Below are 270,798 nucleotides of genomic sequence, written 5' to 3'. Positions count from 1 at the left end.
CCTCACCCTTACATTCAGTATTCTTACCCTAACAGTGTTGTCACTCTTGCGTTCTGACTCCTCACTCCTACATTCAGTGTCCTCACCCTTACATTCAGTATTCTTACCCTAACAGTGTTGTCTCTCTTGCGTTCAGACTCCTCACTCTTACATTCAGTGTCCTCACCCTTACATTCAGTATTCTCACCCTAACAGTGTTGTCTCTCTTGCGTTCTGACTCCTCACTCCTACATTCAGTGTCCTCACCCTTACATTCAGTATTCTTACCCTAACAGTGTTGTCACTCTTGCGTTCAGACTCCTCACTCTTACATTCAGTGTCCTCAACCTTACATTCAGTGTCCTCACTCTTACATTCAGTGTCCTCACCCTTACATTCAGTGTCCTCACTCTTACATTCAGTGTCCTCACCCTTACATTCAGTATTCTTACCCTAACAGTGTTGTCTCTCTTGCGTTCAGACTCCTCACTCTTACATTCAGTGTCCTCACCCTTACATTCAGACTCCTCACTCTTACATTCAGTGTCCTCACCCTTACATTCTGACTCCTCACTCCTACATTCAGTGTCCTCACCCTTACATTCAGTATTCTCACCCTAACAGTGTTGTCTCTCTTGCGTTCTGACTCCTCACTCTTACATTCAGTGTCCTCACCCTTACATTCAGTATTCTTACCCTAACAGTGTTGTCTCTCTTGCATTCAGACTCCTCACTCTTACATTCAGTGTCCTCACCCTTACATTCAGTATTATTACCCTAACAGTGTTGTCTCTCTTGCGTTCAGACTCCTCACACTTACATTCAGTATTCTTACCCTAACAGTGTTGTCACTCTTGCGTTCAGACTCCTCACTCCTACATTCAGTGTCCTCACCCTTACATTCAGTATTCTTACCCTAACAGTGTTGTCACTCTTGCGTTCAGACTCCTCACTCTTACATTCAGTGTCCTCACCCTTACATTCAGTGTCCTCACCCTTACATTCAGTATTCTTACCCTAACAGTGTTGTCACTCTTGCGTTCTGACTCCTCACTCCTACATTCAGTGTCCTCACCCTTACATTCAGTATTCTTACCCTAACAGTGTTGTCACTCTTGCGTTCTGACTCCTCACTCCTACATTCAGTGTCCTCACCCTTACATTCAGTATTCTTACCCTAACAGTGTTGTCTCTCTTGCGTTCTGACTCCTCACTCCTACATTCAGTGTCCTCACCCTTACATTCAGTATTCTTACCCTAACAGTGTTGTCACTCTTGCGTTCTGACTCCTCACTCCTACATTCAGTGTCCTCACCCTTACATTCAGTATTCTTACCCTAACAGTGTTGTCACTCTTGCGTTCTGACTCCTCACTCTTACATTCAGTGTCCTCACCCTTACATTCAGTATTCTTACCCTAACAGTGTTGTCTCTCTTGCGTTCAGACTCCTCACTCCTACATTCAGTGTCCTCACCCTTACATTCAGTATTCTTACCCTAACAGTGTTGTCTCTCTTGCGTTCTGACTCCTCACTCCTACATTCAGTTGTCCTCACCCTTACATTCAGTATTCTCACCCTAACAGTGTTGTCACTCTTGCGTTCAGACTCCTGACTCTCACATTTAGTGTTCTCACCCTTACAGTCAGGATCCTAGCTCTTAAAGTCGTCATTATTATCCTCACATTCAGCATCCTTACCCTTACTTTCATCAATTTCATTAAGCATTCCCAAGCATTACGTTCAGAAATGTCGCATTTACATTCAGCAATGTCATCCTTATATTCAGCAATCTCGTCCTTACATTTAATGCCACATAATGTTTTTGTACAGAAATAAAGTATTGTCACTATACCTTCAGGTAATCAAGACGGCTAGTCCAATGTTTCTCCATCTGATGTGTCTGGGAGCAATCCTGATGTGTTCCCACGTAAGTGCTAGTTCTGCATGTATGTTTTATATGACAGCCAAACAAAAATTAAGCACAAATACCCAGTAATCAATAACAAGATTTCACACGCACACGCGCACGCAAACACTCACCACAACACACACTTGTCCCCCAAAACCCCCAACAAAACCACCCCCCCAAAAAAAACACCCCCAAACAACAACAACCCCACAACAACAAACAAATACCAAAACGGTTGTTTATCCTTTTGATTAAAAATTTATTGCTTGTCGTTATTGAGCCATTTCACCTTCAAAGGGAAGTGCGATTCATAGTGAAGTAAATGAAATGTATATTAGCAAAGAACAACATTTAAATAGTCTTAGCATCGCCTGTATAATAACTTAATGAGACTGAATTTACACTGTGTATGGCTCTTTCAGGTGTTCTTTTTGTACCCAGAACCTACAGACATGCTGTGTATCATCCAAATATGGCCGTTCCATCTGGGCTTTGCACTTTTATACGGCGCACTTATCATAAAGACGTGGAGGTAAGTGTTGTGGACATGTATAAGGTTTCTCCTTAATTAACCCTTTAATGGATGACTTTCATATTGTGTACCTGTATTCAGGAAGTTATAACATAACTACACTCTTCCAGCTCCCTAAGTATTACCACACGGTATGGTCACGATTATTCGGAACTTATTAAATTGCCTCTAACTGCCTTAAACTCGTCTAACTGTTGTAGATTACTTTCATATTTGATACAAGTGTTCACCAAATAGTCTTCCACTAGTATATGATGAGGTAATGGCTCTTTGGAACATGTTTTTGTAGTGACATTACTTTTGAATCCTACAAAATGTTATGTGGAATGAGGTGTAGTTTTGGTTGGATTAATATGACGTTTTCAAATGGACCATCCCCGTTGTTCCTTACTGCTCACCAATTAACATCTTTTATTCCCTCTCTTTATTATACTGTAAAACCACACGGTGTTACGAGATTGTCATTTGTCTAGGTTTAACCATCCACGGCATTCTGCATGCATTGCAACCTGCGCTTCAATAGAAACATGTAGCGGGTTTCCTCTCTAAGATTGGATCGATCCCCGTCGGTGGGCCCATTGGACTATTTCTCGTTCCAGCCAGTGCACCACGACTGGTATATCAAAGGCCGTGGTATGTACTACCCTGTCTGTTGGATGATGCATATAAAAGATCCCTTGCTGCTAATCGAAAAAGAGTATCCCATGAAGTGGCGACAGCGGGTTTCCTCTCTCAATCTGTGTGGTCCTTAACCATATGTCTGACGCCATATAACCGTAAATAAAATGTGTTCAGTGCGTCGTTAAATAAAACATTTCTTTCTTTCTTTTTTCCTCTCTAGGAGTATATGTCAAAATTACCATATGTTTGACATTCAATAGCAGATGATGAATTAATCAGTGTGCTCTAGTTAAACAAAGCAAACTTCTTATTCACTCAGAACACCATCAGTGTTACATTTGCGTTGTTTTCCTTTGCCAGGATATCTGTGATATTTAGCGTGGGCTCCACCAAAAGAGTCAATCCACATTTGTTTTCCTTTGCCAGGATATCTGTTATATTTAGCGTGGGCTCCACCAAAAGAGTCAATCCACCTTTGTTTTCTTTTGCCAGGATATCTGTGATATTTAGCGTGGGCTCCACCAAGAGAGTCAATCTGCCAGACAGATCTCTACTACAGCGACTGCTGCCAGTCGTCTTGTTCATGGTCGTGTATTTGTCGTGCTGGACGGGGATCAGTCCGCCCCCTGTTGTAACCATCACGGCGTCCAACAAGCTCAAGTTCTTTGAGTGTGCAAACACTCTCTGGACGTTTGCAGTATATGGAGGTATTGATTTTCTTTGTAAATAAATTTGCTTTTAAACATCATTTATGTGGAAAGTTAACTTCTATAAAGTTTTCGTTATATTTTTTAATGTTTTGAAATTTAATGGGGGAGGGAGACATTCACTGTCTATGAGTCGTGTTGTGGAGAACAGACAAATGTAAACAGTGGTGGGGGGACTAATGTTTTATAGGGTGTGTGTATGTGTGTGTGTGTGTGTGGGGGGGGGGGGGGGGGGGGGGTGGTCTTCATGGCAGTATATATTTTACTACCAGGCACTTGTCCTGTCGTTACTATCATTATGTTTTGTTGTTGTTTTCAGCTGAAGCCCTGTTACTATTGTTTGGAGTTTACTTATGTTTTACCGTCCGAAAAGCTCCGGCGCATTTCAACGAAAGCAAGCACATCACGTGGTCGACATACAACGCAATTATTCTTGGAAGTTTTACCCTTATTTTAACGTAAGATTAAACAAAGTTGTGACGTCATCTTTTCTTCATATAATACACTATATCAGTTAATGGTTGCAAGGAAAAAATTGTCCATTATTTCCCAAATAGTTGCTCTGTCACTGCTCCTCCCTAACCCACTTTCGAAACCTATGATATGGGTCAGCTTTGGGGGTAGCGAAGGAAAATTATATTAGACTGTAAATAGCACTACTGATGTTTAGTCAAAGATCAGTAGCTGAAGGAAGCGACTAGCGGTGTGTGTGTGTGTGTGTGTGTGTCTCTCTCTCTCTCTCTCTCTCTCTCTCTCTCTCTCTCTCTCTCTCTCTCTCTCTCTCTCTCTCTCTCTGTGTGTGTGTGTGTGTGTGGGGGCGGGCTATCATGCCGTTACTTTTCTCACTACGAGAGAAAATAAGGTGCTTCTGTCAACTTTCAAATTAATTATTACAGACTATCACATTCTACAATCTGTTTTTGTTACACCGCATTAATCAAATGCATTTCGTTTGGGTTTTCCAGACAGTTGTTGGCTGTGTCGTCAGGACCAGACATTTTGTACGTCCTAAAGATGGCTCTGCTACAGGCTCTAGTCACCATCACAATGGGGCTTATTTTCGCGCCAAAGGTATGTTCTCTAGGACACAGAGATAAATAATTAAATTATAGTCCACATTCGTTCGAGTTAACATATTACGACATTTTGTTTTTTTATCGGAGATGGTGGTGCCTGTTTAAATGTGCTAATCGACGATAACGGTAGCCGATTTCCAAAATGCTAAAATTTATATTATATTATAAATATTTTATATTTGTAAAAGAAAGGTTAACGTTATTAGAAAACGTGTTTATGAGGATATGTAAGAAACAGGATACTACATATGATATAGATATCATTTACAACTCTTTTTAAAACCTAATCAACTCACTTTTGCTCATTAAATACGTTTTGAAACAACTTGTTGTAAGATAAATGGTATCTAACGGCATTGACCACTCTTGTACTGTTTGCTGTATCACAGTGACTTTTTGGAGTATTTTGTTCTATACATTAAATACGTTTTGAAACAACTTGTTGTAAGATAAATGGTATCTAACGGCATTGACCACTCTTGTACTGTTTGCTGTATCACAGTGACTTTTTGGAGTATTTTGTTCTATACATTGGAAGAACTAACGGTAGATGCCACACCTGTCTGATTATTAACTTCCGAAATTCTGTGGAAATATTATGTCCCCCCTCGCCCCCTACACACTAAAACAAATAAACAGCCAATGTATGAAAAAATATCTTTAATAGTCAAGACACATTTTATTTTCGCTCATTTCGCTAGACACTAAAACTTTGTAAAGTCTCATGCTGTTTTGACAGTTCTGGGCCCTGCTAATGCATTCAGAATGGTCAGCTAATAACGGAAATGCCACCATTACCGGAAGACTAAAAGTCAACCAAACAATGACAACAATCATACCTGGGGTACGCCACATGGGCATACAAACAGACGACATATTTCTGACACCGAAGTGGCCACAGGTAAGCCAGCATATATTATATATCTACTAAACGAAAATTAATCTGTTAGTTGTTAATAATATCGTTAATATGGAATTACTGTAGTATTAACATTTAAACCTGTACATTGAAATACATATTTAGTACCTTGCCTAATAAAGTAATGTACACGTTCGATATTATTCTGTGGCCATATAATGGCTTTGTCGCACAACTCGTTGGACCCTTTTACGACTTTAATAGCAATACTATCTTCTAATTGTGATTTTTGCAGACAGAGACTGTGTTGATCTCAGAAAGAGACTGCCCAAAATTTCTCTGCATTGTACAATGTTTCCAGCTAAAATTAAGTATCGTATATATATATATATATATATATATATATATATATATATATATATATATATATATGTCTGTATATTCACTACGTTTCTAGTCGCCTTAATGTTTGTAGTAGCCCACACTGGACGTTTTATCTCTCAATAATTTCGTACGTACGAAGCAGTATACATAATTATATATTAGGAAATAAAATTAAGTTTGAGCTACTACCAATAATAGGACGATTGGACACTGATACTGGTATTCTACACAATCACTGCATACACAGACACTGGTATTCTACACAATCACTGCATACACAGACACTGGTATTCTACACAATCACTGCATACACGGATACTGGTATTCTACACAATCACTGCATACACAGATACTGGTACCACTGCATACACGGATACTGGTATTCTACACAATCACTGCATACACAGATACTGGTATTCTACACAATCACTGCATACACGGATACTGGTATTCTACACAATCACTGCATACACAGACACTGGTACCACTGCATACACGGATACTGGTATTCTACACAATCACTGCATACACAGATACTGGTACCACTGCATACACAGATACTGGTATTCTACAAATTCACTGCATACACAGACACTGGTATTCTACACAATCACTGCATACACGGATACTGGTATTCTACACAATCACTGCATACACGGATACTGGTATTCTACACAATCACTGCATACACAGATACTGGTACCACTGCATACACGGATACTGGTATTCTACACAATCACTGCATACACAGATACTGGTATTCTACACAATCACTGCATACACGGATACTGGTATTCTACACAATCACTGCATACACAGATACTGGTACCACTGCATACACGGATACTGGTATTCTACACAATCACTGCATACACAGATACTGGTACCACTGCATACACAGATACTGGTATTCTACACAATCACTGCATACACAGACACTGGTATTCTACACAATCACTGCATACACGGATACTGGTATTCTACACAATCACTGCATACACAGATACTGGTATTCTACACAATCACTGCATACACAGATACTGGTACCACTGCATACACGGATACTGGTATTCTACACAATCACTGCATACACAGATACTGGTACCACTGCATACACGGATACTGGTATTCTACACAATCACTGCATACACAGATACTGGTACCACTGCATACACAGATACTGGTATTCTACACAATCACTGCATACACAGACACTGGTATTCTACACAATCACTGCATACACAGACACTGGTATTCTACACAATCACTGCATACACAGATACTGGTATTCTACATAATCACTGCATACACAGATACTGGTATTCTACACAATCACTGCATACACAGATACTGGTACCACTGCATACACGGATACTGGTATTCTACACAATCACTGCATACACAGATACTGGTATTCTACACAATCACGGCATACACGGATACTGGTATTCTACACAATCACTGCATACACGGACACTGGTATTCTACACAATCACTGCATACACAGACACTGGTATTCTACACAATCACTGCATACACAGATACTGGTATTCTACACAATCACTGCATACACAGATACTGGTATTCTACACAATCACTGCATACACAGATACTGGTACCACTGCATACACGGATACTGGTATTCTACACAATCACTGCATACACAGACACTGGTATTCTACACAATCACTGCATACACAGATACTGGTATTCTACACAATCACTGCATACACAGATACTGGTACCACTGCATACACAGATACTGGTACCACTGCATACACAGATACTGGTACCACTGCATACACGGATACTGGTATTCTACACAATCACTGCATACACGGATACTGGTATACACAGACACTGGTATTCACAGACACTGGTATTCTACACAATCACTGCATACACAGACACTGGTATTCTACACAATCACTGCATACACAGACACTGGTATTCTACACAATCACTGCATACACAGATACTGGTACCACTGCATACACGGATACTGGTATTCTACACAATCACTGCATACACAGATACTGGTATTCTACACAATCACTGCATACACGGATACTGGTATTCTACACAATCACTGCATACACGGACACTGGTATTCTACACAATCACTGCATACACGGACACTGGTATTCTACACAATCACTGCATACACAGACACTGGTATTCTACACAATCACTGCATACACAGATACTGGTACCACTGCATACACGGATACTGGTATTCTACACAATCACTGCATACACAGATACTGGTATTCTACACAATCACTGCATACACAGATACTGGTATTCTACACAATCACTGCATACACAGATACTGGTACCACTGCATACACGGATACTGGTATTCTACACAATCACTGCATACACAGACACTGGTATTCTACACAATCACTGCATACACAGATACTGGTATTCTACACAATCACTGCATACACAGATACTGGTATTCTACACAATCACTGCATACACAGATACTGGTACCACTGCATACACAGATACTGGTACCACTGCATACACAGATACTGGTACCACTGCATACACGGATACTGGTATTCTACACAATCACTGTATACACAGACACTGGTATTCTACACAATAACTGCATACACAGACACTGGTATTCTACACAATCACTGCATACACAGACACTGGTATTCTACACAATCACTGCATATACAGATACTGGTACCACTGCATACACAGATACTGGTATTCTACACAATCACTGCATACACAGACACTGGTATTCTACACAATCACTGCATACACAGATACTGGTATTCTACACAATCACTGCATACACGGATACTGGTATTCTACACAATCACTGCATACACAGACACTGGTATTCTACACAATCACTGCATATACAGATACTGGTACCACTGCATACACAGATACTGGTATTCTACACAATCACTGCATACACAGACACTGGTATTCTACACAATCACTGCATACACAGATACTGGTATTCTACACAATCACTGCATACACGGATACTGGTATTCTACACAATCACTGCATACACAGACACTGGTATTCTACACAATCACTGCATATACAGATACTGGTACCACTGCATACACAGATACTGGTATTCTACACAATCACTGCATACACGGATACTGGTATTCTACACAATCACTGCATACACAGACACTGGTATTCTACACAATCACTGCATACACAGATACTGGTATTCTACACAATCACCGCATACACGGATACTGGTATTCTACACAATCACTGCATACACAGACACTGGTATTCTACACAATCACTGCATATACAGATACTGGTACCACTGCATACACAGATACTGGTATTCTACACAATCACTGCATACACGGATACTGGTATTCTACACAATCACTGCATACACAGACACTGGTATTCTACACAATCACTGCATACACAGATACTGGTATTCTACACAATCACTGCATACACGGATACTGGTATTCTACACAATCACTGCATACACAGACACTGGTATTCTATACAATCACTGCATGTACAGATACTGGTACCACTGCATACACAGATACTGGTATTCTACACAATCACTGCATACACAGACACTGGTATTCTACACAATCACTGCATACACAGACACTGGTATTCTACACAATCACTGCATATAATGATACTAGTATTCTACACAACCACATCATATACAGATGCTGGTATTCTACACAATCACTGCATACACGGATACTGGTATTCTACACAATCACTGCATACACGGATACTGGTATTCTACACAATCACTGCATACACAGACACTGGTATTCTACACAATCACTGCATACACAGACACTGGTATTCTACACAACCACTGCATACACGGATACTGGTATTCTACACAACCACTGCATACACGGATACTGGTATTCTACACAACCACTGCATACACAGATACTGGTATTCTACACAATCACTGCATACACAGACACTGGTATTCTACACAATCACTGCATACACAGACACTGGTATTCTACACAACCACTGCATATACGGATACTGGTATTCTACACAACCACTGCATATACGGATACTGGTATTCTACACAACCACTGCATATACGGATACTGGTATTCTACACAACCACTGCATATACTGATACTGGTATTCTACACAACCACTGCATACACAGACACTGGTATTCTACACAACCACTGCATATACGGATACTGGTATTCTACACAACCACTGCATATACGGATACTGGTATTCTACACAATCACTGCATACACGGACACTGGTATTCTACACAATCACTGCATACACAGACACTGGTATTCTACACAATCACTGCATATACAGATACTGGTACCACTGCATACACAGATACTGGTATTCTACACAATCACTGCATACACGGACACTGGTATTCTACACAATCACTGCATACACAGACACTGGTATTCTACACAATCACTGCATACACAGATACTGGTATTCTACACAATCACCGCATACACAGACACTGGTATTCTACACAACCACTGCATATACGGATACTGGTATTCTATACAAGAACATGTATATACTGTACGAGTGTACTGGTTAAAATGGCTCGTTTCCTCGCAACATCTTAACTATGGCAACAAATCTGAACAACAAAATCGTAATACATGGTTAGGGCCGTATCTATGCACAATGTAAAGTCGAATGGGCATTTGGCAAAAGTGTGGTTGATTCTATGAATTTCTATCTAGTGACTCGTCTATAGGAGGACAGCCACTCCCGAGGAGATCCTTTACTCAGAACAATGTCTGTAAATGAATAATAATCATACATATTTTTAATGTGCAAATGGTTCATTTGACTACAGTTCATGGATAACAATCTTCGTTTTGTTTACTTTAAAATGGAACAGGACACATCTCAGAGTTCACAGAAGGGGCCTAGCAGACCAGGATCCAGGAATTCGGCGAAGGTCGCCCCCCTCGAGGTACCTTCGAGCTGCTCGCCGGGTTTTGTGTCACCGTGAATTTCAACTTTCACTTTCACTTCAACGAAGGTCGTCATTCCCGACCATACCACCATATTACAGTACAAAACAGTCTTTTGGTAGTTCCGTCCTCCGATGTGTTCATTTAGACCAAGCAGGAAAACGTCCGCTAGACTGGTTTACGCGCTTCACGATAAATCAAATGGCCACGTCGGGAACCAATCGAAAAAATCGCGAACGTTAGAGAAACTTAAGGTGTTTTTTTAAATACAGTTTATTGACTCCAGAAAAGAATATAGTAGTGCCAGGGTTGGGGCCCTGGTATCGCTACTTTACAATCATTTAATATGTTAAACATTGTACATAAGTGAATAGTAAATATATATATATATATATATATATATATATATATATATATATAATTAATCGAACAGTAACAATGGACATAGATACATGAAAAACATAGTTTATAGTTTTATGGGGTTAACAGAGAAGCTAGAAATAATAGAAATAAAGAGAAGGAAGGAGAGAAATAAAGAAGAAAGAAAGATTGAAGGGAAGGAATTGTAAATTAATTAAAGGATAAATTGAAATAGAAAATAATACATTTATCATTATTATTATCATCATCACCACTACCGTCATTACCATTACCATTACTACTACTGTATTATTATTTTACATGTATAGGGATAATATATAAGATGTAATTTAACTTAAAATCAAACCAGAATAGTAAGAGAAGATAGAAAGAAAAAAAGAGTGTTTGGAAGGGTAAGAAATATGTTGTGTATGGAAGAGAAGAAAAAATCATTGAAAGAAGGCTATATTGTGAAAAACAATTAAGAAGATTTGCTTTGGACGAAATCTATTTCCAGAGAAGCTAAATTTCTGCTGGTGTTGTTAAAGGTCAAGCCAAGGATTACACTTTTTATGGAATGTTTCATAGCTACAATTTTTAAAAAGAATATATTTTTCGATATCAAATTTAGTTTTTAACATATTTTTAACACTATTTATATTTATTTTTTTCTTCTGTATTTTCATACTGAAGATATACTACTTGATATTTATAGTTAACCAATTTATGAAGCTACTGTTTTTGTTATTAGTTATTCCAAATATGACAACATCTTTGCTGAAATTGATTTCGTTTCCTGTTTTACACAGAATCCATGATTTTACTTCTTTCCATAAATTATCAACTTTGTCACAATGTAGTAGTGTTTCTGGATAATCGCTACAGAAGCTACAAGCATTAGAATCAATATAATGAATCATATGTAAGAATCTGTCAGTCGCCAGGATTCTGTGCAAAATTCTATATTGAAACCATGCTAAGGATGTATCTTTGACGCTACGGAAAGGGAGAGTATAAAACGTTTCCCATTCCTGTATATTATATATAAACCCCTCATTTGCATATTTTATTTGTGCTTTTGGTTTTATTATTTTAATATTTAGTATATCGCATATGTGTTTTCAGCCACTTTTGTCGTTTAACAACATGCTTAGTTTAAATGGGAAAATTGGATTTTTAAATGATGTTATTATTATCCTGTTCAATTATTTAGACCCAAAGTTTTTTTTGCAAATGTTACGTTTATTTCCTATTCGATATTTGTTTTCTTTGCATTTACATGAAAACAAACCCAAACCCCGACAGGTTTTATATACAAATCATCATATAAAATGCACGAAGTTGACTTAATTCCACTTTTTAAAAATCTCTGTGTCTTTTGAATGCACGTTATTTCTCCTATAAGGTCATTTGCATATCAAAAGCATCATTCTATAGTGCGTTTCAAACTAATGTTTGGTTCTATCGTCCTATCCGCACAAATCGTAGTATGACCTATATTTAAGAAAATATCTGTAAACATGAAGCAGGCGCGGATTCAGGTGGGGAGTTCAAGTGACAAAACCTCAGTTTGAAAACAAAATATGTATCAAATATTATAATTATATTGTGGAATACACAAGCGCGCGCGCTGAAGGGGGAGAGAGAGAGAGAGAGAGAGAGAGAGAGAGAGAGAGAGAGAGAGAGAGAGAGAGAGAGAGAGAGAGAGAGAGAGAGAGAGAGACACGTCATTTATGTAACGACGCACTCAACATATTTTAATCTATGGTTATATGGTTATAGGGAGAGAGAGAGAGAGAAGAATATGGTATGCATGCGATTGGTGGAGGTGTGACCCTCTGCACAACCCCAACCCCACTTAAGGCTTCTTTTGTATATGGAGCGGGACGTAGCTCAGAGGTAAAGCGTTCGCTCATGGTAGGTCGACTGATCGATCCCACATGGTGGTCCCATTGGGTTGTGTCTAGTTCCAGCCTGTGCACCACAACTGATGTATAAAGGCTGTGGTATGTGCTATCCTGTCTATGGGATGGTGCATATAAAACGTCCCTTATTGCTTATCAAAATTGCTTATCAGAAACAGTGGCCCATGTGGCGGTAGCGAGTTTCTTTCTCACTATCAAAATGCTCCTTAACCGTTTTGTCTGACGCCACATAAACGTATATCAAATGCGCTGAGTGTGTCGTTAAATAAACATTTCTCTCGTATGTATGTGTAGTCTATATGCATTTCTAGTCGATTAGTTTATAGGTTGTTAGGTTGTTTGATAGTGAATGATATGGAAATAAATAGTTTTTGGTGTTAAAGAGTTCATGCATACATTAAAGTAATACTCCTGATGGGTATGGAGAAATAACTTAATCAGTCGACGAACTCATTTCTTCATCACTATCTTCGTTAAGGGGGACTATCACAGGGGGTATTTTATTTCTTATAAAACTATTTTGTTTTCTAAAATCTTCTTCGATCTTTATTACATGTTTAACTGCGTCAGAGAAGTGTGTAGGTGTGACAGAGTTCAATGCATGTGCAAGTTCTCTCCGCACCGTGGTAATTTTACCATCATTATGACGAGCTATGTGCCCTTTGACTTGATTCCAGATCAGTTATATCGGATTGAGTTCAGAATGTCTTGGCGGCAGTCTTAGACACAAGTGCCCATGGCGTTCAGCAATATCATCAGTAACAAATTGCTTTGCACATTTGTTACTTTTCACAAGTTCATAAAGAACTGGCTTTGTCATGTTACTCTCAAAAGGTATATTTTTTTTTTCGTAGCCACGACTGAATTTCTTCCTTTTTAGCGTTTAGTGCAGGACATCGTGTAATCTCAGTTAATTTGTTGTGGTAGCTTGCGTTATCCATGACGATAACAGAAGGTTCTGGTAGAGAAAGCATAAGTTGTTCTTCAAACCATTTGATGAAATTTTCATGATTCATCTCACCATGATAGTCTCCGTCTGTTTTTTAGCCTCAAAGATCAATTCACAGCCATCTATCAATCCATATTTATCACAGCCAGCATGACAAATAATACGTCTTTTTCCCTTCCCAGTCACCGAACAGAGTTTAGGAACTCGATCAGCAGCGTCTGATTTCGGCAGGTGATTGGCGGTACTTGTGCCCGGGTGGATATCTGTCCAGTGGTGGGATGTTATGTGGTTGACATTCACCCAGGTCTCATCTTGATACACTATTAAATACCCCTGTTCTCGTAAACTGGATATTTCATGGAGATAGAACAGTCTCCTGTCTGATATATTGGCATCCTCAAAAATCACTTTTCCGGTTGTAGACATATGTTGGTATTTAAAATCGAGGTCATGGAGTGTTCTTCGTAAAGTTGATACGGATATGTTGATTCCACATTCCTCCCTTAAAGCCACGTTAATCTTATGTAATGTAGGTAATTCGCCCTCTCTATGAAATCTGTATACTCGTCGTCTAATAACATCTTTATCAAATAAATCGACGAGTTTTCGGTCGCGTTTTTTAACAGTGATTTCTATACTTGGATTCGTAGAGCTTAGATTTTTCACAGTTCTTTTTACTGTTGAAACCGAAATTGTAAGTGCAGCGGCAACTCGATCGACAATTCGATAAGAAGCATACCTAGGTCTACCGCGCTGATATTCATCTTCAAAATAATCGAAAACGTTCTTAATACACGATTTTACATCAACTGAAGTGTTTTTCGATTTACCCATATTTTTCCTCAAATAACAATAACAAGAATGTCGACTAATACATTTTCATTGAATTTATATACCCTACGTAACTTGTATTTTACGTGGTTTACACATTGCTACAATAGCACGTGCAGTCATAGATCGAAATAATGATGTTATTGACCAAGCAATGCTATCGTATTTTGAACATTCAGGGCTGTGTCTGCGGGATGAAAAAGTGGTTGAACCCATACGAGTCCGAACAATAGCCCTTTGGTTTTTCGCATTACAAATGTAACACCCAACCCCCAAACCCCAGCCCCTAGCACCACCCTAAATACTATATATATATATATATACGTATGAGTTCCCAATTTAGAGGCAAATTAAATAACATTTTTATTATTATTTGATGTTGGTGGCCTTTGACATTTTATCCCCCCCCCCCCCCCCCCCCGGTCTTCTGGGTCCGGCCCTGCATTAAATTTATTTATAAATTTGGAAAGCACATTCCTGCGGTGTGTGAGGTGATTTGTGTTTATTACTGTGCTACACCTCAGTTGTGTTAGGTTAGGTATGGTATGCTAATATATAATTGATATAATAAAATAAAAATACATAATACATTAGCTAAATTTATTAAATATAATGCACCTACAAGAAAAGGTTACATGTTCTGTTTGTTTACATCTATGTTTAACGGAAAGATTAGACAATGCTGTTACACACTGCAAAACAATAATAACCTTGATTTAGTGAAACAAGCTATAATGGTCTTCACGTAGCCTCAGATCCCAATGTTTTGATATGCAAATGACCTTAGTTATTTATAGGAGAAATAACGTGCATTCAAAAGACACAGAGATTTTTAAAAAGTGGAATTAAGTCAACTTCGTGCATTTTATATGATGATTTGTATATAAAACCTGTCGGGGTTTGGGTTTGTTTTCATGTAAATGCAAAGAAAACAAATATCGAATAGGAAATAAACGTAACATTTGCAAAATACTTTGGGTCTAAATAATTGAACAGGATAATAGTAACTGCATGCAAGTGTTTGTTGATGCACGCCAGATGATTGAAATGAATCGGCGTAAATAGCCAGAAAACCAACGCTGAAATTTAAACTAAACCAACCTTTTTGTTTCAAATCTTGAAATCAGTGTGTCTTAAACTTAAAGGCGCTCAATCACGGATTTAGTGGGCCTTATTTCTCTAAATTATGTATTATAAATAGAAATTACATTCATTTGGAATACCAAAACTAGTTATTGTATGATCCAAAACATTTTAATTGAACTACGAACGAGGGAATTCCATGACACGCTTCATTTTTAAAATTTGGAAGTCTTTCTTGTGAAAAGTCATAAAAATACGGCAAAACAGACTCGTTTTGATGAGGCTGTATATACGACAACCGTATAATGCATTTTAGAATTTTATATAAACGTCTACCGTGTATAGAGACTTGGCAAATGAGGGCCGGGTATATAATAAAATAATTTTTAAAAATATATTATTTCATGACAAAAATTACTGCGAATACGCTGAAATAAAATAATAAACAATCGGAACATAAACTCACCATTTATTATTATTATTATTATTTTCAGGGGCGTGTACATGGGATTTAGCAGGAGAGAAAGTCTAGACGGTTACAACGCTATAGTGCTTGGTTCGAAAACGGATAACATGTTTTCCAGCGTCACAAATGTGGCATACGACCAGCTAGTCGTTTTTCGTTAAACGTTTGCAAATTATTTTGACTGATTTGCAAAGTGGTCATTCGGTTTAATGTACAGCGTAACCCCCCCCCCCCCCCCCCCAACAAAACAAAAAAATACCCAACAAATAAAACAAACAAACAAACAACAAAACAAAACAGTATACTGTCGCATTTTTTGCCGTTAAAAATTTGGCTGTTGAATCCAGTTCTACGTGCAGGGACAGGTTCAGCCTGCCGTTTGAGCGTGTATGCACGCATGTTAATCGTGCATTTTTTTTAGACGCTCCCCCCCCCCCCCCCCCCCCCCGCCGCCGATAAAACACCACCCATCCACCCAGAGGTAGTAGTAGACTAATAATAATAATTAATAATAATAATTAATAATAATAATACACTATTGTTGTTGTTGTAATAATTGTTGTTGTTGTTACTATTATTTGTATTATTATTATTATTATTATTATTATTATTATTACATGTATTATAATTTTGGTAAAATCAAGTCGCGGTGGGGTAGGTGGGGGCGGTTGTTACAGAAACATTACATAAATTTAGATGGGGACCCGGGAGTGGCCTCAGCGTTACTGGTATAAAAATATGTATTTTGAGTTTTATTGCCCCTTGCAATTTTGCGGTTTTGAAATATGACTAAATACATCAAAATAACCTTTTAGTCATATTTATTTGCGGTAAAATTAACTTTAATGTTGTTTTTTACGTAAGTAGCCTCAAAATTGCAATCAGAATTTTTTTATTAAGTTCAAGTCCTGTTGTTAGTTTGTGTACTGTCGGAAGTTAGTTTCTCTTTCAGATAATCTACCTCAGCAGCTGATAATTTTTATTTGTATTTATTTATTTATTATTAATTTTTTGTTAGTACTGTAGGGGCAATATTACGCTATTCATAGATTCATATACTCCCCCGCTCCCCCCGTCTCCCTTGTTCAGAAAACGCACTATTCGTACAGTACTTTGCATGTATTCCTCCTGTTCCAGATAGTTCGGTAATATGGATCAATCAAATACTTTTTTATCGCCTATATACATTTTTTCTGTGAATATAGCCAGCCCTCGTTAGCGGAGGCTATATACATGGCCGTCGTATATATAGTCACATCGTATATAAACACCGTCTAGTTCAGAGTATTCTTTTAAAACGTAACAATTCCTATCCCAAGTCAGCTGTTATGGCATATTTTGCATAAAATATATTTGACAAGGTGGAAAATGAAGATGTTTGTGATTATGATGTTTAGAGTTTTTGGCGTACGACTAACGATAAATTTACCTATAGCTGCAAAGTCCTAACCAGTCGGGATTGTCGACGTTTAACATGCTTCTGTTACTAAAATAAATTAATGTATAAGCTTATTATGATTCAGTACATGTTTTTATGAATTTTTAATAACTTATTTTCATTGTTATTTTTTTTCTATTTACCCTACGTCGCAGAGGATGGTATAGTATAGTTTATTAGCTTTAAGCCTTACGGCTCATAGGCATATACATATACATTCAATAAACAATGATACAAACAGATAATATATACAATGGGTGATTGTGTAATTGGAGGATGGACAGTTATATATGCTTAGAACGTAAAAAGGTTGCATGTTTGAGAAATTTACCGAGATTACATAGTTCTTTTCTGTTTTGAACTGATAATAATTGTACAATTTTAAACATAGATGGTTTGAACCAATAATATTTTTTTATGTAAGTAATTCGTAAACCTGTATACAATGGACATATCAGGATAAAATGATATTCGACTTCTATATCGTCCTTATTGCACAATTTAAATTTTCTTTCCGATCTTTCTATACCATAATATCTTCCTTGTTCAATGAGCAATTGATGGGAAGATACACGAAATTTTGTAATAAGCGTGGCATAACATTCAGGAATTGATATTCTAAGATAATATTGCAAACAAAAAGTGTCTATCAGCAGTTTATATAATGTACATTTTGGAGATTTGTCTATTGTAGCATCTTTCTCTTGAATAAACTGGTCCGTTAGACGTATTTCTAAACATTTTAAAAATGAGTTAGCACTATCTACATGCTGACTACACCAAACATCTCCGAAACCTATTGATAGTAGTAAATATCTTACCTGGTATAGCCAATTAGAGGGATTCATGTGTTCTAACATATCTTCATATAACGATTTTAAGATACAATTTCTGGTTTGTAGTAATTTCAACCAATATTTAACTATTCTAATTTTTCGCATAATACTTAAAGGAACTCTTCCAAGTTCTGTCAAAACAACTACATTTGTGGTGCATTTCTTGACATTCAAAATTCGTTTACAAAAATCCATATGTACATGTTCAATATCATGAGCAGGATGAAAACCCCATATTTCGCATCCATAATTTAAAACACTAGAAACATAGGTATCGAAAACGTGCAACTTCGTGTCCTTATTAAGGCATAGATTATTACATATTCTTGAAATGTGATTCATACATTTTCTGCCCTGTGAAGCAATTACCCTTTGTGATATAGTAAACTTTCCATTAAAATTCAATGTCAATCCAAGGGAATTAAAACAATCAACAATTTCAATTAGGTCATCGTTATATATCCATGATTCTTTAACAGTTATTTTACCTCTATTTCTGAATACAACAATTTTTGTTTTATCTATATTAACACTGATGTTCCATTTTGTACTATATGCATAGAGCACATCAAGCATCTTCTGAAGACCTTCTACTGTCTCTGATAAAAGAACAGTGTCATCAGCATACATTACAAGAAACAACAAAATATCGTGTAAATACATTGGCTCACATAAGCCACTAATTAGCTCATTTTCAAAATCATTAATATACATAGAAAACAAAAATGGTGATAACGCTTCACCTTGCATTAGTCCAGTATTACAATTAAAATAGTCTGAAAACTGAGACTGATACTTAACACATGTCTTCAAACCGTCATACATCGATTTTATAATATTATAGAGTTTGCCGGTAATACCGGAACGTGCTAACTTAAATAATAATTTACATCGATTTACACTATCAAACGCTTTTCTATAGTCTACAAAACAGCAATACAATTTCTTTTTACTCGCCAACATTTTCATAATAACAGCATGGAGTGCAAAAATCGCATCAGTTGTGCCGTAGCCTGGTTTAAAACCAAACTGGGCATCTGTAATAACATCGTTTTCGTCTGACCACTTTAACAATCTATTATTTAAAACTGCAGTGAAAACTTTTTCCAGAGAGCTGACAAGTGTAATACCTCTGTAATTATTTGTATCATTTACGTTACCTTTCTTATATAGAGGAATTACAATACCTTCCGACCAACTTGAAGGAAACATCCCACTATCAAATATAACATTAAAAATTCGAGTCAAAAAAGGAACAAATACATCTTGGAACTTAATAAAATATTCATTAAGTAAATGGTCTTTTCCTGGTGATTTTCGTGATTTTAAATGTCGTATTACTGTGTGAACCTCTTCTTCAGTGATTGGGCAGTCGAGCTCTGCGTAAGTGCCCTCGTCGTGTTCTTCTGCAGCATCTGGAGGGTCGTTTGTGTTACTGGCTAAATCTTTAAAATGTTTTAAAAAATCATCCAGAGATAAATCTGTTTTCGATTCACGTTTGCGCTTTTTAAATAAACTAAAGAACTGCCGAGGATTACATTTTCTTAGGAAACCAATCCTATTGCCTTCAAATCTCAAGTAATTTCTTTTAACTCTACGCTCATAAGTCTTGTATATACGTTTAGCTAAAACTAAAGCTTGCCTATTGTTTACATTACGTTCAGTATTAAAAACATGCAAAGAATTTCGATAACCATTGCGTAATGTTCTGCATCTATCATCAAACCATGGCTTATTAGTGTGAACAGATTTCACGTGTGTATGGCTATGGAACAGCTTGGATGTTTTCAAACAGTATGGCTCAAAAATGTCATTAATTAGAGATGTAAAGTCCACAAGCCCTTCGCTGACAGACGTTTCGGATGACTGCATGTTGTCAATACACTCATGCATGTCGCTGGATTTCTCATACAGTTTTCGCTTCATTTCCTCTAATTTGTCAGCGCTCCATACGTAAGATGTAGAAACTGATACGTCATCAACAATTGGACCGCAGTCATGAAGTTGTTTACAGTTCATAGTAAACGCTATAGGTGCATGATCTGACCACTCATTAAAATCGCACACATGCAGTTCAGAAATTGTATCCACGTTATCTTTGTGTTCAAGAACGTAATCTATTAAACTTGAACCTAAATGGTTGTAAAAAGTAAAACGGCCACATTCGTCACCTGGCAAACGACCATTGCTTATGCGTAAACTGGTAAAGCGTTCTCGTTACACGAGCTTGGTCAATCTTTTGACACTGCGGTTATTCGGGGGATGCCCGTAACGTGACTCAAAATAATACGTCACACCTCTGCTCTCCAAATAGCCGTTATTTTTCTCCGAATTATGGACCGTTGACATAATTCAATTAGTTTTTAAAAATATCAGTAGTAAGTGAGTTATGGTAATTATGTAGATGGTTATATAAACTACTTTTAGCGACAAATCAATTGTATATATTTCCAAATAATATTTTGTTAGGTCATTGATCCGTGACAGAGCGCCTTTAAAAGGCTTCATTAGATGGCTTGAAATAAAGTGAAATCCGGACCGAGAAAACAACTAAATGTTTATTTATTCGAGGTACGTGAGAAAGTGAAAAAGTCTCCAAGAACTTTGTTATTCCTTTACAGTTCCGCCATAAGATTATGAAAGACCAACGGCTCTTTGTTCCAAAGATAGCAATGTGTGCAAAAACAACAGATATGCATATCTTGTTTATACCAATCTATGTATAAATTCTGGGGACAGGACGTAGCCCAGTGATAAAGCGTTCGCCTGATGCGCAGTCGGTTTGTGATCGATCCCCGTCAGTGGGCCCATTGGGCTATTTCTCGTTGGAGCCAGTGCATCACGACTGGTATATCTAAGGCCGTGGTATGTGTTATCCTGTATGTGAGATGGTGCATATAAAAGATCCATTGCTACATTAGAGAGATTTGAGAGACTGGGGAGGTTAAATTGACCACAAACGTTTTGGGGTGGGGGTTTTTGGTTATAATCAGGATATGTATTTTGTATCTATTATAGATTCCCTAAATATGTAAATATTCAGTGATATTGATGTTTTTAATAAATATTGTGCTTGTGACATGTTTTAAATAATAGATTTTATTAGTGGTGTTCTGAATCTCAAAACTGGAAATAAAAACAAATGTAATCTCAATAAGAAGTTGAGCAAGGAATCGACCGAATGGTTTTTCACCGAATACTATAATTATTTGAAAGCTGAAGATACCACTGCTGTCTATGTTATTAAATACATGTGTGTTCAATTCAGCTAGTTTTAGTAATTTAAAACCTGGTTGCCGATCAAGGAAAATACATGATTGATTATTGGATTGTGAATCAACGCGGCTGAATAAACATACTACATAGATTTACAGTTAACGAGGGACGGGACGTAGCCCAGTGGTAAAGTGCTCGCTTGATGCACGGTCGTTCTATGATCGATCCTCTTCGGTGGGCGGTATTTTGCGATATGCGTTCCCTATTTCATGATACACGTTTATCATTACATATTATTTACAGCAGGCCATTTGGGCTATTTCTCGAACCAGCAAGTGCACCACAGCAGGTTTAATAAAGGTCGTGGTATGTGCTATTGTCTGTGAGATGACGTATATAAAAGATCATCACTCACTTCTAATGAAAAAACAAGTAGCAGGTTTCCCCTCCAAGACTGTCAAAATTACCAAATATTTCATTTCCAACAGCCGATGTTAAATAAATCAATGTGCTCTTCTGGTGTCATAAAACACAAACAAAACTTTTTTCTACAGTTGGCAGTTTCAGGAATTTTGACTACGACATTTCCACAGCACCTGCCTTGATTAGCTATAACGATCCTAGGTCACAAATCACAGAACATCCAAAAGTAGTAGGGTGGGGTGGGGTTGGGGGTGGGGAGGCTGTATGGGGCCATGACCAACTTTTCCGTGATCACATGACCTTGATAGGAGACAATGGCCTTGTTGCAGGTGTGTGACCATGATGTGAACCTGATCCTGGTGTGCAAGTGTGTGGACAGACTTCTGTCCTGGTTGACCTTTGTGTTGGGAGGCAGTGACCTTGGTATCCTTGGTGTGCAGGTGCGTGGCCGACTTCCACCGTGAGCAAGGGCACGTCTTTATTTCATCTAACAACATGTGCATGGAACTGGCGTTTTCTTTTTGTCTTTCTTGTATAACGTCTATTGTGTTGTTAGTTTTGTGTGTTCACAGTGGACACACACGGGGGTGTTTATTCACAGTTCCTTTTGAGTTTTTTTATTCTAGTTGACTTCGACACCATTTTTTATACTGTGCCTCGCTTGGTGATCATATGCAAATTATGAAAAGAATATACTTTAGCATGATACTTTAATGACGCCAGACAAAATGCGTGTGTGGTGATTTTCATTCGTTTGTATTTCTCTGACACGTAGTCGTTTTGATGTTAAGTGCCGTTGAGCCATTCATTAATTCGTTTAATTATAGAGGAGTACAAAGGATGAACGATCAATAGCTTTCTATTCAAACTGCAAAACATTATGACCTTTATTGATAACCATATTACAACTGTCGGACCACATCCAAAAGCATTTTATTAAGACCATACAGTGTTTATGAAAACATTTTACCACCAGGTGAACAGAGGTAACTGAGTGTGACATAAAACTGCAAAAGAAATGCCGATGTGTGCCCGTCTTAAGCAGCAGAAGAAATCCTATTACATATTCGCCTTTATGGTCTGCACACTGAAAAAATAATACCCGTTAAAGTTTTTTTTTAACGACTTCACTAGAGCACACTGATTTATAAACCATCGGCTATTGCATGTCAAACATTTGGTAATTTTGACACATAGTTTTAGAGAGAAAACCCGCTACATTTTTCCATGAGTAGCAAGGGATCTTTTATATACACAATCTCATAGACAGGATAACACATACCACGGCCTTTGGTATATCAGTCGTGGCGCACTGGCTGGAACAAAAAATAGCCCAATAGGCCCACCGACAGGGATCGATCCCAAACCAACTGAGCATCAAGCAGGCATTTTATCAAGGGGATACGTCCAGCCCCGAATAACCATCAAAATCGGCAACTGTTGAAATAACAAAACAAAAAATAACAAAAACACACTTCACCACTTCACTGTTTTTATTGCATTTAACTTCACAGACGAAGAAGAGTGGAATAACGCGTGTAACAATGACAAATAAACATCACTTTTGTTGTACAACACGTATATAAAATGGACACACATTGGATTAAAATTCAGTGGCAACAGGTGAATGTTATTAGTGTTCATTTCTCTTAGTCATCTTCGTCAGTACTGAAATCATCATCGGTATCGTTGTCGTCTACTTCGTCCAAATATTCATTGATCCAGGAACAGTATTGATTTAATTTAGAACGAATCTGTCATATCACATCTCTGTTGGGATTCACAGATAGTAGAATTTTCCTCGTGTTGGGCCATTTGTCAAAGTAATGCATATACGTGAGGAAGCGGGAGTACGTGTCTTTAAATAACTTCCATTGTAAAGTCTCTATGTGTTTTTCGATGGCATCTTGGGACATGCTTTTATCTTCATAGAGTTTCCTCTTGCTTTCGAAATAGTCGCTATTGATGTCGAATTCACACTCGATCATCACAAGTATGCCTTTGTTTTCCAGATCGGGTGACGGCTCTTCGTTTCCCTCCTCGCACGTTTTACATTGCAAGTGTCACTGCACGTTGTTCCCGTTCTTAAAGACCAGCCCACACGTATCACAAGACTGCATCCTCTTGACTTTGTACGTAAAGCTCTTTCTTCGACGGTGGTTGCAACTCTTCTGAGACATTCGATGTTACGTTGGTGATTTTATACTGTTCAGTCACGCCTGTTTCCAAGTGATATCCATAGAGCCTGTGGGTAGCTTTCTCAAACTATTGCATCAAATGACGAGTGTTTTCCAGATACATCTGCTGTGCCAACGTCAGAACTTGCTGCTTGTCTATGGGGTTGTTGAACAGCGCCAGGTAATGGCAGTTTCTTCTCTGTGTTAGGTCCTTACTGTAATAGAGGTTCTCATTGATGGCAGTCACTGAGAGGTTTCTGTGGTGACTTCCTTCCGTGAACAGGTCGGTGATGCAAGAATCTTTATTGACCATACACATAAAGTCGTCCAACACGATGAGATTTCTGACTCTGGGATCCAAATAATGATTCTTTTCCAAATTCTCAGGTATGCCTTGAACAAATGTCACTCAAATGGTTGCCCCAGTGATGTAATGATGTCGTAGAGGGGTTGCCATCGTTTGTAGAGTCAGATGATGCGTTGAGGCGGTGAGAAGATTTTACCATCCCTTAGTAGTTTGTATACCAAAATCGTTTTACAACACGAAGTGGTAGTGGTAGCTGCTGCTGCTGTTGTGGTGGTAGATCTTTAATATGTTTTTGATGAAAATGTCTCAACATGGCATCTCTCCTGGAAAATGTGAAGCCACATTCTGAGCATGTGCTCTGCATGATGACTCAACTTGAAATGACGTTGTCTGTCCCCTGTGACTCCTTTTCTAGTCTATTTAGAAATGCTTCTGCCGTTTCGGGGCTTTCCAGCCCATACTGCTTTGTTGATTTTGTTGTTGTTGTTGTTGTAGTTTCCATTTCAGATCAGCATTGGCTTGCTCTACCACCTACCTGGGTGTTGAAGATGTTTTCTGTTCCTCTTTTTCTTTCTCCACGTGGGATCATAGAGTTCTAGACATCGATCTACACTGAGCTGACTTTTTCCGCCTCGCTGAATTTCGTAGTGAGACTGAAGTTTGCCTTCTGCTTGCAGTATGTAGAAATGGGTCCACTTATCCACGTCGGGTACATATTGATCCGACATGTTGTTTCTTGGAAGGTTCTTCTCAAATGACGAACACCATTACCAGTTTATTTATATACCTTCTCGCGCATGCGCATTAAGGTATGGTATAGGAGTGTCAGTTTGAATGTGTGTGATACGTATGACCAGTGTCCCTCTTCCCAAGCATAAATCTGATCGTGCCATCGTGCTAGCTCCCAAGAAACATCATGACAAACATATTTCCCATACCATCTACTAGTGGCATGACTCAAAACCATAGGGACACGTCCAGGGATGCACTCAGGGACATATAGCATAAATAAGAAAACAAAACCTGTTATTCACAGTTTTATTTACAACATATAACATGAACAAGATAGGACAAAAAATATATCACAAAAACATTCAAGTGTCTCACACGTGTTTGAAACAGTTAATACCTGAACACTTTGTTCACATGAGGACATCTTGAAGAGAGTCTGTTATGTTTCATCACTGGATCATCCATCTTCTTCCATCGGTAGGCACGTAAACCACAGCAGAAGCATATGACGGCATCGTGGTTTCCAGTGTAGTAGACACTGGCCTTGGCGAGGACCTTTGCTTTTTGACATAATTGTATGAGTCATGGAGCATACGTCAACATCCGGCCATAGAAATTTCTCATTTTGGGATGATGACAGAACAAGTAATGTCTCGAATACCAGTCATCCTCATAGGCAGCATCTGTGGCGTACTCATGAGCTGCATCTGTCCATTCGTCGTCATTGTCAGTATAGTAGGAAACATCATAGTCAGGATCTGTTTCGTATTCACGACCAGCATCCGTCTGATCTGTGGGTTCATCCACGAGTTTACCATCTTCAATTCTATCCCAAATTTCGCGTGTAGCATCCGTTTGATCCACATAATGAATACTCTTCTTCTCATCTTGTTTGGTAATCAGTCTTTTACATTTGATTGTATGTCTTTCTGAACAACTGCAGACCAAGACGTCGTCCTCATCGCTACTGCTGCTACTAACACTCCTCGAATATCCTGATGCCATTTTCTTCATTCCAGATAGAGTAGAACAAGACACAAGAATGTCAGAATCATAAAAACGTCTTCTCTCTTCGAGTTATCAAGCACAAATGAGCCTTGGGAAAGAAAAACAATACCTATATACCATTCAGGTCAGTCCTGTCGGGATCAATAATCACTCCCCCGATGACATCTATTCGGATTACAGAAGTTACACTGAATGAACCCCCATCTGGTTTTGATGGTCTTCCTGCATGGCACAGGATACTACAATTTTCAGTTCTGGGACACGGTCACATATGACTTCGAAACACTCTTTCAACTTCTGCCATTGGTTGAGGTGAAGAAAAATCCCTTTCCTGGAAAGCTTGATTGCGTCAACACACCACTACCACTGAAGAATGTCTACCCCAGCAATGTCTTTGTTTACACTCACATACATGTTTTCTCCTACATGAGTGAACAACTTCTCCTCTTTCCTTTCCTTTGTTTTGTCAATTTGATGAACACACGAAGACAGTTCGACCTACTGTTGTAGGTTTAGAGCGATGCCTCGTTCGAAGGGGAATGTTTTCCCCTTATCACTGTCGAATTTTATCAAAAGTTCTTGCTTCCATGGTTGGGCCATAACATATACATTTTCCCAATTTCTAGTTAGCATCGCGATTTTTCACCCTGTTCAGGGCATTGAGTAGTCCTTGATGAATGCCTCGATGCCATCTTCTTCTTTCAAAATAAAAAGTAACAATCCACAAAAATGTGAATATCAACAACCTCTGAAGCAAACTGGACGTAGATCTTGTCTGTAGACCTTTCGGCGAGCGAATAACAATTAAGCTAAAACGTACCCTTTTTATACTCTAAGAGAGGCATCCCAAGGTCAGTCCAAGTAGACCAAGGTCAGTTCAAGGACATCGAAACCATCCTAAGTCGACCAGGAACACGGGCAGGCGTTGTTCAAGTCAGTCACGCACCTGCACACCAAGGATACCAAGGTCACTGCCTCCCAACACCAAGGTCACACTTACACCAAGGTCACACAACTGCACACTATGGTCAGGCTCACACCAAGGTCACACACCTGCACACCAAGGTCGCACACATGCACCAAGGCCATTGTCTCCATCCAAGGTCAGGTGATCACGGAAAAGTAGGTCATGGCCCCATACAGGTGCCCCTACTACTCCCAAAGAGCAACTAGTATAGTATTGATATTTGTATTCATATTAGTGACGAAGATAGTTTAATCATTTAATAAACTTATTCGATAATACAAATGCTTCTCTCAACATAAAAAAACACAATAAAAAAACAAAACAATTTCACTTAAATAAGAAATGCTACCTGACATCAAAGGCTTTACATCTGGAAAACATTCTTTAGATCCTGATCATGAAGTTTAAAATCTATAGATCTTGTTCCCGTCATTAATGGTCGAAATGTTTGAACTGTGTTTGCTTCCCCAGACACTGCGTATAGCTGTGATTTTTTCAATTACTCTAGTATCGATTAGGTGTATGATACGCCCATCAGGAGTTTGATGAAAAACCATAGATATTAATGGATATATTACAAGTATGATTCAATTCTAATTATGTGAAATATTTGCAGTGGGATGTATGAACAGTTTGTTTTGGACCAATCAAGTTGTTCATACATGTGGTTTAATGGTCCTGTATGCATCTGTATGCAAGATAAGGTCCGGACAAGGATGTACTGTTATGTGCAGTATACCATGAAAAGTAGGTTAAAGTGACCTAGTAATAGTACACGACACACCACCATCCCAAGTTGTTCCGACATATGAGGTTTGATGGTCCCGTATGCATTTGTATGCAAGGTATGGTCCGGACAAGAAAAAGTTAACAGACGGACGTACAGACAGACGGATTGACAATGCCATACCATAATACGACCCATCATAGATGGGGGTATAAAAAGGAGACTGCTCGGTTACAAAGGGCGGGAAGTAGCCCAGTTGTAAACCGCTCACTTGATGCGCGGTCGGTCTTGGATCGATCCCCGTCGGTGCGCTCATTGGGCTATTTCTCTTTCTAGCCAGTGCACCACGACCGGTATATCAAAGTCCATGGTATGTGCTATCTGTGGGATGGTGCATAAAAATGATCCCTTGCTACTAATAGAAAAATGTAGCGGGTTTCCTCTCTAAGACCTGTGTGACAGAACATGCTCTTATTTCTTTTCGCCTGTGGCGATATTAATTGTTTTAGAGGGCCGTGTGCAGTCTCAATATGCACTTAAGCCCAGGTGGGCACTTTGTTACGTAACACCTCCGCGCGACCGTGGTCGAGCTGTGCCTAATACACACCCAGCCCAGGTGCGAAGGCCATGTGGCCAGTAGTTACGTAGTAGTGCGGTTTTTACGACCGTGATTTTGGTGACTAGGCGTCAGCAAGTCTGGCCATCTAAGGAAGATTGTCGCCTTGGTCGATGTGGAAATATCACTTGTAGGTATTCGGTGCCGCGATGTCCCCCCAGGCGATACTGGGATTTTATAATAAATAGCTAGGATTTTAGAGATATCAGGAGAAACATATTGGAAGGCTTCCAGGGAACGCGTCCGTTTGGACTTGGTAAATATTATTTCTGCTCTGTTGTATAACCTTGATGTGACTGATGTGACTTTAAATATTTTAATACTGTATTATACCAATATTATTTAGACGGTGCTGCCGGTAATCTGACGCAGTAAACTGTAGGCTCACTGTTCTAATATATATAAAGCTTAACCAGTCATCCTAGAGGACATAGGTAAACTGTAGGTTATTGTCTTTATTGTGATAGGTACCAGTATTAATTCTGTATTACAAGGTTACTGAATGAGTAGTTAAGGGTTAATTAAAAATTAACCAGTTAGGAATAGAGTTGTAATTCCTTTATTAATTAAGTTCCCCTGGAAGCGTTTCTCAATTATCACACGTGTGGGTGTTGTGTCACGGTGAAGTGATTAGAATATTGTGTAAACTAGACACCTAGAGATTAACTAATTAAGTGATCAGTTCTGGGTTGTTATTATTTGTTGTTGTTAATTAACTACTGCGGCAGTACATTTGTCAGCGTAGTATTAATACAGATTCCAAAGAGTATTGTGTTTTTGTTGTGTTTTCTAGTGAACTAAACGTGCTATATTACATATACTTTATATAAGATCTTATCTCTGATCATACCTAGACGAGCCACGCGGGTATAACCGCCCGTTACAGAGAGATCTAATAGATATACAGTTAGGAGACATATTTTGATAATCGTGTTTTATTCAGTTACGGGTATTATAGGATCCCCGTGACAGCCCGCTTTCCATTAACGCCATTTCGCGCGCACGTTTATCGACACAGTGCATTTCCATAATGCGTTTTCCATATACGTGATTCCGCGCGTGGTATTCACGGCCAGGGTTTCTGTCAGACGGTAAAATGGGTTTGACGCCATACCCAAAACATTTTGCAGATTTTATTTTTTTAAGTTAACTTTTTGACCAAATTAATTACTCTTATTACTGTATGATTTTCTTAAAACTAACCCTAAACTTAACCCATTTTCTTTCTTGGGGAGGCCCTCCCCTCCCCTTCATATCGCCCGTTGACTGTGGTTTCATTAAATTCCAGAGCGCCAAATCCCAAAATTTCTTTCTGGCAAAACACTGACCGCGCTGAACAAAACGTCGATCGATGAGCAATTTTTCCGCGAGCGAGGTTTTCAGCTTAAAGAACACTCCGACAACGTAAACTTTTATACCATTTCCGCGCGTGGAACAATCACGATAAAACGCCGCGGAATTGCGTTGATGGAAAGCGGTTCTAAGACTCAGAATTACTAAATGTTTGACATCCAGTATTCAATGATTCATAAATCAAATATGCTCTAGTTGTATTGTTAAACAAAACAAACGTTACCATGCCCGTAATCATCATTTCGGGGAGGGGTTCGACCAGGTATTTGCCGGGGCCTTTTGGATATGAAGTTGCGCGATGACACGAAGTGCCGGAGCTTTCTATGTTGGTCCAGGGGCTTGTTCCCCCGAAAAATATGAAATTTCTAAAAGCCTAAAACATGTTTTCCTGGCATAATTGATATTTTAAAATATTGATTTGTATTTTTTTTTTTTTTTTTTTTTTTATTTTTTTTAAATAATGAAATTCAAGCACACAACAGGAGGGCTCCCATTTTTGTAGTGGGGGCATGCTGATTTTTGCCCGAATTGAACAAAAGTGCGCGAATCTGGATTACAACGTTTATTCATATTAGCATTATTGCCAAACAGCTATATAGTGTTGCAAACGAATCGCCGTGCATTTTTACATGGGTTACAACTAATATTTGGGTAGAATAATGAATAATAAAAATACATTGTGAAAAGTGTTCAGGCCAGCTCATTTTGCCCAAATTTGTCTATTAAATTTTTCCCGAATTTGAGGATTTTGTTCAGGACTCGTACGCTTGTGGACCCGAGGTATATGTTAAATATGTTCTGTTTTCTTCTAATACTTAATTTAATACTTTACAACTGTTTTTGTTTTTTTAAGGTTGAAAGAAACAGAAACTACTTGTATGATTTAATAACTGTTTTGATTTGTGTATACAAATGAAGTAAAAAGTCCTCAATATTGATAACATTATGTATCAATTCGCACTGACCCAGTTCATACGATATATATCGGTACTGTCCTTTGTACAGTCGGCAGCTGAACATACATCCCTCATCGTAACGAATGAGGGAAATGAAATGATGTTAACAAAATATTGTGTTTTATTTGATCCTGAATGACAAATTTCAATGGTACTAATTTGTTCAAATATACTGCTAAAATAAGAGTATTGCTGCAACATTGTTGTAGGGATTCTTGTAATAAAAATGTTAGGCCTCTTGTAACAAACATGGTGAAGAAAACCATGGCCTTTGTTTAAAACCATAATCCGTTTGTTTATCTAACACACGGTCTTCGAGATAGCACAGAGGAGGAAGATGCTTTACTCCATATTCCGAGAAGCTAAGAACAACAAAAAACTTTCCTCAAAGTAGATCATTGATGGTAAGGAATACACACAGAACACATGGAATGCCACACCGACCAAGGCGATACCTCCGAACACAGTCACCCCAGACACCAGCAAAACTCCACCCATGAAAAGGAACAGAGTGGTAACACCCCAACAGTCAACATTCGAGAGCAGGAACCGTTTTGATGCGCTTAGTGCAACTGAATAGGGACGTCATGGAGTTCATATTTGTGCATCCCATGAGATAACCACCACACCCACTGTACCTACTGTGTTCGCACAGTGATGTAAATCAAACTGTTGTTCTTCAGCCTTTACTAACTATAACCATAATGTTCCTGAACCACCGAACCACCACCCGATACAAACCATGTCAAATATTTCTAGTGCATGTACCAATTTTACTTGTGTTCCTACTATTACTTTAAACCAAACAGTTAAAACAACTAATATGAATTTACCATACTGTAGTACAGACAAAGCAAACTCACCTAAGAATAGCAATGCTAGTATGAATCCACCCGGTATTAGTAGTACATCTTGTCCAGCCATAGCCAATGTTAATTCACTTAGTGCTAACCAAGCAAGTTTTAACCCACCTTGTAGTGACACACCTAACACCCCAACAACAGCTACTTCAGATAAGAACACATATAAAAGTAACACTAATAGCCCCAATGTCCCTGACTTACCTAATACCAGCTTTGTACAAAATATCCCTAACCCATCTGGTCAGAATGCTCAATTATCATTCATTAGTATCAATGTATGTGGACTGAAAAGCAAACTAATGATACCGGAATTTGTAGATTATGTCTCAAAGCATGATATCCTCTGTTTTACTGAAACAAAAACCAACGAAACTGATTGTATGTACACAATTATACCAGGCTATGTATTTTATTTAGACAACAGAAAAAGAAAAGTATGCCCATCTGGTGGCATAAGACAAGAACTAAATTTAATAGACACAAATATTTCCGAATATATATCTTGGTTCAAAATCCCTGCCATTCTTACAGGTCTTGAAGAAACACTATCAGTTGGTGTGGTATATATCCCCCCTATTGGATCCCCATACTATAAAGAAGACACATTTGATATTATTGATCGTGAAATTACACAGACTAAAAGGGGAGGTAACCCAATTTTACTTTTTGGAGATTTTAATGCAAGAACAAAATGTTTGCCTGACTACACTGTAATTGATATGGATTCAGAACAGTTAAATGACATGGAAACTGATATGATAAACTTTTTAAATGAAATTTACAAACTAGTCATATAATGTGCAAACTGATAGATCAAGTCAAGATACTGGAAAAGTCAATGGGCATGGTGTTAAATTATTAAACATTTGTAAAGCACACAACCTCTATATACTAAATGGCAGAGTGGGCAGTGATAAGCATGTAGGAAAGGTAACATGTAAAGATAGTAGTGTGATTGACTATGTCATGGGCACGCATCATATATTTCCGTTATGAAAACACTGACATTTTTGAAAACACGCAGAGATTTCATGAGACGCCTGCTCCCTGTTAAAAAAGGTACACCGATATTTATGTTATACGGGGATCATTATTCTTAATTTCAGAACATGAAATCATTATCTCCCGATTGAAATAGGACGGCGGAATAATACACCAGTAGAAAATAGGTTATGCACACTGTGATTCTAACGATATTGGTGATGAATATCATTATCTATTCACTTGTGCTTTCTTTACTAAGTCTCGAAAAACATTCCTAAAACAATATTATTATGTGAACCCCAGTACCCTAAAATTTAAAGAGTTAATGACTAGTAATAAAATAGGTGTCCTAAGAAAAGTCAGCAAATTAATTAAAGAAATTAATGATAAATTTAAAAGACCATAGCTATTTGTATCAACATATACCACATCACTCGAGTTAAATATGCTTTATTAATATATCACAGATATCCCTATTTTAATAAATGGAAATATACTAGCACATGTATAACAAATTATATAATGAACTTCAATTATTCTACTATACCTAATATTATCGACTTATTGTATATATGTATTTTTGTTATGTCCACTCGTTGTATTTCTGTACACATGTATTTATATAATTTAACTATTCATATACTATATTATTTACTATTTAATGTTCTCCTGTAAACCCTGTCCTGTCTTGTCACATATTATGTAATTGTTCATGTTTCCCCATATGCCGTTGCCTAATGGCCTGGGTGTAATAAAGTTCTGTTCTGTTCTATTCTGTTCTGTGGGTAATTAAGTTTTTTCTGAGATCAGATTGTCTTAGAAGATCTTGATATGTTATTCTAACGCAAGGTGCTCGTTAGACATTAATATAATTATGAACGGAAACGCGAGAACATAAAAGTAATATATAATCTTTTTCTTGTTCTTTTTTTCTTTCTTTATTAAGGGGTGGGGCTTCAATATAGTTCCATTAGCCTAATATTGTTTTTTATTTTAATCAGTAATTCGACATTTTACTATCTATCATTCAACAAGGCTGCACAATAAATGATTGAGGTACGAAATGACTTTGGTACGAAATAACCAAGGTACGAAATGACCAAACAGACATGGTACGAAATAACCATGGTACGAAATGACCAAATAATTATGGTACGAAATGACCAGGGTATGAAGTGACTTGGTACGAAATGGCAAAAATGGGTACGGAATGACTATGGTACGAATTGACTGGTTACCGTTAAATATGTTCGACAATTGCTTATTATAACCTCAGTAACAGAAGAGGTACGTGTACCTCAGAATTATTATCAGTTCCTTTAATAATGAACATACTTATGAAAAACGAAAAACATTACTTTCTTAAAAATGGTATCGTCACAAATGACCGCCAGCACATGCAGCCCCTGTTAAGAGTAACCTACATGTGTAGTCCTCATACGTGTTCAGCACAGGCCCGTAGCAAGGGGGTGGCCAGGGGGGCCCGGCCTTCCCCCAATTTTTTTGTGGATAACCTTTATATCTCGACTAAATGTAAAAGTTGTAGCGAGACTAACGGATCGAGATTAATGGCAAGAGTTACAGTAACGGGCAAATAACCTTTGAATCATGCCCCGGACTCTCCAAAAACTCGCGCTTTCGGCGCTCGTTCAGTTGAGTCCACGCTGACCCCCCCCCCCCCCCCCCCCCCCCAATAATGTCCACCATACTACGGGCCTGCAGCAAAAGGTATTGCATAAGGTATGGCCAAGTTTGGCACTGATGCGTCATATCAACGTGACATCTACATATTGGCAGTAAAACGTTTTGAAATACTTGCAAATAACTGGCATGATAAAGCAACATCTATGCCAAAATTACATAAGAACATTGCTTGACATCTAATTATGGAATCCAGTGTCGATCTATGTGTTATGATCAATGCATGACGAGGTTACTTTCTGTTAACTTTGGTTGATAAACCAATGGAAGGTGAACTGCTGTCATTGTCATGTAATTATCGAATGCTACGAGGTCATCAATATAGCAGAAAGTACAATTAAAATGTTTTGCTACATGTAGGTTCCTCTGTTTTCATTTTGTCTTATTAGTTAGAAATTCTGAAGCATGTACACTGCAGCTTTGGTTAGAGGAGTACTAACTGACAAAAACAAGCAAATATTGTTTTATGGGAGAGTTGCAAAAGTCACAATCAAGTATTTGTGCAATATTAAAAAAAGAAGAAAAAAAAGTGGACCACAACTTTTGCGGGAGGGTTCGGACGAGAATGGCTTTCATATTTGATATCAGTGTGCAGCAAATGATAATATTTCAACACACACTCTTTGGCCCGATGGTTTGTTACCCCAGAACAAGGCCAAGGTGACCCAGAACTTGGTTTAGCTGTGTTTTTTATTGCTTGTAACTCATGGCTCTTTCCATAACCAATAATCATACTGAATAACCGATAACCGTTTGTTTTGTTTAACGACACCACTAGAGCACATTGATTAATTAATCATTGGCTATTGGATGTCAAACATTTGGTAATTCTGACATGTAGCCTAATGCAACAATGGATTTTTATATGCACTTTCCTACAGACAGGAAAGCACATACCATGGCCTTTGACCAGCTGTGGTGCACTGGTTGGAACGAGAAAAACAATCAGTTGAATGGATCCACCGAGGTAGTGCGATCCTGCGATGCAAGCACCTCAAGTGAGAACTCAACCGATTGAGCTAAATCCCTGCCCTTACTGAATAACCGATAACCCTACTGAATATGGAATTGGCTAATATATATATATATATATATATATATATATATATATATATATATATATATATATATATATATATATATATTATTATATATATATGGCGAATGTAATTGTAATATTTCACACTCATTACAATTACGATATTTGCCACATTCAATGACAGTGTTTCTGTCGGAAAGATCGATATTCTTGGGTATGGCACTATCAAATTGAATATTTACAATGTGTGTGCTTAAGGCAATATGGAGTATGGGGGTGGCGTCCCTCAAAAAGAAAATGGGTTTGATTTAGGGTTAGGGTTAAGAAAATCATATAGTAATGATAAGACTCCTTAAGACTAATTAATTCTGTCAAAAGGTCAACTTAAAAATAATAATACATTTTTTTTTTCATGTGTGGCGCCATACTCATGTAGGCCCATAGATCAAATATTGTTGAAACAGAAACAGATTAAAAATTGTAAGTTTTAAAAAAAGTTTGTTTTATTTAACGACGCCACTGGAGCACATTGATTCTTTATCTTATCATCGGCTATTGGACGTCAAACATATGGTCATTCTGACACTGTTTTTTAGAGGAAACCCGCTGTCGCCACATAGGCTACTCTTTTACGACAGGCAGCAAGGGATCTTTTATTTGCGCTTCCCACAAGCAGGATTGCACAAACCATGGCCTTTGTTGAACCAGTTATGGATCACTGGTCGGTGCAAGTGGTTTACACCTACCCATTGAGCCTTGCGGAGCACTCACTCAGGGTTTGGAGTCGGTATCTGGATTAAAAATCCCATGCCTCGACTGGGATCCGAACCCAGTGCCTACCAGCCTGTAGACCGATGGCCTAACCACGACGCCACCGAGGCCGGTCAAGTTTTAAAAAATGCGACGCCAAAAGATAAGTGAAACGTTTCTTTACGGCACGGCAGTATTCACGAAGAATGAACTAAAGGACAAATAAAGAGAAAATGGGGTGGGGTAGGGGAGGGGGGGGGGGGAGAAATCTGAAAATATTTTGTCTTTTCTCACAATTCGTCCACTCGCTCGTACATTATCTCGCATGTCACGATGTGGTAAATAGGTAATGCAAGCCTCCGCGTCGGAAGACTTTATTCCCCCCTCCCCCCCATATGTCATGTTCTCCTTCAATGGCGTACATTATATCCACTGTACCCTCCCTCGTCACATGTTATCCCCATATGCCCAATAACCTGGAAATAAAATAAAAACTCGTTGTCTTCAATTCCAATATAATTAAATGTACATTAGAAAACAATTCAACAAAACAACAAATGCCATTCAAACAAAGCGTGTTGTTTTAGACGCGACTTTATTCAACTTTCCGGATCTCGTTTCACGGACTGCGATTTTGTGTTTCCGTTGACTGGTGATCGCATTGAGTCAGTTTTGTCGGAATCGAACGAAAGGATCGGCGATCTCCGTAACACCCCCCCCCCCCCCCCCCCCAAAAAAAAACAAAAAAAAAAAAAAAAACAAAACAACAACAACCCCGCAACAACAACAAAACAACAAAAACCGCGCACTTACTGAAATGTGCATCTGCTAGATCGGGGAACTTTCTCGGATTGAATCATTACTAAAACTAGGTTGTAGAATCGAACTTTTTGTTGAACTTTGGAGTAATCATCTATCAACAATCGGAGAAGTTGGGTCATAACCCCTACCCACCCCCCTATGAAAATCTCAACGGATTTACACGATTTGGAAAAACGACCCTTAGAGACCCCAAAAAATCGGAAAATCCGGCATATGCCGGAAAACTTTCACCCATGGAAATGTACTGGGGAAATAAAAACCCAGTGGACGAATCGTCCGGAACTGATTTTTTGTAGTGGACGAATCGTCTCGAGTTCCTCAGTGGACGAATTTTCAGTGGACAAATCGTCCGTGGACAAATTGTCCAGTGGACGAATCGACTGCATCCCAAAAACGTGTACTCACCGAAGCCATGTTGAATATTGCATTGTGGGAAATTTGTGTTCTCGTCATCACTGCGACCTCTGACCTTCACCTTTCCGCGAGGATTTCAAATAATCGTGTCATGGGGAATCCCGAAAGTATTGTTCTATGTAAGTATTTCAATTTCGCACTTTTCATTGATTTTTTTTACACAAATGTATTACAGGTGAGTTTACTAATCCATATTACTGTCTATTTTATTAGCTTTAAAGTCAGGAATGTCCCTTTAATCATTCACTACGAATTGCGTGAACATTTCAGATTTCAGTCCTTTAATGATTTTGGACATTGACTGTAACGTATATACCTGTTATGGACTGGTTTACCCTGTCTTTGCTCGAGATACAGAACACGTCATACTAGCCACCATAGCTTTGCTATTCTGGTTTGTGTATATTTAATCATAAAGGACTTTTCTTAATAGTAATTCACCTGTTGCGTGCTAGATGGTGATTCTCTGATCTCATTCTCAACACAACACTACATTAACGTTTATTTGTAGACATTCTGTTTATTTTTGGATGTAAATGATCCAATACTTGGTATTTTACTCAAAGTGGCAAGTACCATATTTCACAATTTTAACATGCATTTGTGAAAAATAACTGCAAATTAATCGTGACCGCATATCATCTTTGCATAATTAACTCAAATATATCAAAATTGTAATGCGCAGACAATGTGCGCAAACATTGTTTTTTGCGAGAATCATATGAAAATAAAATAAAAGGTACATAGAATATATTCATCACATGTCCATTAAAATAGAGTTGTTAGTCGGTATGGAAATGCAAATCAAAATCAAACTGTGACGTCACTTGGTAACCTATCGGAAACCCATATAAGATATTGCAATAATAAAACATTCAAATATTTATTTAAAAAGTATTTATAGTAGTAAATGAAATTATTTGGATGTAATTCTTTGTTGGCATTCAAGGTATGATCTTTACATTTGACGATAAAACTATAAACATGTATAAATATTTCTGGTCATGCAGCTTCGAGACTGCTTCGTAAAGTTTATATTCTTTGTGTTCTATTAGTTCAACGTTTGGAATTTGGTTTACGTTTTCTCTCTTAAATTTTTAACTGTGCTTGTACATTTGATACATGAAACATGGAATTACTTTTAAAAAGACATATTTGATTTCTGACATGTTAAGCTTTTGATTATAAATCAATAGCGACTAATTTTAGAAATCTTCAAAAACAAACTTTTCATGGATGCTCATTCGAACTTCGGAGACAAATCGATGAAGATTACTACGATCTAACATTTAGAATCGAAGTACATGTCTATATTTTTGATAAATCGTTTTCTCTATAAATATCTCTTCAAGTACAAAATCTCATTTCGGAACATAATGATAGGATGTTTCCAGCATTGGTGATCTTTCATTTAATGTGTACCCTTGATTTGATTATTGACTCTGACTTCCACTCTTGCTATTATTATTTGCTACCCCCATAGCGTTTTATAATTCAGGATATAATTAGTATCTAATCACGCTGGAGTGGCTATTTGAACTGCAGTACGCGGGCTTGAAGTCGTTCGAACATATTGGTGCAGTATCGATCAACACAGCATGTTGTGGTTTTCTTTCTTTTTCTTCAATCAATGTTCTCTAGTGGTCTCGTTAAACAAAACAAACTACAACATTAATCTCAATTTTAGAGCTATACAACCAAAACCCTAGAAGGTAAGACCTTTAAATTTTCAATATTTCTATTTATTTTTTAATAATTCACAAATTCAAAATTCAATAATATCTCTCAAACAGGCTGTAAAGGCTATCCCACAGACAGGATAGTACATACCTTGTTACATCAGTTGTGAAGGACTGACTGTAACGAAAAATAGCTCACTGGGCCCACTGAAGGGGATCGATCCCAGACCAACGAGCGCTTTACCACTGGGCTACACCACTTTTAAATGTTCAATGTTAAATGTCTATTTAAAGTTTAATAAAAATTCACAAATGTAAAAAATTTCAAAATATCTCTCTGTTAGTTTGTACAGACTCCCATAGATAATGATAGCACCAAACTTCAGAACTATCCTATCAAACCTTTAGAAAAAGATAGGCTTTCAAATTTCTAATTAAAAAACAAAACAAAAGAAAAATTATATACCAGCTTTGTGAAAAATCCAATCAAAATTAGTAGAAGATAGACTTCAAAGAAACAAACGGATGACAGGACATATGGACGCCGGACAAATCGGTATTAAAAAGCGGAGCTAAACAGTGGAAGGCTTTGTTATAAATCTCAATTTAATAAAATATAAATTACTTTTTTTTTATTTTTTTACCAGATATCTATAATCGGCGATGCAAAATTCACCAGTGTCCAATACTGTATAATTTAGTACGCTAACTAATGATGAACAGCCAGTTAAAAATAAAACATTGGTAACAAACAACTTAATTATTAAATGATAATCGACTGATTTTCCCTAATGATTAGAATTAAAAGAGCATATTGATAAACTCACTTTTGAAGATATATTTAAGGATTGTGTGTTTTGTTCCGGTTACAAATATAATTAACGCAATTAAAACTAATTTGTCACAGTAAAACAACTTTAATGACATGCAGGTTTACTAAAACCAGGCATCATTTCAAAAATGCTTTTTAAGAAAGAAAGAAAAAATTGTTTAAAGAAACCTTAGCAGATTTTAAACTATGATTATTTAGTGTCTAACATATGGTTATTTCGAAACCGGTCTTTCGCTAGATAGGTTACTTCTACATATCGTCAGCAAATACATGTACATGTTTTTGCAAACAAAACCTGATAGTTGTCATTTGGACAAATTATACCTGCTCCCAGTAGCAATAACCAGCCTAAAAGCAGGAAAAACCGAAAAAACTAAACAAAGCCAAATTTGATCAGTCTGCAGACGCTTGTGCTGACATGCACAATAAATTGAGTAAATCCCAGAAAAGTTGCATTTCGCAAATACTGCAAATAACCAAATAACCACAACAGATAAAAACACAAATAATAGCAGTAGCCCGGTCCTAAAAGAGGCAACCGCGTCCGCCGCAGTGACAGCCGTCCAACTGACTAACCAGATGACACAAACGGATGGACCGGTTCTCTCAATTAGGGCAGGAAAAACAAACGAAACTAACAGAGCCAAAAAAGGATAATCCGATCAAAGCCAACGCACAAAGTAGGTTTCTGTACGTCAATACAACCAAACGTACCGCTAATAAAGCAACTAACAAAAACCCAACAGCCAGTGCATTCCTTAAACAAAAGACGGTACAAAAAAAACAACCAATAAAAGTTGTCAGACCAAAAAACAGGAATGCAGTTACCAGTCAAGCCCTAAAACCCACCTCCCGACCCAACACCTCTACCATACCCTCCCTACTCTCGGTCACCTTTCCTAACACCCGCCCACCACCATCCCTCACCCCGGCTAGGATTACTCTACAAGCGACAACAGGAGCCCAGCCAGAGCCCATACCAGAACCGATTAAGACCAACTCCATCACCACCCCACAGGAGGATACCCCCGCCATCTAGCCAAACCCAGTAACCAACACCCCCACCCCAACCCCTACCCCCAACTCAACCCCCACCCCAGCCCTCACTACCGCCCCAACACCTACCCCCAACCCAACCTCCACCCCAACCCCTACCGTAACCCCATGCCCCAACCCAACCCCCACCACAACAGCCACCACCACCCCACCCCCAACCTCAACCCTCACCACCCCGACCGCTCCCCCCAATCCAACTACCCAGACCAACACCCCGTCCCAAACTCGAGCCAACCCCAGAACCAATGGTGACCTACCGAACAGACCTACCAACCAGTGGCTCATCAAGATGCTCCCCCTACACCCCCAAGAAACGTCTAAAGTAATGCTCCAAATAATTAATCCTCATCTTGACATAAACGCGGCAACAACTTGGACAAACGGATATATCCTAATCTCTGCAGAAACAAACCAAAATAGATTCATTTACGTAATCGGCCGCCGACTTCAACTGCTCCCCTATGAAATTAAACCAGCAAAATGCCACCACTGTCAGCAGTGGGGGCACGGAGCCAATAAATGCAAACAACATAGGGAGCTCCCCACCTGCTTCCGCTGCGGACAGAAGCACCCAAGGAGCTCCATAAATTCCCCATGCAATAGGCAAATACAATGCCCCAATTGTCTGAGTAGGCACATGGCCCATGATAATCGGTGCCACCACTTCCAAAGGGCACTGAGAATCATGAACATGAATAATAATAATAAACCCAGAATAACATTCGCGTAGTTAAAACCAATGACAGAAATCAAGTAGCAGAGCTAAAAACCATAATTGATAAACTGGTGTTAGAAATCACTAACATCACAAATAAACTTAACAACTAAATAATTAAATAACTAATAGTAAACTAACCTAATTACAGGACCCAAATATGGGAGATACGTCTCCACACACCAGGAAAAATAACAACAATCTAGACAAAAAGGGCCTTAGCATACTCCAGTGGAATGCTAAGGGCCTCCACTCTATGGGTCATGGTGCCGAACTTATCCAATTTATAAGCACCAGTAACAACAAACCGGACGTAATCTGCATTTAAGAAACCTGGTTAGGAGCTGGATCCAGCAAAAATAAACATAAGGGAGCTAAACTATTTAAAATTCCGGGCTACTCTACGTATTATAAGAATAGAGATAATTTCGCCAGAGGAGGTATAGCCACTTTAATTAAAAATAGCATACCTCACACTGAGGTTAAGTATAAAGACATCAATATTAACCTAGAAGTACTAGGGATCACAGTCTTAAATGATAAAATGCAAATAGATATTACTAACGTATACAACCCACCGGGAACGGCGCATGAAAATCTAACTCTAAACGATTATAACAAGCTTATAAAACCAAATCATAACCTAATATTGGTAGGAGATTTCAATAGCCATAATACGCTGTGGGGAGGTCAGAACTCCGACGCACAGGGGGAAATACTAGAAGAATGTATTAACGTACATAACCTAGTATGTCTCAATGATGGTAGCACTACGTTCATTCATGATAACTTAGTGAGCTCCTCTACCATCGATCTAACCATAACATCAAACTGTATAGGTGCAAATACCCAATGGGAGGTGTTAGACGCTCTCAATAGCGACCACCTCCCTATTTTAACTAGCTACAAATGTAACATTAATTACTCAGAAAATTAAATATTTAAACCTAAATTTAAATTTAGCAAAGCCAACTGGGATAATTTTACTAAAGATTGTAATAATATTAAATTAGACAACGAACTAACCATAGACGAAGCAACAACCAAATTAACTAATGAAATACTTCAAATCGCCGAAAAAAACATACCTAAAACTAAACAAAGTACTAAAAATAGACCAGTCAAATGGTGGACGGAAGAAATCAAAACTAAATGCGGTTATCGCAAAAGGATGCGTAAAATATTAAAAAAACCCAGGAAAACCAGAATATCACACTAAATATAAGATAGCAAAAAATGAAGTAAGTAAGTTAATAACCAATGCTAAACAAGCCAGCTGGCAAACTTTCTGTAGCGAGATTAATAATAGAACATCTATTAGAGAAATGTGGGGTAAAGTTAAAGCCATACAAGGACACCGCGCAACCACCACAGTCCTCCAAAAAAATAAAAATGCTACCACTAATAAACAAAAGGCCAATCTTCTTAGTAAAACTTTCGGTATAAATAGCAGCAATAAAAATTTCCCTAAACAATTCCTAGATAAACTGACAAAAAAGAATACCGTACCAACAAATAATACGCCTACAACTAATCATAATACTAATGACAACCTAGAATTTAACAAACCTTTAATGCTTAGCGAACTAAAAACAGCCCTTAAAGCCAAAAAAGCACCGCCACAGGGCCGGACCAAATTAGCTATACTCTACTCAAGCACATGCCTGATGTTGCCCTACGGGTGGTGTTATCGCTCTTTAACAGAATCTGGAGGGAGGGTCAAATGCCCACTGCATGGAAACATGCAGAGTGCTTTAGCCTCCCTAAAGCGGGTAAAGATAACTCTCTCCCGGGGAGTTATCGACCGATAACACTAACATCACACATGTGTAAAACCTTAGAAACAATAATTAATAAAAGACTCAATAACTATCTGTTAGAAAATAAACTTATCACTAATGTGCAGAGTGGATTCAGATCCCAACACTCTACAATAGATCAGATAGTAAGATTACAAAATAGTATTAATAATGCCTTCCTCAAATCAGATAAAGTACTAGCAATATTTATAGATATAGAAAAAGCATTCGATATGGTATGGCGGGAAGGCCTACTCAAAAAACTGGAAACCAAAGGTATAAAAGGAAACATGTTTAATTTTATTAATAACTTTATTCACAATAGATCTATTTCAGTCTGGGTAAATGGCCACTTCTCTGATAAAACTGAAATCTTCAATGGTATCCCGCAAGGTTCGGTCATCTCACCAACCTTATTTAATATTTTTATAAATGATATAACCAACGCACTTAATGCCAAAAGTAAAACTAAATCACTTAAACCACTTAACACGGCTCTCTTTGCTGATGACTGCGCCATCTGGCGCACAGGCAGGTCAATCCCGGCACTGTTTAACCAAATGCAGCAAGAGATGGACAAAATAAATAAATGGGCCTTGGACTGGGGTATCAAACTATCAGAAACTAAAACAGTCTGTATGCTTTTCAGTAAAGTTACCACCCAACTAGAAAACTATCAATTAACCTCAAATAATAAAGTAATTCCGAGAGTTAAAGTATTTAAATTTCTAGGAGTCACCTTTGACTCCAAACGCACGTTTAAAGAACATACCAATGGAATAATCAATAGCTAAAAAAATACTCTTAATCTTCTAAGAGCCATCTCAAGTACTAGCTGGGGGGAACAAACTGAAGCAATGCTCATGGTCTATAAAGCATGCATACTGTCAAGGATAGACTACGGAGCTCAGGCATACAGTTGTGCCTCACCAAAGTTACTTCAAAAACTAGATATCATTCAAAATAAAGCGTTAAGAATAATAGCTAAAGTCCCTTCCAATACCAGCGGCCAGAGTCTAGAAGTAGAATTTAACATCATGCCGCTGGAATAGAGAAGGAAATTACAACATCTTAAATATCATCTTAAAATTCACTCACTTATATTAGATCACCCAGTTCAAGAACTTACCCCAGTAACAACTAAACCAGGAATGATAAGCAAAGGCAATAAAAAAATTAATGATTCATTCGCCACTACGGCCAATAAAATAGAAATAGAAACTGGCATAGATAATACGCTGTTGGCAATGTACCACATTAACCAACTTATAGACTGCCATACGCCATATTTAATTAAAAAGGCAACCGATGCCACGCCGTTCCCACCTTTAAAAAAAAATCATATTCGAAGCCGCAGCTAATGAAAATTATCCGGAGCATGTCCATATCTATACGGATGGCTAAAAAACCCCAGATAATGGTAGGGTTGGCTTCGCTGTAGCAGAAGAAAAAGTATCTAAAACCGCTAAAATTGTCAGATATTCCCGGCTGTCAGATAACCTATCAGTATACACAGCGGAACTGACAGCCATTTATGAAGCCATCAACTGGATTATATTTAAAAAATACTCTAAAAGTGTTATCTTCTCAGACAGTCTCAGCTCAATTCAATCTCTACAAAATAATAAGTCTACTAGACCAGACATCCTGGCAGCAATCTATGATAAACTTAAAATAACTAACCAATTACACTTAGAAGTAACACTAGAATGGGTCCCAGCCCATGTAGGTATCATCGGCAATGAAGTAGCAGACTATGGAGCCAAAACAGCACTTTCATTCAGAACTGATATCAAGCATATATCACTAGGAATTTCAGAACGTATGTCAAAAGCAAGAAAACATTACATTAATCTTTGGCAGTCAGGCTGGGATCAAACCAAATCCGTTTGGCACTACAATATAAAACCAGTAGTTAATTCCATCAGGCCTAAACACTCTAATACCTACATAGATAAAATAATTACTAAAATCCGACTAGGTAGATAAATTCAACTTAATAGCTGCTCTTTCTCTAAAAATAGAAATCCTGATTGTGTATGCGGTTCCCGGGAAGATATGAAACATTATCTCCTGGATTGCACACTGCACACCAATCAAAGGAAAATAATGTTAGACTCAATATTCGAAGCCAACCAAAATATAACAATTACGCCTAACATGATACTCAACCCAGATAAATTACATAAACATAAAGCCTTTAACGCAGTCTACCAATATGTTCAAGCTACCAAACCAAAACTATAATACCTAACAGTGCTATTAATATTTTCAAAACCACCCACTTGTACGCCGCTAAGAAAGAACTGCGACCAATTCGAACTCAACTCGATGCTTTCTAACTTACGGTCAAAGGTGGGTAGGTAGAGATTTCTAAACCTAAGTAGTGCTCATTTAGTGCAACAACAGGCACTCATAACCTTTCACTAGTACGCCCCTAAGAAGGAACTGCAACCAATTCGAACTCTACTCGATGCTTTCCAACCTAGGGGCCAAAGGTGAACAGGTAAAGATAAGACCCACTATAGTGCTAATAAATTATTTATAGGGATTACTCAAAACCACCCACTTGTAAGCCCCTTCATAAGAGCTGCAACCACTATTGAACTCGGACCCGATGCACTCTAGTGAAAGTGGCCGAAGGTGGGTCGGTAGCGAATATTCTAAAAACTAACATTGATTTTTGTATGAATATATGTATCTTGTGAATGTTAGACCCGAGCCGTGATTACCATCATAGACTAGGTAGAAATAGAAAGCTAATTAAAGGGAGAGTAAAGAGAAAGATTGGAGTTAAAATAACAAATTGCAATTGGTATTCACTTTCAGGTGAATTGATGGCCCTTAAAAGGGCCGGTTTATATACAACACTATTGTCGCCTAATAGTGTTGCGAATGCGGAAGAAGTACTTCCGCATTCCACGAGGTCCAAAATGAACCCCATCCGGCAGGTAATCATCAGGATAGTGCATCAAGAGGGGCACTACGTCTCGCTTGACTAATTTCCGCAGCCGGCGATTCACCGCATTCCGTATAGTGTTAAAATGCGCCATAGTCATATGAGGGGATTTCTTGAATACGCCCCACTTACATAGCCCCAGGAAGCATACCCGGCCTGCCCCATTTGCTAGAAACCGCTCTCTCAATTATACCAGCTATAGCACCACGCTCTTCGGGTCGGTTTCAGGTGTCAAGTCGTTGCCTCCCAAATGGATTATCACTAAATCCGGCTTATAGCCAAGGGCCTCTGTTAGCAAATCCTCTGGTATGCGGTCTGACCCCGTCCATAAAAACGGCATTCCGCATCTACTTTCAAATCGCCACCGGTTTGTTGCTCCAATCTCCTTACATAACTACTGCCAAAAATAGCAACTCGAACCATGATTAATTCATTAATGAGTTATGCGAACATAGCTATCTTTATACCCAACTGTGATTCACAGCAGACCATTAATTGGAGCAAACTAATAACCAATCAGAAACCAGATAAGACGCCAATTAGGACACCATAATAGCGACAGCCCATTGGCTAAGTTTGCATCCCCCCTAACCAAAATACCTTTAGAAAATGACCACACGGTTTAACCAGATAAGAATTTAATATAATATTGCTGTTTTCTTTTTTCAGTTAGCCACAGTGTGCGTCACGGAAACGGACTTTACCTGTATATAATGCACTTATATATTTCTTTGCCAATAAATGGAACCCTCTTTATTTTTTTTTACGAACTATGTATATATGTTAAAGCACTGCTTTTTTTAACCAATATACTACACTATAAGGGACAACCTTCAAATTAGATAGATAAGCTAGAATAACTCCCCCTCTGGCCTTGTATTTCATTATAATCCAAGGCATGGGGGGGGGGGGGGGGGGGGGGAGTGGTGGCTCTGAAAAGACGTTGGTTGCATTACACTCGATTAGGATGCTAGGACAATAGGAACAACCTAAACACCATAATAGGGAACACATACAAACTAACATGCTCTGCAACAGTACACAGGGTGCATTGCCTAATCATAACAATGCACCCGCACCCAGTTAATGGCCCAGCACGTACTCTAATAAGGAGCTGAACAAAAGAATATTAGCTTCGAGTACAAATAATTGCACTGCACCCAGGGAATGGCTGAACAAAAGAATATCAGCCTACCCTACCCAAACCCCAAAAAGCTGCTGGTGTGTACTTGGTGATTTGGAGATGGAGGAATAACAACGGCTGCAAGACAACAAAACGATCTGGACCCCCTGAAACGGCCGCCTACCTACCGGTGTTACCACATTGCACGAGTCTCCCCTGGGTTGTATGCCACGACCAGAAGCGGTCAGGCCCTTTCTCAGGGCCCGATGGGCAACCTAGGGAGACACCACAGCAACACCTAGGTCTAATTAACGAGCTACTCTCGATATACTAAAGTCAAAACTTATACTAGCTCTACTATCCTTTACAGTTTAGACTGACCATTCAAAATTCGCGCCAAAATTCCTTCAAATCAAAACTGCGCACCTTTTCTCTTTGGCATATTAACTGCTCCATTCAAAATTCCATAGCACCACCACCCACCCCCGCCTGCTACCGATCCCGGTCGGACTGCTGGTGCTCCCTTGCACCTGCCAGTGCAGGCGGTCCCTCTTTCCCCCCCCCCCCCCCTCCCCCCCAACTTTCTGTCTTGGACGACAGAGCTTGCTCCGTAAGCACTTGCGCCCACGACAGGCGTGCGCTACAACAGCTTGCTCTGAATGTGCACGTTAAACCCTATGACATGACATGACACATGTACATGTTGACCGGCCTCGACGGCGCAGTGGTTAAGCCATCGGACTACAGGCTGGTAGGTACAGGGTTCGCAGCCCGGTACCGGCTCCAACCCAGAGCGAGTTCTTAAGGGTTCAGTGGGTAGGTGTAAGGCCACTACACCCTCTTCTCTCTCACTAACCACTAACCAACTAACAGCTAACCCACAGTCCAGATAGCTGTTTTTATATAAAATAGGTTTCAAGACGAAAAACCCCAAAACGTGATGGTATAGCCATGAAATCTCTTTATACTAGTATACAATCCAGAGTTTATTACTGCACGTTCCCCTTGTTTTTTTAATGTTGAAATAGACCAACAAGTTCGCCTATTGCATAAATAGTGTCGCCCGATATTTTTAGAATTTGTATGCTCCCGAATAATGCTATAAAAGGCGAAGTGTAATTGGTCGATATTTAAATTGTTATTTATAGATGACATGTCTCCTGGACATGGGAGTCCACGCAATGCTGTTAGATCTACTGGTAGACCAGCAGAACTAATTTTAATCAGATTGACACACGACCGCGATCTCGATGACATTACTATCAGAGGTGAGTTCCCTTAAGGGCCTGCTACACGATACGATAAAATCGGACCGAGTGTAAGAGTCACTCGCACGAGTCAATCGGACCGATTGAATCGGACGTGTTGCCACACGGTACTTGTCAATCGTATGAAACGTGACGTCATTAAAAAAAAAAAACCTTGCTGTAACCATGGTAAACAATGTCGGCGTTCACTAGTATGAGTTGTGACAGTGAAGAGGAAATAATGATCCTCTCTGCTGTCATCTTCATAAATCACGGCTAATATTCGTTCCTCGTATTCAGCCTTGATACATGTCGTCAAGAAATCGTGCCACAAAATGCTTAAATTTCATTGGCTGCGATGAGATCTGATTGCAACGAATCGCAACGCTCCTTATAGATTCCCTTGTTATTGTAAACAAAGATGGCAGCGTCAGCGTCCGGCGGTTAGTTTTTGATATTGCTTTCAAGATTGTCACATGTTACCGATGTTGTGATTGGTCAGCGATGTCATCGTGTAAGGGACATAATCGGTGTTACAAATTTTCTTCCAATAGAGGGCACTAGTAGTGGATATCAGTAATCTTGACGACATGTATGAAGGCTGAATACGAGGAACGAATATTAGCCTTGATTTATGAAGATGCTCTGCTGTGGGGATGGCACTCGAGGAACAAAATACACAACGTATGAAAAAAAAAAAAATCGAAAAAGACGGCAGTGGTGGGTGAAACCATGGATAGCCCGTAGGGAAGAGCTTGGCGCCTATCATGCCTTGATGTGTGGAATGGAAAGGGAAGATGTCAGATCCTACATTAATTTTGTAAGGATGGACCCGCAACATTTCCAACAGCTTCTGACCGCAGTCAGCCCATTTTTTCAGAAGCAGACCACTATGATGCGAGAGAGACTTGCTGTAACTCTGCGCTTCTTGGCATCAGGTAAAGATTTGATTTCATTTGAATCTATAATAGCAATATTCTAAAATGATAGCAAGATTATTAAATATGTAAACAAAGGGTAGCGCCCATTACGCATAATACGCACGTGCGTAATGCAAAAAACCCAACAATCTGGGAATAGGTCGAGGCTGTCTGTAATTGTTTTATAAGATATCCTCTTCCCATTTGTATTTAATATACTCTTCAAAAGAAGAAACGCAAAACCACATTGTCGTAACATTTGGAGAATTGATTTAATTATTGAATGGTGAGTCCGATAATTACCAAATGTTGCAGGATTGTTGACAATTCACTCTAGTCCATTGTGAGTAAGTGATAGGACACACCACCAAGGTCAACGTCATCTGGAGTCAATACCGGGTGTGGCCTCCGCGTGTGTTGACAACTGCCTGGCACCGCCTGCCCATTGAAGCAACCAGAGTACGGATGACGTCCCGGGGGATGGTGGCCCACTCGGCCTGCAAGGCTGCTGCCAGCTCGGGCAGGGTCTGGGGCTGTGGTTGTCGCTGTCGGAGGCGTCGGTCCAACTCGTCCCATAGATGCTCAATTGGGTTCAAATCCGGTGATATCGATGGCCAAGGAAGGACATTAATGTTGTTGTTCTGTAGGAAAGCCGTTGTGAGACGTGCTGTGTGAGGCCTGGCGTTGTCATGTTGGAACACTGCGTTGGCGTTGGCCATAACTGGAACGATGTGTGGCCGGAGGATCTGGTCAATGTAGCCCTGTGCATTCAGGTTGCCCTGCACGTGGACCAGGTCAGTTCTGCCAGTGTGTGAGATGGCTGCCCACACCATGACACTACCCCCGCCGAATCTGTCCACTTCCTGCACGCAGTTTGCCGCATAACGTTCACCACGACGCCTATACACGCGACATCTTCCATCATGACGTCGGAGCAGAAATCGGGACTCGTCACTGAACCACACCTGTCTCCATCGCAGTTGAGGCCATTGTCGATGAATCTGGCACCACTGCAGTCGGAGTCGACGGTGTTGTGGTGTTAAGATGACACCTCGAACTGGACGTCTGGCACGAATTCCTACCTCACGTAGGCGGTTCCGTACGGTCTGGTCGGATATCCTGCGCAAACCTGGTATTACTGCGGCTGTGGAGGTGGCAGTAGTCAATCGTTCCCGAAGGTGGCGTACCCGGATGTAGCGGTCCTGCCCGGGGGTAGTGACCCGTGGTCGACCGGATCTAGGGAGGTCACGTGTTGATCCATGTTGCTGGTAACGGTCCCACAGTCTGGAGATGGTGCTTGGGGACACATGGAATGCCCTGGCAACGGCCGTTCTGGATTCGCCTGCGTCTAGTCGGCCGATGGCATTGTTTCTCTGCGGTTCACTGAGACGTGGCATGTCCTGGATTGTCAACTGTCGGCCAGATACAGAGGCCAGGCAAGCGAACACCCTGCACTTTTATACTGTCGGTGTACATGTTGCACGTGCAGACAACGCACGTGCAGTGGTGACATGGTTTGCACGTGGCTGCGTTTTTGCGAATATTCACATTTTGGAACTTTATTGTACAGTAGCTGCGTTTTATCGAATGTAACCGTGGGAATGTGTTTGGGACATGCAATGACCTTATATTCACAAAGCATGAACCGGTAGGAAACATAAAATCGGAGTTATAACCAATTTGTACCCTTTTGCGTTTCTTTTTTTGAAGAGTATATATAAAAATTGACTCGAAAAAAAGATAGAAAAAATGCCTCAGAAAAGGCTCAGAATGAACCATATTATAGAAAGATTTAGTTTTCTCTCATTTCCATGTAGACAGTGCACTCGTTAGTGTGTTCAACGCATACTTTCACAGATCGATGACCTATTTCATAACCCAAACCAATTTTACTTGACATTATACACATTTAATTCGTCCTTAAAAGCACTTTATTCAACCATCTACAAACCGCCATATCGTAGTGAAACCAACAAAATCAAAACTGTGTACCTGTTACTCAAATGTTCAATACAAAGTTAATGATCAGTGATAGAAGAAAATATTGTATTACAGCTATTTCATCTGCACGTCATTAAAGTGAAAATCCATTCGTAAAAACCTATTAACCTACCATTTCCATTTATAAAATCGATTATTTTAGAAATCACATATTTATATTATTCACATCAAATTTGCTTAAATAAATTTAATTGTTAATAATTTAAATATTACATTCTTTTCATTGTGTATATCAGTTATGTCGTATCCTGAGGAGTAGAAGAAACACCTAACAGCAATTCACAGAAATAATTACCTTACCAAAATGCCATTTCAGCTACAGCTGCTTTGTGAAAAAATACAATTTTCATCATGATAACCTTTTTGTTATAAATAGAAGTTTATTTAACGACACACTCAACCCATTTTATTTACGGTTATATGGCGTCAGTTTTGTTATAAATTTACAGGTGCTTGATGTTTAGCTATCCAAACGGACAACTATTGAAACATGAAATGTGTTGGAATTTGAGTTAATAATATCTTCAAAACTGCTTTAAAAACATAGTTTTGCAGATAAATATTTAAAATTTAACTGCTCAGGTCTCATAAATAGGAAATATATCTCGTGGTATTGTTATCAGTTTTTACTAGACACCACCATTTCACCATAAAGTGTTACAATTTTATGGATATCAAACATTAATTCTACACTTCTATCACTGTGAACATTTAAATAAGGGTAGGGATGCTCATGGGCCTTATGCTTCCCGATAGTGTCATAGCCTGACATTTACTCATTTTCAAGATCTTCCAACTGAAATTCGCTCACAAGATGTGATATCTTAATTTTTAATAATTTTCTTTCTTTCATCCTTTAATTCATCAATCTGTTATGCCAGATTTTTAGCCCACAAGGCATTGCCCGAATTTTCATTTTTATATCGTTTTGTTTCTTCGTTTTGTTTCTTTTCATGTCGTTCTTCACTATTTTTTAAGTAAGCGTTTAATGTTTTCATAAATGATACACTCTCATATTTTGAGGACCTATCTGTTTGCACCCGCCCACCACCACTGTGTCTCTTTACACCCCGACTCCCCCCAGTCTCCCCCTGTCCATCAGTACAACTTTCTGCAGTCGATGTATCATTAACATCAGTGCTGTCTTGTAATGCCATAGAGTCTTCAATGTGCTGTGCGCTGTACGTTTTTTCCAAATCCTTGGACAACATCTTCTGTGTCCTTGCCATTGTTTATTGAAAGAAACATGTAAATATATATTACATGTAATATGGTTTTTTTTTTAAACAAGCATTGTTTATATCATTTATATTCATGTGTATTTTTAGGTTCCAAACACCCAGGGTGAATGGGAAACCATTGCTAATAACTTTCAAGACAAATGGCAATTTCCTAATTGCACTGGGGCAATGGATGGAAAGGCCCCAGCTAACAGTGGTTCTACGTTTTTCAATTACAAGCAGTTCCACAGCATCATACTCATGGCTGTTGTGGATGCTCACTATCGAGGCATTATGTTCGATGTAGGAGTGAATGGCCGCAACAGCGATGCAGGAGTGTTTGCTAGTTCTGCAATATCCTCAGCACTAGAAAAAAATACTTTGCATATTCCACCTGAGCGAGCGCTACCAGGACGAGCCACAGCTATACCACATGTCATTGTTGGAGATGAGGCGTTCCCATTAAAGTCTCATCTGATGAAGCCATATCCAGCAAGAGGCTTAAAAGAAGAACACAGATTATTTAATTACAGACTAAGTCGGGCCAGGCGGGTATCTGAAAATTGCTTCGGCATTTTTGTCAACCACTTTGCTGTCCTTAGTCACGAAATGAATCTTGGACCAGAAACAGCAACCACTGTGACCAGAGGATGCATTGCTTTACACAACTTCCTGCGATGTTCGATATTCACAGGACGTTAGAAGACCAAATATAAGCACCTGGAACAGGGATCTGGAACAGCAAGCAGGAAATCGTAATTCTACGTTTGCTCGAGAAGTCAGAGAAGAGTTGTGCGACTATTTTAATACCAATGAGGCAGTAACCAAAGTATTGCGTATGCACGCTCACACACTATATTTACCAGATTTTACTTTGATTCCCTTTTGCTGATGACAGGTTGCTGAAAGAGTAGGCTGTCAAAAAATTAGTATTTTGGAACATAAATGTCATCTGCACCTGCTCCGCTTTTCTTCGATTTTTCCAAAAGATGGAGCTCTTTGCCAAACTGTGTTCGGAAGGATTGAACTTTTGTCTTGATGGCTGGAACTGAATTAAATAAATTTAAAGTTATTGTTATTTCATTATTTAAATGTGACAGAAATCATTTCTAATAATGTTTGTAACATTATTTTATTATTATTATTTTTTATTTATTATTATTATTATTAGTATTAATTTTTTATTTAATTTATTATTATTTTTTTTTTTAATTTGGTGGGGTGGGGGGGTGGGGGGGGGGGGTGGGGCAAATGAATGGACCCATATAACATTAAACATTTCAAACCATTCTGAAATCAATTTATTTTTCATAATTTATATCTGTATACCGATATAATTAATGGTCATGAAATCTTATATTTCAATATTAAAAATTAAATATGTGGACTGTTTTTATTAAACATTTAAATGTTATCATCAACTTTTGTTTTCTTATCATCAGGGGCGAGAAACAGCCCAGTGGTAAAGCGCTCGCTTGATGCGCTGTCGGTTTGGGATCGATCCCAGTCAGTGGGCACATTGGGCTATTTCTCGCTCCAGCCAGTGAACCATGACTGGTACATCAAAGACCGTGGTATGTGCTATCCCGTCTATGGGATAGTGCATATAAAAGATCCCTTGCTGGTAATTGATTAGAGTAGCCCATGGAGTAGCGACAGCGGGTTTCCTCCCTCAATATCTTGAGGCCGTTTTGACCAATTATTTTCAGGGCTGTTTTATGAAATGGCCGTTTTGACTATGATTCCTGTCGAATCACGGTACTTAATAAGTTTATTACTATATTTTACAACTACTGCTTTGCACTGGTATTTTATTAGTAGTATTAAAGCACAAAACGACATAATAACAATGTGTATAGCTGAAATTTGCATGACTGAATGTATGTGAAGAAATTATCAATAAAAAAGTATCTGTTCCAATGATTATTTTAAAGATATAGCAGTCAGCAGTTGCCTGCACAGTGTTTAAAATATTGCCTGCAACTGTGCAAGATACTTATTTTGTAATTTTTAACTTTTAAGTGTGATCTCACTTTCACTGATGTCACCCTTTACCATGTAAATACAAAAGTGCACTAGCAGACATTTTGCAATATAAACATAAATGAAGAAAACGAGAAGTATATATATATATATATATATATATATATATATATATATATATATATATATATATATATATATATATATATATATACTACTCAAAAGAATTTAAGGGTCAAAAATTTATAACCAAATAAGTTTCAGAGTGTATTAGATTGATGATGTAAACTACACCAAAAATTTAATTTATTGTTCCATATTTACAAAAAACCCACAAATAAACGTCACATGACATGCTGTCAAAGTTGAAGGTTGTCAAACATGGATTTTACACATTAGAACATTCGTTTAATAGTGTGTGAATCCACCCCTGGCGCGAATACACTCGACACATCGTTGCCTCATGCTGTTGATCAGACGTCTGAAGAACTCTTGGGGAATGGCCTGCCACTCTGCCATAAGAAGTTGACCCAGATCATGAAGGTTGGCCGGAGGGGCATGGTTATCCCGAACTCTCCTGCCTAATTCGTCCCAGGCGTCCTCTATTGGGGCCAAGTCAGGCGAATATGCTTGCCAATCCATCCTGGCGATACCTTGTTGTCTGAGAAAGTCCGTTACCACCCTGGCGCGGTGGGGTCTGGCATTGTCATCCTGCAGAACTGCCCCGCCGCCAATCTGCTGAAGGCCTGGGAGAACCAACGGCCGGATAATCTCATTCAGATAGCGGATTCCATTCAGATTGCCATCCACCACATAGAGGGGGATCCTGTGGTGGATAGAGATGCCGCCCCACACCAGTACGCTGCCACCACCGAACCGGTTGTCCCCAGGACGTCTGTAGACACGAACCCGACCGTCGATGGACTGGAGACTAAACCTGGACTCATCAGTGAACATCACTCGACCCCACTTAACACGTTGCCACCGCAGATGAAGTGTGCACCAGTGACGTCTGGCCGTTTTGTGACGTGGTAGGAGTGGTGGTCGAACAGCCTGGCGACGGCAGCGTAGATTATTGGCTCTCAGACGATTGCGTATGGTTTGATCAGACACTCGAGTTCCAGTCGCAGTCCGCAGATTGTCACGTAATCGGCGTGCAGTGGTTGTGCGTTGACGTAGAGCCATATTGGTGATGTAGCGGTCCTCTCTATTTGTAATGCTTCGGGGTTTTCCCGAACGTGGACGATTTCGAACAGAATTCGTTGCTTGGTACCGTTGCCACAGTCGGCCAACGACACTCTGACTGACACCAAGTCTCAGAGCAACATTTCTTTGCGTATTGCCATCCTGAAGCCAAGCAATAGCCCTTCCTCGATCTTCGATAGTCAGTTGTCGTCGTACCATTGTCGAATTTGGAGTGTGCACCGTACACGAACGCAAGCTCCAATTATACGGACATTCAGCATTGGGAACATGGAATACACATGCAAAGCGTGCAAATGAAGCGCTTTGTGAAAAAGCAAGTTATGGGCACTTAGCAGACCTTTCGCTTTCGCCCTAATTTACGTGCAAATGTAAGCATGGTTTCGCCATTAGAACTAGTCGACAGTGTCAATGACAGTGGATTTTATTTCATTTATGGGTTGCTTAGACCCACTTTCGTCAAAATGGAACAATACCATGCGTGACATTATGGTCTAGCTAATATAATTGACATTCAGAAAATAATGTCGAAAATATCGTCTGACCCTTAAATTCAAGGTTGTATCCCCTCTCCAGATATCGTAAGACTTAGCTAAATTATTGGTTTTAAGGGTTTGTAACGTTTTGTATTGAGATGCTTACTTGTCTGAACTTTATTGTTAAAACTACATTCCCTGGAATATTTTTATTATTTAAGCATAATATATGACGCCGCACTCCGCAATGGTTTCACTACGCTGGCTTATCCAGGTCAAAACAAAGCCAGTATTTTGAAAGTGGGACACTTTTGACGGGTTCGTACCGATCTCGATTTTCATTGGCTTATCACAAGTATAGAATTCCGCAACAAGAGATCACGTGAGATTTCGCAATTTCTGAACAAATTTAACTGTCTTGATTGAGGGGTCGTCTCATATCTCCAAAACATATTTATATCCATAGAGGTATGGTACAACGCCTTTCCAGGGGTTGGTGAGTGGGGGATTTGCCTTGAAATTTTGACAGTGGCCAGCTGTTGGCATACGCGTTACATGTAAGCGTTTTTTACTAATTACGTAACGCTCTAGGGGTAGAGGAAGAGGGTACTGTGTTCGATTTACGTAACATTTTTCAAGACTATATGTTATTTTTATTCATTACTTAGACCTAAAAAGGTTTTTTTTTTAAATGTGCGGTCAGTCTAGGATCGATCCCCATCGGCGGGTATACAAAAATACCATGGTATGTAATATCCTGTGGGATGGTACATATAAACGATCCCTTGCTAAAAAAAATGTTGCGGTTTCCAAGGCGCGTGTGCAGGGATTTCAGCGGGGTTGGGGTTATAGACTGTGTTGTGCGAATTTATATGGGACCATGCTCCCCCAAAAAATACATTTCAAATTTTTTTAAGCTTGTGCAAGTAAGGGTTTCGACCTCCAATACCCTCCCCCTGCGCATGCACCCGATTCCTCTCTAAGATTATATGTCAAAATTACCAAATGTTAGACATCCAACAACAGATGGAAGGAAGGATAGGATATGTTTTATTTAACGACGCACTCAACACATTTTATTTACGGTTGAATGGGGTCGGATGATTATTAAATCAAGATGTCGTTAATTCCCCCCCCCCCCCCCTCTACCCTTTCCAAACAAAATAATATTTATTTGAATTTGTCGATTTTAACACGTAAAATTAAGAAGTGAAAACGTTCATTGTCTACTTTAGTATATTTTATTTTAAAAATATATACATGATTAATGTGTTACTAGTATACAAACTAAACTTTGAAAGTTCTACTAACACTTTATAAAATACCAATTCTGAAATAGGAAGGTACGACTGTCGATAATACGTTGTCAAGATCAAACCGGTTTTAACTGAGGACTCTAGTACCGTATTCTCAACCGAACGTTCTTCGTACAGCGCAAGATTTCTTTTAATTTTTTGAGACGAACCCTACAATTTGAAATCGGCAAACTCACGTGTTAACTGAAACTGACAACAGGCTGTCATTTGTGCTTTGCCGAACTATGGCGGCACAGGCGACGAATCAAGCGTATACATTAGACGATATCCGTTCATAGCGAAGACACGACTATTTAAAAAGTGCATTTGAGCTTGTATTTCACATTTGTACATGATGTTATAATATGGTAACCAGAGAATGTAACTTTAATGAAAATGTTCACGAACTGTGAAGAAAAACCTCACAAACGACAACAAATCGGATGTTGATTGCGCGAACCGTTCACGAGAAAACAAACCGAACGAAAATGATAACGGTCACGTGGTATACCATCGTCTGTGACGTTGAAACGGGAAGATCCCCTCTAAAAATAGATTAGACCTTGTCTGCTCAACGTTTTTTTCTCAGAAATACAAAAAATGCATTTTGTGGTATTACAAACACCAGGATTACCAAAAAACACTTCAGGTAAATGGGAATGTATATTCTAAATAATAAAATGTAAGTAAAGTGCAATTTTATTTGTGAGAAAATGAGTTTAATAGCGAAAAACAACGGCGTAATGGTTAACAACTACGGCGTGTCCCTTTAATTTGGAATACCACACTATTGTATCACCCAAGTTCAAGTTCAAGTTCAAGTTCTTTTATTGCTTTAAGTTGTTCAACTTATCAGCATTATAACAATGAACAAACATTAATATATACAATAGTGCGGAACAATGGTGGAGAGTGACTTACATATATACATAGATACACACACATACCCACAGACACACACACACACGCAGACACAAATACACACTCAAACACACAAACACACATATATAATAGAAAAAACAAAACAGAATAAAGATAAGTTATTTTACAGGTTATCCTCAGCGGCTAGGGTAATGATAAAATGAGAACATATTAGTTTATTTCCAGTAATAGTTGATCCCTAGTTCTGTTTGCTTGTAATAAATATTTTCCTAGGTTGTTTATCTCTTTATTGTTTCCGGTTGATAAGAGTTGTATTAATTTCAAAGTACTGGGATGCTTAAAGTAGTATTTTTTAATGAATTTCTTTCTTAAAGTTTCGTATCTTGGACATTGAAGGATAAAATGAAATTCGTCCTCAATCTCATTACAGTTACATAAAGTACATATTCTTTGTGCCCTTTCGATATTTTTATACCGCCTACCAGACTCAATATTTAATTTATGTGCACAAATTCTCATTTTTGTTATTTGTCTTAAATTGCGAGATTCTATTGGTTTTGTAAGGTAGGTTTGTAAAGTAAATCCATTTAATAATAAGTGCTGATATAGCAATCCCTTTGGCGATGTCCTTATTGTACTATAGGCATTTTGCTTAAAAACATCATATACTCGTTCTTTTATTATGACATAAAAACTAGAATTGATATTGGTCGAGTCCCACATATAACTTAGCCCAAGCGTATCTAGTTCTTGTTTAATGTTCGTTAACCAGGTATCTCCGTACTGATACATTTCCTCATATATAGCTTTTAAGATACAGTTACTGGTACTACTAAGCTTTATCCAATATTTAAAAATTCTAAGTTTTCTGATAATTGCTAAAGGATATCGCCCTAATTCGTTATAAACAAAATAATTGCATGTTCTTTTATGCACCCAAAACCTATTAATTGAACCATGATTGAGGGAATCCCATGACAACTTGTGAGCAGCTTCATTTTTAAAAATTGGAACTCTTTTATTAGGATTCTGAAACGTACGACAAAACCAAGTACTGATGAGGCTATATATACGACAGCCGTGTAAAGTACCTTTGAATTGTATATACGCACGGCCGTCGTAGAGACTTCAAAATAATTTAAAATATATTATTTCTTGTTCCAAGTGGTTTGGCAATATGGATCAATCAAATACTTATTTACCGCCTATATACATTTTTTCTGTGTTAATAGGCAGCCCTCGTTAGCGGAGGCCATATACACGGCCGTCGTATATATACCCACTTCGTATATAAACACCGTCTAGTTCACAATATCTTTACAAATGTAGTAATTGCTATTCCAAGCAATGGGGTTATGGCATATTTTATATAATAATAAATTTGACAAACTGAAAGATTAATGCGGTGTTTAGGTGTATAGATTGTTCCGCGAACAACAAACGATAAATGTATCTGTACATGCAAAGGCCTAACTAGTCGAATCGTCGCCGTTTAAAAAAAATTAATGTATAAGCTTATTCAGTACATGTTTATATATCTTTTTATAACTTCTTTTCATTGTTTTTCTTTCGATTTACCCTAAGTCGCATAGGACGGTCAAGCGTTCTCGTTACACGAGCATGTCAAATCGTTTTGAAATTGCAGTTATTCGGGGGTTGCCCATCACGTGACTACAAAAATAATATGTCACACCTCTTCGCTCCAAATAGCCGTTATTTTTTCCTGAATTATGGACGTTGACATAATTCAATTATTTTTTACAAAATATCAGTCATTAGTGGGTTATGGTAATTATGTAGATGGCTAAATAAATAATTACTTTTAGCGACAAATCAAATGTATATATTTTAAGATAATACTTTGTTAGGTCATTAATTAGGTCAACCATCCGTGACAGAGCGTCTTTAAACCGAATGAACATTTCGCATACCAGTCAAATACAAGTTTGCAAACATTTAACGAAACAAGGCTGGTTGAACAAAAGTAAAGTAAAGTTTGTTTTATTTAACGACGCCACTAGAGCACATTGATTTTTTATCTTATTATCGGCTATTGGACGTCAAACATATGCCCATTCTGACACTTTTTTTAGAGGAAACCCGCTGTCGCCACATAGGCTACTCTTTTACGACAGGCAGCAAGGGATCTTTTATTTGTGTTTCCCACAGGCAGGATAGCACAAACCATGGCCTTTGTTGAACCAGTTATGGATCAATGGTCGGTGCAAGTGGTTTACACCTACCCATTGAGCCTTGCGGAGCACTCACTCAGGGTTTGGAGTCGGTATCTGGATTAAAAATCCCATGCCTCGACTGGGATCCGAAGCCAGTACCTATCAGCCTGTAGACCGATGGCCTAACCACGACGCCACCGAGGTTGAACGAAGGCCGGACTATGACGTACGAATGTAGCTTCTCCGGCGCATGCCTCAATCAAATTTCAACAAACATGGTATTATGGACACACCACTTTACTGCTGACTTCTTAGAGCATATATTAGTGTCAAAGAAAACCCTTGACCACTGGTGTTACCGACAACAACATGTGGATCTTACATATGTACACAAATAATAGCACGTACACGGCTTTAGATCAATATACATGTACACGTACATGCACCACTTATACATAATGGTAGGACTGGCCGACGTGTGGGTGCGAGTCAAACGGTGTTTTCCTTCTGGTATGGATTGCGCCTGGTACTTGGGTATGAACCTGGAGCCCAATTCACTGAACTCTCGCAATCTGGCGATCTCACAGTGCAGTACTAAAAGACGTCTAAAGCTGTATCATAACCGCACGCGTGCGACGCGATATATAAATCTGTCGCGTCGCGCGCGTGCAGTTAGTATGCGGCAATGAAAATCAATGATTTCTAGAATAATCGCTCGCGTCGCTCGCGTCGCGCGCAGCCGGTTCGGCGAAAGAACTATGTTGTCACAAAACACTCTGTTCTGTTCAATAAAAACAAAACAATAAATGAATGTTGTCTTGTTCATATATTTATTATACCAAATTGAACATCAAAGTGTGCACTTATGACAAATAGTTGCGTAGTAACGTGTGACAACTTCACCAACATAAAAATGCTACACTGAGAAAATCCTGACGATCTCGCCACAGCCTGAAAAAGTTAAATAATAAGAAATGTAAACTTAAAAAATGTTACATTACATGATGAAACAAACCATAAATGTGTACTTTACGTGTATTTATTATAATAAACTGTAAACTGTAAACTTAAACAAGAAAAAACAAAATCGACACGGGGCGAGATCGCCAGGCTCCGTTGGAAAATCCTGGCGATCTCGCCCCGGCTTGCAAGTGAAATCGTCAGAAATGTAAACTACCAATGTATTACATTTTACAACAAGAAAATCAAAACATGACTACTGCACATGTATTTACTTAATGAAGTAAACATAAAACAGCTTGTAACTTGAATATTGTTGAGTTATAATGTACTGGCGACTTCGCTAAACAGACATGCAACACGGAAGTAAATATGGCGATCTCGCCACAGCGTGTCCCAACACAAACTAGTAGTATAAGTGGTATAACCCTGTAGTTTTGGCACAAAAACATGCTGATAATGACAGTAGATATATACTATAATATATGTTGTAATATATGTCTTCTAGCAAGTCTAATATGTATGATAACTTCGCCTAACGATGAAAATAAGTCCTGGCGAAGTCGCCCCGGGCGAGATCGACACGGGGCGAGATCGCCAGGCTCCGGTGTTACAAGGTCAATATAGATGTTTCACAATAAATTAGTATATAAAAAATGTATGTAAAGCACATATTTAGTCTTTAAGTAATAAAAGATTACATAAATCGACCACATTTTAATAATTTTCAAGGAAATGTACCAAAATTTGAATTTAAAACAAAACTGGGGCTAATTCAGTAATTGCTGTTTGGTTTGACCTAAGAAGGAAGGTAAAAGCGTTTTTAGAAATAACAATTTTTTTTTAAACTATTTTTGTGTGCAAATTTACAAACCAATCGGTTCAGAAATAAATAACTTGTAGTAAATTGTATAGTATGAAAAAGGGCGTTCCCTGTGGTACGGACCATAGTAAGCTACATACCTATTTGGTACTGGTTCTGTGTAGTCATCGCGTCGTATGTCGGCTCTGGCTACGAGGGCTGTCCTGAGCACTTCTGGATACAAACATATAATCGGGAAATCATAATGTTCTAGAATGCACTGCAAGTTGGTGGTTTGCATTTTGTCGCCGATTTGGTCTACTTCTAAACAACAGATACTTTCTTTTACCGTGTCCATTGGTCTGCAGTTGCCACACAAACACCAATCTCGATTTCCCAATCGCGCAATATTTTCGACATTTTCTTCCAATTCATCGCCTGAAGATAATCCTATGTCGAAGTCCGACTCACTATCATGTTCGGAACGTTCGGGCTCAAACATAAACCATTGATCAAAGCGCTAATGTAAACAAATCTATCAAAAAGCACATGGTTTCACATATTGTTTACTGGCTGGCTGTTCACGTGCTACGTCACAGCCAATGCACGCGGCTTTTCGCGTAGTTATTTTATCCATGCGCGTAAAATAGAAACCGTGTTAATATTGTCAATTAATCCTAAACCCGTTAACATATTAAACATTTTATTGCATCATTCTTCATTTTAGGCTCCATATTTGTTTAATTTGGCATTAGAGCCAGCCTACACCTTTCCTTTAAGGACGATGTAATGTTGCTTACGAAAACCTAAGAGAGTTTTGTGAAGCGATCGTAGCTCTTAGATCACTGTAAGTGCATAACTACCTTACGCAATATGCACTTAAGGTGATCTTAGCGCTAAGATCGCTTCGTGGAACGGGACCCTGGTACCTAAGACTTAAACTGCTGCATGCTCGAGACCAGATATATGCAATATATACAATTCAGCTGGTGACACATGCATACATAAATACACACCGACATGCGATATCGATAAGAATAATTTCACAGCTATGCCATAAGAGCTGACTCACACTACGAACGTTAATATTGCACTGCACTGATCAATTACAAACCTATTGACGTTCTCCCGAATCCAATATTAACAAGACAAAGATCTATAAAACTCTGATTACCAGCTTTGCGCTTTTGCGTCCTAATCAAAACATTAATAAATAGGTCGCTGGATAGAAAAAAAGAGATAAGAAAACTAATATAGTAGAGACGGTCAAAGGGACGTCACACTGGCACGTTGTCGTTAGTGTGGCAGTCGAGAAACAGCTTACTCTAAGGACATGGAAGTCCTATATAACTGCCAGCTCATTTCTATTCTACCGGAGTCAATAACCGGTGTTCTGCAGTGTTCTATAGGCTACATGACATTGTATGCTCCAGAAACAATACAGACCTTTTTTCAACCCGGCGATTACGAATACAATCACTGATATAAAGTTGTGAAATATGGCTTTTGCAACTTTAAAATATAATCCCATTAATGATCAAACCGAGTGAACCGATTTCGGTTAGGGATGTTAGGATGTTGTTATGTTTCCTTGTAACGTCTGGTACTAGAGACACATATGTAAGTTTGATGATGAGTTAATTCCAAAATGGTTAAACTAAAGCTCCTGACTGTCGGCAGCTTTAAGAAACTGGCGTACTTTAGGCAAAGTTTGGTCGTCAGAAATGTATAGTTTTCAAAATTAAGTACACTGCAGCCTGTACTCACATGTAGAAAGAATATGGTTAGAAAACAATCGAACTGGCATTTCACAGGATTCACGAATTGGAATCCTCCCTTTCTATAGCAGTATAAACAGGATAGGGTTAGAACACAATCGAATTGGCATTTCACTGGATTCACGCATTGGAACCCTCCCTTTCTATAGCAGTATAAACAGGATAGAGTTAGAAAACAATCGAATTGGCATTTCACAGGATTCACGCATTGAAACATTCTCTTTCTATAGCAGTATAAACAGGATAGGGTTAGAAAACAATCGAATTGGCATTTCACAGGATTCACGCATTGGAATCCTCCCTTTCTGCAGCAGCATTTCCCCCAAAACAGGTACAACATCTAATATAAACATTGTTGATAACTATATGGGCGAAAACGCCGACATCGTTAATTTTTAACAAGAGAAATTTCGAAAATGAAGTTTATTACAAAAAGGCACTTTAACACTATTGCTCCAAAATGCACTTAACGCAATTACAACAATATGGGTAACTTTCCACTGTCTGTGGATCGAATAACTAATGAAACAAATATGCCAAATTTGGTCTGGTGGTACATATTTCGGCCCCAAGATTAAGTTAGAGTAGATTAGAATTACAAAACGACTCTTTTGAAAAATGTACATGTGTTTTGTAATAAACTGAAATATTTCCGTTTATTTGTTAAAATTGAGAAAAGTTGGAATGGGAATTTGTTGCCCATGTCCCGTTAAGGATGGACAGTGATTTTCAGATGTTAAGAAGCAAAGTAACATATGAAAAATTAAGTTTATTACAAAACGGTACTTTAACGTTATTGGTCTAAAAACACATTTACGCAATTACTTAAGAATTGACCGCAATTATTTTTTGGTTCATGGAAGTATCAACCGAAAAAAACGATGTGCACATTGTATGAGCCCGCGTAGAGGGTCATACAAAAGTGTGCACATCGTTTTTTCGGTTCATACTTGCATGAACCAAAAAATAATTAAGGTCAAATCTTATAATTAAATTTATATGCATACTTTAACAATACATAACTGAATTTATTTTGTTTAGCTTTAAATACGCCTGTAGTATTGTTTGTGTAAACTTCATTGATACTTATGTCGCGTAAGAATGCGAACGTTCATTCGAACGTGAGGGGCAGCTATGTATACGTGTGTGTGTGTGTGCGCGTGCGCCCCCCCCCCCCCCCCCCCCCCGTTTTGGCACCTCCTTACGCCCGTAGGAAGGGTGGGTGGTAGAGCTGGGTGGTATACTGTATATACCGTTCGGTATCGGTATTATGTCAATACAGATTTACCGTACCGAGCACATTTCAAAATACCGAAATTTCAGTATTGGAAAATATTTCCCGGAAAGCACTAATAATACATCTGACGAACGGAAAATGGGTTGGTATAAATCAGACGAGAGCCTTGTGTATGGAATTTAATTATATTTAGATGAAATTAGCTGGTGAGCCGTAACTCAGCCATGCATTTAAAGCCGAGTATACCGAAAATAGCGCTCGATATGTGTATCGTGTCAAGACCGAATACCGTACCGATACCGAGGTAACTCACCCCAAAAATACAGATTTCAATACCGCCCAACTCTATTGGGTGGTAGGAATATTGCATTTTGATTTTTTTTTTTATCAAAACAGGCAGCGGCGGGTAAAGGATTTTTCTAGGAAGGAGGTGCAATGCTTCAAAGTGGACCCTATTAATAGTATTCAGAAGTACACTAGTAACATGCTAATCTTCCGTATAGAAATATTAAGCTGACAATTGTAAACATGTTCCCCACTTAAAAAACAGTCAATGCGTTATGTTTATCTGCTAAACACTGGAATTTTCAGTGGACTTCGAACCCCCAACACCCTTTAGGGCAGCTCTTAGGATTAAATTAATGCAATAAACTGAACTGAACTGAACTGAATTAACCTCGCGAACATTTCTTGTACACTCTTATTAATATGTCTTGTGGTAACTAGGGTGGAGTATGGCTCTACTCAGTCACACACACCATACACACGCAAACAATGCGAGTGGCCTCTCAAAATAAAATCCTTTGTATGCCAATGCCTGTGCACCCCAATTCTGACTTCAACAGTCCTGATAAACAAGCAAAGAAATAAACAATCAATCACTTACCTCTATTGTTATAACCACTCAACACCTGTCAAAACAATGCATCAGAACAACACAGTAGTTAGCTGTCGTCATAGGTAGTATAATTAGATCTATGCACAGATATTTTACATTTATACACATTTAACATAAATATGATTATTAAATGACAAACAGCGATTCTGTTCGCACATTTCTGAAGTTAAAACAACAGTCAGAAGAATGTACGTTGTATCGCTTTGTCATCAATAAACATATTAAAACGCAAAGCATTGTTGACGTCACATCAGAGACGACGTTTTTATGGTAACGTTTCCGACCACTTTCGTAACTTAACGGAAAATGTCGAAATGCCATTAGAATGTACGCCTCAGCACCTTCCCTTGTTTTCGGCGCCTGATGGGGAATAAAGGTAAAGGGACTAACCAAGTTTTTAAACACTAAGGCATTTTTTGTTTTCACTATTAGAGCCGTTTATGATAACTGAACTCAAACATTACTTATATTTTATTGTTTAGATTATCCATTTCCGTACAACCGAAATGTTTCCGGTCATCCTGGTGTTTCTAATACCACAAAATGCATTTTTCATATTTTTTAAAAACGCACGTGCGTCTGAGAAGTAACGGATATGTAGTCGCATTTTAGTCTATTTTAAAGGGTATTTCAACCACACAGACTTTTGTTTCACTCTGTTATATCCAAATTTGTTACAGGTTTGTAAAATAAACCACACTTGGTGTCCATTTGTACGTGTTGATACTAGGTTCTAGGTGAAAAAACATACCTTAGTGTTTAAAAACTAGGGACTGGCCCTTTAAGGGTAGGGTTGATTATGCAAAGAGTATAAAGTACATAAAAAGTATTCATACATTAAAATAACAGCCAGTTTTGTTGTTTGTTTTTCTGTCAATTTCAACATGCCGTGTCACATATTTTTATTATTGTCGTCATCATTACAGAGTGTTTTAATAAATAAAAGAAAAAAGAAAAAAGAAGAAAAAAGAAAATTAAATTATTTGGGCGTATTTTTGTTCACAGGCGTAGCCAAAAGGGGGCCATGCCCCACCCCCCCCCCCCCCCCCCACCCCATCTCAATTACACCTCTTTTTCTTCACCAAGTTATATATTTTTTCTATCGCCACATAACATGTCTCATAGACAATGTGGTTACTCCCACCTCCCACTCCCCAATATAAAACCCTGGCCACGCCAATGTTTTTTTGGCGGGGGTGGGGGTGGGCGGTGGGGGAGGGATGGAGCGGGTTACACGTTGAAGTCGTCTTGTGGAGTGCAGATAGCCAGCATAACGTCTGCTAATAATCGTTATCTTGTTAAATCATTTTGGAAACTGCGTGCAGTCGAAAATGCTTTCCAGCAAATGATACCAGATGTTAGTCTTTACGAAAGGTTGTTTCCTTGGACGATCTGAACGAGGTCGCTCTATAAATAGGTCATTCTAATGTCCCAGGCAGGTTTGGTATTCACGGTGGGTTGTTTCCCTTGGACAACCCTAACGAGGTCGCCCTATGAATAGGCGAGAGAGAGAGAGAGAGAGAGAGAGAGAGAGAGAGAGAGAGAGAGAGAGAGAGAGAGAGAGAGAGAGAGAGAGAGAGAGAGAGAGAGAGAGAGACAGAGAGATCCTCTATGTAAAGCATTGAGTAAACTAAGAGAGAGAGAGAGAGAGAGAGAGAGAGAGAGAGAGAGAGAGAGAGAGAGAGAGAGAGAGAGAGAGAGAGAGAGACAGAGAGATCCTCTATGTAAAGCATTGAGTAAACTAAGAGAGAGAGAGAGAGAGAGAGAGAGAGAGAGAGAGAGAGAGAGAGAGACAGACAGACAGACAGACAGACAGACAGAGATCCTCTATGTAAAGCATTGAGTAAACTAAATGGAGAGAGAGAGAGAGAGAGAGAGAGAGAGAGAGAGAGAGAGAGAGAGAGAGTAAAGCATCGAGTAAACTAAGGGTCTGTATATACTGTTTACCAAGGGTGAAGGACGTAAGGGCATCCGCGGGAATCATTCTTCGTAAAACAATCGGTGGGGTAACATATAAAAAACCATATGGTGTGTACATTCGTAAAATAATAGGAATTGCGGACGGTTCCTAAAGGAATATTACAAAACATGATTATGAGCTAACTTGAAACCAAAGTAAATATTACAAAACATGATCATGAGATAACTTGAAACCGAAGTAAATATTAGAAAACATGATCATGAGATAACTTGAAACCAAAGTAATTCATTCTTGTTCCGTACATAACATTGAGTATGCCGTGTTGTATTGAGGGCCACACCAAGGATTTTTTTTTTTGGGGGGGGGGGGGGGGGCAGGGGGGGGGAGGGGCAGATGACGTTTTGAACGAACGAGCATGGAAGGCGCAATACACACAGTGTACATTGAAGCTTTAGTCATACCAATAAATATGGCGTTATGTATAATATTTTTTGGACATCGGTAAATTCAGACGTTAAATACAATAGGCACAACTCTATACAAAACTAAACTACAGGTATTTCATTTGCATTGGACATTTTGAGTAACACAAACAGCTTGAATCAACAACAAAAAAGTTACATCCAGGATCTTATGAGTATTCCCAAAGGAGACGGGACTTGCATACCAGTGGTTTTAAATGCAATATGCTATCCAGTTTCGATTGGTATCAAGACATAATAATCACATGGACATTTTCCTTTATCAACCTTCTGTTATAATTTTACTTCATAGAGGGCGGGACGTAGCCCAGTGGTAAAGCGTTCGCTTGATGCGCGGTCTAGGACCGATCCCTGTCGATGGACCCATTGGGCTATTTCTCGTTCCCGCTAGTGCTCCACGACTGGTGTAACAAAGGCCGTGGTATGTACTATCCTGGCTGTGGGATGATGCATATAAAAGATCCCTTGCTGCTAATCGAAAAGAGTAGCCCATGAAGTGCCGACAGCGGGTTTCCTCTCTCAATATCTATGTGGTCCTTAACCATATGTCTGACGCCATATAACCGTAAATAAAATGTGTTGAGTACGTCGTTAAATAAAACATTTCCTTCTTCCTTCACCACTTCATAGATCTGACACAATTCACGACCCTTTGCCTTAGGAAGTGTCCAGCAGAACAGATCAGAACATATAGTGATAAAGATATTTTCAAACCATGTGATACAATTATCTTGTATCACACATGTCTCGTGGTGTATATTCTTGCGCAAAATAAACTCGTGCAATAAATAGGAAGCGGAAACATCACATGTGAAGTTGTATATATTTATTTCGCTCAGGACGACCAACCGGTAGCATCAGAGGAGTGTATACATATAACAAACAAACAAATAGCATATATATGAACATAAATAGATACAAAATTTAAAAATTCAATAACAAAAAATCAAGCAAAATGTAATAGGTTTTCACGAGGAAATGTTGCTATTTATAATGTTAATAAATTCACAGTTTTTAAGAGTAAAGACACGTTTGCAGTTGAAGAGTTCTTTCATTTTAATCACATTAAGGCTCAGAGAGAGACTGTCTTTAACATGCCCCCATGTCACAAAGGTTTCGGGCATGTCTGTCACGGGCCAGGTCTCTGGATAGCCAGTGGTCTGATCTGGGACAGAATACTAATGGACAATTTAGAAATTTAAATCAAAATGGGGGAGGGGACTTTAATAAATAAATTAAATTTTGAAGCACAGACCAAAAGAGAGTTGACGGGAACGACAAAATAGTTCCACTTTCAGGCAGTTCGGCGAAGAAGAAATGAAGAAAATAAAGGCTTTTAAATGAAATAAAGCAGAAGCTTAATTCTGTCTTTTTGCGCTATATTTAAAACGGTTTTCTGAAATTATGATATGCGTGCTGTTGACGCAAACCAGCTATTAAAGTGGTGTTATGAAACCTATTAGAAAAATCTGGACTATTTGTATAAAAAGAAGTTTGTTTTGTTTAACAACACCACAAGAGCACATTGATTAATTAATTATCAGTTATTGGATGTCAAACATTTGGTAATTCTGACTCGTAGTCATCAGATGAAACACGCTACATTTTTCCTATCTTTTATATGCACTTTCCCACAGAAAAGAAAACACATACCACGTCCTCTGACCAGTTGTGGTGCATTACTTGAAACGAAAAAACCCCAATCAGTTGAATGGATCCACCAAGGTGGTTCTATCCTGACGCAAGCGCCTCAAGCGAGCACTCAACCGACTGAACTAAATCCCGCTGCTGTTTGTAAGAAAATGGTTCATCTGACGCACATTCTAGGAAATGTCCACGAAGAAAGAAAAGGCATACACTGTATTAATAATTGAGTCTACATTTTAATTGCATACCAGAGCCTCGTTTAAGAAAAAGGACTGGGCGGCAACTTTACCGCCTACTAGCGCATTCTGCTGCCCCCTGATACTAGAAACTGGGAAGTGGGCTGCATGTCCACGGGCGTAGGAAGGTGGCAGAAAGTGTGTGTGTTTGGGGGGGGGGGGGGGGGGGGCACACACACATATAAATTAATGTATAAGTATATAAATACCATCGCTGCTGCTACAAAGTGGCGGGGGCACATACCGCCCCCTTGCCCCCACCCCCACCCCGCTTCCTACGTCAGTGATGTGTTTAGGCTAAAGTCTCACTACACAGATGACTTCCGGGTGAAAGTTCATTAATCACGGTGCACTATAGTTCCTAATTGTGACACAAGTTGTAGTTCACATATTCACTTCTAGGAAATGGTGAAGAATTAAAACAATATGTATGTTTAATGGTAAGCCTTCTGGCTGTATTTTGCCCATGCTATTTTGTAATATTGTGCATTGACCTTTTGGGACATGAGTGTATAGCGTAAGAGACAGCCGGAGTGAATCGGCTAATGAACCACCTGTTCGGACCGGTATTACAGCCAGATGCGGTCATATAGCAAAAAACTGAGACGGAAATATTCTCAATTTTGGAGTGAAAATAAATGCTTATATAATGTATGTTCGCAATGGTGTATGTTGTTAGTGCCAACGAGAACCCGTTCTACTGGCAATCTTCATTTGAAGTTGGGCAATTTAACATGAGTTTCAATGGCAGATGACACCTTAGGGCCAGGACCATTATGCAGAATTAGGCTGGGCAAAGATACCTCCTGTTATATTTAAAATTAGCATTTTCACACCCACCCCTTTTTGTGATTTATTTAAGGTTGAGGAGTTGTATTATTTATATTTAAGATGTTAATGGTGATTACAAAGTTGCATGTGGTAGATGTCAGATTTGATTTCGTGGGGTTACACCCAGATAATGTTGGGCAATTTAACATGGGTTTTAATGGCAGACGACATCTGTGTAGTGAGACCTAAAGTCTGTAAATTAGAACGGATAGTGTGCTGCTAGATCTGTATCAGGACAGACAACTGATCAGAGAATTATTTTTTTTAGGAAGATCACAATTTCTGATATTACCCTTTGTATACTATAGGCCGGTTTCCATTCTGCAGTTTGATGGATGATAGTGATGGTTACTTATAATGGTTTCAACCTTGTACATCAAAACAGATACTATTTTAGAAACTACTTCTTTGTGTTATTTTGTTAGAACGCACGAGATCGCCAGTGACCTCTAATAAATCATGGTTAGCACGCTTGATTTCGGTTGTCAAAGGAAGGTCCGGATGCGCAGGCCCTACGACTGTTACAGGCTTTTGGGCCTACTTCATAATTTCACGTTATTTTGAAACACTACATAAAGGTGTTTTGTCATAGTTAAATGTATCACGTATCGCTTATTATTCTGTCTTTTTTAATTTAAAAATTAATAAATCTCGCATAGATAATCTTTGTAAAGTTCACTCGATAATATTCATTGTATTTTATTGTAATTTTTGCAAGTAGTTCAAAGTATAATATTTATATTTTAAAATAAAAATTAATAAATGTCTGGTGGGATGCATCGTTAATAAGTTCGTTTTGTTTAACTGGAGCACATTAATTTATTAATCATTAGCTATTGGATGTCAAACATTTGGTAATTCTGGCATATGCTTCCATTAGTATCGTGAAAAACCGTCAACCGGGCTACCCCGTAAACCGGTATATTCACGTTTGGGTCGTTTTAAAGAATTCTGCATAGGCCTACGATTGAACCCTGACATCCAAATACTTTTGTTGAATTAAGAAAACCTTCCGAAAAACAAAGTGCACAAATGAGGAAAAGACAAGAAGACATTCAAAATATTTGTAAACACAGGGAAATGTACACATGAACACCATTTTGCACTGTGCGCACTATATTAAATGGCGTGTAATAGTAAACAAATAAATACACAATAGTTTCACGCCGCTGCCATTGCAAAGTCTCGTCTGCTTCGCAGATTCATTGCATAAACGTTTTGGTGACGTCACGTGACACGCGTAGCTGAAGTAGCTGAAGAATGTCAACATTAGACTACGATATACATTTGATCTCTTCACACCAGAAAATGGCATGGATCTTAACATTTGTTGGTTGAATAATAAATAAAGTGAACAACGTAAAACACTATTTCATCAAATCGATCGTACATTGCAGTGTGCGTGCGCAGAAACCATTTCTCGTTAATAGGCCGGTTCATGGTTACTTGTGGATAGTTAAGGAATATTTTGGTCTCTATATACACCATCCCAAAAACAGAATAGCACATACCACGTTTCGTAACGCTTTGGGCCTACACACTAGGACCTCCACGAGTCCAAAATATTGGACTCGACTAGGTTACTCGGGTCCGGGTGAGTTTGATTATCGAGTACTGTACTCGAGTCCGGGTGAGTTTGATTATCGAGTACTGTACTCGGGTCCGGGTGAGTTTGATTATCGAGTACTGTACTCGGGTCCGGGTGAGTTTGATTATCGAGTACTGTACTCGGGTCCGGGTGAGTTTGATTATCGAGTACTGTACTCGAGTCCGGGTGAGTTTGATTATCGAGTACTGTACTCGGGTCCGGGTGAGTTTGATTATCGAGTACTGTACTCGAGTCCGGGTGAGTTTGATTATCGAGTACTGTACTCGGGTCCGGGTGAGTTTGATTATCGAGTACTGTACTCGGGTCCGGGTGAGTTTGATTATCGAGTACTGTACTCGAGTCCGGGTGAGTTTGATTATCGAGTACTGTACTCGGGTCCGGGTGAGTTTGATTATCGAGTACTGTAATCGGGTCCGGGTGAGTTTGATTATCGAGTACTGTACTCGGGTCCGGGTGAGTTTGATTATCGAGTACTGTACTCGGGTCCGGGTGAGTTTGATTATCGAGTACTGTACTCGGGTCCGGGTGAGTTTGATTATCGAGTACTGTACTCGGGTCCGGGTGAGTTTGATTATCGAGTACTGTACTCGAGAATCAAACTCACCCGGACCCGAGTACCCGACACTTACATGTACACTAGTAGTCCAGGCAATCTATGCCAAAATATATCGTATACCCATCACAAATTGCAAAAGTAATGAAATTAACAGTGTCTGTTCATAATTTAGTCAGGAATAACATATTAAAAATGTAAAAATATATAATTAGTGATAGTAATTTGGCTTTAAAGCTAGGATAGTGAGCACTGACGTAATCAATATTAAATTAGTCCATATTTTGTAAAAAAGAAACTTCCCAAAGCATTTTAGCAACTCAATTGATCTTTCACAATTTGAGGATGCTGATATAAAAAAAATATGTTACCAGCTGATGCTTCCATTATTTATCCTTACAAATTCAAGATGGCCACCACATTATATACTAAAACATGAAATTTAATGTCTTGGCTTCTAACTGAATACATATTCATAATATTAATAGTTCTTTCTATGTTTTATATGTCTAAGAATTGATATATGGTACCTTTGAAGTGTTTTAGTTCAATATTATACATACATATAAAATAAATTCAACATGGCTGCCAATATAACCAACTAACTGTAACGAAATTCCACAAAACATTATTAGTTCAGCTTCTAGCTGTCTAGGTGGTATTGTTACTTATAAATATATAAATCTATGTTTCGTTAGATTGATATACCTTTTAACCTGGATCTATGAAATATTATAATGAAATTCAAGATGTCCACCATGAACCAACTAAAATAGGAAATGCCATATCTTGGCTTCTAACTGGAATACATTCACAATATTAGTGGCTATTCCTATGTTTTCTATATGACATGATTAATATGATTACTCTGCAATGTTTTAAGTAGTAAATTTTACATAAAATTAGCATAAACATAGAAACGATCAATGTATTAAAAAACACTAGATTAACAGATAATTTTATGGCATTTTGTTTAAATAATTGTGCGTTCCACAGAATATGACATAAAAGTAACTGTTAGAGCTGTGTTTTCTCCGTTTCATTTAACACAGTCTTGGAACCAACCTGTCATAACGTTGTAGTGCAATGGAAATATCTTGATATGAGCTGGCAACATTTCTTCAGCACCCTCAAATTATTTAAGATTAAATGAATTGCCGCTTCAGGCACAAAATGCTTTAAGTGTTGTTATAATGTATATTTAAAGACATTTTAAGTAATGTTGTACATATAGTAGGAATTTAGGAGGGTTTTCCACCAGGTTTTTGTTAATAAAGTAATATAATTAATCTTTTTTACTCAGAATCTGGTATGAATCATGCATATGCTTAATAGTAAAGTTAATAATATGAACTTAGGTTGGGAAAAATTCCTCAATATTCGGGTCACATTAAGCTATAATACATATTTTAAAGAACTTGACAATGACCAATATTTGTTGTTTTGCAAAACAAAATTGACTAAATAAAGTATAAGATGCAGAATAACAATTCAATGCAATAACATCAGCCATAAACATTAATGACGTACCAAATAGAGTAGATATTGTTTTTTATTAGCACTGTTATTAATATGTTACAATGCCAGAATTCAGCATTATGAATTTATTTATATACTGACCCACATTAAAACGTGACAGTATTAGTGTATATATTTGTTTCCTTGTAATACATGATCCACATTTTTCTTTAATTTTGTGAGTCAGCTTGTTATCCCAAACCTGAAACAGTAGATGAATTCATATATCCCTGGTCTATACCGCATAATCAGTTTTATACATCTATTTTCTAGCTATCCCATTATTTATGAAAATATGGTGCGTTTTGATGCATTATGGGTCAATACGTTAATGGCAAATGTCATCTATTTGCATATGTAATTAAAAACAAACGAGATGCAATATTTTCCTTTTCACAGTGAACTAAAGCAGGAGCCGCATACATCTAAAAGTTTAACATACACCCCTGTTTTGTATTAAAATATATCAGGGTTTCATTTTTGTTCAAGTTTATATGTTGTCTTAATTGCTATTGTATAACAATGTTTGATTAGTTTGACAATTTCAACTTCAGTATTTTCCTACACAAATTTGGATATGCTTTCTTTGCTTTTTGGGGATGCCAAGCTAGTCCATCTATAATAAACTGATAACAAATGGCTCGATGTGCTGGTCAAACAGATAATGTTCCATGAATGTGCTAAGTTACAGATTGAAAAGGTACACATGCAAAAGCAGAAGCTGACCATCTTATTTTAAAGTCTATAGCACCAAATCAAACCCCATAGACGACAATAGCAACTGTGGCTAAAGCTGCTACATGCATCATTTCCATCAATCTTTAAATCAGAAACAAATATGACGATATAATGCTAATCTGAGATATACTAGAAAGCGCCCTAGACTACCCAGTTCCATACCGAGATTTTAGCACTCTGCACATGTTTCAAATGCATTTAATAGTACCTGATACCAATATAAATTAATATGATGAATATATTTACTGGCCCCATGACCCCCCCCCCCCAACCCCCCCCCCCCCCCCCCCCTCCCAAAAACCCCACTTATGACAACAGGTTCTTTCACAGATCTGACCAATGACAGGCATGACAATATCTTTTACGCTCTTTAAAGTTAGGCGCACTTCGAACTTTGATCGGTTGAGATGCTGTTTAACATTTTACTACCTACAGCGCCATTAAGGAGGCAAGAAGTTAAATAGCATTTTCAAAATTTACTGACGTTTTTCTCACAGGTCTTGACAGAGTGCATTTGTTTTATACTAAAGGCATATTTATTCGTTTCATTCATTTTCGTTAGGGGTGGGCGTTTTCCACACACACACACACACACACACACACACACACACACACACGCACACACACCATCCTCCACACTGAAGTCTTCGATGGGACCGTCCTAACCCTCAAATAAATCTATAATGTTTCCGTGGCTGAAGGCCCAACCCTTTCCGCGTAATCCTCCTAGGCCTAATAATTTAATTAATTTAAATTATTTAGATTTTTTCTTTTCTTAGACCGCCCGTCTAAAATTGGCGTTATATTTGAAATATTACGAATCAGCCTGAACCTCTTTTGGATATAGGCACGTTAATAAAGTAACAGTAACAGTACACTAGATAATAATGAGACTAAGGAATAAAGTGCAATAGCATTATGCATCTTAATTCCAGCGCTGAATATGGATACCAAATCATGCCATTATATTGCATTCCACACATTTGGCTTCCATATACTCAGGGGCGTAGGCTAATGGTCCGCTTTCAGAACGAAAACATACAGGTTTATACATATGGAGTTTCTGGTGGTGCAAAAACAAAATAGAAAAAGGTCCACTTGGTTCATATTCGAACCCCCCCCCCCCCCCCCCCCCCCCCCGGTCCAGATCACGCTACGCCCCTGATACTTACCATTTTATGACACCCAATAGCCGATGTGTATTTTTGTGCTGGAGTGTCGTTAAACATTTCATTCATTCATTCATTCATTATTCATTCATTTCATTCATTCATTCATTCATTCATTCATTCATTCATTCATTCATTCATTCATTCCAAACATCCGGCTTTTGTTTTCTCTCCATGTCTCATAGCCTTATAATGTAACAGGCGGCAAGCATATGGCAAAATGAAGTTAAAGTACTCTTCCTTGCACGGGTACTGAGTCCTGTAGAACGGACTCGGAAGTCGAATCTTGCTAGACTCGACTCGTGCTCCGAGTACTCGTGCAGACCCTACTACATACCACAGCTTTTGATAAACAAGTCGTGCCCCGGTAGGGCTACCTTTAACATAACACAATATATGTTTTGTTTATAGTCACCAGCAACACGATCGAGAGTTAACAGTGTTGTAACCTTAACCCAAACTCTAAAGGAGTCTCTGAAACACGTAAATAAGAAACGAAAAGATGTGACGTCATGACGATTCTTGTTTATAAATAGCTATTGTGGATTCCCTATTGAATAAAGTGACGTCAGAGAAATATGCAGTTACGGATATATCCTCGTAGAACAAAATGTGTAGAGAATGAAACACGTAAGTATACGTCTAGAGTTTAAGTAAACATATATAAGTATATTTGCCAATATATATATATATTTCTTTTAAAAGATGTGAAGATCATAAAGGTTGGCCTATGTAATAAAAAAGCACCCAAAAAACTTTCAAATATTACGTAACGGTCTAAACTTAAGTCTGAACCAAATTGTTAACAACTACAACAAACTGCTCTCCTACCTTTATTTTTCTTTAGATTTTATCCACATTTTGTCCAGACAAAAATCTTGAAAAACCCATTACAATGACACAGATTCTACATACTAGATGACAACTATGTCATTTACATCGACTTCGCTGAGATCGCATGGAGCAAAAATCATGTAATTTTGTGCCGGCTGCCATTTTGACTTTCTATGTGTCATAAAATATTACGATATAAAAGCAAACGTGATGACATATTAATTTTTTTTTTTTAAATTTGTTTAAAATTAAAACTACCACAAGAGAACATTGATTTTATATTAATTATGTCACATACTTTGGAGGCTTTCACCCCTCTTGAAGAGTATTCCAAAAAAACCCAAAATGGCAGACGGCCGAAAACTGCATGTATTTTGGCCTATGCGATCTCAGCGAAGTCGATACTGGTGACATCGTTACAGTCTCATATGTGGATTCTGTGTCACTATAATGGTTGTTTTACAACTGTGTCTGGACAACATTGATGGAAATGTAATTGTAATTAAAGGTAGGAGAGTTATTTATTGTAGTTGTTAACAATTTGGTTCGGACTTTACGATAAATTACTCTCCTACTTTTAATTACCGGTACCGTTACATTTCCCCCAAATTTTGTCCAGACACAACTTGTGAAAAAAACATTACAATGACACAGATTCCACATATGAGACTGCAGTTTTTTGGGGTCTGCCATTTTACTTTATAATGATAAGGACCACGGACACTTTCTAAATATGACAAGAATGATAACAATTGTTTTGCTGTACTGATGGAATACATTTTAAAGAACTATTTTCAACAACAACATTTTTGTTTTAATTATCCCAACCCCCGTAAATGGACATTTTCCATTAAGGGGAAATAACTCCGTTTAGCAAAACATTGTCAGAAGACCTAAATAAATTGGCACAGTGACATGTTTTTATATTTAAGCCTTATTTTGGGTTTTAATACCTTTATTAGCATTTACCCTATAAATATTTCCACTAAATTGTCATTAAAATAGTCCCAAATGTTTTTTCAATGCCAAAAAAGGACCATTCACTTGCCTCAAGTATGTGTTACATGAATTCTGTTTCAGTATATCCCTTTTAATAAGTTTTCTAAATTAATTAAATCAAAGTCCTTTGACATTATATAGCATAATACATATATAATAATCAACCACAGATCTAAGTGAAAGGTTTTAGGGGGTGTACCCCTCAACCCATTTTAAAATGCCCGGAAAATCCACTGTTTAGTCTTTAACAGATAAATACATACAATGTAAAAATAATAAAATTAGTGGGGTTATGTAATATCTTAGTTAGCTGGATGTTTTTGCAGAAGTTTATTATGTAATGCAAGTTACTGTAATTTTGACTTTGTTTGGTGCTCTTTTTCTACATTGCATCTACACTATGAGTATACTATAGCTATCCTTTTTAAAGCTTGCAACCTTCCCTAAAAATCATGGATCCACTCCTGATAATATACATTATATTATGTATATGGTCCAGTTAAAAAATACAGTTACTGATATTACCAACATTTTAATATACTTATACAGATGAGGTCAACTGCAGATGTTTATAGCTTATGCATTAGCTTATATTGAAATAATATGTATGATGTATGCTGACCCAACAAGTTTTGTTAAAATAGGTAATTTTTGGATGTTATTTGAAATTTAGTACTTAATTAAAACATAAACAAATGTCTGCCATTTTGGACCCACAAAAAATGCACCAACAGGGAGATGTGTAACATGCCATCAAAGTTATTTAATAATTCTAAACATCTTAATTTTGTGTTCTAGTCAATCAGCAATGGATTAACAACAATTATATCACAAAATAGACGTCACGATGACAACACCACAGTTTTTCAATAACTAATGGTGGTCTCCTTAATTTCTGACTTTCACACTGAATAAAATAAAAAATAGCAATTAATTAAAATAGCAATTAATTAAAATGAGTTTTGTACAAATTTATTTCAATGTATTTGTAGTACTACAGATAAATGTTGTATAACTTGTAACTTATCGCCAACGAACATGTGGTTTTCAACCAAAGAAATACTGCAATGGACTGGTGGCAGTGTGTGGCACTACCAGTCTTCCTATGCAGTCTCTACATTAAGTATAAAGTGAAAGTGACATTTTGACCTGGGTACCACTTTAATAGTTAACATTTTGACTTGACATACTTTCCACCGACATTTTGTTCTACATCCGTTAATAATAAAGGTGTGGTTATAAGGGGTTATTTTTATGTGATTCCCTAACAACAGATGGGTCAGGGCCACAACAAATGTATTCATAATAACAAATCATTGAAAATGTAAACAAATATCCGCCATCTTGGATTGCAGTGAGCACACACAGGACGATGTTGGTAACGGGCGATCAAATTTATACAATAAATCAAAACATCAAAATGTTTTCATGTACTGCATAAGTAATAAATTAAATATAATTAACTCACAAAAAAATACTTGCAATAACAACACTATGGAAGCATAGTTATAATTTTATTATATATTAATTTCATTTTTTTTTTTACAATCCCCCTCCAAATCTCCCCCAAAGTTCCCTTGACATTCCATTTCATGTCACTGCCCCCCCCCCCCCACCCCACCCCACCCCCAATGGATTTTCTGGATCCGCCACTGTTGACCTTTTGGGACATGGGTGTATAGCGCAAGAGACAGCCAGAGTGAATCGGTTAATGAACCACCTGTTCGGATCGGTACGACAGCCAGATGCGGTCATATAGCAAAAAATTGAGACGGAAATGTTCTCAATTTTGGAGTGAAAATAAGTGCTTTTATAATATATGTTCGCAATGGTGTATTTTGTTAGTGCCAACGAGAACCCGTTCTATTGGCAATCTTCATTTGAAGTTGGGCAATTTAACATGGGTTTCAATGGCAGATGACATATGTGTAGTGAGACCTAAGCGTCGTTTTTTAAACTATGTATTACAGTTTTATTTATTTCTAAACCGATTATTTTTGTCATTTTTTTTATTATTTCCAAAACACTTTTACTTTTTTTCTTATGTCAAACCAAACCGAAATTATTTTTTAAAAAATCAAAAAAATCACCCCACATTTTTATAAAATGATGGGACGGACTTATAGACTAATATAAGTCATATCCTTTCACACACCCCTTGGAGTGTATTCCATAAAAATGGCAGCCGGCACAAAATTACATGCTATTTGCCCTAGGCGATATCAGTGAAGTCAATATAGGTGACATAGTCCGTCCCATCGTTCTATAAAACAAATTCAGTTTGGTTTAACGTAAGAAGAAAAGTAAAAGTGTTTTAGAAATAATACCCCCCCCCCCCCCCCCCCCGAAAAAAAACTCAACAACAAAAAAACACCCCACACCTCCCCCCCCCCCCCCAAAAAAAAAAAAAAAACCCCAAAAAACAAACAAACAAGCAACCCCAAACAAACCAAACACTATTTTTGTGTGCAATTTACAAATCGATCGGCTCAGAAATAAATAGATCTAACGTTCGCTAACGTTAATAGCGTTCATTGTAGGATGGACTATAGTATGTGGTAAACATCTACGGTCCGTTTTTTTTTTAACATTTTGACATTTATTTAGTCTAATGCACAAAACAAGCGTGCAGATTCCGCAGTTTTCGAGCGGAATGGATAAAATCGTGAAATTAATTATTTTGTGGCGAAATATGAGATGTACCAACGAATATAAACCCTTGCTGTATAAAGAAAACCTCCCGAGTTACGTTTTACGTAGAGACACTTTGTCCAAATAATAATCCTGCATTAATCCAATTTTCAGTTACGTACAAAATCTCGAATTTTCACGAGAGAGAGACAGAGAGACAGGGACACACACACACACACACACACATACACACACACACACACACACGCACGCTTATACACATATACGCAACGCGGGGGGGGGGGGGGGGGAGACAGAGGGGATGGAACGGAATGGCAAGAGATCATGCATTTACTTGTTTCTTGTTGTTTTCTTGTTCAATTAATGTGCATTATTCGTAATTTAGTGTGCTTAACCGTGTTTAACACCTAGTAGCCAATGTGCACACGGGTACAAGGCAGTTATCACAAGTAGCAGTTGTCACAAAGTCACAGTTGTGCATTAATTACAACAGTTATTATGATCAAAGATTTTTTAGGTTGTGGAGTTGTGCAGGTTAATTAAAAAATATTTATAATAACAATAATAAAAAAAACCCCACCTTAAAATAACTAATGACCAGTAATTATAACTAAACAAATCAAATCAATTTAAAAAAAAAAAGGAGTAAAAATGAAAAATAAATAAATAAATAAACCCCTTAAAATAATGACCTGCAATGATAATTAAAAAAGATAAAAAGAAAAACCTTTGAAATACATGTAACTAATGGCCTGTAATAATAATATTTAAACAAAAATACTAAAGGAAATAATAATTTAAAAAAAGCAAATAAATGAAAGCCTTAAAATAAGTAATGACAATTAAATAAATAAATACCCCCCAACCCCCCCCCCCCCCCCCCCCCCCCCCCCCAACAACAACAAAAAAAAAACTTTAATGGCATAAATATTACTAATCATTAAATGCATATAACGCAACCCACACACAATCCTGGAAAGGTTACCAAAGGTATTGTAGTTAATATTTCAGTCTAAAATGTATTAAAATATGTTGTTGTACGTGTTGAGGCTCTTAAAAAATAAATCACATATGTCTGATTTTATTAAATCCTGATTGCAAATGGAAATTTCGATCCAATGGATAAACAATAAACATCACAATAATAAATATCGTGTCGGAGACGTTTATCTTGATGACCTATATGTGGGATATGTGTCATTGTAATGGGGGTTTGCAAGATTTCTGTCTAGACAAAATGTCGATAAAAATCTAACGGTAACTAAAGGTAGGAGAGAAATTTATCGTAGTTGTTAACATTTTGGTTCGGACATTACGGGTCGTTTATAGGTAACCACTATACCTCTAAAGTTACGCAACGCTAGTCAATACCACAAGCTTTCTCTGTCATGATATCAGAGACAAGGGAAGGGGGCAGTGCCCTACAACGCAACATATCTCAAACTGGAGCGTCCGGAATATGCGTTGGACCACACGACTCCCCCTACCCCACCGCATCAACACCCCACCCACACACCTCCCGATCTAAATATGAATTTGATATTTTCGTTATCTTACATCCCGATAGTTCACAAGAATGTAGCCCATAATAAGCCTACCCCATGTTATTAGTGTCCTACCGGTCCACCCGCCGGTCGGTTGATGGGACAACAGCTTTTGTCTCCGTCCTTCTGTCTGCCTGATGGCGCATATCCAGGGCTTAGTGAAAAAGAGGGTGCTGGACATAGAGGATATTTGAACAGGGTTTTATTAATTTTATTTATTATTGTGTTCCCCAAGCCTTTTCGGCTGGGAACGTATTGTTTTTGCTGGGATATTTATTATTATTATTATTATTATTATTATTATTATTATTACTATTGTCGCCTCTGTTGAGTCATCTTGTAAGAAAAGTTCTGGGCCGACTTAATTGAAATTTTGTAGGTAGTTGGGTACTTTGAGGGGATTGATTGTAAAAAAAAAATGTTTGTATAGGTGATGTGTATTGACCTCTATCGCGAATTGTGTATAATTTCTGTTTGTACGGCAGTTTTTGTGAATCTGACTCATGAAATAATCTTGAAATTGCAGATTTAATTTCAACTGCCTATCTACAAAAAAAAAAGGTATCAAAATATTGAATTAATCCGATTCCTACTTTTGGAGTAATGGGGATTTCCAATCCCCACCCAAGCCTGTTTTAGGCAATTTTTTATTTAAAAAAAAAAAAAATTTAATTTCTAAAACACGAAAATCAGTGTAACTAGAGAAGTGCACAGACCTAACTACATTTTAGTAGTTATTACTTCCTTAATATTTAGAAACTAAACTTAAAAATAATTAATTTAGTATCTACAACAATTTCGGTACTTACTAGTGTAATTCTGCAACAAAGGCCCATTCTTATACGCGTGATAAAATATCTAAAATTAATTACTAACACCCCATACAGTTAAACCTCGTCTTTATGACTCAATAAATATGTTTAGCAGTGAAAGGACTGATATCCAGTTTACATAAATAGCGCAAAAAGTGTCAGTAATGCCGATAGCCGTGTTCATTATCGGGAGTGGAATGGAGCTCAGTGGTACAACACTCGGCTGATGCGTGGTAGATCTGGGATCGTTGCAGTCAGACACCAGTGAACGCTTAGCGTCTTCAACAATTCATCCCACAAAAACATATAATCGTGCAAACCGCTCTTAGTCCAAACAATGAATGACCTAAAACTGCCTGTGCACACCAATGAGTCTGTCTTTCTTTTTAAATATTAGATATAGCACTAAAAAACATCTTATCAGGGACTATCTGCACTGGGTATACTAGCTGTGCTCCTAAAGCAGCTATATCAGCTTTTGTATGTGTGTTTTTCGCTTAAATTTCCTAGTTGGTAACAATGTTACGAGGCAGTGTGTGCGTGTACATTAGTGTTCAGGGTGGGGACCTAGATTATAGCTTACAAAGTTTCTTGGGGTAGTCTGGTCAAGCTCCGCCGGCATATATATTAGAATCGAAAATTCACTTTTAGCAGTTTCGACCCCCCCAACTCTTTTCTCCGCACACGAGCCTGCTCTCTCTATCTGTGTGTGTGCCTAAAACTACTTGACCAATTCCAACCAAATGTGGGAAGCTTTCTTGGCACGTACAAAAACAAATTTGTGAAGTTTGTCATTCTGACCTACTGTTGGGTTCCATGTTTGTGCTTGAGGAGAGAGGTACGTTTACTCGAGTTGCATACAGAAAAAGTTTGTTTGTTTTGTTTAACGACACTACTAGAGCAGATTGATTTATTAATCATCGGCTATTGCATATCAAACATTTGGTATTTTTGGCATATAGTCTTAGAGGAAACCTGCTAATTCTTTTCCAATAGTAGCAAGGGATCTTTTATGTGCACTATCCCATAAACAGTATAACACAAACCACAGCGCTGGATATACAAGTCGTGGTGCACTGCCTGTAAGGAGAAACAGCACAATGGGCCCACGAACGGGGATCGATTCCAAAGAACACATTGAGTAATTAATCATCGGCTATTGGATGTCAAACATTACATTTGGGTAATTCTGACACTTAGTCATCAGAGGAAACCCGCTACATTTTTCCATTAGCAGAAAGGGGATGGATCCCAAAGCAACCGCGCATCAAGTGAGCGCTTTACCACTGAACATGTTTATTGCATAAAGTATTACATAACACTTATAGCAAACTTACAATGAAAAATACAAATTAAATGTAGAGTCAGTGACTCAGTAAGTAAGAAGGCTAGTTGAAGAAAATACATGAAAGTGTAAAGCTGTGAGGAACAGATAAGAAACCAATTATAACAATAACTGGCGTCTCTGCGTAGCAAGATGTACATATTTTGCTAAATTAATAACCATTTTAGGGGTATCACAAGACATTAGCCTATAAAACTTTTGGATATTTGGCCATCTATTGTAAATCTTATTTAAATACTGTTGTCTTAAATCCCTATACATTGGGCAAACTAACACAAAGTGATATTCATCTTCTATAACTTTCATATTACATAATATACAAAATCTCTGATCAAAAGGTATATTATGATATCGACCCGTTTCGCATAATAGACTATGAGAGGATAATCGTAATCTGGTTAGTGAGCGTTTTAAGTGTGGTGATGAGATATAAGATAAATATTTTTCACACTCAAAACTTTGTTTGAACTTATTATAATGTTTTAATTTAGAAATAAAATGACGTTGATCGTCCCATTCTTGTAAGTATTGATCCATTATCCGTTGTTTAATAAAAGATAAGTAAGGCAACACTTGAGCTTGACTCCACCAGACATCTGGCAGACCAAGACTATCCAACAGACATTTAACACCATACGCCCAGTTCAATCCGTTATATAAAATATTATTATTTGCGTCTACTCTTAAAATATTGTAAACCTCATATAAAATGGAGTTTCTATTCGAAACTATCTTTAACCAATATTTAATAATTCTTTCATATCTGCTAATAAACATTGGCATACGGCCCAGCTCACTATATACAGAGATATTGGGTGTTGTCTTTTTAACTGATAAGACATATTTACAATATTTCAGATGCACACGCTCTACATCAGGGGCTTTATGGAATCCCCACACTTCAGAGCTATATGAAAGTATTGAACCGACATAACAATCAAATAAAACATTCTTCTGAACAATATTAACGTTAATGTTTTCAAAAATGTTAAACAGCTTAAACATAGATCGTAAACCACGTTCAAATATTTTCTTTTGCATTAGATTACATCTGCCATTAGAATAAAAATCAACACCAAGGTAGTAGAATGAATTAACAATGTCGACTTTTACACCATTATACAAAAAGTTAGGCAACTGTTTTGGATGTCGACCTTTATTGAATACTATTATTTTAGTTTTGTTGGTGTTAACACTAAGGTGCCACGTGTTACAATAGTTATTCAAGCTATTAAGTAAATTTTGTAGGCCTTTGGCCGATTTCGACATAAGAATAGTATCAGCATACAACAAGGTAAAACGTGTCAAATATCTAAACTGTACAGGATCAGCTTCACTGATATCCACAAAACTGACAAAATCATTAATAAACAGTAAAAATAAAAGTGGCGACAGTGGTTCTCCCTGTTTTACACCGACAAATGACTGAATTGCTGGTGACAGTGTTTTATTATATTTAACGAACAGTTGTACGTTGTCATACATTGCTTTAATGGATCTGACAATCTTGTAACTGGCACCATATTTTTGAAGTTTCAACCACAAATAATTTCTGTTGATACGATCAAAATCCTTAGTATAATCGATAAAAGCACAATACAGTTTGTCCTTGTCATTAAGACATTTGCTAATAATAGAATATAAAATAAAAATACAATCTGTCGTTGATTTGCCAGGTTGAAATCCAAATTGTTCGTTATGAAGTAAGTTCGTTTTGGCAGACCATAATTCCAGACGTTCCTTTAGTATAACAGAATATATCTTTGCTATAACATTCACCAATACGATACCTCGATAGTTATTTACATCATTTATATTTCCCTTTTTTTGGTACAGGTACAATTGTACACTTCGACCATTCTGCAGGGTAAAAAGCTGACGAAAATATAACACTGAATAAATCACATAAAATACTATTAAAAATATCATCATTAAACTTAAAGACTTCTGCCATAACACCGTCTAAACCTGGACTAGTATCACATTTCAGACTTTTAACTGCATTCCTAACTTCTCCTAATGTAATATCTTTGTCTAGTTCTGACCGGCCTCGGTGGCGTCGTGGTAGGCCATCGGTCTACAGGCTGGTAGGTACTGGGTTCGGATCCCAGTCGAGACATGGGATTTTTAATCCAGATACCGACTCCAAACCCTGAGTGAGTGCTCCACAAGGCTCAATGGGTAGGCGTAAACCACTTGCACCGACCAGTGATCCATAACTGGTTCAACAAAGGCCATGGTTTGTGCTATCCTGCCTGTGGGAAGCGCAAATAAAAGATCCCTTGCTGCTAATCGGAAGAGTAGCCCATGTAGTGTGGTCCTTAACCATATGTCTGACGCCATATAACCGTAAATAAAATGTGTTGAGTGCGTCGTTAAATAAAACATTTCTTTCTTTCTTTTCTTTTTGTTTAGTTCTGATACATAAATATTTTTATCTATCACAAAATCTTCACTGGGAGCGTTATCAGTAGCATGAGTAAAAACATTTTCAAAATATGTTCTAAAGTCTTCAATGCATAATATTGAGGTTAACCTACTATTTTTATTAACATCCTTAATCATTTTCCAAAACTGCTTAGGATTGGTCTTCGCAAAATTTGTGAGTTCACTCCCCTTGTTCTTTTTATATATATTTTTAGCAATTATTTTAATTCTATTATTGTTGTGCGACTTCTCACAAACTGTTGTCTATTCGCCTCGGATCTGTTTCTGTTATAAACATTTCTACTGTTATTGAAATACCGACGAGCATGTTTACAGTCATCATTAAACCAGTCGTTTTGTGGCGGAGGTTTTCTCTTATTACTGTAATACTTGCAAGTTCGGCCAACAACGGGATATAACACAGAAAACAATTTGTCTCTAAAGGATTTGCATAACATATTAATGTCACTCTGGTTAGGATGCTCAGCTGAGTTCAGAACGATATCATGTAGAACATTTCTATTCAAACACAAAGCATGTCGCACATTCTCTGCTTCTTCCGGACTCCACCGTAAGAACGATTCAGGATCGTGATCACCACACGCCCTGGGCTGTGAGTGACATCCATCTGACTGTAGCTTACAAACCATCGCGAACAAAACAGGTGCATGATCTGAGAATTCTTTGTAGCCTAATCCAGAATCTCAAAATTTGAAAGTATTGACAAAGCCCCGCACCTTGTATAGAGAAATGCATTTAATATTTACATTTTTTAAATTTGTAAATTTTTCAGATGGATTTTGCAAATGAAAATTGCACATATTTGCGCAGTTTGTATCATTAAATTTATGAAGGTGACAGAAATAAAATGTATATAATTAGGAATAATCGTTTACTGCTTTATTAAAGCCGCACACCCTAGTTCCATCCAACGAAAATAAATTATAATTTGGTTAATCTACAAACCTGTAACACACTTAGATCACGTTTTTATCAAATGGAGTGAAAAAGCAGGTTTTATATCGATAAATACCATGGGAATCCCCATGTCCCAATTGCTTGAAATAATTTTGAAAGTTAGTATATTGATGTCACCGGTAGAAGCATAACAATGCCTACGTCACGACAAATTTCACAGACTTGGGGTGCGTTCGTTCCAACTGTTCTGTCCTGGTTGTATCCCCTCTCCAGATATCGTAAGACTTAGCAAAATTATTGGTTTTAAGGGTTTGTAACGTTTTGTATTGAGACACTTACTTGTCTGAACTTTATTGTTACTGAAAATGTTCAGGAACTGTGAAGAAAAATCTCACAAATGAACAACAACAAATCGGATGTTGATTGCGCGAACCGTGCACGAGAAAACAAACCGAACCGAAATGATAACGGTCACGTGATATACCAACGTTTGTGACATTAAAAATAGAGTGGACCTCGCTTGCTTAACGGTTTTTTCTCGACAACACGTTTTGTGAAAAAAATGCAAAAAATGCATTTCGTGGTTTTACAAACATCAGGATTACCAAAAAGCACTTCAGGTGAATGGAAATGTGTATTCTAAATAATAAAATGTAAGTAAAGTGCAATTTTATTTGTGAAAAATGGGGTTTAATAGCGAAAAACAACGCCGTAATGGTTAACAAATAAACGTAACTCGGGTGTGTCCCTTTAACAAGAAAAAATATGAAACAAGTGCAATGCTATATGGCAAGACATTTAATCAAACAGCCTAACCAAAATACATTCTGCACGCATGGCTACTTAGTCGTCTGGCAATACACAATTATGTGTGTAAAAGGTCAGCCATCGATAGCTAGCCCTATTCTTAAAGGAGCCGTATCAACTTTTATGGTTTTATTATTGTTGTTGTTGTTTGTAAATTAAGGTCTTGGCCGATTTGGCCAACATTTGGTAGTTAGATAAGTGACAGTATGTGCGTGTATGTTGGTTGGGACGGGGGGGGGGGGGGGGGGGGGGAGGGACTAATTACTAATTATTGCTATAATTAAATAACATACAATATATCTGAGTAATAGTTGACAGAGTGTGAGTGTATGTGGGTTGGGGATGGTTTAATTATTGCTTTAATTCAATAACATATAAATATATCGCAGTAATGTACCAATATTTAGGGGATAAACCCGGTCCCTATTGTATTTCGATTTGGGGGGGGGGGGGGGGGGGGGGGCTAAAACCCACAGAACAAACAAACAAACAAACATAACCAACTAAATACAAAACAAACAAAAACCGAAACAATTGCAACAGTGCCCCCAACTCCACTCTACTCCTGTTCATATATGCCTGAGCAGGCTGGTCATACGGATAAAGCAATAGATGGCGGATAAATTACTCTCCGGTTATGGCGCAAACTGGGAAAATGCGATAGATAAGAAAACAATTCCTATAGATTTTTAAACCTATTCTTTCAGAATGTGCCGGTGATTTAAAACTAAATATAGTTAAATATGTGTGTAAAAGTTGGAAGTGATTCCGCTGATATTAAGTCCGCAAACAAATAATGTGTTTGCATAATGACACATTTTCAGTGAAATTCATACCCCCCCCCCCCCCCCCCCCCCCCCCCCCCCCCCCCCTGTTTTCTTACATTTAAAGCCACACAATGTAATACCTGTTAAACGATTAAAATTAATAGTTATTTAAGAATATGTACTGAAAATTACAAGGTGTTGTCTGCTCTGGAAATATACGCAATACGAATTCAAACCAATACAATTGGGCTCATTTGGGATAAAATCTTTTGCGGGTAGGAGTAAAATATAGTGCGGTTGCGTATTTTCATCGAGTAAAATAACTTGCGGTTAATAGGGTACTATCAGAGACTTTCCGACAGGTGTCGTTCGTGCACTATACACAATTCCGGTTTCTAAATTTGTATTGTCGTAACGCACCGATCGGTATATCCACTCTATTATATCCACTCTATTATTCCCGACCTAATTATGAGCATGTATGTGACTGAAGCGCAGTTGGTGGTAAAAAAAAAAAAAAAAAAATAAATTTAAAAAATGGAAGAAATAAAAGAACAAAATATTGTTTAGTCAAATCGTGGGTTTCCCCCAACCATGTAGGCTACTCCGTACCGTTTTCACAACTTTCTATCATGTATCCACCATGCCAAAGCCATTAAATGTGTACATGTTTGACTGGTAATACTTGAGTGTTTGCAATAAAAAAACGGTAACAACATTTAATAAAGTTTTAATTTGTAAAACGCCACGTTTCATTCTTCGCTGTTTACTTCCGTGTTCTATTTGTTATTGCGATTAAATATGAAGATATACGTGTTTAAAACCACAAATTATTCGTTTGCAGACTAGCGTAAATTCAACCAAATTTGTCAACATAATTATTTTTATTAAGTTATTTCAGTGAAAAAAAAAAAAAAAAAAAAAAAAATTGGGCAGTATCCCAGTTGGATACTAACATTTCAAAATCTGGTATCCCACCTAAGAATTTAGTATCCTACTTAAATGAAATTCATAAATAACATCGGAACAAACTTGGATGAAACTGTTCTCGTTCCCAGTCTATTGCAACGCCGCAATCGAAATCCCGGAATTCGTAAAATTCGCAATCAAACGGAATCGGCAAAAACATTGGCTGCATCTATTTTTGAGTAATACTGACATAAATTAATATTTAGCAGTAATCTATAAGTGTGTCTGACATTACTAATGATAAATCTACCTGTATCAATTTTCTGCAGATGTGGAATCAATATCTCAAATAAAATTTGAAGGGAGAAAAGATCCAACAAAAACAACAGCGACTTAGGCCCCCCTTAGGTCCATAATTCATAAAAAAATAACGGCTATTTGGAGAGAAGTTTGACATATTATTTTGAGTCACGTGACAGGCATCCCCCTAATAACCGCAGTGTCAAAGCGATTGACCAAACTCTTGTAACGAGAACGCTTGACCGTCCTCTGCGACGTAGGGTAAATAGAAAAAACAACAACAATTAAAATAAGTTATTAAAAATTAATAAAAACATGTACTGAATGATAATAAGCTTATACATTAATTTATTTTAGTAACAGAAACATGTTAAACGTCGACAAATTTATCGTTAGTCGTACGCAAAAAACTTTTGTTTTCAATTATTGTCCCAGAAGAATACGTAGTGTTAGGGTTGGGGCCCTAAATCACTACAATACATAGCATAGTAGTAACATATACAGGTAATTACATAGACATATCTAGTATGAAGAAATATCTAGACCTAAATTGAAAAGAAAGAGAAAAAAGAAAGAAAAAAGAAAAGAAATAAGAAACGAAAGAAGGAACAGAGTTACTTCGTGCATAATTGCGCATATATGACAGTATATTCATAGAGATACCCACATACATAAATGCATACACATACATATTATACATGTACATATATTCACACATGTACCCACATCTACCAGAAATATATACGGAAGAGATGAAATTAAAAATATTATATTTGTTCTAAAATGTAGACTGAATTTAGTTTTCAAACAAGTTTTTTCCATGTCTATATTATCTTTAAGTCTCAATAAAATAGCGTTTGCCACGTTGCTCATTCATTATTAAATACATCGTATTTACAAGTTTTTAAAAGAATATATCTTTCAATTTAAAATTTATGTTGCATTATGCCATGCACAGCGTTAATACTTAAACATTTCTTTTGTATTTTCATACTGTATATATAATATTTTATATTAATTATTAACCAGTTTATAAAATCGCTTTTATTATTATTTATCAAACAAAACATTATAATAATTTTATTAAAATGAATTATAGTTCCTGTTCGAGTAAATATCCAATCTGTTACTGCTTCCCATAAAGTGTGTACCTTATCGCAATCGAAAAATAAATATTGTATTGTTTCAGGAAAATTATTACAGAAGTTACATATATGAGAATCAGTGTAGTTAATCTTGTATAGAAAAGTATTAGTAGCTAATATGTTTTGCAGTAATCTATACTGAAACCATCGAAGGCTAGAATCTTTCACACATCGAAATGGTAAAGCATAATATTTTTCCCAGTCAGTTTGTTCATTACTATATTTTATCCGTCCTTTTGGCTTTACATACTGAAAGTTTAAAATGTCATACATATCTCTGCACCCTTTTTTACTTTTAAATAATAGTTGCAGTTTTAAAGGGTATATAGGATTTTTCACTGTTAAAATGATCGTCTTTTAACTGATCTAATTTATATATAAATGATTTGACAGCATTTATTAATTAATGATGCATAGTTGATAAAATTTGTAGTTATATGGTATTTTTCAACAAACTGGTCATATATTAAAAAAAATCAATTTTCGTCTAATAAATCGTTTATAAAAATAATGCTTTTACCAATATAGGTTTTATACAAAAATGGATTATGATCTATTAATATTTTACTGTTAAGCCATATATTTGTTCCAAGTATGTCTTCTACATTATTCGGATTTTGTTTTTGTTGTATTTCTGCCCAACTTTCCATAGTATCTTTCCAAAACATATTTTTTATGTGCAATGTTTTACGAACAATAAAATTATCTCCATATAAGGTTAGATCCTTTGTGGGTATACCTGTAACTGATTTAAATAGGGTTATCCATTTTGAGTTTTCTTGAAACAATCTTCGAACCCATACACATTTTAAAGCTATAAGAAAGTTATCTATATTTATCATTTTTATACTAACAAAAATTTTATAATAATAAATAAATAAATAAAAATAAAAATTACAAATTATCAGCTGCTGAGGTAGATTATCTGAACGAGAAACTAACTTCGGACAGTACACAAACTAACAACAGGGCTTGAATTTAATGATTTTTCACTGATTGCAATTTTGTGGTTGCTTACGTAAAAAATTGTTAAAGTTAATTTTACCGCAAATTAATATGACTAAAAGGTTATTTAGTCATATTTCAAATGCGCAAAATTGCAAGGGGCAATAAAACTAAAAATACATATGTTTTATACCACTCCCGGGTTCCCCTCTAAATTTATGTAATATTTCTGTAACAACCGCCCCCACCCACCTCACCGCGACGTCATTTTACCAACATTATAATATAATAATAATAATAATAATAGGTTAATAATAATAATAATAATAATAATAATAGTGTATTATTATTATTATTATAAGCCTACTACTACCTTTTTACGGTGGAGGGGGCGGTGTTTTAACTGGGGGGTGGCTATAAAAATGCAAGATTAACGTGCGTGCACACACGCACTTGTAAACAGTGGGCTGAACTTGTCCCTGCACATAGAACCTGATTCAACTGGGTTAAGTAATAATTATCCCAACCTTTGGACGGCAAAACATGCGACAGTAGGCGCTTATACTGTTTTTATTTATTTATTTATTTATTTATTTATTTGTTTGTTTGTTTGTGTTTTTTGTGTGTGTTTTTTTACGCTGTATATTAAACCAAATGACCACTTTGCGAATCAGTCAAACTAATTTACAAACATTTAACGAAAATCGACTGGCTGGTCGTATGCCACACTTGTGAAGCTGGAAAACACGTCATCCGTTTTCGAACCAAGCACTATAGCGTTGTAACCGTCTAAACTCTCTACCCTGATAAATTCCATGCACACGCGCCTGATAATAATAATAATAATAATAATAATAATAATAATAGTAATGATAATAATAACAATAATAAATGGTGACTTAATGTTCCGACCGTTTATTATTTTATTTCAGCGTATTCGCAGTTATTTTCGTCATGAAATAATATATTTTTTATTATTTTATTATATAGCCGGCCCTTATTTGCCAAGTATCTATACACGGCGGTCTTTTACATAAAATTCTAAAATACATTATACGGTTGTCGTATATACAGCCTCATCACTACGAGTCTGTTTTGCCGGGGTTTTTTTTATGACTTCTCACAAGAAGAGTTCCAAATTTTAAAAATGAAGCGTGTCATGGAATTCCCTCGATTGTAGTTCAGTTAAAATGTTTTGGATCATACAATAACTAGGTTTGGTATTCCAAATTAATGTAATTTCCATTTATAATCCATATTTAGAGAAATAAGGCCCACTAAATCCGTGACTGAAAATAAAAACGCAGGATTAAAAAACCAACAACATTATATGGTATACCGGTGGGATACTGGGCTATTAAAGTCTGGTATCCAAAATTAAATTCTGCTTAGCATGTATATGTATTTACATAAACAATAACTATCTGGTATTTACATTTTCAGTCCAACAGTGTGTTTTTTTCAATAAAAAGTAAAAGTATAACTGTTATACGGCTTAACAGTCACTGCAGAATAAAATGTTAGGTTTTTGCTACATTTGTCCAAAATAGTCTAGTTAGGCCAAAAAAAAAAAAAGATAAAAAAAAAAAGAAGAATTTTCAGTTTTAGGATATTTATGTAAATAAATTCTAGATTATAATTTGGAGAGTATTTGGTTATGGTCAGTTTATTTTGTTCTGTTATGCTTTAAGTATTTAATCAAATCTCACATTGCAGAACAAGCCCTGCAGTCTTTTTAGAATAACCAATAATGAAAAGAAAATGAATATTTTTATTACAGTATCTCAGCACATTTTAATTTGGTGTTAAACATCTGTGTTTCAGAAAACCAGCCTTCATAATATTTAGCGATGGTCATTATGATACTGATTCACTGAGAAGGTAAACCCATGGCCACCACACTGACTACTCCTACAAATTACTTTAATTTCAGCATTTTCACTTTCATTGAAGTTATTTGTTTACATCACCATCACAGCATCCTTTGGTCAGTAATTTCAGATATGCTTAGTGTAACAAGAAAATGCATCCTACATACATATTACATCTTACAAAAGAGATACCTAACTAGTAGGCACCCTATAGACAGATTAACAAAGGAATAATCAAATATAGAGTTTAACAAATGAAGAAAATAAATTGTTATTCTGCCTTGTGCCTAAAAAGAAATCTCTCTCCCTCTCTCTCTCTCTGTGTCTGTCTGTCTGTCTCTGTCTGTCTGTCTGTCTCTCTCTCTCTCTCTCTCTCTCTCTCTCTCTCTCTCTCTCTCTCTCTCTCTCTCTCTCTCTCTCTCTCTCTCTCTCTCTCTCTCACACACACACACACACACAGACACCACAACCTTTTAACTGACAGCACACTACTAGTACCCCCACCCCATCCCCACTTTCAAATACTCTCTCTGCTGGCCCTGTACATAATTTAAAAAAAAGTGTTGTTTCTAAAACACTTCTTTTAGTTTTGTGAAATTATTTATTAAAAATAAATAAATAAATAAATTAATAATCGACAACAAGCATGATCAATGCCATGGGGGTGGGGGTTGGGGTGGATGAACCCACCAAAACCCTTCCCCTCACTAAAAAGCAGTGAACAAAACACACAAATAAACAAATGTCCAAAAAGCATACATAATAGGAAGAAAAATGGCAATGACATACAAACGTCTCGTTTTCCAGCTATTCACTGTTTGGTTTTTTTTGTTTGGTTTTTTTTTTTGGGGGGGGGGGGGGGGGGGGGGGGTGTATTTTGTCATATTATAGATCCGTTATACAGTCTAGACATTCTTTGTGCAATGCCTCATCGTCTGAAAAAATATGACCACTTTTCCTGTTCGTACAGTGGTGGACAAAGTAATTTGATACCGACCGGTGGCTTCAAATCACATTACTGAACAGCTGTTTAAAGGTAGGTTAAACTCCAACAAGAGCCTTATGATGCATACCCGGACCACCAACACATGCTGACACTTTAACAAATGAAACACGCGTAATTTTAGACTTACTAAAAAAAACATGGTTATTCCTGCTAACTGTGGGCAGCCATTTTGTTTCGTTTTTGTGACGTCCGGTGGTATAGCTTGGGGCGAAGTGACGTCAGCGCCGTCCAACTTCTCTATGCACAGTGTAACCAAACGCTCTAATTTACGACAAGGCGCTCCGCTTTCATCAACCTGACTTGTAAAACAACATAAATAACTTGAAAGTATAATAAACTATTTAACTAAATATATTTCAATTTGCATCAATAGAACGAAATGGAGTTCTAGTATTTTTTTCTTTTAAAAAATCCAAAGAAAAAATGCATATTATTAGGCCTATTGGTAGGATACGTTCGAGCAAAAACGACCACTCACGATACCAAACTGATAAATTTCTTTTCTTTGGGACTACGTAATTGGTCAGTTTTGTGATTTTAGATGGGAAAGTCTACTTAATCAAGGGTTTTACATAATTACTTACAGTAATAAAGCAGGACGACTGGTAATGCCCATTACAATTTGAGGTTATCACACAATAAAAGAGGCGCGCCTTTTTATTTAGTGTGTCTAGACAGTGTCTGGGGACCGTCTAAATATACACCTACCAATCAGGAACCACAGGTACAGGCCACGGAAAGAAAAGACCAATTAACCAAGAAATCACTCCAACTATTAATTTATGTACAAAACATAATAGAGTTATTTCAACACTTTGACAATGGTGGTTTATTTTGTATTGAAAAATAAACCACATATACACGTTGCTTGGGTTACTGGGATGGATATTATTACAGAACACTGCGATGCATCCGCAAAAATCAGGTATGTTTTGTTTCTTCAGTTCGAAGACTTAATTCCTGACGTGACACGTTAGGCATTACGTAACCACCAGCTCGCCAGAGGACGTATTCACTGGGATGGTACAAAATGGCTGCGCTCGTTATATATAATAGCCGTCACATTTAACCGTTTTATGAATTAACTATACGATTATACTTGTTGGTATCAAGCAATAATGTGCATTATGTATCGTTATATATGCATACCAGTCCAAAAGCCTTGCTTTAGCATTCCTTTAAAGCGAGACTACAGGGTGTATAGTAACACGCGACCTCTATGGGGGAGATAATTTCTGGGCCTTCGCCATTGCTGTACTAGGTATAGTAACTTTATTTACACTGATGAATATATTTAGCATGTTTTACTAGACAAGCCATAAAATAGGCCTATGCCTAAAAAGGAAGTAGAAAAATTGTGCCACTTAGGCCTATGTGGATTGATTTATACTTTTATTATTGAATATTTATTTGTGTTACCATAACTTTAATAATTTTGTTTGGGTTGGGTTTGGTGGGTTTTTAAAAAATTATTTCATTGAAATAATTTATGAAAAATAATTATGTTGACAAATTCGGTTGAAATTAAACTACTCTGCAAACGAATAATTTGTGGTTTTAAGCACATAAATCTTCATATTAAATCGCGATAACAAACATTGAATAGAACCCGGAAGTAAACAGCGAAGAATGGAACGTGGTGTTTTACAAATAAAAACTTTATTAAATGTTGTTACAGTTTTTTTGTTTTTTTTAATTATTGCAAACACTCAAGTATTATCAGTCAAACATGTACACATTTAATGGTTTTGGCATGGTGGATATATGATAGAAAGTTGTAAGAACGGTAGGGAGTAGCCCACGTGGTTGTGGAAAACCCACGATTTGATTAACATTATTTATTTATTTTTCTTCCATTTTGTTTTTTAAACCACCAACTGCGGAATTTCGTAGATTTTTATTATTTACTTTACGTTTCAGCCGTTCTACGCTTCAGTCACATACATGCTCACAATTTGGTCGGGAATAATAGAGTGGATATACCGATCGGTGCGTTACAATACAAATTTAGAAACCGGAATGGTGTATAGTGCACGAGCGTCACCTGTCGGAAAGTCTCTGATACGTCCCTATTGACAGCATTATCGCACGCGCGCGCGCGCGCACACACACACACACACACATACACACACCAAACATAAAAAAATAATCAACCCCCCCCCCCCCCCCCCCCCAAAAAAAAAAGAAGAAAAAAGCGCCCCACTTTATTAGCAAATAGTGTAGTACAGTTTCACTCCCATTTACAGATTAGTAATAAAGTGGCAAACTTGGGACCGAAATCTAACAATGGTTTGTAAAAAATTACATTGTTTATAGTTTAACTTACTTCGGTAGATATATTAATGTCATGAATGTGTCACAGATTACTGGTAGCCAAATATTATTTAGTGAAATGTTGCATGTGAAAGCATACGAAAAGAAGAGAATCGTGGATCCGTTTCTTTTGTTCTCTTATATATTCAGGTTTTCACTCACCGTGGCAAAATTGTATACATCGCCATTGAACCGATGTCTACCCCGTAAAAAACATTTTCATTGGTCGGCTGTTGACAAATACAGCCAATAGACAAACGTCTTAGTAATAGCACAAAACTGTAGATAATACCGAATTAAGGTTGAAACAGAGAATGCAGAAAGATAAACTCGGGATTTAAAAATATAGAAAATTTTAAATATATTCAGAAATGGTTGCTTCAAAAAAAGAATAATGATAGCGAATTTGGAAAAAATTCCTGATCTTTGGCATTAATTCCGGATTTCCGGATATGGGTTAAAAAGTCCGGAAAGTTGGTCGCCCTGACAATGTTATACTGTAGTGTGATGTTGGAACTGTTTTATTAACGACATGTTGGAACTGATTTATTAAAGACATGTTCATTAATATTAATTACTATTGTATTATTAATAACAAACAGTTAAATTAATATGTAGCTAATACTAGAAGGGTTCGGAGGCATGCCGTAAAATTGTGAAAACGTAATGTTCTAAAATGCAATCCCCTGCTTTCCTAGCAAAAATCATCGTGGCAAATGTTGGGAAAATGTCAACATTTTTAATTTGTAAAGCTAACATATACTTTAACTTGATAATATATGTCAAAAGATTTCAGGTCTAGATTGAGGGACCGCAAATGCGCACACCCTGCAGGTGTCCAAGACAAAAACAAAGTCAGTTTTAAGCAAATTAATTACATGACCTAGTACCATGCAAGTTTGTAGTTTATTGTCTTCTGTTAAAAAAAACAACAACAAAAAAACAGTCCAGTAAGTTATAGGCTACACTGTTATATATCCTACAGTCAAATGGAGCAAGATATACGAAACTGCGGGAAAATATTGAAAACGAAAAGCCGACCGAGTGACGACGTGCTACCATGAAGATGCTAACAGTTTGGGTATCCGTGATATACACGTTACTTCAACTTGCTCAATGTGATTCGAATGAGGAACGCCATACAGCAAGTAAGAACTATAGGTAGATAGAAAGAAAATGTTTTACATACTATATTAAGACATACCTTACTGTACACTGGTGTAGGCATGATTCTGCATTGGGGGCATATTGGGGTGGGGTGGGGTGGGGTGGGGGCGGCCTACACTATGTAGGTATTTATGATTGTATAAACTGTAATACAGTTTTAAAAGAAAGTACGTTTGAATGGGGCTCCCGTGACCCCCCTCCCCACGGCTACGCCACTGATACTGTAGTACTTAAAGTCTTTAAATGCAGACCTATATCGTTCTGGACTTAATATGCATCCGTTATATATAATTGTGTGGAGATTACTTTGAAATCACCCATCATTAATCTTTGAATGTCAAATTTATAACCAGCAAATAAAAGGCAAATTCTTCTCACATCTCTTAACCATTTAATCTGCAATTAAACGGTCTAGGCATATTAAATAATGATATTAATAAACAGATATTTAACATGTTCACAAGTACATTAGATATGATTTGACTAAGAAAACTTTATCTCGTGATGCGGAATCGTTTATTTGTTATTATTGTTATTATTATTATTATTATTATTTACTGTTCTTAGTTCTTAGTTCTGCAGCAGAGGCTGAAAACAAAATAGCCTTAGTTTTTTAGTAACCGGGACCGGAAGTATAACATTTGTCACTATGGCTAAAATTAATCTCTGGGGTGTGGAGTTTATGACATTATAAGATAACATTTTCTAAAGTTGGTGCGAACAAGATTTCAAAATGACCGCCAGTTCATCATTAAAATTGTATATGTAGTCCAGGACCAGTTGTAATTCCGTGGGAATTTAATGAAGAAAGTTGGCAACATATATCATTTTAAAGCTTACTACAGAGGTATTCTGAAAAGCTTTGGTGCCATTCTTTTCCTGAATATTTTGAAGGTCATATCTCAGAGTCAAGGTCATAGCACCACAAATGCTGTATTTTGCATATATTTTCATATATTTACACTGTTTTACCGTATTTTGAGGAATTATGGTTCTGACTGTTGTATATATTTTATATATTGTCAAAGATAATCGTACCCCTACCCCTGAAATAATATCGGAATGTGGAGGTAATGTTAATAATTCGGGGTGAGGGTCCTATGGACTGACCCTTCTTTGTGTAGTACTGATAATAGTATCTTTTTCAGTTATATTTAATTTCTCAGAGAAAGACACCAGAAGAATTTATTCCATAAAGTTATGTTACAGAGAGAGCTAGTTATTATGAGGAAGAGTATGTAGTAATGCAAATCTGTATGCAGTCCAAACATAACAAATTGGAAAATATATAGAGTAAAGAAAGAAAGAAGTGTTTTATTTAACGACGCACTGAACACATTTTATTTACGGTTATATGGCGTCAGACATATGGTTAAGGACCACACAGATTTTGAGAGGAAACCCACTGTCGCCACTACATGGGCTACTCTTCCGATTGGCAGCAAGGGATCTTTTATTTGCGCTTCCCACAGGCAGGATAGCACAAACCATGGCCTTTGTTGAACCAGTTATGGATCACTGGTCGGTGCAAGTGGTTTACACCTACCCATTGAGCCTTGCGGAGCACTCACTCAGGGTTTGGAGTCGGTATCTGGATTAAAAATCCCATGCCTCGACTGGGATCCGAACCCAGTACCTACCAGCCTGTAGACCGATGGCCTGCCACGACGCCACCGAGGCCGGTACATATATATATAGAGTAATGCACTTCTGGACCAAAATGCAAGTTTGTTGGGGAGCAGAAAATGAGATATTCTTTCCATACAAACCGTGAAACACACTACATGCACCAATATGTATTAAGTGTACAGTATTTGAAGAAACTTTAGTGCTTCTTTAGTCAAAATGATAATAGTTTTCGTGGGTTTTTTCTTCAAGTTATTATGCTGCTTCAAGCTTAAAGGTCAACATTTATCAAACGTATACCTTTTACAATATATATATGAAGTATCAATAAAATATATTTTTTTAAATTTACCCGTTTTTAATATATTCGCAATAAAAAGTCGCGTTTTCCCCATCGTTTGCCAAAACGTCTGTCGACTCGAGGAGCCAAGTCACGTGACCCCGTGATGCGCTAACCGGCATAACATGAAAGCGTGATTCGCAGCCTTTCAAACATTTTACTGGGAAGGTGGAACACGTGTATTTTTAAAACGCGAACATTTTATTATATTGAATTGAATTGTATGGATGGAATATTCTTTTAGAAATAGTTTTCAAATGTAAAATATGGTGAACAACTGTTTACTGTTTCGATGTATCAAAGCAGCAGTTTTTCCTAACTTTAAACAAACCGACAATCACAGGGTTTGCATGGAAGTGGTTCTTAAACAGAAACCGTGCGTAATGGAAAGGACCATCATGATGGGTTAGGATCTGTAGTGACCACTTCATCCCTGGGAATTACGATAATTATTTGAGGTGGTCGATAAATATGACACCTATTATTATTAAAAAAATTTTAAGCATATCTGTTCCAAGCCTGTATCCCCACATTCTTCGATTGCGCATGATACAACAAACAAGAAACCACGACGAGCACGAGCTAAACTAGAGCTCAAAAGGGTGAGGGGGGAGGAGGCGGGGAGAGTACCAGAACAGGAGCGGCAGTGTTAAATATAGTGGTACGACTCTTTCAAATTCAATTGAGGACATTTTCACAGATACAACAAATATAACCCACAAAAGTGCCTCTTTGAAAAGTGTTAGGCCATGCGCCGTCCCTGCAGTGGCATAAAGAGGGGGCCTACGGGAACCCACCCCCACCCCCAGTGTGGGCTCGTCCCCCCCCCCCCCAACCCAATATAAAATCCTGCCTACGCCAGTAGAGGGTACCAAGCCTAGAACGATAAAGAAATATGCGGCTTGTATTTCAGAATTAAATACAAACATTTTGTGCGTGCGTGTGTGTGTGTGTGTGTCTCTCTCTCTCTCTCTCTCTCTCTCCTCTCTCTCTCTCTCTCTCTCTCTCTCTATATATATATATATATATATATATATATATATATATATATAGAGAGAGCTCTCTCTCTCTCTCTCTCTCTCTCTCTCTCTCTCTCTATATATATATATATATATATATATATATATATATATATATATATATAGAGAGAGAGAGAGAGAGAGAGAGAGAGAGAGAGAGAGAGAGAGAGAGAGAGAGAGAGAGAGAGAGACACACACACACACACATACACACACACGCACGCACACAATATATATACACACACAAACACACAGAATGGACTCTGTCCAAACTGGCATCTATCTAAACCGGTGTAAACGGAATGCAAGTCCGTAGGAATAGTTGTCTGGCCGGACTAGTCTCCTAGGAATGCAGGTCCTAGGTCGAATATACCTAGGAATGCAAGTCCTATGACTTACGTTCCTTAGGAATACTGGTCTGACTGCCAGGATATTAAGTCCGGGTCGGATTTGCATTCCTGGACAACAAAAATTTAAGTCCGGTGGTACATATAAAAAATAAATTATAAATGTAAACAAAATGAAAAGCAGTTTCCTTTCTGGTTTATTTAATTAACTTGGGATACTGGCGCCTCTCTTTATTTAAATATTTTCTATTTATTCCAATATTTTCCATTTATATCATTTGCAAGAATATGTACACATTTTGTTGACCTTATTACACGAGCAAAACCAAGGTCTTTATTCATTGCGTGTTGTTCCAACTAATAAATGTTTAAACATTTAAAAGTCACTCGAAAAGATTTTCCATAATTCGAAGCATGTGTTAGTACTCACAGATAAGTATAACTTGCCCATCTGATATACCAACACAATTACATGTTAGACATTATGTACTAGTATTTGATAATAATAATAATAATAATAATAATCATAATAATAATAATTCAACTATAAAATTTGATATTTGCGTTATATAAATTATCTTATTATATAAACACCCCTCTTCAAAACAAATTTCTACCTGCCACAGTCTAGATCTCCCCCCTGCATAATTTACTGAACATGTGCCTGCTTTGTCAATTTTGCTCATTTTCAAAAATTAATTTGGTCTAACATATGACATATCAGACTCTGGGCTCTATGCTATCTTAATCCCAACCAACCATACCATCGATAACAAATTATGTTAAATGGTTATCATTAAGGTTTATCAATTAATAGAAATAGTGGGTTTTAGCAGCTCAATGGGCCACTACACCGACTAAGACAAAACAGTAACCCCTGAACAATTATCATACTGTCAATAATATGCACATACAATTTACAAAGATACTTTTAAACAGACTAACTATTCATAACACTTTTACACCTGACAGTTTTGCTCACAATAGCCATTCAGGCTCCTTTTTTGGGAGTAGGGGTGGGATGGGGGCAGGCTGATTTTTATTGCCCGAATGAAAAGAAAATGTCCGAATCTGGAACAGAACGTATATTTATATTCGCATTACTAACCAAGACGCTATATAGGATTCCAAACAAATCGGTCTGCATTTTTACATGGATTACAACTAATATTGTGAGTAGAATGATGGAAATACATGGTAAAGATTTCAGGCCAGCTCATTTTGTCCGAAAGCACTGGGGGAGTGACCCCCATTGACCCCCCCCCAGCACTGGGGGAGTGACCCCCCCCCCCCCCCCCGACCCCACCTCCATCCAGTCTCGAACGCTCATGATGTTCCTAACGGCCAAGTATAACAATACAGAGACCCTTTCCCCAACTCGTTTCTTATGCTTATGTTGGTCAAAACTGCCATAAGACAGTCAGTGATAATTAATTTCAAGTGTTTTGATGCTATTTTAATTGTTCATCAGTAAAAGGTAATTTTTCATGCTTATTATTCCTGTTATTTTTATATTGTAGTAGGGCCTAACTGTTCATTATAGTACTAGTTATTATAACTAACTACTAGAACTAAGTACAGTTTTCAAAGTTTTATTTCATGGATTTTCAGGAATCATGTAATAAGCAAAATATCGGAAATAAATTCCAGGACTAGGAGTACTAGGATTGAAAGCCCTGTGGACCAGGAGTACCAGGAATAAAAGTCCCATGGACTTACATTCCTCGGAATCCACGTCCCACAGACTTAAATTCCTAGGAATGCAAGTTCCACAGACTAGGATTACGAGGAATGGAAGGCCGATCGGACAAATATTAAGAAAATCACAAATAATCAGATTGTGATTTATCGTCAAAATATAAACTTACAAACATATTATTAAAACTTATGTTGGTATATACAGAAATGGTCTTTTGCTGTTCGCCAAATGTTAGCTTTTTTGAGTTACCAGTTTTCATATATATATATATTTAAAACAATTTTGGGTTACATATTGTTTTTTAGATATATATTTCTACGTGTTGAACACATGAGCACATAGCCTACTTTATATCTGCATTATATACTTTTGAAAAAAAGCAAGATATTCGTCCTACTTCAATATGCTGGCAAAAATGTCAGACGATTACAAAAATTCACTCACGTATCTGATCCACAAGTCTATGACGCCAAAAAATAATTAAGCTGATACTCAAACTTAAAAATAATATTTTGACATAGAGACTTGAACTCACAATAATTTTAAGAAACTTGTACACTTATCCATCACACTACGAGGGAAGGCTGCCAAAACCTCACTGTTTTCTCGTGTCTTTCTGGCAGCTCGTGCAAATTGCAGAGTATAACAAACGGACATCTAATTTACCGGACTAGTATTTCTGTCACTGCTATAGAAGGAATTTAAGTCCGGTAGGAATACAAGTCCTAGGATAAAAACAACTTAAAAATAAATCAGGTATGAAAGTCCGGGTAGGACTATGGTTCCTAAGCTATGGAGGTCTGATAGGACTACTGTTCCTACGGACCTGCATTACGTGTAAATCGGCACAGTTTTAAAGTCCCGTTCAGCTACCGTTAATTTATTAGGAATAAAAGAATCTGTCGACACCGGATGCCTTCTATTCCGGACAAATTCAAGAACAAAAGAACATTTCATGTAGTAATTAGCTCTGTCTACACCGGCGCGCGATCTTGCCCCTATACTGTCTACACCGGTATGCGATCATACCTACTGTCTGGCCTCAGACCACAATTAATTTCACTATGTATTCTCATGTAGCCCCAGTGGCTGTAGCACTTTTATTAATTTTACCAGGCCATTAGTATTTCACGGGAAACATTACCTGCCTGGGCCCATTGAACACTCGAAAGGACGACATCTGTTGTCCAGCTCTTTTCCGCGTTATATCAATGTAAACAAACACACGTGGGCTAAGGGACCGGATCACACCCATTTCTCTGCATTTTACACAAATTTTGCATGACTTCAATGTGCTCTGGGGGACATTATGCAGTATCCAGTGTAAACCAAGTGCACATATTCACTAACTGCATCCTCTTACCTGTCAAACCCAGTGTAACAATCCAGTATACTAAGCAGCTCCCCAGCCATTAATCACATCACAAGAAAACTATATTTTCTCGCATTAGTTTCCGTATTTTGGACAACCAAATGGGTGGATAACTCTAGTCTGAGGCCGTCTGCCAGTGGTCACCTTTTAACAATGACCGCAGTTTCCCGGTAATTAGGACACCACAGAAAGTGTTAAGAAATAATCGCGCCTCTTTGAATGCCTAACAAACAATGAACAACACCTGCAGTAACGGGTGTAGGTAGCAAGATAAATCGTATTATTATTTGTATGTGTTCATACCTGCATTGCATCATACCGATCTGTCTAAGACAATACATTCAGATCCCTATTTTATGTGATATTAATCAATAAAATAATGTTATTTATTCTGCTTGTTATTTTAAATGCGTTCTGATCTGAACACATATTTTTATTACATGTTAAATGTTAATATTCCACTTTCAAAAGTCGGGACTGAACTTGTGTCCTGTTTTTCACAGGTAGGTAGGTAACTAGGTTAACGTGCTTATATACCATTTCCTCACCAATCGAGGTACTATTAGCGTAGATGTACAAATGTGTTAAGATCAAAATGTCCAAACTAGCGTCTGTTAAGAATCAGCTGTTTTTCGAACAATCATTCTCTGCTGTCGGCATGTCGACCTACTAACAGAACATCTGCTGCTACGTCGCAGGTCTGATGCGGGTCAAATCGACTGAGCGGTGTGTTTTTTCCCCAAGCGTTTTACAAAAAGTCACTTTATTGATAACTGGTGTGGTATTTTTGTTTTTTATCTTTAATACTGTAATGTTTATGTATTTGTTTTATATACTGTGTATTAATAATGTGCCATGATTGTGGACCTTTAAATGCAGGAAGGAAGAACATGTTTTAGTTAACGATGCAATCAACACATTTTATTTACTTTTATATGGTGTCGGGCATATCATTAAGAACCACACAAATAATAAGATAGGAAATACTGAGAAGCACTGGTTGGCATTTAATGCAGATGATGCATTTTACAGTGTGAGGGTTGTGCTACTGGTAAGAGAATCTTCATCACCAGGCCCGTACGCAGGATTTTTAATGGGTGGGTGCGAATTGCTCGTGATGGGACCAACAACGGCCGTGGGCTAAGACTCAAATTTCTTTCAGACTAAATCGTAATACGTAAAGATATTCCAGAAGTCACACACACACACACGCGCGCACGCACACACACACACACACACACACACACACACACACACACACACACACATATATATACACACACACATATATATATATATATATATATACCAACCCATGACGACTGGACTATACCTTAGTCTGATTCTCTCTCTCGTTCAGATGGATCCGGCTTCTCAAGATCTGTATTTCAACACAGCACTACACCTTCAACGTCTATTGACTGTCAATCTGGGGGTTTTCTTGACGGGATGCAACTCATCTCGTCCCTACAAGCTGTGCACCCTAACGGCCTTAACGAGGCCACTCACGTGGACATATAGATCGGACTTTAAACTTTTAGACCTTCGTTCAAAAGTTTATGTCGAAATTACTTTCTTTTTTTAATATTATTAAATAGTCCGATCCTCTCTTCTTTCTTTTATTTATTTTTGGACTGTCCTTCTAAAATGCTGCAAATTATATAAATATTCGACCGAGCAGTCAATTCTATTAATTTTTTTTTACTAATTGTTAATTTCAAAATTCTGCCCATTTTCAACTCAAAAACCCCCCCCCCCCCCCCCCCCCCCCCCCCCCCACCGATCTTATCTAATTTCTTTTTGACCACCCGATCTAATCTAGCGACCAAATTTAATGAGTAGAATTTTCTTTATTAATTATATTAATTAGAGATGCGCATCAAAATTTTAAAGGCCCACTATTTAATTTTTGGATGTAAATTTTAAAATTGCCCGCTTAATTTTTTTTTGTCCCGGGACAAGCCCCTGGCTATCCAGAGACAGGCCCCGGGACGGACATGCTCGAAACTCTAGTGGTATATGAGCATGTAAAAATTATTCGCACTCGCACTCTTACTTAATAAAGGCCTTCCCATTGATATACAGAGTAATTTCCCTTCCCTTGATATAAGTGGTGGCGAGTCGTAAACGCTATAATATGTGCCGCAAAAATTATGTGGGCTGAACGTTGCAATGAGTCAAATTTAAAATGATACAAATCAACATAAAAAAATAACCCCTCAAAACAATAACGATTACGTAACGTTATTTAAATTTAATAGAGAAATGTGGACCTTTAGTAATTTGAGGGGTGCGTACACACCCGTCGCACCCCCCCCCCCACCCCCCTGCGTACGGGCCTGGAATCACAACCTACATCTACTAGAGAGACACACTGAAACTGAAATTAACACCTTAGATACATATGGAAATATTTTAGGTCTTGGAATCTTTTTCTACTACTTATATTTATTCGACCAGCCTGTTAAACCAACCTAAAACACGTTTATAATTACAAAGACTAACAGAAGGAAAGAAAGAGTTACACACAGCTTAATTGAATTTTGTTAAGGAAGATTCAAAACACTAACCACTAACCTAATTAGAGTATATGCTATTTTAATATAAACTAAATTAATGTTAATATGAAAATTTCCAGGTTGCCAACATTTATCATCATAATGATTTAAGATATTTTATGTATAACAAGCCAATTGCCGTGCATAATGATAATATTCATTTAACAATTAATCACAATTAATGTTTGTATGACTCTGCACAGGTATGGAAAAGCTATGGACTATGGTATACATTTTTGTTGTTGTTCAATATAAATACAATAGGCACCTTTCAACTAAACAGATTACCACGAAGGGTATGGAATGAAAATTTAATTATATCAATTTAATGACATATAGGCAAAAAACGTCTTTTTCATCAGTACTGACTTATTAATAGATAATACTAAACAAAATAACTTGCGGCTGGGTCAAAGTTCGAAGTGTATCCAATGTTTGATAGAGAAGTGAACACCACAAGTCCTGTGATTGGTGATAAATGTGAGTATGTTGGTTGTAAAAAAAAATAGTTTCTTCTGGGCAAAAAATGTATGCAATTTCATTTCATCTAGTACCACTGTGTCAAGTAGTCTTGTGCTTGAAACATGTATGGGGTACCTGTAAAAAAAAGTACTCGAATTTTATGTGGAACTAGGGTAGTCATAGACTCTACCCATTGTCTCAGAAATGAGCAGCTTGACCCCCAATGTTTTCTGATTCACTTTAAGTGTGAGGGATGGTAGTATTTATATCTGTGGCGTTTATGTCGATTGATACACTGCTGGTAGGAGTTTTAGCCACATATGTTACTATTGTCGTCTTTGGGATTTGATTTGGTAGTATACACCCGATAGCACATATTCAGTGCATAATAAAATTATTATTATTTTGTCATTTTATTTAATTAAACTATACTGGCTGATTTATTAGCCGTCAGTCGACTATGCAAGTTCATAATGACCTTGACCTTGACAATAATCACTGTACATGGCTCTGAATGGAGTTTGAATTAAAGTTAGCACTGAGGAAAAGTTGGTTTTGGCCTATAATTCATACTGTAAAGATTTCAATAATTTCTTTTTACATGGTATTTGACTTGACATATACAACTGCTTTTAAATATGTTATTATATATAGGCAACTTGAACTAAGATTTTAATAACAATTTATTTTTATATTAAAAATAACATGTGCCAATAGTGGGTTAATATCTTAAGTTTCCATTAACATAGTTAATTTTTTATGTATGAAATTCTGAAAACTCAAATTTGTATAGAACTTAATTTGTATTGTAATTTTGACATATGTATAGGATGCTAAGTTATATTTTAGACAAATTTATAGTTTTATGCAAAATTTTAAGTAAATATGAAGAATTTTTTTAACTAAATCATAATTAAATTTGTTGCCACTATTGTGTTCTGTTCTTATTTATACATAACAATAAGCTTGTCAAACATATATTTAGATCTTCAGATCAAATTTGTTTTTTAAATAATCACTTAGTTTGCTCTCGTGAAGAGTATTTTAAGTTTATACTAGACTCAGAACCAATTTCTTTCAAATTTAGTCATCTGCCTTGGAGTAAGTTGATAATTTATTTTATTGTTAAAGCTGTATTACCCAATGTTACTAGCTAAATAAAATGCTGGATTACAGATTGTAGGAATACATCCAATATACATATTGTATTCATCTGGATTAGAAAATAATGCAATAAAATAGATGTTTGGGTAATTCTGTCATCAATAATTAATAAAAAATAAATGTGTGAAAGCTGCCAATGGTTTTGATGGTTCATTATGAAAATCAGCATGGCCAATGGATTTGAAATGTCCACACCTGGTAAATTGCTGACACCCACATCAAGCATACATGATTTTCTCCCAGTACTAATGTTCAAGACATTAAGTCATTACTTCATACAGGTACAGTCATGTTGGTGTTTCCTTCCTCAGTGTATTTTTGTAACACTGATAATTATTTGATGTGCCTGTTAAGGCCTTCGTAGTCTAGGGATCAGTCAAGTGCATGTGTTTTAATGGAATTATTGAAAGGGGTAGAGGTACTCTGACTATTTTTGTTGTCTCTACATATATACCAGAGTACACACAACAACTGACAGTAAACATCTTCAGGAGGTTTATTTAAAAACATTTTGTTGTTTAATATGAAATATTGCATTTGTACAAAACTGTATGCAATATATATGCCTTATGAGGTATACATTATATTAGGTTGCACTGTAGAAACAACAGTTTCAGTGAGGTTGTCAGTTTATGTCAGAATACAGCAGATCCTGGTTATCATAAAAACACATAGCTGGTCACTTTTTGAAAAAAGTATGTTATCAGTATAGGTAGTATAAACCACATAACTTCTGGCTGGGTCAGAGTTCGAGGTGCACCGAACTTTTGATAGAAAAGTAAACTCCACAAGTCCTGTGATTGGTGATAAATGTGAGTGTGTTGGTTATTAAAAAAAGTTTCATCTGGGCAAAAAATGTATGCAATTGTATTTCTTACATATGTTACTATTGTCGTCTATGGGATTTGATTTGGTAGTATACTCCCTAAAACCCAGTGCTCATCCGTGGACAAGTGTGAATGCTAAGGTCAAGGTCACTATGAACTGGAATAGCTGAGTGAGCTACATTTGTAAGTAAGCAATTAGTATAGTTTAATTACATTTAATGGCACAAAGCAATGTTTTGCTAATATATATGCTATATATTTGTCAAGATGCTAATTATAAATATAACAGGAAGTATCTTTGCCAATCCTAATTCCGCATAATGGTCCTGACCCTAAGGTGTTATCTGCCATTGAAACCCATGTTAAATTACCCGACTTCAAATGAAGATTGCCAGTAGAACGGGTTCTCGTTGGCACTAACAACATACACCATTGCGAACATACATTATACAAGCATTTATTTTCACTCCAAAATTAAGAACATTTCCGTCTCAGTTTTTTGCTATATGACCGCATCTGGCTGTAACACCGGTCCGAACAGGTGGTTCATTAACCGATTCACCCCGGCTGTCCCAAAAGGTCAATGCACAATATTACAAAATAGCAAGGGCAAAATATAGCTAGAAGGCTTACCATTGAACATGCATATTGTTTTAATTCTTCACCATTTCCTAGAAGTGAATATGTGAGCCTTAACTTGTGTCACAATTAGGAACTATAGTGGACCGTGATGCATGAACTCTCACCTGGAAGTAATCTGTGTAGTGAGACCTAAGTCATGAGAAATGTATCATTAATATCAGCCATGGCAGTATTTAATGGTCTATTTAATAAAGTTAAGGACATTTCAAACTTTTAACCGGTAAGATGTTACTTGATATACATATCGGCACCCAATTGCTACAAACCACTTGTATAACTGGAAATATGTTAGGACGTAAGTAAATACAATATAAATTATTAAGTTCACTCAATAAGTACATGGTTTTCTTGGGTTGATTTCGTTAGCAAACCTCCAAAGCTGCATTTAACCATTGTTGACCTTTGATCGTATCATGTGACCTTGGAGGTGTCAGAAATAATATATATATGTAAATATGTCAGTATAAACATAAATACATTATGTATTATTAATTTCATTTAATATGTACATGTTTGTCTTCGATTGATTCCGTTATCCAACCTATGAAGCAGTGTTTAACAATTATTGACCTTTGTCCTTGACATGTGACCTTGAAGTTGTCAGAAAATGAATATATGTAAATATGTTAAGATAGAAGTAAATACAATATGTATGATTAATTTTACTCAATATGTACATGTTTTTCTTGGATTGATTCCGTTATCAAACCCCATAAGCTGTATTTAACAATGATTGACCTTTGACCCTGACATGTGACCTTGAAGTTGTCGGGAAATAGTTGATATATGTAAACATGTGTTAGGGTAGACATAAATACATTATGCATTATTAATTTCACTCAATATGTACACGTGTTTCTTGGATTGATTCTGAAGCTGAATATAACTATTATTGACCTTTGACCTTGAAATTGACCGTGAACCTGGCACCAAACATTTTAAAAATCTCAAAATGATGTATGTTGTTTGCTTTCTTCATTAAATTTCCACGGGCGATTATATGTTGACAACTGGCCCTGGATTAATATTCAAATCTACAGCACTTAGAAATGTTATCTTGATGTCACGACTGGTGTTTAAAACCCTTTCTAATACGATATTGGGTTGACTAATGGCTAACTAAAAGGACGGTGATTTTGGTGTGGAAATCTAAAAACAAAAATAAAAAATTAATATCTAGATATAGATTGGGTACGGAAATATACAGCGTTTGATTTCTGCACATTTAATAATATTTTTATTTTTAAGTACACTTTAAGAAGTTGCAATATCATCTGCACACATTAAAACACATATTACATCATTATCAACATAAGCATTTTTGAAAGTGTGGGGAGGGGAGGCTGGATTTTGCCTGAATTAAATGAAAATGCCCGAATATGGATAGCAACATGTATTCATGTTACCATTAGTAACAAACAGCTATACAGGGCAATCTAATTAAAATTAGCTCCACTGGTTAATTACTATGATCTGTGGATCTAAAAGCACCCCGTTGGAGCTCATGTCCAGTTGACCTTTCATTCGACCAATCAAAACCTTACTTGCAAAATCATGCCAGTGATTTGAAAAGAATTTGAAAACATTCGGGATTATGCCGAGGGTATACGAAATGTTTCGGGTGAATTACGAAGTATGCCGGAAACTAATTTCAAGACGAAAAAAAACAACGACCCAAAACCGTGATGGTATAGCTAAAATGACAATATTGGAGTTTCATGCAATAAGTAATTATTTGACACGCTTAAATGATTCATTTCGATTTATTTCAATTGTTTTTGTGTTACTAACTATATTTTAGCATTATTAATGGTCATAAACCTAGGTTTGGGGTATAAAATGACCTTATTTTACATATTTTTACTCGAAAATCGCTTTCGAATTGAAAGTAGCTCAAAGTCTAATGGCTTCTCAGTCAACCAATACTGTAAGCAGAGTTCCACAAATTGACCAAAAGTTTCTTCAATAAGTGCTCAGGGCAATACATGTTTCAATTTCATACCTAGGGGTGCTGGATGATACCCATGGGGCTCATTGTATCCCTACTCCCTAAAATAAACACTTTTAGGGCATTTCGTCAAATGACCATATCTCCTAAAGTAAGTGTCACAAGAAGTTAATCTTTGTGTCTATAAATATGTTTTTAACCCCAAATAATTGATTGGTCCCATTACTGTGATTTTTTGGAGTTGACCTAATTGGCATAATTCCAAGATGGCGTCCAAAATGGCCGCAGAATACTGAATGAGACATAACTTCGATATAGAACATTTCAAGTGACACTTAAAAAAAGAGAGTCAAATACACAAATTCTGCACCCCTCCTCCTCCTTACCATATCCCAGATAATAATTAAAAACCCCATCCAATCAAAAAGTCCACATTAATAAAGAATGATGTTCAATCATTAAAAACATCAGACCTATACATGGTGTTTAATACAGTACAAATGAACCTTTCATGAATTATCATTATTTATCATTGATAACTGTCCTAAACACTACTATTTAAACATTTCTTCATTATTAGTGCAAAAGTTTCAAACATACAAAAATACTGCAGAACTCAAGCTAATCTTATCAAACAATTACATTTTTTTACAGGAAATGATTGATGTTTTTGCAACAGAATTTGCAACATTTGACCTCGGCCATCCTGCAAGGGCAAATTGAACTGATACACTTATGACATGAGCATATGCCTGACCAATTAACCTCGAGGTTTTTTTGCGATGTTGCAGGCATTAGTTGACCTTGGTCGTGCTCATAGCCACAATCTTGTGGTTTCAGTGTTCCCACAGTTTCAGGGTTGAGATGGCTCTGCAAGGCACGCATGGTGGTGTGGGCATTATAGAACGCACGCTCGATATGAGGCAGAATACCATGACTGGTCGGGGGCAGGTTGTCGAGAGAGCTGCCTTTACTGAAATCTAAAACCTACATGGAGGTCCCAGACATTTGTGGTATCTCAGCACCTTCACGGTAGTAATCTCACTTGAAATGTTCTTCTGTATGCGAAGTCACGTCTAATTCAGTATTCATCTTGGAATTATGTTAATTAGGTCAACTCCAAAAAAATCACAGTAATGGTACCAATCAATTTTTGGGGGATCGAAACATATTTGTAGACACAAAGATTAACTTCTTATGACACTTACTTTAGGAGATACGGTCATTTGACAAAATGCCCTAAAAATGTTTATTTTAGGGGGTAGGGATACAATGGGCCCCATGGGTATCATTCAGCAATCCAAGGTATCAAATTGAAAACTGTATTGCTCTGACCATTTAATGAAGAAACTTTTGGCCAATTTGTGGAACTCTGCTTACAGTATTGGTTGACTGAGAAGCGATTAGACTTTGAGCTACTTTCAAATCGAAAACGATTTCCTAGTAAAAATATGTAAAATAAGGTCATTTTGTACTCCAAACCTAGGTTTATGACAATAAATAATGCTAAAATATAGCATGTAACACCCAAACAATTGAAATAAATCTAAATGAATCATCTATGGGTGTCAAATAATTATTTATTGCATGAAACTCTAATATCATCATTTTAGGCTTTTCGCGGCCAACCAAAAATCATAAATGTGCTCTGCTGAGAAAACGTACTTAACCTGGAAGTGTTACCCAAACCTTTTCTGAAGACCTTGGTATATAGAACAAGAACTCTCTAAAAGAGAAATGTATGCGAACTAACCCCCAGAGCCTATACTGCACTTTTCCCGGGGGTTTTTTAAATGTTGAAATAGACCAACAAGTTCGCCTATTGCATAAATAGTCTCGCCGGATATTTTTAGAATTTGTATGCTCCCGAATAACGCTATAAAAGGCGAAATGTAATTGATCGATATTTAAATTGTTATTTGTAGCAGGACAAATGTCATTCCAGCCAACTCGGCGAGCTCGTTTCGGTGGGAATTTTCTCTAAATAAAAACATTACACATATTGAATTGAAAAATGGCCGTTTATTTTTAAACGACATTATATTGATACACAACATTGAAAAATTAACTCATTAAAAAAAATTCTCATCAAAGGTGGGCATTAAATAACAGCCATACATAAAACACGTAATAGCCATGCATATTGAATCTGATAAAATATTTATATATATGTATGCATATATGCAATATAACAAAACAACATAGCATGATGTATCTTATGATTTATGTTCAGTGGGAGGTGGGTGGTTGTTTTCTCAACTAATATTTCTTGCGACTTGTGTTTGGCGAAATGGCACACCGCGTACAGATGTAACTCCAATTTCATTGGTCAAGTCGACCGGTGCTTCATAGAAATTTAGGAATGGTACCGATTAATAGTTATTTAAAGTTTGGAATTATAAACCGAATGGTGATCAATTTAATCCATTTGCCTGCAACAAATACACTTTTAATAAAAGTGTTTATTTATAGATGAAATGTCACCTGGACATGTGAGTCCACGCAATGCTGTTAGATCTACTGGTAGACCAGTAGAGCTAATTTTAATCAGGTTGCTATACAGGTTTGCAGATGAATCACTATATATTTTACATGGATTACAACTAATTTTGAGGGCAGAATGATGGATATACATGGTAAAAAGATCTCATGTTACCACATTTTGCCCGAATATCCCTACAATTTCTGAGGTTTTGCTCCAGCACTAGTTAACCCTGCCCCCCCCCCCCCCCCCCCGTCTCTTACGCTTATGAGTATCAATAGGAACACCAGATTAAAAAGAAGCGTTGATAATACACAGCCCTGCTAACACCACATTTTACAAAGATGCTCTCTGTTTTAAAACCATTTAACGTGACACAACTGGAAACATAATAAATAGCACCTAATGCATTCCACATTTTCAGAAAAAATGAGAATGACACCTAAAGAAGCCTTGTATGTCGTCTATGCAGTGGAGGCTGGTTCGTGCGTTTCTGGCACTGACAACTTTCTAGATGTGGTTTTCAACTATTCTTCGTGGCGCCATGTCACCAAACCAGGCATTCACACATCAAACTACCTCTCTATGATTATATCGATGGACCACAACTTCAACAGACTTGACGATAAAATGTTCTATTCACTGGCACGCGGCAATATCTATGGCGAGAAACATATCTATGGGTCGGGTATTGGTATCCAGCCCGGAGTATATGACAACCACCATAGCCCGAGATTCTGCCCATATGCCTGTAAGAAGAATAAGACCGTCGTCGTTTTCGACATTGCAGACAACTACGACTATCTGTCGCCAACAAATAAATGGTACCAGAATATAAAAGTAAAGGATTTTTCGAAGGTGCCAATAATAGAAGACATAATAACATTCAAGTGAGTATGTTGGAATCACGTGAACAAACCGTTGTTTCATGATCCTGAATTTTCTAAATTCTAAACCGCGATCCTTTTTAGATCAGATCCTATCTAAATCAGATACATTGTAAGTCCCCGGTGCGACGTGGCTTAGACAGGTTTCGCTGTGTGCATAAAACACTATAGTGAGGCAGATACATGCATATGAGTTTCGTAAAAATTATATCTAGCGAAAACCCTCCTGTAAATCACGCAAATTATGTAAAATAAATAAATAAATACTTCTACTTCCGCTACTTCTCAGTGACCTTGTCAGGGGAGTGGTGTAGACGTTTGTTCCGCTAAATTTCCTTGTCAGGGGAGTGGTCTGGTTTTTCCCCTTAATTTCCATCAGGTTTCTGGTTTTTTTAATTTAAACAAAGCATGTAAGGTATATATATATATATATATATATATATATATATATATATATATATATATATTTATTTATTTATTTATCCTATAACTTACCCATGATATCCATGTCATAAACCCATGTGATAATTTACTTTATTAACCCGGTTAATAATGGTATACAAATCTGCAAGGCCTCTAGGTAATTTGTTGCTGTGGATGGGCCATTTGCTTACAAGCCAACAAGACCCATATACCTGAGCGTAACGTTTTCAAAGATTTGTTTAAAATGCGTGTGACGTCAAACTAATCTGTACTAATCGTGGTGACGTCATATTATCGATGGCGGCGACTTTAGTACTGTGATTTACTAAAAAAGTAATTAGAATGTTATTTTAGAAGTGTTATAGAATAAATAGAATTCGCTACTCGTGTTTTTTAATATGTAAAATATAAACCTCGTCAAGTTAATAGGTATTTGTTGAGGCTCTGCCGAGACAAATACCGATTAACATAGACAGTTGATATTTTCCATATTAAAAAATACTCGTGACGAATCCTATATATATATATATATATATATATATATATATATATATATATATATATATATATATATATATATATATATATATATATATCTATATATATATATATATATATAATAGGGTAAAACTAATGCATAATTCCATATTTTAACAAAACGCCCTCAAGAAACAAATGTTCCCGTTACGCCACTGGTTATGCTAATAATGATGATTTACAAATCACAAATGACAATAACAATTTGTTGACCAAAAATCCAACCAATAAGAGAATAACAAGTGCTTTTGCAGTTTAAAACGTGTAGCTTACAAAAGCAGCTGAGTTCACGGGAAAACTAAAGTTACAACTTTAAGGTCAACGACAGTCACTTTTCGCACCTTTGTTTTGGCTTTGTGCACAATAAATATAGCATATCTTACCGTAATTTCACTTGAAATCCATATTTCGTAAAAGGTACAATTTTTTAATCACATGATTTGTTTTCAAACACATTCAGGTGCATTAGTAATGTTCAAACAAAAAAATTTCAATAGCAATTTTGTATTGGGATTTTTCCAGCATTCTCATAACGCAAACGTCGTTTATCCAGTTTATGGTTATTGTAAGGAGATGCAAAGTGACGTCATTGGAATACTGCCGTCATTCAAATTCAAAATTAGCTATATTATTACAATGCTTCGCCGCATTAAAATAAAAACTGGTCTACTAACCTTGACTCTGTCAAATTTCTATAACAAGCAGACAACGCTGTTTACAGGTCGGTATTTTTTATTTTTCATAATTCTGGACAAAATGTATTAATTTTAAGTTTTAAAAGATGAAAAAAATAAAAAGTATCTTTTGTCAAATATATCATATCAAAAAGTTACCGTTGGATTGTTTTTTAATTATTGTGTACGAAGCCAAAACCAGGGTCCAAAAAGTGACTTTCGTCGACCTTAAAATCCGAACCAAAATGTTAACAACTAAAGTCCGAACCAAATTGTTAACAACTACAATAAATTACTCTCCTACCTTTAATTACCGTTACATTTCCCCCAAATTTTGTCCAGACACACGTTGTGAAAAAACCGTGGTCCCTATCATCATAAAGTAAAATGGCAGACCCCAGAAAACTGCAGTCTCATATGTGGAATCTGTGTCATTGTAATGTTTTTTTCACAACTTGTGTCTGGACAACATTTGGGGGAAATGTAACGGTACCGGTAATTAAAGGTAGGAGAGTAATTTATCGTAAAGTCCGAACCAAATTGTTAACAAGTACAATAAATAACTCTCATACCTTTAATTACAATTAGGCCTACATTTCCACCAAATGTTGTCCAGACACAAGTTGTGAAAAAACCATTACAGTGACACAGAATCCACATATGAGACTGTAACGATGTAGCCAGTATCGACTTCGCTGAGATAGCATAGGGCAAAATACATGCAGTTTTCTGCCGTCTGCCATTTTGCTTTTTTTATGGAATACTCTACTCTAGAGAGGTGAAAGCCTCCAAAGTATGTGACATAATAAATATAAAATCAATGGTCTCTAGTGGTATCTTTAAACAAACAAATACTACTAACAAAAATAAAAATATGACGTCATCACGTTTGTTTTTATATCATAACATGTTATAATGTTGTTAGATTAAGTCATATCCTTTCACCCCTCTTGGAAAATATTCCATAAAAAGTCAAAATGGCAGCCGGCACAAAATTACATGTTTTTTGCCCTATGCGATCTCAGCGAAGTCGATATAGGTGATACGGTTATTATCTAGTATGTGGAATCTGTGTCATTGTAATGTTTTTTTTTCAAGATTTCTGTCTGGACAAAATGTGGGTAAAATCTAACGAAAAATAAAGGTAGGAGAGCAATTTTTCGTAGTTGTTAACATTTTGGTTCGGACTTTACAATAAATTGCTCTCCTACTTTAGTTCGGACTTTAGTCAATTTTATTCCACCACAAAGTGTTCAAAATTGATTCGGGGTTATTCGACTCAGGACACCGGAATCCCACAGTGTTTGAATTTCGTCGCCTGACAGACTTTCGGAACGGTAAGATAGGTTGCCTATACCTTCCATTTTCAGTACTTTTTGTTTCGTCGGTAGCACTTCTCCAAAGCTAGGTACACATACGCACGTCAAACGGTTCCGTCTAACGCATCCGTACAACGGATCCGTCGAGCATGTACACATCAATGTGTTTAAAAGTGTTTGTTGAGTGAGCGTTAAAGGGACATTCCTGAGTTTGCTGCAATTTTAAAGATGTTATCGACTAACAGAGACTTTTTAACGATTATAATTACATATCAAATATATTTTTCTGCATAAAATATTAATGGCTGTATATTAAACGTGTTTCTGATCGTCCTAATATTTGTACTAGGTTAAATTTCATTTTATTTCCTAAAAATTATTTTTTTCGTACGTACGAAATTATTTGAAGACAAAATCCAGTTTGGGCTTCTTACAAATATTAAGACGACCAGAAACGCATTGAATATACAGACACTGATATTCTAAACAAGAAAATATATTTAATATGTAAGTTTAATCGTAGAAATATTTTATTAATCGGAAACATCTTACAATGCAGCAAACTCAGGAATGTCCCTTTAAACCTAGTTTCAACATGGAGACGTGGGAAAAGGAAGATGATGATCTCCTCATCATTCACCTTGCGTATACTACAGTGTGTAAGAGGATAAGGCGACGATATTGGGAACATCCAATTGTAAAAAAAACGAAAGGAACAAGGGATATGATATGTGCTGAGGGTTATAAAGGAAAACCCGGTTACTCACGCCTTCAACAATACCTTCAACAAATTTGCGCGTATATAATGTTGTACGCGGCATTATGGGCACCTTTTTTGCCTTGGAGTCAACCTCGTGCTAAACCCAGTAAAGGGATATCCCCCCAAAATGACGTCATTTAATAAATACCATGGAGACGTCATTCCGTCAAACGGATGATTTATTGCTCCCGACCATTCTTTCCGTTTGACGGATGCGTTAAAGGGACACACCCTAGTTACGGCTAGCTGTTAACCATTACGGCGTTGTTTTTCGCTATTAAACCCTTTTTCTCAACAAATAAAATTGCACTTTACTTACCGTTTATTATTTAGAATATACATTTCCATTCACCTGAAGTGTTTTTTTGGTAATCCTGGTAATCCTGGTTTTTGTAATACCACAAAATGCATTTTTCGTATTTCATAAAATGGCACGGTCCTCTGAGAAAAAACCGTTGAGCAGACAAGGTCTAATCTATTTTTAGAGGGGATATTTCCATTTCAATGTCACAGACGTTGGTATACCACGTGACCGTTATCATTTTGGTTCGGTTTGTTTTCTCGTGCACGGTTCGCGCAATCAACATCCGATTTGTTGTTGTTCATTTGTGAGATTTTTCTTCACAGTTCGTGAACATTTTCAGTAACAGTAAAGTTCAGACAAGTAAGTGTCTCAATACAAAACGTTACAAACCCTTAAAACCAATAATTTTGCTAAGTCTTACGATATCTGGAGAGGGGATACAACCAGGACAGAACAGTTGGAACATGTCCAGGAGAGGTGAAAGGAACGCACCCCAAGTCTGTGAAATTTGTCGTGACGTAGGCATTGTTGTGCTTCGAGCGACATCTACCGGTGACATCAGAATACTAACTTCCAAAATTATTTCAAGCAATTGGGACATGGGGATTCCCATGGTATTTATCGATATAAAACCTGCTTTTTCACTCCATTTGACAAAAACGTGATCTAAGTGTGTTACAGGTTTGTAGATTAACAAAATTATAATTTATTTTCGCTGGATGGAACTAGGGTGTGCGGCTTTACATTTAACGGTCCGTTTAATGCATGCATGTGTACACGCTCATTGAAAAACGAAGTATCATTCTCGTTCGTTGGCGGATGCGTCAGATGGATCCGTTAGACGGAACCGTTTGACGGGCTTATGTGTACCTAGCTTTAGCTTGCAAAATGTTCTATCTCGTAGTAATGATGTTTCGTAATGAAGGGAAGTGGGTACCTATCAAAGCTAGACAGTTTGGAAGTCAGGGAAGACGGTCCATAATCTTCACCATTTGATTTTTTAAGGGAAATAAAGAATCGACACAATATTACAAAGCTCAATTGGGGTATCGATTCGATAGGCTTACTTTCACCGCTCTCGTTTTTATTTTTATTTTTTATTTAAAATTATTTCTCGCGCGGTTAGGTTTACATCAACTTTTAATGAATGACATTGCTGAATCGGTGAAAGTTGTGGGATATTACTGACCTTGACATTAACTATGAATGAAAAAATAGTTCCGTTATGCTAATAAGGTCGCTGTCCAACCAATTGAAATGGAATGAATGAATGGATGAATGAATGTTTAATGACTCCTCAGCACGAAAAATACATCGGCTATTGGGTGTCAAACTGTGGTAATGCAAACAAATAAGGTGATGATCAACATCAATATAAAAATTCAAGATTTAAATAAAAACATTGTAAAGAACTGTGCAAAAATAAAAATATCACAGATAGATACTGACTTTTACTCAAAATTTCAATTTGTGCTGTATTGGCCATTCTCAAAGAGAATGTTACACCCCTGCACCACGGTGAGGTTACAGCACGCGCAGGGGACCAATCGAAATTGACCCTATCAAAAATGCAGTTTGTAATGCGCACCTGGTGGTACGTACGAAATTTGTAAGACACCGCTTTATCTTCACCAGAAGGGTAATATACTCTGTCAAAAAAGAAATGCATAGGCGAAATATTCATGGAATTATCTCTTTAATACAAAGTGGCATAATTTCGTTATTTATGATCGTATCACAGTCAAATTTGACATGAGTATGTGACAATGTTCTTGCTATGGACTAACGGCAGTGGAGGCGTTTTCGTCACCAAACAGCGTCGCACGAGGGCGCTGAAATCAGTACCTTGTGTGGCCACCAGCAGCAGCAATCACTGCGCGACATCTCCTTGGCATAGACTGAATGAGTCTCTGAATCCGGGCACGTGGAATCCTAGCCCATTCTTCCTGCAGTGCATGTGACAATTGCGCAAGCGTCTGAGGCTCCGGGTCACGCTGGCGTACACGTCTGTCCAGTTCGTCCCATAGATGGTCAATGGGGTTGAGATCTGGCGATCTTGATGGCCATGGCAGCACATTAATGTTCTCATTCTGTAGGAAATCCTGGCATTGTCCTTCTGAAAGAGTTCTCTCTGTCGATCCAAAATGGGAAGCATGTGACGGCAAAGAATTTCATCCCGGTAGCGTACAGTTGTTAGGTTGCCTTGTACGAACACAAGTTCACTTCTGCCGGTGTATGAGATGGCTTCCCACATCATGACACTACCTCCACCGAATCTGTCAACTTGGGCGACGCAGCTGTTGGCAAAACGTTCATTGCGGCGTCTCTAAACACGTTGTCGTCCATCGTGTCGCTGTAGAAGGAAACGTGACCCGTCGCTGAACCTGACTCGTCGCTGAACCACACTCGCCGCCAGTTTCCCCAAGTTCCACCCCTGTACATTCGTGCACCAGCTAACACGTAAATGTCGATGTTGACGTCGCAGGACGAGGCCAACATACGGTCTCCTAGCCCGTAAACCAGCTTATAGAAGTCGGTTCCGAATGGTTTGTGCAGACACCCTTCTCAAACCAGGTATGCGTCCAGCAGTGTTCGTTGCTGTGGCAGTTCGGTGACGCAAGTGCAGAACCCGAATGAAGCGATCTTGTGCTGCAGTTGTTATGCGAGGTCTTCCACTTCTGGGCCGGACTTGAAACTGCTGGTACCTGTCCCAGAGACGTGAAATGGTGCTCTGATGGACGTTCATGTGGCGTGCGACTGCTGACTGCGATTCACCTAACTGGAGGCGGTCTATTGCAATGTTTTGATTCGGCAGGCTTAGTCTTTGCATCTTGTAACTTGTCTACGTCGAAATGGAAATGAGGCATCATTGCGAGCATTGCAGCTTTAAATTCCCATCACTACCCCAATCTTTTCCCCGAGTTTCACGTGCATTCGCCAAAATCTGACCATTTCACGCCGATTTTCTGCAATTGTCGCACAACGTGCCACAACGTGCGTTAAATTTGTTTTAAGGTGAATTTGAGCATGCTGTCCCATTCCAGGAACATTAACAAACATGGTCATTCAGCAACATTGTAAAAAACCCCGATATTTTGTAAAATCAAACACTTTTCTTTTTTCCCTATCACCTATGTGTTTCTTTTTTGACAGTATAAAAAAGTGTATACATTCGGTAGTTAAGATCTTAGAATAGTTAGGAAATACAAACGATTTCATGTGCACATAAATTATAAATTTTCAAAAATATAATTAAAATAAGCGTATTTCTACTTCAATATATACATAATTACTAATGTCATGCAACAACAACAACAACAACAACAAAAACCAAAAAAAACAAAAATATAACAATTCTTTTTTTTTTTTTTTTTTTTTTTTCTTTTTTTTAATAAATACTGCATAAAACGGGACTTGGCACAGATCGATCAAGGTTCTATAAAACATGGTGTAATATATTAAGGCAATCCGGTTTTTTTAAAAGTATCTTTGGTTTCCATGCTCACCAATGATAGTACTAAAGTAGTGTCGGAAATAGAATAAAACTGATATTTTCGTCAATTATGTCTTTCATATTAAAGGAGACCGGTCACCAAAAGACATGTAGTGTGTAATGGATTAAGTTAGCGTCAAATACTGCATTACTCTAACGCCCGGCTCGCTGCAAGGCACCGGTCAGCTGCGCGTCTTAGGTTTGGGGTAAAAACAGAAGTGGGCGGGATTATGCATAGATCTGAACGAAAGCGAGGCAATACGTCATCGGTGAGAGTTACCAAGCAATACCGGTACACGTGTTGATTCTTTGGTTGTGCCTTTTAGTCGTCTCTTTTTTTTTGTCTCCAGGTTTATAGGAAATTTAAGGTTGAAACAATTGGTCGTCTAATTTTCGACTATTATTATAAAATAATATAATTAATCACTTTTGGCATCTAGCAATTTAAAGCAAAATTAACAATAGTTACCACATGGATTAAGCATCATATATTATTTTGTTTTACCTGTAATATATTTTCATCAGGACTTCCTTCTTCCTCCATGAATGATTAAAGAAAATAACACTGGATATATTGTAAAAAAAATTATTTTTTATTCCAATATATAACAAATGTGTTTTATGTCAGTATGTGGAGCAAACTACCTGAAACAGTTGGTTTGAAATCATGATTACCAAATCCTAAAGATAAAAGGAACTGGTTCCTAACTTCACCCTTTACATATTATCTACATTTGTATAGGCCTGTAGGAACGATATTTGAAGTGTGTGTGGGGGGAGGGGGGGGGGGGGAGGAGGGGGAATACAGTCTCTAGTGAGGAATACAAACTAGATTTTTATCTTTATATCATCTTTATTTATGCAAAGTAGTGAAAATTTAAAACATACATTTTGATCCTAGAGTGTGATGGAGAACAAGCCCCTAGGCCCGCCCCTCCCCAGTTCCTACGGGCCTGTTGTATTTTATATTAATAAATGCAAAGACTACATAATAATATTGTCGATAAGACATATTAGTTGTAAAGTGATTGTCAGTATGTGGCAACAGTATAATATTTTCCAACATTTCTGTGTTTCTGTACCCGGCTGTGGACAGTTTCGGCAGACTGGTAACACATTTTTTTAATAATTAAAAGTACACGGTTTAACCAAACACATTAAAACTAGGGTAACTAGTTAAAGAGAACAAAGTTTTTTTATTAAATTATTATACCTTGCTCTGGAATATCCACTGACGTGTCATATTTACATCTATGCTGAACAAGATTTATGATGAAATATAATTACATTTTGTGTGTTTTTCTTCTAATTAGGTCCATTTGCTTCAGTTTACATTAAAAATGTCATAAAAAATTGTTTAAAAACATGCTTGTATGCTAGTCTATGACCGTGTGGCTTCCTCGTCTTCGTCGGCAGTTGATTCATCCGAATTTTCGTCTAAGACAACATTTCCAGGAATAGGGACAAAGTCTCTGATAAGTGGTTCAAACTGATTCGGTTTGATGCCATTAGCACAAGCTGGACACAATTCTTCGTCACTCGAATCGCTAAGTTCGTCCATGCTGCTTGGTAGTTTCTTCAGTTTTCCTCTCATCGATGACGTCACGGGTCTAGCTCATCAATTGTCGACAGTTTCCGGCAAACATCGGAGATCGGCGAAAAACCCCACCCAACCAAGACTGGCACGCTTAATTTAGTCAATAAGGGGAGCGCGGTAGTTGCGTGTTGTGGTTTATGACGGCAAACAATTCATTACGCCGTATATATGGTTTGGTATCCGGTCTCCTTTAATATATTAATATTTATAAATATCCATTTAATGATACTCTACCTAATTTAGCATTTACTTGTTTGGGCTCTCATTGATGTACAAGGTGGTGTTTATTCTTGAAATTAAAAGAAAGATGTCAGTAAAACAGGTATTTCATTGCTATTGCAATATGTGAGGGACTGTCTCTGATGACGGTTTACCCTTATTCCTGTCCAAACCAAAATATTTGTAGACATTTCTAAGTACCTTTTGAATAAAACTGTCAAGAACCATTCTTAGTGTGTGATCTATTATACCGTTATTAAAGGTGCTATGTATTAAAGGTGCTATCTCCAAGTTGCAAAATGAATGCTATTGCAAATTTAAAATTTAAAGACTACACCTTCAACTATATGCCCATATATAATTCTAACAAAATAATTTTATCTACTATTAGAAAATACATTTTTATGATTGTGTAAATTTATGATGTGCTAATATTGAATGTATATTCACTAAATATGCTGATCATAATTAATAAATTCTGCTGCAATTCAAACTACTCAGTTAACTTGCAGTTTTAAATTAAAAGTTTCTTTAAGGGTAAATGAAACTGACACATGTTGATGAAAATGTATTATAGTCTGTTCCAATTAAGTACACAAATCACCTGTTTACTGACATTTTTCTTTTAATTTCAAGAGTAAACACCACTTTGTACATCAATGAGAGCCCAAACAAGTAAATGCTAAATTAGGTAGAGTATCATTAAATTGATATTTATAAAATATTTACCTGTCAGTTTAATATGAAAGACACAATTGACGAAAATCACGGATGAATGTAAACTGCTGTTAGCCTTTGGAAGGATATTTGGATGTATATTGCTGCTAACACCATTGCTGATTACCTCGGTGCTATCCATTCATGGGGGCTTCTGTTTCTACATGCTGTCTCAGGATGCGATACCGTCTCTGCCGTGTGTGGAATTGACAAAAAGATTGTCTTGGATGTATGGAAATCCCTGCCAAACTTGGGGAAAGTGTTCAACTACTTCTCCCATGCGCTGATGGAAATAACAGATGATGACATGGATGACATACAGAGGTTTGTTGTTGTCCTATATGGTAGAACCTATCCTCAAAAAGAGATAAATGAAGCACGAAAGCAGCTGTTCACTCATGAAAACCGCCAGGTACAAAACATTCTGCCAACTACGGAGATACTGCTGCAACGTGTGACGAGGATCGTCTGTCAAGTCGATCACATCTGGGGTCAGACCCAAATAGCTAACCCTGAACTTCTTCACCTGCAGACCGGGGATGGGATAAAGATGAGGAAGGTGACTGGTGTCCATTTTAGTCAATAATGTTACAAAATTTTAGTTTCTGTCCACACGTCTATACTATAATGCTGTTTAAAAGCATCCATGAGACTGAACGCTTAAGCAGGCCAGGTCAGGTAATAGGGCTTAACGTGTACATTCAGAGCAAGCTGTTGTAGCGCACGCCTCTCGTGGGTGCAGTTGTCGTGGACAGGAAAGGGGTTGGGGGTGGGTGGCAGAAGGGACAGCCCGCGTTGACAAGTGCCAAAGAGCACCACCAGCTCGACCAGCGTCGCTAGCGGGCGGAGGCATTTGTGGTGCTATTGAATTTGAATATTCCGTAGGATCAAGTCCAAAATTTAAAATTTTGCGCAGTTTACATGAGGTAATTTAACACATGATTTAGAACGGTTCATCGAAAGTAAAATTAAGGAGGTATTTGAGTAATTTCAACAATTTTGAGTAATTTCAATAATTTTTAAATTCAAAATCGCATATTATATATATATTATATATATATATATATATATATATATATATATATATATATATATATATAATATATATATAAGAACTGACCGCAATTATGTTTTGGTTCATGCAAGTATGAACCGAAAAAACGATTTGCACACTGTATGATCCCGCGTAGAGGGTCATACGAAAGTGTGCACATCGTTTTTTTTGGTTCCACCTTGCATGAACCAAAAAATAATTGCGGTCAAATCTTATAATTAAATTTATATGCATACTTTAACAATACATAACTGAATTTATTTTGTTTAGCTTTAAATATGCCTGTAGTATTGTTTGTGTAAACTTCATTGATACTTATGTCGCGTAAGAATGCGAACGTTAATTCACTATTATTTGAATCAGGTGATTTTTTGTAAATGACGTCATTTCCTCTAGCTGCTGTGCATTTTTACGGATCATTTAGTTATATTGCCCTATTCGTGTTTAGTTTATATTTTATGAAAGTGAACGAAGGGAACGTGTCTAACATTTATGCTGTTGGTGGAACCGTTTAATTTTCGCCAACAGCTGTTGAACATCGCTTACAAGTAAGTTACAAGCGTGAAGTTTCCTACATGATTTCTTTGACCAACGACCGAGTCTCATGTCATGATTAGCGAAGAGGGTTATTTTTGTTGTGTGTTTTTTTTTAATCAATGCGTATAGATCCATATGTCTACTCTGCTATAGCATTTTCCATTAATTTATCGTATACATTTGTTGTAGCTTTCACGTGTGTTTTCTTCAAAACATCTAAATATGATTGCTAGAATAATCCGTTTTTTCACTAAAGTAGTGCGAGTCGAGGGGGGGGGGGGGGGGGTAGTAGGCGTGGCTTAATTGTTTTGGGTTCATCGAGATATGAACGAAAAACCCCCACCTCTGGACCAATCAGATTGCCGTAAAGTGTGTAGACGCAAAGAAAATTTAATTATATATATATATATATATATATATATATATATATATATATATATATATATATATATATATATATATATATATACAGTCAAACTTCGTTAACTCGAAGTTGAAGGGGACGACGAAATAGTTCGAGTTTCAGGGAGTTCGAGTGTTCGAAATTCGTACAGCAGACCTCAAAGTGAAACTGCATTGCAGTATTATCATTTCGTTGATATCGGATGTTAGCACATTTCTTCTGTGTATATGATAAAACTAAGTAAATATTAACAGAAACGAGATAAATCCGATCAATTTGACGTACATCTCTATGTACTTTTATTGTATTAATTGACAGTAAAGGTAAAAAACACACAACGAAAACTGAAAGCATGTACTTACATATAGCCGGAAGTAAGCGATAAATTAAAGTTGATATATTTTTCAAATGTCAAAACAAGGCGGAACGTAACGTTGTAATAAATTAAAATACTGAATGTCGATTAGCACTAAGTACGTTTGTTTACCAAATAAAAAATACACAATATAAATAGCAAAATTATTGTAAATCACAAAAATCATTTTAAAAACCCTCACTAACATAGCGAGACATAACATAACAAATCAAAACGCTGTATGCCAAATAGCACTAGGTTATGTACCTTTCTGCACTCGTTTAAGAGAAAAAACAAACAGCGTTAATTGTTATTACATCAGTTCTTTGAAGATTACGAGACTATCCGTACTTTGTGTAATGAGGCCCGCTGCCGTGTACAAACACCGACAACCCAATGCAGGCATGTAGGATCATTTCGTTCCGCATAGTCGGCGATCTATTATTCTGTAATTACCGCGTGTATCATCGATAGCCGAGACCAGTCGGGACACTCACGCTTTAAAGTATTACCGGTACAGTTAAAAGGCTCAGTCACTCCACAAACTTCGAGTTTTGGAAGTGCAATATCCCTTATTTTTTTTATGGTGGGACCACAAAATTACTTTGAGAGATAGAGTTTTTCGAATGTTCGAAGTTTGAGTGTTCGAAGTCTGTTATTACTAGTTTGTATAGCAGTTCGGCCGGGACCGCTGTTTCACTTCGAGAGATCGACGTTTACGAAAGATCGAAGTTTGAGTTATCGAAGGTCGACTGTATATATATATATATATATATATATATATATATATATATATATATATATTGGGTGTCTGTGTACGCTTACATAAAATATGTGCGTTAATCTGTATGTCTGTATGTCTGTCAATCAAATTCGTCTGTTTGACCAAAAGAAAGGGATTTAAGCGCAGGAGTGAATTGGGGCTAGTGTATGAAACAAAAATCATTATATTATATTGTTTGTCCATTGAAAAAGTCAAATCGTATTTTCTAGGGGCGGGGATTGGAGGGGGTGAAGTGGGTGGGTGGGTTTGGACCGCAATCAAATTAACCATTTTGACAAACATTGTTTTATTACACAACACTGCAGGTCTATTTCTGCTAGAACACGATTAGACCATTCGTGCTGTTTCAAATTATTCCATATAGCAACTTATTTGATAATATATATATTACTTATTTGATAATATATATATTTTTTACAGAGTGTAAAAATAATATGTGCATAGAAAAATGTAAAAGGTGTGCACATGTACATGTATTTATCTACCCACATCGTTTAACCTACTGCTCTTTTCCCATTGCATGCAAATATTTAATTTAATTTAAAACTATATATTATTTAATATGTTAAAGGTTCTATGTTAAAGTTGCAAATATTATCTTTTGCTTTTTTCCCCCAAAACAATTACAACCAAATAATTCCATTTACTAGTAGAACATTTATTTATTTATTATTATTATTATTATTATTTTTTTTATTTTATTATTATTATTTTTTTTTTTGGGGGGGGGAGAGTATCTTGAGTGTTAAACGCATTAATTAGTGACGTCATTGTTTTATGCGTACACATTCAAAGCACTAAATTTACCAAAAAATGTGGTCAACTGATAAAGAAACAAAGATGGTGGCTCTGCTTTATTTAGCCACAAAATATTTGGCAAAGCCCTCTGTCGTCAGGGCAAAACAATATTATTCTAGATTTAATTATCAAAAGAGTATGGGTTGGATCGATTTATTTGTAGTTTTTATTACAAGTTACAAATGAAAAAAAGAACGAAATATTGTATTTTTAACTTTGACATCGGACCTTTAAGATTTTTCAAACATTTCTTTTTTTTAAATGCACTGCATATGGTAATGAACTATATAATCATGTTATTGCTACCATGAGTTAAATGATATAATAATGATAATGATAATAACTAAAATGGTAAATTGATCATAATCAAATGAACAACTATACCATAGTAGAACAAGAATCAAATAGAACCCAGGTTAGTTATTAGAAATAAGCATAGCAGATTTAAACTTTATATTATTCCGGCGTTGTCCCATTATATGACCCTCGTCCATTAGTTACCAGGTGCAGATCTACAAACTTTGAAAGAGGGGGAGGGAAGCACCTGATTAAAAATATGAGGCTCTTTGTTTTTACATTAAACATTTAAAATATATTTCACAAAAAGGATGACAATCATGAGATATTACATTTAATAAAACATACATATTAATGCATAAACACTTTAGGAATGATCAATAAAATAATTTGTAAACAAATCGCCGAAAAAGGTCTCTCGTAAAAGGATGAGGAACTACTACTACTACACATAGAGAGAGAGAGCGAGAGCGAGAGAGAGAGAGAGAGAGAGAGAGAGAGAGAGAGAGAGAGAGAGAGAGAGAGAGAGAGAGAGAGAGAGAGAGAGAGAGAGAGAGAGAGAGAGAGAGAAATCAGCTGCAAAAAAAATAATATGTCTATCAATCTACCAAAGAGTTAATTAGAGCTACAAAGTGGGCACCGAATGTACGTATAGCCAAACTGGCGACAAAATGGTTCGATGGCAACAAAATAGTTCGGCAGGTGTGACGATTTTATCGCCGGGGACAAATGGGCCGTGATATAGTGCTAAGATCGCTTTGTTGAACGGGGCCCGGGACCACTACTAATAATATAAGCATCACAAGAAATAATAATAGAGAGCCTATATATCGCCTTTTGTCTCTTTGACGAAATAATATTTAGCTAGGTTCCTTAGGTCCTAATATGTGGTCAATCGTTTGTTTACTTTCTAAACACTAACCTGAAATGTGACACACAGTTACATCATAATATACTGTATGAAAATCCACAAAGACCAATTTTGAATCACACTAACAAATCCAAGATCAATTTGGGTTTTTTATGTTAAAGATACATACCCCCGAGATGTTCTGTGTTCATTGAATTGTTAACGCGACAAGTGCTTGAATATGTGTAGATGTGTATTTGCTTTGTGTTTTCTTAATTACATACTTGTCCATGTGTATGGTACTTTACAAAGTTATAGTACGTTTTCGGACCTGTATGATCGCCATAGATAAGTTCGACTGTATGTAGATATCAAATTAAAGCAAATATGATAATAAATTGCAATATTACAATGACACAGATTTACAAGAGAAATAGTATTACATTAATATGTAGAATATACAAGTACATGCTATTGGTTTTTAAAGAACACATGGAACAAAATGTAAAGATTTGCCAAAACTCGTTGGATTATACATTGTCTCGGTTTCTCTGTTACAGCCCCGCTGACCCTTCTCAAGCGAATATCTCCTTTCGACAGCCCATTGTGTCGTATGAAGATGGACAATGGACGTTACCATACTTCAACTGTGGTGGTGGCGACATCTGGATAGTGTCGTACACATTGCCTATTCTCGCAATTAGTCCATCAGGACTGCCAGTATGTCAGTATGTAGTTTAATTTGTGTTCTGCGTTTGCGTTTTGGTGAACATGTGTGTGATTTCATACATATGGTGTGATATGGCATGGTGTGTAATAATATTTATTACACACTGGTGTAAGATATTGCTCATGTCATAACAATTATTCAATATCTAACTAGTGTAATATTGGCACGCACAGAATGGCGCGGTAGGTTTTTTAATTTGAAATACGTCAAATATGATGATCAGGGTCTAACTAATGATGAAACTTGCATAGCTTAAATTAAAAATGAAAATCTAGATTTAAAATGTATTAGTATTTTAATCTGAATGGGAAAAACCGTGTTCCGTAAACAAGGCAAAATTAGTCTGGACTGTTGTGTAATCAGATGCTCGTCCTCGGGAGATATGTAGCAGGATGTTTCGTTGCTCCTGCACTGCCTGTATGAGGACTGCCACTCCAAAGACTAGCTAAGAAAACCCAAACGTGCACAGGATAGAGCTCAATGGAATATATATACAGCTGTGGTGGTGTCACGGGGATTCTATAATTCCCGTAACTGAATAAAACACGATTATCAAAATATCTCTCCTAACTGTATATCTATTAGATCTCTCTGTAACAGGCTGTTAAACCCTAGTATGGCTCGTCTCTAGGTATGATCAGAGATACGATCTTATATAAGTATATATTATAATAGCACGTTAGTTCTCTAGAAAACACAACAAAAACACAATACACTTTAGAATCTGTATCAATCTACGCTGACAAATGTACAGCCGTAGTAGTAAATTAATAACAGCAATAATAACAACCCAGAACTGATCACTTAATTAGTTAATCTCTAGGTGTCTAGTTACACAATATGCGAATCACTTCACCGTTACACCACACCCACACGTGTGATAATTGAGAAACGCTTACAGGAGAAGTTAATTAATAAAGGAATTACAACACCATTCCTAACTGGTTAATTTTTAATTAACCCTTACTACTCGTTCAGTAACGTGTGATAATTTAGGAACGCTTCTTGGGGAACTTAATTAATAAAGGAATTACAGCTCTATTCCTAACGGGTTAATTTTTAATTAACCCTTAACTACTCTTTCAGTAATCTGTAACACAAAATTAATACTGGTACCTATCACAATAAAGACAATAACCTACAGTTTACCTAGGGTCTTCTAGGATGACTGGCTAAGCTTTATATTACCAAATACTCATATAATGTTAGAACAAAAAGTCTACGATTTACTTCGTCAGATGACCGAAGACACTGTCTAAAGAATATTGGTATAATACAGTATTAAAATATTTAAAGTCACATCAATCACATCAAGGTTATACACAGAGCAGAAATGATATTTACCAAGTCCTAACGGACTACGTTCGTGATCCCCTCGAGCCGTCCTAATTCGTTCTCCCAGATATCTCTAAATCCTAGCTATTTATTCCAAAATCAGAAATTCGCCTGGGGGTACAAGGCGGTACCTCACGTATCATCTCATAGTCTGACTCTACTAGAGTCGGTATTATTTCTCTCTGATCGTCAGACTTACTGACGCCATCGTCGCCAAAATCACGGTTGTAAAACCGCACTCGCAGAGATATTACGTAACTACTCGCCACATGGCCTCCGCAGCTGGACTAAGTGCATATTGGAATGTCCGATCGTGCGAAGTATTACGTAACAAGTTGCCCACCTGGGCTACGGGCAATAAACTGCACACGGCCCTCTAAACACAATTAAAATCGCCACAGGCGAAACAAATTTAAGAGCATGTACCGTGACAGGTGGCATGAACTCATGAATCACTGTAAAAACAATGATGATATCAGGAGTTCTCGAACGATGAGCATATCCTGCCCAACCGGTAGCACCTGCCATGAGCACAATGTACTTTATAGAAATGTACAATATTTTCACACAAAAAATGAAAAGACATGTACAAGGGCAAAATAGGGTATTGGATTTGTCACAGTTTTAGTCAGTGATGCATCATATCATGAAGTCGTTGGGTGTTATAACCCTGATCAAACAATTTCTACCAGAACAAAATGGCGGTCTTTAAAATTGGCATATGACGAGCATGCCTTAAGGTATATCAAAAGTTGCGAAATATAGACACCAACAGCTGGTGCAGAAGGAATATTGCTCGACATGTGAAAATTAACTAGTGGAAAGTTGAAGTCATCCCTTTTATCATACAGTTTTGTATGAAGGCCAACATCGTTCTGAATCTGTGTATAGATCAAGCCATGAAACAGATTTTATACTTTCTGTAGTATCCTTTATTTCTAACTCTGGTGAGTAAATCAATGGAAGGTAATCTGTGATCTTATTATTATTGAATGATATAAGGTCATCATTATATCGAAAAGAGGAAACAAACTTTTTCACCAGGCACCTGTCATTTTAATTTAGCCAGATTTAATTAGAAAATCTGATTCATGTGCAAAAAAAAAAAAAGCAAAAAAAAAAAAAAAAAGTAGGCGACTAATGGAGCACATTTGGTGTCCATGGGGACACCTATTTCCTGTCTATATGTCCTATTCCCAAATCTGACATATATCATGTCAAGGAGGTAGTCCAGCATTTCACATACATCTGTCTCAGCAAACCTTCACTTTTAATACATTGTCAGATCCAATATAGATAGTTATATAGTTTTATTATCCAATATGGTTCAACATAACCGAGTTAGTAATAATCATACGAAGCACACGTGTGATAACAAGTGTAATGACGTAATTATTTAAAGCGACACCATAACATGACGTTGCTTCTCCAGTCCTAGCTCAGACTGTGCATTTGAAATATGACGTCATTTCGTCATGTCCTTCTGGTTGTGGCTGAAACATTTTAAGTTAGGCCTTGTTATTCATAAAGAAAACAATAATATGGATAATAAAGAAATTATTACACTCCCGTTTTAGTCGTACTTATATTACGAAATTCGTGTCAGGATTCATGTATTACCCTCGCTCTCGCTCGGGCAATACAAACATCCTGACACTCGTTTCGTAAAATCAGTACGACACACAAGCTCGTATAATAATCTCTATGTATCTCTGTGCACCTCTTTTTCTTGTGGAGTGGGACGTAGCCCAATGGTAAAGCACTCGCTTGCTGCGCAGTGGGTCCGGAATCGATCCCCGTCGGTAGGCCCATTGGGCTATTTCTCATTCCAGCCAGTGCACGAAGACTGGTATATCAAAGGTCATGGTATGTGTTATCCTGTCTATGGTATGGTGCATATAAAAGATCCCTTGCTACTACTGGAAAAATGTAGAGGGTTTCCTCTCTAATACTACGTGTCAAAATTACCATATGTTTGCCATCCAATAGCCGATGATACTAAATCAATGTGATCTAGTGGTGTTGTTAAGCAAAACAAACAAAATGTTTGTCGTGGGAATTGTCGTGTACAGTTTTGAATATTCCAATGGTTAATACTGGTGAACTTTGATCTTGCAATTAGATAATTTCAAGTAAATCTTTCAGTTCTTAAGAATCAACATTAATATCATTTCTTACACACCCGTTGGTGAAAACATTATTCGTTATTTGTGACAACACATACTTGTTAACACATAAATGTGATAACATTTTACAGACACACGACTGGCTGCACCTAGTTGATGTCTGGTGCTTATAACACGTTTAGAGTCTAGACTCAAGACTAATAGTCTGAGACAGTAATGTCATGGCAACGCCATACAAATTGCATGCGTGTGACGTCATTTGAGATTGAGTCTGGTCACCAATGCCATACCATCCAATGGAAAAGCAGGGTAGATATCGATCACTAGATGTGACGTACAAGTTAACCTGAAATTGACTGTTTTTTGAAGATATGTAAGAAATAGAATACTACATTCGTGTCCGTTAGATAGTTTATCTTACAGCTCGTTGTTTAAAAATGTATCCAACTTGCTTTTGACTGTTTGATACATTTTTAAACAACTCGTTGTAAGATAAACGGTATCTAACGAGTCGGAACGCTCATGTAGTATTCTCTATTTTTCTCGACGACTTTTTGGCAATATATTTAAAACCAGTAAGGAAATATGTTTTTGGCGAAGGTGAATACAAGATACATTTTCATTTACTAAAAGCAAAATGAAATGAATTAATGCAAGCTGGTTGCAATCAACTCTACCGGTCTACCTGTAGATAAGACAGCATTGCGTGGACTCCCATGTCAAGGTGACATTTATATCTGTGAGTAATAATTAAAATATCGACCAATCACATTTCGCCTTTTATAACGTTATTTGGGAGCATACAAATTCTAAAAAGTGTGGGCGAGACTATTTATGCGGCCACCATACCATACCAAAACGTAAGAGTGGGCTTAGGCGACTGCTCAAATGCAATATATTATATATACATATATAACTTCAGGTGTTTAACGTACTTTAAAGATCTCGAACTCTTCCACGTATTATTTTGATTTCGACTTGTTATATGGAGCGCTCAGCTTACTTATCTCGATGGAGTGGTATCTAGCTGTCGATAGGGTGATCACCTGAGATTCTTTGGTTACAGGATAGAATCTCATCAGTGGGCCAGTTTCTGAATGTTTTTCCTTTCCCAACAGGTGCTCCACGATTGGTGTATCAAAGGCCTATAAAAGGCCTATAAAAGGCCTATCAAAGTGCATATAAAAGATCCCTTGCTGCTACTGAAAAAATAAATCTTGAGCTATCGATTTATTATGTCGGGCACTCAACATATATTAACTCTCAACATCAAGTATGTCTTTTTCTTTTCCAATTCCAAAAAGTGTTCGAGATCTTTAAAGTAAGTAAAATAAGTGTATGATAAATATACTATGGTGGTATATTTAGGAAACACACATATTTGTTTTCTTCCTTCAGAAATCTCACTCTCCCTACTAATTATCTCGATGTATTGACTTATTATCTTGAGCTCTTCACTTATGTTGAGTGCTTGACTTATATCGAGCTTTAACTTATTATGTCAGGCTCTATACTTGTTATCTTGAGCTCTCAACATATCATCTAAAGCTATATATGTATTATTTCAAACGCTCGACATTAACTCTCGTCAACATGTATGTATAACTTGAGCATTTCGTATGTGCTTGAAATAATTCCGAATGTTTCCAAGTTCTTTTCAAATCGCTGGCATGATTCTGCAAATAAGGTTTTGATTGGTCGAATGAAAAGTCAAATGGACATGAGCTCCAACGGAATGCTGTCAGGTCCACAGGTAATAGTAATTAACCAGTGAGATGATTTTAATAGTTATTAACCAGTGGAGATGATTCAATCAGCTTGTGAATTAATAGAAATAAGAAGGAAGAAGTTGAAAGGCAACTTTATCAATGTATCAAAATAGATAAAAGGCGAGAGGGACAATAAATACGTTTGTAATTTAGAATCGAAAAAGTATTACAGAAAATTAATTTGCAAAATATAATTCGAGTTACAGTGCCTCAATAGCTAAAAAAAAAAAAAAGGTCTTGGAGAGCAAAATGTCTGTGAAAAGTGATATCCTAAAACAAATCCATGTACAATTCAAAACATGAAATTTTTTAATCACATTAATGCAAATAAACTACTGGATACAGCAGCAGAAGAATTAGTAGAAATAGGATATACTGAAGAACTAGAATTTCTTAAAAATATAAAACGTTATAAAAGCTCTCGTTAATTGTTTTGATTGCATATATTAAGTCGATACTATTTTATGAGTACAAGACCACACTACGTTTTTGCTTCAGAGGTGTCCTTACAATGGATATAGAACTGACCGACGTTGACATCAACCAATGTGACATAGAAGGCAATGAAATACTACATGAATTCGGTAGCACACATAACTGCCAACCTACAACGAAGGTAAGCCATTTTTCTTTCCCACCAAGTACAGAAGAAAACAATGCAGTATTGTACAGTACAATACAAGTACAGTACAATAAAAGTACAGTACAGTGCAGCGCAGTGCAGTACAAGCGCAATGCAGTACTGTACAGTACATTATAGTATAATGCAATTCCTAAGGATGTTATTCAAAAACCGATTCAGAGTCCAAATCTATGACCGATAGTTTAACTACAGATCACAAATTGCGTTGCTGAAAAGTTGTCTGCATTGAAACGGGACTGCTTGTTTTCGCTTTTGTCTGTGCTGTAGAGCTGGGCGGTATTATGTCAATACCGATTTACTATACCGAGCAAATTTCAAAATACCGAAATTTCGGTATTGAAAAATATTTCCCGGAAAGCACTAATAATATATCTGACAAACGCAAAATGGGTTGGTATAAATCAGACGAGAGCCTCGTGTATGGAATTTAAGTGATAGTTATAGGAATGTACCTACCAAGTTTCGGTCTTTCTCTGTTTTTGTTTTTCCTATCGTGGTTACAGTGGTGAATACATAACTTTTCTGTAACTCTAAAGAATGTTTAAACAAGTTCTATAAACATCTGTGGTAATCAATAACCATTGCGAGATGCGTCATCAGGTAAGTATAATGATGGCAGATTGGTCGGCAGTGCAGATCAAAAGAGTCGAGACCAGGATTGAAAACTGTTAAAAAGACCTTGTGTATTATATATAGAGGATATCATATGAGTGTCCATGACAGTCGATGTTTACAACCTACATATCATTTAGGCATGAGTGTCGTAAATATACATTATAACTGCTGCTACTATTACTACTACTATTATTATTATTACTAATTTCAGTGTGTGCCTGTAAAAGGACAAGGTTTTAAACGTGGAACATACCTGTGTGTTTGTGAAGATGGCTACTACTTCCCAGACCCGACGGCAAAAGTCAAAGCTTACAATGGCACCGTCGTCGAAGAATACAGCGACTTGAAAAACGCGTCCGATATGGCGTCACGGTTTAGATGCTTACCGTGCTCCAGGGGCTGCCATACCTGTGTTGATCCGTCCCCGTGTATCTTCCAGAACAACTACATTATCAGAAACGTCATCGCGTGTATGATCGTCTTAATGATCATTGCTTGTTGCTGCATCTCACTCGTTGTTCTGATATACAAGAATGTTCTGGTACAGTATAACCTGCTCCTGCCTCCCTTAAAACTGTTGGTTCTACTTTAATGTTGTTGTTGTTGGGTGGTGGGTGGTGAATGGAGTCGATTTGGGGTGTGTTGATGTCGAGGTTTTTGTGGGGTTTTTTGTTTATACATGTACACCTTCCGGTACAACTGTCGGTTCTGTTGTTGGGTTTTTATATGCACCATCCCATAGACAGGATAGCACATACCACAGCATTTGATATACCAGCCGTAGTGCACTGGTTGGAACGAGAAAAATACCTATGGGCCCACCGACGGGGGATCCATCCTAGATTGACAATGCATCAGACGAGTGCTATACCACTGGGCTCTGTTCCTCCATGATTTGTACAGAGATGGGAATTTTGATAAATCGTACGATTTGGTCTGTCTTACTTATATCTTCTCTATCTTGTTTTGTTTTACCCTTGCAAATATTACTGCCATGCATATATGCTTACTACTGAATCTAGGTCAGAACACTCCCTGGTCGTCTCCCTGGTTAAAGCCCCTGATGGTCAGATTCCATCTTTTCAACCTAGCTTGTTAGGTGCATATCCAGGGGATGGCTTTGGGGGTTGAAACCCCTCCTCGCTGAAACTAAAAATATTCAAATATATATTCTGGGGGAGCATGACTTGATGTCGCTATAAACGTCGTTCGCCACAGTCTAGATCCCTCCCTGCTAATTTTCCTGCACACCTTGTCACCTCTCTTTTTTGCATCAACTTAATTTTCATCAAATCGCCAAGTTAAAAAAAAAAATACTATACCACTTTTAATTGTCGATTAACTTAAATATTAATATAATTTAATATAATAAATGTTTTTGAAAATTTCTTTCTAATTTTCTTTATTATTCATACTTACCTAGTACTAATACAACAATAATGCTATACAACCTGAGTCATCTCCTCCACTGCGGAATTGTCTTCCCTTGCCAGATGTATATCCATATCCGTGCATGAGCAGACCATTGTCCTTGATTCAAAGTCTGTAATGACCGAATCCAGGGAAGACCTCCTAGGGGCTGATGGGAGGTTACCGTTGTTGTGCTAGTACTGGACAAGTATGAATAATAATGAAAATTAGAAACAAATTTTCTAATAGTCTTATTCAACTTGTTGTACTAGCACAACAACTATGCTATAACGGACGTGATTTAACACAGTTAGAGCACGTGAATTCAACATTAATGGGAGGAGGTAAGAAAACAAGAGGACTTAACGATTCTACCGACATGAATCGTCTCAAGTAATGACAAGGTGTACAACAACCAAGACATACGAGGTATAAAAGTCTAAGTGACTATTAATTATCAATACCCGAAATTACAAAACATCTTCCACCCCCAGCGTGAGGCAAAAACCATCTCACAAGTGAAATGAAAAGCACTAGACTGCCCCAGATAGTAACCACCCCCTTTCCCGAAACGGTGGCTCAACTATCTCCCGACACGGCCTGTATGAGCTGCCTACCGAAAAGAGGTCTCCCTCGTCTTGTGGCTCGTCGTACGGAAACAAGCTGCTGACCAGCAGTCACCAACTGGATACGTCTGGTACCATCGGGACCAACTGCCATGTCACGAAAATAGAAGCTGTCAAACTTATGTCGACCCTTCCATACTCCTGCATTCATCACCTTGATAATGTTCAAGGAATCGTGAAAATTCAGGGAAGCTGAGATCGCTTGAATCTCATGAGGCCGAACTGAGAAGTTCTACACGATCTCCTGCCATCTCATACGGCAGTTTGATGGTTGCAGCAATCCATCGAGACAAAGCATTCTTAGTAATGTCTCCCGACTGTTTAGTAAGAAATAAACGGCCTCTTCTTCCCACCACAAAGAAGTTTAGTACGACGGGGTAAAGGAGTCAGTCAGAATGATCAGAAGGCAAAGTACGAGACAAACTTTGAATGATTGCCGTAGGAAACTCCTCTCCTGGCACCTGGTTCTTAGCCACAAAGATGGGATCAGTCCGCAACATAACTGTTATAATCGACCAAATCATGCAAGAAAGCATGAATCTCACTAATACGGCGACAAACCGCAAGAGAGACCAGGAAAATCGTCTTCCAAGTCAAAAGTCAAAGAGTGTCAAACGGCAATGGCTCATAAGGCGGACACTTGGGCGTATGGAGAACCAGAAAGATGTCCCATTTTAACAAAATGGAAGGCCTCTCAACCGTGGATTGCAAAGATTTGAGTAAATCATGCAATATGAGATTCGTGGAAAAGTCAGTCCGACCACACTGCCTGAGAGTAGTGAAGATGAAAGAATGATGACTTTGGCTGTCTGAACTTTAAGCTTCCTTTCCTGGACCAAGGCTAGAAAGTATTGAGCTAAGTCTTTGACAGTAGGTGATAAGGGATCGAAATCACGTTCACCTGCCCAACGAACCCAAGTACTCAGTTGACCGGCACTTCGAAGAGGAAACGAGTTCAGCAATTCGGTTCGAAATGCCTCTGCCTCGCAGGGAAAACTCGACAACCTCCATGCATGAAACCGGAAGACCTCCGGCTTTGGGTGCCACACCGGCTGCCACAGCCACTGGCTGAGCAGATCTGGAAGAGGTGGCAAACGCACCGGCTCCTGCACTAACAGTGAGCTGAGGAAGCCAGGGTTGGGCTGCCCAACCCAGCACCACGAGCGTCACTCGACACAGTTGCATTCTGACCTTGGCCAGAACCTTGCTGAGTAAGACTGGGGGCGGGAAGGCATACAGATCCAACCCCGTCCTGTCCATGCTCAACACATCGTACTCTAGAGCAAGAGTATCGGGAACCGGTGACACAAACACCGGTAACTGGTGGTTCAGCCTGGTGGTGAACATATCCACTTGTGGACTCCCCCACAACAGCAGAATCCTGCCCGCAACCTCCTTTTGCAACATCCACTCTATTTGGACAGGTGAACGACGACTCAGGGTGTCCGCCAGATGTTGACTGAAGAGGGAATTTGTTTGGCCGTCAATTGCACAATTCCCGGATCTCCAAGGCCCTGTGACTCAGCGACTCGGACTTGGTGCCACCCCAATGATTGAGGTATGCAATGACTGCTGCGTTTGTTTTTTTTGTTTTATTTAACGACGCCACTAGAGCACATTGATTTTTTTTATCTTATCATCGGCTATTGAATGTCAAACATATGGTCATTCTGACACTTTTTTTTATTTCCAGCATACCTGTTAAAGTGGTATCAGTTTAGAATGGCAGTCACTATCTGAATGCGACATCACTTTAGAATCTCACTTACTGTCTGAACTTGAACAGGGGAAATAACTCTCAACAATATGTTCATCTTTCAGCTCAAATGTCTTTGCAAGAAGATTAATTCTTAATTAATTCTCCATCAGAATCATCAGGATCTGCACCTGAAGGCATCAAAAATCTCTCAGAGGCATGTTTCACCAACTGGCCCCTGTATGAAACGGATTTCAACAGTTTCTTTCTGGTTGAAAAATGCAGACAGTCTGTGATGAGTTCATGTCCCAAACTTGACCTCCAGTCACTCATAATTCTGCGAAGGCTTGAAAAACCTCTTTCAACCACAGTTGAGAAGGGAAGGCATAGTAGTATTTCAGTCAGTTTAAGAAAATTCTGAAATCTTTTTCTACTTGATCTGTAAACCATTGGCCAAAATTCTTCAGATTTTAAGCCATTTATTTGTGAACCATAAAATGATTTGAGGTCTTTAAATTCACTCATACAAGTGTATCTCTCAGCAGCAGCAGCATTTTGAAGCGGGACAATGAAGTGTTCTATGAGAGACTCAACATCATCATTGCAGAAACTCAACAAATTTTCAGATGGCCAGGTTTTTATGTCTAGGAATTTACACTTTGTTAAGACATGAGATTTTCTCTCCAGAACACGAAATCGTTCATCAATCGAGTTCTTTAGTTCACATACTTCATTCTTTCTACATTTATCCATATCTTCTTCTGTTATCATATCTTTCAGGATTAATGGCTTTAGCCAATATTTGACATACTTCATCTGGGTCGTTTGCTTTTCATCATCATCACTACTGTTTGCATTCACTGTAGATACGTTCGTGTCTTGTCTAGGAACCTTTACTTTAAAAGTTATTTTCTTTTGTGTATGACTGGTTTCTTCATTTGTTTGTTCCGAAGACTTGTTCTGACTTCTGGTTCCTGTTCTTGTTATTGTGCTCAGATTAAATTCTTACATCCAACTTTGAAAGTGTACTCTTGATATCTCTGTGTGCATCTGATATTGATTTGGTATCTTCACACTGAAGAGCCTGTGAAGCAGCTGTTTGGATCTTCATTATATCTTCCAAAATATGACATCTGCTCATAAACCTGAAACTTAACAAATTCTGCAAATACCCTGTTGCTTTGACTCCTTGTTCTTTATTTTGGTTTTCTTCCCTCATGTTTATGAAATGAAGTGGCAGTAGCAGCCAATTAAATCTGAGAGATTGCAAGCACCGTAGTAAGTGGGATGCAAATCTGGTACTGTATGGCTTTGGGATCTGCATTATAATTATGTTCATTTCCTTTCCAAGTTTGTTCAACAACATACATTCTGTTGGGCTGTTCTTGAAATGTTGGTACATTTCTGTATTAAAATCTATCACATCTGTAAAGGATTTTTTTTTACAGAATCTCCACCTGAAAGTTCAGGGCGGTGTGCAAAACAGTGTACTGATACGCACCATGGGGCTATGTTTTGTTTGAATTGGACAGTTAGACCTTTCTTTGTCCCAAAGTTCACACTGGCTCCATCGGCACCTGCCCCTATGCACTGATAAGCACTTGTGTTCTTGACCTTTTCTATTAATGTACCTCTAGAAATGTCTACAATGTTCTGGTTATCTTTGGTTTCCAAAACTTCGCCAGTGATTTTAGCTAAATTTGAAAGGAGGGCATGAAGCAAACTATCAGAAGTAACTCTTCCGTAATCTTTCATGGATATGAAGTTGAACAGAGATGTTCTTGGCACAAGTCCTGGAGCTGTTCTGATGAATAATAATTCACCTTCGTATGTCAGTTTATTTTTACTCACTGAAGACCCATCTATTAACCAACTGTAAAAGCTTCCATCTTGGATACCTGTAACAACTTCACCTACCATATTTTTAGCTATGTAGTGATTAAAAACCTTACAGGCCTTTGGGTTGTTAAAACTTGAACTTACAGAACATCCATTCTCAGAGTTCAGTTCCAATAAATCTCGAAATTCGCTATATGTTTTTTCTGCATCTCATAGCTGACTACAGGGTTTTTAGAGCTCGATTTCTAGCGGAACCAAATGTATATGTCAATGTTTTGTGTCTTTCGGAGGCCGGTTCGCTGGTTTCAATTTCTAAACATTTAATATGACCCTCAGACGCCATGTGACGTTCAAGATTAGGTTTAAATATATAGTTAGTTCCATACTGTCCATAAGCTTTCACGTCTTGAAATTTTTTTCCCCGGTACAATGTCTCAATACGTTTAAAGTGTTTTTGACAAACGTTGCACGTGGCATGCGTTACCTTTTGATCGATGCTGTCAAAAACGAACTGGTACGTTTTGTTTATTTCTTTAAACCAGGAATTTAAAACTGTTCCTTTACAAACAGTTTTTATAGTTGCTAGTTCCTCCATTTTATCTTTACAATCAGTTTGTTTGTTTTTTAAGTGTCTTACCAGGTTACATTTCGAAGATTTGTAAAGAGCGCAAGCAATACTTTTTTGTGCATTGATTCGATCTTTGTATGGATATTACTGAAGCACATTTCCGCAACCGACAAAAAAAATTATTGATTAAAACGAGCAGGTAATTCAAGGTTAGGAATATGATATCAGCGAACTAACAAAGTAATGTCTGATATAATACTAAATTTGGCACACTAAATTAGTATATATTTTTATTATGTAAGAACTGAACAAACATGTCCCTTTCGGTTCTCTTTGTTGGCAATTTGGTTCATAGAAATGGGCTAACCACCACTTGGCTTCAGCCAGACTAGTCTCGATAAACCACGATGTTTCAAACATGCACTGAATCGAATGTATGCTACGCTTTTGAAACAAGTTTAAACTGATGCTTGATAACCAGACTATTTTTGTTTTTAATTCGGTAACGTTTTACTCACTGATTATTCAATTTAATAAAAATTTTGAAATATTTCACACGAATCCAAATGGATTTGGATGTTTTATGCTTGTGCGAATCCTGGTGCGAATCGGATTCGGAGATTCACGTGAATTTTTAGCCCTGGTATTCCAACAGCGGCTGTCCCACACATGTGAGAGATGCCTCTTGAATCGTCTGAACCACACATTCAATGCAGCCAACGACTCGAGAATGCGCTGCTCCCGAGAAAGATGCCGAGCCAGTGCCTTGAAATTGTGGAATTTGAATCAGTTGGTCGAATAATCACAAGTGAAGTATCATGTCAATGACCAGACTCATGCCTGTCAGACATGCCTGGTGAGACGAAGCTGGAAACAACCAGTTGTGCATGCAGATGCCCAACAAATGCACACGGCCTATCACAGCCTTGACTATGCTGTCGCATAGGAAGTGCAGGAACTTCCAAAAATCCTGATGAATTGGAACATGCAATTAGGCGTCTTTCAGGTCGATTGATGCCGCCCACTCCGCAAACTGGAGTAAAGCCTGGACCTACTTCACCATCTCAATCTTCATGAATGCATTCAGCACTTTGAGGTTGAGAATCGGTCTCCACTCGCCATTTTTCTTTTGGGCAAATAACAAATGGGAGTAAAATCCCCGGGAGTCCAAATCCAGATGGTGGATGGCACCCTTGCTGAGAAACTCAGCAATCATCGTTTCCACCAGAACCCGTCCGTCGAACGACGGCATCGAAGGCATCTGGGGAGAAGTGAGAGGGGGAGCCGAAGAAAAGGGGATCTGATATCCCTCTTTGCCGACAGACAGAACCCATGGGTCCAGGTCTGGCAGGATACACCATTGTGGATTGAAAATGTCATAACCTGCCGTCCACGGGAATGTCTACTAACAGCACCTCCATTAAAAGTTGTCAGTTGTCAAAACACCCTCACCTAGATGGTTGTTCGCCTGAAAGAGAAGTTTTGATAACTTCTCCATCATCTCTAGGTCTCCGATGACGACACGTACAAAAGACGCCGAATGATAATCAGTCTTAATACGAGCAGAAACAACTGTTGCATGGTTCTGGAAAGACACGCCCAATGCCCAAGAGGGGGCCACCAGCTTCGTACCGGGTAAGAATTTCCCAATGGCCAAAGCCGGCGGAAACTCTTCCACCACCACTCCCATGATATGATCGGTGCCAGCGATCAAAGTATCAGTCTCCAGTAAGGATTCGTGTACCTCCTGGGGAAGCGAAAAACCAAACTCCGACTGCAGAACCTCCATCCACAGCGATCGATTTCCCAAAGAAACGCCCTGAAAAGTGGGAACAGCCACCTCTGCTGGGCATAAAAGTCAGACTTCGTTACTTACGAATTGAAGAACCGTTGCTTAATCGAAATCTTCTGCAGGCAGGACAGATGCATCGAGTCTCACCGCTCAGCAGTCTGGATCATCTGATACATCTTCCGACTCCAAACTGGAACCGGAAGGCAAATCTTCCTCAGAAGAGTCCTCCCTCAAACCCGGTGGCACCAAAGACCGTGGCTGACAGTGAAGGGAAGGGACTGGAACAAACCTTCGTCCCTGCATCACCCCCGCATCACCAAAATGATCATGGGTGGAAATAGGCACTGGCCGAGCTTGAAAACCAGGCGGCGGCAGAACAGCCGACATGGCTGGAGTTGAAGGCTGAGACACAAGTCCCACCTGTGGCATAGCTCGGAGTCACAAGAGACCACCGTGAACCTCTACCTCGGTCCGACGAGATAGGCAAAGCAGTGCATAAAAACGTCACCGACTCCCGCACACCTGATGACGGAGCCAGAGGAACCGGCCCGTCTGGGTAAACATACACGTAGGGAGGCCATCACCGACAGCATCCCCACGACTTCACTCTGCAATGGGCGGAACGTCGGATTTAGCAAAACCCCAAAACGACCGAGGCTGATGCCGTGCTACCCATCACCTGCCTCATGAACCGAACACCTTCGCCGAAACAGACGGGAGGGATGGTGCCCTCAAGCCACCCGACTTACCAAGCTGGAGCCGCTCCAGCCGGCTTCCATCCACAGGATAGGAAAGAGGGGGAACTATGGTGGCAGAATCCACCACAGCCTCCTTGCGCACAACCCGTGTTGACGCTACCTCCTCCTCCGCTATCAGAGATACAGGTGTCTCAGTCAGAGCAGCCTCCCCAACAGGTAACCGATTCTGTGCTTCAGCCAATACAAAGAACTTTTGTGAATCAGTGGCGCTGGCCGGCATCACTGAACCACTAGCAACGCCCTACAGGACAAACACAATAAGTGCGAGTCGAATCGTGGAGGCCGCTTGCCACAGCTGGCTTCGGCACACATGGTCAACCTCGCGGTTGAGCCCAATGAGTCCATGTCAGACATTCTGAAAAAATGTGTAACCTCAATTATCCCCAAAACAACGTATGTCTTGGTAAGGGCTATGGAAAAGAAATAAACACAATTACACTTCAATAAAACGTTTCACGTGGTACAAAAAAAACAACGAAAAAAAGAGAAAATTTTGCAGAGCTCGTTAAAGTACGTCCACAATGGAGGACTGCAGAATTGAGAACGATGGTCCATGTGCGGATATGGATATAGATCCGGGAAGGCAAGACAATTCGGCAGTGGAGGTTGTATAGCATAGTTGTTGTGCTAGTACAGTAAGTTGAATACGACTAATTCTACATTAAAAACAGCGCTAAAACAACATGGGTCTACTTTACGAAGACTATTTTCTTAAATGCAGGTAGTTTAAGCATTGTTTAAGTCAAGAATAGGCTTTGTACATTCGGCCCCAAAGATTAGTTTGTTCTGTTCTGATTATACCAAAGGTCGTGCCCAGGGTGGGATTGACCGAACCTTTAATACACCATAAAACTAATAAATTAAATAATAGGTGTAAATATATATGGGGTTACAAGAAGATTTCTACTGGTTACTCTTATGACTACTAGATTTTCAGAACAAAGACAACACACACGATGTTCATATAGCATCAGCTAAAACCCCATGAAATAACCAACCTGACAAACTATTCAAAATATCTAGACTGCCGTGTGAACCGGTTTATTCATGTGACAACTGGCCAACATTCAGTTCATAGCAATACTGAGACACCACTGACCGACATATATTCTATATCCACAGATAATCAAGACGGCCAGCCCAGTGTTTCTTCACCTCATGTGTCTTGGAGCGATCATCATGTGCTGCCATGTAAGTTCCACTTCTCCGTATAATGTCGTATATAGATGTGGTATCGATGTCACGTCGTTCAAGAAACCTCGAGGTTACCATCGTACCTACAAATTAGGATATTAAGATTTCAGATTTAAAGAAATATGTAGATTATCATGTTACAACGTTTTGATATTGTGATTACTTAGCAAGGTTTTGATAACTGTAAGTGAAGCCCGCCTGTTGCACCGTTGTCGAATCGCGCTAAATAACCACGATATAAAAACGTCATAACCAGATCTTTTTTTCATCATGCAACCACTTCTAAGCTATCTTTTTGTAACATGTTTCAGTCAAAAGCGGTATAGAAACTATTACTATTATTATTTAGAACCTGCTACCGAAAGTCTGATACTAGGTGCCTGAAAACATCTTGGGAATATCATAGCTAGACAAACAATTTACGATTCTCCCGATTTTAAATGAAATAATTTGATTATATTTCAAAGTCTGTTGTGTACCTTATTCTGTGAAAATAAACGCAAGTTTATGTGTGGTGTGAAGATCTACAGCACTGGCTCCAATGTAAACATTCTTTGCATAAACCTACTTGCTTTTTTGTTCTAAAATGTTCAATTCAAAACGATGGCCCTTTCCGGCTGGGAGCATAGAATGGAAAATTGAAAAATAAGAGGTAATTTGATGTTACCGAAGTGTAAATGTTATATTTATTTATGCAGTTCAGCAATTATTGCTGTAAATGGATGTTTGAAAATAGAGTAAACCTGAAAATTTAGCAAACATCCGTCTTGCGCATAACTTATTTTCCACTAACCTGCTAACACTCTTTTCATATGCAGACTTCATTTCCTAGTGACCTGTAACACATAGCAACGCCTAGGTTATCATGCTAGCAACGGATGTGTTCTCAAACAGTGACATAACACTTCGAATTATCATGTAGGGCTGATCGGGTTAACAGGAAGCATGGTTGCATGATAAATTTCTATACCAGGCTGTCTGTTTTTAAATTAATTAAACTTGTGTCAGAAACTAAAACCATGAAGAAATCTTGGTAAATATTTAAACAAAGCATTTTGGAGTAATAGAGTATAATGTTTATCCTTCTAAACATAAACCAAAATCTAAATTTGTAATTGCATGAATTGGTATATTTGAATTTATATTTATATTTTGTATTTATTGCACAGATGTTATCATCCGAATTTTTTATGTAATTGTCGGCATTGGTATATTGTAACTCACTGCACAACTGTGTCGCTTTTTGTTTGTATTTTTCAGTTGTGAGCCTATATATGTTGGCCTTGGGGAATAAACTAATTCTGATTTTCATAAACAAAAACAAGTCCTTTAACGAAGTAAAGGGGATTGGGTAACTTAGGCTTGTGTTTTGTTGATCCGATACTCCTGTCTAGATTATTTGTGATCTGAATTTGAATACAATGTACTGAGATTATCTCACACGCATAGTCAAACAAGATGGAGATTGAAAAAATGTTAAACAAAATAGCTCCAGTATCAACAAGCAGGCAACAGAGAAATATCTACACCAGTACGTTGCAACTGTGCTGGTCCAAAGTAATGTAAAAGCCAAACATCATAATTAAAGTCCAGATGATGTGAATTTGCCATTGCAGTTCCAGTAGACTTAATATTCAAGAACTATTATTGAACATTATAATAATAGTTTATTCTGGTAGACGTTTTTAAATTTTTTATATTGATGTGAGATCACATTTTAGGTATCATGTGTATTTAACCAACATTTTCAGGGATTATAAATTATTTCTGAGAGAAACCGACAATACACATATTACCAGAAACAAATTCAGGGGTTACACAATTCCAAATAATACCCATTTCCTGTAACATACACAAAATTAAATTATTACCAGTGTTTCTTGGTATCGTTAAAATCATATATTAGGAATAAAAAATTAACTATGCGAGCCTCTGTTATACATACTCTCTGGTAATACCCATTTTCTGTAACATACACACATACATGTGTGTGTGTGTGTGTGTGTGTGTGTGTGTGTGTGTGTGTGTGTGTGTGTGTGTGTGTGTTATTACCAGTGTTTTTCGGTATCGACAGTATCATATTAGGAATACAAAGTGTATTATGGGAGTCTTTATACATTTATTTTTATTCCTCATATATGATACTGACGATACCGAAACACAAGAGCGTAATAATATCTTTATCATATAATCTCAAGCTTAATACAACGTGTTTTTGTAAACACTATATGCAACTTTAAATTCCAGTCAGTCATTACCCCATATTCAAATGACGTAAGAATATTAGTGGACCAACCGACATGCCAAAAACAAATTGATGGCATTTACTAGATAAAAGTAGTCTTCCATGTTAATATTCTAATAGGGTTACTGAACATAGGTGGATGGCATTTTTAAAAAAAATTCTTTATATTTAGGACTGACACGCCATGAGTGACCGAGCACACTTAATCCCGTTATTCCCAACAGAAATACAAAACAATATAACTAAATTACAAATAAGTGACCACAAGACAATTTAAGATTTAAAGTAAATTTGTACATGAAGCAATTTAATATGAAGTTTAATATGAAGCACTGGCAAAATTGAACTGTAAGATGAAAGATGAAAGAAATAAAAAGTACCTTTTGTCAAATATATCATATAAAAAAGTACCATTGGATATATTTTATTGACTGTGTACGACGCCAAAACATGGATGCGAAAAGTGACTGTCGTCGACCTCTTCACACGAAAATACGGGAGATAACTCTCATGTCTTATGTATTCAGCAATTATTGCTTATCAAATAAACTGACAAAGTTACTTTATGGATGTTGATACCAATGCATACATCCAAGATGTTCCGAAAAGTCGCTAACCAATTCATTATTTAACTAATTCGCACTTCTTCGCAAAGAAGATTTTAATAATTAAAGAGGCACTTACGACTACTGTAAGATTGTTTTGTGGAACGGCTGTAAAGTTTACGGTGCCAGTTGTAAAACTCCCCTTATGTCACTATGTGTAGCCTACAATTTTTTTCGTGGAACGGGGCTCTGATTCAAATGACGATTTGAGAGTGCGCTTGTTTGATTTGGAGCTGTTTTCGTCAACACACTGATAAGTGCTCCATGTATCGTTATGTTTTGCATGATTTACCTGTTTTCATGTCTACGGAATTGTACACCCACTGCAGACGATTTAAAAAAAAATTAATTATTTTATTATTATTTTTGAAGGTCGAGGATAGGGCATTCTGGCACTGTCGTTTTAAATTCCTACACAATAAATATATATGTTATCATAGTTTCACTTCAGATCTATATTTGAAAATGGTAAAAAAAAATTAGATTACAATATTTTCTTCAAACATAGTCAGATGCATTCGTAAATAACAAACAAAACCTCAAGAATTGTGAAAATGGAAGCGTCGTATGGCTCCGATTACAACCCTTGCAATCGGCAATGCCGTGGAGATTGCCGCGGAGTTTTTCATTCTCTGCGGAATTTATTTTGCCGTGGACTATATTGGATTTGTTTTCAAGATGTATTTCTTCCTTATTGTAAAAAATTAAATATACTTTGTGAACTGAAAACAGATTAAAAGTAAATATTAAAACAGTAACTACACCGTTATTATTAAAGTATCTGAATCTCAGCTTTATCGGGCATGATCAGAAATATATGTAAATTCCCATTCCAAAGTTCAAACGGGAAGCTTTTCGCTAACGTTCGCGAACTATTTGATTGGTTCCCAACGTGGCCATATGGTTTAACATGAAGCGCGTAAACCAGTCTAGCGGACGTTTTTCGGCTCGGTCTGGCTGAACTCGATCTAGCATTAAATTAAAGCGAGTTCCAACTAGGCCATTACACTCTGTTGACTGTTCATAGCACGTGCATTGCAGGGTCCACTACACTGGATTACAAGGGGGTGACAGCTTATACATTGTTGAACCGTAGCTATGGTGCGTTTTGGGTGTTTTATTCATCAGACTACAAGTCGTTTGAAGTATTATGGTTAGCTTGATGATGAAATATTTTTATGTATACATATTATATAGAGAGAGAGAGATCGTTTCGATTGTTTAATAAAAAACATTCCGACATTTATATTGACAAAATGTGTTACCCTTTTCTGGTGCCGAGTGGCTTAATCCACCAAAACAAAACAAATTTACCTATTTACTTTGGTTTGAACGGGTCATTCGGTCTTAATGACAGGTTTCCTAACAGCAATTATGCCGTTACTAAAGGAAATTATTTAAATTATATATCGCTTTAAATATATTCTGACACTTTGATGTAATATAATTAAAAGATAAAGATTAAACTAGAATGTCAGTGCAGACTGACTACGCTGTATATAATAAATTGTCATCCCCTTACAACCCAGTTGTTGTTGATCGTGAACTATAACGCCGCATATAGCGCGCGCCGCATATAGCACAACTGTGAGCATTATGCGTACGCATATAGCACACACCAAGGTATAGCTGTATGCGGAGAAAAGACATGGCCATACCTCATAAAGAGTAAATGAAGAGTCTTGATTCAACCGTTCTCTCATGTAAGTTATTGATCAGAAAACGCTAACTTCTCAAGGTCACTGTGACTTTGACCTTTGACATAGCGACATCAAAATAGGGATCATCTATTGGTCATTGCCAACCTTCGTATCAAGTGTGAGAATGCTAGGTCCAACCGTTCTCAAGTTATTGACCCGTTTAACTGCCCAAGGTCACTGTGACTGACCAAGCGACCATAAAATCGATAGGGTTCCTTTAAGGGTCATGACCAACCTTCATATCAAGTTTGAGGATCCTAGGCACACCCGTTCTTCAGTTATTGATTGGAAACCATCTTGTCTACCGACGCGACATACCGACCGACATGAACAAAGCAATATTCCCCCGCTTCTTCGAAGGTGGCCATAATAATAAATATCACTGGTAGACTAGTGGTCCAGTGAATAAAAGTGCCCTGAATAAGGGGGGAAAAGGAGTACGGAATTCTAGATGACACATTGTAGCTTCATGATTGCCCACTTGCCAGAAAATATTTCTTCTGGTATTCAGATTACAGAGGCCAAAGGTCACGTAATCAATTGGTTTTTACACCCGAGCCCAACTGAAATTTCGACGTAATGGTATTTATTTCCATTCAAAGATTTATCAAAATTGGCCCATCAATTTAGGAGATGTCGTTTGAAGCAATTGTTGACAACGACGAACAACGGACGTTGACTGATTACAATTGCTCACCATGAGCACTTTGTGCTCAGCTGAGCTAAAAATAAATGCTTTGTTTCCGCTAACGTGCTAAAAAAAACTTTTTTTTAAAATAGGGTAGGTGTGCATAATATTTTTTGTCAAAACAGAGGCAAACAGTAAACAAAACTGTTTTTTAAATTAAATAAGTCTGTTTATATCTATGAACAAATGACAACTTTTAAATGAAAATGTCAATTTCTAAGTGAATTATAATATCTGCAATTATTATAAAATATTTATGCATGACAACACGTTTAGTCATTCATTTCCTAAAAACGTGCACCTAAGTAGGGTTAACGGAAACAAAAAATCATTCCAGACGCCAATATGTCCTGTTTCCAACTAGTTTGTGTAACGAAATATCATTAAACAAGTGTTTATTAAGACAGAAGAAATCGCACCAGATCCAGTACTACTACTACCAGCGTTGTTGTTGCTACTACCGCTGCTGCTACCGTTGTTGTTATCACTACTGCTACTTTAACTGCTGATGTTACTGATCACCTGTTTGTTACTGCTGCAGTTGGTGATGCAGCTACTACTGCTTCTGTTGCATCTGGTACTTCCATCGCTACTACTACTGCTGCTGCTGAGAACTGCTGTTACTACTACTACTTCTACTACTGTTGCTGCTGCTGCTGCTACTACTACTACTGCATCATCAGCATCATCAGCAGCAGCAGTAGGAGTAGTAGAAGCGGCGGCGGCAGCATCAGTAGTAGTAACCGTAGTAACAACAGAAGTAGTGGTAGCAGGAGGAGGAGCGGGAACAGCAGCAACAACATCAACAGCAGCAGTCAATAATTACAAAAACATCTCGAATGTCCAACCGTTCTATTTGTTTTAGTCATATATCCTGTTTTGGACATTCAGTCATCGGTTTGCTTTCTTTCAATATCATTACTAACATTAAATGAAATATGATTAGAATTTGAACATACATATAAAGGCGTAGCGCCCATTATGCACAGTACGCATGTGCATAATGCAAAAACAATAATCCGAGAATAGGTCGAGGCTGTCTGTAATTGTCCTATAAAATATTCTCTTAAAACTGACTCGAAAAAAGATAGAAAAAATGCCTCAGAAAAGGCTCAGAATGCATCTACAGGCGTCCTGAGTTTCAAAATGTTCACGGTGTGTGTGTCTGTGTGTGTGTGTGTGTGTGTGTGTGTGTGTTCCCCGAATCCCCTCGCTCGAGCACGCCTTCGGCATGCGTAATGCTAAAATTAAACAAAGTGAGCTTTATGCGGGATCAAGGCACATGTCTGCCGCATATAGCTAACGTGCGCTAGTTTACTCAAGAACACGCAGTTCTACCTTTAGTCTCTTTGTACTGTATTATCTTTTACTTCAGAGACAACGCAAGTCAAGCAGCATACCTTGAGTGTTCTAGCATTTTGTTTTCATTAACAGTATTCAAAATGAGATCTAATATCTATATTTTAATGGTATTTTGTAAAGTAATATTTTTATTTATACTGGATTTCTTTTTCATTTTTTTTTGTTAGTTAAGTTTGTATGGGTTTAAAATTTAATGACATGGTTTTATATGAATTTTAACTTTATTCATTATGAAGTTAAACGCCAATTAATCTGTTTTATTTTGACGCAAACGGACTATACGATGAGCACATGGTAATTATTATTTTTTTTAAGTCTAATTTTGATTTTGGCTCTTCAGTTAAATTTCAATGTGATAATTGGAGGGCTAGTTAAATTTGAGAAGGGCCAGCAAGATTTTTCTTCAACTAGCCCTGCTGGCGACCATGGTTTTCATGTTAATTTTCAACCCTGCTACTACTGCTGCTGCTGCTGCCGCCACTACTACTACTACTACCATCACCACTACTACTACCACCACCACTGCTACAGTGCTCAGCAGCAACAGTAGTAGTAGTAGCGATGGAAGTATCAGATGCAATAGAAGTAGTAGTAGCAGCAGCACCAACTGCAACAGTAACAAATACGTGATCAGTAACAGCAGCAGTTAAAGTAGCAGTAGTGGTAACAACAACGGTACAAGCTGCAGTAGTAGCAACAGCAACGCTGGGCTAATAGACGGCGTTGAGCAAAGTTTATATGGCGTCATGCTCCCCCAGAAAATATATTTCAATTTTGTTTAGTTTGGGCAGGTAAGTGTTTCCACCCCAAATACCCTCCCCCTTCACATATACCCGTTTCCTCTCTAAGATTTTATGTCAAAATTACCAAATGTTTGACATCCAATAGCCGATCATTAATAAATCAATATGCTTTAACATTGATGTCGTTAAACAAAACAAACTAACTTTTCATACGAAAGAATATTTATTTGAATTTGTTGATTATAACATTCATAAAATTAACAAGTGAAAATGTCCAATGTCTGCTTTAGTATATTTTATAAACAAAAATATACATGCTCAATGTGTTATACAAACTAAACTTTGAAAGTTCTAGTAACACGTTATAAAATATTAATTCTAAAATAGGAATGTACGATTGTCGATAATACGTTGTCAATATCAACCGGTTTTATCGAAAGACTAGCACTCTATCCTCAAACGAACGTTCTTCGTACAACGCAAGATTTCTCATTTAATTTTTTGAGATGACCCCTACAATTTCAAATACGAAAACCAATCTAATTAAAATTTGCTCCACTATTACATGTGGATCTAACAGCAACCCGTTGGAGCTCATGTCCAGTTGACCTTTCATTCGACCAGTCAAAACCTTACTTGCAAAATCATACCAGTGATTTAAAAAGAATTTGAAAACATTCGGGATTATGCCGAGGGTATATGAAATGATTCAGGTGAATTACGAAGTATGCCGGAAACTAATTTCAATATAAAATTTTATATAAAATTCATTTTAAAACAAAAAAAACACCCCGTGATGATATAGCCATAAAATCTGTTTATGCTAATATACAATCCAGAGTTTATTACTGCACTTTCCTCCCTGTTTTTTCAGTATTGAAATAGACTAACAAGTTTTTAGAATTTGTATGCTCCCGAATAACGCTATAATAGGCGAAGTGTAATTGGTCGATATTTAAATTGTTATTTATAGATGAAATGTCACCTGGACATGAGAGTCCACGCAATGCTGTTAGATCTACTGGCAGACCCAGAAGAGCTAATTTTAATCAGATTGTACGCAAACGCACGTGTTAAAGGAGTGGACAATTAAGGCATTTGGCCTGGTATGCATATTCAACGATATATAATGCACATTATTGCTTAATATCAACAAGTATAATCTTATAGTTAATTAATAAAACGGTTAAATGTGACGGCTATTATATATAACGGGCGCACCCATTTTGTACCACCCTAGTGTATACGCCCTCTGGTGAGCTGGTGGTTACGTAATACCTAACGTGTCACGTCAGGAATTAGTCTTCGCAGTGAAGAAACAAAACCTGTCTGATTTTTGCTCATGCATCGCAATGTTCTGTAATAATAGCCATCCCAGTAAGCCAGTAACAATTATATATTACTTTTTATACAAAATAAACCACCATTGTCAAAGTGTTGAAATAACTGTATTATGTTTTGTACATAAATTAACCCATGTACTGAAATAATAATCAGAGTGTTTTCTTGGTCTTTTCGTTCCGTGGCCTGTACCTGTGGTTCTTGATTGGCAGGTGTATATTTAGACGGTCCCCAGACACTGTGTCTAGACACATTAAAAAGACGTGCCTCTTTTATTAAGATCACAGGGTATTGTGTTATAACCGCACGGATACCCCTCTATTCGTAATGGACATTACCAGCCGCCCTGCGTTATTACTGTAAGTAATTCTGTAACACCCTTGATTAAGTAGACTTTCCCATCTAAAATCACAAAACTGACCAATTACGTCGTCCCGAAGTAAAGAAAAGTATCACTTGGGTATCGTGAGTAGTCGTTTTTGCTCGAACGTACCCTACTAATAATATGCATTTTTTCTTTGGATTTAAAAAAAAATTAAAATACTATAACTTCATTTCGTTCAATCGATCCAAATTGAAATATATTTAGTTAAATAGTTTGTTATACAATCAAGTCATTTATGTTGTTTTACAAGTCAGGTTGATGAAAGCGAAGCGCCTCGCCGTTAATTAGAGCATTTGTTTACACGGTGTATAGAGGAGATGGACGGAGCTGACGTCACTTCGCCCCAATAGTCCGGTTGCCAAACCCACTATTTGGGGTGAAGCGTGCAATAGGGTCCATACAAAGTTTTATTGTTGTTTTTATATCTTTGAAGTGTGCTGAACAAGAATCCGAGTGATGCCACTCTGGCACCCTTGGGCAATTTGCATAATATGCAAATTAGGTCCGCCATTACCTAAAAACCAAAACATGATGATATCTCTGTAAATATTGATGATATGACAATAAATTTGATGTCTATACCCATGTTTTGGTGGGTGATGAATAAGATAAATGCAGCTTTAAAATGATTACTCAATTGCTTGACCCCGAATATGCAAATTATGGGATGCAGAAATGGGAAAATCAAGCTTTGGTGGTGTCTCCAAGATGCTTTCAGGGAAAAAGTTTCCACAGAACTTTCGAGCTCTTCGTATGGTAACTGAAGAAATTCTGCGTGGAATCCTAACAAACAGTGAAAGTCATACTGACTTAATGGGGGCTCTTGGACGTGTATCTGCAAGAAGCAACACAGCACGATTGTGGGTCGACAACCTAGTTAAGCCTGTGTTAACGTTAATGTACACAAGGCAGTTGAAATTGGTAAATCAGAAATGAAGATCTTTCACAAAAGTTGGCCAGAGGGATTCCACTGTTCCCTATCAAAGAAGGTTGTCACCATGTCAGTACAACGCAAATCTATAAAGGTTGGAACCAATTATATCTATGACACAAACCTCATCTACTTAAGGGTATTGGGGCTACAGCAATCCAGAGACATGAACCTTCGAACTCTTCTTCAACATAAACTTTCACCAGTACCAACATCCATGTTTGACAAAGAAGGCGATATCAGAATTACCAAATCCAAGTCCACTTTAAAAGTTGCAGGTTAATGTGTCATCCCGACTAGTCGAAAAGCCAGAGGTCGAGATTCTGGATGGCTGCGCTGTACTGTGGGTTATACATTGGCCTAACAGAGGCATTGTAGCAGATTTTGTGGAATCTTTTATAACCTATGTGCTGCAACAGTTAGCAAATAGAGATATATACCTGGTTTTTGATAGATACTTTGAATTCAGTATCAAAAGTGGAACACGATCAGCAAGAGCCGGTGAACATGCGAGCAGACGACATAAGCTTGGACTGCAAACGCCTCTGCCACCCCAGAAGATTGTCCTGACAGTCACTGAAAACAAAGTCCAAGTGATAGGCCTGATTTGTCAGCAGCTGACAGGGAGATGCCAAGTTTTAGGGGAGACATACAAGCACAGGCTGATTATTACCAACAGTGATTCAGTTCCAGTTGAACTTCGAGATGGAATTATTTCCAATCGTGTAGATCTCTCGACCACTCACGAAGAAGCTGATGTCATTATGATACAGCAAGTGGTGAAGGCAGCCCAGAATGGTGCTGGCATAATTAATGTCATGTGTGAAGACAGACGTGTTCGTCCTCCTGGTACATTACTATGCCAAAATGAATCTTACCTGTCTCCTCACGATGCAGAGTTTCACAACCGGTAGAACAATAGTAGACATTGGTGCCACATCAAAGAAGCATGCCAACTTACTACCACAATTACCAGCTGCACATGCTCTCTCTGGTTGTGATACGGTGGCACAATTGTATGGCACAGGGAAAGCAACTGTGATCAAAACACTAGAAGGTGGACATACACTACAGAGCCTTGGTGATATTTCTGCATATGTTGATAATGTCAATGCAGAAGCGACTGCTTTCATAGCTGTATGCTATGGTTGCAAAACGAGGGTGTCCAATATGACAGAGGTTCGTATTGATGTCTGGTCTAGGCGGATGGGTGAATCGAAAGTGACCAAGGCACCGGAATTGAAGTCATTACCTCCAACAACGAAGGCATTTGAAGAAAATGTACGGCGGGCACACTTCCAAACAGCTATTTGGAAGGGAGCTCTTAGTGCTGAACCACCCAGGTTGGATCCAACAGAATATGGATGGACGCGAGATGAGACAACAAAGTGTTTAATTCCAATGACCATCCCATCCAATGTTAGTCTAGCTCCACCCGAGGTGCTTCAGTTGATAAGATGCGGTTGTGCTTCAGATAAACCATGCTCTTCAGCATTGTGTCGTTGCTTCACTTCTCATTTACCATGTACTATGTTTTGTTGTTGCCGGGGTGAAGTGGAGTGTCTAAATGAACATACTCAAACGGTTGATGCTGTCGATGATTCAGACAATGACATGGCAGACGAGCTGTGAAACAATGTTTTTGAGGTGGAAAGCTAACCATTACCCCCAAACTGTCCGGTTCCACAAAAAGTTAACTGCTGGAAACTATTATTTACCTCTTGTTTGACGTTGAGACCATATTTGAACATTATTACAACTTAATTAGACACTGAATATGTTCTTAACATATTACTATACCCTCAAAACATAGGTAAAACAACAACTTTTGTCATGCTATCTTGTATATTTACAGAGATATTTGCAAAAATACATTTTTCGGTAATGGCTGAACTTAATTTGCATAATTTATGTTAATTAACGTGCTGATTACTTTCAACTTGTATGTATCTTCATTCTCAACCCTGAAAATGTTGGTAAACGTAGTATTTTTATAATGTTATCACTCATACTTTTTGAGATATTGAAAAAAATGGACCTGGTGTAATGGCGGACTTAATTTGCATATTATGTAAATTGCCCAAAGGTGCCAGAGTGGCATCACTCGGATTTCCAATCAGTACCCCTCAAAGATATAGAAACTGCAAAAAAACTTTGTATGGACCTCATTGCACGCTTTTTTCTCTGGCTGCTGGACTACAAGCTATACCACCGGACGTCACAAAAACGAAACAAAATGGCTGCCCCAGTTAGCAGGAATAATCATGTTTTTTTATTAACTGAAAAATTACGCGTTTTTCATTTGTTAAAGTGTCAGTATGTGTTGGTGGTCCGGGTATGCATCTTTCCAACACATAAGACTCTTGTTTGAGTTGACCCTACCTTTAACTGAAACTGACAACAGGCTGTCGCTTGTGCTTTGCCCAACAATGGTGGCACAGGCGACGAATCGAGCGTATAATTTTGACGATCTTCGTTCATAGCGAACATACACAATTTTTTTAAAAGTGCATTTGAGCTTGTATTTCATATTTGTACATGATGTTATAATATGGTAACCAGAGACTGTAACTTTAAACAAGTGCTTATTTATCGAAGTACGAGCATTTCTTTAGGATTATATCACACATACTTTTCTAACCTAATTTAGGGGTGCTGAATGTAAAAAAAATATGTTGGCCATCTGAGAAATTCAGTTTATGGGGTTAAAATTACAAAAACAAAATAGTAATATACGAAATTCGGATTGTGTTGAAAATACATTGTATCTAAGTATAACAGAGTGTCACAGATTATGTTTTTATCTATTTTGTGCGATAATTTCTTTAGGATTGTACCCAACATACGTTTCTAATCAAATATAAATATACTGAATCCAAAAACATGTGTGGGCCATTTGCAAAATAATGCTTATGTAATCAAAATAACAAAAACAAAAACACGCCTTTGTACTTGGATACAGCTCATTTTCGACACAATAATAATATCCAGACGTTCGTATTATGAAACCCCCAAATGCAATTGTTAAAATGGACAACGTATTTATTTGTATTCAGCAAACCTATATTAAAATAGAAAAATAAAACATCTGTTTTCAAACAATGTAGATACAAATGTGTTTACAGGAATCGAAATTAGAAGCAACCGTCTAAACGAAATTTAGGGAGAAAGATTTTACGATCTCAGAATTATATTATTTTAAATGTATTTTAAATAGCTAAAAGGAAAACAAAATATATGCCTAAATCTACATGTTAACATTATTATTTTTTGTTGGAAAATTTTATGTCTGTATCTACCATATACAGGTGTGGATCTAATATTTATTTTTATTTATTTATTTTATTTTATTTTATTTATTTTTATTTTTATTTTTATTTTTATTATTTTTTATTTTATTTTTTTGGGGGTAATATCAATGCAATGGAGATCGATTGATTAATTAATATAAGTTTGGATTTGTAGGTGATAAAAATATTAAACCTGAAGCTAAAATCTGAGGATTGATATTTTATACCTTTATTTTGCATAGGCCTAGAGTGGTCAGTGTACCCGTTGCCCAAATGCCCCCTTGCCACTCACTCACCCCCACCCCCGTTGAAAGGCAATCTAAATTCAAGAATATATGCCTAGCTCATAATTAATCCATGTTATTAGAAGCTATTTTATTACGGGCACAGTTGATTATAAACAATCTATATTGTTTTATAACAATTATATATGTGCATATTTTGTGTATAATTATGTAACAATTACAAGCACAGACGCACATTTAATAAATCATCCCTCCAGTTTGCCTCTCCCCTGCCCCGCAACCGGCCTCTCTCGACGGTTATGTTTCAAGGACGTGTTTATATCCAACCTCCTAAACTGGATCAGCAAACTTATGAAATCATGCCAGACCTGGCAATGACATGACAAAGATTTTCCTCCAACATTATTGATATTCAATTGGTACATTATTATTAATTCCAAGATAACAAATGCCAGATATATGCCAACCTCTATACCTATAATGGAAGGTTCACATATCGCTATAAACTAAAGTTATCTAATATACAGGAAAGGTTCAGGTATATATGAAATATGGATAGAGACATTTGGCCCTGTAGCTGTTGATGGCAGGAAAAGAATACACGAGCGAAATGAAATGGTCATAGAACAGAAATACAGAAACATTCACCAAAGACTAATTAAAATTAAAATGTGTATGACAACGATGTATGTTCTTATTGCTGTTTCGCAAGTTACTTCACAAAATTTAATATTAACCAGAAAGTTGATTTAAAATTTTGATTAATGGTTTCAGTATTTACAAGGGCGGTGTTTGATGATCACTGGGATCAGTATCTCTACTCGCATCGGTACATGTTGTCATGGTTTTATAGATACATTTTATGACCGCATTAACTATAATCGATAGTGCACCGTCTTATGCAGATGCTCATCGTTTATTACATGAAATCCTTCATGAATTGTTATATGGTAATTTTATGGTGAAAAGGCCCAAATCGCCAAACTACTATATAGTACAGTCAAGTACAATCCTCGAGTTGAATAAGACATTTTACACAGACTATTTACAGCGTACAGATAAGCCGGCCTGGAAGTGCATACTTTGCTGATCATAAAGAATGACTAGCTACCCATACGCATTCCAGCTCTGACTTGCATTGCGACTAGGCGTGGAAACATGCTCTCTCGACTTGCCCCCCCCCCCCCCCCCCCACCCTCCCCGAGGGACTTGCCCAGACATAATGAATGCTGTTGGGGTATCGCGTCGCGTACACCGGGTCGCGGGCAACCGTGACTTTGGTGTACGGCGACGCGGTCTCGCAGAAGAGGAGTAGAAGAGGGCGTGGGAAGGGGACACGTGCGCCGGGGGGAGGCAGAAGGGGAACCAAATCTAGTGGCTCAACCGCCAGCGGCGGCTCCTTCTGCGACGCCATGTATCAGCTGATTTTGGCTTATGTCTCAGACCTAATTTCTAAATTTCTGTTGCAGATTCCGCCCACCTCAAACTTACCCTCCTTCCTGGCCCGGAGTTTAGTCACTAGCAATGTCAAAGGCTAAGCCCGTGACAGGCGTGTTCGAAACCTCCGTGTTATATGAGCACGTTAAACTTACACCACACCGCACCGCTACCCATACCAAAACCCATTGTTGAAACAAACTCAAGATTCAAATGTACCTGAGAAATGACTCGGGAAGTCAGTCTCAAAATGTTTGAGAAATATGCTGACAGAAAGCAATGTAAAATTAACTAATTTCCTCTTTGAAACTTAAAAAAACCCAACTTTGCATTGAATGCAAAATGGGTGGGTGGTTTCACCGAGGACGATGTAGTGTAGAGTACTAACACTGAGTTGAATAACCAAAACCATTCACGGGGAATCTGATACCAGAATAGTAGTTCATGCAATTCACTGTTCAAAATTATTTGACTGAATATTGCTATACATATTAGTAAGACACTGATATCCTGTTGGTTTTTGCTTTTCCACATGTCAAATATCAATGTAACAATTGGACAATTTTGGGAAACCATTCCTACAAATATAATACATGTATTGGAAAACACACCTCTTAGTACCGGAATGTTGAGTTTGGTTGCTTTTCACGATCTGATATGCCTATTATTTCATATGTTATGGTATTTAGAGGGAAATTAAACGAGTATGAAAAAAGGTGGTTACTGAGAACAAAGGAATGCTTTAGACAGTTAATTTGTATAGTGTATAATCTAACAGTAGACAGCGGATACAAAGTACGAAATGTTCTACCTGGGAAATTGAAAGATCCAAAATGGAGTGTTCGCAAATTAGCCTGCTTGTGTCATGTCATTATAATATAAATCAAGCTTACGTGTATCGCTGTTGGCCTCCATCACCTTCAGCAGTGGATGGACTCGTATGGATGAATAACCTATGAATACCATCTGATTTTCCTTCCAGTTTGTGTTAAAGTATTAGAAAGGGTGCTGCTGTTGTTAAATGACACTTTTACTAAATACCCATACATGTTAAAATATTTTTAGCATAATATTTTGTATAATAAAGCAAAAATACAGTAATGTATTATTAAATAGACTACGTTTTAGACAATATATTTCCACCCATTGCAAATAGTTATGATATGGCGGCCATCTTGAATCATACCACACATGTGTGTTGTATGCTACGATACATTCTCGCATTTATAGCAGCAAGTAATGCCCTTCGTAAGTCTTGAATGCTGATTTTATGACAAATGGCCACCACTTTTGTTTTTCCGCCATCTTGTGTTTCAACTTTTTGACAAAACTAAATTTTCAAATTTTCAACATAGTTTTATAAATTAAATGTATCCACATATATGTTAATGTCAAAACAAATCCTATAAACATCGTTGGGATACCAGTTACATACTTTTTATTAAGCAATTTTTGCCATTTTGTTTTCGGCTATTTTGAACTATAAAACATAATGTCTCAGATGGCCAACATATTTTATTGGATTCAGCATACCAAAATTAGGTTAAAAATATATGTTGGACCTAAAACAATGCCCGTACGTGTCACATTTCTGGCAAATGGGACCTGACTAGCTCGTTTGAGGTTATGTGACACGCGCCGAATGTTAATTCATCTTGGCAATTTTTACGAGTCAAGTGGACCCGATATCGGTAATTTTAAGGAATAAACAAAAATTACTTATAGTCCGTCCCATCATCCTATAAAGATGTTGTTTTTGTGTGTGAATAATTTCAGTTTGGTTTGACTAAGAAAAACAGTGAAAGTGTTTTGGAAATAAAAAAGTACTATTTTTGTGTCAATTTTGAAAATAATTGGCTCAGAAATATATTACTGGTAGTAAATTCCATATTAAGAAGAAAAAGAAAAAAAACCTTCTCTGTGCAAAAGACTATAGTGAAATTAATGGTTTTATGGGTTTGTAAATTTTTGTATATATTTATAGTGAACGCCTTTTTTCATACTATGGAATGTTACTACAAGTTATTTATTTCTGAGCCAATTGTTTTCTAAGTTGCATACAAAAATAGTATTTTATGTTTTTTCCAAAACACTTACTTTTCTTCTCACGTCAAACCAAACTGAAATTATGTACCAAATAAAAAACAACAACAACAACAAAACCAACCCCGCAACATAATAATAATAATAATAATAATAATATAAATAATAAAACAAATAAATTATAGGATGGGAAGGACTATAGATAATTAGTTGTCTGAACCTCATTGTTAATGAAAATACACAGTGAAGAAAAAACGCACAAATGAATGAGATGCAGACAAGAACAAATCGGATGTTAATTGCCCGAACCGTGCAAGAGAAAACAAACTGAACGGAGTTGGAAGCATAACAAATTAGATGTAAATTAATCCAGGTCACAGTATGATGACAGTCCAGAACTGACATATGCATTCATAGTCGTTAAACAAAAATATTTCAATAGCAACTTTACACTGAACATTGTCCAGCTATAAAAAAAAACAAAAAACAAACAAAACCCAAAAAACCCGTTAAGCACTAGTTTATTTTAATGTAAAATATCCATTTTATGTAAGAATATCATCCGTGTTTAATGTCATTTCCATTCAAAAAGACACCGTGTCACATATTCTTATGTCATTTGAATATCGGGTAATGGCTGACTGGGAATAAAAATATGCGCGTGTGTGTGTTTTATGGCCATTTCAGATGTTAGTTTTATACCCAGAAGCGACAGACAACCTATGCATCGCTGAAATGTGGCTCTTTCACACTGGATTTGCAATTATGTATGGAGCTCTCATTATAAAGACATGGAGGTTGGTTTAATTAATTTATTCTAATTATAAGGGTTAAAATTACTATTAGTATGTCTGATAAAAAGGTAATAAAATAATTAAAACCATTGATCAGTAATACGAAGCAAATTCAATGGAATTTAACTTTCACTAAAACAAATGGAATGCATGTCTATATGATCGTAGAAAAGATAATGTAAAAGATTGACCGAAGTCAAAGCAGAATTAAACATAAAGTATCTGGGATCTTTAAAAACGTACCATATAGAAAGAGCAATACAGTGGTTAGATTTCGGGGGGGGGGGGGGGGGGGGGGGGGGGTGTAACTTATAAGCGGTGTTCATAGTTGGGTGTCTCCTTCAGCAGATGAAGTTGGTGGTTTGTTTTCCCTTGAGATTTGGTTCAGATGTTCATGTGGACCACCAGTAGACCCGCTGGTTGCACCCACCACCAAGATTTGGTATACTAATTGCCCATCCTTGTTAAAGGACACATAGATTAAAAGCTGAAGGGTGTTGTTTATACAATTGGGCAGTCCCTTGCATATCGCAAGACAGTCACACTGAAGTACTAATCAAGACTATACCCCCATCATGTGTTTGTTTACTACATAGACAAGACAAGACAAGAATTGTATTCTCATAAACTGCACCGAGTGCAGTATGGAGAAAATATAAACAAAATAAGTTACAAAGTGTTTTCTGTAACATTAATGAACATCTGTTGACTAAAAAACTGAAAACTATCAGCATACTAATGACCTGTTAACATATACAAATAATAGGCATAATCAAAATGAGGGTGAACAATTATCACAATGACGATGCACTATCCATACGCAAACAATTTACATGGATAATTTGAAATAGATACACCTGGCAGGTGTGATCACAACTGTCACGTGTAATAACGCAGTCAGTAGTAGATAATTTCATATTGTTTCAAACTTACAAATGTCTTGATGCAGTTTCTTTGAGGGGCGGGACGTTCACCAGTGGTAAAATGCTCTTTTGATGCGCGGTCGGTCTGGAATCTATTCCCGTCGGTGGCCCATTGGGCTATTTCACGTGTCCCAGCCAGTGCACCACGACTGGTATATCAAAGGCCGTGGTATGTGGGATGGTGCATATTAAAGATCCCTTGCTACTAATGGAAAATGTAGCTGGTTTCCTCTTTAAGACTATATGTAGGGATTGACAAATGTTTGATATCTAATAGCCGATGATAAATGAATCAATGTGATCTAGTGGTTAGTTAAACAAAAAAATAAACTGATGCAGTTTGTAATTTTTCATCGTAAAACCTTTTTATAAAAAAACTTTGATATTTATAGCTATTTGTATATAGTAACAGGTCGTCATAATGCTAATACAAAGCTAAAGTTTTAATTTCCGGGATTTTAATGCACTGTATGTCATAGGCAAATATGACAAACAGAAGCGTTATCATTGCTCAAAACAATATCTCTGCACAATGCAGTCGAATGTACGTTTGGCAAAACAGTGGTTGATTCCATTATCTCTATCTAATGCCTCTTCTATAGCAGCACACTCACTTCAGAGGAGATACTTTACTGGACAATACATTATGATGATATTAGGTGTTCGCGATAGGTCATGCCCGACCATCAAGAGTACTGCCATCACTTCATCTAAAAAGCCCAGTGGTAAAGCACTTGCCTGGTGAGTGGTCGGTTTGTGATCGATCCCCGTTAGGGGGCCCATTGGGCTATTTCGTGTTCCAGCCAGTTAGTCCATAAGCCAGACCAAAAATTGGTCCCATCTGAGGGCACTAAACATAACTGTTATAATTGTTTTAGTACATCCAAGGACAAAACGAAAATGCATGATGGACTTTTCAATACAGTAGCTTTAGCTAGTTATTACACTGTTTAACATGTATCATTCAGATGGTAAACCAAATCCGAGAAGTCCGTGTTTTAGTGCTTGCCAAAGCATTAATAAACCTTGTAGATCGGTACCCACAATGTTATTTGTGGTGTTTGCATCTTTTTGAAGTGATGATTAAAGATCCGAAAGGTGTACACTTGTTATCATGAGCATTTTGAAATATTCAAGATGGTGTCCAAGATGGCTGTCAAAACAGAACTGGAGACAACTCCAATACTTTATCAACAATGACGAAACTGTTGATGTTCTTGACAGTGTTTTAGGTATCAGAAGATTAATTGCGAACTATTCCCACCTTATAAAATCATTGCAACATCATTTACATCCAAGATGGCCACCACTATATGAGCCAGAACAAGAAAAGTGTAAATTATCGCATTTCACATCAAGTATAGCAAGATCGTTGTGTTAATTTTGTTCATTAAGGAGTTCATGTTAACTGAGTTATTGCATCATCATTTAAATCCAAGATGGCCAAGATAGTTGTTAAGACTAAAAAGTGGCCATATCTGTCATTCTAATTTACCCGAAACAATAATTGTTTACATCAAGTACAGGGTTTTCTAGGTGGCAAGGAATTCAATTCTCGCAGTCACTGTCTATAGATAAATTATATCATTGCCAGAATTCAAGATAGCTGCAAAAATAAAGAAATGCGTTATATGCATCACCTTAAATACTCTTTTTCAAACTAACTTCTGTTTTCAGGGTGTACAATACATTTAAAAACTACACCTATCTAAAATGTCATTTTAAATACTAATTCTTACACTGACCGCTATATTTTAAAGGTTCACCAATCTATTTTAAAACTCTCTAGAATGTAATGTTGCATGATATAGACTAAATCTTCAATGCCAACGTGGCTGTGATAAATTGGTAAGTAGCAACTGATGACTGTTGTTTTGTTAAAGACTGTGAAGTCAGTGTTTACCAATCCGAGTTCTGTCTCTTGATAATGGGTACATTACTCAGTCATCGAAAACAGTTGGTTAATAAGGTGCATTGAATCGGTCGAATGGTGCATGTTTTCACTCCATGTGGAATAATTATTTGTGGAAGTTATCTAAAGGTGACGAACGTCTGTGACATCTGAATGTAGCCTTCCTTATGATGTATCCATCCAAGTCCTGATGTTTTAATATGTTTAAATTCTTTACACAGAATTTTTATAACGGTTGCTTTTACAGTCTTTTTTGTTATGGCAGCAGTAGCACAACCTTTTCATTTTTCTTTGCTGTTTCCCCATTGACCACTGCAGTTCTTGCTAGTACAACTTACTAGGCCTTCTCCATAATACATACATGTTACGACAGTAATATATTTTTGCAATTTAAATATGAGAAAGAGAAAGAAGAAAGAATAAAGGAAACAAAAAAGTTGCAATGAAGTTTTGTATGTGTGAAATAATTAGACAGCAGGTTTGTAAAGGAAAACACAAAACACAAACAAGGCATCGCAATGTTTTGTTTCATTTATATACTTAAATATTTATTTATTGTCTTCTTCACTTAGAGCATTTTTTAAATTTAAAACTAGTTATAAATCTATTGGCTGAAATCTTTGCAATGAATTCCAGAGAGTGCGTCTTTGCCTTTCATATAAAATGCGTTCACAGAAAAAAAAAGAAAAAAAAATTAAAATTATATCCACAACTGCACAAGGAATCGATATAAATCTGCTTTTAAATCATTACACCTGTTTCTTAACTTGGTATGTAATACATTTTCTGTTCTATTACCAGATGAATAGTATGGCGTAACGCATGGGACATCGGGTTTTATTGCTTTTTTATAAACTCGTAGGTTGTTCCAAAGTTTTATTGTCGAATAGATAAATGACGATTGAAGTAAATTAGTTCTAGCAGGGGGTGAAGAAATATCATTCCGATTTCTCAGCATGTAAGGGGCTTTTTGTCCAATTGTTTGTTGGATACTGTGTATCATAAAATCAGAAGCCATACCTTTCATTATTTTAAACATTGTGCACACCTTTTTGAATTTATGCCTGTAAGTAAGTGTTGCTAATCCAGTTTCGTAATGTAAAGACTTTCTATATGCAAATTTGGGCAAACCCTTGATTGATCTGGCGGCTTCTAATTGTACTTTTTCAATATTGTCTTCCTCTACTAAAGAACACCCATCCCATACTTCCGATGCATATTATAATATCGGGCAGATAAAAGTTATTAATATTTTCAGTAATGTTTTTCGATTTAATAAATATTTGTGCTTCCTAAGTACAGAAATCATCACCGAAGCCGATTTACAAATATTATTAATATGTGTTGTCCACTTGACATGCGTTTACATCATCGGATGATGTTATTTGAATCCTGTGAATATATAGCTACTGCGTTCATTTGGTCATGGTCGATCATTTGCAGGTATAATCGAAACATACTACTTTTCTAGTAATTGCAATGTTATGGGGAGACAAATTATCTTGGTTGACAAAATGCAATGATAAGTATATATTAACCATATAGAGTAAGGAAATGGGAATGATAAAATTATGATGGGTGGCCGAAAAGTTCTGAGCCTAAATATGATGGACTGCGTTGGCGGAGTTCGTTAATAATTTATTTTTCAACATAATCCTTTCCGAGGTCGAGACACTGCTGCCAATGATGCTAGAAGGCTTCCTCTTAATAGTTTTAAAAGTCCTCCACAGCAGAAATAATGTCATTATCACTTGCATAATGCTTGCCTGACAATTCTTTCTTCAAGGTTGGGAAGAGGTGGAAATCTGGTGGTGCCAAATCTAGTGGATGTTCCAATGCCTTCAAAGCCACAGCCATGCATTGCAACCATGGCAACAGCAAACGTTTGTACAAGTACCTTGAAACAGCATGCTGAAATCTTTGTCATGCCCGGTTCATTCCTCAGAATGTTCTCAACTCGCTATGTGGCTTGTGGCGACTCGTCGATCATCTTTGTATTTAATCAACGTTGTCCTTAATGGTGGCAGTTGAAGGTTTTTCTTGTCTTGGATTATCTTCAAGGCTCTCGTCTCCTTTTGAACTCTTATGCCCACCTCTTAACAGTGGCAAAGAAATGGGGCATCTTCCTATACATTTGACACTAATGTTGAAGTTAGTCCTTTAAAGTGTTTATTTGGAGATACTTGATGACATCACATAAGTCAGTTTTGTCTATTTCCATCAACAAAGAATACCTAGTCATTTTGATACCTGCAGAAATATGCTATATGGTAGTGTATTTGGTTCAAATGCCGCATATAAGCATACAGTATTGCACGTAATGCATGCAAGCTGTCAATGGTGTTCTATACATCATTCATAGTTAAAATCTGAACTTTTCAGTCACCAGTAGTGTAAACATTAATTAGTGTGCATATGCTCAATTATTACAGCAAGGTTGGCATTGTGAACTACTTGGTCCATGTGATGAATTTTATATGTAATTTTTTTTTTTTATGTTTGTTTTACCCTTACAACTTAGCAGTTGGTTTCAAAATGATTGTTTTTGGTTGTGCTAAACATATAAAATGTTTATTTCTTTGTTTTTGCAACCATTATGGAATGTTGAACCCATGCCATGATAAAAGTTATCTGTATTAAAAAGTTAATGCGAGAAATGAAATGCTTGCCATATAGAAAACCCTGTTTTTGAAGTATAAATTATTCTTGTGGGGAAATATACAGAATGTATATGGCCACTTTTTTTTAAACTTGGCGGTCATTTTAATGACCATCATGAATTTAAATGATGATGCAATATCTCAGTTAGCACGAGCTCGTTATAAATGAATTCCTTTGACCATTAAATTAATTCAATAACATACAAATCACCCCAGTTGATGTAAAATGCGATAAATATACGGAACTTCACATACGTTGTTTTCGCTTCCTATTTATTGCACGAGTTTATTTTGCGCAAGAATATATAGGGTATGTTCTTCGCGAGTGAAATAAATAGGAAGCGAAAACAACGTATGTGAAGTTCTGTATTTATTACATACCTTCTTTTATGTTTTACAAAAACGGTTTTTAATTTAACGTCATAACAACACTTTGTTAAATCTATGATCAAAACTCCTTTCATGGTTTCATTTAACGTTAAGAATAATACTCTACTCTTGTGTAATGTTTCAAATACGATATGACGTCATTTGTAAATCATATATCACGTAAGTAAATAAATGGTACTAACTGCAGTAAAAAGAAAAACGGAATTCCCCATTTAAATGTTCCGGTCCAGATTGCACATATGTGCAATACAGGATAAATTTATTACACGGTTTCAAAAGGCCTTTATCACTATAGTAAGACTGAATAGGTATGTAATAAATAACTATCTCCTTGTTCTAGCTAATACATTGGCGGCCATATTGGATTAAATGATTTTGTGATGCCTTAATTAACTGTGAATTTTAAATATCCCCTCTCTAATCAAACTCAATTTCTGACCTTAAGCTACTCTGCAGAAAAGTCCAAGTGTAGTTAAGTTTGGTTCCCTCGGATGGTATCAGTTGGATAAATTTGGGGTATCGGCTCATGGCATAAGTGCACCACGACTGGTATATCAAAGGCCATGGTATGTGCCGTTCTGTCTGTGGGATGGTGCATATAAAAGATCCCTTGCTACTAATGGAAAAATGTAGCGTGTTTGCTCTCTAAGACTATATGTCAAAATTACCAAATGTTTGACATACAGTAGCCGAAGATTAATAAATCAGTGTGCTTTAGTGGTGTCATTAAACAAAACAAACTTTAACTCGCATCTAAAATAATAAAAATATAATAAATGTGCAGGAGTTTCACCAAAGAGATGAAAACGTATGGAATAGCATCAGCCATCATTTGCTCAGGGGTGCATCGTATTTAGTCTACCATAAAACATGTTAAAGTCATAACCCTGATCGAACAAATTCTGTGCCAATAATATGGCATTCTGTGAAATCTTCATACGATGAGCATATCCTTGGGTATCTTAGAAGTGGCATGCAGACACCAAAGGCTGGACCACAAGGTATAGTATTCGACAAAATGGAAAATTGAATATTGCAAAGGTGAAACCATCCGATTGTTTTGAGGCCAGCGTTACTTTTAATCTCTATGCATAAATCGATGTACGAGCCTAATTTAATATCTTCAGATGTTTAATTTATTTCTAACTCCTGTGAGTAAGTCATAGGAAGGCAGTCTGTTATCCTGTTGTTACTGTATAATATAAGATCATCAGTATAGCGAAAAGTAAAATTAAATGTTTTAGCCATATTCCTTTGTTTTGATCTAACAACATTTGTCAGAAATTCTTATGTATGTGCATAGAGAAACAAATCGGCGAGTGATGGAGCACAGTAGGTGCCCATGCGGATTCCTATGCCCTATATTAATGTGTGTGATATAATTGTGATCAGTACTTTAGCAATACTATGCTACATGCTAACGTCTTGTCCACCCTTGGCAGGATATCTGTGTTATTCACCGTGGGTATGACCAAGAAAATAAATCTCCAAGACTCAACTCTTCTAACCGGAATGCTGAGGACGGTTCTGTGTATGATTGTGTATATGGCGTGTTGGACGGTGATCGATCCGCCCTTAACGACACCAAGAACGGCAAACAACAATCTCAAGTTCTTTGAGTGTGTAGACTCAGCCTGGACTTATGTCATTAATGGAAGTAAGTTAAAAAGCTAAAACGTCACGGCAATTATTATCTATCCAATTTCATTAAATAAAAATGCATCTTGTGTCCATGAACTATTGATTTAGACTGTGTTTTATATAAAAATCAAACAATTTATCACACAACACGCACACATACACACGGACAGACAGACAGACAAACATATATATATATATATATATATATATATATATATATATATATCATATTATATCATATTATATCATATAATATCTTACATTTTCAGTGCAATCACATACTTTAAGAATTTGATAACTTTGCAAATTAGATGTAAATTAGTCGACGTCTCGGCACTAGGTTTATTGACATTTAAGCAAACGTACTTGGGTGACACTCCATGATTGACGTATGCATTCATAGTCATCAAATAAAAACATTTCAATGGCAATTTGACACTGAAAGCTGTCCAGCGTTCAGAAAACAAAAAATGTTAGGCATAACTTTATTTTGATGTAAGGACATCCAAAATTACGTCATTCGAGTTTGACGTCATTTCCATTCAAAAATACACCGCGCCACATATTCTTACGTCATTTGAATATGTAGTAATGGCGGACTGGAATTAAAGTTGCGTGTACAGTTTACAAAAACACAGAGGCTCGCATAATACAATTTTTATTCCTAATATATGATATTGACGATACCGAAAAACACTCTGGTAATAACCTCTCTCTCTCTAAGTCTCTCTCTCTCTCTCTCTCTCTCTCTCTCTCTCTCTCTCTCTCTCTCTCTCTCTCTCTCTCTCTCTCTATATATATATATATATATATATATATATATATATATATATATATATATATATGTGTGTGTTATTACCCCAAATTTTGATATCTCTTGTGATAGTACATCAAATATTGACCTATATTATGTTAATACCATAAATGTACATATACCTCCAATTAGCACCACAGATGTTGACTCACCCTGCTATTCAAATGCATATTTACATGTATATTCATTTAATAATATGTCTATAAATGTCAACTCACCTTGTGTCAGTACTACAAATGTATATTTACCTTCTGTTATTACCCCAAATTTTGATATATCTTGTGATAGTACATCAAATATTGATCTATGTTATGTTAATACCATAAATGTACATACAGTTCCTATTAGCACCACAAATGTTAATCTACCCTGTGTGATCACTGTCAAAACAGGTCTTTGTGGAAAACTAACCATGGGTGTTGTATATATTCCCCCTGTTGGATCCCATACTATAAAGAAGATATTTTTGACATTATTGAAAGTCAACTTATTGAACACACAGAACAACATAGCCTACTTTTACTACTAGGTGACTTTAATGCTAGAACAAATTGTTTCCCAGATTACACTGTAATTGATACAGACATAAACATATTAAACAACATGGAAAATGATATGTTAGATTGTTTTTAAATGACATATACAAATTAGAATCATATAATATACAAGTTTGACCCACTTTTTTTAGATGTACATTGTGTTTTAATGCTTAGCTTAAATGTTGATAAACATGTTAATGATAAAGATACTTCTAATTGTATGACATATTCAGCAATAAATACAAACCCGAAAAATCAACAGAATTTAAAAATAAAATTAACCAGGGCTCACTCGAAATCATATCCGCAATGCTTGATAATCAGTCTGTTGACATTCAAACACGTGTCGATACTGCAACAGAGGATATGAAAATATATTTTTAGATGAGGCTGAATCGACTAGGTCATGCACGATCTTGCACGATCAAGAGACGTGTAAAACTCAAAGGTATCCAATCACTGTTCGGTAAGACACACAGTTGTCAGTTCTCTGCGGAAATATCATGAAGCCAGAAAAACGTATAACTCAAGAAAAGCTTTAGAAAATAAACAAAAGATTAATTAATGCTAGTAAAGTGTATAAAAAGTCATAGCTAAAAGAACATTTCATCCAAAGATTTAATGTAGAAAAACAAATGCAACAACTAAGAACAAACGACCCAAAAGCATTTTATAAACTACTCAAATTACCTAACGAAGATATTAACTTACCACCATTAGATGATTTTTTTATGATTTTTTTCCAAAACTTTGAACAAAGGCGAATCGGACGATAACGAAACAAAAATAAATCTGAATAAAATAGACTCGGATAGTGAAAATGTTTTACACATTAGGACTGAAGGAAATGAAATAGTAAATGCTATAAAACAACTGAAAAACGGCAAGGCACCTGGAATCGATAATATCATTAATGAATGTATTAAAACAACTGCCGGTATGGTGCTACCAATCTATATTAACCTATTTAACATAATCTTCGACAATAGTGTTTTTCCTAATAAATGACTGACTGGAGTAATTAAACCCATTTTTAAATATAAAATAAATCGTTTATTACCAGAAAATTATAGACCAATAACGTTGCTCTGTTGCATCTCTAAACTATTCACCACAATTTTAAATAAAAAATTAAATGGTTTTATTGAAGAAAATAATATATTGAATGAATCTCAGACTGCTTTCCGATAAGGCTACTCTACTACCGACCATCTAATTAATATACATTCCCTGATCGAAATTTTAAAGACAAGAAAAAAGAAATTATTTTGTGCTTTTGTAGATTTCTAAAAAGCTTTTGGTCTAATTTCTAGAACTTGCCTCTGGCAGAAATTGTTAGAAAATAATATAAATGGAAAATGTATCAAGGAATATGGTCATGTATTTGTACAAAAAACAAATTCTCAGACCTATTTCCATGCGACATCGGTGTCCGACAAGGAGAAAATATGTCGCCTGTCCTGATTTCCCTTTATCTAAATGATCTAGATAATTACTTAAAAAGCCAAACTTGTACTGGGATATCCCTGGATACAGATGAAACGTTCCCTGAAACAGCTCTTTACCTTGTATGTTTATTATATGCTGACGATACTGCGCTTCTCGTATCAAACGCTTCTGACTTACAATAATCTCTAAATGTCTTTTCACAATATTGCATTAAATGGAAACTCAAAATAAATGCAAATAAAACTAAAATAATAATTTTCAATGGCATCAGTAATGACTACAACAAAGTTTTTACACTTGGAAACGATATGCCTGAAAACGTAAATGAATATAAATACTTAGGTCTTACGTTTACAAAACTAAATAAATTTAATACAAGCAAACAAAGACACCCCCCCCCCCCCAAAAAAAAAAAAAAAAAAAAAAAAAAAAAAAAAAAAAAAACCCAACAACAACAACAAACAAACGGCTAACTCAAAAGGCAACAAAAGCAATGTACTTTACTCTGTCTAAATCTAATGTGTTGTACTGAGTGCGTCGTTAAATAAAACATTTCTTTCTTTCTGTCTAAATCTAAAGACAATAACGTTTAAGTAGAATGCAAATTAAAACTAATTGACTCCATTGTACTCCCGAGTCACTCATACGGATGCGAAATATGGGGTTACAAAACCATCAATATCATTGAAACTATTCATATAAAATTCTTAAGACACATCCTACCAGTTAAACAAAAAGCACCCTTTAACTTAATTATTCAACAAAGAATTATACGTTTTTGGGCCCGTATCGTATCTGGTAAACAAACAAAATCATCATTTTTACTGCATGAATTAATGTTACACCACTCTTCTGTTAATGGATATAGTTATAGATGGATAAAAAATGGTCGAAGATATATTTAACCAGCTAGGCATAACAAATGTTTCGATATCACGGAACTTTTCATCCATAAAAATACTTGTTAACCAAGTAAAATGAAGACAAAACGACCAGTATATACAACAGTGGAATAGTATCATAACTTTATCATCAAGAGGTAAAACGTACACTATCTTTAAACAAAACCTCAGATTAGAAAAATATCTTATTATATTACGACAAACATTCTGGGCTATATTACTCACAATTAGAAAATCTAACCACTACTTACCAATCGAAATAGGACGCTGGAACAACACCCCAGTAGAAGATCGAACGTGCACATTATGTAACAATAATGACACTGGAGACGAATTTCACTATTTATTCACATGTGCTTATTTCACTAACACCCGCAAACATTTGGTTAAGCCATATTATTATTATTATTATTATTATTATTAGAAACCAAGTACGCTGAAATTTAAACAACTAATGACTAATAGCAAAATAAGTGTTCTGAAGAAATTATGTAAATTAATAAAATAAATTATTGATAAATGCAGTAAACCCTAAAAGAATACTGGCCTATAATTATTTACAGTGTCTATCACTACCGAAGTATACATATATACGTGTGTGTGCGTCTGATTAGCACATTTTGGTAGTAATTACAATAATGTGACATTACATCACTTTATTCTAATTGTATTTTATTATTGCCTTTATTATTCTGTTGTATTTGTATTATACTATTGTCTCTCTTACTGTATTGCATTTGTATTAATACCATTGTTCTACTGTCTTCTGTAAAGTTAAACCCTATCTTGTCACTACAGTTTATATATCATGTTCCTCATATGCCGTTGTGTAACGGCCTGAGCGTAATAAAGTTCTGTTCTGTTCTGTAGTGTCCCATCGCAGTTACGTAATTGTTGTTATATTCTCAACTGTATTTGCAATCGAAGCTACGCTATTGTTGTATGTAGTGTCCCATCCCTATTACGTAATATTTATTATATTCTTAACTGTATTTACAGTCGAAGCTACGCTATTGTTGTATGGAATTTACCTGTGTTACGTCGTCCGGAAGGCACCTGTGTATTTCAACGAAAGCAAGTACATCACCTGGTCAATATACAACGCAATTGTTATCGGCAACTTTATATTTATTTCAACGTAAGAATATTACTTACTTACCTATAAGTATTTGTGGTATTTATGCTATCTGTATATAATTAGAGCGGCGGGACATAGCCCAGTGGTAAAGCGCTCGCTTTATGCGCGGTCGATCACCGTCGGTGTGCTATTTCTCGTTCCAGCCAGTGCACCACGACTGGTATATCAAATGCCGTGGTATGTACTACCCTGTCTGTGGGATGGTGCATATAAATGAACCCTTGCTGCTAATCGAAAAGAGTAGCTCATGAAGTGGCGACAGCGGGTTTCGTCTCTCAAATTATGTGTCGTCCTTAACCATATGTCTGACGCCATATACCCGTAAATAAAATGTGTTGAGTGCGTCGTTAAATAAAACATATCTTTCTTTCTTTCCATATAACCGTAAAAAAAATTTGTTGAGTCCGTCGTTAAATACCCCCCCCCCCCCCCCCCCCCCACCCCCCAACTCTCCCTCATGTAATCATTCGTAGTGATTCGTTTGTAACCCCATATCGTCGGCGAAATGACAAAACCTCGTAACTACACTTTTCAGAATTTTACAGGAAAGCAAAACTGAATATTTTTCGAAAGAATACGTTATTTTGTTATAGTCGTTGTTATGCGAACATATTAACAGTTAATAGTGATAACTACTTAATGTAGTGTACCATAGTTACGGCTACGTCCGAAATTAGGACGTTTTACCCTATGTGTCAGGTCTACAAATGTACTTACGACATTTTACACCTGAAATGTTGAAAATGTCAGTTACGACATTTTGATCTAGAATTTAACACAGGTTGAAGGAATGAGGCAAGATCTATACATGGATTAAATACATGTAATTAACTGGTTTTATTTACATGTAATCCATGTAATGTGTGAACATAATGCAATGCTGAGCGTCATGTTCACGCTCTAGCTTCCCGCTTTGTAGATACGACGTTTTGTCATTTTGTTCCTTGGACCAGTTATAATACGACTATTTGTCATGTGACAATCAACCATTTTCTAATAGGCCGATAGTTACGATCTTTTGACAAAAGCAGAATATGAACATTCTAACTCTGGAAATTCCAAAAAGTGATTTCTCGCCAAAAGCGTAGTTACGACCTTTTGTCATTTCGCCGACGATATAGCTGTTTGGTCTTAGTGCTCATATGAATACATGTTGGTATCCAGATTCGGGCATTTTTGTTTAATTCAGGCAAAAGCCAGCCTGCCCGACCCCTACGAAAATGGAAGCCCGTACACCTATGCAATTGGTTTACACAATATTTATTTTGTCAAAACAAAATGGGATTGGTCAACAGACTTCGGCTATGTTAAGACCTCTCCCTATATTTTACAAGCAGATACGTATTAAAATACAACATACTTATATGGACTTGAACAAAGAGGAAGAGAAAGAGATGGGGTAGAGAAATGGAGGGGGGGGGGGGGGGGGGGTATAGTGAGTAGAAAACTGCAGAACGTTTACATTGGAATGGATGATGTCTAGCATAAAATTAATGTGTTTCGTTGATAACATTCTACGTGTTTTGTTACCGTGGTAACGGTTGAATGAAAACAAACTTTGAATTAAACTTGTTTTGTTTTTGTGCATTACATTGTATACGGATGTATATTTGTTTTTGAAAGGTACTAATCGTTTCAAGACCTTATTTGTACCGTCAAAGGACTATTTGAGAATAATACAAAATCAAGCATTTTTGCCATTTTGGACAACGTTTGCATATTACAATACCGTTGCATATTACAAAAACGCCCGCTGCGAAAGTCCGCGTTAAAAAACGTAGGGCTGACGTGAGATATATCGAAACAAATTATGACCATTAAGATCACTGATGTCTAGGTAAGTTTACTAAATTGAACGTTAAATTTTTGACGTTCATGCGATGATAAACACGAAAAGCGTTGTACACACTGTATGAATGGCGTAGCGCGTTAGAAATGTTTATGAAGAGGGGGAAGATATTGTAAATATATTGAATGATTATTTTATTACTCAAGCCCGATTTGAAAATCCGGATAAAGGTGTACCAGATAAATATAAAGCCATTAACAAATTGAGTGATATTTTAATAAAAGAAGAAGAGTTAAACGATATATTGAAGTCATAAGATGTAAGAAAAGCTAACGGTCCAGATATGATTGGTAATAGAATTATTAAAATTTTCGGAAAACATTTAATTAAACCACTTACAAAATTGTTTAACATGTCTTTAATGTATTCCATTTTTCCTGATATTTGGAAACAATCGTTTATAATTCCAGTCCATACGAAAGGCAGCATTCACTTGTGTAATAATTACAGAACAGTGGCTCTCACCAGTTGTTTATCAAAGTTATTCGAATAGTCTTAAAATATGTATCCAACTTTTTCTTGGAAAACAATATAATATCTAATTTGCAATCTGGATTTAGGTTTGGTGATTGTACATTGTATCAAATGACCGATCTTTATAATTTTATTTTACAAACATTGGATGATATTTTGTGATATTAATAACGCTTCGATCGTGTGTGGCATAAAGGATTATTATATAAATTACAGACTAAGGGAATTAGTGGAAGACTTTTACTATGGTTTGAAAGTTGCTTAGAAAAACGAATGCAGAAGACTGTGATCAATGGGTTTAAATCTGATAATAAACCTATTTTGGCAGAAGTCACAGGGATCAGTGCTAGGGCCACTTTTATTTCTAGTTTATATAAATGATATAGTGGAGAATATTGAGAGTAATATTAAATTATTTGCAGACGACACTTCTCTCTATGCAGTTTTAGATGATTATCAAATGGGGTGTCGTACAATAAATTCGGATCTTAGTTTGTTATCAAGCCGGGCAGAGAAGTGGCAGGTTAAATTCTCACCAGAAAAACAGAAGCAATCACATTTTCTAGAAAGATCCACAAGCAGATCCAACCAGATATATTCTTAGGAGATTCAAAAATAACTGATGTAAACAATCATAAACATCTTGGTCTTACATTCCAAATGGACGGCCAGTGGCTTTGCCACATAGAACAGCTTTTTTTTATAAAGTTAGCCCAATGATAAATTGTCTCCGTAGTATCGTCTGAAAAGGAAAACACTGGAAACATTATATACATCTTTTATTTTGCCAGTATTTGACTATGTTCATTATATTTGGGATAATTGTACAGAATCCCAAGCAAATATATTAGAAACACTTCAGTTGGACGCCTTCCGTACAATATGTGGTGCTGTTAGGGGAACAAGTCATGAGAAAATTTATAGTGAAACTGGGTTCAATCCTTTAAACCAACGTCGTGTATTTCATAAAATATGTACCTTTTATAAAATGGTTAAAGGCAATACTCCACAGTATCGCTGGTACCCAAACAGTTTCTGGAAATCACTCACTCCGTAATGCTGACCGTAATATATTCACGCTAGAACAGAGTTATACAGAACATCGTTTTTACCATGAGTAGTTCGTGAGTGGTATAGTATTGATGAAAATATAAAACAAATAGAATCTTTCAGAAAATTTAAAAATTGTATATCCCCGCCGATAAATGGGTTAAATAAGAAATCTTTAAAATTCGGATCACGCTTAAATCAAATAATTCATTGTAGATTTCGTTTAGAATGCAATGACCTCATCGCTCATAGATATACAAGACATATTTATGATAATTCCATTTGTAGTTGTTGGCACCCATATGAAGATACGTTACATTTCCTATTTGTCTGTCCTCTATATGATAACATTCGTACAACAATATTTTTATAATGGTGATTTTGATCTCCATACAGTGCTATATGGTAATAAAGATTACCATCTGGACCTTAATTTACGTATAGCAGAATCTATTCATAACTTTTTCGAATTGTCAAAACGCTTCACGTTTTAATTTCTTAAAGCCATTTATTCATCACATTGTCACTTGTAAGTTTGGCTACTGTACTGTGGGCGGTGGGCGATAATCACTGATGTAAGTTAATCTTAGGAAATCGGGTATATTTCTGTACGTGGGTACGTGTACGCATGGACAAGTATATTAATTTAATGGCCCTTTAGACTTGTTTTATGTTTGAGTGCAAATTATGTCATTGTTTTTAATTCTCTGAAGAACATGTCAACTGATATATGTATATATTATAAATTGTATGTAACAAAGTATGTGTGGAGAGGCATTAATATAGGCCAATGGCCTGTTTGCCAATCCATTTCTTTTCTGAAATAAATATTATTTAAACCAAAACCGAGTCATTTAACCTTGTGAGTACTGCAGGCGACATATCTCTCCCGACGTCACGTCAGTCGACATACTGTATACTGTATACAGTGCATTCCCCAATTCACATTTCCCGCCGTTTTGCACACGACACTCACCGGAAACGGAAATATAATAAAAGAAAAAAAGATTATGTTTTTTCAAAATGGTGGCTTTTGTTTAGATTTTTTCAATTGAAAATACCTTGACATTTTTAGTTCAAAAAGCGGGTTTCGGCCGTTATTTTCGCTTGACAACAATGGCGGCACGTCGTGGTCGTTTCCAGTGATCGATAGCTGATTGTGACAGCTAATTTGATAATAAATATGATCATTTTACCAACAACGAAAATCACCAAATATTGCAATATGAATCGTAGTTCGGGTTTAACAAAAAATTCTGGTCAGAAAACCACTGCTATCGGGAATAATGGACATAAATACTGGACAGCTGGCCACAAATGCCCATAAGTAAACGCAACTTTTTCGATATTTTTGCCTAATTTTAATCACCATTAACTGATCTAAAAATAATAAAAATTACAAAAACCCCGAAAATAATACTTACCAATTCATATATGAAATTTATTTCATGTATTTATAAAACATTTAAGTGAATATATGTGAGTAAAAATTATAAACTTTTACCCACTCAACGTGGTTTTTGTTAAAAATTAATCCAGTAGTCTAAAGTTTAAAGCCTGAATTGCGGTGTAAAATAATCTGGCCGGTGGTCTAAAGGTCACAACAGGTGGCTCGAAGACTGTGTGCGGTGTAGGTCTGTGATTGTCGTCTGTCAGTTTGTCACTGTCACTCACAGAGCAGACGATATTGGGATAAAAATAGAAACTATGGAATTCTCGGGGATTCCGTTGTTGACGTAATTGATAAAAAGTAGTTCCGGTAATAACATTCTGTTTTTATTTGTTTACCGAAAAAGTGCAGTTTTTTCGTTCATGGAAGAATGAACGTTGGGTTTTTTTTAGATCACGTGATAGCATTTTAACCAATCCAGACGCCTATTACAAAACAGTAATTATAAAATAGAATTATAGTGGAATATCAGCTCACGTCTAGAACTCGGATAAAAAAAATATATATCTAGGAAGAGCTTTGTCTTATGTCTTTAATTGATTTTTAAAAGATGTTAGTGATTCAGCTTTCCAGACTTTAACATTTAATGCATTCCATAACCTTATTCCAGAAGAAAAAACGACTCGGAGTATATTTTGTACGACTAGCTACTCTTCTAATATTAGATCTTGATAGACGCATATACGCTGATTACATTTATCAAATATTACATTTGCCATACGTTATTGTTTAAAATGAACTACACTCTTTTCTGTTACTCTGTTTCTTTTCTTTGTCTTTATCTTGGGAATAATAATGATATTAATAAACACACTTCTTTGTTTTTGTTTGTACTTATATGGGTTATTCTACAGAAAGTGTCGCTTTTATGTCCCTGCACAATTTCTTTTTTTATTTATAAATAGAAAACTAAGTTTGTTGTTTTTAACGATACCGTATTAATAATATCTTCCTGTCATAGCATTTTTTTCTCTCAGGTAATCAGATTTGATAGTGATTTTATTCAGGATTAATGAAAAATGTCATTGGTGTTACCTGTCCCTAGCACAACACTATACATAACATGCACTGTTAAAATATATAACAGAAGACATAACAGTGAATAACTTTATTGTAATACGTACTGATGTCTGACTTACTCACTAAAGAAGGAATTGTGTAAATATTTTCCGTATTCAAAAGATGGTGGGCAATATAATAGAAGAAACACCATGGAATTTACTACATTATATTTATTTCTAAGCCGATTGATTTATAATTTACACATAAAAATAGTTTTTTTGTTTTGTTATTTCCAAAATACTTTTACTTTACTTCTTTCGTCAAACCAAATGAAATTATTAACAAAAAACACTTTTGTAGAACGATGGAACGGACTATAGTAAACTTAAAAGTTAGTCTCGCTACAACTTTTACATTCAGTCGAGATGTGAAGGTCATCAAAAACCAAAGGACCATCATGATGGGTTAGGATCTGTAGTGACCACTTCATCCCTGGGAATTACGAGAATTATTTGAGGTGGTCGATAAATATGACACCTATTATTATTAAAAAAATTAAGCAGATCTGTTCCAAGCCTTCTTCGATTGCGCATGATACAACAAACAACAAACCACGACGAGCACGAGCTAAACTAGAGTTCAAAAGGGTGAGGGGGGAGGAGGCGGGGAGAGTACCAGAACAGGAGCGGCAGTGTTAAATATAGTGGTACGACTCTCTCAAATTCAATTGAGGACATTTTCACAGATACAACAAATATAACCCACAAAAGTGCCTCTTGGAAAAGTGTTAGGCCATGCGCCGTCCCTGCAGTGGCGTAGGGAGGGGGCCTACTGGAACCCACCCCCACCCCCATCAAACCTTTTTTTTAAAACAATTAAATTTTATAAAATCATATATACACATGTATATACATAGTGTGGGTTCGTCCCCCCCCCCCCCCCAACCCAATATAAAATCCCGCCAGTAGAGGGTACCAAGCCTAGAACGATAAAGAAATATGGGGCTTGTATTTCAGAATTAAATACAAACATTTTGTGCGTGCGTGCGTGTGTCTCTCTCTCTCTCTCTCTCTCTCTCTCTCTCTCTCTCTCTCTCTCTCTCTCTATATATATATATATATATATATATATATATATAGAGAGAGAGAGAGAGAGAGAGAGAGAGAGAGAGAGAGAGAGAGAGAGAGAGAGAGAGAGAGAGAGAGAGAGAGAGAGAGAGACACACACACACACAAACACACACACACAAACACAGTTGGTATATACACACACACGCACGCACACAATATATATACACACACAAACACACAGAATGGACTCTGTCCAAACTGGCATCTATCTAAACCGGTGTAAACTGAATGCAAGTCCGTAGGAATAGTTGTCTGGCCGGACTTGGTCTCCTAGGAATGCAGGTCCTAGGTCTAATATACCTAGGAATGCAAGTCCTAGGACTTACGTTCCTTAGGAATACTGGTCTGACTGCCAGGATATTAAGTCCGGGTCGGACTTGCATTCCTGGACAATCAAAATTTAAGTCCGGTGGTACATATAAAAAATAAATTATAAATGTAAACAAAATGAAAAGCAGTTTCCTTTCTGGTTTATTTAATTAATTTGGGATACTGGCGCCTCTCTTTATTTAAATATTTTCTATTTATTCCAATATTTTCCATTTATATAATTTGCAAGAGTATGCACACATTTTGTTGACCTTATTACACGAGCAAAACTACGGTCTTTATTCATTGCGTGTTGTTCCAACTAATAAATGTTTAAACATTTAAAAGTCACTCGAAAAGATTTTCCATAATTCGAAGCATTATTAGTACTCGCAGATAAGTATAACTTACCCATCTGATATACCAACACAATTATCTGTTAGACATTATATACTGGTATTTGATAATAATAATAATATTTACGTTATATAAATTATCTTATATAATTTTTAAGTTTGTGCCTTTTTTGTCAATAATGTTGCAGGCGCGTGTACATTGGGTGTGGAGTGGGGTGGCGTGGTCTAAACACCCCTCTTCAAAACAAATTTTTACTTGCCACAGTCTAGACCCCCCCCCCCCCCCCCCCCCCCCCCTCAGCCCTGCATAATTTACTGAACATGTGCCTGCTTTGTTAATTTTACTCATTTTCAAAAATTGATTTGGTCTAACATATGACATATCAGACTCTGGGCTCTATGATATCTTAGTCCCAACCAACCATACCATCGATAACAAATTATGTTAAATGGTTATCATTAAGGTTTATCAATTAATAGAAATAGTGGGTTTTAACAGCTCAATGGGTCACTACACTGATTAAGACAAAACAGTAACCCCTGAACAATTATCATACTATCAATAATATGCACACACAATTTACAAAGATATTTTTAAACAGACTAACTATTCATGACACTTTTACACCTGGCAGTTTTGGTCACAATAGGCATTCAGGCTCCCTTTTTGGGAGTAGGGGTGAGGTGGGGGCAGGCTGATTTTTATTGCCCGAATGAAACGAAAATGTCCGAATCTGGAACACAACGTATTCGCATTACTACCAAGACGCTATATAGGATTCCAAATAAATCAGTCTGCATTTGTACATGGATTACAACTAATATTGTGAGTAGAATGATGAAAATACATGGTGAAGATTTCAGGCCAGCTCATTTTGCCCTAAAGTGTCCATTGGCCGAGTGACCCCCCCCCCCCGACCCCACCTCCACTCAGTCTCGAACGCTTATGATGTTCCTTACGGCCAGGTATAACAATGCAGAGACCCTTTCCCCAACTCGTCTCTTATGCTTATGATGGTCAAAACCAGTCACATCACCGTTCGTAAATAGTGATATTGCCCTGAGTCGGTCTCACCGGTCCATCAAAAGTGATATTGCCCTGACCAATGAAAATAAAGATGAGACAAACTTCTATCCATTAAATGAGTAGGTAACTGCTAATTCTAATGTAAACAAGCACAAACTTGTAACAAAACACTTTGCTGTCCTTCAGCAAAACGATAACATCTTTAGTCATACCGATTTAATTCTGCAAATACGACAAAAACAATGTCAGTAATCGTCAAATTGTGTATGGAATATATCGCAGATTTACAAACGTACATGATATATCAAAATGCAGTTGGAATTGGCACTCTCAGGATTTTATGTTACAAATAAAAAAATCAATTCGAAGGTAGTCGGTAACTGTTCAGTATAAATGTATGTTCAGATTTATCACATTTTGTGTTTTATTTTGCTATTAATATGATTTTGGCACTCTTCAACTGTTTATTTCCGCATTCCTCTGCGTGTCACAGTTTTAACGCATTGCGGGAAATTATAAGCGTTGGCGTATTTCGATTCTGATAAACAAAGCAGGAATGTACGAGTCTTATGGATGACATTATGTAATAAAACAATTATTGACCACATTTCGGGCAATATCATGTTTTATGACCGAAGAAATTGATATCAATTTCTTCGGTCCATAAAACATGATATTGCCCTCAATGACGGTTAATAATTGATTGATATACATATACATATACATAGACATATAAATATGCATATACATACATACATACATACATACATACATATACTATTTTATTTATGAATCAAATGTAGATATGTGTGGTAGATATAATGCATTTACATTGTATACATACATACATACATACATACATACATATACTATTTTATTTATGAATCAAATGTAGATGTGTGTGGTGGATATAATACATTTACATTGTATAGTTTAACCGGTGGCTAGACGTTTCAACTGCAATCATGTTTCATCCCTGTTGTAGGTATAACTCGTTTTTGTATGTTTTTATTTTTTCTGGCAACATTTACCCAATAAATATAGGTGGGGTTTTTTTGTATTGAATTGTATGGTGTTGTGTTGTATTGTGTGTTGTATTGTGTGCTGTGGTGGTTGTATGTACGTTATAATTAACAGAGATACTGAGATTTCGGCGAAATAAAATGTTGTTGTGTATTCCTAAAAACACTGTTTCTAATGTCTTACGTTAGTGTTGCAAAGAAAAAAACGATTTGATAACCAACGGATTATCCTTCCATTCCTCAAACCCTCCAATAATAAAACCAAAAACCAAACCATAACAAATTAGAAAAAAAAGAAGAAATACAAATTAAAACAAAAATCATGTGAATTCTGCTTTTAAAAGGGAATGGGATCAGACAACACAAACTGCATTTACATTTTGTTTATATGGTGATCCCCCTCTAACTTCTGAATTCAGGTTAACAAATTCAGCACACACACACACACACACACACACACACACATCACAAATGGTATATTGAATGCCTTGATATGTGCTGTGCTGTCTGTGGGATGGTGCATATAAAAGATCCCTTTCTATTAATGTTAAAATTATGAAATGTTTGACATCCAATAGCCGATAATTAATAAATCAATATATCTAGTGACGTCGTTAAATAAAACAAACTTCAACATACTAGTTAGCAGTTGGGACATTTTGGGCCACTTTGGTACATAATTTTTAGAATTGGGATATTTTGGGCAATTGGGACATTTTGGGCTTTAACACCCCGTATATTTGAGTCCATATAGGCAATAAAGAATGGTGGTATTGACAATGAAAATATTCCATGACATTTTACAACAGAAACTTATGGAGAGTTTTTCATTTATTTATTATATTTGATGAAAACGTGGCAAAGTGATGCTTATCACAAAACTTGTCGGAGTCACGCAAGTTATGATGGAAGATGACGTCAAAAAACTGCCTATCCCGACGGTCTTGTCGGTATGTCTTCAGCGTATTAAAGCTAGATGGCTAACAATATTTAGTTTTGTAAAACTGCAAGGTCAAATTTCGGACACTAATGCAAAAAAAAAAAACCCCACAAACACACACACCTTTTTAGAATACAATCTCGGATAATCACATTCTGTGATCCAGGACCTAACTTACAAAACTCTCTTAAGCTCCCTCAGTCAACATCGTATCGATCTTGCAAGTCTTTTGACACTGTACTGCGATATCGCAAAGTTAGTGAATTTTGTGTTGTATTGCGTTGACTACAGATAAAGAAAATCAAATTCTATTGCACATTTCAGAAAAGTGTTGGCCGCGACCACTGGACCTGATACCTTGTATGTACTGAACTTGGTCCTGTTACAGGCTTATGTCACAGTCACGATAGCGCTCATCTTTGTGCCAAAGGTGTGTTCTTTAAAATAAGCAAAAACCTATAAAATAAAAATAAAACAGTGATAAATCGTAAGTATTGTATAGATTCTATGATGTTTCCATCACTTAACAGAAAAATTCCAGATTTAGTGGTCACAAATACGGTTGCCTACATCATTGGGCAGTTAGTGTTATGTGACATATTTCTGAGAATGCACAGGTGGGTCATCTTCATAAATCGGCAGCTTTAGGCTGTTTATGACACTGTTTTGTTAACTTAATATGTAGCATTTTGCCTGCACGTCAGTTTTCTTGGTAATTTTGGGGTTTTAAGGACAATTTATGTACTAGGTAAGTAATCAGATAGTAGATAATTAAATCCATGCAGGCATGCAATCGGTGTTGATTGCTAATACAGTTTTACTGTTATCTGGCCAGTGAACCAGTGGTGTGTAACCACGGTAGAGTTATAACGTGAGGTGTGATGGGTAACATCAATCGTCCTCAGTGATCTCAGGTTTTTTCTTCAGTCCTAACCAGTGCCCCGTGGCTAGTACATCGAAGGCCGTGGTGTTTACTAGCCTGTCTGTGGGAAAGTGCTTATAAAAGACTGCTTGCTGGTGGTTGTTTTCAGTGGAAGTAGTCTGTGTGGCAACAAAAGCAGATTTCCTTTCTCTCTATAGACCAAATGTTCCAATAACCATATTTGTTAGAAACCAAACAGGCATAGTTTAACATGCGCTGAGGTGTAGTCGAATGAATATTTGTTTGCTAACATTCAATCTGTATACGTTCGATATGTATAACAAGATAAAACTCAACCTAATTTCCACATCGACGCGTTTAGCGTAACGTTGTTTTGTCTTTTGACGGTTGAACGTTTAATGACTATATCAAATCAAATATTTGTTCATTTTTGACAGTTATGGGCATTAAAATATCCGGGACACACTTCTACCTCGTCCATTACGAATTGGAAATCATATGAAGTCTCAATCAGCCATGTGACTATTCCACAAGGTGACAAGACTACACAAACAGATGATGGAGAGCTATTACCCAACTAGAGAAAGGCAGGTCGCCATATTTTTCTGTAGGGTCGATGCCTCTTTTTTTACAGGGTAATGTAGAAATGTTAAATCATTTATCATGATAGACGCATAGTACAAGTAATAGTGATACCCACACTTTACGAGGTGTATCGGTGAATATCCCTACAGTTTTGGTCGTGGGGCCTTCGAGGCGAGGAGGTTCTTACGACAAAAATTGTTGAGATATTCACCGATACACCGAGTAAGTGGTGGTGTAACTGAATTATACCCCACTTTAGGTCGAGTGAATTATTATTATATCAGTTTTATGGTAAATATGATCAATAACTAGAAAGTAAAAAAAAGAAAAAAGAAAAAAAGACATGAAACACAAATAACATAGACCAGGTGTCGTATCACTCACATTTTGCTTTCGAATATTGAAACTGTGTATTACACAGTTATCCCGTGTCGCACGTGTAAAATGCAATTTGATGCACTTTTATTCTTGTGTGTTAGGGCTGTACTAGTAGGCTTATCGGAATGTATTAAAACTCAGGGACATACTTATATTTTCTTGGTATTGGAATAGTCTGGAGGAATTAAGAAGTAAATTACCATCTCCGAGAACATTGTTTATGTTTAAATCACCTGAAACGCCATTCATGATATGTAGAATTAGAAATATTTAATGATTATTTAAAAAAAAAAAGGTTTGGGAATTTACTGGAGTAGGGTAGTTGACACCCCTACACGCTAAACAACATCTCCGCACTTTGCATGCTTTTTGACAGACGTATTGTGCTATAAATCTCTCGCTCTATTGGTTGAAATATTACGAAAACATAATTTGAACTTTGTTGTATACAAATGATAAGTGTCACCAATCAAAGCCATTTGGTCTTATTTTATAACGGCGAAATGTGTCGGACGGTCGTGCATGAGAAAATATGCCAGGGAGAAAAAAACTACTTTGAATACCGAAATGGAGTTGTTTTGTTAAAGTGACTACATTTTCTGTGCATTTTAATTTGGACAATCAAGAAGATTTTAACTGCAGGAGAAAAAATGTTTTTGGAGCGACGTTACTGATTCCCGCGAACACGGCTTAGAATATGTGGTGTTGTATAATACAGGTATATAACAGATGGACATGCATACCACAACGGGAAAAATTAAGTCTACATTCCCCCAATATGGATACCTAAAGACTTTAGTCAAGTGTTGAAGGATTTGAAAAACAATGGCAAGTGTGAACGTGACGGAAAGCGTTAGTAACAGTCGCTCAGTCGTGCGCTTTTCCGAATGAACACGTGCTCATCAAATACAAGAAAAACAAAGGACATACCTTCCTGATTTCATTGTAAGTTATGACAATAAAAGTTGATTGTATTATTCATAATTTTTGTTTGTTTTTTGTTTTGTTTTAAATACAGGTGTAGTTAAATGAAAATTGTAAATGTATCGGTGAATACACCAACATTTTTAACAAAAGAAACCATGACAACAAGACCGGAATGGGGTATAATAGCTAAAACCTAAAATTAAACACGTATTGAGCAGATGTAGTTTTATTTAGCACGCATATGATTCAGGGCCCCGTCTTCGAAACGATCTTAACACTACGATAAGGTACTTGTGAACTTAATGTGATCTTAGCACTACGATCACTTCGTAAAACGTGTGTTATTTAACAACCTATTTCTATTTAAACCCAAACAGGATGTTGGACGCTTATCAGCAAATGACCAACTGGCTGCATCTCGGAGTTCTCTGAGGGTTGTGACAGGTGAAGACTCCGTACCGGGCCGAGTGCCACCGTGACAGTACACTACCTTTCACGTCAGTGTAACAAGCCCACAGTTTAAATATTCATAACCCTCCACAACACTGTCCGATACTTATTTTTGGAACTGGAGTTTCTTGTTCAGTAAATTCATTTGTATACGGCTTGTCTTTCATTGGTTTGTTACAGGATGTTTACAAACCCAGTGCTTTTATGTGACCGTTTTGGGTGTGTGTTGTTATTGTCTGTTTGTTTTGGGGTGGGGTTTTTTGCTGGTGCTTTTGGATGTTTTGTTGTTGTCTTGTTTTTTTTGTGGGTTTTTTTGGGTGTGTGTTGTTGTTGTTGTTTTTTCGGGAGGGATACGTGCCACATGTTGCAATTTAGTTAGGACTCGAATTTTGTGAATACTTCACGAAATACGTCCCACCGAATAATTAACGATATCACTAGAGCACATTGATTTATTAATCATCGGCTGTTGGATGTCAAACATATGGCCATTTTAACACAGTCATAGAGATGAAACCCGCTACGTTTTTCCACGGACAGCACATGCCACAGCCTTTGATATACCAGTCGTGGTGCAATGGCTAGAGCATAAAATGACGAAGTAACATTATAGTGTTAACCTTCACTAAATACACAAGTTGAGTTGTTAATACTGTACACTGTTGTAAGATGACCATGTACCACTAGAATGTGTTATTCATTACTGAACAAGCAAGTAGACTTGATACACTGTTGTAATGTGACCAAATAGGCCTACCACGAGAGTGTGTTATCCTTCAATAAAGGGGCGGGACGTAGCCCAGTGGTAAAGCGCCCGCTCGATGCGCGGTCGGTCTGGGATCGATCCCCGTCGGTGGGCCTATTGAACTATTTCTCGTTCCAGCCAGTGGTATGTACTGCCCTGTATGTGGGATGGTGCATATAAATGAGTCCATGCTGCTAACAGAAAAGAGTAGCCCATGAAGTAGCGACAGCGGGTTTACTCTCTCAATATCTGTGTAGTCTTTAACCATATGTCTGACGTCATATAACCGTAAATAAAATGTGTTGAGTGCGTCGTTAAATAAAACGTTTCCTTCCTGTTGTAAGATGAACAAGCATCATTAGATTCTGTTATCCTTCAATGAATACATAAGTAGACTTGTTAAGAGGGTGAATTATTTTAAAATCCTGCAGCCACTGTTTGTAGTATACAGTGAGTCTTTAAAGCGAAGTGGTAAATTGTCCAGTCAACTATGTGACATGTGATTACATCCACCTCTAACAGATTCGGACATGAATTGTGAAACGGGACAAACCGGTTTTAACAAAACACACACACATGCCCGCACGCACACACGTGCGCGTACGCATGTACTCATACACCAGAGACAGAGACCGAGAGATACATAAATACAGAGAGAGATACACACACACAGACAGACAGACATGGGAGAGAGCTAGGAAGAGAAGTGGAAGACAAGTGTGCATAAAGTTAGGCCCGCTTTCCATCAATCTAATTAAAATTGGCTCCACTATTACATGTGGATCTAACAGCAGCCCGTTGGAGCTCATGTTCAGTTGACCTTTCATTCGATCAATCAAAACCTTACTTGCAAAATCATGCCTGTGATTTGAAAACATGCGAGATTATGCCGAGGGTATACAAAATGATTCGGGTGAATTACGAAGTATGCTGGAAACTAATTTCAATGTAAAATTTTATATAAAATTCATTTCAAGACCAAAAAACGTGATGGTATAGCCATAAAATCTGTTTATACTAGTATACAATCCAGAGTTTATTCCCCCTGTTTTTTTTTTTATCAATGTTGAAATAGACTAACAAGTTCGCCTATTGCATAAACAGTCTCGCCCAATATTTTAAGAATTTGTATGCTCTCGAATAACGCTATAAAAGCGAAGTGTAATTGGTCGATATTTAAATTGTTATTTATAGATGAAATGTCACCTGGACATGGGAGTCCACGCAATGCTGTTAGATCTACTGGTAGACCAGTAGAGCTAATTTGAATCAGATAGGCTTTCCATGAACGCGACATCGCGCTAGTTTACGCGATCGAGTTTATCGACACAGTGCATTTACATAGTACCTTTCCCATATACGCTCGCGGGTATTCAGCGCGCTGAACCGAAAAAAGAAAAAGAAAAAAAAAAGGAAGAAAAATCGATCCTTGAACTATTTTTCCGCGCGCGAGCTTTTCAGTTAAGTTGAATTTTGTATAGTAATTTGTTTGCGAAAACGCAGATGTGGAAAAGCACACGTTAAAATGCACACGGTAAAACGCGCACGGAATCGCGTTCATGGAAAGCGGTTCTAAGACTGACATATCACTGACAACTGCTTTTAAATACACATTTTAACATATATTATTGTAATAGATATCGCTCCCTGAATAGTGAAAGTGAATAATACAGACCTTGTGTGTGTGTGTGTGTGTGTGTGTTTGTGGTGTGGTGTGTGGTGTGTGTGTGGTGTGGGTGGGGGTTAATATCACATGCAAATGCGTGACTTATTTAAGAAAGAGACGCAGTTTGATCAGATATAATAATAACTTTATTTAATGAGGGTGACAGGTTTAGCACAAGCTAATCTTCCACCGGGCCCTTAGCAACACCGATGATTGAAACATTGGTAAAACATTTTTTTGTTGTTTAAATACATATATATTTTGTACTATACTACTGTAATAAATGCATGCAAACAAATTGATTAGAGATACACATAAAACAATCCATATGTAGAAAATTTAAAAATACTACTACTACTAAAGTTTAATCCTGTTATTTGACAGACACTTGTTAGTTGTGCAATATTAGCATTAGACACACTGAACATATAGGTGAAATATATGTGGAGTATCAGTGATGTATCAGTTAACCATTCTTTTCACTTATACTTATACACACTGATACTTCACTTATACCAATATATGGGTAACTTTTCAGCCAAGTAAACTTTCATAAGATAATGTTTCAGGTTCTGTTTGAAGCTCGCAACACTGACGTTTGGTGTCTAATGTCAAGTGGAATTGTATTCCATATCTGTACTCCTGAGTAGGTCAGGTCAGGTCATAGGGCTTTAAAAAAATGTAAAGTTTGTTTTATTTAACGACGCCACTAGAGCACTTTGATTTTTGTATCTTATCATCGGCTATTGGACGTCAAACATATGGTCATTTTGACACTTTTTTTTTTTAGAGGAAACCCGCTGTCGCCACATAGGCTACTCTTTTACGACAGGCAGCAAGGGATCTTTTATTTGCGCTTCCCACAGGCAGGATAGCACAAACCATGGCCTTTGTTGAACCAGTTATGGATCACTGGTCGGTGCAAGTGGTTTACACCTACCCATTGAGCCTTGCGGAGCACTCACTCAGGGTTTGGAGTCTGTATCTGGATCAAAAATCCCATGCCTCGACTGGGATCCGAACCCAGTACCTACCAGCCTGTAGACCGATGGCCTAACCACGACGCCACCGAGGCCGGTATAGGGCTTTACGTGCACATTCAGAGCAAGCTGTTGTAGCGCACGCCTGTCCTGGGTTCCTCCGTCCAGGACAGGAAAGTTACTCCTGAGTAACTGAAAGACTTTTTATATAGTTCAGTGTGAAGCCTTGGTAACTTAAGTTTGTAATTGCCAGTGGATCTTAGATTATAACAACAGGTTTCAGATATCGGTGTTAGGAGAGATAATATATTATGTGGAAAGACCATTTAGTGCTTTATGCACCATGTAGTATTTTATTCTGTCGGGAAAGGTAAAATATTTAGTTTCCTGAACATATTTTTAGACGGTGTTAACTTTGGCTTGTTTAAAATTATTCTCATTACACGGTTTTGCATTTTTAGAATTTGATTTACGTGTTCCTTAGCACTATGTCCAAACTGTAGCAGCAAAGTCGAGAATTGTAATGATATATACATTATAAAAAACGGCCTTGGTATCTTGATTTACGTATGTATTAAGTCTTCACAGAAGTGAGATGGTAGAGGCCAATTTTGAAATCACTGTTTAATATGTATAGTCCATGTAAACGACTCGTCTATATATACACCAAATACTTTACGTGCTATACTTTATGGCTATTTTACGTGCTGTATTTACTAACATACGTGTTGTTTCCTGAAGATTGGGGGCCATATTGTTATCTGTGCACCATGGTTGAATGCTTAATAAATAAATTTGAAGATTTAACTCTTAATTCTGTTAGGTTGCTACCATGTGTGTGCATTGTCGCATTATCGGCATACATGTTAATTGAGCAGTGTTTGGCATACAAGAGCAAATCATTTATGTACATAATAAATAATAAGAGGGCCAAGAATCGAGCCTTGGGGACACCAGTCACTACACGGTGTGATGAAGATTGTAAGTCTCCAACTTTAACAATCTGTTTCAGACTTTGGTACAGAAATTTAAAAGCTCGAGTTTATGAATAAGTACACAATGATGTAAAAGATCGAAGGCTTTTCTTAACTCCATGAAAATCGCTCCCACCATGTTATCATTATCAACAGATAAGATCCACTGATCAATTAGGTGTACCAAAGAAGTCTGGCATGAGTGTTTTTCAGTATGAAGGAGATTATATTTAGTCAAGTATTTATACAGATGATTTGAAATATGCCTCTCGAATATTTTTGTTATAGTTGGTAAAATTGAAATTGGTCTGTAGTTCTCTGCTTTGTTTTTCTCACCCCATTTGTATATTGGAGTTACTCTAGCAGTTTTAATGCACATGGTAAGGTTTCTTCGACAATACTCATATCGATATTATGTACAATGAATGGAGCTAGTATGTGATTACTAAGCTATAGTATTATTTCCCAATGCCATCTAAATCAGTCGCCTTTGACGAGTCCAATTTGTGTATATAATTTACCACATCCTGTAAACAGATATGTGGTATTCTAAATGGGTTGCTAATTTCTATTTTGTTTATCAGATAATGCTCAAGTATAATGTGATTTTCAGAAAAAAGGTTTTGTTTCAATAGTTTATGAGATGTTAATAAAATGCATATTTAACGTTTGTAAAATGTCGCTTGCGTTAGTAACGAAACTGTCATGTGTTGTTAATTCAGAAGGCATAGGCAACCATGAGTGTTTTCTAGATAATGTCTTGAAATGATTCCACAAGAAACTTGATGGTTTGTTATTCTCAACGGCATTTTGAAATAAATCCTTCTTAGTTTCAGATATTAAGTTTGTTGTTTTATTTCGCCACAGTTTGTAGCTGGTCCAGTCTTTTGGTTCAAATCTTCTATCTCGTTTTGTTTTCATAGGTGCATGTTGATTGAGAACATTAATTAGTGTGTTGTGCCAAGTAATACAGCCACATTGACGTCATTACAAGGAAACATATTGTTTATATTGGAATCATTGACGCCTGATAAAAAGTCTTCACTCGGAGCCGGTTTATCCTAGTAGCACGTGCTAGGGCCCCGCGGTGATGTGTACATTTTTTTTTCCCCAGGTCATTTTCCCCTCCCCGAGGGGGTTACAAAATGTATATCCTGGGAAGGGGTCCCGCTGTTATTTGTACTACAGGCCCCGCGGATCTTTAACCGGCTCTGTCTTCACTGCAAAATGTTTTAAAACATCTGTATGATATAGATTTATGTGATTGTACCTTATTTGTATCAGAATTGTTTAAGTGTTGCGTAAGACAAAGAGTTACAGGATAAGGATTACTAATAGCAAAACATGGTATATATACTTGAGCAACCATATCAGTGTTTGTACAATAAATATGATCTGTGATAGTCTAATAATTTTCAGTTACTCTGGTTGAAATTTTCCACTATTTGAGTTATTTCGTATGACAGCACAAAATTGCTCCACTTAGTATTAAAGCAACATTTGTGAAATCGATATTAAAGTCGTCCATAACACCTACATCAAAGGTTTTACTGATAGCCTTTTCAACCTGAGTATCAATCATATCTATCCAGGACACATAGTGAGTTAGGTGGTCTATAAACAAAACATAACAGGATGTTTTTACAATGTTGTAAGTTAATTTACCACGCACTCTACTAATTACTGTAACACTATCGACAAGTATACCTATTATTAGAATGTAAATATTCATATCTAAGTAAATTAAAAATGTAAATGACGCAGTTATTTTTAACATACAATAAATGATGTTAATAGTGAAAGCGAGTGAGCCAGAGAGAGAGAGAGAGAGAGAGAGAGAGAGAGAGAGAGAGAGAGAGAGAGAGAGAGAGAGAGAGAGAGAGCGCGCGCAGTTGATCCTTTCTATGTAAGTAAACCATCGAGTAAACTAAGGGTCTGTACATACTGTTTACCAAGGGTGAAGGACGTAAGGGCATCCGCGGGAATCATTCTTCGTGAAACAATCGGTGGGGTAACATATTAAAAAACATATGGCGTGTACATTCGTAAAATATTAATAATTGTGAACGGTTCCTAAAGAAATATTACAAAACATGATCACGAGATAACTCAAAACCAAAGTAAACATCATGATCATGAGATAACTCAAAACCAAAGTAAACATTACAAAAATTGATCATGACCTAACTCAAAACCAAAGTTAATATTACAAACTATGATCATGAGCTAACTCAAAAGCAAAGTAAATATTACAAAACATGATCATGAGATAACTCAAAACTAAAGTAAACATTACAAAATACGATCATGAGATAACTCAAAACCAAAGTAAACATTACCAAACATCATCATTAGCTAACTCAAAACCAAAACCGGTAGCACCAGAGGATTGTATACATATAACAAATAAATATACATACAAACGTCAAGATTGCAAGAGTTATATATCTATAGTATATTTCATTTTAATAACATTAGCTTTAAAAAAATAATAGTTTTTAGCAGTCTTATTGCGCTTCTTTGAGTTTATTACAAATAAATAGATAATGAAACGTATCATGCAACCATTCTTCCTATTGACCTGATAACCCCTACCTAATAATTCGAAGTGTTATTATGTTACTAGAAAATGAGTTGTGCGCATGACGGATGTTTGCTTAATTTTCAGGTAGGTCAATTTCTCATTATTCAAACATCCATTTATAGCAATAATTGTTGAACTGCATAAATAAATATAACATTTACACTTCCTGTAACGTCAAATTGCCTCTTATTTTTTAATTCTCCATTATTCGCTCCAACAAACCGGCCTCGGTGGCGTCGTGGCAGGCCATCGGTCTACAGGCTGGTAGGTACTGGGTTCGGATCCCAGTCGAGGCATGGGATTTTTAATCCAGATACCGACTCCAAACCTTGAGTGAGTGCTCCGCAAGGCTCAGTGGGTAGGTGTAAACCACTTGCACCGACCAGTGATCCATAACTGGTTCAACAAAGGCCATGGTTTGTGCTATCCTGCCTGTGGGAAGCGCAAATAAAAGATCCCTTGCTGCTAATCGGAAGAGTAGCCCATGTAGTGGCAACAGCGGGTTTCCTCTCAAAATCTGTGTGGTTCTTAACCATATGTCTGACGCCATATAACCGTAAATAAAATGTGTTGAGTGCGTCGTTAAATAAAACACTTCTTTCTTTCTTTCGCTCCAAAATGTTTTTTTTGGAGAAAAAAAGTAGCTTCCTGCAAAGAATGTTTACTTTGGAACAGCGTCTGGTGTCACAGTCACTAGCAGCCAGGTAACACATAAACTTGAGTTTATTTTCACAGAAAAATTGTAATGTGACACAACAGACTTTGAAATATAATCAAAGTATTTTATTTAAAATTTGGAAACACATAAGTTTTAGGCTGGCTATGCCATTCCCAAGATACTTTCGGAATGAATGAATGAATGGTTAACGACACCCCAGCACGAAAAATACATCGGCTATTGGGTGTCAAACTATGGTAAAATGCAACAACAGTGTGATGATCATCATCAATATAAAAAATAAACAGTTAAATAAAAACACAGTGTAAAGGACTGTGTAAAAATACAAATATCACAGATATATATAATTAAAATTTTGAATAAAATTCAGTATCACGTAAAAATTGTAAAATAAGTTCTGGATGGAATCGAAAGGATTCCATCACAGTTCGTAGTCCAAATATATCTTTTCGAATTTCTTTCAGATGGGTACACTCCACCAAAATGTGACGTACAGTCAGAGTACACTGACAATGCTCACACTGAGGTGGAGGATCCTTCTTCAAAATAATTGAATGGGTCAAGTAAGTATGACCGATGCGAGGACGACACAAGACTATTTCATCCTTCCTGCACTGTCTATAGGAGGACTGCCACTCTCCCAAGACTGGCTTGATAGCATGAAGCTTGTTCGCAACCACACCATCCCAATCACGTTGACAAGTTGATAAGATAAATTGGTTGATACTATATTTAAAATCAGTATAAGGTACACCAACCCTGGCATAAGGCAAATCCAAAGCAGACTTGGCAGCAAAATCTGCCTTTTCATTTCCTCTGATGCCAACATGGCTGGGCACCCAACAAAATACAATATGTTTATTGGCAATAGATAAGAAAACACACTTTCGTATCACCATCCCAATTAAGGGATGGTCTAGCTTCATATTACGTAAAGCTTGGAGACACGAAAGTGAGTCGGTAAAAATAATAAATTTGGATGCTATTGAATCCTTTATTTCTTCCAAGGCTTTAATTACTGCCCAAACGTCAGCACTAAAAATTGATGCCGAGTCGGGCAATCTCATGGAAATGATACTGTCTGATGGAAAGACTGTAGCACAAGCCACAGAATTCCCATCCCGTGATCCGTCTGTATACACAGGAATGTAATCACAGTACTTGTCTTGAATTTCCATGAAAAATTGCTTGTACACAACAGCATCTGTACGATCTTTCTTCAGATGCGAAAGATCAAACACAATTTTAGGTGGTGTAATATACCACGGTGGCAAAACAAAATATGAAGTAGATTCCAAAGTGTCTGATAAATCAATGTTGGAAAACGATAAAAAAAACGCTTAATGCGAAGACCAAATGTACGAATAGCATTTGGCCGTGTTTCAAACAACTTCATATATTTGTTGTCAAACACCGCATTATGTGTAGGATGTGTTGATAAAGATTTGATCTTGGTAGCGTACTGCAGAGAAAGCTTTGCACGTCTAGCACCCAAACAAGGTTCGTGTGCATCAACGTACAAGCTCTCTACAGGAGATGTTCTAAATGCACCAAGACAAAGCCTAAGTCCCTGATTGTGCATAGGATCTAGCATCTGCAAGTAAGACTTGCGTGCCGACCCATACACAATGCATCCATAATCTAGTTTTGACCTGACAAGAGATCTATACAGACGAAGCATAACCTTGCGGTCTGCTCCCCATTCCGAATTACCAATAACTTTTAAAATATTCAGAGCTTTTAAGCCCTTCTTTTTAATTTAAGATGGGGCACAAAAGATAGTTTCCTGTCAAATATAACCCCCAGAAATTTAGTCTCTTCCACAACTGAAAATGGATTTTTGTCCAAAAACAACTGTGGATCTAAGTGGAGACCTCGTTTCTGGCAGATATGCATACAAACCGTTTTTGACTTTGAGAATCTAAAGCCGTTGTCAGTTGCCCATTGATGAAGTTTATTCAAACAAAGCTGCAACTTACGTTCAATGATACTCATATTGGACGATCTATAGCAAATCTGAAAATCATCAAGATATAACGAGCAATCCACACCAGATGTTAAACACTGGGTGATGCTGTTAATTTTCACAGAAGATAAAGTTACAGACGGGATACTACCTTGAGGCACACCCATCTCCTGTGGGTGAATGTCGGACAATGTCGACCCCACCCGAACTTTAAAAGATCTATCTAAGCTTTCTCCAAATAAAAAAACACTGAAACTAAGTGCTGATTATGGATGAAAGCTTCCCTACAAAACGTTTCAAATCTAACAAGATGATCAACCGTGCTACGTCTAGATCTGAACCCACATTGCATGTTAGTAAGCAATTTGTGGGATTCAAGATACCAGACAAGTCTACGATTGATCATTCGTTCGATGGTTTTACAAATGCAACTTGTCAAAGCGATAGGGCGATAACTAGTAGGATTGGTTGGATCCTTACCAGGCTTGGGAATAGGAATGATAATAGCTTTCCTCCAATCAGAAGGAAAGTCTCCAGAAATCCAGATGTTATTAAAAATATTCAAAAGAACCATCAAAGATGATTCAGGTAAATGTTTTAATAACTGATAATGAATTTCATCTGGGCCTACTGAAGTATCATGGGCTCTACTTCAGCATTTTCGGATGAAAAATTAATGGACTGCTTTTCAACTTTTGTTCTAACAGATGTAAACGCATCTGTACTGAAAGCAGAAGATGAATTATGAGAAAAATGTTCTGTCAATGCATTGGCAATGTCACGATGAGACGTGACATCTGTATCATTGACAGACAAATGATGAACTGTATTACTGGATTCTTTACCTTTGATTTTACGGATCTTATTCCAGACAGATTTTACAGATGTTTGTGAATTCAACTTAGAGACAAAAGTTCTCCAAGATGATTTCTTACTCTGTCTAATCTCTCTTCCAGCCTTAGCCCTAGCAATACGAAATGCATCCAGGTTATCCCCAGTAGGTTCACGTTTGAACCTCTCAAGTAACCTGTTTCGCTCTTTGAATGCATCTTTGCTAGTATCATTAAACCATGGTTTATTGAAACGCTTTGGTACTGCCGAAGTCTTAGGAATAGTTTCATCTGCAATGTCCTTCAAAATGGAAGTGAACAAAGACATGGGATCATCAACATCAGTAATGGCAAATTGTTGCAGACGAGTGCTGCACAGATGCTGAAACTGACCCCAATTTGCCTTCGCCAACTTCCACCTTTGAACCCTTTCAAGTGATGGTGGTCCATCATTCTCCAAAATAATGGGAAAGTGGTCACTATCACAAAGGTCTGAACCAACTTTCCAGGAGAAATCAACAAAAAGTGATGGACTACAAAGAGTTAAATCTATGGAAGTGAAAGATCCATTTGCAGAATGAAAATATGTATGACTTTCATCATTGAATAAAAGTAAGTCGTTTTTGAGAATTAAGTCTTCTAATTGTTTTCCTCTAATATTGACATCCTCGCATCCCCACAAAGTGTGGTGACCATTAAAATCTCCCATAACAATGAAGGGAGTAGGGAGCTGGTCAATAAGACCTTGAAGATCCCTAGGATTAAAATTAAAATGATTACGAGGTGGCAAGTAAACTGAACACAGAGTAATAGTTTTATGAGCTGTAACCTTTACAGCCACAGCTTGTAAATTGGTAGTTAATGTTACTGAACTCTGAGGAATGTTTTCATTAACAAGAATGGAAACACCCCCAGATGCTCTATTTTCAGTTTCTTGAAACTTATGATAGAGGTTAAATCCTCTCATGGTAATATAATCAGTGTCCTTCAAGAAGGTTCCTGAAGACACACTGCAAGAGGATTATGTCTTTGAATTAAAAGAGTTAATTCATCAAAACTGGGCCTAAGAACATGGCAGTTCCACTGAATGACTGAATTAGCAATTCGGGGGAAGTATGGGGTTTATTTTGACCTTTTCCTTTGCCCTAGGTCGTGATGACTTTTGTGACTGAGAATGATCCTGAGATGAATCATCCATGTCATCACAAACATCCATCGACAAAGGATCAAAAGGGTTATGTATTGGGACGGATCTCTGCTCAATCTTCTTTATCCGTCCCAAAGAACTATTTGTATTACCTTTAGTGTCTTTTCCTGTCCGAGGGACACTAGGACCTGGCATCCCAGTGGTCAACCTACTTGATGGATTCTCAGAATCCAAAGACACTTGGACTGACTTACGTTCTTTCTGTTGTTGAACAGCATCTTTCATTTTTTTAACAGCTTCATGTTGTCGCTGAACTTGTTTTGCTAGCTGCTTTTCAGTTTGTTTCAATATCCGAAAGCTTTTTATATTTACTTTCATTATAACGCCATGTTAAATCTGTGTTGACTGCCACGCTTCTGGTAGAGACCTTAACAGCACCAGCATATGACTGACATGCAGTGACTGGATCTGCGGCCTCCACCAGTTTCCTGGCTTCAGGAAAAGACAAGCGTTTTTCAACTTTTACCTGTTTAACCTTTTTTTTCAACTTCCACCTTGCACACTCTCGTGAGTATGCAAAGTGACTTCCCTTGCAATTGATGCAGCTGATGTCATTATTGCATGACTTGCTCTCATGATCAGCCTGGCCACAGCGAGCACAAGTCAGTTTATTTCGACAAGTGTTTTGACCATGACCATACTGCTGACACTTAAAACAACGCAAGGGATTTGGTATGTAAGGCTCAACAGGTATATTTAAATACCCAGCCTTAATCGACTGCGGAAGGATTGGCTTTCCAAAAGTTAGGATAAAGGTATTCGTAGGAACTAATTCATTATTCCTACGAACCTTAATCCTCTTGACAGCAGAAACACTCTGTGATGACAAATTTTCACAAATTTCATCATCACATACACCTTCCAAGTCACGAGACCGGATCACCCCCTTTGATGTGTTTAGGGAGGAATGTGGCATTACAGTGATACGGATATTGCAAAAACTGGTTGATTTCAGCAAGCACTTTGAATGACTCTCAGTGCTGCATTCAACCAACAGCGATCCATTTTTCAATTTTTTGACAGTTTTAGGCTCGTCAGCTAAGCCAACAAGCCCTTTCTGTACAGCCAAAGGTGATAACCTCTTCAAGGCTCAGTCATCAGATGAACTGATGACCAGAAACCGTGGCCAGGAATATGATGTTAACACCTTCGATTTTTTCACAATTGATACAGTAGTCATAGATTCTTCATCAGATGATGAAGAATCTGAAACCTCGGTGTGGACCCTTTTCAGGGTCCCAACAAGAGTTTGAGAATGGTTCGAAGCCATGATGTAGGGAAAATTATTCATCAAACATGCTCCCCACGGAGTCCAATATGGGGACATGGAGCTGCGGATAACCACCAGACACCCATGCCAGGGATACATGGTTAATATACTCAGGCAATGAAATAATCAAGCACCTGATTGACCCTACCCACCGCCCCAAGAGCAACAGATACAAAATGTAACTAAAACAATGTTTGTTCTTGGCTACTGTAAACAAAACAAGCCGATTGATCAGGTCGGGCCTCCCTGACCACCCGTCTGGCTGAACTCCAGGCCAAAGTGGTGTGTTGCCAGAAAACATACCCGCAGATACGCTCCCAACTCAACCACCAGGATCCCATCATCCAGCATTATGGGATGCACCTCACGGCCAACAAGGTGCCCTAAAAGGGGAGGTGTGCTGTATTGGCCATTCCTAAAGAGAATGTTACACCCCTGCACCACGGTGAGGTTACAGCACGCGCAGGGGAGATGCTTTCGGGCACCTGATATTGTCCGACTTCCGGTAGTAGTTTCTACACGATAAAACTCATACTGCTTTTGACTGAAACATATTACAAAAATGTGATATTAAAACATAATGAACACTCCCTTGTTCATCAAATACAATTACCTTCTCCCTTTCCTTATAAAACGGAAATGACACCTGGTGAAGGTCACTTGTTAACTAGTGTTATCATGATTGCGCAAGGTGCCAATGTTGACAAGCTAGCCGGTAAAGCCGTTCCTTTCGACACCAACTGTGCTACTGTGGTTGCACAAGGCATCTGGGATGATGAGTCATGTACCATCTCAGGGCCAATACAAACTTTCACCGCACATAGGGACAGTAATGATGGTTTTGTGGAGGTTAAAACTAAAAAAACTAAACGTACTCTTCACTTTAGTGACAAAAAGAAGGCCCCAGTCAGACAAGACTTTTTGCACCAGGAACCAAAACTTAAATCTCCCTCTACCAAATGTAGACCTATCCTTATTAAATCAACACGCCCGGGGGACGAGCCAATAAAAAAATAAAAGCCACCCCCCCCCCCCCCCCCCCCACGTCAACCCAAGCCTTTTTAGTCCTACTCCACTGACCACAGGCACCCAGCTACCTAACGTCTTTTATAATGGTCTACTACCCGCCAGTAAAAAAGTAGCAGATGAAGTCGCCATTGAACTGTTACTTGTGGTGATTAGGTTCTGTGCTATTAACATTCTATTATTACTGGCGTGGTGGCAGCGAGTTCGACTCACACTTCGTATTCGAACACACACACAAATTGTAAAGGACCGGCCCGGCGAATAACGTTGAGGTATTTGTCACGGTAACAATCCAAAACATGGCTAACACACACAGAGCACCCAAACAATGGTGTTTATCGAAATCTGAGACAGTAAATTCGTTTGAGAACTTGAAACAAAATCTATCATTCACACTATCATTAGACCCCAATTTCGCCCCCTTTCTTATCGACGGTGTCACATGGGCCAAGAAAACACGTACATCTCCTCTTCGGGGTTTCGCTAATGATGACGAGAATGTCCCAGAAGCCAGACGACGCACAGCGGTGCTACAGGTTACCATTTTAGAATTAATGTTGGGCCAAATTGGCAATTTCTGCTCCATTATTTCTCGCAACACAATCATAAAGAACTCTACATCAATGGACAGTATTTGGCAAGTCATACAACTTCATTATGGCTTTCCATCCACTGGAGTACACTTTCTAGATTTTTGTGACATCCATTTCCTCCCAGATCAACGCCCTGAAAACCTATTCCAACGTCTGTCTGCCTTCATGGAAGACAATCTTCTACGTCGTAACTGTGGCATTACCCACCATGGATCAGTGATTGAAGAGGACGAAGAGTTATCTCCTTCACTGGAAAACTTTGCAGTTCTGACATGGCTCCGATTGTTGCATAATGATTTACCACGTCTAGTGAAACAACATTATGGCACTGAATTATGATCAAGAACTCTCTCCTTCATCAAACCAGAAATCTCTCAGGCTCTTTCTTTCGTCATTACTAGATGAACTTCACACATCCGAAGAGATTACGGTTATGTGAACCACTTCGCCACTATTTAAAGACAAACATAAATTCTTACCTGAACTGGTAGACTATAACATCTTCAAAAAAACATTCTCTTCCTTCTAAAGTGTGCCCACTATGCCAAACAGCTCATACCTCCCACCAGCTGATCGGAAATACATGGCACGAGCTAGACAAATTGCCCACATACTTGACGACTCTGAATCTGAACCCGAGAACAACGATGACAACCTTACTTCACAGAATGGGTTACCTAATTGCACACGTAGCACTACCACCTGCCGTGTTCAAGTCAAACAGTCACCATACATGACAGCCTTTTATGGCCATCGTGTGGCCCGACTTACAATCGACAGCGGAGCTACTGGCAATATAATACGTCTGTCTCCTGCAAAGATACTCAGAGTCGACATACATAAAAGTTCCCAGTATGCTCACGTAAAACAAAAACTCAAAAACTCAACAACAAAAAAACAACCTCCCCCCCCCCCCCCCCCCCCCCCCCGAAACCCCAAAACAAAACAGTATAGGGGCCTACTGTCGCATGTTTTGCCGTCCAAAGGTTGGCTTAAAGGAACATTCCTGAGTTTGCTGCATTGTAAGATTTTTCTATTAAAATATTTCTACGATTAAACTTACAAATTAAATATATTTTCTTGTTTAAAATATCAATGTCTGTATATTCAATATTTTTCTGGTCGTCTTAATATTTGTAAGAAGCCCAAACTGGATTTTGTCTTCAAATAATTTCGTACGTACGAAAAAATATTTTAGGAAATAAAAGGACAAATATTAGAACGATCAGAAACACGTTTAATATACTACCACTAATATTTTATGCAGAAAAATATATTGATATGTAATTACAATCGTCAAAAACTCTGTTAGTCGATAACACCTTAAAACATGGGGCTTGAACGAGAGCAAACACAGATTAGATAAAGCCATTGATGCTAATTGTTGGAGTGGTAATAAACAAGACAACGTTTGGCATTATATGTTTTATTGTAACAAAATTAAAGATGAACGGCAAATACTCAAAAATATTTTGGACAGTTTAAATATTTAATCCAATAAAATTATTTATACATCCAAAAATACATAGTGGACCAAGCCAGTATGGCATTTGTTAAAGCCACTAAGGTGCTCCTTTAATTATTTAATTAATAGTAGAAATGACGGTCTGGGGACTGCAATATAATGGCAGTGACCTGTAAGGGGCGTGGGGGGGGGGGGGGGGATATGCACCGACCTGCCATGTCAACATATGGTTGGTGGACTTTGCTATGCCCTGCCCCCCCCCCCCCCCCCCCCTTTCCTGGTTCATGATTTTTATATACTTTTCGGTTATACATATTATTAGGTTTAATTACGTTGGAATAAAATAGACGGTGGCACATTTGTGGAAGATGGGGAATATAAATAGTGCCCGTCCTAATTGCTTTGGCAAACACCATGTGTGCGATAGATGAGTCTTTGTGGGACTCGACGGGTATTTGGGGGAGGGGGGGGGGGGGCGTCTTGTAGTGTTTCCCCTTCCCCCTCGGCGAGTCGGAGTGGTTTTCTTTTTTATATCTGTATACTTTTATTATTATTATTATTATTATTATTATGAGCTATTGGGGACACGTGGATAGCCCAACTGTCCCTAGTGTTACCCCTTCATATGTAAACAGACTTAGCTGGTTAAGTCTTTTATTTTCTAAATATATATTAAAATAGTATGTGTTATACGTTTAATTTCTCTTAGCATTTTAATATCATATGTGTTTATTATTACATGACCTATCTCTTTTAACTATTTCCAATTTTATCCTGATTCCAATCAGTTTTAGCTGGCTATTGACCCAACTGACCAAACAAACGAAATAAAAAATAAGGAGAAGCCTGGTCAATACTGTGGGACACATTGAACGAACAAGTGGTTCCTCGTGTGCCCCCGAGGCTTATATAGCAATGACCTTCAGTGACCATCTGTATGGTTGACACGCCTTTTTCCAGACAAATGCTCGGGGAGCTTCATGAACACCTTGGGTTTCACTAACGTAAGAAGAGGAAGAACCAACCAACATCTTCGTTTCACCCACCCTACTTTTCGGACGGCGGATCGCGGACTGTATCATACTCATTTCATCATACCCCTTCCCGTCCTATCATCCCCTCCCTTCCTTCCTTTACCAACACCCTGTCATCAACATCTTAAATAATCACTCAACATCTGTTGTATGGCTAACTTGGGGGGGGGGGGGGGGGGGGAGACGCCGTGTTAGGTGCAGTTTTGGCTGCAATAGGCGTAGGTGTTTTGGGTGGATAGGGATTCTGCGTAGAAGCGGCGCGCCCGTCCCATGGAAATCCGGCCCAGTTATCTTGGGTGTAAGCTGAATGGTTGTCGCGTTTGCTGGATTGGGCGCGAAGCCTCCCCCTTTGCGAATCCTTCTACTCCAGGGGTAATAATAAACATTAATTATATAATAATTAAATTTATTTATAATTTTAATTCTTATTTTTTAGACCAGTCCGTTAGAAAACATGCGCCTGTTAATTATTTTAAAATTTCCCTAACACTTATATAATATTTATATAATTGGCGCTCTAAAACACTTTAAGTCCCTTTAATAATTATTTTGTATTTTTTTTTTTTTTTTAGACCTTTCATTTATAAATTTATAAATTCCCCCCTTCATACTATTACCTCCCCTTCCCCTTCCTGTCCCGGGTCCGTCCACTGGTGAGGTCAGAGCCCGGACCCGGGATAGGCGTGTCTGAACCTCTGTGGATATGGGCACGATTTCCGACTCCCGACTTGTTAACTAGTTTTTGTCGATATGTTAGTCTTGTGTGTGTTAAATATATCTGTGAACCGGTTGTGTGTGTTCTTCTTGTTTGTGTATTGGAAGATGTTACAAATTGGCGACGAGGTTTCAAATGGATATTGAGTTTGTGCTTGGAAACATTTGTGGTTTATTTTTTGACTGAATTTGTTGGGGTTTTTTTTTTTTTTTTTTTTAATTTTTATTCCCCCAGAAAAACAATAGATAATGTCAGGGTTCGGGCCCCGAATCATTACCGTACATAATAATTATACACGGAATATGCCATGAAGCAAGGAGAGAAAGGGAAGGAAGAAAGCTGAAATAAGTATTTCCTCCAAACCAACAACATTGTAAAACAAACAACCATGGTCTTTTTTATATATAAAAAATCAGGCTGGTCGTTTAAATATTTTCCAAAAATCTTAACCAACATTTCCAGTTTCCGTCGAATTCTTTATATAAACAATTCTTGTAATATATATATTTTTCTAATAATAGCTTATCTTCGATATAATGTTTGAATCCAGTTGTATTGAGTGTAGTGTTCTGTCATTTTGTTTTGTATATATAATACTTTACATTTATAATTAACCAATTTACGAAATTGTTTTCTTTATTTATATCACCAAATAAAATCATAGTTTTGTCAAACTGAAAGTCTTCACCTGTTTGTTGCAACCATTGTTCTATAAGATTCCAGAGTTCGACGACTTTGGGGCAAGCGTAAAACAAGTGATCCGATGTTTCTGGCTGGCGATGGCAGAAATTACAGAGATTTGAATCAACATATTTTATGTATATAAGAAAGTATTCGTTGCTGTAATTTTATGTAGGATTTGATATTGGAACCATAACAGTGTTGGGTCTTTCAAAATCTTAAATGGCAGGCTACAATACTTCGCCCACTCTGAAGGGGAAAAAGCAAATCCTTCATCAGAGTATTTAATCTGCGAAGTAGGAAGTATATTCGTGTGGTTGAGTAGTTTATAAATTTCTTCACTTCCAGATTTATTTTGCAAAAAGGTTTTATTTTAACTGGTAAAATGGGATGCTTTGGAACACCAACTGTTTGGATGTTTAAAGTAGTTTTCTTGCGTACAAAAACTTGTATAGCCTTTAATAAAGAAGCAAATTCTAGAAAATTTGATTTTATGTTATACTTTAAGCTGAATGTGTCATAATCTATAAACTGTCCAGTTGAAAAGTTGTGAAATATTTTTTTCTGGACAGTCACATGGCATATTCGTGCTGCACGAGATAAAATGGCTACTTTCGGCAACATTTCTGAATTCAACTTGAAAGATGATTGGAATCAGTATATTGAACGGTTAGGACTTATTTTGATGCCAATGAAATAGTGGATGCTCACAAAAAAGAGTATATTATTTTGAGTGTAGCTGGAGGATAAATTTATGAACTGATACATAATTTGTGTGTTCCGGATCTTCCAGGTGAAAAAACTTTCACGGATTTGTGTGAATTGGTTTGCAATCATTTATGTCCAAAACCAAATGTGATTGTTCAGCGTTGTAAATTTAATACACGTTTGCGTCAACAAGAGGAATTAGTTTCTTCATTTGTGATTGAAATTAGACACATAGACACATGTGAATTTGGTGAAAAATTGAAGATTGGTAGATTGGTAGCTGGCATTAATAATGACAGAATTCAACAGCGTTTATTGCAAGATATTCATCTGACTTTCAAAACTTCTTGGATACTAGCTTTAGCTATGGAGACTGCTACTAAAAATGCACATGACATTTCTCAGGTGACAAGTAAATTTCACAATAGTAGTTTAAATAGTTCAGCCGTTCATAAACTACATAATCGTGGTAGTGCAAGGAAAAATATGGTATGTTTTCGATGTGATAGAAAACATAATCCTGATGTTTGTCGGTTTAAAGACGCAACTTGTCATCATTGTGGCAAACGAGGACATATTAAACCAGTGTGTAGAGCACGACAGAATGATTTGATAAAGTCTCGCAATGTGTGTCAACATTTGACAATGAAACATCAATTGAAATGTCAATAGTCAATAGAAAACTCATGTTCTCCAACGACGAAATTGTTCGAGTTTCAGGGAGTTTTCGAAATTCGTATAACACACTTCAAAATTAAAACTGCACTGCAGATACATGATATTGTTTGATATTTTAAGATACGTGCGCTGCTTTGACACAGTGTTATGAAAAAAAAACCCATGAATTTTAGTGCCAGAACAAAAAGAAAATTATGCAGAAATTAAAGCGAATAATAAATGAAGAAAATAAAGATTTTCAAATGAAATAAATCAGAAAATTAATTCTTTCTTTTTAACCTATATTTAAAACGTTTTGTTGAAATTAAACATGCGTCCTGGTTGACGCAAACTTGCAAAAGTGGTGTTATGAAGCCTATTCGATACATATGGACTGTTTGTAAGAAAGTGATCATCTGATGCACATTCGTGGAAATGTCCAGTATTAATAATTGAGTCTAGATTTTAAATGTATGGCAGAGCCTCGTTTAACTAAAGGACTGGGCGGCAACTATACCGCCTACAAGCGCATTCTGCTGCCCACTGACACTAGAAACTGGGAAGTGAGCTGCTGCATGTCCAGTGGCGTAGGAAGGTGCCAGAAAGTGTGGGTAGGTTGGGGTATAAATACATGTATAAAGATATTAAAAAAACATGGTGCATATAAAAGATCCCTTACTACTACTCGAAAAGAGTAGCCCATGAATTGGTACAGCGGGTTTCCTCTCTCTATATCTGTGTGGTCCTTAACCATATGTCTGACGCCATATAACCGTAGATAAAAATGTGTTGAGTGCGTCGTTAAATAAAACATTTCCTTCTTCCTTCCTTCCCACCCTCCCTCGCCCCGCTTCCTACGCCAGTGATGTGTTTACGCCTAAAGTCTGTAAATTAGAACGGATAGTGTGCTGCTAGATTTGTATCAGGACAGACAACTGATCGGAGGATTTTTGTTTTAGAAGATCATAATTTCTGATATTACCCTTTGTAATATTAATTAATGTCTGGTGTGATGCACCTTTAATAAGTTTGTTTGTAACGACACCACTAGAACACATTGATTTATTAATCATTGGCTATTGGATGTAAGTTTGTAATTCTGGCATATAGTCTTAGCGAGGAAACCCGATATATGTTTCCTTTTGTAGTTAAGGGTTCTTTTATATGCACCATTCCATAGACAGGATAATATAACACAATACTATTATAGGTTTTGTTTATAGTCACCAGTCAGAGGCGGATGGGGGGGGGGGGGGGGGGGGGGGGGGTGGCAGATCCAGAAAATCCATTTAGAGGGCCCCAGTGACATGAGGTCGAATGCTAAGGGAACTTTGGAGGGGGATCGTAACAAAAATTAAAATGAATATATAATAAAATTATAACTATCACAACATTTAGGGGGGCGGGCCTCTGATGCCCCCCTAGATCCGCCTCTGGCTGGGGCTCGACCTTTAGTGAAAATAAATGCTTATATAATGTATGTTCGCAATGGTGTATATTGTTAGTGCCAACGAGAACCCGTTCTATTGGCAATCTTCATTTGAAGTTGGGCAATTTAACATGGGTTTCAATGGCAGATGACATCTGTGTAGAGAAACCCAACACGGTCGAGCGTTAATAGTTGTATAGCCTTAAAGGGACATTCCTGAGTTTGCTGCATTGTAAGATGTTTCCGACTAATAAATATTTCTACGATTAAACTTACATATTAAATATATTTTCTTGTTTAGAATATCAGTGTCTGTATATTCAATGTGTTTCTGGTCGTCTTAATATTTGTAAGAAGCCCAAACTGGATTTTGTCTTCAAATAATTTCGTACGTACGAAAAAATATTTTTTAGAAAATAAAATGAAAATTAACCTACTACAAATATTAGAACGATCAGAAACACGTTTAATATGCAGCCACTAATATTCTAAACAAGAAAATATATTTAATATACAAGTTTAATCGTAGAAATATTTTATTAGTCGATAACATCTTTAAAAATTGGAGCAAACTCAGGAATGTCCCTTTAATCCTAACCCTAAACTTAAAGCAAGGGACCTCTAAAACACGTAGATAACAAACGGAAGTATATGACGTCATGAGGATTCTTGTTTATAAATAGCTATCGTGCATTCCCTATTGAAACCCTCGGATGACGTCAGAGAAAACAAATGCACTTACGGATAACACTTGGCCTAGTCTTCTATAAGCATATCCTATATCATGTTTACTCATAGAACAAAAACTTGAATGAAAGAAACACGTAAGTATGTGCCTAGCGTTTAGTATACATATATATACACATTTTTCTTATTATTAGTCGTGTTTGCTTTTGGGTTTTTTGTTGTTAAAAGAAATTTGTAGATCATAAAGTAGGTATGACAAAGTTTGACGTCACTTTGCGCTGCATATCTGCCACCAGCTTAAAATGACTCACTTTTCAACACAAATATTACAGCTTCCCAATGAAATACAGTGATATTAAATATAATATGTACATATACAGCGTTTTTTCGTCTTTCCAACAGATATAATTATTTTAATTTGTAATTCGGTTGAAACTACACAAATAACGATTTTGAAGACAGCTCTGTCAATGACGTCGCGTAAAAAGTATGACGTCGCGGCCATTTTTACAGTTGATAGGATCACATGATAATTTTTTCTTAACGCGGCGTATGACGTCAATGGCTTGTTTGTGGAAGTGTTTTGAGGCATTCAAGACGTGGCTCATTGTAGAAAAAGGTCTATTTTGTCACTGATAACGAAATGCGATATTTTAAATGTAGTTTGAAAAACACTGAACTTCAAATGGATTTTGAATATATTTCTATACTTCAGCACATCGAGTTTCTATGTTTTCTTTGAAGTTTCAAGTCATTTCATCCTAGCGCATTTGAGCGCAAGACGTCCTAACTGGGGTTGTCTTGGCAGTCATGGCGGCAGCCATCTTATCAATCCCATAATGCATCGCTTCGAGATGGCACTGCCTATGTTACATGTGGGTTGTTGTTTTTTAAAATAAATATTAAGTTGCTGAAATTGCGTTTTGTTATAACAGACGATGTGTCAAATGTCGAATGTGAATCTAACCCTAATACATTATGGCTAGCGAGCTGTCACCCACAATTAAATTATTTTGGTTTCTTGCATGGAAATTCTCCTCTCCTCTCTTTTTTATTTTTTTTATTTTTTTATTTTTTTTAAAGCTGCCATCTCGCCTCACATTAATTAGCATAACTTAATTTAAACATAGAAATACACCTACAGTTTTTATAAAGAATTGTGTGACGGTAACACAATTTTAATAGTTAAATAATAAAAATAGATAATTTAGGTAATATTCCGATCAGCACACACTACCCTCCCCCACATGCTATATTGTTCCTTTTCAATGCATTTTCCGCAGAAACATGACCCGACCCCTACCCCACAACACACACACTAAAAACTTTGCTAGCCAGTATAGACCTCCTCTACACAATTTACTGCACAGCAGACCTTGTCTTTTAATGTGCGCGGGTGCGATCGCGCTCGTACAGCGCACGTAATTTCAATCTGGCGAGTGTGAAAAATAACGCACGTTACACTTAACAAACAGCGCACGTAAAATAATTTTGTATATTGATTGCCACTATTTACCTTATGTAGCTGATAGCTTTAATAATACCAGAGGGGAAAAAAATGTTACGAGAACGGTAGCGTCCATGCAAGATTTTAATATGTGGCTGGTACTTATGTTTGCTATACAAATCGGAAAACACTGGTTTAATGGACATCTTTGAAGACGTACCAATCCGATCAAAACTTCTTTGCCTAATTAATTTATTATTAATTAGAAACGTCCACTTTTGTAAGGTAATAGATCACAACGTCTGATAAGGATTACTCATTTAAATACTGTTCATTTAGTTATGATAAAAAGAGAAAAGGGATTTAATTAAATAGTGGGTTCTGTAGCCTAAACAAATGAACTCGTTACGGAAATCAGCGAAGTCGGTAAAATTTTATACTTTCTTTAAAAACAAAGAAGAAATTTAGACTAAGACAAATCATAAGAATAAGAATAATAAAAAGACGGAAAGGAAATGATAATAGGTATATGTAGGAATAAGCCTAGGTATTTTGTTACGTCTATTATGTTTCTTTTTTTATCTTTAAAAAAAGAAAGAAATAAAACTTCATTTAAATATTTGTATTTCAGCCAGAGGTTAAAGGGACACGCTCTAGTTGTTAACCATTACGCCGTTGTTTTTCGTTATTAAACCCATTTTTTCACAAATACGTGTCTTTACTTACCGTTTATTATTTAGAATATACATTCCCATTCACCTGAAGTGTTTTTTGGTAATCCTGGTAATCCTGGTGTTTGTAATACCACAAAATGCATTTTTCGTATTTCTTAAAAAGCCACGTGCCTCTGAGAAAAAACAGTTGAGCAGACAAGGTCTAATCTATTTTTAGAGGGGATATTCCCATTTCAATGTCACAGACGTTGGTATACCACGTGACCGTTATCATTTTGGTTCGGTTTGTTTTCTCGTGCACGGTTCGCGCAATCAACATCCGATTTGTCGTCGTTTGCTTGTTGTTCATTTGTGAGGTTTTTCTTCACAGTTCGTGAACATTTTGATTAACAATAAAGTTCAGACAAGTAAGTATCTCAATACAAAACGTTACAAACCCTTAAAACCAATAATTTTGCTAAGTCGTACGATATCTGGAGAGGGGATACAACTTTGGGGGGTGGGGGTGGGGGACACAAGCTATCTTGTTACCTTTATTTAAATAGAGTAGGAAAAAATTTCTTACATTTTCGTCCTGGGGAGGTGAAGTGCCTCTCCACCCCTGACAATGACTACTACTGCTACTACTACTACTACTACTGCTACAACTACCACCACCACTACCACTACCACCCACCACCCACCACCAATAATAAACGTTGCATCTAATTGCTAATAACAATAGGTTAGGCACTAGTATCCGGTTCCGAATAGCAAATGTAGGCTAATGCGGTTTATACAAAATATATAACATTTATTATTTCAAACACTGTAGTATAGTCAACATGGTCAGTGTCGTCTTATTCCCATTCAAGTATCATGATTGCTGCAGCAGCCACTTCCTAAACAAAAACACCCATGTTCGTAAAGTAACTTCCTGTTCCAAACTCATTCCTTTCGCTGTCCAGGACAGAACAGTTGGAACATGTCCAGGAGAGGTGAAAGGAACGCACCCCAAGTCTGTGCGCACTCTGTGAAATTTGTCGTGACGTAGGCATTTTTGTGCTTCGAGCGACATCTACCGGTGACATCAGAATACTAACTTTCAAAATTATTTCAAGCAATTGGGACATGGGGATTCCCATGGTATTTATCGATATAAAACCTGCTTTTTCACTCCATTTTATAAAAACGTGATCTAAGTGTGTTACAGGTTTGTAGATTAACCAAAATTATAATTTATTTTCGCTGGATGGAACTAGGGCGTGCGGCTTTAATGAATGTACATATGTTATTTATATATGTATATATGTACACAATATAATAACAGTAGTCAATTATCATTGCCGACTATTTAATGTGTGTTTGTTTCGTTTGTTAGAAACTCATAGACCATGTGACTGGAACATTATTTGATGCGCAGTACTCTGTGGCATATTGACCAGTCTGAGCTATCGGGGTCAGATTATTTTTCTCTTGGAACTCTGTACGCACACGCTGGTCTACTTGACAACTTATTACGTATTGATGGTGGTGTCTAAAATTATGGGGTTTTATTTTATTATCTTTATTATGGCATCCCCCGTTTGGAATAAAATCCTTTGTAATGACAGATTTTGTCAGAGTTTGTATATATATTTTTTATCTACAACATTGGGGCCGTTCTAGATCAATGACGTTAACGCTGATTTGACAGATGTCAGAGCCGTTCGTGACTTGTAACGGAAGGTCAGTGTCCCAACCAACACTATCAATTGGCCTAATTGTAGGGTGTATACTATAAAATCAAATCCCAAAGACGACAATAGTAACATATGTGGCTAAAACTCCTACCTGCAGCGTATCAATCGACATAAACGCCACGGATATAGATACTACCACCCCTCACCCGTAAAGTGAATCAGAAAAAAATGGGGTCAAGCTGCTTATTTCTGGTTCCATTAGAGCAAATAAATTCCTATTGACGACCATTGTAGCAATTCTTAATAAAACTAACAGAAGCAACGTTTCAAACCACCGGGCCGGTATATACACTGACAGTGTAGTACCTCCTATTGATAATTATTCGAAGAAACTCTACTGTCACGTATCGTTTTAAGCACTTACAGGAAGTTTACAGTAGCAACCCTCTGATCCGCACAAAATGCCAGTAGAAATTTGTATTGCCACCCCAGTTATTGACAAGTACAAAAGTCAGTAGTGTAATAATTGTTCAGGTAATAAAACATGTGGAACTGATGGGCATTTGTCATAGTATTACACAAATAGCCAGTGTCACATATATCCACCAATCACAGACATAGTTACGGTTTACTCCTTAAACATTTCACGGTGCACTTCCAACTCTGACCTGGGAATCACATGATTGGTACATTATAACCTTCTGAGATAACGAGTAGCGTCTATGACTACCCTAGTTCCGCACAAAATTATGAAATACAATTGCATACATTTTGTGCCCAGATGAAACTTTTTTTTTTTACAACCAACACACTCACATTTATCACCAATCACAGAACTTGTGGTGTTCACTTCTCCATCAAAAGTTCGGTGCACCTCCAACTTTGACCTAGACGGAAGTTATTTGCTTTAGTACTACCTGTAGGCCTACGTTTCGCGAGTTATTTAAACAAAAATAAAATAAAAAAAAATAAAAAAAAATAATAAAAAAAAAATAATTAAAGGTTTTAATAGTATGAGTCGGTAGTGCACACCTGAGATGCTTGGGTCGTAGTTCATGAACCACCTCCTCGGAACCATGCAGTGGGTTTTCCCCATCCCAACTATACTAATCATCTTCATTGTACATAATAATGAAATTCAAGACAAATTGATTCTACACGTTTAGCTGCACGTTCATCAAACCATCTAACACCGAAAAGGTACTATTATCGTGTTCAATTATTTAGACCCAAAGTTTTTTTGCAAATGTTACGTTTATTTCCTATTCGATATTTTTTTTCTTTGCATTTACAAGGAAACAAACCCAAACCCCGACAGGTTTTATATACAAATCATCATATAAAATGCACGAAGTTGACTTAATTCCACTTTTTAAAAATCTCTGTGTCGTTTGAATGCACGTTATTTCGCCTATAAATAACTAAGGTCATTTGCATATCAAAACATTGGAATCTGAGGCTATGTGAAGGCCATTATAGCTTTTTTCACTAAATCAAGGTTATTATTGTTTTGCAGTGTGTAATAGCATTGTCTAATCTTTCCGTTAATCATAGATGTAAACAAACAGAACATGTAACCCTTTCTTGTAGGTGCATTATATTTAATAAATTTAGCTAATGTATTATGTATTTTTATTTTATTATATCAATTATATATTAGCATACCATACCTAACCTAACACAACTGAGGTGTAGCACAGTAATAAACACAAATCACCTCACACACCGCAGGAATGTGCTTTCCAAATTTATAAATAAATTTAATGCAGGGCCGGACCCAGAAGACCGGGGGGGGGGGGGGGGGGGGGGGATTAAATGTCAAAGGCCATCAACATCAAATAATAATAACAATGTTATTTAATTTGCCTCTAAATTGGGAACTCATACGTAATATATATATATATATATATATATATATATATATATATATATATATATATATATATATATATATATAGTATTTAGGGTGGTGCTAGGGGCTGGGGTTTGGGGGGTGGGGTGTTACATTTGTAATGCGAAAAACCAAAGGGCTATTGTTCGGACTCGTATGGGTTCAACCACATTTTCATCCCGCAGACACAGCCCTGAATGTTCAAAATACGATAGCATTGCTTGGTCAATAACATCATTATTTCGATCTATGACTGCACGTGCTATTGCAGCAATGTGTAAACCACGTAAAATACAAGTTAGGTAGGGTATATAAATTCATTGAAAATGTATTAGTCGACATTCTTGTTATTGTTATTTGAGGAAAAATATGGGTACATCGAAAAACACTTCATTTGATGTAAAATCGTGTATTAAGAACGTTTTCGATTATTTTGAAGATGAATATCAGCGCGGTAGACCTAGGTATGCTTCTTATCGAATTGTCGATCGAGTTTCCGCTGCACTTAAAGTTTCGGTTTCAACAGTAAAAAGAACTGAAAAATCTAAGCTCTACGAATCCAAGCACAGAAATCACTGTTAAAAAACGCGACCGAAAACAGAAAGTTGTTATTAGACGACGAGTATACAGATTTTATAGAGAGGGCGAATTACCTACATTACATAAGATTAACGTGGCTTTAAGGGAGGAATGTGGAATCAACATATCCATATCAACTTTACGAAGAACACTCCATGACCTCGATTTTAAATACCAACATATGTCTACAACCGGAAAAGTGATTTTTGAGGACGCCAATATATCAGACAGGAGACTGTCCTATCTCCATGAAATATCCAGTTTACGAGAACAGGGGTATTTAATAGTGTATCAAGATGAGACCACACAACATCCCACCACTGGACAGATATCCACCCGGGCACAAGTACCGCCAATCACCTGCCGAAATCAGACGCTGCTGATTGAGTTCCTAAACTCTGTTCGGTGACTGGGAAGGGAAAAAGACTTATTATTTGTCATGCTGGCTGTGATAAATATGGATTGATAGATGGCTGTGAATTGATCTTTGAGGCTAAAGAAACAGACGGAAACTATCATGGTGAGATGAATCATGACAATTTCATCAAATGGTTTGAAGAACAACTTATGCCTTCTCTACCAGAACCTTCTGTTATCGTCATGGATAACGCAAGCTACCACAACAAATTAACTGAGATTACACGATGTCCTGCACTAAACGCTAAAAAGGAAGAAATTCAGTCGTGGCTACGAAACAAAAATATACCTTTTGAGAGTAACATGACAAAGCCAGTTCTTTATGAACTTATGAAAAGTAACAAATGTGCAAAGCAATTTGTTACTGATGATATTGCTGAACGCCATAGGCACTTGTGTCTAAGACTGCCGACAAGAAATTCTGAACTCAATCCGATAGAACTGATCTGGAGTCAAGTCAAAGGGCACATAGCTCGTCATAATGATGGTAAAATGACCACGGTGCGGAGAGAACTTGCACATGCATTGAACTCTGTCACACCTACACACTTCTCTGACGCAGTTACACATGTAATAAAGATCGAAGAAGATTTTAGAAAACAAAATAGTTTTATAAGAAATAAAATACCCCCTGTGATAGTCCCCCTTAACGAAGATAGTGATGAAGAAATGAGTTCGTCGACTGATTAAGTTATTTTTCCATACCCATCAGGAGTATTACTTTAATGTATGCATGAACTCTTTAACACCAAAAACAATTTATTTCCATATCATTCACTATCAAACAACCTAACAACTTATAAACTAATCGACTAGAAATGCATATAGACTACACATACATACGAGAGAAATGTTTATTTAACGACACACTCAGCGCATTTGATATACGTTTATGTGGCGTCAGACAAAACGGTTAAGGAGCATTTTGATAGTGAGAAAGAAACTCGGTACCGCCACATGGGCCACTGTTTCCGATAAGCAATTTTGATAAGCAATAAGGGACGTTTTATATGCACCATCCCATAGACAGGATAGCACATACCACAGCCTTTATACATCAGTTGTGGTGCACAGGCTGGAACTAGACACAACCCAATGGGTCCACCATGTGGGATCGATCAGTCGACCTACCATGAGCGAACGCTTTACCTCTGAGCTACGTCCTGCTCCATATACAAAAGAAGCCTTAAGTGGGGTTGGGGTTGTGCAGAGGGTCACACCTCCACCAATCGCATGCATACCATATTCTTCTCTCTCTCTCCCTATAACCATATAACCATATATTAAAATATGTTGAGTGCGTCGTTACATAAATGACGTCTCTCTCTCTCTCTCTCTCTCTCTCTCTCTCTCTCTCTCTCTCTCTCTCTCTCTCTCTCTGTGTGTGTCTGTCTCTCCCTTCAGCGCACGCGCTTGTGTATTCCACAATATAATTATAATATTTGATACATATTTTTTTTCAAACTGAGGTTTTGTCACTTGAACTCCCCACCTGAATCCGCGCCTGCTTCATGTTTACAGATATTTTCTTAAATATAGATCATACTACGATTTGTGCGGATAGGACGATAGAACCGAACATTAGTTTGAAACGCACTATAGAATGATGCTTTTGATATGCAAATGACCTTAGTTATTTATAGGCGAAATAACGTGCATTCAAACGACACAGAGATTTTTAAAAAGTGGAATTAAGTCAACTTCGTGCATTTTATATGATGATTTGTATATAAAACCTGTCGGGGTTTGGGTTTGTTTTCATGTAAATGCAAAGAAAACAAATATCGAATAGGAAATAAACGTAACATTTGCAAAAAACTTTGGGTCTAAATAATTGAACAGGATAATAGTATATATAATTGTGTGTATCAAATTATCTGAATCGTACATATTGTAATTTTTTAAAAATCAAATTGTCTGCATCAGTGTATGTCATAATTATATTTCTATAACACTACTCCTTTTAATAAATTATAACTCCAGTCCCGAAAGGGAAAAGAAGTCCGACTACACTAATGAACCAAACAACCCAAAATTAAAAGACAAACATTGGTTTATTGGTTAATTTTTGCAACATAGGTCTCTGCATTTACATGTACCAATTACTTCATAAATTAATAATGTTTGGTTTTCACTCGCCTTAGCATTTTGATGAGTGCGATTTTTCACTCGCCTAAGCGTTTTGAGGTGTGCGATTTTTCAATCGCCTTTGTTTTTCAAAAGCCAAGGACTGGCACAGGCGCCTGTTTGAATGAATGAATGCATGTTTAACGACACCCCAGCACGAAAAATACATCGGCTATTGGGTGTCAAACTATGGTAATGGGAAAAAAAGTGAGGCGCCTGTTTTACCAAATATTTCGTTTCAACGCTTCAGATTAATTTTATTATATAATGTATATTAAATTGTCACGGATGGTTGACCTAATTAATGACCTAACAAAGTATTATCTTAAAATATATACATTTGATTTGTCGCTAAAAGTACTTTATTTAACCATCTACATAACTACCATAACCCACTAATTACTGATATTTTGTAAAAAATAATTGAATTATGCCAACGGTCCATAATTCAGGAAAAAATAACGGCCATTTGGAGCGAAGTGTGACGTATTATTTTTATAGTCACGTGATGGGCAACCCCCGAATAACTGCAATTTCAAAACGATTTGCCAAGCTTGAACCGGCTTCGGTGGCGCAGTGGTTAAGCCATCGAACTACCGGCTGGTAGGTACAGTGTTCGCAGCCCGGTACCGGCTCCAACCCAGAGCGAGTTCTTAAGGGCTCAATGGGTAGGTGTAAGGCCACAACACCCTCTTTTCTCTCACTAACCACTAACAAACTAACAACTAATCCACTGTCCTGGACAGGCAGCCCAGATAGCTGAGGTGTGTGCCCAGGACAGCGTGCTTGAACCTTAATTGGATGTAAGCACGAAAATAAGTTAGAAGAAAGAAGAAGCCAAGCTTGTGTAAATAGAACGCTTGACCGTCCTATGCGACGCAGGGTAAATCGAAAGAAAAACAATGAAAATAAGTTATAAAAAGATATATAAACATGTACTGAATGATAATAAGCTTATACATTAATTTTTTTTTCAGCAACAGAAGCATTTTAAACGGCGACGATTCGACTAAAGTACTGTCGGAAATAGAATAAAAATGATTTTCGTCGATTATTTCTTTCATATTAAACTGACAAGTAAATATTTTGTAAATACACATTCAGTGATATTTGACCTAATTTAGCATTTACTTGTTTGGGCACTCATTGATGTACAAGGTGGTGTTTACTCTTGAAATTAAACTAAAGATTTCAGTAAACAGGCGATTTGTGACCTTTATTGGAACAGACTATAAAACATTTTGATCGATATGTGTCAATTTCATTTACCCTTAAACAAACTTTTAATTTAAAACTGCAAGTTAACTGATTATTTTGAATTGCAGCATAAATTATGAATTATGACAAGCATATTTATTGAATATAAATTCAATATAAGTACATTAGAAATTTACACAGTCTTGCAACAATTTAAAGGTGCTATACAATGCGAGCTGTAATAAAGATTCTCCAATAAAAATGTATTTTCTACCAGTAGATAAAATTATTTCCTATAATCATTTATGGGCATATTGTTAAAGGTGTCTTCTTTAAATGTTAATTCAAAATTTTATTAAACAAAAAACAAAAAAACAAAAAAAACAAAAAACGATTTGCAATAGCTGTCATGGGCAACATTAAGATAGCACCTTTAATACCGGTATAATGAATCACACATAATGGCTCTTGACAGTTTTGCTCAAAAGTTACTTATAAATGACTACAAATATTTTGTTTTGGAGAAGGATAGGGGCAAATCATCATCAGAAACAGTCCGTCACATATTGTAACAGCAATGAAATTGACACATGTTGACCAAAATTTGTTATAATCATTAAATAGATATTTACAAAATATTTACTTGTCAGTTTAATATGTAAGAAATAATCGACGAAAATCATTTTTATTCTATTTCCGACAATACTATAGTTAGGCCTTTGCAGGTACAGATAAATTTATCGTTTGTTGTTCGTGGAAAAATCTAAACACCGAAACACCGCATTCATTTTTCAGTTTGTCAAATTTATTATTATATAAAATATGCCATAACCCCATGGGTAATTACAACTGGCTTGGAATAGGAATTATTACATTTTTAAAGAATACTGTGAACTAGACGGTGTTTATATACGAAGTGGCTATATATACTTTTGTTTACGTTTTCCATAGACACCTACCCAGTGCTTCTGCCAGAAATAATTTTTGGGGTATGGCGCTATGAAATTAAATATTTACAATGTGTTTGCTGAATGCAACAGCAGTCGATAAGGGGTGGGGGTGGGGGGCTCTCCCAGAAATAATATGGGTTAGGTGTAGGGTTAGGGTTATGAAAATCACACAGTAATAATAAAGAGTCATTAATTTTGTCAAGGTTAACTAAAAAAAATTAAATCTGCAATAAAATTATGCAGGACATTATGTTGTGTATTAAGCAAAAATGATTGTGCCACAATGTTTTTTGCCTGTGCAGGCACATACCCATCTCCTTGCAATTTTTTTGTGTGATACAGTTTTCGGGGAACATGTCTCGACCCCTCACTGTAAACTTCGCTCGCCTCCGTAAAATCCTTGCACACGCGTCTGCAGTGGTACTGTGTACGGAGGTCCGTAACCCCCCCCCCCCCCCCCAAAAAAACCCAAAAAAAACAACAATAACAATAACAACAAACAAATTAAACAACAACATAACCCTCGCTCCCCCCTCATCCCCCCAAAATAAATAAAATAAAAATAAATAATAATAATAATCGCTTGCTCAATCCCCTGCTTAAGCAAACTTTGTTTTCCGTTTTTGTCCCCCGATAATTGTCCGACAGAGCGTGTCACCCCCTATAAATGTTGCTCACCTCAGTCTAGACCCCCCCCCCCCCTTGATAAAATTCCTGCACATGCGCCCGCAGTGGTCCTGTGTACGATAGCTCCGTCAAAAAAAAAGAGAAAAAAAAGAGAAAAAATAAAAAACAATAAAATAAAACAAATAAATAAATAAAACAAATAGTAATAATAAACAAAAATAGTGAGTTTATGTTCCAACTATTTATTATTTTATTTTAGGGTATTCGGCGGCCGTGCACTGTATATACAATTTAAAGGTACTTTACACGGCTGTCGTATATATAGCCTCATCAATACTCAGTTTTGTCGTACGTTTCACTCCTAATAAAAGAGTTCCAATTTTTTAAAATGAAGCTGCTCACAGGTTGTCATGGGATTCCCTCAATCATGGTTCAATTAAAATGTTTTGGGTGATACAATAGCAAGTTTTGGTATTCCAAATTAATGTAATTGTCATTTATAAACCATATTTAGAGAAATTAGGCCCACTAAATCTGTGATTGAGCGCCTTTAAAGTACAAAATATCGGTCTCGGTGGCGTCGTGGTTAGGCCATCGGTCAACAGGCTGGTAGGTACTGGGTTCGGATCCCAGTCGAGGCATGGGATTTTTAATGCAGATACCGACTCCAAACCCTGAGTGAGTGCTCCGCAAGGCTCAATGGGTAGGTGTAAACCACTTGCACCGACCAGTGATCCATAACTGGTTCAACAAAGGCCATGGTTTGTGCTATCCTGTCCTGTGGGAAGCGCAAATAAAAGATCCCTTGCTGCCAATCGGAAAGAGTAGCCCATGAAGTGGCGACAGAGGGTTTCCTCTCAAAATCTGTGTGGTCCTTAACCATATGTCTAACGCCATATAACCGTAAATAAAATGTGTTGAGTGCGTCGTTAAATAAAACATTTCTTTCTTTAAAGTACAAAATAGAAATGTATTGTTTCACAGTGTAACTAGTTCTGTTCACTCATATGCTGGTCTTAGAAACAAATATACGTCTGGCCCCTTGTTTCTGCCAAATCTGTCAATGATCGTATCCATGTTTGAGTACGATCGCTCTATCTTATGAGTGCGACACTGCTCAGTCGTACCTGGCCCATAGTCGAGCACAGGTAGGTTTTAACAACGTGCCACAGATTTAATGTAGTTAAAGTGCACTGTTCTTGAAGTCTTATCAAAAAATGTACGCGCTACGACCTCAAAATACCTGAAATGAAATATTAAAAACCCATCACATATAGCTCCAGAATGCACCTCTGAGCATCTACATTTAAAACATTTCCAGGGAAGCATGCCCCCGAACCCCCTAGACCTTTCGCGCCCTTCGGTCGCTGGATTCGGGTGATATAAATTTAGTTCCTCCCAATATCTCAACGCACTCCCCCCCCCCCCCCCCCCCCCCGCAAAAATGGCTGGCTACGGGCCTGCCAAAGTGAACGTCTGTCAGCGTTTCAGAAGATTAAAAAATGTGATCAATTCCTCAGTTAAGATTTGTAAACCATAGGACAATAACGCAACATATCGTGGAGATGCATTATTCGACCCCTATTTTGTCGCCAAGATAGTAAAACTAAATGAAGGCAAAGCCTGCAAGCACGCCATTAACTTTCCCGCCGACGTATCGAAACTAGACTTACTACGGCCATTGTGATATTTAAATTTGGATTAAAAGAATTGTCCACTGACCCTCGGACAAAAACTGCAATAGTGGAAAATGTTTGTTGCAAGAATTAAAGGTGCTATATTTCCCAATAGCATTGTAGGTATAACTGAATGTTCAGATCATATATATGGAAATGGTCTGCTTGGTGCAAAAGTATTGTGCAAATTGAATAAAGGACAAGTGTTACACCGTGTTGTTAATGCTTCTGATGAACCGATTAATATTAGTAAAGGTACTAATATTGGGAACTTTGTATGTATCGGCTCTAATGATAGTCTTGCATACATAGGTAGGGATGGAGTGGAACAGATAAATGTGACGAGTTTTGTAGTAGCTATCGCAAACTGAATTCTTTAACAGAATTAGACGCACATCCATTGCCTCCAATTGAAGAATGATAATCTGCGTGCATTTAATTCAAAGTACTTCAGTACCCTGGATTTGCAAAGTGGATTTTTCCAACTACTAATTGATCCAAACTCTAGACATACTGCATTCAAATGTCATCTAGGATTGTTTTCCAATTCAAGAGATTACCTATGGGATTGAAAAACTCTCCTTCACTTTTCCTATGAGTTATGGAGACAGTTTTGAAAGGTTTGAACTGGAAATCATACTTAATTTACTTAGATGATGTCATCATATTCTCAAATAATATCGATTCTCAAAAGATTCACCTCCATGAAGTATTCGATAGACTGAGAGAAGCAAACTTAAAATTATCACCATCCAAATGTTCAGAAAGAGAACAAATACCTGAGACACATTGTGACAGCTGAAGGAATTTCACCAGATCCTGATACATCGTTAGCAGTTAGAAAATACCCACAACCGGCAACAGTAAAAGACTTGAAAGCATTCTTAGGACTCATTGGTTACTACCCCTGCGCGTGCTGTAACCTCACCGTGGTGCAGGGGTGTAACATTCTCTTTGAGAATGGCCAATACAGCACAAATTGAAGTTTAGAGTAAAATTCGGTGTCCGTAAAATTCGGTGATATTTGTATTTGTATTTTTGCACAGTTCTTTACACTGTTTTTGTTTGTACCTTGAATTTTTATATTGATGTTGATCATCACTTTATTTATTTGTATTACCATAGTTTGACACCCAATAGCCGATGTATTTTTCGTGCTGGGGTGTCGTTAAACATTCATTCATTCATTCATTCATTGGTTACTACCGAAAATTCATTAAAGATTTTGCAAAACTGGCATCACCACTGGACCATTTAACAAAGAAAGATATTCCATTTATTTGGAATGAAGAGTGTCAGCATGCCTTTGGTTCTCCAAAGAACAATTTGATTAGTGCGCCAATTATTGCATGCCCAGACTATAATATGTCATTTATTCTGTCACAGGTGCTAGTTAATTTTCAAAAACAATCTGGTGTAGAACGTGTAGTGGCATATGCCGGTAGATCATTAAACAAATGTGAAAAAAACTATACTATTACGGAACAAGAATGTCTCACGGCAGTTTTTGCAATAAAACATTTCAATTACTTGTTTCGACATAGTTCATTCTCAGTAATAGTCGACCATTCAGCCTTAAACTGGCTATTGTCAGTCAAGGAACCTACTGGAAGACTTGCACGTTGGGTAACTCTTCTCATGTCTTATAACATGAATGTAATAGTTAGACCAGGAATTCAGCATGGAAGTGCAGACAGAGTTTCTAGACGGACATGTGAAATGTAGACTGGAAATGAATACAGAACAATGTGAAACACCCAGTCTTGAAATTATGTCTCCAGATATTACAGACTTGCTTGTATTACAAGCTGAACAAACTGTGAATATACCAGAAACTGATAAGAATGAAAATATAGCAACTGAACTTCAAAATACAGAAAGGCCAAAACAAAATAAATTTGTTTCACCTGCAAAAGAACTGTATGTAAAAATGACTGATTCTGCCAAGAATAAACTAAAAGAATTGCAATCTAATGATTCCCAATACAAAGATATGTTCAAATATTTGAAAACAAATAGCCTGCCAGCAGACGACAACAACAACAAAAAAACACAAGACATTTTGACCATGTCTAGAATTTAATTAATTCATGAAGATGTTCTTTTTCATGTTTGGATGAGACAGTCGTACACCAGAAAAGACAAAATGGCTACCATCCAATTCGCATTCCAAATAATGCAAGAAATGCTTGATTCACATATTTCTGGAGGGCATTTTGGAATAGACAGAACTATCAGTAAAACAAATTAAAATATTTGTGTCCTCACCCAGTTCGAGCGAAGATCACACCTATGACGGCCAATTCTTCATTTGAACGAATCAGTACAGACTTCCTAGGACCACTCCCGGTCAACAAGAAAACCGGAAACAACTACCTGCTGGTGTTTGTGGACTATTTCACAAAGGATGCAGAACTATTTCTTGTAGATAACATGAAAGCAATAAATGTTGCAGATAAATTGGTGCATGGTAGTAGGCCCCCTATATGTCGCCATGGTGCATTACATATTGATCGTCGATCCAACTTCCTTTCCGAATGATTATGCCGTTTCCAGGAAAGGCATGTTTTATTTAACCACATTTTATTTACGGTTATATGGTGTCAGACATATGGTTAAGGACCACACAGATATTGAGAGAGGAAACCCGCTGTCGCCACTTCAAGGGCTACTCTTTCCGATTAGCAGCAAGGGATCTTTTATATGTACCATCCCACAGACAGGGTAGTACATACCACGGCCTTTGATATACCAGTCGTGGTGCACTGGCTGGAATAAGAAATAGCCCAATGGGCCCACCGACGGGGATCGATCCCACACCGACCGCGCATCGAGAGAACGCTGTACCACTGGGCTGCGTCCAATTTGAATAATACCAAAGAAAAAACACTGTATCATATACAACATTTTAGCTACATTGGAAACATTAACAGTTCAAGAAATCGTCACATTTCGCCCATTCCAAACAATAGGAGCATTCACCAAATATCTTTGTCAAGAAACAAAGTTCGAAATGTTTGAAAAGTGTCTGTTATTCGTACAACAACAGCATTGATGGGAATTATGATATATGCGTTTCAAACCACGGGGGTGCAGTGTCTGTTTTTAAAATACAAAAATGAACGAAGAACAGCGATAAATATTGAAAATCAGTGTTTCTTCCAGAAATACATTTTTGGTATTTGTTTTAGAGTTGTAATATAATAACGATATCTCATTTAGTGAATATAGAGATACATATTGCATTATATTTGAGTTATGGAGATACGTCAATTTGAGCTGAGATACAATGTTATATTGTAGTATTATAGAACTCTTTTAGTAAAGACTTTAGCTGAACTCTGGTCTGATTTCCTTGATTGTACGTTCGGGGGAATGCTAGGTTTAGATCGAAGGGCCGCAAATGCGCACACTCTACGGGTCCCCAAGGCAAAAACAAAGTCAGTTTTAAGCAAATTAATTACATGTCCTAGTACCATGCAAGTTTGTAGTTCATAGTCTTCTGTTCAATCAAAACAAAAACAACAAAACAGTCCGGTAAGTTATAGGCTACACTATTATATATCCTACAGTCAAATGGAGCAAGGTATACGAAACTGCGGGAAAATATTGAAAACAAAAAGCTCACCGAATGACGACGTGCTAGCATGAAGATGCCAACAGTCTGGGTCTCTGTGATGTACACGTTACTTCAACTTGCTCAATGTGATTCGGATAAGGAACGTAATGCAGGTAAGAACTGTAGGTAGAAAGAAAGAAAAGTTTTATCTTACTGTACACTTGTACAATTTTATATTGGGGGAGGGGCAACCAAAACTGGGGTGGGGGTGGGGTGGGGTGGGGGGGGCTACACTATGCACGTATGTATGTATGTAGGCCTATGTATGTATGTATGCATGTATGTATGATTTTATAAAATTTAATAGTTTAAAAAAAAAAAAGTTTGATTAGGGGCCACCACCACACCTGGCTACGCCACTGGTACTGTAGTACTTTAAATGTTCAACTATATTGTTCTGGAATTCTATGTGTCCGTCATATATAATTGTCTGGAGATTACTTTGAAATCACCCAATATTAATCTTTGAATGTACAAACTTGGCACATTTTAGCATTTTGAAATATTCAAGATGGCGTCCACGATGGCTGCCAAAACACCGAACTGACAATATATTTGATACTTGCAATCACCTTTGACAAAACCGTCGCCTATGACTGGGTTTTAGGGTCAAGGAATTCATTTTGAACTACCCCCAGTTCAGACCAAGATCGAAGAATATAGATCTCAAGTCTATAAGCTATGAATGTACTGTAATGCACGGTTTTGTGACATATGTCAGTGCCAGTATCAAAGCCGTCATTGCCTGGGCGATCTGACTGATTCGGTCAACGATTTAAAGTGCACAGCTATTTAGAGAACTTTCTTTAAAAGCAGTCATCCCAAAGGACCCTAAGTTGCGGTGGGAGGGCTAATAATGAATCTGGCAGATGCCGCGGTAACTCATGGGAAAGCGAATATGACTTGTATCAGTTTTCCTCTGACAATCTCAAGGAAGCAAAATGACATAAATTCAGACGTCATATATTCATATATGTTGAAAGTCTCCCGAGAAATAAAGTTCAGAGTTACAAGGCTATTCGTGAAAATCGGAAGATCCCTAAGTTGGAGCAACTGTGAATTCAAAGCAGCTACTTACCAGAAGCCAAATACTACATGTTTAAATGTAGCGCTAAAACAACATTAGTACACACTGAAACTGATGCGTAGGATGCTACATATAGGCCCGGGGTGTGGTGCTGAAGGGACTGTATTTGGCAAAGGTGAGAGACTTAAAGTATAAAGTAATACACGGAAAACAGTCAATTGTTTCGTGTTCCTGACAGATTGCAAATCCCTCACTCAGAGCATACGATCATCTCGAGAAAGCCTAGTAAAAGCAGTTCAACAGGGACTGGCTGACTATTCTCTACACATGCAAATTGTAGTCCAGTGGGTTCCAGCACATTGTGATATTGCAGAGAATAAACATGCTGTTAGGCTGACAAAGGAGGGAAGCACAATGGAACAGCCAAATCGCCCAATCTCCTTCAGAGAGACAGTTCCGATGCACCCACGCTCCATCTTCTGGAGAGATACCAAGAGACAACAATTTTCAGGCTAAGAACCGATCACTGCCATCTCAGATCCCATATATACCGCCTGAAACTGGCAGGCACTTTTTAATGTCCATGTCAAACAGGACCACAGTCCCCAGAGCAGATCCTGCAATTCTGCTCCCTCTACGATGAAGCCAGGATAAAGCACTGGCCGGACGGAGCAACACTGGCTGTCAAGCTTTGGGGTTTCAAAGAAGACTTGACAGAGACAGCGGGTTTTTTATCACCACAACCAGACTCCAAATCTAAAGCATGATCAACTATAGCCTGAACGCAGAAGAAGAAGAAGTCAATTGTTTGAGGTACAGTCCGTCACGTACATTAACAGCAACATCAAATGTGAAAATGGCCAGTTTTCCTTAAGCGAAGATAAACACCAGGATATATTGCAGTGTTAATATGTGTCACTTTGTTCGCTAAGACAAGTATTTGCAATGCATATGTGTACGTGTAATAAATTTAGAATAATTATACTAGTATTTATACTACATAAAATATACAGTACAATTGAAATTGTGTATATTAACAAATCAAAGTGAATAGCTTAATATACAATGTACAGGTTACTTATTAACAGATTGAGAACGGGACGTAGCGCTCGTTTGATGCGCAGTCGGTTTGCGATCGATCCCCGTCGGCGGAACCATTGGGCTATTTCTCGTTCCAGCCAGTGCACCACGACTGGTATATTAAAGGCCTTGGTATGTGCTATCCTATGTGGGAAATGCATATAAAAGATCCCTTGCTGCATTATAAAAAATGCAACGATTTTCCTCTGTTGATTACGACTCAGAATTACCAAATGTTTGACATCCAATAGCCGATGATTAATTAATCAATGTGCTCCAGTGGTGTCGTTAAACAAAACAAACTGTTATTAACAAATGGTGTCATTTTGAAAAACATTTACGTTACTGTATGAGGTATGAACATTGTGCGTAACGTAAATGCATTCCACATGTTACAGAAAACAAGAAAACAGCAGTTAAAGAAGCCTTGGATTACGTCCATAAAACAACGGCTAGTAGCTGTACTCCTGGCACTGGCAACATGCTGGAGATTGTTTTCAACTATTCTTCATTTCGCCATATCGTCGAACCAGGCATTCAAACATCAAACTACCTATCTATGATTATATCCATAGACAACAACTTCAACAGACTTGACGACAATATGTTCTACTCACTGGTACGCAGCAATATCCATGGCGAGCACATGCTCTATGGGTCATCTATTGGTATCAAGCCCGGCGTGTATGACAAACACCATATGTTTTGTCCATATGCCTGTAAGCAGAATAATACTGTTGTCGCTTTCGACATAGCAGAGAACTACGACTATCGGTCGCCAAACAATACAGTATACTACGATCTAAAAGTAAAGGATTTTTCGAAGGTGCCGATAATAGAAGACAGAATAACATTCAAGTGAGTATGTTGGAATCACGTGCATATAAAACACAAACTTCTGGTCCCCGTTATAGCAGGGCAACCACCCTAAAATGATATTATTTATTGGTATTATATGTAGTGAAATGTGTCTACACCGGACCCTGGACAAACCAAAATCCTGTCACAACCTGCCAAATTTTATGGTCCCGAATTTTCTAACTTCTAAAACGTGTCCCTATAAACAACATACTCTATCCAAATCAGATCCTTATAGGTCCCCGGTGTGACCTGGTTTAGACAGGTTGCACTGTGCGTAAAACACTACAATATATATTTTAAAAATAAATGATGAAATATCTACATGGTGACCATCAAACCATCAATGGTCTTAATATTAGGTTTGCCATAAATACTCAGGAATAATTACTAATGTTTATTGTTTGGTACATATTGGTGGGGAGACTAATGCACTACATTTACAGTTGGAAGAAATACAGTTGGTAATAACAGTCTCGACAGATGACAGTGTATTTGGGCAACATTTGTGTCTACTGCCAACAAAGTAGCCCAAGATGATGTGCAACTTCTAGGTCATGTGACTGCCTACTATTATTGCAATCTAATTAAAATTAGCTCCACTGGTTAATGACTATTACCTGTGGATCTAACAGCAGCCCGTTGGAGCTCATGTCCAGTTGACCTTTCATTCGACCAATCAAAACCTTACTTGCAGAATCATGCCAGTGATTTGAAAAGGATTTGAAAACATTCGGAATTATACCGAGGGTATACGAAATGATTCGGGTGAATTACGAAGTATGCCAGAAACTAATTTCAATATAAAATTTTACTGTTGAATTTTCGTTTCAAGACGAAAAAAAAACAAAAAAACGTGATAGTATAGCCATAAAATCTATTTCATCTAGTACACAATCCAGAGTTTATTACTGTTCTTTTCCCACCGTTTTTTAATATTGAAATAGGCCAACAAGTTCGCCTATTGCTTGAGCAACAATCTAATTGGATTTGAGCTCGGCTATATGAACCACGGCCGTAACAGAAGATGGTTGCAAATATAAACTTAATGCAAAATGGTTACGATTATTATTTAATCCTGTTGCCACAGAAATAAATGAACGTTCGGCCATACAGTGTTAAAATAACTATCATTATCTCAAACACCAGTAATTTAAAATGTACTTTCTTTTCATACAATCTAAAAAAACACAAAAAAAACCACCCATAACAAATAATATGGTGGTATATTTAGACACACATTTGTTTCTTACTTTTAAAGATACTGAACTTGAATTATATCTCGAAATTTGGACTTGTTTTGTCGAGTGCTAAAATTATTATCTGAAGATACGTCACTGAAGATACGTACGCATTGACAAGACATAAGTATAGCATTCGACAATATAATTTGAGAGCTCAAGATAATAGGTTCAGCCCACAACATCAATATAATAAGTCGAGGTGTCAACATAAGGCCCACTTTCCATTAACATGATCTGCACGCGGAAACGTGCATTTTTATATCTACATTTTCGTAATTTGACGTCATCAAAGTAATTTTAAGCTACAAGTAAACATCGATCGACTTTGTTTTGTCTGCGCATGCTGAATGCACACTCGACTTATTATCTCGAGCTTTCGACTTAATAAGTTGTAATGAAAAATTGAAGAATTGGAGTTTTATCTGTTGACCAAGTTTCTGGGAAATATGAAAGTGTTGTATACCATTTGCTTTCATGAATCTGAAGACAAAACAGTAATCACAAACCCCCCTCCCCACCCCCAACACTTTAAACTATGTGCACATCATCACAACACTGAACGTGAACATTGTACCGTCTACAGTTGGGCTGTTTAGTTCACAAGCTGATCAAACAAGTGAACCGAAGCTATAGAAATGTCTTTATTCGCTTAAACGTTCATTTTCCTGGAAGCTTTTATACATCATTATGGTACACACGAGTAGACGGGGGAGGGGGAGGGGGTGGGGTGTGTGTGTGGGGGGGGGGGGGGTGAATAAGATTATTGATGAACAATAATGGCGCCGATACGTTGTTTAATATGTAGAATGCCCCAAACGTTTTGAAATGTTCGGCTATGTCCAGTCACATGTTTTGTCAATTACCCATTCAACTCTTCATTGTGCTGGCGGTTTTGTTTTGGATTGTTGTTGTTTTTTGTGTGTTTTTTTGTTTGTCTGTTTGTGTTTGGTTGGTGTTTTTGTTGTTGTTGTTGTTGTTTTGGGGTTGTTGGTTTTTTGTTGTTGTTTGTTGGGGGTTTTGGGGTTGTTTGGGGGGGGGGGGGGGGGGGGGGGGGCGGTCTGGTACAAAATGACGAGAGAAACATCTGGATATTTGGTATTAATTCGAAAATTCCAGTCAACAATTCCAGATTTTTCCAAATTTCTAGATAATTGGTTACCCTGGTTTTACGAAGGATCTTAGCGCTAAGATGCTTTGTAAAACGGGGCCCAGGACCTCTACTAATAATATAAGCATCACAGGAAATAATAATATGGAGGCTATTTATCGCCTTTTCCCCACAGGCACTTGACACAGATTAGTAAAATTCAAATTGTGGTGTATATCGGTAAATTTTATGTATTTCAGTAATATTTTGCTTATATTCTCTTCAAGCATGACCAAAAAAAAAAGAGTAAAGTTTATTTTATTTAACATTGATTTTTTATCTTATCATCGGCTAATGGACGTCAAACATATAGTCACCTCACTGGTCGGTGCAAGTGGTTTACACCTACCCAATGAACCTTGCGGAACACTCACTCAGGTTTTGGAGTCTGTATCTGGATTAAAAATCCCATGCCTCGACTGTGATCCGAACCCAGTACCTACCAGCCTGTAGACCGATTGACTAACCACGACGCCACCGAGGCCGGTTCAATTATTTCTTAAAAAATAGATAGAAGTGGTGTATTGTCAATGGCAATATACTCATTTGAAGATATTAACATTAACTCAACCACCAGGATCCCATCATCCACTTCACGGGTCGCACCTCACGGCAAACAAGGCGCCTCATACGAGGAGTTGTGCATTTATTGGCCATTCTATAAGAGAATGTTCACCCCTGCACCACGGTGAGGTTAATGCACACGCAGGGGAAGAACACTTTGAGATAACTGAAATGACGTGTTACAAACCAACGTCAAACAACATGTGAACTTTAAAATTTGATAACCTAAAGCATCTTACAACAGTAGATCATATCTTGTCTTCGGTGAATTGGCCACTCGGTTCACATATGTCAGGATTGTCGGGAATTATGCAGATATGCCAAGACATTATGTAGGACTGCTTTTTTTTGTATTCCTCATCATAAATGTTAACAAAAATGTTTTGGTAAACAGGCTTCTGGTGGTGGGTGTGGCAAATATGGGGGTCAAAGTAGGGCCTCCCTCCCCAAAACAGGGTCAACTATTAATAGCACTATTGGGAGAGGAGATAACTGGGAGAAACTTTCAAATGATAATAGAAACGAAATTTGGCACAGATTATTTCCCTGCGACGTTCTTCAAATCCAACCAATGAACCACTTTAATGTTCAGTATTTGCGCTATTGTTCAAGATGGCCGCCATACTGTCCTACCAATGTTCATTATTGAGATGTATTATAATAGAGGTTTCCGATATTAATTATTTTAAATTATTGTTATATGTTTAGAAACCTAACGTCTGATATGTGGGTCAATATATGGCAACCTCCCCAAAACATGGGCACCTACTACTAGGACTACTGGCAGAGAAGATAACAGAAATAACCTTTCAAATGGTGAGCTTGCCTGTCATGGACGGAGGGGCCGGCCAAGGCCGGCTCTTGTGCCCACGACAGGCGTGCGCTACAACAGCTTGTTCTGAATGTGCATGTAAAACCCTATGACCTGACCTGACCTAAATGGTGATACAAGCATGCCACTTTGCACAGATTATCTCTTTAGGGAGTTCTTCAAATTCAATCAATAAGCAACTTGAAATGTCAATATGGCGATAATTTTTCAAGATGGCTGCCTTTTTTCCACAATCGTCATTACAGAAACCAACTTTCAAATGGTTATACAAGCATGCAACTTTGCATAACTGTTCTCATTAGGGAGTTGTTAAAGTCCCATCAATGATTCACTTAACATTCTAAAATGGAGACCATTATTTCAAGATGGATGCCATAGTATTCCACCAATGTGCATTATTAACATTAATAAAGTCGTCAGACTTTTATCATCTAAGTGTCGTTTTATATATTTAAAACTATGCTGAAACTCTTTCTGATAATTGTAATACTATTAGAATATACCTTTTAAACAAAATGGCTGCAATTTTGCTACGAAACACAGACACCAGCAACCAGCATTATAATGTCAACTGAAGAGCATAAGCAAGTACATGTACACGTGCACCTTGTTCTGTAACAAAATCACTCTATTTTATCAGAGACGTTAACGATCCCATGCCTTTTCAATAGTTTAATTAGCTTGTAAATTAGCTAATTGCATTATTAATATATCTTCTAAATGTATTATTCTTTTTTAGTTGTTCCTTAACGAATATATACCTCTGATATTCAATATGGTTTAATCATTTCTGATACAAATATGTTACTCTGTACTATTTTGTTTCACCTCAAAATAAAGAAAAAACAACGATGAAAGCTACAAACACTATTCACTTATTCGTATCATCATAGCCATGACGCAAATAAGTTTTCTTCAAATATACCCTACTCGGCGTCTTAGTTTTGTTTTTCACCAACAGAGCAAATATAGATGTACCTAAACCGTCGTGCTAGTATTGGCATGGCCATATGGGTACTTTCGACTGGACCCTAGTAATAGTATAGCCTTTTATAACGCTGGCATTATTTATCATGGTTTGAAATGCAAATGCAATATGACTGCCAATTTATTTATCCGAAATATCAACATTTCAGGAGCAAAGAGGATTTGTGGTTGAAAGATTTGTGAACTTTCCCTCTTATGTCGTTAAATACCACAACTGTTTTGATGTATACAGGCATAGCAGGTTTGCTTCAGTGGTAGGTGTCTTAAAACCTCAGAAACACCCCAAAGTATAATAGTCCTGTCTAGAGGAAGATTCCAAGAAGACCAAATGCAACTTGCTGCCAATCATACAAGAGGTATTTTCTGTTCCTGTACTGAAATCAACGAAGACGTTATAATCAGATTATTTTATACCATCCATATAATGTAAAATGAATTACAGCATGTGGTCATTCATGCCAATGACATGGTAATCACCGTACTAAGCATATATTATATACAAGCACTGACTAGAATGTCTGCACGAGTTGATATAAATGTTGGACTGTCAGTGTTCATGGACTTCCATTTTTGTTTGTACAGTCTCAATAGAAGGTATCTAACCAATTATCTTGGGGTGAAAAGGTGTGGTTTCAAGCAACTTAGTTTATGAGACATCAGTCATAAAACCTTTGGCGAGCATAACAAAGAATCACTCGAGATGTAGTCTTTTAGGATTCATGCTATGCATCGCATGTCAGTGCAAGCCTATAATAAAAATAATCCTCGGCCATTGCAAACCTCAGTAAAACAATCCTCTTTATTACAAAAACTGATTTCACCTACAGACGTTCATCATTGTATTCTTGCTACCAGCACTGACAAGCATGCTCTGTTGGCACACCCTATCATAATATAAGACTTTCCATTACACAGGAGTATCCATAGTGAAATAAGCAGACCTAATTTAATCATTAGTCAATGGATGATTTGAATAGATGTCAAGTCTCTTTCAATCAACTAAAAAACAAGTTGTGTCAGCAAGTTCTTGACGAGGTCTGTCTTCCTACGTTGGTTTCTGATGTACCAGAACACTTATCTGGGTTTTCGAATTTATAGTACATGCACATTACAGTACTTGCCTGCTTTTTAACATTTACAGTGTGGTGTTGAGCTCATATAATTCGATGTATATTAATACAGTTTATCTGAAGACGTTATGTCTTTTGGATTGATTTATGAGCGAACAAATGATAGTGGGCAAAGGATATGGAGTCTTTCTTTGGTTTGCAGGTTTCATATGTGAAAATCACAACTAGTACGTGTTGAGAACATAGTATGGGCTAGAACTAATTTATAGTCAAAACGTTATTTCATGGAACTTTATCCCATGGTTATGTGGGTCTTGTATATTGTTATATGACAAAAATTAAGGGTCATGGCTGTCATCTAACATTTAAGTTTTAAGGCCATGAAAAAAATGCCAATACTAAACGAGGCTATATTGTTATTATGTTCCAATAAAAGTAACCACATGGTCAAACAATTGATAGCAAGCGAGGTGGGGTGCATCAATCATGCTCTGCCCCCCCCCCCCCCCCCCCACAAAAGACAAACATGACAAAGACAAGAAGTCATGGATGAAGGAAACATTATTACAGAGATAGCCGTGATAATAAGGATTAGTGAATATTACCTGTAGTCTTATTTATTTATTTTCTTTAGGTTGGAATGAATGAATGAATGAATGTTTAACGACACCCCAGCACGAAAAATACATCAACTATTGGGTGTCAAACTATGGTAATGGGAAAAACAAAGTGATGATCAACATCAATATAAAAATTCAACACTTAAATAAAAACACAGTGTAAAGGACTGTGTAAAAATACAAATATCACAGATAGATATAATTAAAATTTAGAATAAAATTCAGTATCGTGTAAAAACTGCAATAAAAGTTCTCGATGTAATCGAAATGATTCCATCACATTTCTTTGTCCAAATAAATATTTTCGAGTTGCTGACAACTGCTTACACTCCACCAAAATGTGTCGCACAGTCAGAAGACACTGACAGTGCTCACACTGAGGTGGAGGATCTTTCTTTAAGATAAATGAATTGGTCAAGTAAGTATGACCAATGCGGGCACGACACAAGACTATTTCATCCTTCCTGCACTGTCTATAGGAGGACTGCCACTCACCCAAGACTGGCTTGATAGCATAAAGCGTGTTCGCAAACTCACCGTCCCAATCACGTTGCCAAGTCGAAAAGATAAATTGGTTGATATTAAGTTTAAAATCAGTATAAGGTATACAAACCCTGGCATGAGGCAAATCCAAAGCAGACTTGGCAGCAGAATCTGCTTTTTCATTACCCCTGGTGCCAACATGGCTGGGTACCCAACAAAATACAACATCTTTATTGGCAATAGATAAAAAGACATACTTTCGTATCACCATCCCAATTAAGGGATGGTCCAGCTTCATATTGTGCAAAGCTTGGAGACACGAAAGTGAATCGGTAAAAATAATAAATTTGGATATACTAGAATCCTTTATTTCTTCCAAGGCTTTAATGACTGCCCAAACTTCAGCACTAAAGATCGATGCCGAGTCAGGCAGTCTCATGGAAAGTATTGTGTCTGATGGAAAAACTGTAGCACAAGCCATAGAATTCCCATCCCGTGATCCATCTGTATACACAGGAATGTAATCACGGTACCTGTCTTGAATTTCCATGAACAATTGTTTATATACCACAGCATCTGTACGATCTTTCTTCAGATGCGCAAGATCAAATACAATCTTAGGTGATGTAATACACCAAGGTGGTAAAACAAAATATGAAGGAGTTTTCAAAGTGTCAGTTAAATCAATGTTGGAAAGCAACAAAAAATGCTTAATACGAAGACCAAATGTACGAATAGCATTTAGCCTTGCATCAAACAACTTCATATATTTGTTATCAAACACCACATCATGTGCTGGATGCTTGGCACGTCCAGCTCCCAAACAAGGTTAGTGTGCATCAACGTACAAGCTCTCTACAGGAGATGTTCTAAATGCACCAAGATATAGCCTAAGTCCCTGGTTGTGTATAGGATCTAGCATCTGCAAGTAAGACTTGCGTGCCGACCCATATACAATGCATCCATAATCTAGTTTAGACCTGACAAGAGATCTATACAGATGAAGCATAACCTTGCGGTCTGCTCCCCATTCCGTATTACCAATAACTTTTAAAATATTCAGAGCTTTTAATCCCTTCTTTTTAACATATTTAAGATGGGGCACAAAAGATAGTTTCCTGTCAAATATAACCCCCAGAAATTTAGTCTCTTCCACAACTGAAATTGGATTTTTGTCCAAAAACAACTGTGGATCTAAGTGGAGACCTCTATTCTGGCAAATATGCATACAAGCCGTTTTTGCCTTTGTGAATCTAAAGCCACTGTCAGTTGCCCATTGATGAAGTGTATTCATGATGCTGTTAATTTTCACAGAAAATAAAGTTACAGACAGGATGCTACCTTGAGGCACACCCATCTCCTGTGGGTGAATGTCGGACAAAGTCAACCCCACTCGGACTTTAAAACATCCACCCGGACTTTAAAAGATCTATCTCTTAAAAATTGAGATATAAAAACAGGAAGGCGACCTCTAAGGCCCATGCCATGGAGGTCGTTTAAAATCCCATACTTCCACGTGGTATCGTAAGCTTTCTCCAAATAAAAAAAACACTGAAACCAAGTGCTGATTATGGATGAAAGCCTCCCTACACAACGTTTCAAATCGAACAAGATGATCAACCGTGCTACATCTAGATCTGAACCCACATTGCACGGTAGTAAGCAATTTGTGGGATTCAGGATACCAGACAAGTCTATGATTGATCATGCGTTCCATGGTTTTACAAATGCAACTTGTCAAAGCGATAGGGCGATAACTAGTAGGATTAGTTGGATCCTTACCAGGTTTGGTTTCATCTGCAATGTCCTTCAAGATGGAAGTGAACAAAGACATGGGATCATCAGCATCAGTGATGGCAAATTGTTGCAGACGAGTGCTGCACAGATGCTGAAACTGACCCCAATTTTCCTCTGCCAACTTCCACCTCTGAACCCTTTCAAACGATGGTGGTCCATCAGTTTCCAAAATAATGGGAAAGTGGTCACTATCACAAAGGTCTGAACCAACTTTCCAGGAGAAATCAACAAAAAGTGATGGACTACAAAGAGTTAAATCTGTGGAAGTGAAAGATCCATTTGCAGAATGAAAATATGTATGACTTTTATCATTGAATAAAAGTAAGTCATTTTTGAGAATTAAGTCTTCTAATTGTTTACCTCTAATATTAAGATCCTCGCATCCCCACAAAGTGTGATGACCATTAAAATCTCCTATAATAATAAAGGGAATAGGGAGCTGATCACTAAGACATTGAAAGTCCCTAGGATTAAAAGTAAAATGATTACGAGGTGGCAAGTAAACTGAACACAGAGTAATAGTTTTATGAGCTGTAGCCTTTACAGCCACAGCTTGTAAATTGGTAGTTAAGTTACTGAACTCTGAGGAATGTTTTCATTAACAAGAATGGAAACACCTCCAGATGCTCTGTTTTCAGTTTCTTGATACTTATGATAGAGGTTAAATCCTCTCATGGTAATATGATCAGGGTCCTTCAAGAAAGTTTCCTGAAGACACACTGCAAGAGGATTATGTTTTTTAATTAAAAGACTTAATTCATCAAAATTGGGTCTAAGCCCACGGCAATTCCACTGTAGGAATTTATTTGCCATTGGGTGGAAGTATGGGCGTTATCTTAGGCTTTGGTGGTGGTCTTTTTGTTTGTGGATAATCTTGAGAGATATCCACCTCATCTTCCAGATGATCCAAAGCCTCAAATGAATTAGCAGTTGAAACTGGTCACTGTTCATATTTCTTTAGTCTACCTGACAAGTTATCTTTGTGTTGTTTTTTGGTGACAGGTTTGCTACAACCTGGTTTTCCAACTGATGAAACCGCTGGTGCATTCTGGGAATCTGAGGACATTTGGGAGACAACAGTTTGCATCTGAACAGCCTTTGCTGCCCGCTTTTGAGCCATCTCTACATCCGATAATTTTGATATCGATCAACACCACTAGGCCAGGTTAAATCCGTCTGAACTGAAGTACTTGTAGTAGAGACCTTAACTGCTGCAGCATAGGATTTCTCCACACAAACAGTTGACTTGGTCTCCACTAACTTTCTGGCTTCAGGAAACGTCAGACGTTTTTCAACCCTAACCTGTTGTATCCGTTTTTCGAATTGCCATCTTGGGCACTCTCGAAAGTAAGCAAAATGGTTTCCCTTGCAGTTAGTACATGATATATCAATATGACATGTCTTGTTCTCGTGGTCAAACTGCCCACATCGTGTACATGTCAGTTTGCCACGACAGGTGTTTTGACCATGTCCATATTTTTGACATTTAAAACACCGCAAGAGATTTGGAATGAATGGTACAACTAGTATGCTTAGATACCCAGCCTTGATGGATTCAGGAAGGAGAGGTTTATCAAAAGTTATAATAAATGTGTTTGTTGGAACCAATTCATTGTTCTGACGAACAAGTATCCGTTTAACAAACAAAACACCTTGTGAATAGAGATTTTCACATCTCATCTTCACTCACTCCTTCCAAATCTCGTGATCGAATAACTCCCTTTGATGAATTAAGGGACTTGTGCACACTGACTTTGATGGATATATTACATAGCACTTTGGATTAGAGAAGACATTTGGAATGACTCTCCATGGAGCATTCTACCAACAGAGAACCATTTTTTAACTTTTTGACACTCTTCGGCTCACCAGCCAAGCCTTGGAGTCCCTTCTCAACCGCAAAAGGTGATAATTTTTGTAAGCCTCTATCGTTTGAAGATTCTATAACGAGGAACCTTGGCCAAATATCAGAAGAAATAACAATGATTTCTTCACAGTCAAACTAGACAACATGGATTCCTCAACACAGGACGAGGAATCCGAAACCTTGGTACAGACTCTCTTCAGAGTCCCATCAAATGTTGAAGATTTGTTAATATCCATGTTAGTATGGAGTGTTAATTCATCAACCATGCCCCCCTCACACAACCGAGTCCAACAAGGGGACATGGTGCTGCGGATAACCAGCAGACATCCATGCCAGGGATACATGGTTGATATACTTGGGCAAAAATAAATCACCCAATTGACCCTAGCCACCGCCCCAAGAGCAACACATACAAAAGGTAAATAAAACAATGTTTGTTCTTGACTAAAATAAATAAAACAAAGGTTGTTTGCTCTCGAGCTTGGCGTGACCAGCCGATTGATCAGGTCGGGCCTCCCTGACCACCCGTCTGGCTGAACTCCAGGCCAAAGTGGTGTGTTGCCAGAAAACATATCCGTAGATATGCCCCCAACTCAACCACCAGGATCCCATCATCCAGCATTACGAGATGCACCTCACGGCCAACAAGGTGCCCCAAAAGGAGATTTGTGCTGTATTGGCCACTCTCAAAGAGAATGTTACACCCCTGCACCACGGTGAGGTTACAGCACACACAGGGGTTCTTTAGGTTGGTTGTGAAAATAGTACAGAATATCATCTTTATATTAAAAACTATGAAAATTACAATATCAATTGTATTGGCATATATATGTACATGTACACTTAGGTAGGAATAAGTAACTCCAAAAGGAAAAATAACGATGATATAAGCTAATTAAACAGGCTGTTGACAAAAGAAGGCATTGCTTGATCTTCATGATATGGCAAAGTAGTTTGGTTATGTAACAAGGTATATTGGTACCAGCTTATGTTCTTCTATTGTAGCTGGTGACTGGGAAGGGGGCCCTACGTTGAACCCCATATTTGTCACATCCACCACCAGAAGCCTGTTTACCAAAACGTTTTTGTTAATATATATGAGAAATACAAAAAAGCAGGTCTATATAATGTCCTTTACAAGTGGCACGTAGCTCATTCTGAAGCCGGTCTCTATCCTCTTGTGTTGCTATGCTGCTATTAAATCAAGCAAACTATACTTTTGTAAATGAATGAATGAATGTTTAACGACACCCCAGCACGAAAAATACATCGGCTATTGGGTGTCAAACTATTGTAAATGTAAACACAATGTGATGATCAACATCAATATAAAAATTCAACAGTTAAATTAAAACACAGTGTAAAGAACTGTGCAAAAATACAAATATCACAGTTAGATAATATTTAAAATTTACAATAAAACGCAGTATCACGTAGGAACTGTAAAATAAGTTCTGGATGGAATCGCAATGATTTCTTCACATGTCTTTGACCAAAAATATCTTTTCCAGTTTCTTTGAGATGAGGACACTCCACCAAAGCGTGGCGTACCGTCAGAGTACACTGACAGCGCTCACACTGAGGTGGAGGATCCTTATTCGAAATAAATGAATGGGTCAAGTAAGTATGAGCGATGCGAGCACGGCACAAGACTATTTCATCCTTCCTGCACTGTTTATAGGAGGATTGCCACTCTCCCAAGACTGGCTTGTTCGCAACCGCACCGTCCCAATCACATTGCCAAGTCGAAAAGATAAATTGGTTGATACTATATTTAAAATCAGTATAAAGTACACCAACCCTGACATGAGGCAAATCCAAAGCAGACTTAGCATCAGAATCTGCCATTTCATTACAATATGTTTATAGCAATAGATAAAAAGACACACTTTCGTATCACCATCCCAATTAAGGGATGGTCCAGCTTCATATTACATAAACCATGGAGACACGAAAGTGAGTCAGTAAAAACCATAAACTTGTATGCTATTGAATCTTTGATTTCTTCTAAGGCTTAAATGACTGCTCAAACTTCAGATCGATGCCGAGTCTGGCAGTCACTTGGAAATGATAGTGTCTGATGGAAAGACTGTAGCACAAGCCACAGAATTCCCATCCCGTGATCCATCTGTATACACAGGAATGTAATCATGGTACTTGTCTTGAATTTCCATGAAAAACCGTTTATACACAACAGCATCTGTACGATCTTTCTTCAGATGCGCAAGATAAAACACAATGTTAGGTGGTGTAATACACCAAGGTGGTAAAACAAAATATGAAGGATTTTCAAAAATGTCATTTAACTCAATGTTGGAAAGCAACAAAAAGCGCTTAATGCGAAGACCAAATGTACCAATAGCGTTTAGCCTTGCATCAAACAACTTCATATATTTGTTATCAAACACCGCATCATATGTTGGATGTTTTGGTAAAGAGTTGATCTTGGTAGCATACTGTAGAGAAAGCTTTAAACGTCTAGCACCCAAACAAGGTTCGTGTGCATCAACGTACACGCTCTCTACAGGAGATGTTCTAAATGCACCAAGACATAGCCTAAGTCCCTAGTTGTGTATAGGATCTAACATCTGCAAGTAAGACTTGCGTGCCGACCCATACACAATGCATTCATAATCAAGTTTTGACCTCACAATAGATCGATACAGACGGAGCATAACCTTGTGGTCTGCTCCCCATTCCGTTTTACCAATAACTTTTAAAATATTAAGAGCTTTTAAGCCCTTCTTTTTAATACATTTAAGATGGGGCACAAAAGATGGGTTCCTGTCAAATATAACCCCCAGAAATTTAGTCTCCTCCACAACTGGAATTGGATTTTTGTCCAAAAACAACTGTGGGTCTAAATGGAGACCTCTTTTCTGGCAGATATGCATACAAACTGTTATTGCCTTTGAGAATCGATAGCCATTGTCATTTGCCCATTGATGAAGTTTATTCAAACAAAGCTGCAACTTACGTTCAATGATACTCATATTGGACAATCTATAGCAAATCTGAAAATCATCAACATATAACGAGCAATCCACACCAGGTGTTAAACACTGGGTGATGCTGTTAATTTTCACAGAAAATAAAGTTACAGACAGGATACTACCTTGAGGCACACCCATCTCCTGTGGGTGAATGTCAGACAAAGTCGACCCCACCCAAACTTTAAAAGATCTATCTTTTAAAAATTGAGAAATAAAAACAGGAAGTCGACCTCTTAGTCCCATGCCATGGAGGTCTTTTAAAATCCTATACTTCCACGTGGTATCATAAGCTTTCTCCAAATCAAAAAACACTGAAACCAAGTGCTGATTATGGATGAAAGCTTCCCTAGAAAATGTTTCAAATCTAACAAGATGATCAACCATGCTACGTCTAGATCTGAACCCACATTGCACGTTAGTGAGCAATTTGTGAGATTCAAGATACCAGACAAGTCTACGATTGATCATTCATCCCATGGTTTTACAAATGCAACTTGTCAAAGCGATAGGGCGATAACTAGTAGGATTGGTTGGATCCTGTACTGAAAGCAGAAGATGAATTACAAGAAAAATTGTCTGCCAATGCATCGGCAATGTCACAAGGAGACGTGACATCCATCCGTATCATTGACAGACAAATGGACGTATCCATACTTCGACTGTGGTGGTGGTGACATCTGGATGGTGTCCTACACATCGGCCGCCCTCTCAATTGGTCCACTGGGACTGCCAGTGTTTCAGTACGTAGTTTTAATTTTTGTTTTGAGTGTTTGCGTTTTGGTGGACATGGGTATGATTTCATGAATATGATGTGATATGGCATGATGTATACTATGCGTAATATGATTCCAGGTTTCCTATAACGGGTGTTCGAGGACTGTGTGTGAGTCTTGTTTTTACAGAAATATGCTGATCGGGGTTTAACTAATGGCGAAGGCCCAGAAATTATCTCCCCCTTAAGGGTCGCGCCGTTACTATATACACTATAAACTTACGGTTTAAACAGCTGTTCACTAGTGTGATTTGAAGCGACTGATCGCATAAGATTACTTACTTTGTCCGCCACTGTACGAAGAGGAAAAATGGTCATATTTTTCCAGACGATGGGGCATTACACAAAGAATGGCTAAACACTGCATAACAGATCTATCATATAACAAAAACCCCAACAAAAACAAACTGAATCGCTGGAAAATGAGACGTTTGTGTGTTATTCCCAAATACCTATCCATTCTCGGTGTGTGTATTTTGAAAAACTTAATTCTTTATATATTATTTGAATAAAAAATAGTTGAAATATTATATTTCCTTCTTTTTTATGTGTGTTATGCGGACATTTGTTTATTTGTGTGTTTTGTTCACTGCATTTGTTGGGGGGGGGGGGGGGGGGGGGTAGTAGGTTCGCATGTACCTCGTCCTATCCCCCATGGCATTGACCATGTTTGTTGTTGATTTTTATTTTATTTTTTATTTTATTTCTTTATTTTTGATCAATAATTTAACAAAACTAAAAGGAATACAACAAACGTTTTTATTATGTATAGGGCCAGCGGAGTATATTTGTAAGTGGGGATGGTGGGGGGGGGGGGGGGTACTAGTAGTCTGCTGTCAGTTCAAAGGTTTTGGCGTGTTTGTGTGTGTGTGTGTGTGAGAGAGAGAGAGAGAGAGAGAGAGAGAGAGAGAGAGAGAGAGAGAGAGAGAGAGAGAGAGAGAGAGAGAGAGAGAGAGAGAGAGAGCGAAAGAGAGAGAGAGTGAATGTGTGTTTGAGGGTACGAACCTGTTACAGGGGGCATGCTTACCTGGGATAACTTTAAATTTCAAATGTTAAAATAGGGCCTATGGCATCTCCAGCCTTTTGAGCACAGTAATAGGGAAAAGAGGGAAAGCACGGCCCTATAGGCACTCACCTGTTCTGCAGTCACTAATATACAATTTGAAGAAGAAAACAAATAACATACATACAATACAGACATACAATAGTGAAGAATGTGGTGTTCCCATTCAGGCGAAAACATATGTGTTTCTGGAAACCAACACTACTAAAACAAAACGGGGGGGGATTACCCTACTTATTTTTTCCCTATTTTTAAAATTATTATTTTAGGTTAAAAAGAGTACAAATGTAGTTTAAAAAAATATTTAGAATGGCCCTACCTAATATTTTTGGTCATGTTCCCGGAAACACAATTGTTTTTTAAGGCACAATGTGCAATGAAATTGTATTTTTTCATTTGTTAAACTTTATATTTGATTATTCCTTTGTTAATATGTCTATACTAGTAGGGTATCTGTTTTGTAATATGTAAAATGTATGTAGGATGCATTTTCTTTTTATACTAAGCATTTCTGAAATTACTAACAAAAACATTAACAAAGGATACTGTGATGGTGGTGTAAACAAATAATTCAAATGAAAGTAAAAATGCTCAAAATAATAGGTAGGAGTAGCCTGTGTGGTGGCCTTGGGTTTACTTTCTCAGTAAGTCAGTATCTAGCCCAAGTGTCAAAATTACCATAGACTAAAATTATGAAGGCTGTTTTTCTGAAATACATATGTTTAATACCAAATTAAAAATGTGCTGAGGTGTTGTAATACAAATATTCATTAAAGAGACTGCAGAGCTTGTTTTGTAATATGTGATTGAGAATAAAATGTTTGGTTTTTACTACTGAACCCCCAAAAATTGGACTATAACAATAAAATTCTTTCCAAATTATAATCCAGAATTTATTTATATAAATATCCTGAAACGGGAAATTTTAATATTTGTTCAGTTTATTTATTACATTTTGAAATAAACACTTTTGGATTGAAAATGTAAATACCAGAGAGTTATTGTTTATGTACTTATCAAATACATGCTAAGCAAGTAATTGTGATCATATATTGAACATGAAACAAGCCAGTCGTGAATAGGACATCTCTTGAAATTGATGTAATTAGTGTTAAGTGCAATTGGTAGTTGAACCTTATTCACTTTAAATTATTAGTAAACCATAAGTGTGCTTTTAAACATAGTGTACATTTGTACAGATATGTGAAGAAGAAAACCCTGTGTTAAGTCAGTCACAATTATTTCTAGGGAGTAGCCTACATGGTTGGGGGAAACCCTATTTTCTCCTTTTTTCTTCTTCCATTGTTTTTTTTTTTTACCACCAACTGCGGAATATCATACATTTTTATTATTTATTTTAATTTTTAGCTGTTCTACGATTCAGTCACATACATGCTCATAATTAGGCCGGGAATAATAGAGTGTATATACCGATCGGTGCGTTACGACAATACAAAATAAGAAACCGGAATTGTGTATAGTGCACGAACGCCAGCTGACGGAAAATTGGTGACAGTTTCCCATTGTCATTTTAAAACTTGCACAGTTTAAATTTGGTTACCATATTATAACATTATGTACAAATATGAAATACAAGCTCAAATGCACAAGCACAAACGACAGCCTGTTGTCAGTTTCGGTTAACACGTGCGTTTACGGATTTGAAATTGTAGGGGTTGTCTCAAAACAATTAAATGAATAATCTTGCGCTGTACGAAAGAAAGAATTGTTTTATTTAACGACGCATTCAACACATTTTATTTACGGTTATATGACGTCAGACATATGGTTAAGGACCACACAGATATTGAGAGACGAAACCCGCTGTCGCCACTTCATGGGCTACTCTTTTTTCGATTAGCAACAAGGGATCTTTTATATGCACTATCCCACAGACCATACCACGGACTTTGTTACACCAGTTGTGGAGCACTAGCTGGAACGAGAAATAGCCCAATGGGTCCACCGACGGGGATCGATCCCAGACCGACGGCGCATCGAGCGAACGCTTTACCACTGGGCTACATCAGGTCCTGCGCTGTACGAAGAACGTTCGGTTGAGGATAGAAGAAGAGGAAGGAAATGTTTTATTTAACGACGCACTCAACACATTTTATTTTCGGTTATATGGCGTCAGACTTATTGTTAAGGACCACACAGATATTGAGAGAGGAAACCCGCTGTCGCCACTTCATGGGTTACTGTTTTCGATTAGCAGCAAGGGATCTTTTATATGCACTATTCCACAGACAGGATAATACATACCACGGCCAGTTGTGGAGCACTAGCTGGAACGAGAAATAGCCCAATGGGCCCACCGACGGGGATCGATCCCAGACCTACCGCGCATCGAGCGAGCGCTTTACCACTGGGCTACGTCCCGCCCTGCGCTGTGCGAAGAACGTTCGGTTGAGGATAGGGTTCTAGGGTGTTACGTTAAAACCGGTTTGATCTTGACATCGTATTATCGACAATCGTACCTTCCTATTTCAGAATTAATATTTTATAAAGTGTTAGTATAACTTTCAAAGTTTAGTTTGTATAAAATATTGATAATGTATATGTTTTTATAAAATATACTAAAGTAGAAATTTAACGATTTCACTTCTTAATTTTTAAAATCGACCAATTCAAATAAATATTCTTTCGTATGGAAAGTGGGGAAAGTTAGTTTGTTTTGTTTAACGACACCACTAAAGCACATTAATTTATTAATCATCTACTATTGGATGTCATACATTTGGTAATTTTGACATATAGTCTTAGAGAGGAAACGGATGCATGTGCATGGGGAGAGTATCGGTTTTCAAAACCCTTACCTGCCCAAACTGAAAAAAAGAAAATTGAAATATATTTTCTGGGGGCGCATGACCCCATATAAACTTCGTTCAACACAATCTATAACCCCTAACCCCGCTAAAAGCCCTGCACACGCGCCTTGGAAATCTGCTACATTTTCTTTCTTTTTTGTTCTTCTTTTTTTTAAAGCAAGGGATTGTTTATATGCACCATCCCACAGACAGGATATAACATACCATGGCCATGTATACATGTAACACGTATGCCAACCGCTGACCACTGTCAACATTTCAAGGCAAATTCCCCACTGACCATTAAAAAGGTGTTATACTATACATCTATGAGACGACCCCTCAATCAAGACAGTTAAATTTGTTCAAAATCACACGAGAAGCTCAGCGCCTGCGCAAATCACGTAAAGTCATAGTTCTACTGGCGTCCCGCTAAATGAAGAAAAACAAAGCTGGACATTGCGTTTGTAGTTGACCTAGATAATGTAGATAAGCGAGCATTGCAAAACTATAGCGATGTGGTGAACCGTATATGTACAAAACAGAATTGGATCATCTATTCTAAATAATAAATATGTTCGAGGGACTGCAGCTTTAAATTAAAAATTAAAATCTAGATTACCAATTAATGATTGATGAAGTCTAATTCATGGAACTAAGACCGGAACAAATTTGTACATTCAAGAACAATATTTAAAACTGAATTAGTATTTTAATCTGAATGACAAAACCGTGCTCCTTGAACAAGCCTATGGAAAGAACATTTCAGACAGTCGTCATTGTTTCCATGATTCAGATACGTAGCATGATGTTACATTATTCCTGTCGCTAGCTTAGAACTGGTGTAGCTCAATATAGTATATACAGCTGTGATGGCATGCACTCATGAATCACTGTAAAACAGGGCTGATGTCAGGTCAAAAACGATGAGCATAGACTGCCCAACCGGTGAAACCCGTCATGAGAACAATATACATTGTTGAAATATGCAATATTTTCAAACAAACAATGAAAAATCGTGTACACCGTTCAAATAGGGTATGGCATCAAATAGGATATGACATCGGTCACGATTTTAGTCAATGATACCTTGGATGTTATAACCCTGCTGAAACAAATTTTACGAGAGCAATATATCTATCTTTAAAATCGGCATATGACGAGCATGTCTTAACGTATCTCAGAAGTTGCAAAATATAGACGCCAATAGCTGGTGCAGTAGGAATAATGAAGGGCAAATTTAATATTTCAAAGTTGAAGTCATCCCTGCTATCATACAGCTTTGTATGAAGGCCAACGTCATTCTGAATCTCTATATATAGATCAAGGCATGAAACAGATTTGATACTTTCTGTACTTTCTGACTCTTTTCTTTTTAATTTAGTGAGATTGAATTAAAAACTTTTATTCATGTGCAAAATATAATTAAATCAGCGAGCAATGGAGCACAATTTTTGCCCATGTGGATATCTACTTCCTGTATATATGTCCTGTCACCAAATATGACATATATGACAATGTTGTCAATGAGGAAGACCAGCATATGTCTGTCTCAGTAAACGTTTGTCTTGATTCACTTTCAGTCTTAACAAATTGTCCAGATCCATGGAAGATAGTTATATACTCTTCAAAAGAAGAAACGCAAAACCACATTGTCGTAACATTTGGAGAATTGATTTAATTATTGAATGGTGAGTCCGATAATTACCAAATGTTGCAGGATTGTTCACAATTCACTCTAGTCCATTGTGAGTAAATGATAGGACACACCACCAAGGTCAAGGTCATCTGGAGTCAATACCGGGTGTGGCCTCCGCGTGTGTTGACAACTGCCTGGCACCGCCTGCCCATTGAAGCAACCAGAGTACGGATGACGTCCCGGGGGATGGTGGCCCACTCGGCCTGCAAGGCTGCTGCCAGCTCGGGCAGGGTCTGGGGCTGTGGTTGTCGCTGTCGGAGGCGTCGGTCCAACTCGTCCCATAGATGCTCAATTGGGTTCAAATCCGGTGTCCAAGGAAGGACATTAATGTTGTTGTTCTGTAGGAAAGCCGTTGTGAGACGTGCTGTGTGAGGCCTGGCGTTGTCATGTTGGAACACTGCGTTGGCGTTGGCCATAACTGGAACGATGTGTGGCCGGAGGATCTGGTCAATGTAGCCCTGTGCATTCAGGTTGCCCTGCACGTGGACCAGGTCAGTTCTGCCAGTGTGTGAGATGGCTGCCCACACCATGACACTACCCCCGCCGAATCTGTCCACTTCCTGCACGCAGTTTGCCGCATAACGTTCACCACGACGCCTATACACGCGACATCTTCCATCATGACGTCGGAGCAGAAATCGGGACTCGTCACTGAACCACACCTGTCTCCATCGCAGTTGAGGCCATTGCCGATGAATCTGGCACCACTGCAGTCGGAGTCGACGGTGTTGTGGTGTTAAGATGACACCTCGAACTGGACGTCTGGCACGAATTCCTACCTCACGTAGGCGGTTCCGTACGGTCTGGTCGGATATCCTGCGCAAACCTGGTATTGCTGCGGCTGTGGAGGTGGCAGTAGTCAATCGTTCCCGAAGGTGGCGTACCCGGATGTAGCGGTCCTGCCCGGGGGTAGTGACCCGTGGTCGACCGGATCTAGGGAGGTCACGTGTTGATCCATGTTGCTGGTAACGGTCCCACAGTCTGGAGATGGTGCTTGGGGACACATGGAATGCTCTGGCAACGGCCGTTCTGGATTCGCCTGCGTCTAGTCGGCCGATGGCATTGTTTCTCTGCGGTTCACTGAGACGTGGCATGTCCTCGATTGTCAACTGTCGGCCAGATACAGAGGCCAGGCAAGCGAACACCCTGCACTTTTATACTGTCGGTGTTCATGTTGCACGTGCAGACAACGCACGTGCAGTGGTGACATGGTTTGCACGTGGCTGCGTTTTTGCGAATGTTCACATTTTGGAACTTTATTGTACAGTAGCTGCGTTTTATCGAATGTAACCGTGGGAATGTGTTTGGGACATGCAATGACCTTATATTCACAAAGCATGAACCGGTAGGAAACATAAAATCGGAGTTATAACCCATTTGTACCCTTTTGCGTTTCTTTTTTTGAAGAGTATATATTTGTATCTCTGGTCACCCGTTTGTCGTTGGGATCGTTGTGTGCAGTTTTGAAAAATCGAATGTTTTAACACTGGTGAACTTTGATCTGGATTGCGACTGATAATTTCAAGTAAATCTTTTATCATTTTGAGAATCCACATGCGATTAATACCATTTGTCTCGAAGACCTTTTGGTAATATATTTAAACCAGTTAGAAAATATATTTTTAAGACGAAGGCGAATATAATATAAAATGTCTCTTACTAGAAGCAAAAAAAAATGAATTAATAGAAATTAGAAGGAACAAGTTTAAAAAGGCAACTTGATCAATGTATCAAATTGGATACAAGCTGAGAAGCCCACTAAATACTTGTTTAATTTAGAATCGAGAAAGAATTATATGAAATTAATTTTCAAAATATAATTTGATAACGGTACCTGAACAACTAAAAATAAAAATGTTACAAACAAAAATTCTTTCAAACGTGACATTCTAAAACAAATCCAAATACAATTCCAAACATGGAACGCATTAATAACATTAATGCAAATAAACTACTGGATATAAAAGCAGACAAATTAGAAGGAGAAACAAGATGTTTTGAAGAACTAGAATTTCTTTAAATATAAAGCATAAAAATTCTTGTTAGGATGATTTTTAAAGTTCTTTTGGACTGACCTAGTTCACTTTATTATTAGACCTTATAATATATCAGTGACAGAAATCTCTAGTATTAAAAGATTAAGCATAATTACATGTACATGTATACCAAAACCCAGTAAATATAAGAAGTTTGTAAAACAAAAACCCACATACGTTGTTCAATTGATTATTTTGATGGTATATATAAATATACTGAACAAGTATGATTTCTTTAAAACATGCTACTTAATAATGAAACTGGTTAGGTCTGTGTTTTCAATTCACCTAGGTCACGTTTTTTCATTAAAACGTTTAAGTAATTCCATACCAAATGAATGAGTGAATGAATATTTAACGACACCCCAGCACGAAAAATACATCGGCTATTGGTTAATTCCATACCAGTTACTCGTACTTTAAGCTCATATTGTTTTATAAGTACACGACCACACTACCTTTTTGTTTCAGAGGTACGATTACAATGGATATAGAACTGACCCACATTGACATCAACCAATGTGACACACAAGGTCATGATATTTTACATGAGTTCAGTAACACGCATAACTGCCGACCTACAACGAAGGTAAGTCATTCTCATTCCCCACCAATTACAGTAGAGTAGAGTAGAGTACGGGACAGGACAGGACAGGACAGTATAATACAATGCCTATGGATGTTATTCAAAAATTGATATGGACTAAACCTATGACTAAGATTCTATCTTTGTGATAGTTATAGGAATGTACCTGCCAAGTTTAGTTATTTCATTCTTCTTTGTTATAGGAATGTACATGCCAGGTTTCATTCTTCCTCTGTTTTTGTTTTCTCTATTGTTGTGCAGGGGTAGTAATATTTTCATAGGTTTCTAGACAGTTGCAAACTCATCACTTTCCTGTAACTCTAAAGGATGTTGAAACAAGTTCTATAAACGTCTGTGGTAATGTTTCCATGTGTTGTGCTAATAGTCAGTGCAATATTGCTTTCTTTACCACAACTGCGTACCTTGTTTCCATGGTCTGCCCATAGCACCTGTTTTTGTCTTTTTGGATCTTTTATTTTTACTATGTTGTTGATACACGGCATTTACCATTGTATATACAATGAAACAATATGTATATAGAAGAAAAGGGGTTCAGGAAATGACACCCTAGGTAAGTACAATGATGGCGGAGTGGTCGGCAGTGCAGATCAAAAGAGTCGACATCAGGATTGGAAACTGTTAAAAAGACCGTGTGTATTATATATAGAGGATATCATATGAGTGTCCATGACAGTCGATGTTTACGATTGCTGAACGGCTGAAGAATGTTACGCCTACATGTCACATAGAGTTCAGCAGGAAGTAAATTAAAACATTGATTTAAAAAGTAACACTTTCACTAAAAAGTAACACTTTCACTAAAAAGTAACACTTTCATTAAAAAGTAACACTTTCACTAAAAAGTAACACTTTCACTAAAAAGTAACACTTTCATTAACATTAGTAATAAAGTTTCAATATAAAATTTTATATAAAATTCAAGACGAAAAAAAACCGTGATGATATAGCCATAAAATCTGTTTATACTAGTATACAATCCAGAGTTTATTACTGCACTTTTCCCCCTGTTTTTTAATGTTGAAATAGACCAACAAGTGCAAAATAGTCTCGCTCGATATTTTTAGAATTTGTATGCTCCTGAATAACGCTATAAAAGGCGAAGTGTAATTGGTCGATATTTAAATTGTTATTTATAGATAAAATGTCACCTGGACATGGGAGTCCACGCAATGCTGTTTGATCTACTGGTAGACCAGTATAGCTAATTTTAATCAGATTGTAAGAAAGGGCACCTTCAGTATTGAGGGAGTTAGCAGCGTTAAAAATGACGCTTATAGTAAGGACTGTGGAGCAGGGGACCGCAGATGTCATGGCACACCACCCACTTTTTCATGTTACTCTGTTCAGAAGACTTGAAATGGCTTATTTTAACACCTGAAATTCAAAATGTTCTCGAGGAAGCATGTCTCCCCCTCCCGCCCCCACCCCCCCCCCCCCCCCCAAAAAACAAAAAAAAACAAAAAAAACAACAACAAACAAACAAACAACAAACAAACAAACAAATACCAAGCAACACAAAACAAAACACCCGGGCCCACAAGTACATGTATTTTCATACACAGACATTCGCCCCACCCCCGCCCCAATGTTCAAATATACTCTGTGAGCAATATATATATATATATATATATATATATATATATATATATATATATATATATATATACTATTATTTTGTAATGGCCACATCTATAGTCCGTTCAACCAATCTACGAAAATGGGGTTTCTTCTTTCTTTCTTTTTTTTGGGGGGGAGGGGGAGGGGTCTTTTTTTCTTTCTTTTTTTATCAATAATTTCAGCTTGGTTTGAAGGTGTTTTGGAAACAACAAAACAATACTATTTTTGTGTGCAATTTAGAAAACAATCGGCTCAGAAATTTGAAACTTTGAGTAAATTCCATATACCCGGTAGTCCTGGCTCTGGGGGGTAGTTCGCATACATTTCTCTTTTAGAGAGTTAACTTAAATTTTCTTGTTCTATATGGCAAGGTCTTCAGAAACAGTTTGGGTAACACTTCTAGATTAAGTACGTTTTCTCAGCAGAGCACATTTATGAGTTTTGGTTGCCGCGAAAAGGCTAAAATGACGATATTTTAGTTTCATGCAATAAATAATTATTTGACACCCATAGATGATTCATTTTGATTTATTTCAATTGTTTGGTTGTTACTGACTATATTTTAGCATTATTCATTGTCATAAACCTAGGTTTGGGGTACAAAATGACCTTATTTTACATATTTTTACTCGGAAATTGCTTTCGATTTGAAAGTAGCTCAAAGTCCAATGGCTTCTCATGCAACCAATACTGAAAGCAGAGTTCCACAAACTGACCAAACGTTTCTTCATTAAATGCTCAGAGCAATACAGTTTTCAATTTGATACCTCGAATTGCTGGATGGGGCCCATTGTATCCCTACCCCCTAAAATAAATACTTTTAGGGCATTTCGTCAAATGACCATATCTCCTAAAGTAAGTGTCACAAGAAGTTAATCTTTGTGTCTATAAATATGTTTTGATCCCCCAAAAATTTATTGGTACCATTACTGTGATTCTTTTGGAGTTGACCTAATTAGCATAATTCCTAGATGGCGTCCAAAATGGCCGCGGAATTAGACGTGACTTTGCATACAGAAGAACATTTCAAGTGAGATTACTATTTTATTAGAGCAAAAGTTTCAAACATACAAAAATACTGCAGAACTCAAGCTAATCTTATCAGACAATTAAATTTTTACAGGAATTGAGTGATGTTTTCTTACACCAACAGAATTTGCAAAATTTGACCTCAGCCATCCTGCAAGGGCAAATTGAACTGATACACTTATCCATACATAAGCATATGGCTGACCAATTAACCTCGAGTGTTTTTTACGATGTTGCAGGAATTAGTTGACCTTGGTAGTGCTCATAGCCACAATCTTGCGGTTTCAGTGATCCAACAGTTTCAGGGTTGAGATGGCTATGCAAGGCATGTATGGTGGTGTGGGCATTATAGAACGCATGCTGAATATGAGGCAGAATACCATGACTGGTCAGGGGTAGGTTGTCGCGAGAGCTGCCTTTACTGAAATCTAAAACCTGCATGGAGGTCACAGACATTTGTGGTATAACATTTGTGGTATCTCAGCACCTTCACCAAATAATTCTCAGCATTGCGAATCATGGCTGTAGAGAGGGCTGAATATCTTTTCTTTTAGAGTACAATGGAGTATTGCCGAGATTCAGAAGTATTTCCACGAAGATGACGACAGATTAGTTTCTCCACAAGACAGAAGAAGTGTGTTGTTGTTTGAACGTCAGAAAGTCTGTTTTGGTAGAGGTGTTCCTGGTTCGATGGAACTGTGTTCAAATGGTACAGTATTTAAAAAAAAAAGTTTATGCCACTGCCCCCTTTCCTTTCTCTCCTTTGAATTCCATGTCATTTCTTCCCAATTTGGCAACTCCTATCTTTCAACTTCTTGCACTGTCCACCTCCACATCCCAGTCCTTGTCTCTCCAACTGTGACAGGTGCTTGTCTCTTGTGGTTATCTGTGCCACACACCTGCAATTCCCCATCAGCTGTTATCTCTGGGCTTAGCCTGACCACTTCGGGAAGTGTTCAGTAGTTACGTCTGGCATTGTTAGGAGGCACTTGTAACCACCTACTATGCAACCCTACTACCGGCGGTCGTTAGTTAGACGACTGGTACAGTATTCCTTCTTTCATTGTCCTTTACTAACGGGTAATCCAAGTACATATCGAACACATAGTCGCATCGGCCAAACTGACGATAAACATCGGAAAATGTCATGAAAACTCAGAGGAGATCCCGACAGTTGGAAAGGCCAGTAAAACGAACCTTACGAACAGTGGCCATGGTGTCTATAACAAATGACAAGTTTCTCTGATGTGTATATTCATAGTCCTCAGTCTTTAGATGATTCTCTAATGCTACAGTCACATATCCACCGATTTGGGATAAGGCGCCCGTACGAGCCCAAATTTCTGGGAAAATTTGCAAAATATCATGGCGGCCGCAAGGGTGCTGTGGCTATCCTGCGGGTGCCTTGGCATTCTTTCCTCGACATAGGGTGTATCGGAAGCTTTTAGCGTGGAGTTAAAAGTTCCCGATGTGTCATAGAATTTTTTATTGTCCGTAAACACGTAGACACGTTGTATACAGCATCGCACAGTCCCAGTACGGCCCCCGCAACATTCGTACGGCACCCGTACTATTTCCAAGATCATTGTACGCGTATCTTACGATGTCCGTGCGAGTCCCTCACGAACCCCTTACGATGTGTAAAAATCGGGTATCTCATGGCTCTTGCGGTACCCTTGCAGCTGACCCTCAAGCGCCTCGCGATTGGAGTTCAGAAAACTTCAAAAGGCACAACGCGGACCCCGCTGAATATGTGTCTGCTACACACGGATGCCGCAGACCCCTGCGATACCCCCGATTTTCCGAAATCTTAGAAATCCGCTGCAGGTAGAAAAATGTGTACGGGGCCCGGTGGATATGTGACTGTAGCATACTTCTTTGAGTAGTGGATTTTTCTCTGGGCTGGTCATCATCGCGTTGTTGAATCTCAAAATAATGAAAACCACCAGAAACAAGCCAGAGCAAACAATCGCGAAGGAGGTGAATATTGTGGAGAAAATGATTGAAATCGCCCGTGATCGTGGCTTCACAACAAAGGACCTTTTGAAATATGATATCGCTTTGCCTCGTCTCCTGTTCAATGACAACGATATGATGACCAGCCCACTTCTACCAAAACAGGAGGACATGTTCTGGCCTTCAAACAACAAGAAGCTTCTTCTGGAGAAACTAATCTATCGTCATTTTCGTGGAAATACTTCTGAATCTCGGCAATACGCCACTTTACTCGACCAGGTAACAAGAAAAGATAAGAGCTGGCAGTGTGTTATGGTTTACGAAGACAAAGAAACAGATCTGGCCCACCTTCTATCATCATTTGAAGAAGCTGATCTTCATATACCCATTCATGTCTTGGATTTTCTTGAGGCAGGCACAAAGTATGTGTCCAATGATACATATATTATTGTTGCCCTGCTCTACCACATCCCCGTATTTCTGCAACACGACCAGGACGAGCTGTGGGTACGAACTGGAGTGGGAGATTCCATTCTCTAGGGGTGTGTGTCCCTTCATACTCTGTTCGACCTCTTGGGTCGTCAGCACTGTACAGTATTCCCAGCTTTATACAGCCTAACAGGGTGTGACATCACCAGCAAAGTTGGTACGAAGAAAGCAGCTTTGAAAGCAGAACTGGGGAAGTTTCTCAAAAACATTGGGAGATATCTACAGCCATGATTCGCAATGCTGAGAATTATTTGGTGAAGGTGCTGAGATACCACAAATGTTATACCACAAATGTCTGTGACCTCCATGCAGGTTTTAGATTTCAGTAAAGGCAGCTCTCTCGACAACCTGTCCCCGACCAGTCATGGTATTGTGCCTCATATCCAGCGCAGTGCGTTCTATAATGCCCACACCACTATGCATGCCTTGCAGAGCCATCTCGACCCTGAAACTGTTGAATCACTGAAACCACAAGATTGTGGCTATGAGCACGACCAAGGTCAACTAATGTCTGCAACAAAATCCTTGAGGTCAGTCATATGCTCATGTAATAAGTGTATCAGGTCAATTTGCCCTTGCAGGATGGCTGAGGTCAAATGTTGCAAATCCTGTCGGTGTAAGAAAACATCACTCAATTCATATGAAAAATGTAATTGCCTGATATGATTAGCTTGAGTTCTGCTGTATTTTGGCATGTTTGAAACTTTTGCACTAATAATGAAGTAATCTTTAAATAGTAGTATTTAGGACAGTTATCAATGATAAATAATGATAATTCATGAAAGGTTCATTTGTACTATATTAAACACCATGTATAGGCCTGGTGTTTTTAATGATTGAACATCATTCTTTATTAATGTGGACTTTTTGATTGGATGGGGTTTTTAATTATTATCTGGGATAAGGTAGAGAGAATGAGGGGTGGAGAATTTATGTATTTGACTCTCTTTTCTTAAGTGTCACTTGATATGTTCTTCTATATGCGAAGTCATGTCTCATTCAGTATTTTGCGGCCATTTTGGACGCCATCTTGGAATTATGCCAATTAAGTCAACTCCAAAAAATTACAGTAATGGTACCAATTAATTATTTAGGGTTAAAAACATATTTATAGACAAATAGATTAACTTCTTGTGACATTTACTTTAGGAGATATGGTCATTTGACGAAATGCCCTAAAAGTGTTTAGGGGGTAGGGATACAATAGGCCCCATGGGTATCATTCAGCAACCCGAGGTATCAAAATGAAAACTCTATTGCCCTGAACATTTAATGAAGAAACTTTTGGCCAATTTGTGGAACTCTGCTTACGGTATTGGTTGACTGAGAAGCAATTAGACTTTGAGCTACTTTCAAATCGAAAGCGATTTCTGAGTAAAAATATGTAAAATAAGGTCATTTTATACCCCTTTAGGTTTATGACCATTAATAATGCTAAAATATAGTTAGTAACTGAAATAAATCAAAATCAATATAGTTTGTAATTGAAATAAATCAAAATGAATCATTTAAGGGTGTAAAATAATTATTTATTGCATGAAACTCCAATATCGTCATTTTAGCCTTTTGGCGGCCAACCAAAAATCATAAATGTGCTCTGCTGAGAAAACGAACTTAACCTGGAAGTGTTACCCAAACTTTTTTCTGAAGACCTTGCCATATATAACAAGAAAATTTAAGTTAACTCTCTAAAAGAGAAATGTATGCGAACTACCCCCCAGAGCCTATACTAATAGTATGGGAAAAGGGCGTTGTCTGAGGGAAGGACTATAGGTGGATTACTATTAGATTAATCCATTATTAGTGCTACAGCGTATTCTGGTACTATTCAATTCAATTCATTTACCAACTGATCATTTACAGTTCATCAGTTTTACATACATATACATGTACATATACAAGAAATGGTATAATGGAATGTGTTGACGTAAAAAGGACACAGAGAATATAAATGCTTGTGTATAGAACTCTGTATTAATAGAGACTATTTAACTGTTAATTCTCATCTTTTAACCATTTTGAATAATTATTTCACTAATTTACATAATTCTTTTACATTGTTAGTTGATAGTAATTCTGTCAATTTAAAAATAGATGGATGGATTCTATAATATTTTGTGATATATAAAACTCTATAGTCGCTAAAAAAGGACAACATAATATAGCATGAAACTCGTCCACAATTTCACCTAAGTTACACAAGACACACAATCTGTTAGATCTACTTATGCTATGATAGCGACCAACTTCAATAGCTAAGCTATGTGATGATAATCTTATCTTTGTGATGCAATATTTTTTGTATAAACTTCGGATAGGTTTCCTCAGATAATTTTGTAAAATAAGCTCTTTTACTAAATATTTATACAAATATGAATAATTTGATAGACGTATCTGGCAGCCCACTAAGATATTGGTTACTAGTGTATGACATTGAATAATAGTCTAGAATCGCTATAATTTACAATGTGCATCTGACAAAAATAACAAAACGCTAAAGTTTATAGTCATTCCTACAGGGAACGTATTTTATCATATTATGGAATTTACTACCAAGTTATTTATTTCTGAGCTGATTGATTTCTGAATTGTACACAAAAATATTTGTGTTCTTTTTCTTCTTGTTTTTGTTTTTGTTTTATTTTTTTTCTCTCTTTTTTTCCAAAACACTTTTACTTTTCTTCTTAGGTGAAACCAAACTGAAATTATTTACAAACAAAAACATGTTTGTAGGAGGATGGGACGGACTAAACATCGTTCGCTGTATTGATAGACGTTTTAGTAACTGACAAAGTAACACTACAGCAATGATTAATCATATTTACACATGCCAGTTTTCTAGCACATGGTATTTTATTATTTCTGCAGAATCGCAGGCATTCATTTACAGTTACTTTCTTACTGCCGCCATTTTAGTTGATGTATTACAAGGATAGGTCAAAGAAGCGTTAAACACAATTTATGAACGTTGACCATCAAGAGAAATAATTGAACAATACAATAACAAGAAAGTGTTTAGATTTGATATCAACGATCAATTACGAAATTTGTGTAATTCGTCCGTTGTGTGCAGTTTTGAAAAATCGAATGTTTTAACACTGGTGAACTAAGATCTGTATTTCAAATAAATCTTTTAACTTTTTGAGAATCCTCATGCGATTAATACCATTTGTTTCGAAGATGTTTTGGTAATATATTTAAACCAGTTAGAAAAAATATTTTTAAGACGAAGGCGAATATAATATAAAATGTCTCTTACTAGAAGCAAAAAAAAAAAATGAATTAATAGAAATTAGAAGGAAGAAGTTTAAAAAGGCAACTTGATCAATGTATCAAATTGGATAAAAGTTGAGAGGTTCCCTGAATGCTTGTTTAATTTAGAATCGAGAAAGAATTATAGCAAATTATTTTTCAAAATATAATTCGATAACTGTACCTGAATAACTAAAAATAAAAATCTTAAAAACAAACATTCTTTGAAAAGTGACATTCTAAAGCAAATCCAAATACAATTCTAAACATGGAACGCATTAATAACATTAATGCAAATAAACTACTGGATATAGATTAGACAATTTAGAAGGTGAAACAAGATGTTTTGAGGAACTAGAATTTCTTTAAACAAGAAGCATAAAAATTCCTGTTACGATGATTTTTACAGTTCTTTTGGACCGACCTAGGTCACTTTATTATTAGACCTTATAATATATCAGTGACAGAAATCTCTAGTATTAAAAGATTAAGCATAATTACATGTACAGTACAGTAAATATAAGAAGTTTATAAAACAAAAACCCACACACGTTGTTCAATTAATTGTTTTGATTGTATATATAAATATACTGAACAAGTATGATTTCTTTAAAACATGCTACTTAATAATGAAACTGGTTAGGTCTGTCTTTTCAATTCACCTAGGTCACGTGTTTTCATTAGAACTTTTAAGTAATTCCATACCAGTTACTCGTACTTTAAGTTGATATTGTTTTTATAAGTACACGATCACACTACCTTTTTGCTTCAGAGCTATGATTACAATGGATATAGAACTGACCCACGTTGACATCAACCAATGTGACACACAAGGTCATGATTTTATAGACGTGTTCAGTAACACGCATAACTGCCAACCTACAACAAAGGTAAGTCATTCTCATTCCCCACCAATTACAGTACAGTACAGTACAGTATAGTACAGGACAGGACAGGACAGAACGAGAGGAGAGAACAGGACAGTACAGTGCAGTACAGTACAGTACAGTACAGTTCAGTACAGTACAGTACAGTACAGTACAGGACAGGACGAGAGAACAGGACAGTACAGTACAGTATAGTACAGTATAATACAATGTCTATGGATGTTATTCATTTTCATTCCCCACCAAGTACAGTACAGTACAATATACTAGTAATACAATGCCTATGGATGTTATTCAAAACTTGATATGAACTAAACATATGACCGAGTTTCTATCTTTGTGATAGTTATAGGAATGTACATGCCAGGTTTAGTTATTCGTTATTTCATTCTTCTGTCTTCTTTGTGATAGTTATAGGATTGTACATGCCAGGTTTCATTCGTCCTCTGTTTTTGTTTTCCCTATTGTGGTGCAGGTGTAGCAATATTTCATGGGTTTCTAGACAGTGGCAAACTCATCACTTTCCTGTAACTCTAAAGAATGTTGAAAGAAGTTCTATAAACGGCTGTGGTAATGTGTCCATGTGTTGTGCTAACAGTCAGTGCAATACTGCTTTCTTTACCACAACTGAGTGCCTTGTTTCCATGGTCTGCCCATAGCACCTGTTTTTGTCTTTTGGGATCTTTTATTTTTTGTATGCTGTTGATACACGACATTTACTATTGTATATACAATACAACAATACGTATATAGAAGAAAAGGGGTTCAACGAAATGACACCCTAGGTAAGTACAATGATGGCGGTGTGGTCGGAAGTGCAGATCTAAAGAGTCAAGACCAGGATTCAAAAATTGTTAAGAAGACCTTTGTGTATTATATATAGAGGATATCATATGAGTGTCCATGACAGTCGATGTTTACGATCTACATATGGTCATTTATTACTGTACACTTATTCTGCTAAATTAGTCAATATAAACTTCAGTCAATGTTTACAAACTACCAACCTTTCTTTAACGGCGGAGTAATTTATATTCATTGTAGACATCTTAAAAACCTGATAAAAATCAACACGTTCTAAAGTTACGTCATATTGTGTGTGTGTGTGTGTGTGTGTGTGTGTGTGTGTGTGTGTTTCCCACACTTGTACCACGCTTTTGGTGTCAGTCCTTTTGATTTTGCCCCTGGTGTATCCCATAGTTAGACCACGGGCGTGTCTAACCTAAATTTTAGCGATTGCTGAACGGCTGAAGAAAGTTACGCCTACATGTCACATAGGAAATGTTTTATTTATTTAACGACGCAACTCAACACATTTTTTATTACGGTTATATGGCGTCGGGCATGTCACATAGAATACAGCGGGAAGTAACACGTTCACTAACATTAGTAATAAAGTTACAATGTCAATCTGTAAAAATTAAATAATTATTTTCTTCAAACCCCTCCCCCCCCCCACCACCACCACCACCACCAAAACAAATTAAAATTAAATATTATTAAATAGTTTCGCTTTATTTTCCATTACATTACTAATCAGCTGCAACATTTAAGAAAGGCAATCTAATTAAAATTAGCTCCACTGATTAATTACTATTACCTGTGGATCTAACAGCACCCCGTTGGAGATCATGTCCAGTTGACCTTTCATTCGACCAATCAAAACCTTACTTGCAAAATCATGCCAGTGATTTGAAAAGAATTTGAAAACATTCGGGATTATGTCAAGGGTATATGAAATGATTCGGGTGAATTACGAAGTATGCCGGAAACTAATTTCAATAAAAAAAATTATAAAAAAATTTAGTTTTAAGACGAATAAAAAACCGTGATGGTATAGCCATAAATCTGTTTATACTAGTATACAATCCAGAGTTTATTACTGCACTTTTTCCCCTATTTTTTAATGTTGAAATAGACCAACAAGTTCGCCTATTGCATAAATAGTCTCGCTCGATATTTTTAGAATTTGTATGCTCCTGAATAACGCTATAAAAGGCGAAGTGTAATTGGTCGATATTTAAATTGTTATTTATAGATGAAATGTCACCTGGACATGGGAGTCCACGCAATGCTGTTAGATCTACTGGTAGACCAGTATAGCTATTTTTAATCAGATTGTAAGAAAGGACACCTCCAGTATTGAGGGAGTTAGCAGCGTTAAAAAAGACGCTTATAGCAAGGGCTGTTGAGCAGGGGGCCGCAGAGGTCATGGCACACCATCCACTTTTTCATGTTACTCTGTTCAGAAGACTTGAAATGGCTTACTTTAACAAACAAACAAAAACCAAGCAAAACAAAACAAAACACCCGAATGTTCGGGCCCACAAGTACGTGTATTTTCATACACAGACATTCGCCCCAACCCCGCCCCAATTTTCAAATATACTCTGTGGGCCATATATATATAATTTTATTTTGTAATGGCCACATCTATAGTCCGTCCCACCAATTTACGAAAATGTTGGGGTTTCTTCTTTTTTTGGGGGGGTGGGGTGGTCTTTTTTTGTAAATAATTTCAGTTTGGTTTGACATAAGAAGAAAAGTAAAAGTGTTTTGGAAACAACAAAATGATACTATTTTTGTGTGCAATTTAGAAAACAACTGGCTCAGAAATCCAAAAATGTGAGTAACTTCCATAGTATGAAAAAAGGGCGTTGTCTGAGGGAAGGACTATAGGTGGATTACTATTAGATTAATCCAGTATTAGTGTTACAGCGTATTCTGGTACTATTCAATTCAATTCATTTATTAACTGAACATTAACAGTTCATCAGTTTTACATACATATACATGTACATATACAAGAAATGGTATAATGGAATGTGTTGACGTAAAAAGGACACAGAGAATATAAATGCTTGTGTATAGAACTCTGTATTAATAGAGACTATTTAACTGTTAATTCTCATCTTTTAACCATTTTGAATAATTATTTCCCTAATTTACATA

The 270,798-nt window shown here is 37.3% G+C and overlaps 7 protein-coding genes across 11 annotated transcripts in view; 5 read left to right on the top strand and 2 right to left on the bottom strand.

The window, feature by feature from the left end:
- Nucleotides 1-4,752: 4,752 nt before the first annotated feature.
- LOC121371714 lies at nt 4,753-11,324 on the top strand. Its single transcript, XM_041497812.1, has 3 exons — nt 4,753-4,821; nt 5,566-5,727; nt 10,973-11,324. Exons 1-3 carry the CDS (start codon nt 4,765-4,767, stop codon nt 11,084-11,086), a joined length of 333 nt encoding a protein of 110 aa, XP_041353746.1. The 5' UTR covers nt 4,753-4,764; the 3' UTR covers nt 11,087-11,324.
- Nucleotides 11,325-53,731: 42,407 nt separating this feature from the next.
- Nucleotides 53,732-54,244, top strand: LOC121370153. Its single transcript, XM_041495267.1, has one exon. It carries the CDS (start codon nt 53,732-53,734, stop codon nt 54,242-54,244), a length of 513 nt encoding a protein of 170 aa, XP_041351201.1.
- Nucleotides 54,245-62,371: 8,127 nt separating this feature from the next.
- Nucleotides 62,372-64,090, bottom strand: LOC121372470. Its single transcript, XM_041498793.1, has 2 exons — nt 63,479-64,090; nt 62,372-62,506 (listed from the first exon to the last, which is right to left on the bottom strand). Exons 1-2 carry the CDS (start codon nt 63,817-63,819, stop codon nt 62,455-62,457), a joined length of 393 nt encoding a protein of 130 aa, XP_041354727.1. The 5' UTR covers nt 63,820-64,090; the 3' UTR covers nt 62,372-62,454.
- A 9,797-nt stretch (nt 64,091-73,887) lies between these two features.
- Nucleotides 73,888-75,626, bottom strand: LOC121370152 (sialidase-like). The gene is made up of 2 exons (XM_041495266.1): nt 75,575-75,626; nt 73,888-74,537 (listed from the first exon to the last, which is right to left on the bottom strand). The coding sequence occupies exons 1-2, from the start codon at nt 75,624-75,626 to the stop codon at nt 73,888-73,890; spliced, it is 702 nt and encodes a 233-aa protein (XP_041351200.1).
- A 2,864-nt stretch (nt 75,627-78,490) lies between these two features.
- Nucleotides 78,491-194,453, top strand: LOC121371693 (probable G-protein coupled receptor CG31760). Of its 5 annotated transcripts, none has more exons than XM_041497772.1 (13): nt 78,491-78,564; nt 100,514-100,676; nt 117,606-118,071; nt 133,750-133,917; nt 139,648-139,765; nt 140,619-140,948; nt 150,219-150,287; nt 167,993-168,102; nt 175,427-175,641; nt 180,329-180,467; nt 191,401-191,506; nt 192,397-192,546; nt 194,227-194,453. In XM_041497772.1, the coding sequence occupies exons 2-12, from the start codon at nt 100,589-100,591 to the stop codon at nt 192,538-192,540; spliced, it is 1,953 nt and encodes a 650-aa protein (XP_041353706.1). In that variant the 5' UTR covers nt 78,491-78,564; nt 100,514-100,588; the 3' UTR covers nt 192,541-192,546; nt 194,227-194,453. The 5 variants fall into 5 exon arrangements, with proteins under 5 accessions (XP_041353706.1, XP_041353710.1, XP_041353707.1 ...); XM_041497774.1 differs by lacking the exon at nt 78,491-78,564 and adding an exon at nt 102,003-102,004 and having other exon boundaries at nt 100,545-100,676; XM_041497773.1 differs by lacking the exon at nt 78,491-78,564 and having other exon boundaries at nt 100,520-100,689.
- Nucleotides 194,454-216,216: 21,763 nt separating this feature from the next.
- LOC121371692 lies at nt 216,217-238,740 on the top strand. The gene is made up of 4 exons (XM_041497771.1): nt 216,217-216,332; nt 233,014-233,173; nt 235,566-236,025; nt 237,287-238,740. The coding sequence occupies exons 2-4, from the start codon at nt 233,089-233,091 to the stop codon at nt 237,291-237,293; spliced, it is 552 nt and encodes a 183-aa protein (XP_041353705.1). The 5' UTR covers nt 216,217-216,332; nt 233,014-233,088; the 3' UTR covers nt 237,294-238,740.
- An 11,524-nt stretch (nt 238,741-250,264) lies between these two features.
- Nucleotides 250,265-270,798, top strand: part of LOC121371691 (probable G-protein coupled receptor 158) — a 38,621-nt gene continuing 18,087 nt past the window's right edge. The window contains exons 1-2 of the mRNA XM_041497770.1: nt 250,265-250,369; nt 258,481-258,598. Coding sequence (XP_041353704.1) covers nt 250,311-250,369; nt 258,481-258,598 — 177 coding nt within the window. The 5' untranslated portion in view covers nt 250,265-250,310. The remainder of the gene's footprint in view (nt 250,370-258,480; nt 258,599-270,798) is intronic.

Source organism: Gigantopelta aegis, chromosome 4 (genome assembly GCF_016097555.1).
Source record: "Gigantopelta aegis isolate Gae_Host chromosome 4, Gae_host_genome, whole genome shotgun sequence".
Lineage (NCBI taxonomy): Eukaryota > Metazoa > Mollusca > Gastropoda > Neomphalida > Peltospiridae > Gigantopelta > Gigantopelta aegis.
The sequence above is the reverse complement of the archived record's forward strand: the minus strand, read 5'-3'. Positions and strand labels throughout refer to the sequence as shown.

Coding starts and splice junctions, on each gene's coding strand:
- LOC121371693 (XM_041497772.1), top strand. CDS start 100,589: ATGAAGATGCTAACAGTTTGGGTATCCGTGATATACACGTTACTTCAA. Junction 100,677..117,605: donor TGAGGAACGCCATACAGCAA/GTAAGAACTATA, acceptor CCACATTTTCAG/AAAAAATGAGAATGACACCT. Junction 140,949..150,218: donor TGATATACAAGAATGTTCTG/GTACAGTATAAC, acceptor CTATATCCACAG/ATAATCAAGACGGCCAGCCC.
- LOC121370152 (XM_041495266.1), bottom strand. CDS start 75,626: ATGTTGCCAGCTCATATCAAGATATTTCCATTGCACTACAACGTTATG. Junction 74,538..75,574: donor GCACTACAACGTTATGACAG/GTTGGTTCCAAG, acceptor TCTCGAGTACAG/TACTCGATAATCAAACTCAC.
- LOC121372470 (XM_041498793.1), bottom strand. CDS start 63,819: ATGTTTGAGCCCGAACGTTCCGAACATGATAGTGAGTCGGACTTCGAC. Junction 62,507..63,478: donor ACAGAACCAGTACCAAATAG/GTATGTAGCTTA, acceptor TAACTTTTTCAG/GCTGTGGCGAGATCGTCAGG.
- LOC121371692 (XM_041497771.1), top strand. CDS start 233,089: ATGAAGATGCCAACAGTCTGGGTCTCTGTGATGTACACGTTACTTCAA. Junction 233,174..235,565: donor GGATAAGGAACGTAATGCAG/GTAAGAACTGTA, acceptor CACATGTTACAG/AAAACAAGAAAACAGCAGTT.
- LOC121370153 (XM_041495267.1), top strand. CDS start 53,732: ATGGATGGAAAGGCCCCAGCTAACAGTGGTTCTACGTTTTTCAATTAC.
- LOC121371714 (XM_041497812.1), top strand. CDS start 4,765: ATGGCTCTGCTACAGGCTCTAGTCACCATCACAATGGGGCTTATTTTC. Junction 4,822..5,565: donor GGCTTATTTTCGCGCCAAAG/GTATGTTCTCTA, acceptor CTGTTTTGACAG/TTCTGGGCCCTGCTAATGCA. Junction 5,728..10,972: donor TGACACCGAAGTGGCCACAG/GTAAGCCAGCAT, acceptor AAAATGGAACAG/GACACATCTCAGAGTTCACA.